The sequence below is a fragment of the Thunnus thynnus genome, chromosome 1, assembly GCF_963924715.1.
Source record: "Thunnus thynnus chromosome 1, fThuThy2.1, whole genome shotgun sequence".
NCBI classification, from domain to species: domain Eukaryota; kingdom Metazoa; phylum Chordata; class Actinopteri; order Scombriformes; family Scombridae; genus Thunnus; species Thunnus thynnus.
In genome coordinates, this window is record NC_089517.1 from 26494162 (window position 1) to 26744820 (window position 250659).

General features: G+C 39.2%; 1 protein-coding gene across 2 annotated transcripts; it reads right to left on the reverse strand.

Annotated features, from left to right (window-relative positions):
- Positions 1–46557: 46557 nt before the first annotated feature.
- On the reverse strand, positions 46558–239407 carry LOC137185158 (MAM domain-containing glycosylphosphatidylinositol anchor protein 1). Of its 2 annotated transcripts, none has more exons than XM_067593469.1 (18): positions 238036–239407; positions 236595–236684; positions 190935–191074; positions 164087–164261; positions 122315–122511; positions 120863–120995; positions 103970–104239; positions 101519–101848; positions 98342–98641; positions 90127–90393; positions 89797–89945; positions 80822–81002; positions 80658–80681; positions 77813–77965; positions 77324–77485; positions 71013–71143; positions 57266–57374; positions 46558–50948 (listed from the first exon to the last, which is right to left on the reverse strand). In XM_067593469.1, the coding sequence occupies exons 2-18, from the start codon at positions 236659–236661 to the stop codon at positions 50863–50865; spliced, it is 2874 nt and encodes a 957-aa protein (XP_067449570.1). In that variant the 5' UTR covers positions 236662–236684; positions 238036–239407; the 3' UTR covers positions 46558–50862. The 2 variants fall into 2 exon arrangements, with proteins under 2 accessions (XP_067449570.1, XP_067449561.1); XM_067593460.1 differs by having other exon boundaries at positions 57257–57374.
- Between the last annotated feature and the right edge of the window lie 11252 nt (positions 239408–250659).

Sequence of the window (250659 nt, forward strand, 5' to 3'; positions counted from 1 at the left end):
ACCTCTAGAACCATCAGTGTAAATTTGTAGACAGAAGCCCCATGCCTCTTTCTCTTTGACTGCCTTCACTGGATTTCCCACAGTCTTCCCTCTGACCAAGCTTAGGATATAAGGATCTATACCAGGCTGTGGTATCAGCCACTGCGGAGTAAGAGACCAATAAACAACAGGCCCCACTTTCACGTTCCTTATTCCTACCTCCCGTGCCCTTTGCCCCATGGAATTAACAAAGCTAATCTTATTTTTTGGCTTTCAAGAAAATTCCCAGTGCTGCTCAAGAAGACATTTTGTTGGAAATTCTGGTCCATATGCTTGTATTTTAACCCAGTAATGGATAGCTAACTTAATCCTTCTGAACTCCAGCGGAGTTTCACTCAGTTCTACTAACAGAGCTGGAACTGGGGAAGTATGGAGTGCTCCACTGCATACTCTTAGAGCCTTAGCTTGCAAAACATTCAGTCTAGCTAAAAGAGGTGGTGCTGCAGATCCATAAGCTAAACACCCATAGTCAAGTATTGAGCGTATCATAACCCTGTAAATCATCAACATAGGTAGTCTTCCTGATGCCCAGTTAGAGCCTGCCAAGCAACGTAAAACATATATGACTTTCTCACACTTATAATAGTTATAATAGTTTCTCTAAATGAGTACACCAAGTCATTTTTTCATCAAACCATACACCAAAGAATTTAAATGTCCCAACTCTCTCTAAACTAGTGCCATGCATTGACAAAATATGATCATCAGTTTTGTTGGTAGATATTTTAAATCTCAATTCATTTCCCCACACAATTGAAGTCTACTGTCCAGTGCTTTTTGCATTTGAGTGAAGATAAAAGGCAGATTCCTACCCACTCCTTCCATATGGCCCCATCATCAGCAAATAGGGACAGCACACAGTCTCCCTCAATCTTACTAAACATGTTATTTGCTATGATATTAAACAAAACAGGACTGACCATGCTGCCCTGTGGTGTGCCATTTTCCACACTAAATTCTACTGATAATGCTGTACTTACCCTAACTTGAATTGTGCGATCAAGTAAAAAACTGTATTTATTAGTGCTAGCAACACCCCTAGCATCTAGTCACCAAAGTGGTTAAGCATTGGGTAACTCAAACCATCTCCCCCTGGTGCTGAATCTGAAACAGATTTAACTGCCATCTTTAACTCTAGCATTAAAGGCATCTGAGTTGTCATTGCTATATTGCAGCTTATCTTGCTCCATATTGATTATCTCTGTTCTCCTTTTGCCATTTTCTGCCCCTACACTCTCTGAACTATGTACTTGCTGAAGTGACTTTCCAAGCATATTTGCTTTATCTTTGTTTCGCACGGCCATATTTTCATGATGTTGGGGGACTGGGATATTTGCCTGCTTAAATGCTCCTGCCATGTAATGAATCAAGCTCCAGACCTGACCAACCCTAGTCTGCAGCTCTAGTTTACCGCAAAAGTCCTGCCAGCTATTCATCTTTGCCTCTCTTATAACCTCTCTAGCTTAGTATTTTGTATTCAATACTACTGTTATGCATACTGTTCAGTTGGATGTAACCTTGGCTTTCTGTATGCCTTATATTGAGCACGGACCACAGAATTACAGATATCATTCCACCAAGGGACTAATGGCTTTCCATTTGGTGCTTTTTGCATTGGGATTGACTCAGATTGACTCAGCTTATCACCTTAAATATTGAGTTATACCATATATCTACCCCTCCCTTGCTACAAACTCTTTCCACCTCCACCTGAGATCTTTCCTCAAATTCTTCCCACTTTGTCCTTTTATAGTTAAAAGTACTTAATTTAACATGTGACTCCTGAACCAAGGTTCTGCCAAATCTACTGAGAATTGGAACATGATCACTGCCAAGCGTGTACCTGTCCATTATAGCCCACTCACCCACTTGAGCTAAGAATGCTGAGGCTAATATAACATCTATGCAGGACTTTGCATTTTGATTAGTCCTAAACCATGTTGGTCTTCCATCATTCAACACAACCAAATCATACTTATCTGTAAAGTCTTCAAAAACCTGCCCATTCAAATCTGAGCCCTTACTTCCCCACAATGGATTGTGCACATTAAAATGTCCTACCCATAGTAACAGTGAACTGATGTTTCCACTTATTTCTTGTAACTGCTCCACCTCAAGCCTAGTACTGGGGGGATTATACAGGTTTACAATGGAAATTTTCCCCTCTGGAGTCCATACTTCAACAATAACACTGTCTATTCTATAAATTTCCTTTTATACTGTGTTCCTAACTTGATGAATGTTCCACATCCCCCTCCATTTCTTTCTATTCTGTCTAGTATTTCACTCACGTATCCTGGAATCACATGTCTAAGCTAGGTTTTAACCATCTTTACTGTATACATATTAACTAAGGAGTTTCTTTAAATGCATCTATGAATCTTTTAAGTTCTTGTCCACTAGCTGTTAGGTTTCTAGCATTCCACTGCAAGATGTAAAACATTAGCGCAAATAGCTTAATAACCACCAAAGTCTTCTTCACTTATCATTTCATCCTCAACCAGATTTTGGCTACAATGTGTTGACTGTGATCTTGCTTCAGAGTCACAAGAGTAAGTTATTGCCCATAGCTCTTGAAGGGTTATTCTTGAGATTTCCATCAGACTCTCAGCTGCAGAGACAACTTCACGTGGTGCATCTGACTTCTTTTTTTGCCACCATTTTAATCTTCCACATTGCCTCTGCCATAAAAGCTAGTCCTCCGGTTTTGCAGATTCAGTCCCAGGTAGCTCTGTTTGTCTACTACAGCCTGAACTCTGGGTCTGTATAGTAGTGGAGCTCCTTAACCCTTCTACCCTCCTCACTGCCTCTGCATAGGAAATTCTATTTTCATGCCTGATTTTCTGAACCTGCTCAGCTTTTACAATGTCCGGACACCCGCAAAGAGATGCAAGATGTTCCTCACCACAATTGGAGCATGTCACAGGCTTATCACACATTTGCAGCGACGTTGGCCTCTACAAACAGCAGCCACATGGCCATATCTTTGGCAGTTGTAACATCATAAGGGAGCCCTCTCATATGGTCTGACTGAGGCACCAAGTAGCCAAGTGATACTCTTTTTGGCAATTCTTCATCTTTAAATACAAAAAGCACTGGAGTGCATTTTTTTTTCCATTTTAGGGGTTTCCCAACACACTTACACCTCCCCTTTCATTTTAAAGAAAACCTTGAAATCGTTTCCTTCCTTCTCATCCATCTTTCTTGTCTTCACTTGTTGGCTATCAATGTCACTATCTTGTGAGTTGTATCCTCTCCTGTCTCTCTCCTTTCTTTTCTTGGAGTTGTTGACAGTAAGCCACTCTGTCCCATCTCCAATATCCCCTTCCCTACCAGGAATTACTCCACCTCTGTGCATGGGCCAGCTCTGATGTTCCTTCATTTAGAATGATATTAATGAATAGGGTCCAGATAACAGCAAAACCGATTGACAGCAGCCTCTCCAAACAGCACGCCACGCTTCTCACCCCCATGCATGTGCCAGCTGAGCCTCCAGCTGCTGCCCTGTGTTTGAGAGTGTGTGGTCTGTTCTTCTTCTTCTTCGTCTTCTTCTTTTGGGTTTACTGGCAGTTGGTAAACCAGCTTAAAGGTGGAACACTAAATTAGAAGACAACACCAACCAAAACCAAACAAAGATTAAATTCTTTCTTTACTAAAGCTGTTTCCTCAAGATATTTAATTAGTTGACTGTATATTTGCCATGTTGCCTCTCCAAGGAGACTGTGTGATCTGTTCCCGCAAGGATCTTTGAGTGTGACTTCTATGTGCCCCCATCTGACTGTCTGGTTTCATGGGTTTGGCTTGGGGAGTGTCTGCTACTGATTGGTCTGTAAATTACATTCTGCCTTTTAAAATGCCCAGGCTTCCAACAGTTTGGTGGCAGCACAGCTGCTGAAAGCTTTTTTCAGAGACATCCTGAGTTTATTTGACTGTGTGTATGTGATTTTGATAAATATGGTGTGAATCATGTCTGTTTACACAATGGACATCATCTGCTATTTATGACTTCTTTGTGGCTAACAGTGGACTGGAACAGTACAGTCAAAATCATTATTTATTTTTCAGCCACCAAAGCTGACAGTGGTAGCACAGTACTTTAAATTTTTTACATTACAGAGGGACAGACTTGGTACATTGTCATGATGGGAAAGGGTAGTTCAAGAATTACTCTTTTATTATTCGTGACTTCAGAGAGGAACATTATTTACACTGAAACATGTCTCATAGAGTAACACCACAGGGCTTAAGAGTTGGTGCTTCATTCTTCATTCTGCAGGATTTATATTCTCTCCATTGACTCTCCACCAAAAGCTGACAAAGTTTTTTTTTCTTTTTTTCTTTTGTTTCTTTTGGTTAGACTGTACACCACATAATAGAATTCTACATATGTCTGCTCTGCCAAAGGCAAATCCTTGTGCAAACACATTTCTTTGGTGTGAATGCCATCCAGCACTCAAATGTGATGGACAGTTGAGGCAGTTCATAACTCTGAGAAGCAGGGAAACTGAAAACAAATCAAATATAGTTGACAAAGGCAGAGGAATGAGGTTCAGCACATAATACTTATAAAGGTATTTAAAATATATATAGTGTAAAAGTATTTTGACAGCCAAAGTAAACATAGTGAAAAGGCTTTGTGTGATAGGCTGTTGCCCATGTGATAGTCATTGGCTTCTGCCTGTCTTCTACCTATTTTCCAGCTTTGTTTGTTTATACTACTCATCCATGAGGTGTGAGCAGGCATTTAAACCTCTTTAGGTCATTCATACCAATGGCACATGTGAGTTGTGGAGATCTCAGTGTAGTCCTTTGAAAGAGGTTGTGTACCACTGATGGTTTAAGGTTAGAAGTCGTTTGAACACACCTGAGAAGTGCTGTCAGGATCGCATAAGCAGTCACACTGTTTATGAAATGTTGCCAAAAATAGCATCTCAAAAGTCAAAGAAAGAAAGAAAGAAAAATTAAGTAAAAAGAGAATGTCCAAGACTACACAGAGTATGCAGAGCTTAGCGTTGTGGGAATTGTCTCACTCAATGTGGCCTAATTATCTTCCATTCTGTAGTTTGGCTATAGGGTGAGACAGAACAAAAAAAATGATCTGAAAGAGGGGGAGGGAAGTTGCGAGCAAATAAATGACAGAAAACATGGTAAGCCATCCTTTATACGTGCTCTTTCTCTGTCTCTCCTTCTTTATATTCCTCTCTCCATTCACAGCAAATTGCTCTGAGACTTATAAAGCTTCTCCAGCAGAGCTCTCACCTGGGAACTGGCCCGGGTCTACGATCTATGCCTCATGCACTTCTAACTTTAAGTGTGTTGCCATCAGCTCGGCCAATTAAGCCTCTTGTTCCCCTGAAGTCCTGCCTTCCTCCTCTAACACTAGTCATTGGAAATGAAAATAAGGTAGAAGGTTTTCCCCAGACGACAGAGGAGAATAGTCTCTTCAGGGCTGTGCCTGCTGCTGGAAATATGAGTGTTCTGATGTGCCTAATCTGAAGTTTAAAGAGTAAAAATAATGCAACCCTGTAGAAAACTGTCGGTTTTTCATCATATGAGGTTAATAAATATCTTGGCAGCTAGGCTAGTCACCACACAGTCTGCAGCTACACGTATCAGAAGTCTAATTATGTTCAATCCCAGTTCTTGCATGGACATGGGAGCATTACATGATACTGGTGTTAACCCCTTGAATATTAAAACCTTTACAGGTAAATTGCAGTTAAGTGTTGAGAGAAGGATGAGGCACAGCAAGCCTATTAGGCTCCAGATTTTAATGGCCCCCCCAAGACTAAATTGGAATTCCATTTGTCCAGCTACATCAGCTCATTGAAAATATATATTAAGAAACATAAACTATATAGTGTTGTATTGCCAAATAAAATATGTATCTTTTATTGACCTCCACTCTGCCTCTATGCAGAAGTGTTGACTCAGCTGAAGAAAATCAAGTGAGGAATATCGAAAAAAGGCCCCTCTGAGGGCTAAATGTGGTCGTCTCATTCATTCTCCAGTGGGCTGTCCACAGCTGTTTTGATGTTACCTAAAATCCTGCTGCTTATGTGAGCTTGGATAATTAAATGTCTGTCTCTGATATAAAAGTCTCCTCTAAGCTCAATGTTCTTTTTGTACAACTATGTTCATAAAGAAAGAGAAAGACAAATAAAAGAGTCTATAGCTTTCAAATCAAAAGGAATTGTGTCCTTATCTGCCCTTTTTACAAAAATATGTACACATGCATCAAAATATATCATATGCTATAGTGATATTACCCTCTCTTATAGATTGAATGAATGCTCACCATTATATATAGTAGTAGTAGATCAAATTAGTTCTCAGGTCAGATCAAGTATAAAATTCTACTTACACATCAGTGATTTAATTAACTGAAACTAGCCATTATGGATGATATTTTGATGGATTTTGCTGCAATTTCTTCTAAAAATTAAAAGTACAATTGGAAAGTATAGAACTAGTATTTGTAATGAAGTATTTTTACAGTGTTGTAGCACTTTACTAATGGGTTTTCATATTTCCTCCACCACTGCAACAACCAACTAAGACATGTCTTAGACTGTTTCTGCTATTTTTTTCATTTACTGAGTGAAGCAGTTTGTCAGCTGGGTTGGAGAAATTGAGGCAACACAAATTTACGCAATGGGACATTTTTCTCAGTCCTGTGATACTGAGGAGTGATACCAGTCAATCATTTTTCACAGGATCTGTATTAGTTAATACTATTTTATTGTGGCAGAGGTTTTTTCTTTCTATTTTATTTATTTATTTACTTATTTTTTTTGCTGTTGTATGTCTCTTTTATTTATCTGTAAAATTACTACAGAACTTGTATTTCATTCATTTCTTTCTACAAAACATGACTGATGTAAAAATAGACATAAACATGTGAAACTCTCTGACATGCAGTGTGAGATATAATAAACTGCTACAAAAACTGCTCAGCTGTGGAAATCCTTTACAAGTTAAAGTTCTAGATTCAAAATCATACTTAAGTAAAAAGAAATGCTGTGAGTGATATGTATCAAATTATTCTTTCCAATACAGTAAAACATTTGACTTTCAGGTGGGATTTTTATAGTCTAGACCATTCAAACTGTATTTTTGTGTTGCCAACAACCTAATATAACTCTTCTGAATTCAATCATGCCAAGGTTCTTCTTTTTTGACTCCAAATCAGTAAACAAGTGACTTTCTAAAACATTCTTTAGAAATACAGGTATGCAAAACTGTTATTCAGATAGGTGGTCATTCAAAAAACCTTCACTTTATGTTATGAGCAGAGGACCTGAAAAGCTGCATGGAGCTACAAATCAATCAGTCAGACAGTCAGTCAGTCAGTTGACACAACACAATACTCACATCTTTCCAGTTTGTTACATAAACTCTGCATGTATGTTGACAACTGTGAAAATATTTATTACATGTAGTGGTGAGCATATTAAGCCTGTCCTCATCTGTATATAATTAGCAGGATGTTTCAGCTACAATAGACAAGTCACACTTTCAACCTGCACAATTCTTTATTAGTTACAATAAACACAGATCTCTGCAAAGTTAAAGGAAATTCTCTGTCATGATAAACCTACATTCATCAAATCACTAAGGATCTTTTCAGAACAGGGTCTGCTAACTCTTTCTGTATTTCATTCTAAATAACACTGATGAGTAAGATACTGTAATTCAAGCCAACACAGTCATTTTTATCTTACTCGTCTGCAGGAGACCCTCACATTTTTTATAACAAGCACAATTACTTTTTGAAATCAAAGCATTCAAGTTCTAAAAGTTACGTGGATAGGCACATATCCCGATGACACAATATTTAGTAAACCCTTTCAACAAAAAGTGTTACATGCAAATTTTAGTGCCTCAACATGGCCATACACACAATACCTTTAAAACTCAAGGCTTCAGCATACTGTAGACCCAGGCCCTGTTTTTGTTAATTAAGATGGCGCAGAGTGCAAAGCACTGTCAAGCACAAGTGAGGTTAGGGGGTTTTTGTTGACTCTTATTTAGAACCAGGACAGCGACATTTGTGCAGCGTTTTATGGATTAATGATTTACAGACCATAGTAATTATAGATTGATGATAATTAATGTGTTGTTCTCTCCCAACTAGATCCTTGCTTGATCCTTGCTTGTGTTGTATCTACTCTCAGATGTACGTCGCTTCGGATAAAAGCGTTTGCTAAATGAATTGTAACATTAATTAATGTAAAACATCTTTCATCTTTTGTTGTGATGAAAAGCAAATAATATAGATTAGAAAACTGAAAATGGTGGTCAGATGAGATGGCTAATTGACCAGAGTATATACAGTGAACTTGATTTAATAAAATAATTAATAAAAGAAGGAGGAAAAAAAAGACATAATAATATGTCTGACAGACCTTCCAATGAATTGGCTTCAATACTGCTATCATCTGTAAAGACAGGCTAGAAAAACAACATTAGGATATTAATTGGCAACATGAGCTTTCCGACAGAGCCTGTGTATCTATACATGCAATATTATTTCATTCCCTACCCTCGCCTCCTCCCGTTGCTGTGACGTTCATTTGCGCCCTGTAATTAACTCAGCATATCTTTGTCATGATGTGGAAATAAACCGCAATTTAGCTCAGAAGGCAATTTAGGCATGTGTGTGTGTGTGGAGGGGTAATGGTAAAACAAATGATAGCAAGAGGTTAATAGGAAGAGAATTAAAAGTGAGATTAGACACTGATTAGCTTGTGTAGTGTGGCTAGAACCAGATGAAGGGGAGAGGGAAGAAGAGAAGGGAGCCAAGAAAAGGAAAATAAAGGAAGGAAGGATAGTCATAACTGAGGGAGGGACTGGGGATGAGAAGAGACACAGAGCGAAGAGAAGAGTCTAGATGAAAGCAAAGAGGGAAGTGCAAATGGAATATTTGTCAGCAGTAAAACCAAGTTCAATTGTGTCACTTTTGTCAGAGAAGCTGAAATGCTTGTGTTCAGTGAGTGGACAAGGTAAGAAGTTTAAACTTACAACCAGACAAACACACTTAAACACACTCGTGGAGCAGAGATGATGTTAAGGGTCTGACATTAAGACCATTAATGTGCAGTTCAAACTGGTACCTGTGGGCACTTGTTCTCTGTTTGTATGAATGGTACTAAAGTTGTTACAGTTGTAATGTACTACATTAGTGTCCACATAACATTCACACACTTTACATTTTTTGCAAACAAATGAATGAATGTGTTTCATTACCGCATCCATGTTAGTGTGATTCCAATTAGTTTAAAAAAAAAAAAAAACAGAAAAAAAACAACTTAAAACATGCAACACAACATTTGACATATTATCATTTGGATGTGGGCAAACATGTTAGCAAACAGTTGCTTATGCACATCCAGCAGACACAGAGCAACATTAGCATTCATTTGTTTCTGGCCACTTGACGAATTTAAGTCCAATATTCAGTCTCCTGAAGGATATATCTTGCTCTTTAGCTGCTAAATGCACCACAGTGTTTACCAGCTAGTTGCTAACATCGTCTGCCATTTGGTGCTGGGCAAGTAAAGATCCCATCCAGACATGTTTTAAGATATATGATAAAAGCATCGTGTTACACCCTCAACTTTATCTCTGCTCCACGAGTGTGCATAAGTGTGTTTATCTGGTTGTAAGTGTAAACTCCTCATCTTGTCCACTTACTGAATGTAAGATCCCATTGAGATATGTTTTAAGATATCTAAAAGTGGGAAGAGTGAACCAAAATAGTTAAGTTGTGGGCCGTAAAACCAAAACAAAGAACCGAACAACGCTAAAATGCTTACTAGAAGCTGAGGGAAACTGCACATGCAAACTGTATATGCACATGTTCACACATGCACATATACTGTACATATATTTCATACAAATATGGCAATGTCATTTAACCCACATATGTACAATGGTTTTCATAAAGCCAAATCGCACCAAGGTGTCTCAATACACTTTACAGCAGTAAAACAATGTTAAAAGAATCAAACAATTTTCATCTGCAAAGAGTAAACATATGCTTGTACACATACTCCCACATGCACACACAAAGACACTTTTCTCTCTTTTTTGTCCCCCTATACCTCTCTGTAGACTTACTGACAGAGCATGGTATAAGGCTGAGTTTCTTCATTTTCTGTTTGATCCTAATAGAGACCACTTTCTTCTCCTCATGTCTACCAGTGAGATGCAGAGCGAGATCAAATGAATCCCACCGTGCATTGGTCTAGTAGAGGCACTCACAGGTTGTCTTGAGTTCAGATTTGTCAGCATGAGCTCTGATGAAGTCTCCATTAGCTGTGGCTGAGTAGCTAAGCCTATTAATAGGGGGCTGAAGGTAATTGACAAAATAAGGGCAATAAATTAGATAATGGGCTGTATTTTCATGTTGGCAGTAGAGCGGTGTAGGTGCAAATACTGGAAGATTGCCAATTTTTTCCTGCCCATGCCTGCTTGGTATAATTTTGTAGCACAGAACAAACCTATGGTGAAGCAGAGGATGTGTCAATGCAGGCCATGCAGTTCAATTTTGGTATTATTTCTGTCTGCAGACCTGACTGTTATGACCATGTGTCAGTACAAATGAAGGTGGTCTGATCTGTTTTCAGGGTGTCAGGGTTTATTTGTTTTTAGAAAACTGCTGCTTATGAAATTGGTGAAGTTTGAAGTTACTAAGGCCCACCCCAACTTGTAACACCTGCTAATACAATCGTGTCACCTATAAATTATATTAATATACTACTAATTTGTAACTGAAATGTGTTTTAGGAGACACATAATGTGGCCTGGATAATGTTGTTTTATATATATCAACATAATAGGGAAATATTTAATTATCATATCTGCCGAGGTGCAAAATGAACGTGTTTACGAAACATTCACTTATTTCATGTTTTCCTACAATATTTGCTCTTGTAATACAATATCTGCTTGTAGTAACTAAAGCATGATTCAACTTTATTGGCTATGTTTTGGCATTCAGAAAGATTGTGGCATAAAAAAACCTCAACAGTGATTTGAAGAATGAGACACAATGTCATCATATATTATTTAACTAAAACCAAGATCTTTCTTTGACCTTAACTGAAGTCCTTTTGTTGCCTAAACCTAGCCAATTGCTGCATGTGGTTTGGAATGTGAATCCCAGTTTCCAGTGTCAGAATCCTGTGCTTTATAAACCCACCATCCATCGTTACCACCTCCCCATAGTTATTTTAAGGTAAAAAAATGTTGCACTTCCCTCACTGAAAAACTCTAAGGAGCAATCATGTAAGAACACATTTGTATAATTTCTAGAAGACAGGTTTAGCTGAGTTTAGCTATATTCTTACTAAAAATGTATTTGTTATCCTCTAGTTCTGTGCTACATGTGCCACACTGTACTAAGATTGTCCTTTCTGACTTTCCATAGTTTACTCTGAACAAGTGAGCTGTTGTTTTGCTCCTGTTAACTGTCTGTAATGAACATATGTCTGTATTACATATGTAGAAAATACATAAATTGTAAAACTTACTTCAAATACTTACCTTACTCTTACTTACCCTGTAAACAGTCAGACAATTTTGTAATGTACTTTTTATTTTTGTATTACACAGTTTCACAGCTCTTTTTCAGTAAACATGAAAAGGCAAGAAGGCAAGAGAACATCATAAACGAAGTAGGATATTTGATGAAAGAATATAATGGAGAAAAGACCCAGCCAGTTGATGACTGAGACAGCAGTGTCATAAAGCTGAGATTCATTTTACATTAACCACAGCATATGTTGTCTGTAAATGGGATAATTCTGGATAAAAAACTCCCTCCTACCTTCTCCACATAGATTTGTTTTGCGATAGTGTAATGATTGTTGAGTGTGGTTTTTACTAATAAGGAATTGGATGGTAATATGAGTAAAGAGTCACTGCTGATTAGAACCCCGCAACTTCAATTTGTCCCATCACTCTAAAAGCAATCTGTAGTCATCCTGCTCATTTGCAACATTATCTATATTTCCATCCTCACATTGAATTAACACGACAGCAAGTGGTTGAAAAAAGACATACAGCAAACTTCAATCAAAGCTCTTCATTTACTCATTTTCAGCATGCCAAATTGTTTTTATCAAGCACATCTGAACACAATCAGCCCCAAAGCAGGTTTGTTCCTCTTGTTTAATGCATGCACTCCTCTTGTTTGTTTTGCTCTTATTTGCTGATGGGCTTTCTCTTTTGTATTACCAGAACAAATTTAATTAGAGCTGAAGGAATACAAATCAGTGTTCACCCACCAAATGCTATTTGGTCCACTAATAAAGGACTTTGTGAGAGGAAGGAAAGAATTACAAATGTGTTTTCAAGAGCTGGAAAGAGAGTTGCTTGAGGAATGTGAGTCTTTTAACAAATGAATGTAATTTTACAAACCTATCCTATGGGCTAGAGTGGATGGGCCCACTGAAAAATAAACAGACAGTGTTTTTCTCTTGTAATATTCAGAAGCTTTTGATATTAGAGTAGTACAGAACCCAGTCAAACTGAAATGCATGGAGATATCACTTGATTTTTAGAGTAATCTCAAGCCAAGGACCACTTTTGTTATCTTTTGGCGTGATGTCTGACTGAAACAACCGTACAGACAGTAAATAACAGAACACTTTCAACTTCCATCCCAAATAGAGCTGTAGTGCTTGTCAGCTCTGAATTAAAAAATAAAGACTTTTCCATCACAGTATTCCCATTAAGTGTTCTTCTAGTCACCTTTTCAGTCTCACTTCGTACTCAAGAGAATTTCTTTTGAAAACAAAAACACAGCTGAGCACCCCAGCACTGACATAGAACAGCAGTGGATTTGAAATGGTTAATATTTAAAATAAAGGTTTCAAACATCACAGAATAAAAAAAAAAAAAAAAAATTCTGTATATAACTAACATCAATCAGTTGATATTACTTATTTAAATTTCTGGCATAAGGTATTAGCCAATTTGTGATCATTGCTCAAACATTTTATTTTAACATCAACCAACTTCGTTATTGTACCGTTAACAGCAAGAGATAGTAAATTAGCCACAGCATGTCAAACTGATGATGTGTTTGTGAATGCCATGCGTCATTTTTTTTTAATCACGAAAAGCCTGACCGACACAGAGATATTGTGAAATAACTGGCTGTAAGTGAATGTGCTGATAAATACAAGTGGAAGTTTTGGGATGATATCAAGGAAGTGGAAACATTACTGTACAAGCTAAAAGAAACTCTTGAGTTGTTTTGCCCAAATCAACAAACTGAACTACAGAGTACCAGGTGAGTTTTGAAAAGGGTTTTCAGCAGACACTTGGTTCAGACAGAGATGTATTACTTACTTTTTATTCAATTAATTTGTTGTGACTGAAAATATATCATATCTAAACTTTAAATATTAATTTAGTCTCAAATTTATATTAATAAAATGTAAAATACCTGTTTAAAATAAGAGAAGTTGTAACATAGATACAAGTTCTGTTTTGGGCAAGTTATATAATCAAATTCATATTGAATAAAGTAAATGTTTTGTCCTGTCAACCTCTTTCTCCATTTGTTTTCCTCCCCCATCTTTCTTTCTACTCCCTCACTTAAGTTTTTATCAACTCTTTTGTTCTGTCCCTCCGCTTTGCTTTGTTTTGTGCTTCTTCATCTCTCTCTCCTTCTATTCTCCCCACTCCTCCTTTGCTCTTCCTCCCAGTCTCCCATCCCTCACGCCTTTCTTCTCCCTTCCTCATTTAACTGCTTTTCCCTTCACACACACAAACACACACCTTAGTCTCAATTCTCCCTTATTCTCCCACCGGCCACCTTTGTTTCTCAGTATTAATTGGCCCTGTCTTCTCTCTGCTTGATATTAACATTAATAAATAATTTTATGGCTAGGAGGTTAGAGGAGCTCCGGGTCTGGGCCATCAGGAAACAGCAGCACACGAACATGTAAGCAGGCACTCCCAAATGAAATGTACACACAAATGACCTGCTAAATATTCGTCTCAGTGGTAGAATACCAAACAAGCTTCATGATGGAATTTAAACCTTAATCTTATATTCACAGTTATATGTTATGAAAAGATATAGCTCCCATGGCCTTATGTGTTTAAAACTGCATTAAGCAACATCAGGAGGCAGAACAATTCCAAAAGAAATTCACAGAAACAAAGCTCAAAACACTGCTGGTGGTTCAGTGGCAAACAACTGCAGACACAGAGCAACATCAGAATCCAAGTGGAGTTATGTTTCTTTCCACTCAGCAAATGTAAATATTCACTTGCACTATAGCAGTGGTTTAATGCATGAACTCCTGACAAAAATATATTTGCCTTTAGCTTGGTACATTCTCACATTGCTTCACCAGTTACTACTTCACTCTGGCTCTCTGCTGTTTTCATGCTGGGCAGGTGGCACACAGATTTTTGAGAGATTTGATGCAAATGTCCACCTGTGGTTTTAATATCAGGGGAGGATGGTGAGAGCAGTAAGACTCAACCATACGGTACAAAACAATGAGCTAATGCAGTAGCTGTGTAGAGCTGCAAAGATGGTGAATACTTTTCAGTTGGTTCAGTTTTCAATATTAAAGCCAAACATATTAATTTGTGGAAGTTAAAGTTTTCTTTAGTGGCAAATCCCACAGTTTCACCTCCTGTACATGATATAGTGTAAGACTTTGCACTGTAAAATTTTGGTTGTTTTTTTTAAAAGGGGACATATCATGCTTTTTGTTTCCTGTTATTTATATATTTTTATGATATTGAATATCTATGTTAAATGTGGTCAAAGTGTAGAAATGCTCCCTATGAGTCAAAATCCAGGGCTTCATCATGCTCTCAAACCTATGCTTGCAATGTTTTTTATCTAAATAACAAAACTGTATCTGGTATACAGGTTAATTCCCTGTGATGGGTAACAGACTGCACTACTACATTGTTGTCATTTGTAATGTCCAGTGAGCACTATATCCTGCTCCAATGATTTTTTATCAATATTTTTAACCCATTTTTTTTCTTTTGCTTTCCATCTTCAACAGTGTGTAAAATGCTGTCACTCTTGAGACATCACAGTAAAGATAGAACAGTACTTGTGAAGGGATAGCTTATTTACTCCCAACTTGCTTTGGATGTTAACTGAGAGCGTCTGTGTGTTTGAATGTGGATACAGTTCAGGCTACAGTGAAATACAATATCATTGCTTAGTCCTTTGTAATTAGAGGTTCATTGTAATTGAAAGGCTAATTGTAGGGAGTATTAATGGTAGAAATACTCCCTAGGGTTAGGGAGTGATACTGATAACCAATCTGTTGCTGTTGATCTCCATACTATATCCCTCACCAACATCCTCTTCCAACAGGACAACAAAAAAGAAGTAAAGATACATACTGGTTCAGTTATAAAACCAACACTGAATTGAAATATATTAATTTTAAAACAATGTAAACCTGCTGAACACTGGAGCCTGACTTTAATGTAAATTAATTTGTATGGGGGTGGAGAGTTTTCAGAGAAGCTGAACTAATGTTGCTTTAGAGAAATTCTACATCTCCAGACTAGAATGAATTTTAAAACTGCATGGACTTTGGACTTCTTCTTTTCTAAAAAATCTCAGCATTGTCTTTGAACTACCACAACCAGCAGGTTTATTCTACAGATCTCAATCACAGTCTCCTCTGACTCTTTTAGGTTGTGGACAAGCCTTTGATACCAGACAAATATATGGATTGATTGACAGGTTGATTGATTACTGCTGCCTTGACCTTTTTCCTGAAAAGACTGAACAAAGCAATAAGTGTAGAGTAAATACAGAACCACTGGATATTGCTGCTGGATCATGAGCCAAAATGGGGCCTGATGCCTGTCAATGCCATAGAGAAGCTGTATGACTGCAGGGCACAGGAGGAAATTTTTTTTTTCTTTATTTGGGCTCCAGGCCAAAAATTCTAAATAAATCCTGTTGTACAATACACCGTGCCAGATGTGTTTTTAGAACAAATGAAGACAGCATGGTGTGTATAGCAAATATGTATGTATATATATATATATATATATATATATATATATATATATACATTTTCTGACCAAAACATGTACCGACTAACTAAACAGTTTCACAATGGATGCAAACGTGTGTGTAGCTACCAGAGCTGGAGACTTGAAAGCAAGTCAACTTGAGACATGGAGGTAAAAAGTTGAGGAGACTTAACTTGGTGACCCATAAATATTGAAAAATGCTGCACTACCAAATTGTCATAAATAATTAATAACATAACGGAGATATGCACAACCTCTCCAACCCTAACCTAACGCACACTTTCAGTTACAGTTGCTGGCACCAGAATAAAGAGAGAAGCCTTTCATTGTAAAAATAATTTGTCTATTTATACACATAAATGAGTAGCTCAATAGTTTCCCCTCCTGTCAAGTATATCACTTATTTTCCTCCCTGAATCCGTGAAAATATTCTGATGCACAAATCATTTATGTAGACTATCTGCTAATTCCTGCTTTTAGTTGTTAAAAAAAAGGTCCTTTTCATTTTTGTAAAATATTTAAGAGCATTATTGATGTGATTTCACTTGTCTACTGCACTAATTTGGCTATATAAATGATGAATTTTTCATGCCATCTACTCTGTTTTAAGAAAGATGATGAAGGGTGCGACCACTTACTGTGGGAGGAATTTGTGATAAAAAATATCTAAAAAAATGTTTTTTGTAAGATCCTACAGCTTAATGATCTTAGCTGATGGAAAGACATTAAAAATGACTAACAAACCACCTGTGCATAACGCAGCAGCATAACATAATTCGGATTGGCCCTGGTGCAAATATTTTTTCTTGGGCCTGCCTCAAACACAACTGCATGCTCATGCGCACACACAGTCACTCCAGACAACTGCAAAGCAGACAATCGCCATGTCACCATGGAGCAACTCACCGTACAATTACCGTTCTATAAACCTGCCTTTGATCAGCACCAAGGACAGCAGCCAAAAACACCAATTTTATCAACTCTAATATAACAGCTTGCCCAGACACAGATAGGTGCACATTTTTCAGCATATGAGAAGTAACAATTACATTGCTATACCTTTAATTCCATTATCCCACTCCATAACAGAGAAACCTGTCCTCACCCATTAGAAGTTCACTCTATGGGCCTTGTGCTTAGCAACTGCTAAAGTTCAAATCCCTGGATCTGCTGTTCTCTATTGAGAGTACAGCTAATCCACTGAGTCTTTCTTGTCCCATGCTGTTCCTTAAATAAGACTTTATCAATTTGGCCTTGGAAAGTGAGCGCTCTGCAGTTGCAACAGTGACAGGTATGGTGAGGTATAACAGCAATGCTGTGCAAACATCACTAAATGTTGCTGCCATTGAGCTGTGGTCCACAATGAGCATCATGGCCAGATCTTTCACAGTTGGCTCTTTTGCTATTTTAGACTTAAAGCAGGCTCTGACTGCAAGGAGTTGGTCGGGGAACTCAGGGATAAATCCCTGCCGTAGTGGTCAATGAGGTGCTGTGTGTCCTGGTAAAGTGCATCATCCTGTGCACTATTCAGTTGGCCAGGGTGGATACAATTTGTTGTTGGAACAGTGTGTTGTTGTCAAACATAGACGCTATTTTTCTTTGTTGTACGACTAGAAAAATAAAGCAGAATTTTTACATTTGTTTTTTTAGGACTGTAGCTTCATCCCATTCCTCCCTCTTTTCGCTGACAAGGATGATTGTAGTTAGAGCTTTCATGACATCTACATACCGGTATCTAAGGGCAGCCAGGGCATCATACCTTGAGGTTTCTGGGGCAGAGACATTTCAGGGTAATGTTACCATGCTCTGAGAGTTAAGATGAAACGATACCAGAAAGGAGTGACCATGACTTAATACTTTGGCTGAAAAAAAGAACCTCAACAGAACCATAAAATTGGCACATATCTGCTATATGTTTTACAGTCATTCAGTGTCAGATTTAGGTTGTGTGCAGCACAGTGTACATATTTGGCAAACGGTTCCATCTCTATGATCTTGCACACGTACTAAAGATGTGTTGTTTATTAATTAATGTGTAGATAGCAAAATAACACATCTTGTGTAAATTTCTGCAAATAATGTGTTGCATGCTGCATCCTCTTCAACACACACAAATGTGTTACATTATTGTCCAATCAGGTTGTGTATTTGCTGTTGGTTGGTTTATCCCTGCGCCTCATGCAGAGACAATCTCTTTTTTAACTAATGTTACTGACGACGCGAGTGACTGAGGACATGAGCAGCAGAGCTGAAGGACAGGTAAAATTGATGTTATTGCGTATTTAATGTGATTCATTCACAGCTGTGTTTTGATTCCTCTCCATTCAAAGTGTTCCATACTAGTCCCGTAAGTGTGTAACTAGAAAATACCCAGGAAAGAAAAGGTTGATTTTTGATTTATCTGCTCCTCATTTTGGTCCATTTGTGAGTGTTAATAGTCATATCCCTCCTGTACCTTTTCTCTTTACTACTCCACTTTTGACAACACTATCAAGTTAATAAAACTAGCAGGTCAAGGTGCATGGCTATCAAAAGCAGACATAACAGATACTTTCAAAATTGTCCCCATTCACCCATCTCAGTGGCATCTTTTCAGTATAAAGTGGAATTCAAAGTTTTATTTTGCAGTCAGACGTTTGGGAGTAGTCCATGCATATTTAACTTCCTGTTTGTTGGATCTTGTTATAATGTAATAATTCCATCTGTGCTTCATCTGCTTGATGATTTTCTTTTAATTGACCCACCAAGCGACAGCTCCGATTCATTGCTGTCTAAGTTGAAACTCTTGTTCAGTTCCATTACACATGACACAAACTCTGAACAAACTCTTCTTTAGTGCCTATTGCCCATTCATCAAATCACTCAGTCATTCACTTCACCTGCAAAAAATCACAAAGCAACAGTTGTTTTCTCTCGGAGCATTTAAATTTTGCAATGCACGTCATCCACCAAGGTTGCTCCTTTATTTGAAGGCTACTTGAGCTGGCCTCTTCTGTGCCAAATTTGCATGACCAAATATCATTGGACGAAGGCTGTCTTTCTGATTTAAAATTCTGGCTGTAGTGGCTGAATCATTGGAATGGTGTATCATTCTATTACGATAATATGGTGCCACTCCTCTAATTCAATCAGGTTTTTCACAGATGCTGCTCCATCCGTGGGTTTTGGGGGATTCTATCAAGGCCAGTGGTTTGCAAGTTACTGGCCTTGTTCATTTTCTGAACTCAATTTGTCTTCTGAACTGCATGAGATCTACCCTGTTGCAGTTGCCTGCCATGTTTGGGGTCATTTATGGCAAACGGATAGCGGTTTTATGCAATAATGAAGCTGTGGTCGGTATCATAAATAAATGGTACCCCTTGGCAAGTGATATTATGCCCTTAGTGAGATGCATCACTTGGCTATCTGTGATGCATAACTTTGTTATTACTGCCCACCATGTGCCTGGTCATTTCAATGTAATTGCTGATTCTTTATCCCATTTTATTTTTCAGTCTTTGTCCAGATGCCAGCCCAAATCCTATGGGTGTCCTTCCTTGAATAATTTATATTTGAACTAGTGCAGTGCCCGTTCAAAACATGCCTGTTCGGAATGGGCAGATTGCTTATTATTTCTTGAGAACCATATATATGTATTAACTGACAAATGTATCAATTAAAATGATAGGGATTTAATGAATTAAATGATTTTAATCCAGACAGAAACTTCACCAGTGAGATTAAAATGAGGTTGAACTATGGAAGCAGTTTATGGCTTTCCATTAGTTGATTCTGCTGCCAATCAAATGTGTCTGTGCTCCTATTGGCTAGTTTTACTGCACGCGCCTCTGTTTTTTTCTCCTATGTATGCTTGTTCTTCTCTCTCAGGCAGTTTAATTGAGCAGGGTGCGTGCCTTTGTCCCACTCAGCAAGTCAGAACCCAGAAGCCCCACCCTGCTATGATGTGACAGTGTTTGTATCAAACAGTGCCCGCTGCACTCAGACACAGAGCTGAGCAGCTTGCTGTTTGCTTGTTTATTTAAAGTTTATTAAATGCGTCACGTGTCCAAACAACTTCAGCCCTCAGCAGTACACTGGCCAAGTGTGGAGTCGAGTCAGAGCCCAGAAGCCCCGCTCCATTGTGATGTGAGTGTTTGTATCAAACAGTCCCTGCTGTACTCAGACACGGAGCTGAGTAGCTCGCAGTTTGCTTGTTTATTCAAAGCTAATAACATTCACGTGTCATGTGTCCAAATCGTACCAAAAGTATTGCCTACGCCTTGTCCATTCATAAGATTCTATTTCTTGGACATGACAAGCTTCTTTTCAAGGTCTGTGCTGGCAGGACTGGCTCAGGTCAGCTGTGGTGCACCTGTGTGAGACACATGGAATCGGTAGGCGTGTCTTGATTGGCCAGCTACATAATGCAAATTTCAGTGGACAACCGTGTGCATGCCATAGAGTCCAGTAAAGGGCTCCACCTGTACTTATAGAACCAGGGTTACAATATCGTAACCTTCATTCTTTTATTTGTTATTCTATGGATGTGCGTTATTTCAAGCCACAGTACATTCGTAGCCTGATTGCTGGAATCCAGTTTAATATTCAATGTTTTGATCTCTCTTTTCATAGCCTTTTCTCTAGTCCAACAATAAAATTGCTATTGAAAAGAATCTCCTAATGCTCCCCTTTTATTCCTGATCATAGACGCCCCATTACACTTTCTGTTTTGCATAAATTAATATCTGTTCTTCAGGATGGCTTAATTTCTCCTTATTTTGATAAACTTCTTCAAAGCATGTTTTTGTTAGGTTTCTATGGGCTTTTAAGAATTGGCAAATTTACTTCCTCTTCAAATGCTTTAAATCCTGCCTTTACTCCTGACCTTCCATTCTAGCCATTATAGCTTATTTCTCAAACATTCTAAGGCAAGGGGTGCTTGCTCTGTTATTGTTGCTTGCCTTAACTCCCCTTTTTATCCGTTTAGTGCTATGATTAAATGTCTTCGAAAAATGTCAAAACTTTGGTTTAGCCATCACTTAGAAAAGGTTTTCCTAAAATGTAATCTCGGTAATTTCTGCTTAAAGGCAAGGAATTTCTTCAGCTTCCCTTCAACTTCAACTGCGCCCACTAGTCTTCCTCTGCCTATTCATCCTACATTCATCCAGATTGTGCCTCAGTCCTAGCCACTCAAAGACCTCTTAAACCCTGATCATCAAGTAAGTCATGCATATAACTGGTGGTGGTTATTGCTATTCTCGTTCTCTGCATCATTATATCATCACTTTCCCTGCATTTCTACTGGCCATATCCCCTGCATCGTCACTGACTTTTTCTTTTTATTATAGCCTGGCATCGGCCCTTCTTCTCTGCATCATATAATCATCATTTCCCTGCATTCTACTGGACATATCCCCTGCATCTCCACTGGCCTTTTCTCATTATAGCGGTCGTCAGCTCTTCTACCTTACATCATATAATGACCATTTCCCTGCATTTTCTGGCCATATCCACTGCATCGTTACTGGCCAGTTCCTAATCATTGCTAACTGATTTCTTCTGCACCATCGCTAGCCTTAGATTACTTTGTTCTGTGTATTGCTGCCGACCTCATACTTTCCTGTTCCCTATTTCTGCTTGAGATTTCTCTTATATGGCTAATTAATGTGATTATTTTAGCTCACTTATTGTCAAATCTAACATTTCTCTAGTCTTTTGTCATTAGGTGCTGTATTTGTATCAGGTATGGTAGACCTCTTTGGGGTCTCTAAGATTATAAATACTTTCTGCCGGGGGTCTAAGTGCCAAAGACTATATTGTATTTTCACTAATAAATTCAACCTGTTTCAACTTCTTTATCTTTATCTCTTTTATTCTTATTCTCTCTCTATGATTGAAATGGAGCTTAGCAAAAATTCAATCAGGAAGACCATCTCCTTGAGCATGCTCTCTAAGTCACAAGCACTGATTTCCCAAAATCCTTTTCCAGCCAATCACAAGTTGACACGGCTGCTGTTTAACCAATCATCAGCTTGCTGTCAAACTTGTTCTCTCGCTCTGCTGTCATTCAGCTGTCATTTCAGCACTGTGTTTTGCGACCCACCTCCACCCCTTCACCACTTCATGAAGAATACATGGCTCTATTCCAGTCAGTTCCTCGGACCTTAAAATATCATGCAGGAAGACGTCCCAGCAGCAGGATATATATTCTTCTCTACCACCACCGGTGTCTAGAGTCCAGGGATTCCTACACTCATATAGAACGCATAAGCCATGGGATCGCCTAAGATTATAAATATTTTCTGCCGGGGTCTAAACACCAAAGACTATATTGTATTTTCATCAATAAATTGAGCCTGTTTTAACTTCTTTGTCTTAATCACTTTTATTTTTATAGGCTCTCCATGATTGAAATGGTTTTGGGAAGATACTTAGAGACATTAGATTTCTGGCATGTCATGGTATAGAGACTGAGATGAAAGGGGAATCACACTTACTGTATGGAACAGTGTGCCTCTTTACAGGTCATTACAGGACGACCTTGCATGTGATTCATTGTGTGGTTATTTGGAAAGATTTTCTGCCAACAAGTTCTGCCATCTTTGCCTTGTTAATAAAATTACTTCACAAATGATGTTTGTTGAAGATGAACTTGAAAGGTAAAACAGAGACAATTACCAGAAGCATGTTGCTCTAAATGATGGAAATATGACAGAAATTAAAAACGATTCATGTTTGAATACTTTGGAATACTTTCATGTAACAGAAAATTTGGGTGTTGACATAATGCATGATGTCCTTGAGTGTGTTGCAACTTAATAGGTAAAACTAATACTTCAACACTACATTTATGATGAAAAACAGTTGTGCCCAGAACATTTAAATGAAAGAACAGTCAGCTTTGATGGGTATTCAAATGAGAAAAACAAACCGAGTGTCATCCTCAATTTGAGGACATCCGAGACTGCTATTAGACAGGCCGCAAATGTGGTGTCTCATACAAACCTTACCTTTCCTTCTTGGAGACATGGTGAATCCAGAGAGCCTACACTGGCAATTATTTCTACTGCTATGTGAAATATGCAGTATCATTTTTGCACGTTTGTAACCACAGGACTTGCTGTGTATTTAAAACAGCTCATTATAGTCCATCAAAGACTGTTCAAAGAACTCTATCCAGGGGGAAACCTCATCCCTAAATACCATTTTATGATATACTATCCTAGCATGATGGTCTTATTTGGACTGCTGTCCAAACTTTGGTGTATGAGGTTTGAAGACAAGCACAACCCTCTCAAAACACAACCACATGTTGTGTTCTATTTTAAGAATATATCAAAGAGATTGACCTACAAAAAACAGGTTTAGCAAATGCATTGTTGGAGGTTTGGTCAACCACAGGGTAACAAGATGTCTGTTCCAAATGCATGTCCGATTATTCTCAGATCCCAGACAAAGGTGAACAGCTGATTGATAACCTCAGGTCAACCCTTGAGGGGGACGTTGCAGAAACAATGTGTGTTTCTCACATGGTGACTTTGTGTGGACAGACATACAGAACAGGGAGTGTTGTTATGACATCAGATACTACAGATGAACCAGTCTTTGAGAAGTAATTCATCTCCTCCCACATGCACTGCTCAATCTTTTGTATGGGTTTGGAATGTCAACTGTTTTGATGACCACTTTTATGCTCATGCAGTGTAAAGAGTTGATGAGTTCAAACTTGTACAGATTCTTGGTGATTTGTCTGATTTTAGACCACTTGACTCTAATACATTTTAAGGGAAAACAGATCTATATAAACCCTAGATATAAGGTTTTGTAAAGAACTGTTTACTTTCATAAGTTTAACATGAAATATTGACTAAATGTCTTTTTTCGATGTTTAAAATAATTTCCTCAAAATAATTCCAAGTGGCATTTTCATTTTTATTCATCATATTCAATTATTTGTGTAGAGTAACAAATGCTTGTGTTAGGTGAAGTGAGATTTATGATGACAATGTGTAATTTTGAGGAACACATGAATGTGTTAATATTTGCACATTATTATACATCAACACATGTGTTAGCATTTACACATCATTGCACATCACATCTGACACAGTCACTGTGTTAATATCCTTGACACACTTAATGTGTCACAATTAACATGGGTTAATTGTGACACATTGTGTAGCATGTGTTGTCCCAGATTCAACTAATTGATATGTAGGAACTTAACATAGGTTGTGTGGATATTGACACATCCTTGGTAAGAGTGTGGCCTGCACACCTGAATAGACCCCACTAACGTTAGCTGCACTGTTGTATCCCTGCCCCTGACATTTGCTCAGGTCAAATCTGTTACTCTCTATGCTGTCCAGGGTTTTCTTTTGCAGCTCACAGGCCCACTGCTTCCTTGAACCCCAAGAAAGTTCATCAGGATATCTTTCACAATGATGTTTTCATCCCTCTGGATGGTCACATATCTATACACTTGACTCAGCTGGTCTCTGTTGGAAATATCTTCGGTGGTATCCATGACAACAGAAAAAAACAGAGCATTGTTAATTTCTCCTTGAATGTTGCAATGCACCCACTTTGTAATTATGTAAATTATCTTGTTTTGAACAGCAGGACTCAAGTATTAAACAAAACCTTGTGCTCTCTCAACAAGTTCTTTCAGAACCTTTCAGAAGAGTTGTATTATACTGAGAAAGTTCCCACTATTGGCTTGTCCTCCAAAGGCCAAGTTGCAAGTGGCCAGAGTGATTGTAATGTTGACCATATGCTCAAGTATCTCTCTCCAGTATTTGGCAGCATTCCTTGCATCCCTCTCCACGTTTGCATTAATTCTCCTGTTTCTCTTCCACTGTTCAGACATGACACATGCTCTGACATGAATCTGAGTTGTGTGTGCATGTGAGTCAATCCTCTCCAACAAGTGTTGTCAGTCTTCATGCATCACTGTAGAAAGGTGCACTTCGGTCTGCAAACCGCCAGCAAGGCTCACAATAGGCACAGTCCAGTGTGCGCGAATAACACAGCAATGGGAGTTTGATACCTGCCTTGGTAGTTGTGATGTAATACGTATCAGAGACCCCTGTTTCCTTGCTTTGTGTCTATGGATATGGCCTGGTTGCTAAAATATAGCTCTTGATCTTTGTATCAGGGGCACAGTACCATCATAGAGTCCCCTATCTGTGGGGGAAATCTTTGTAGGACGAGTTTGGCCTCTGAGGCCACGGTGGAAGGGAAATCTCCTTCTGGCTGGGTGTTGCAGCTGGGCTGATACAGCTTTACTTGTGGAGCTAGATGGGAATGGTAAGCTAACATTAGCCTCCAACTGCACATCAACATTGCTAGCATTTGATGAAGCTTGAGTATGAGTAAAAAACCTAATAAATCTAATTTCGGCAGTTAGCAGTTAGCAGTACACTCATTCTCATCCTGTTCTCTTTCATCCTTCCTCTTTTGAGTGCCACTTTTGTATGGGCTTGCTAAACATTATGGTGGTAATTTATCGTCCTATTTCTGAAGAACACTTGCTTCTTGCTAAAAGGTTGAGAAAAAATTGACGTCCACGTAAGTTATCACAAATGACGGGGATCAAGGTCATTGGACAAATTGGCATGTCCCAGCAAGCCTTCTTTCTTGATAATTTTCAAGAAGAAAGCAACTGAATTAAAATAGTGGTCAGGAATAATAATATTTATTTTTAATAAAACATGCAGTTTTGGAACATTTCAATAAGGACAAATAAAAATACATAAAAATAGGCTATGACTAAAAACGGTAAGTATTATACACAAGGTGGGAATGTGATGTATATAGCTATCTCAATTACAAGTAATTTTAGTGTTATTCTTGAATGGTTACTTTAAAGACTGCATGAAACGCTCAATGTGTGAGAGGGCCCACCTACAACAGCAAAGCGGGACAAAATCACCTGTCTACCTGGGGCCCAGACAGCTTCTAGGCTCCAGTGCAGCTGCACTGGTTGCATCGTTGATATTTACGACAGTTCATACATCTTGTAAACACAGCCAGGACACTGCCAGAGCACAATCTAACAATTAAAACTAAAGTTGAAACTTGTCAGTTAAGTTGAATACAGCACGGTGTGTCTGTGTGTGCACTCTAGTAATGATTTACTTTTCAGTGCTTTGGATTTAGGCTTATAACTGGTTTTGTCCATCATGTCAAAGCCTTGTGCTTGTACGAACTGATCTTTATAATATCAACAACAAATTATCAGAGTCAGAGTTTGATGTTACTCTAAATTATTCTATAAATCTTTATCCTTCTGACATTTAAAATTAAAGTCAGCCATTTGGGTCATTGGTTCAGTTGTACACTCTAAGCACCGCAATTATGATGGACAAAGCTCTACATTACACTGTAAAAATATAGGTATAAGGTTGTTTCAACATGAAGATGTGAGTGATGACTGCCTTAAAATTTAACTGAGCTACTACTGAATAGTAGGTTTAATGTTAAACATGAAGTCAATCAACTGAACTAAAATAATAAAATAATAATAATAAATAATAATAATAATAATAATAATAATAATAATTTAAAATTACATAAGTTGAGTCAGCAACTATTTTTTTATACTTTTATAGTAAATCTGTTTTATGTGCTCTATGCTGCCTAATCATTATAGCTTTTATAGCACTGATCCTTGTTTTAATGTGACCAAGCAGGGATTTGTTGAGATGAAAAACTCCATTAAAAAAAAAAAAAGTATTTGTTTTGATTTTGGCAGTTGTGCCCAAAAGGCTTGCTGTTTGACTTGCCAGTCACATCCAAAGACTTGAGACTTGACTTGGACTCAGACTTTTTTTAAGGGAGTTTTTCCTTATTCGAATCGAGGGTCTAAGGACAGAGGATGTTGTGTTGCTATACAGACTGTAAAGCCCCTGAGGCAAATTTGTGATTTGTGATGCTGGGACATACAAATAGAATTGACTTGACTTGACTTGAACCAAAAGACTTGAGACCTGGCTTGGACTTGGACCAAATGACTTTAAAAACAGCTGTGGTAGCTACACTACAGTGCATTGTGGTAGTTACAAGCTTCCTTGATGTTTTTCTTGTTCTTTCTTGTGCGATAACATTTCAAAATAGCTTCCACACCTCATTTATAGTCCAGCAATGGCATGCTGGTCCAGGCTATATGCTGTGCAGAGATGGCTTTGCTTTTCATGCAGTGCTCACCTCAAGCCACCGCTGTATTGGTGGCTGTGTTCGCCCTCCATAGGTGATACAATTTCCAATTCATTAAGCCACATTTTGTTTGAGAGGGCCAGCAAATTAAAGTGCCGGATGTTGTGTTTTTTCACCTTCTCTCCATCCTCCATCTCTGTGCATCTTTCTCTTCTTTTGCACAGCTGAGAGTTGCAGCAAGCATGACTTTGTCTCCGAACCTCTAATATACAGCCTGGGTCCTCTGTGCTCTCCACTGTGTGTGTGTGTGTGTGTGTGTGTGTGTGTGTGTGTGTGCCAAAGAAAGTCGCCCAACTCAGTTCTTTCAATTCATTAACTCCCTACTAACATACTGTGCTAAAACAAGCAGCTACCAACATACTGTGCTAAAACAAACAGAAGAGCCGCTTGTTTACTGTGTGACAGTACATAACAGGCTTTAACTAACAATCTGATTCTGCAAATAAGCATTCTATCTTTCCCATTCTGTATATATTTTTACTATACACCTTGTGAATTGGTTATTGGCAGTAAGGCAAATTTCAGGCTCAACTCTGCTTTAATTATCTCTTTGCTTTTGTTTTCTTGCATTATCTTCTTGTATCTTGCAATACTATTTCTGTACAACTTTCAAATTACTGTATTAAATCTGTACATTTAAAACATGGCATTTAGGATAATGGCTACTTTTTTGAGTCAGATACAGTATGTATCAGGTTATAGTATAATAAAAAAAACATAAAACACATACTTGTGGGTTGTGCTGTTGTAACAACAAAGGGTTACCTAAATTGAATAAATGCATTCATGTTAGTCCCATATGTATTTGGACCAATGTCACTGGGAAATCCAGAAGAAATAATCTTGTTTCACCTTTTTCAGGTTCAGATCTAGAGTATATTCAAAGATTTATTGCTGTCTTCCGCATTTTATACAGCATGCCCCTATGCTTCAGGTAAGAATAATCTTTTTAATATCACCTCCAGCTCTCTTTTCACCGTCCCACCATTTCCCTCAATAAATTTGTACAAACCACCCAATTCAGAAACCCAAACAATCTGGCTCAAAGTTCCACAGGGAGAGGGCAGGCAATATAGTGGGAACATAAACTCACAGCTATGTTTTTTTTTTTCTATTTCTCTGTCTATAAAACCTTCTTTGTCTTTAGACAGAAAGAGCCACACAAAGTCTTACTAAAAATTGAGCATGTAACACTGCATTTTAATATTTGCATTTTCATCAACAAACCCAAACTCTGGGGTCTTGTTAGACAGCCAATTCCTCGCCAGGGCCTTCAGCAGCTTCACCACAGGAGTCTCCCTCAACAGTAGGCATTGATGGAATTTTGTTGCTGCAGTTCAACAGCGAAGGCGGTAGCAGACAGGCATTTTACTAAAGTGGATAGAGAGGAAGAGGATGCTGGTGCCACCACAATGTCTCTCTATGAAATGAAAGTCAGGTCTAGCCAGCACCGGGCTTTGGCAGAGGACACCTCAGCTAATAAAGTTCTGAGAAAGGAGGACATGAAAGATAGAGAGGGAGAGAAACAAAGGAAGCGTGAGGCCAAGGGAAAGTGAGCACTCTGGGAAAGAGACCGACAGACCAGAACATGCAAGGAAGCAGAGCTGAGACAGAAAGAGAAAAGAGCCCGCAGGGAAAGAGAGAGACAGAAAATAAAGAGTCTACATTTAATCCAGGCATTTTCTATTTTGAATCATACTGCTTTTGTGAAATGTAATGATTTTTTGATCATTTAGATTTATACTTTTTTTTCTGGATCTATTTTTTTGTCTTTCCATTGGTAGACTTTCTGGTTAATCACAAATGCCATAGTTTAGCTGTCGAACTTTTCCAACAACTTTTCAATAACAGAGCTGAAAGATAAGCCGGTCACATTGGTGATTGTATTAACTGTTATCTAGCTGTTAACACCATTGGAGAGCAAACATACTTAGTGCAATATTCTCTATCTGGTCCTTGCTGATGCGGACTACACAGTTTGTACCCGTTGTGCCTATTTGTGTGTCTGGGTGTGTTTGTGGATATGACCACATTTATGCAGAGTGTGTGCAAACACACGAACAGATAAGCGGGTGATTCAGTGAGAGTGGGTATGAGACTAATTATCCATTAATAAAACCACTGGCTTAATTACTCACACAGATATTTATCTTGTCTGAAGCAGAAATCAGTAGTGGACAAATCTGCACAAGGTCAGTTACGTACTGTAGCAACTCTAGACTACAGTACATTCTATCCACAGTATCTATCTATCTATCTATCTATCTATCTATCTATCTATCTATCTGTCTATCTATCTATCTATCTATCTATCTATCTATCTATCTATCTATCTATTATGGCCTTGTAAAGTTGATATGGCTAACTTGTTCATCAAAACTATCGACTGTTTACCCACTAAGCAGACATGGGAAACATTAGAACGGCGTTTTCGCCACACCGCCTAATTTGGTTTGAATGCAGCCTTACGCTACACTTTTAGATCCTGATAGTTTTACCTTTGTTTTAACAAAGATTTTAGTTATCAGACATTTGGATCTTAAGTTATAAGTTTCCTGGTCAGGATAGCCTGCCTCAAGTGGATTTGCTATTAGCATAACCCGCTTTGTTTCTAGCATAGGAGCTAGCTAGCCAACGGGGACTGCAGATAATATCACCACTGGGGAGTGGAGGGAAGAAATCATGGCTATCTAACCTGCTTGTTGTCAATGGCGCCTTAATGCACAGGCCTCACAAGACATGAACTTAAAAAAACAAAAAAAACAAAAAAAAGAACACAGTAAACACGATGTAGGAGAATAAAAACTACCTGTGATGTGGGGGCAGACGTGATGAAGAGTGAATGCCCTTGTGGCAGCGCAGTACTAAACAGCATCAAAAGTTTTCATCCAGCTCGATGGCTACCTGCATTTGCTTGTCAAAGTAAAGACATCAAAAAGGACTTCAAAAATATCATATGGACTTGGAGGAGGACTTTGTGGCAGAAGTGATTCAGGATTCGTTGCAGTTGAACTGCTCAAACTCTTGAGGTGAAGAAAATTGTACTATGGATTGCTCTATGGCTTTTCCTTACCATTCTCGTCATCAACGCAAGTGGAGAGCGATCTTTCTCTAAACTTTCCTTTGTTAAAAGTAGACTGCAGTCAACTATGCAGCAAGAAAAAATGGGTCACCTCACCATAATGTCCACTGAGCATGACAGACACAATCAAGGAATTTGGAGCAAAGAAGATCAGAAGAAAGCACTTACTGAAAAACATGGCAAGAATTAAAGGATTTCTGTCTAAACAAGATACAGAAAAACTAGTTCATGCATTTATTTTCAGCAGACTAGACTATTGTAATGGTGTCTTCATAGGTCTTAGTAAAAAAATCAGATAGCTGCAGCTCATCTCATACACCAGTCCTTACATCATTGCACTGGCTTCCTGTTTGTCAAAGGATAGGTTTTAAATCCTATTACTTGTCTATAAAGCATTAAATGGTCTTGGGCCTAAATACATCTCTGATTGTACGTTATGAAGCATCCAGACCCCTCGGGGACAGGTTTAAATCAAATCAAATCAAATCAAATCAAATCAAATCAAATCAAATCAAATCAAATCAAAGAGATGACCAAAGTTGACCAAAGTGCTGCACAGTAAAATAACAACAATAAAATAAAAATAACATGGTAACAGCAAAAGAGGAGTAGAGATAACATAACAATGCTATCCCATAAGCATACACAAATAAAGAATTAATAGTGAAACATAAAGCTTTAAGGACACTCAAATAAAACAAATAATAGAACTTTAAACTCAGTCCTATACTTGACCAGTAACCAATGCAGGGACATTAGTACAGGTGTGATGCTGTCTCTCAACCTGGTACAAGTTAGTAGTCTAGCAGCAGCAGCATTCTGCACCAGGTTTACTCAGTGTTCCCAGGATCAAAACCAAGCAAGGTGAAACGGCTTTTAGTTTCTATGCTCCCCACCTGTGGAACAAGCTTCCTGAATACCTGAGGTCAGCTAAAACTGTCAGCTCATTTAAATCATCTTTACCATTTTTTGAAAGACAGGCATTTCATTTTATCAACACAAATGTAATTTCTACACATTCCAAAGCGATAAAAATATCTTATTGTCTAACTTACACAGCTCTTTCCTTTATGTCCATGGGCCAGTGGTCTGCCTGGTATATGTTCAAGGCATTCTGCAGGGAGTAGGGATTCAGACAGACAGACTCAAGGCCTGGATGAAGAGTCATGCACTGTGGCTCTTTAGGAAGCTCTCCACATCTACTCTGAACCTGTTGGAGTATGTGTTATAAGGTGTTTTAGTGCTAGAGATATAGTACTCTACTGGTTTCGCATTCATACATTTGTTTTTCTACATACAGCATTAATCTCCTTGCAGCAGACATTCTGATCCTCCGTGGGCATTATCTTGCATTCTACAGGTGCATCTGTACAAGTACAGTTTAATGCAGTGTGACTAAAGATTGTCAATTACATGAGTTTTAAATTCTATATTATGAACAATTGTACAGTTATCTGAACAGATTAGAGCATATTCTGTTGCTCAGTTTGTGTGTAGCTATGATGACATTGAGCAATCCACATGTAAAACAGTGAGAAGACCTGCAGATATGTGTAGTTGAATGAAACTGACAATCATGTTAAATTTTACTTTAGTGTAGTCTAATATTGATTATGGCGGGCGTTCTTGTACCTATATTAATAATATAATATGCAAAAAACAACCTGGCATGATGGCTGCTAGTTTGATCTGTGACTATATAGACAAAACTATCTGGTAAAGTGACAAAATATGTTTTCTATGTTATTTACTGTTAGCCCAGCTTTATTTGGCTAATGTTAGGTTATGCTAGACAGTATTGCTAACTTATAAATAGAAGAAAAAAATTACCACTCTGTTGCAGACTGAGCATAACAAGGTTGATTCTCAGGTAGGTCAGTGTCCTCTGGCTCAGAATTGGATTCTGGCTCTGGTGGCTCAAACATGCAGGGATGTGTAGGCAGAGGAAAATTGCTAGACGGAGCATCCATTTTTCAGGTCGTAGTGGTGGTATTCGATTGACGGTTGACAGTTGAGAGGGGCGTGGTTTCAGCAGTTTCAGCAGACACACCTCCAGCAGCTTGATTTTTCATGATTTTGAAACCTAATTTTAAATACTTGGCGATTTTTTAATCAGTCAAATTTGGCACTTAACACACTTTTCTGTGGTGTGTCAAACTCAGAAGACATATTGTAAGGTTGCTTTACACAGACTTTAAAACATTATTATTTACTGCGGCTTTCCGATAAATGAAATACATAATTTCTTTTTAATCTTTAACTATTTATTTTCTTGTTTCTGTTTTTTGTTTTTATTGTCTTTTAAATGCAATTTTTATGTATTTTTTGTCTTTTTGTCTTTTTTCTGGAATGGAATGTAATGTATGCCAACTAAGCGTATGGTGGTACCTGTTGGTAAAGAGCAGAGATCCAAGATGATTTTTTTTTCTTGTTTGATAAGAAGTATATTGACATTCAAAAAAGAAAAAAAAGAAAGAAAAATAAAGTAGGCTTCCTATTGCTCACATTTCTGACAGACTATTTTTGCACCCCTAGTCATCTATTTTCAGAAGTATATTTTATGTTAAGTTCTTGCTAAATAAGATGACTATAATGGAAGAATTACTCCTAAATAAATTAAGGGAGTGAAAAACACTATACACCATTTTGTACTTGTATCTGGCCTCTGTCCCAGTTCCACTGACTTCAGCAGTCCACTGTGTGATTTGTGTTCAAGCCACCTGTACTGCACAGTCAGTGCACAAGCATGTGAACGTGTGGAAAATATGTTAAAATATTTAACTACACAGCAATTGGTATGGTCGACTTTGAGTTTGATGTCCATCATGATTTCAAAAACAATGTCTGTTGGAAGATTACTGATGATATATGTGTAACCAGTCACTGGGATAAACACAACATACAGAATTAGAATTATCTATTGAGTTCGGCATTTATTCCCCTCTACAAAATTTGAAAAAAGAGAAATACAGAACTTCCTCTAAATTCACTCAGTCCCTTTGCATAATCCATCTGGCTTGGTGAGAACTTGTGACCTAGAAAACATTACAACTGTCTTGGTCTCTCTTTATTAACTTCCTGAAAATTAATTGATTTATCGCAACATCAATCAATCAATCATCATCAAACAATTAACATTTGGAACACTTGGCCTTGCAACTTTGTATCACTTATTTCTCTATTTTAAGTTTATCGGTCAGTGTCAGAGAGCAAAAGTACTTAAAATATAATGATTATGAACCTGAGTTAGACATTGTGTATTTTTTATATTAGCTGTTTGAACTTGAACTTGAGCTTATTATTTTTCAATTGAAGATTTAGAAAGCATTGAACATTAATTTGCTGCATAGTATCTACTCAGCAGGCACCAATAAACCCCTCTAATGTAACCTGGCAGCACCAAGTTGTAACCTTGTAAACATATAGAATCCTTCCCGCCACTGCATCGTGTTCCCTAATAAACAGCTTATTGTTGGACAAATAAAAATTAGGCTAAAGAGAAAAAACATTCCTGTAGGTATCTCAAGCTGCTAATGTAGCCTCTGACCATTACATTCCAAATAAAGCACTTCACAGAGAGCTGACAGCATGTAATCAGAACTTTTCTTATCTCTCAGTAATAGGACATTCATTGTCCTGCCTGCTGAGAGTAGAAATCTTGAAAATTACTCTTCTAGTGCATCCCAGAGAATCTGTAGTAGTTTTGAAAATCTCTTTTGAGAATGAATTTCTAATAGCTGATATTCTCTCATGTCAGGAGTGGCTACAGGCAAGAGAAAGAGTGAAGAGTGGATAAAAGAGAACAGAATAGTGAAAAAAACATTTTAGGAAGATACATATTTCTGGAGAATGTGCCATTCGATGCCTGCCCTGGTTTTCTAGGGCTTTATTTAACAGAGAAAATGTTTTGTAGAAGAATGAGCCTATAAAGGCACCTCTGGGAATGGATGTGCTCCACAACCTCTCCTACCAACCTCTGGCTATCTCTATTTCACCCCATGCTCTTACACACACACACACACTCACACAGACTGGTACTGGAGGACAGGACATCATATCAAGATAATGTGATATTAGAAACCAAAGAAATGCTTTCAGGTATCTATGGGATGATGGACTAGTCACCATTATTTTGCATGGAGTTCAATAATTGTTAATAACTTGAAACCTATGCATTTACTCTACTGTCAACAGCAGCAATGGTCTTGTATTTCAGTGAACAATGGTAACAACAGTAATAATAATTACTGTATAATACAGTAATCACAAGTGATTAAAATGTTTTTTTTTTCTGTATGTATATATATAAAACATTGGCTATATGGAATGTTTTTCTTGTGATCTTGAAGGCATTTCTCATTTTAAAGATCCTTTTTTCTTCTGTTCTTATGTAAAGAAATCACACAGAGGTACTGTGTTTTATAAGACAAAAACAAGATTGCACAGCAGCTACCTTGCCTGTTGTTGACATTTGATGTTGACCTCTGAGCCTGTGGTGTGTAAGTGGGTGGTATAGTTGCAACAAAATAAGTGCTTAGGAATGGTGTAGTCAGGTTAATAACAAAAGATGCAATACCTTGCAAAACATAGATTATCACCAATTTAACACAGTGATGCCTATTTAAAAATTGTGGGAATTTTTGTGAGTTTTCAGATGTCTCATATACACAGACTGCAGCACTCCTCCTCCTGTACTTAAAATGTCTATATCCTATTCACTCCAGATTAACCTGGGATAACACTGAACTAAATGTAAAATGGATTGGTTTTGTCTTGTAAATCCAAATGTGATTAAACCTGCTTTCTGTACGGCACCTGTTTTTGTCTCTGTTGTTTGTCTGAGAGTTCCTGCTTGACCTTGCCTATGCGGCAAAGACCAATCGATAGCTGTGATTATTACAGCAATGTGAGTCACTTTAATTCCAGCCAGATGCCAAAGAACATCAGTATTCATGAGGACAGGTCATACGCCTTGGTATTTTCTAATCTAAAATAAAATTGTGCTGATTATCTCTCCCTCTCTCGCTCGACCGCCCGTCTCTTTTTCCGCATGTCATTCAACAACAACACTGACAAACACAATTATGCTTAACATGGACTGACTGAACACACCAGAAGAATTATCACACTAAAACATCCACATACTCCACCTGTCAAACTAAAAACAGAATTTGTTGTCTTGAAATCACCTTCTCCAAACCCAACAATAAGTTCTTTACAATTTATGTTTAGGATTGAGAGAAACTTCATACAGAGACATTTTTGAATGTTCCTAAAAATGAATCTTCTAAACTGCTTGGATCTTGTTGATAGACTTTTTATGACCACCTTGACAAAGGCTGGGCTCTTAATATTCTAGAAACAAGTCAGTGCCTCTGAACAAGCACCTCCACTCCCTGACCTCACAGCTTAAGAAGGCCTGGTGGTCTGCTGGATGCTGCAGACTGTGTGTGTCAGAGGTACATCATGCCCCGTAAAGGCAGGGAATTGATGAAGATGGTAGTAGAATGAAATGTGCAGTATTCAGATTTCCTGTATGAGCTGAATGAATCCATATCACTGGTCATTGCCTGCATGGAGATGCTCAATGACTAGATTCAACATCCAGAAAAGGAAGGCGGCCTACACAGAAACTAGTCCATGTTAAATGTGCAGTGTTGGACCAGAACATGTTCAAGATTTTGGGGAGCGTGCACACATTAATTCAGGTCATAATGGACAGTCAACAGTTATTATCTTGTATGTTTGGATTGGGAGGATTTTAATCTCCCTTCTCCTGATTAAACCTTAGATATGGTGGACAACCAAGATGATATCAGTCATGTTTTAGTTTTGAACTAGTGTGTGGACCAATCTGACCATGACCCCATACCTGCAATTTCTAAAAAATAGGTGATTTCGAAATTTTCAGTTCGGAATAAAGATCATAAGAGTTCATATATTCAGCGTTAGAAGAGCCCTCCACCTGTTAATTACGTTTTTGTAGAACTGACATTGGGATGCTGTCTGTACTGCTTGTTATGCTTACAATAGTCTGCCTGTGTGTGTCCATGGTAATATCCACATTTTTATTTGTTTATTCATTTATATGGGGAGTTTTATGAGCAGGATTTGAAGATTCATTTAAAAAGCTTACTTCAACCTTTAGACAGTCCTAGAACTTGTGTGTGAAAGAAAGATGTGACCTTTGTTGGATATTCAGGTCATTTGGAGTCCTTTATAGCAAATCGTTCTCAAGAGACTCTGAAACATTTATCAGAACAATTCAACATTTTACCTTCAGATTTCTGCCGCTGAGGAAGCATTTAAAGAAGGCACAGAAGAGCAGTGTTTGATGAATAATGTAAAGAGGACAGTCGTAAGGATGTAGAATTTTTTTCATCCTCTATACTCAGAGCATCTAGAATAAAGCTATGAGATCTCCGGTGGCTGAATATCACACAAATGTAATCCACTCGTCAAGCATAACAGAACATTTTCTCAGTAAGTTTGTCACTCCTTTGAGAGGAGTGCACGTTAAGTTGTGTGTTCAACACAAGCTCTCAACCATGAGATGGTTGGCTTTCTCTGGAGGAAAGAAAAGATGAAGGTGAGGAAGAGAGAATAGAGGGAAGTAAATGTATGTGGTATACACACCTTGACATGTGAGAACTTCCTTTTATGATTTTTGTAATCATCCATCTGTTTAAAATCCCACTGGTGGCTCCATTTTTGCAACCTATGTTGAGCATCAAAGCATTTATTTTAGATTGTAACTTACCCCAAAGTTTTTGATACCAACATTGTGGGGTAAATATGCTGAAGGATGTTGTTTATGTATTGTTGCTGCCACAAAGGAGGAGAATATATATGATGTGGAAACTGTGTTTCTTTTAAATTTCAAAGTGGCTATAATCAATAATTTTAGAGTAACAATGGATCACATTACTACTTGTATGTGACAGATGTCATAAGTATTATGATTCAATTCTCCAGTTCCCCTCATCTCTATGTATCTTTAAAGCAACTTTCAGCTCAGTGTTTTACAGCCCGAATCTTAACTGTTTGTTCACCGTCACCACTTTCATAGCATTTCAGGGCGCAGCAGAGAGTCCTTTCAAGCAAAAAAAATCTCTATAAATCAACTGTTACTTATCCAGCACCAAACAGCAGAAATATGACAGCTGGTGAACACTGATGAGCATTTAGTGGCTAAAGAGCCAAATATTTCCCTAAAAGCTAAAGTAGAGTGAATATTGGATACCAATTGCATAGTGTCCAGAAACACATCTACAAAAAAATGCTAATTTTGTTTGGTGTCTGCTGAAAGTGTATGTGCAGTACATAAGTAAGTACACAAGGTGTGTCCAAACTTTAGACTGGTACTGTAACCATTTTTTTTTCTTTTTCTATTTCTTTATTTAATTGAAATTTGTATATTTATTACGGACGGATTCACCGGCAATGGCCAGGACAGGAAATATGACTATGAAAAAGTTAAAGCAACCAACACTGACTGGAGAGGAATTCACAGTAAGGTGTCATTGTGGGAAAGTCTGCAAAAACATCAGAGGGCTCAAGATACACCAGAGCAGGCCCAATTGTGGAACAGCGGTGACCCAAGTGCAGCGCATGGAATCAGTTTCCGGTGAGACAAAGGAGAACTGAAGGAGAACAGAGCTGAAGATCTCTCCGCACTTGAGCTGCCCCAGTGCCAGAAACCAGACCAGCCCCCCTTTTGGTTACCCCAATCCATTCATCGAGGAAAGAGAGGATCAAATGGCCTAGATGGTCAAACAACATCGCTTGGATGCAGTTCGATGATGACCTAGACTGCATCCTGGAAGCTGATACAGCACAAACCAGGAAAACCATCAACTGAGCTGAATGTGAAGGAGCCCACATGGCAAGTAATTCAAGACATCATCTGGAAAGCCAAAGCATCAGCTGCCCCAGGTCCAAGTGGCATGCCTTACAAGGTATACAAGAAATGCCCAAAACTTCTCCGGAGGTTGTGGAAGATCATAAGGAAAATCTGGGTAAAAGGCATAATCCCATCAAGCTGGAAATTGGCAGAGGGATGCTTTGTTTCAAAGGAAGAGGGTTTCTCCACAATTGCCCAGTTTAGGACAATCTCCCTCCTGAATGTGGGATGCAAGATTTTCTTCTCTGTGCTCACAAACAGGCTGACCTCTTACATGACACCGAACCACTACATCAACACATCTATCCAGAAAGGTGGTATCCAGGCTTTTCAGGGAACACATCTCAAAGATCAGCTAACTGATCCGAGAGGCCAAGCAGAAGAAAGGCAACATAGCAGTTGTCTAGTTAGACCTTGCAAACACCTATGGGTCAGTCCCACATAACCTCATCCAAGAAGGACTCAATCAGCACTACATCCTGGTGGCTATTTGAGACATGATCACCAGCTACCTTGGAGGGTTCAAACTCAGATTCACATCAGCCCATTTCACAACCAACTGACAGGACCTCCAGAAGGGGATTCCAACAGGGTGCACCATCTCCCCCATTATGTTTATCATGGGCATGAACCTCCTATTATCAGCAGCAGAAGGTGTAACATGTGGCCCTGCACTGAAGTTGGGCATTGTCCAGCTGGCACTGTGAGTTTTCATGGATGATATCACAGTAACAACTGTGACACAGTTCCAAGCAAGATTGGTATTGGGAACCTTGGACAACGTTGCCACTTGGGTGAGGATGTCCTTTAAGGCCAGGCAATCCAGGAGTATGGTGATCAAGAAGGGCAGAGTTACCAGCAAGTTCAGCCTCCAAATTCAGGGTGAAGTCATCCCATCCATTGAGGACAACCTGACAAAGTGCTTGAGAAAGTGGTTCAATGCATCACTGACAGATGAAGCCAATGCTGTGAAGCAGACCGAGGAATGGCTGAAGAAGATTGACAAATCCGGACTCCACAGTAAATTTAAGACCTGGCTGTACCAGCACAACCTTGTGTCCAGACCTATTTGGCTCTTCACAGTTTATGAGTTCCCCATGACTGCTGTAGAGGGCATTGGGAAGAAAACTGTGGAGATGGTCGGGAATTCCCCCAAGCTTTTCTTCAGTAGGCCCCTCCATCCAATCCGGGCAACTGCAGCTCCCCCTGTCATCAGTTGTGGAGGAATTCAATGTGGCAAAATGCAGAGTACTATTAAGCCTTAGAGACTCCAATGATGACCTGGTAAAGCAAGCAGCTGTCACAGATATGGGCACAAGTGGGCAGCCAATGCAGCAGTAGAGCAGGCAGTGAGTTCTCTGAAGATGTGAGACATCATTGGCAACCCCTGAGTTGGATGGCAAACACAAGTCCAACCAACAGGCATGATATGGTCCAGGCAGAAGTCTGGACCTGTGAGGAGGAGAAGTGAATGTCACAGGCAGTGGAACTAGGGTCCCAGGGCGCATGGACAAAATAGGATTTTCCCAAGTGCAAGATCTCATGGGCAGAGCTATGTAGACTGGAGCCTTCCTTCACCATCACACCTGCATACATGGGGGCTGAGAGACAACCTGCACTGCAAGCTCTGTGGTTTAAAGGGGGCATTGGCACACATATTGTCTGGGTGTAAAACATCTCTAACTAATGGACAATGTAGGTGACACCATGACAAGGTGCTTCTGTCTCTTCCTGACACATTAGAGCAGGAGAGATGCAAGAAGAGGCCAGCCAACATGGACAAGAGGGCCATCATCTTTACAAAGGAGGGAGCAAGGCCTTTTTCAACCAATAAACCTAAGCCCAATTTGCTGCAATCTGCAAGGTCCTGGGAGATGAGGGTCGACATGGAAAGGAGGCTGCAGTTCCCGGAGCTGGTGCACTGTGGTCAACTGAAGACTGGAAAATAATTCTGGTTGAATTGACAGTTCCATGGAAGGAGGGATGCGAAGAGGCCCATGAGAGAAAGGCCTTAAAGTACCAGCCCTTAGTCCAGCAGTGCAAGGAAAAGGGACAGCGGGCATGGTTGTTCCCCATGGAGGTTGGCTGCAGAGGCTTTCTAAGCAAATCAACATAGCAATTGTTGGCAGCTCTGGGCCTGGACGAAAGAAGCTAGAAACAAGCAGCTCACAGGATGGGGAGGAGGCAGAATGAGCCTCTTGCTGGATTTGGAGCAAGTGAGAGGAGGGAAGCTGGAAGCCAGGAGCAGATGGGCAGTGATTTGGCCACCACTGCTGGCCCAACAAACGGGAGAGTGTTGTGGTTAAGGGTCAAAACACTTAGTGAAGGTTACACCCCAACAGGTGTATGTCACAAGTTACATGAATTCAAAGTAATGAAATGGACAGCTTCGCTATTTACTGAATTTTATTGACTGTTTCAAAATACAGTACAGCTGTATGCTGTATGTTTTGCTGCTGCATCTTGCTGCAGTTTCACGGCTGTATGTCTTTGGCTTGTTTTTGGCAGTGTGTCATATGATTTAAGTTTTTCATTGAGATTTCTTTTTCCCATCATGATTGCAATGTGTACGCAGCACCAGCCTCAGGTAACCAGCAGGAAGCTGATGGGTTACCGCAAGGCAATAATGGAGCCGCAGCTACACATCATACGTGTATCATGGGAGTAAAAAAAAAACTTTAAGTGGACTACTTGATTACTATAAGCAAATTATTTAAACAGCATTAGTATAGGAATGATTCTGTCCCAAGCTTTTTGATCCATATAAGTGGTTGATCACTGTAATATGTAAGCTTTGTCTTCTTGGCACCCAAGTGACTTGTTGCAGGTTTAAGTACCTTCAGGAGAAATTTGTTCAAATCTTGTTGTTTGTAGTTTAGTCCTCTTGAGATGCATCATCTTGTTAACCATAGACTATAGTGCATACAATAGATATATTTACAGTAGTTATAATAATATAAAACCATAAGAGCAATAAAAGAAAATAAGACAAAAGACTCATTAAATACTGTAAAATGTCAGGAGAAAAGCTCAGTTTTAAAGGTTAAATGCAACTATTTCTCAATGTGGGAAAGATAGACACCTGCTGTTTTGTGTGAGTGGTTTCTACTGTGGCTCAGGAGGTAGAGCAGGTCATCCACTAATCGGAAGATCGGTGGTTCAATTCCCGGCTCCTCCACTCCACATGCCGATGTGTCCTTGGGCAAGATACTTAACCCCAAATTGCTCCTGATGGATGTGCCATCAGTGTATGAATGTTGTGAATGGTTAGTTTCCTCTGATGGGCAGGTTGGGACCTTGCATGGTAGCACCTGTACCCATTCAGCGTATGAATGTGTGTGAATGGGTGAATGTGATTTGTAGTGTAAAAGCGCTTTGAGTGGTCGGAAGACTAGAGAGGCGCTATACAAGTACAGTCCATTTACAGGTCTGATATTACAGGTATATAATTGGTTATTCACAGCAACAGGAACTTAGGAACTTGATTAGGTGAAGTTCTGGGCTAATTTGAGCATGCTGCTGAACATTGATTCCAAATGTCATACAGGTTTCTCAGGATCAAAGCTCGGACCTATCAATAATGAACCCAGGGTAATCTTTGAGTCAGGCAGGCGCAACAGCAAAGTCCTTCTCCCCTATTCGCACAAGAGACAACTAGAGTCACAGGCTCAGTAAGAAATCCCACCTCCCCAGTGTCACAGACAACAAATGAAGAAGAACAGCGCAGCTCTGAACCATTCAGCCCAAACCCCTCCACCCCACACTCCACTAAGAGGCGGCTCAGAGTAGAAAGCACACATTAATTAGACTTCTATCTGTACATCTCTGCTTTGCTCAATTGAGGTAGAGGAGTGGAGAGGAGAGAGAGGGAAAAGAGAGGAGATGAGACACATGAAAGAGGAAAAGAGCTATGTATGAGTGCATGACTCTCATGTCTGAAAGGCTATTTATTTTATTCTCCCACCATCATTGCATTTTTTTTATGAAAACAGAAATAGTAGACCAAATTTTGAAATATTAAATCAAGCATAAATGAAATATAAAACTGAATATAAATGTACGCAAGTGTGTGAAAAATGATGGTAGAGCTGGTGTGTGTGTGTGAGAGAGAGAGAAAGATGGAGAGAGAGAGAGACTCTCAGTTGGACCTCACCATTTATTCTGAGAGGAGGAAGCTTTCTTGCCAGAAGTCAAAGGTCAAAATCTACAGCAAACGACTCGAGCAGAAATAGCTTAAACCTCAACTATATGACATCACTCTTTCCAGCTCTTCAGACTGAAGTAGCAAGCTACTCAGGCACAGGCTTTATACAAAGGTCAAAACTACACAGATTATTTATAGTTCCAGTATATTTTTGACTTGTATATTTTGAACTATTTTAGTTGTAGAACAGAAATGGAGAAGGGTGTTAGAGGAAAAATCTTAAAATGCTGAAGGAAAAAGACAAAAAAAATACAAATGGGGGGAAGAAAGAAAGCTATTGCAAAACACATTTAGAGTCAGTGATAATGTCAGTGCAGGTGAGAGCATAATCACACGCCCTTGGAGTGTAAATGATGCCTGGATTTGTTTTGATGGTGTGACTTTGCGATGACATCCTAGGCTATGGTGCTGAAAGATGGGAGAAAGCAATTTGTGTGAGTTCATTACACATTTACACACATCTCACAAATTAGGCATGCATGAGCTGGCAGCCTTGGCAGCAAAGTCATTAGCGAGCAAGTGCTGAAATTTGTTTAGTAATTTATTAATTCCTAAGAATTCTCATTAATTGCTGCGTATGTGGCACCCACCACATGTGCCATCAATCACCTCCCCTGTGAATAAGAGGGTCAAATCACAACAAAATACACAGAAACAAAACATTTTCAGAAAAGGTTCATACTGTATCATTATCTAACAATACTTTTACATAAGTCAAAACACCAGTGAATTCTGTATGTCCAACACATTAAAGTTATCTAAAGCAGCTCAAAACAACGTTACTCCTCCACTTTGTTGGAACACATTTAATGGAACACACACTGTTATGTGCTCTATGTATTATTTATGTTTGTGCGCTTATTTGTAAGCAGTCAAAACATGTTGGTACATTAATCATACATAATGAGTAATACTGTGCGTGAAATAATTAGTATCTTTAGGCACCTGTAACACTTGTGTAATTACCCCCCTGCTGCTGTGATGTATTTTCTAGTTAAAAAGGTTGCACCAGGCAGTATCTCAGGCAGTATGAGCACTGACTTGAAACACTTTGCCAGCACTGCAGTGAGTCACACATGCTTGAACATAAGGATAGCTGCACATATTGGCAAATGTTTATTGTTCGACATTTTGGGAAATACACTTATTCACTTTCTTGCTGAGAGTTGGATGTGACTGATACCACTCTCATATCTGTTCGGTAATTATCATAGACTGTACATAAATATGAACAATGCGTCTCCACTTCCTACCGCTATGCAAAAATGAAGCCAAAATATCTCCTTTCCGGAAGTTGCCATCTTGCTTGTGTTATGTCATTTGGAGCCAGAGTCTGCACAGTAGAGTCAGGAGATGGGATGACGGCCTGCGGAACACGCCCCCTCAGCTGTTCCACCACCTGACGGAGGTTTGAGAGCAGCTGTCAAATAACTAATTAAAAACAAATTTATCAGAAAAATGAGCACTTGGACAAACATTAGCATGATAAGAACCACCTAAAATGACAGAAACCATCTTTGGGAAAAATTTGTTTGACGTGTACTTTGATTTTTTAGTTTGGCTCATGTCCCATCCACTAACATGGAGGGGGCGGGACTTATGACGTATACTGCAGCCAGCCACCAGGGGGTGATCAAGATGTTTTGGCTTCACTTTTGGGGAGCTGTCATGACGTCCATCTTTATATACAGACTATGGTAATTATACTTCTTAAGCCAGCAGCCAGTTAGCTTAGCTTAGCATAACGACTGGAGACATGGGGAAAACAGCTAGCCTGGTTCTGTCCAAAGGTAAAATCCCCTGTATAACTGCAATTTTAAATTTTTACATTTCGGTTTTTGTATTGGTTCTATTATTATTGTTTAAAATGATATGGTCAAATTATATTTTGATGTACCTTTAACTTTCTCTTTGTCTCAAAAATATTACTCAGATTAATTACATGTCTGTTGCTTGCAGTAAAATATCTCACTCTTCTAAATTATTGTATTCTTAATGAGTGTTGCGGCAAATTCTCACTTTGATGATCAACGTGTTAAATGTGTGTTGTGCGGATTAAACAAACAAAATATAAAATGTTAATTAGTGAGCTTTAGAAGTGGTGATAGGTGGATTTTGTTACTTTTGGACAGAGCCAGGCTAGTTGTTTCACCTGTTTCCAATCCTTATGCTAATTTAAGATAATCAGCTGCTGGCTATAGCTCCATATTTAGTGTACCGACATGAGAGTGGTATCGATCTTCTAATCAAACTCTCCACCAGGAAGCGAATAAACAGTTTCCCAAAAATGTCAAAATGTTGCTTTACAATTTATTCCTTTTTCATTTAAGTGCCACTGCAGCAACAAATGATAATAAATAGACCTTTTTGTTTCATTTATGTTTATTTATACCTTTCAGTGTCATATTTCAAATATATTTTTCCTCTAAAATATTTCAGTACATGACAGAGATATACTGTACAACACCCAGCACAGTTTGCTACCCATCTCCCTTCTCTTCCCATTAAAAGGTGCATTTCCCAACTTTTGTTCAAAAATGGATTGGTACATAGACCGTTGTATGCCGTAAAAACCTGACAGTCAGCATGTACTGTACTGTATGCTACACGGTGACCGATGCACTGTTTCCCCGAACCTGCTTATATGCAGACACTGCTTGTCATGGTGAATTACAAAAGTCTGATGAGTCTTCATAAGGTTTTAAGGCTTATCACTGTGAAGCTGCTTTGTGAAACATTTGATGCCACAGAACACAGTACAGAGATACCATCCTGTATATTAGTAAAATGTCATAGAGTTCAACATGAAGCTAATGTCTCTCTCACTCGGGGTCAGCTAGGTTGATTTTTGACAGAACATACTCAATCAAACAGCTGGAAGTTGGAACGTTTTCCTATGACATATAAACACTATCTTGAATCTTTGTGTGGGAAACTAGGGCAAGGGTCACAGTGTTTTTGGAAAACCAAGGCTGAAATGCTCCAGTAATGTTTTAGATAACATTACAAGTAAGCATTACCCAGGAGTTACCAGCAGTCAGACACCGACTGTTTCCACCGAAAAAGAAAATGAGTAGAATATGTGCCTCACTTTATTTACTGTTGCCAGGAGGAATACTTGATCTATTGCCACACAGTTGCTCAGTTTATTGGCAGCTTTTTTAGTTAAGGAGGGGACAGAGGCTGAGTAATTCCATATGGTCACTTACAGGTCAAATCCAATCCATTCAAGATAGATACACACAGCATACAGTATAGGTGGAAGATTAACAGTCAGTTTGTCATTCCAGTTATTATTATTTACCTGCACAATGGCAGAAATCTATTTGTAAGTGTGTTTATGTGTTTTATGTGCATGTACATGTGCAGCTGTACGTTGGCTCAGTAAACAGATGAATGAGTATGTTGCTAACAGAAAGTGGAGATGACCCGGTTGCTCATGTTCAATGGACACAAAGATCCCAAACTACTACTGTACTTTTGGGGAATTCTACACTGAGCACTAGTGTTTCACTGACTGAGCTTACGTTAGAGGGTCACAACTGGTATAGATAGATATACCTTTTAAATATAACATTTTGGAATAGACTAGTCTTCAGATAATACGTAGATGTACACATTGAAAGAGTCCGTGGCAGATTGAACAGTTGGTGATCTCAATATCGTTTGCTCTCTCTCCATGAGAGGTTCAGTGTTTTTGTTGCACTGCAGTATGTGTTATAAGGGAACCAGAACAATATGTAATGTGGATTCTCTTTAAATAAATGAATAATCCACCACATTACAAAGAATACAAAGACAAGGAATTTAGCCACAAATCACAGAATACCTGAAGCAAGAAAACAAATTTTGTCCCTCTCAGGTCATTTGCTAATTACTGTGGAAAAAAAAAATCTTTGGTTTGTCTTTATCAAAACAACTTAAAACTGGATCTGAAATAAATTTATTCTGTAGGTGCTTGGCCTGCCCAATGTACAGTATGTGATGTTTTTACTTTTGGACAATCCATCACATCTGCTTGTAGCATCTATACGTCAGTCAACTAATAAGGTCTTTATGACTGCTTGATTAAGATAATTAAAAAAATTTTAAAAAACCCTGTAGTTTGGTTCTATTATTATTGTTTACAATGATATGGTCAAATTATATTTTGATGCACTGTACCTTTAACATTCTCTTTGTCTCAAAGATTAATAACATTTCTATTACTTGCAGTAAAATAACTCACTCTTCTAAATTATTGTATTCTTAATGATTTTTTTCACTCTATGATGATTGACATGTTAAATGTGGCATTTGTTTGTTTGCTACTAAAGTATGTCACCTAGGACAGATATTAATTGACAAAAGCTTTTGATTGCTTTGCTTTTTTAAATGTTCCTTTTATTGATAGATGTTATTTGGAAAATAATAAAGCACAAAATTCTGTTATTTTTGGCTAAAACAATGAATAATATCCTTTGAATGATAAGATATGTTTTCAGCATGTGATCTCAGGAAGGAAGCTAAATTGAAACACACACTAAACTTTGTATCTGTCCTGGATGACATGACCACAATGAAGCCAAGTTACAGGAAAGGTGCAGTTACACACCAAATACTGTAAAATGGTAATTACTAAACCATTATGCAGGTTATTTGTTGCCTTGTGTAATAAACTGAATGGACCAACAAGTGATGTTTATGCCAGAAATATTAAAAGCAAAAAAATGATAGTTACTTGATTTACATTCTGTTGGAAACAGTATTTTCCTTTTCACCTAAATGGGAACCAATCATATAAACGTTGATTATAGTGAGCCAGCTTGAAAGAATAATTGTGTTGATTCTTGCTTAAAATAAAATAAAATAAAATAAAAGAAAATAATAATAAAAAGAACGTTCTCTATCATACAGAAGTAGATGGAAACAGTACAATTTACTTTTCTTTATCAATGTCAACATTAAAGGACCAGTGTGTGGGATTTAGTGGCATCTAGCGGTGAAATTGCAGATTGCAACCAACTGAATACCCCTCCCCTCACCCTCCCCTTTCAAGTGTGTAGAAAAACCTACGGTGGCTGCGAAACTCGTTTTAAAACTCTAGAGTCAATGTTTGGTTTGTCCATTCTGGGCTACTCTAGAAACATGGTGGTGCAACATGTTAGGTTCCATGGAGGAGGACCCACTCCATCTGAAGATATAAAGGGCTCATTCTAAGGCAACGAAAACACAGCAATTCTCATTTTCAGGTGAATATTATTAAAACATATTTTTGAATATTATATTCCTTTTCTTCCAAGTCCGTTCTGCTAGATGCCACTAAATTATACACACTGCACGTTTAAATGATAATAGAATAGCTTAGCAATGGGTTCCATTGTATTTGCTCATGTCTATGCTATGCTTTGAGTTGATATTTCTCAGGTTCAGTAGTCAAATATCTTCTTCTTTATGAGTTGCCATTGAAAGCCAATACATGGCCAATGCATGTGTGAGTCAAATTGGGAGGTATTACAAAGGTTATAGACAACAGCTTGAGATTTCCACAGTATTTTCTTTGTTAATTTGCAACTGCCACATGTCCAAATGTAATGTTAACAATGGTTGTATCTTCCCTGTTACTACTGCCATTGAAACATGAGCCAGTATGAGAAATGATTTGATAATTAGCACATGAAATGCAATGCACATTAATGAGTAATGATATTTCCAAAATGCTATCCTAAGCTGATATACAATCCACATTTAGCCAGTTCACTCAGCCAAATACGCTAGGGGAATTGCTGGTATTACAATGAATGAAAATTACATGGGCATTTTGAGGAGATTATCAAAAGCTGACAATAATTTAAGTTTAGCTTACAGTACAGTATGTGATTGCAGAACAAAGAAGCTACATTTACAAGAGAGCATGTCACTCAAATGTCTTCTATAATGTTTAGTTTCATTCAGGAACAGGGTAACCTGCTGTTAAGTGCACTCATCAGATTAAAGTAAATGAATGATGAGAGACATAAAGCTAAGATACAGGAAGCATTTTTGGAAACTTGAGAGTTTTCTCATGTTGCTTATTTAATTTGTTCTCATTGTACACTACTGTCTGTGGCATTTCACAGATTTGTCCAACATGCCCTACAGACCTTTGTGGGAACTGAAAGCTGGCAATGATACAGTATAATGGACACATAACAATCAGCATCAGCTTACGGTAAATACAAATACAAAATGAAATAAGAAAAACAAAAAACAAGTGCGATGATCAAATCAACATGACATGACAAAGACAGACAGAATTACATAAGGTGCTGGAAAAGACTGATTCACACCTACATTAATGCACATGTAATGAAGCAGATCAGTTGGTGGAGCAGACTGACCGGAGAATATAGAGTTTCTTAAGTTGAAGCATGATGCAGCACACTGCTAACACACTATCCCCCTGAACGATTGAAATGTCTACAGCAGCGATTAATGGATACACAGATGATGAATACACAGATAATTATAAATCAGAACTGATAAATGATGAGGGAAGTGCCCGTTTCAATGCATTTCAGACGAGTTGTTTTTTTTCTGCAGACTGAAAGGCGATCTTAAATGCAATCATAAACTATTGTATACAGATCTATAGATATGAGTATTTCTCAACTAACAATCATATCTATGTGATTATGAAAACTGTTTACACTACAGACATTCAGTGTTAATTAAACAATGACAGAGAATATGATATGCAATCCACACTGCACACCCACCAGATACTGATAGTTTTCTCCATCTTTCACTCACAAGTGTATGGGAAATTCATACATGACATTCAATAACCTGTGGAGAAAGAAGTGCTCACTGATCATATGTTCAACTGAACTCACCCCTGGCCCTTCCCTGCCTCCCATACCATACCACTTTTTTCTCTTCAAACTCATTAAAGGCATGTCCAGCTATTCTGTTGCGGTTGATAACTCCAGACATCTGCGTCATGATGTCCAGTGACGGGAAGTTCACGGCAAAGGAGCAGACATGTGAAAGGTGCATCTTTTATGTATGGTTTTCCCTCTGCGTCATTCAAAGACGAGGCATGTTTTGGAGACAGAGGGTGAGCCAAGGGGCTGGCTGTAATGTTGGGAAGGAAAACTGAGTGCATATTTGTGTGTGTGTGTGTGTTTGTGTGTGTGTGTGTCTTCACAAAGTATGTTCGAAAAGTTTAGATTTCTATCCAGGTGGCTTGGGTCATCCTCGCACAGCCCTCCACATGCTCAATTCACTTTCTGGATCAAAAATCATCTTCTCTTCCTCTCATAAATATTAATATAATACTTTATTACCCATTGCCCTTGACCCTTATAACGCCATAAACAAAACAAAACAAAAAAAGTAAAATATCAAAAACATTGAGTTGGTCTGACAAATTGCAACATCACATAATAAGTAGAATAAAACCCAAAGGAACAGCAGAGGTTGTATAAACGTTGTGCTTCTTTAATTTCACTTTGTAAAGTCCTCCACTGTCCTAGTTGTGTTTTAGTTTAAACTTTGTTATATTTAGTATATATAGATAAATGTACACGTATAATCCGGACTGAGGTTTGTCTCTTGTGTCAAGCAGAGGGCAAGCAGAGAGGCTACCAGGAGTGCCCTTCTTTATCCTCTGTTTCTTGTTTGTCCTTTCTTCACAGTTCATATGTTTATTCATTCATTCATTCATTCATCAGTTTTTGTTTTTTTTGTTTTTTTTCTGTCTGTCTCTTTGTCATTCAGTAGCTCCCATGGTCCCAAAGGTTGGGACAGAAAGGGAGACAGTCTCTGTGAAAAAAGAGGGTTTTTCCCACTTTCTCGCTCTCTTTCACTTTCTTCCTGGAATCCCTCTTCCCTCATTTTATTCCCTCAGGTCCTTTGTCATCTTTGGTAGAGTGTCCGACACTTTGGTGTGTCTGGGGAATAGGGCGGAGGGGGCCATCGAGGATTGTAGTTCGAGGGAGTGGAGATACATGAGAGGGTGCACGCATGGACGAAGAAGGTTGATGAAGAAGAGGAAAAGGTGACAAGTGACACGCCGACATGGACAAGTGAATCTAACCAGATTAATAGAGTGACAAAGGAGAGAATGTGAAATATCATGTTCACTTTAAATACAGTATGAGCGTTGGTTGGTTACACTGCGTGTCTGAAGGGAAATGTTTAAAGAAAGCGAAGGGGGAGAAAACAGACTTTGTGTTACTTTTTATCTAAGCAAGACGGATAAAATGGATGCATGAAGGATAGAAAGACGACGAGTGGATAGGGACAGACAGGTAAGAAGACAGGTAAGGAGAGGAGAAGACAGGGAGAAGGGTAGAGAGAAGTATAAGAGCGTGAGTCAGGGCAGTGTCTGTCAGCGCAGACAGTTGGCGGTGCTGTGGCAAGTGCTCATCATCTGTAGAGTAGCGACAGGAAACAGGAGAGGCCAAAAGTCAGCCAGCTGGCCAATGGGAGCGAATGTGATCCACCGATCAAAACTACAGAAGCAATAACAAAAGAGAACAGAGATGTCATATTAGTTCAAATGTATATAAAATCTTTTGACCCCCTTCTGCTACTTATGAAATGCTGTAATTCACAACTTAATATGGTTTTATAGCAAAGCTCCAATGAACACATGTCCTTGTCTACATTAAGATTACTCACTCTCCACCAGACATGGTTATGTAATACACTCCTATAATTACAGCAATGCTGAACAATCATGAGGGCTTTCTACGCTGTAATAATCACAGATCTATTCATTTTACTTTTAATTTATTCTTATGAGCCTAAAGGAAAAAGGATGACTGTTGATCCTTGTCTAGCATTGCATTTTACATCTACTGTGTGACTGTCAATGTTCAAAATTAATTCAAGGATAAATAAACAGCTCAAACACATTTGAATGGACTCCATTCAAATTTAAAAAAATAATGCACACATTTAATGTAGTTAGCCATTTCATTTTTGATTTTACCAATGGCCTCACAATGAACAATTTCACATCTGAGTCATCAAAAATAAATCTCTTTCTTCTGAAATTCAGTTTTGTCCCTTGTAAGCTGCATTTTATAAAGAACAGGCAAACCTTGATATTAACCACAGGCTAAGTAGATAACCGATCATGTATATATTTATCTCTTTGGCTTGAGGCTACCTTTAAGCCTGAGGCTGAGTGCAGAGGCATGTGCAGTGAAAAGCCACAGTGTGGCAGAGCGTTTAGAGCTTTCTTCTGTGCAACAACAATAATCTTTTGAACAATACCAAACCATGTTACCAATGTTGAAAGAAGGAGGGGGGCTTGTTGAAAAAAAGATCTGTGTTTTATCATTTCACATGGAGAAAAGAGAGATGCTTGTTGAGTGGAGGCGGAAGGAGAAAGATAGAGCAGTGGATGAGGGGGTGGATGACTAAACAAGGAAGAGAAACAGAGAGAATCACCATTGATATCCTACACATTGTCATGACAGCTTTGAGATTTAATGAGGAAAAAGAAGTTACTACTGATGTCATCATCGCCAATTTGTGATGGATTGTTATTGTTGTTTTTCTTTTTTTCGGCATAGTGTTGCTGTTTATGCACAGATCTTTTATGTGGTGTTGTTTAATTGTTCAGAACAATCATCTAAGGTTTCCTATTTATTTTCTTTTATGTTAAAACTTAACAGTAACAAACGCACACTCATTCTCTCCTCTCACATACATATATTATTACTCTCATTCATTTGCATGCAGCACTACACAAATTCAGCACATTACAAGTTCAAGCTGCTCAAAGACAGTTACATAAATAAAAAGCAGGTATTGTGTTAAAAAGATCAATATGATTTCATAGCAAGGGGCCATCTTCCAGGCAGTAAATCAATATTTATAATAAAGCTTTGATCCATACGGGGCAGACATGCACACAAGACCACACACACACACACCTATACTGTATATAGTATAGTTGCAGCATCAGATTGAAGTGGAATATGACATTTTACATCTGGCTCTCTGTCTCTCTCTCTCATTTCCTCTTTTTCTGTCTTTATCCTATCCGACCCCTGCTCTCTCTCTCTCTCTCTCTCTCTCTCTTGCTCTACAGGGTCTCTCAGAAAAGTTGATTTCAGTAATTGTGTGGCGGTGATACAGGTCCATACATCTTTCTGTCTGTCATGGAATTAAAATGGAGTTAGAAAGATAATGTATTACTATTGTGTGCATGTGTGGTATGTGTGTGGTTCCATGTATGCCAGTGTTCAGACAGTGCACAGCTATCCCTGGCTATATCACAGTCCATGTGGCTAAATGACAATGTTCTACTCACCGGGTAAATCATCGGGTTAATTAGATAATGAGATGTGGCAATTCCACTTGAAACAGTTATACAAAGGAGCCGTGAGTAAACAGACATATTAAATAATTAATGTTTTATTTTGAAGTTTTGACAACGGTGAGCATGAATCAGTCCTCATCAAAATGTTGTTTCCTATCATTTATAGGCCTGATTGTGTACACAACACACCTCACCGACAGCTCATCATTTTGCTGCAGTCTTAATATACTCCAATGGGCCATTCAAAAAACAGGAAAAATCTCCTCTTATCTCACAATATACACTCACAGGCCACTTTATTAGATACACCTGTGCAATCTAATGCAATCCAATACAACAGCTCTGCCATAAATTCTACATTTATGAAGCTTATACATTGTCAGTTGTTGTTGTCAGAAAGGTGATAATTCTACTTTATGTTTATTATTGAGGGTGTAGTGTTTGGTGGTGGTGTACTGGAGTGCATTATACTGAAAAGTGTTCCTAATATTTTGTCCTCCTCATGTATGTTAATGGAGTGGACAAAATATTAGGAACACCATTCAATATAATGCACTCCAGTACACCACCACCACCCACTACAACCTCAAAGTGTTCCTGATATTTTGTTCTCCTCATGTATGTTAATGGAGTGGACAAATTATTAGGAACACCATTCAATATAATGCACTCCAGTACACCACCACCAAACACTACGCCCTCAATAATAAACATAAAGTAGAATTATCACCTTTCTGACAATGTCAACAAAAACTGAAAATGTATAAGCTTCATAAATATAGAAATTATGGCAGAGCTGTTGGATTGCATTATATTGCACAGGTGTATCTAATAAAGTGGCCCGTGAGTGTATTTAGACATTTGAAATTAGTAATTGTCCATGTAAATGTCCACCGTTGTGTACAGAACTGTTTCTTGGTTGGCATATGACTAGATGTCATGCATAAGAGAGTGAAAAACAACCTCTCTATTATTGTTGACATGTTCATGTTCAGATTGTGAGAATTGCCCCCCCTTTTAGGTACTGCTGCTATGCATGTCAGTCCTTCCGTGCTTGCACGTCACATAACCGTGGCAGATTTACCACTTGGAATTCTCATTAATTTTTCAAACAATGGATCCTTGATTTCAGGAAGAGGTAGACAAAAGCAGACATAATTTCTAGCCACTGACTGTGAACTTCACTGACTGAACTGTAACTGGACAATTTTCCTCAGCTAGCTAACTAGCTATCCCACTTTGAGGAATTTCAGATCAGTTACTCTTACTTATGTGTAAATAAAAAATGTTAAGCAATTTCAGAGTTCAGAGTGCACTATTGCTACACCTATTTAGAAAGTTTACATTTCTGAAAATAGAGGATGATACATAAATATAAAAAAAATAATAAAGAAGAAGAGCAATGGAGAAATAAGGGAGGAAACTCCTTCAACGGAAAAAAAGAGAAAATAAGCCAAACACTAACATAGTAAAGATACAAGCTCGCTTCTCACCACCTCTTCTCCTGCTAACACACACATCTGAGCCAGGTGGAGCTCTGTGATTTATGTAGGTGAAGTTGCACCAAACATGTCGGAAGAAATCATCCTTCTTTTGCGGAGGATTGTAGTTTAACAGTGCCCTGTGTGTGCACATACTTAACCTGACGTAAATGTGTGTGAATACTTGTGTAAGAATGTGTGTACTACATTTGTCAGATGTGTGTATTTGTGAGCTTATGTCCATCCCTGTGAGTCTATATATACAAGTCTTACATGTATAATTCCACTTGTAGGTGGATGCACATGTCATGTATGTGTATCAGCATGTGTGCAATGTGCATGCAGTGTGTGTTTGTGTGTGTGTGTGTGTGTGTGTGTGTGTGTGACACAGGTGCGATGTATCAGCTGGGTGATGCTTCCAGGCTCACCTTTTCTCCCTCCGCATCCTGTGAGATGCAGGGAGCAGAAATACAGTGCCAATGGAGAAGTGCACTCTGACTCAAAAGCATCTCTCTCTCTCTCTCTCTCTCTCTCTCTCTCTCACTCACACACACATACACACACCACACAATTTATGACAGTTTGCTGATCAAAGCTGCAATTGATGTTATGTACTGCTTTATACTTGTGCTTTCAAAAGCACTATCTCACCATGCATGTGTGTTTTAAGCTATTTGTCATCTATCTATCCTACACTGTATGAGATATTGTGCATATTGTGTAACTGGTGGTATGTTGTCAATGAGTTTACATTTTCCTCTAAGTGATATTCCTTTTCAATTTCATACCTGGCAAACATGAGTTGAATTTAATCCTTCTCTAATTCTCATTTTATTTCATCAACTCCATGGTGGCAAAATCTGTACCCAAGATAGACGCCTTTGTGTTTCTTACAGTGACAAAACTTCATCAGTCGCCTGCCTGATAATTACCCATCTGTCTGCACTGTATGTCTTTGCCTGCACAAAACCTGCAGGACACACATGCACACGCACACGCGCAAACTCAGAGAGCTCAAGAGCTTTCCTCTTCCTGTTTACACCTTCATCCATTATTTACTGCATCCGCCAGTGTCTTTACATGCACATATGTGCGAGTTTGCACACATCCAAACACACACTCATATGCAGGCATCTCACACTAAGGTTTGAGGGGGTAAAAGCAGGTTGTTAATAATTCACTTTCTCATTTTTGCTGTTTTCTGTTTTTTTTTCCAGGGCTCTAATGTTTCGCTTGCAGTAGGTCTTGACAATAAAAAGTTAGCAAGGTTGCTTTTTTCTCACTGCATACTGTCTAGCTTATTATATTAAAATAAGTCACTAAAAATGCACTTTTTTTCTCAATTGCTTAAGTTCATTTTCTGTTGCAGTTCTCAGAACACTGAGAGGAGTCACCTTATCATTTTGTTGCTTTGTCCTGCAAAAGGACAAAGCAACAAAAATATAAATACTGTTATGAGAAAATCATTTGAGAATTGCATTGTTTTGAAAATCATGATTTTCATTCAACGAAGGCAACTAAGAAAAACTGTAAATGGTGAGATTTCTGTAAAAGCCATTCCATTATACCATTATACCAGAAAATGTGAAGTCAAACAAATTGGCTGAATAACATTTAAAAGATCAGTATCGTATTAGTGACTCACATGTTTGATTGTTATGTAGTTATTGTTTCAGAAGATCTCCATTTCTCCTAACAGTGATGGCAGTGCATAATAAAATAACGGCCAACTAGCTGTTGTTGTGCATGTTTGTAGAAAAAGAGAAAGAATGCAAAGAAGTCTGTTATGAGAATTTTATGATGTTTATGTGCCTGTGTTTTTGTGTCTTTGTATGCTCTTACTATAGATAAACTGCTGGCAGGTTTTACCTTTATATTCTCTTTCTTCCTCTAGTCCCTTTCTTTCTTTTTCTCACTCTACACACACAGACACACCCATCCACACATACTTTCAGTCATTCTCTTTCTTTGACCTTTTCTCTGTCTCTTCCCGTGTCTCTTCTCCACAGCCCACCCCCTAGGCTATGGGAGTCTCTCTCTCTCTCTCTTCCCTTTAATTCACTGCATTTTATTTCTGGTTCACCGTTAAGGCAAAATGGCCTTCACAAACAATATTTATAAGTAGAAAAATTGTATTCTGGTATGCTTTTTATAGGCAGATAGCTTGGTTTGACTTATCTATCTTGTTGGCATGAAAGGAGAAACTGTGGTCAGTTTATGGAGTGAAAACAGTCCTGGTGATGCCTCAGCGTTGTTGGATCCAAGTGCCTCTCTCTTTCTCTAACTCTACAGATATACTGTAGCTATATACTGTACTTTCTCATTCTTCTTCACCCATGCTCTTTTTCTTTAAAGCCTTATCAGTACAAAGACTCTCTTACCACGATTTCTCTCTTTCTCAATAAATATCAAGGGTAAATATCAAGGGTTTTTAAAGATGAAGAGCAGTGTGCAGAGGTGTACAGATAATAAAGGGTAGATCACTAATGGAGAACAGAAGGTAAGAGGTAAAAGAGACAAGATTTAACGAAGGTGGGTGTGGAGAAGGCAGCAGGGAAAGTTAGAGGATGAAAAGATAGAGGGGAATGTGGAGTAAGTAAAAAGGTACAGGCAGAGGAAGGACCACAAATGAAGCTGAGGCTTCCAACTCGCCTACATGCTGGTGCCCTGTGGTTCCCACTTGTCTCCGTACAGCCTCCACACTGACAATATTTTTCTCTGCGCCATATTTCCACACCTCTCAAACATTAAAGACGATGTCATGTTCTCTTTCTCTGAAAGTTCTGTCTCTAATTCCCTTCTCTGCTACCCCTCAATTCATTTATTTTCAGTAGAAATCAATTCAGTTCAACTCGGTTTAATTTTGCTCCGTTTAGTTTCTTAGCACATGCTTTATTGGTATGTCTGTTGAAAACAAACACAACCAAACGCAAACACAAGCTTCTTTTAGTTTTTCCAGGGTTTATGATCATCTCTCCATTCAAAATGTCACATTCTATCTTACCTGTCTTACCTGCGCTGGCTACAGTGTTCTCCTGCTTGCATTTCCCTGTAGTGATGGACACGTCGTCAATGGCAATATCCCCCTCAAAATTCGGGCCTCGAATTCCTTCAAACACAATCTGTTTAGGGAAGAGACAGAGAGAGACAGATACATGCTAGGTCAGTATGTCTGATACAGTACTATCTATTTATATTGAGTCAAAAAAACAGACACAGCTATAGTAGGACAAACTTCACTTAAACCAATGAGGATTTTTGTTTAAATAAAATTCTTACAGCAAATAGTAATAAAGTTGTTGTTTTTTCCCATTAATTTACATCTGAATGAAAAAAAGGTGTGATGATAAAACGCATTTCACTTCACCTTGAACATAAGGTCTCAAACTGGTCAAATAATTAATTCACAGGCACCGCATTTTAAAAAGACAATATATGCTAAAACACTAATTAAACAAACAGCACAGAAATCAAAGTGCAAGTAGTACCATTCAGTATGAAGTATTAAGAAGTTACATTATTGTCCCTTAATTATTTGTGGAGCCTACATCATCAAAACAAAAGAGGAGACACATCTGAAAACTTCCAGGCGACTTCCCCATTTTAGCCACCAGCCATCTGGTTTTGACTGACAGTCTAATTACTGTGGTGTGCCAAGGCACCAAAAGCCCATCGCACCCAGCTAATCAAAAACCAAGTGTATTCTGTCTGGAATATGTGGGGAAGAAAAGCAAACAAACAAGGAAACTTTGTTGCTCCGAAATAACAACAAAAGCGAGTTTCACAGCTGAAGTTGTTATTGGCTTCAAGTACAGACTTTGGTCCTTTATAATGTTTAATTTTAAACATGATAGCCAAAGTTCTTGCTGTGTAATCATGTCTGATTTTCAATCCTACAGTAATAATGGCCTATTTGATCTGTTAAATGGTTTCTACAGAAATACAGTCCATGCACAAAATGATTCATGGGCTTCTACATATATGGTTCCCCTATTCTTCAATAAACACTTGAGCAAGGCAGTGTGAATGGAAAAACTGCCTATATAACATGTCTGTATACATACAGGTTAACGAGAGAGTGAGCACGTGCATGCATGGAAGGGTGGCTGATATGCATGACTGGCCTCACACTGATGTGCTGTGGTAGAGTATTAACAGAGTCTTTAACAGAGTATTTAACTCAGGAAACAGGCAGAGCAAACCTGTCGTCAATTTGTGTGTACATACTATATCAGAGCAGGGGTGGGTTCAATTAACCCAGCTCTGACCCATCGAAGAGAAAAGCATGATCTGATTACTTATATGTTCTGAGTAAATGAAAGGCGGAGAATGAAGAGGCAAAAACCATGGTAACCAACTCTCACTGCTGTGACACTCCATTCTGCAAGTGCTGGCCTGTTAGTGCCTAACAGCAATGTCAATTTGAAGTATCAAATAGAAATTCATGGGGAAGATACCAATAACCTATTCATTGCCATAGACAAGGACCGGCATTGCTGTGTATGTGTGGGGCAATTCCTCTGGTTCACCTCTGCAGTGTACTCATGAAAAGCCAGGTTAAATGTGAATAAAGAAAGTCAGTGGAAATTTATATTTTTGTAAATGTAGTTTGTTCAGCTTCTGGCTCAGATACAATGGCTTTTGTTTGAGAACTGCTGAATTTTTTTTTTTCCTTTCATAGCCTAAGTCAACTGATGCCTATTTGACTTCTACCATACTGACCAGTGTATGAGCACACACTGCAGGCATGACTCTTCTTCAGCACCCCCAACCTTCACAAGACAAGACACAACCTAAAAATTTTTTCTTCTGTTTCTCTGTCTGTTTATCCTCTCTAAATAGAGAGCCCATTCAATTATATTGGTAAAGGGGAGGCAAACACAAGAGCAGTACCACCTCTTCTCCACTTGCTTTCTAATTTAGTCCCAGAACGAGAGATCTTCTTTGAATGAATAAATAAAATAATTAGAGGAACCTTGAAATGATTGGGCGGTGGGGGGAAAAGAAGTGCAGCACCACAGGCTGGATGGTTATAGTTGCTTGGCTCATTTGTGCAAAAGGTTAGGCAGAGGGTAGCTGCGAGGGAAATTCAGGGGTAATACAGAGGAGGCTAATTGGTCAAAAGGCCATGGTCATCTCATTTATAAATGTTAAGAAACTGTTTCTTTACTGTGTGGCTTTGGTTAACATTTTGTTTTATTTATGCACTTTTGTCCTCTGGTCCTATCCGCTGTGTAAATTTCTGTTGTTAATAGAACCAGCACAGCACACTATACAGCATCCCTACAGACAACTTAGCATACACACATACACAGAAACACTCATGCGCTGACATTAGAGCTACGCATGCCTGCCTCTGTACACCTGCAAGCACGGCTGCATTAAACAAGTCGAAGCAAAGACACCAGATTGTTGTATAATTAGACACGATGAGAAAAATAATTGGGAGAAGGAAGCCCAGAGACTAACACTGGCCTTGACACACAAAAACCCAGAACAAAAGCACCAAATAACCATCTTCTTTAAGCCACATAACAACACAATCACACTGGGCATAATAATTTCCTCAAAGATATTAAACCAACTGGCACTACACAAAGCAATGCAATATCCTGCCATTCAGTGTAGCAAAATAATAATTATATGTGTTTATTTTTCTGGAAAGGCGCAGGAAAACAAGCCTTTGCCCTTTCACTTAATGTGCACTGCTGACAGATCAAGCTGAAGTGTGAGTCTCCTGGGCCAACAGTGCCTCGTACTCAACCATCCCAGCAGTGCACACATTCCTCAACTTTGGAAGTGGTGAGGATGTTTAATAAAGGGTCATGGAAGACTGATAATGACTATTGATAATTTGGTAAAGATGAAAAATACTGTTAAGATTGCAATATTGTATTATTCCTGTACAATCCACCTGTGTTCTTAAAAGTAGATCACCAAAGGATGTCTTTCTAAAATTCACATGACAACTTGAACAAATCTTACTGTGGTTATGAGGTTGTGGGATGTAAAAATGGGGTCATGAGGCCACAGAAGGTTGCTGTTATATCAAATGTGCCTGATATTTAACTTTGACATTTAGCAGTAATTGAATACTCAAAAAAAAAAAAACATCACACTGTTGGAGAAGGTAGACTACAAAATCTCGTTTTCAAAAATTATGAGTAAAAATTCTCTCAACCCCCAGTTTTCTCCATAAAAGTGCACAGTGTGTGACACAGAGAGTGTATCTGAAGAAGCCTGAGTGAAATAGACAGCTTGTGTGTTTGACGGCAGGATCAAACGGTGTACAGTAAAGTGTCAGGTTGGAGTTGCGAATGTGTCGTTTTGTCGAGCCTTGTAACCTTTAATGTTCCCATTGATGTACTGTCCACATACCAGAGAGGACACAGACGTGAAAGAGAGAGAGAGAGAGAGAGAGAGAGAGAGAGAGAGAGAGAGAGAGAGAGAGAGAGAGAGAGAGACGGTGCAGTACAAGGCACACAAATATGGGTTGGCCTGGTTTCCAACAAGCCCCCCAGGTACAAAACACTGTGAGGAACACAGATGGCCTCTGGGTAATCCACAGAGGAGCGAGTAGGGACACAAATAATCTACCACATGCTAACTCTTTTTTTGAAACTCCATTGATTTTATGTGTGAATGAGTAATTTCTGCTTTATAAATTGATCTCAATGAACAACAAGTATCAAGGCCAATCGTTTTTCTTGCAAAATGGATACAACGATAAAAACATTAAGCGAGAACAACTGATTGACACTATTTGACAATGCAATAGTGAAAACCTGTTTTTTCAGTGTGTAAAACAGCTCAAACAAAAATATTCAGTTTTTCCCAGAGGAGCAATGAACCCAAATCAAGAGCAGAGAAGCTCATAAAGTGGCAGTTCACATTTCATGAATTTACAACTTGAATATAAACACACTGTATGCAGTAATCATGGCCAGCAGGCAGTAAACAATTTAAATTCTAATGCCTCCTTATCGGTTGGCTCTACCACTGTTTACAATAAAAGCCATGTATTAATGCAAGCCATTGGCTGGGCTACAGCTCTTGTTTCAGAGAGGCAGGAAGGGAATACTCAAATACATTCTCAAATACATCATTACTTTTGTTGGACGGAGCACAAAGAGAGGGGAGCTGCAGAGACGAGTGGCAGCACCTCAAAGGCCTTCGGTGTATGCAGTCAGTGAGCTGTGCACAGGACTATAAAGTTTGTTCTCTCCACGGACATGCAAGCAGCATGAAGCAGACATGAAACAAGCATCAATATGCAGTCACTCCTGCACTCTGTGGCACCAAATAACAGTTACTTCAACACAAAAATCCTGCAGGAATTCAACTGAATTAGAAAACCATGTGATTTTTGTTCAGAAGGGCAATTTGAGATAAGAGATAACGGACATGGCAAGGCTACTCACTGTTTGTTTTTCTTTAGAATTTAGGTTAATGGTTTCTTCACTTGTAGAGAAAAATATTCTACATTAAACTGCAAAGCAACAGACACAGCCATTAGTGTACTCTACAATACCTGGAGTATTCAACTCCAGGCCAATTACAGTAATAGTGGCTGATACTGCAAACTGGGACCGTGATAGAACATGTGGAGGCTGAAACTGAAACTTAAAGGGGCACTCATATTTTACATGTTAATACCAATTTACTCAACATGCTAAGCACTATTAAACCCACGAAAACAGTTGCATAAGGTTTACTTTTTCTTTGGAGGCAGCTTCGTCAATTTTGAAAAAATAACCCTGATGATGTCATGACAGTTATCTTATCTTATGCTTGGACATACAAACTGGGGGTGTGGAATTTGAACGACATGGATAATAACCAGACAAGAAGGGTTTAATGAAAGATACTACTGAATTGCTTTATGGGAAGTGTAGGATCCAATGATTTTTGAGGCACACCCAGAGCCATACTAGAGACTGACAGTCTGGATATTCTGGCTTCTCATTTAAATCTCTTATCTAGCACAAATTTATGAAAGTGCAATACAGAGGGGAATTTGTCTTACTGTATTTTGTTGCAATATTATTCTGTGTATGATTTAAAAGTGTGTGGTAGTGCACTGCAGTATTGGATACTGTTTGGATACTGGATAGCACGGACACTGTTTGGATAGCACATAGTTGCCATAGGTTGCCAGTCCTTGCATCACACATTTGTAAAAACACAGCAATGCCCAACCATATCCTCAGCCTCCCAGCAGCCAAAACTCAATCCCTGGTCAACAGCCCTTCACAGACATGACTATCAAGAGTTGTAGATGCAGCGAGCCATAGCAATTGGCAAAATGAACTTAATAGAGCCATCCATTGCAAATTCAACACGTAGAAAAAAAACCAAACACCAGAACACAACAACACCAATTGTGTCAGGTAATTCCAATTGTCAATAGCAGACAGCTCAATTATTATTATTGATTGTAACGAAACCAGCAGTCCCCAGAGACAGAGAGAAACAGAGGGGGAGAATGAGAGAGAGATAGAGACGGGTGAAAACATGGCAGCTGGAGGTGGTAAGAAAGGCAGTAAAAGCTGAAGGAGAGAAGAGAGAGGAGGCTGAAGAAAAAAACTCAAGAGAGACAGACAGGTATAGGGTAGAGAGAGAAATGGGGTTCATCCTTCTCATTTCATTTCATCAGACCCTTGGGAAGCTTGGTACGTAAGAGAAAGTAGTAAGAAAGGAGGAAAAGTGTGAAAAGGAGAGAGAGAGAGTAACAAAGTATGTTTATCAGCTTGCCTTCTCTGGCTGGTGCTGGGATCAAGGCTGCATGCACTCTACATTATTTAACAACTCTATTTGTAACACGGCAGAGGTTTGTGTGTGTGTGTGTGTGTGTGTGTTAAACAGACAGAGCAAATGGAAGAACTGAGATGTGGGATAAAGTTGTTCTAAAGGTTAAAAAAAGTTTTTGCAATTGAATGACAGCACAAGAAATCATGCTATTTGAATTTGAGTGATTAAACAAAAAGTATATTTAATTTATTTTCTTGCTGTTGTCAAAAAGAAGCCTAATGTACAGTATGTTGGCGATCAACCTGAATTAACGATCAGCTGATTAGTCATGTAGGAGGACAACCGCTTGTTCTTTAATTCTGTTAACTAATCTTTGATTCTTAAGGAAAATAAGAGACAGACTCCCTGGATTCCTAAGTTTGTAAGAGCAGACCCTCGGCCTGCAGAACTGACCTTTGTAACCCCCCAAGTGGGGGTTCGATCAGTGATGCTCAACAGACTCAGAAAGACCTCCTGGAAACCACTTCGATAAGTTGAATTATGACATGAACTAAAAGCATAAAATGACCCTAAAGGCCACTTGGATCGCAGAAAAACAACTCCCACCTTATAGATGGAAGACAGGCTCTTATCGTCAAAGCCATAAACTAATCCACATTCGTGAGGACTTCGTGAAGCCCCTTTCAAATCTGAGACAAACCTGAAATTCATGTAAATTTAATGTCTAACCATCATGTAACTTATATCATGTTATTTGTCATGTAAATACAAGAAGAACAGTATAACTTTCATAGGTGTATGACTATCTACTAAAGAGATATAAGACTTAGATTGTATCATCCTTTTATACTAACAGGTAACAATACTGCTCCTCTATTGACAAGAGTTAAATTCCCTTATGTGAAGAGTTAATGAATGTTTAATAACCATGTATCTGTATTTTAAGTGTTTAACTTGTGATCCATTTACCTCATAAACAATCATATTTTAGTAGTTAAATTAGACAAGTAGTTTGATTGAAAGAATGAAGTTTCTAAAATAAAAGGAATGTAAAGATAATATTTGAAGGATTTGAGTTTAAAGTTTCTTTTATTGTTAAACAATAGTCACGTTGAATGCTTTTATATTATGAAGTAAGTTATGTCAACTTATATTAAATATGTTTCTGGAAGTAATCTAATCACATAAGTGTTGCCTAACTCTATCTCCTTTCACTATAGTATTAAACTTTGTTTCAGTCAACGGTTTAAGATGTGTAGATAGTTTGAGAAAGTTGAACTAGTGAGGGTTGTATGCTTAGACATCGTGAAGTGTTAATATGAAGGTTAATGTTTGTTATTAGAAGAACTGACTTATCATGAATCATGTAAATTGCTGAACTGTTTTTGAATGGTTTTACAAATATGACCAATAGGACCATTATTAATCAGAAATATCATGAATGTTTGGACACTATAAAAAGAATGTGTTTACAGCTTTAATGTGAAATAATAGGCAACAATGACTCGAAGTGTGAGTTTTTGCCTTCCGTTTTATTCTAACTTATAAAAACAGCCTCAAAGAGATTCCTCTTTGAGCTGGCCTCCAAGAACTCAAGAAAGCTCTTAAGACCTCTCTTTTATTTGTTTTCCAACCAAATATTTCCGTGCTTAACCTTTCATTGCAACAAGTTAATTGGTTTTGTTTTATTAGTAACATTAAGTCTCGTATTTCCACGTATAGTAATTTAATTTGAAGTAAACACGTACAGTATTATATTTTGAAGTAGACGCCACTGAAGACTTGAGCGTAGTCAGACTAAACTTTATTCGACACTCAACTTAAGTTACTACAAGCCAACCAAAAGCCTGAATCTGCAATTTAAACCCTTAAAGAAGAAGAAGAAAAGAAGAAGAAGAAAAAGAAGAACGCTTGAAACTGCTCTCTGAGAGCAAGACTGCAACCCAGAAGTGAAGCTGGCCTGAAGGCTCTGCCAGAACAGCCTGAAACAGCTTGATTCTTTAACGGCATTCAACACCTCTGCATCCACTGAGATGCACCACAGCCCACGGCTGATACGGGCTCTTCCACTGCAACACCGCTGGTGATGCTGCGTCAAACAACGCTGGACCTGCCAAGATGACACCTCTACCACGACAACACACCTCAACAGTAAGGCATAACATGGCTTTGTGATCAAGGGTTGATGTCGAATAACGTTAAAATCAAAGAATTTATTTAGAGAAGTTGAATTAGCTTTTCCCTTAGCCTTCCCCGGTACAACACGTTCCTCGAGTCACGCACTTCGAGCCACTCTTGCTGAATAATTTTCTTTATTAAATTTTTATCATTCTTAGGCCTTATTTATTTATTTATTTATTTTACTTTCTTTTAATTTATTATTTTCTGTATATTATCTGTATATATTATATTATCTATGCTTTATCATGTATCCTCAAGACGTTTAGATATTAATAAATGTCTTCATTTATCCAAAAAGTGTTTAGTTGTTTCTTTGAGCTGCAGTAAACAGAGGTCACTGTTTGGGACAAGAACTTATGATCGTGAGACTGAGTCATTGATTAAATTGAACAAGGGTTAGTGCTCCCTCCTGGCACTAACAAATCCTAACCAAAAAGGAGGTGGTGCCCTAATGACGAGGTAATTCATTAATAAAGTATTAATACTCCTACAGTCAGCTCAGCACTGCTATGAATCAGTCTGATGCTTAACCTCTCAACATAGGATACAAACAACTGTCACAAAATATTTTCTATTAGATCATACAGGTTGGGTGTGGAAGTCATATCTGAACAAATTACATACTGAGTACATGATCCTTCTTTTTCCCTGATTAGCCTCCAGTATGCTTAACACAGTTGTTTCCACAGTCGCCACATCACCGTTCAAATGTACTTCAGTATGTATGTTAGTAAGTGAATGCATCACTGTTCATATGGCCTGACATTCAGTGCTGTCAGTTCAGTAGTATATTCAGTCTGTTGCTAGTCCAAGCTGTCATTCTCAGTCCAGTAAAAAACTAGCACATTAGGTTAATAGCTCAGCAACCTATTATTTACATCAGATTATGATTGTTTCTGCACTTTCCATGGCCTTCTAATATGTTATAATGAGGAAGTAACATGGTGTGAATCACAGGTAAGCTGATAACAGCACTCTCAGTCACCAGTGAGCACCACTGTGAGCTAAATACCAAATTATAGCAGCTGATTTCTCTAATCAGCATGTTTACCGAACAAGAGAACTTGTGATAGCCTGCACATTCATGGACCTCAATGGATCATGACTGACAACCACTACATTGTTTGTAGTGGTTGTACATAATTGACGGAGTAGTAAAATTTTCAAAACATGCGTGGTCAAGGACACAAATACTCGTGATTGATTGGACAAATGTATGCACTCACAAATGTGAGTGAAAAGTAAGGGCACACACCCAGTTGATGGAGTGGACAAACGTGTAGTACAGTATATGCATATACACATGAAAAATACACACAAAGAAGAGAAAGACAAGAGAAAAATGGTCTTAACATAGACAACGCTTCTCTTGCATGCATATTTTCTCATTCATCCACCCTGCCTCACCTACCCTCGCCTGAGTCACGATGCAATGAATATTTAAGATGCATTAATTGCTTTATTGATGATACAAACATGCAATCACGTTTCTCTCCTCCTTGTTCACGCACCCTCTCTCTGTCTCTAAAACACCTCCTACTTTGCTCATAAACACACATACATGGTTCTCCTTGCTGTCTTCTTCTTTACTGTATAATTCCTATTCATTACCAGCAGGTTATGGTGTCTGGACCAATTAAGCTGACTGCTTTAACACTGCATAGACACAGTGTGGAAAGGACAAGGCTGTCCCTGGTGTCTGCCTCTCCTGGCGCAGTGTGTGTGTGTATAAACTGTGTGTTTGTTGTGTGTGTGAGTGGTGTCTCTGCATGCATTTTCATCTGTACCGTGTTTGTGTGTGTCTATCAGCACATATGTCTCTGAGCTGCACTGTGAGTGAGCAAAATGTGGTTCTGTTTCCAGCTCTTAGGAGATACCTTCAGACCTTTAATGGTCCATCTACATTTTTACCAGTTTTACCATTTCATTGACCTTGATCTGCGCTGGTGATGCAGTCCCCTGTTTCCCATCCCATTGTTTCACACACTCACAAACACATAAACTGAAACACACAAACACTTCAAGTTGCCTTGGAGTGTGGATATAAATAAATGCTGTTAACACACTGTTTAACAGGCCAACAGTTCCATATTACAAGCCTATAATTACCGTATTTCCTCAAATAGTGGCCAGGGCCTTTATTTACCTCAACTGCAGAGGGTACCAGGCCTTTATTGGAAGCAGATTTATATTAGAGAGAGGCCTTTATTTCTACTTCCTTCTGTCTGATAAGTATATTTGCTCAAATTTTAGTATGAAGCCTCCTTATTTTCTGATCTGCTTCTGTTTGCTCTGTGAAATTTTTGTTACTGCATTACTGCTAATCCACGTACTCTGATGTGTGGAACAATTAATTCTAGCACTTGAGTTCCACTCGGAACATTTTGGCAGTGCACCATTTGGCTGCATTTTAATAAATTACTCACAGCCTGATTTTCTGCAAAATTAGTACTTTTACTTTAGTACTTTGAGTAAAATTAGCTTGACTTTAAATGCAGGATTTTTACTTGTAATTAATCATTTCTACATTGTGGTATTGGTAGGCTACTTTTACTTGAGCAAAGGATCTGAGTACTTCTTCCAACATGGCAGTTCACAGAATCTGATGGGTCAACAAATACGGTGTAACACTGGGTGAGACGGCTGTCGGTCATGTGATACAGTCACGTCTTTCTTGAGTATACTTCAGTGTGATCAGTCTGCTGGTAATGACATACTTAATCATTCATTTAGTAGGCAGTAGGCAGTACATCCAACGACAGAAAGTAAAGCTGTGATGTACATAGATGGTATCTTAAAATGTTGTTTTCCCCTATACTGTAAATACTGCTGAGAGTGCATCATGTCACACTAAAAGCCATTTTCTTATTTTACAGCAAACACATCATATCTTGATTCAACTGACCTGAACTTGGTTGTCATGTCTGTCTGAGCATGAGCAAAAAAATGATATGAGATCTGAAAGAAGGTGCCACGTGACCAACCATTCTGCTTTCTCTGCTGCAAAGTGTACTGAACAAACGAGGATGAGTCAGAGAGAATGAGAGATGACACCAAGTTAGTCACATGTACTGTATAGAGAAACAAATGAGCCATTATGTATGCATTTATGTGTGTGTGCATGAGTTTAAAACTTTTGTCTAAAAGATTTGTTAGCATGCAAAACCAGAAAGTCCTGATACTGTTCAACCTCACAGAGGAGCGCTATAACATACAGCATGCGTACTGTTTCAGACTTAATTTTCCCTTTAATGCTGAAAGAAACATGGTGTTGCAGAGGCATAGTTAATGAAGAGCAAATGCAGCTCCCAGCTCAGGCCTTCAGCCCACATTCATCATGGATTCAATTTCCCCCATGCACTTACAGAGAGTATCTGGAATCATTACAACACAACTAGCAGGCATCCCCTGCTCATAAATAAGCCTGTTAATTGACCTGTCATAGCTAATTGCTGCAGGGGTTAGGAGACTGGTGTGTGTATGTGTTTAAAAAAGAGTTGTGTGCATGTGTTTGAATCCAACACGTTGTTTATACATGTATGTGCTTGTGTTTTTGCGTAAAAATACTGCGGTTAGATAGATATATAGAGAGAGAATGTGTGTGTGTCAGTCAGCGAGTGTATGAACAGTTCGATAGTTGAAGACTCTCTATCCTGAGTGTGTTGATGTTAGAGCCATTAGTCATAAGCCTTGAGACAAGAAGGTGTGAAGCAGACCAGGGCAAAAATCGACCTAACTGGTCTGTCTATCCCTGCACAGGGCCAGAGAGAAAGATAAGCAGAGGGCAATAGAGAAAATAACAAAAATAGAAAGAGATTGAGAAACACACACAAGAGGATAGAGGCACGCAAAATAAAACCATCATCATTTTTTTGCCCTCACTGCTTTTTCTCTCTGTTAGGTTGTAAACTTACTGAGCTAGACATTCATCCACACGCACAGACACGCGGTGAGTAATAAATGCTGGAAAAATGAGTGAGAGATGGAGCATAACGTCCAGTCGGAAAGGAGGACTGAGTCATCTAGTTTACTCGGCCACATCCCAACAGGGAAGAGCTAACTGCAAGCGCAGCTGCCAGAGAGCCGAAGGGACCTCGATGATGTGTCAACAGACAGTACTCAAACATAAGCACGTCTTCTGTTATGTCTCCCTATTGACTGAATGTGAACAGTAAGCTTAAACTTCAGGTGAACTAACACAAAGTCAAATTATTATACAGCTCAAGTTAGTGTCCTGCTCAGAGTTTTTAGACATAGTTCACATTTTAAGTTAATGTATCAAATTAGATATAGTTTTTAAGTAAGTAAATATCATTATACTGTAGCAGCAAATCAAATATGACAATCTGTGAATTGGCATTTTTGTATTTATATGGCAACATTTTTTTTTATTGTGTATTGGTCACATCTGGCTGATACCCATTCAATGTCAATATGTAAGTATCTGTGCCAAAACTGTGCCTCACTAACTTATTATTTTTTTATTTTCTATTTAGAGGTCATGGCAGTGAGTAGGTCCATATGCATGCTATTTGGATCTTTTAAATCAGTGTGAAACCTTGTTCTCCACCCTGAGATCAGCACATTCTTGATTAAGCGAATAATCCTCTGGTTACTGTGTGGATAGACTTGCTGCTGACATTCAGCAGAAAATGAGCTGAATGTTCACTCAAAGGCCCTCATTTATCAATACTCCCCTCAGTACTAAAATGTCAAAATGCTGCACCCACATTTATTTAATAAATGGGGAAAAAAAGCTCACCAGTCTCTCATATAAAAGCTTGGGGTTAATTTATATTTAGCATATTTTTCATTGCCTTCATTAGTACTACTTTTTGCACAAACTTGTGTGGCTTGATAAATAATAACTATAATAATATACTATATTGATTCCAGTGGGCAAACTGAGACTGTGATCAGTTCAGGTTCTGGCAGGGGTACTAACAAGGCAAATGTTTGCCAACAGAGAGCTTGAGTTCAGGTTCTAGTTTGTTTAGAAGACTTTGCATAACCTTTTCACCATGACCTTTATTAATAGCTGCTTATATTTTTTCTCCTGCAAGGAAGATATAAGAGATTTTGATTATGTGTTAATTCTGGCATAACTGTGACATACTATGACTTTTTCTTTTTCTCTTTGGAGCTTCAACGTATCACTGTGGAGAATTTCCTGTGAAAAATCTATCAGATTCCAGGAAAAGTTTGAAGCCCAATTCTTCGTGGAATTCCCTTGATTCCTAAAAGCCGCCAGAGTATATAATATCCCCCTGTTCTATCTAGGCTGCAGTGGAGGCCTTCCTCTTGGGAAAGACACAGAAGTGAGGAGCTCTGCGGCAGAGGAAATCGAGAGAGAAGACAAGAAAAAAGGAGTGCAGTGAAAATAAAAGCATATAATTCTTTTTTTATTCTTAGGGCAAACCGAAGCAGACCTGACAATGATGTTGGCACTGGGTAGAAATTAACCCTCAAGGGACAAGCACAAGGAGCTGATTTCAATTCAGAGATTGTGTTCGTTTAACATAGAGCAACCAGTTCATAGCACACCACACTTTTGGCTGTCAACAGATGACCTAATCATACCTTTAGGTCAGGTAATGTTTCTGCATTCAACACACCTCAGCTGCTTAGTGTGGGACTGCAGGGGCAGCGAGAGGGTCACTGCTGTCTCTAAGAAACACAAGCTCCTAAGTTGCATCATCTGGTCTGTTGTATGTATGTTTTTCTTTAAACACACCAATTTTCCTAAAACATTACAAGCTGTCTTCATTGTTGTATTGCTGATTTTTCTCTAATCATGTTGGAGAGAGAAGGGATCACCAAGCCCTTACCTGGAAGGGTCCACTGGGGCTGATGTCAAAGAACGCTTTCTTCCAGTCCGGGCCCTGATGACCAGACTTCGACCACACCACCGAGTCCACAGAGGCAATGCTTCTCACTCTCAGAAGCACATTAAGAATGCCTGTGAAAAAGCATGCAAACGTGCATACACATGCAGACACACACACACACACACACATACACAGACACGAACATTAGAAAATGTCAATGAACTATCAAAGACTGAATTATTTTAATCTGCGAAGATTATTGTAGTCTACAAAGGCAAAACATCTTAAACATACCAACCCACATATGATGACTTATTTTCACCAACATAATAATATATAATATAATTGGCCTAACAATTGTAATGTGTGTAAACCATTTTACCAACCACATTAAGGTAAGTGACTACCATATGTTGTGGATATTTTGAGCGATGGTCAGCACCTCAGTGGAGAAAAGTGCACATGAGCCTTTGATGTCTTAAAGCTGAAAATGTTTATTGAAGCACTTGATCAAGGAGAACTGAAATAGCGAACATCAAAGTCATCTGCAACTTGGATGCTGTCTCTTTCCGTTCTGCCCCCTGAGGGTCTGACCTTTAGTCTTTAACCTCAGCAGAACAGCCTACAATATGAAAAATTAGTCTAATTGGTTCACTAGTTTCTAAACAAGGAACTGCATGTTACCCGTGTCAGTTCAGGTCACGTTGCATGGAACTTCAGGTCACTGTCAGCACATTCTGGTTTGAATGTCTGATTGTGTCAATAGAATCTACGCATTCACGTATCTGTGTTGTCTAGGAAAACCTCCTCCGACCTTGGTGACCATGGCAATGCTGATTTACCCTTTATCAGAGAGGTTTCTGCTTTCCCCAAAACATCACAGACAGCTGGAGTCTCAAGGAGAGGAGAGAATGTCTCCTCCCTGCATAAGATTTACAGTGTGACCTCAAGGCCCAGGCTTGACCCAATGTAATCCAATTTGTAACCCCTAAAGATGGAAAATTCCATAACACCATATACACAAACAAAAATGATTGTTTGAAAGGAGTAAGCTCCGCTCTGACTGACTGACACAATCACAAAATATCTAGCGGCTTTCTGGAAGGATTTTCTCCACAAAATCCAGGGGTGCGCACTGCTAGACTTCTGTTTGAGCACCACATACTTCAAATTGCCCTCATTTCTATTGGTAAAACATATGCTATGGGCTCACCTAATTTATACATACGGGAAGTGGAAAGACATGCATTGGATACTGTATGTGCAATAGAGGGAAACTCCAATGTCAAATATTTTATGTGAATGAAAATTAAAATGTGTGAAACCTGACGGATGAGTGGTGATATGTCTTGAACTCCACAGATACAGTCCAGCGTATAGTTTTATTTCACTCTGACATAGCAGTGGAGCAAATGCACAGCAGTAAGGAGAGAGAGAGAAAGTCAGACAGAGTTGAAGGTGGAAAAAAGATGCGAGAGGTGGCTAGAAAAGAAAGATCTGATAGAAAGATTTGTTGATTAACTGACCTTTGTTAATAACTTTTGTTACTTTAATATTACAGCCATGTGATGTTTGGTTTATGTAAGGAAGGCATTTATAACGTCTGTGGAAACAAAACATAAACTCCGTTGTCCTGAGTTTAAAAAGAATGACACCATCCAAGCCAAGGAGAACTGATCCAAATAGTCTCTCTCTCTCACTCTCTCTGTTGCTCTCTCAGGTCTCGAAAGTGTGAGAGGATCATTCATCTTCTTAACGATCCCCAGCCAGCTCCTAATTGGAACATTAACCAACCACCAGTCTCTTAAACAAATACGCAAGCAGGGGGCAAAATGTCATCCATGTGCTAAATACTGCATATACAGTGTGTGTGTGCTCATACGGTGTAAGTTTGCATGTAGATTTATGCCTGCGTATGTGCACAAATGTTTATCACTCTCATGCGTGTATGTGGATCTTTGAGCTAATGTTTCTCAAGCCTTCAAATAAGCAGCAGGCTGTCAGTAATTAAGAGACGTTTGACAAGTGCAAGTGTGCTGTTTATAGGGGCAAACAGGGAAGTTATTTGACACCGTGAGTGTCTGTGTGTGATACAGAAAAAGAGGCAGGGGAAAGCAAGCGTTCCAGTCATCACTCTGATCTCTGATAGCAAGTGCAATGTTTAATTAGCCCATGACCATCTAGTAATCCTCAAATAATAGATTTGACAGCCCCAGTGTCCAATGTACATGCTTATTGGTTTAATGGAACATGACTGAAGCTAAACATAATCAATGCAAAGATGTGCTGGTGTGCTGCTGATCTAAATTGATCTGATTAGTCAAAACCAGTGGATTTCAGGCTTCTCTTTGTTGGAGTGCCCATAAAATCTTAAAGGAACTGTTTGACATTATGCTTATTCACTTTGTTGTTGAGCATTAGATGAGAAAATCGATAACATATCTGTCCATTCAATGAGAAGCTGTATGAAGCCAGCAACCGGTTAGCCTAGCTTAGCGTAAAAACTGGAGATAGCTTCTCTGCACTGTGAGGTTGCCAAGCAACCAGTGGTGCTTCCATGAAATCAAAGCACCTGGACAAGAGAAAGTCCTGCACATATAATAATCATAAAATATTCATACGTGTAAAACCACAACTTGTTGTTTTTATATTTCAGTTTTTGTGTGGATTGACCAAATGAGATAGTGAACTTTAGAGGTGCCTGTAGTTGGATTTTGTAACCTTTGGACAAAGCCTGTTCAGCCATTTCTCCGTGTTTCCATTCTTTATGCTGAGCTAAGCTAACCAGCTGCTGGCTCCAGCTTCATGTGGTATTGCTCCTCTCATCTAACTCAAAGTGTCAAACCATTTCTTTAATCAAAATCATTGCGCATGGTTCTCTAAAGTTTAGATTGTGTTCCATGCAGATACAAACATAACTCTCGTTCCACCTCCACATGTCTGAGCCTCATTGTCTCCTTCCGCACTCACCACCCATCGCCTCTCTCTCCTCCTCGCGCACGCACGGCAGAGTGAAGAAGAGAGAGGACTCTGATAAGCAGTCTATTGATTGGACTGAGGTAAAGCAGGGTCTTTTGGTGAGTGTCAGCGAGGCAGAGGAGAAGGTACAGCTCTATCAGGGCTACTTGTCTGCAGAATCACGAGCAGGGAAGACAGCATAGTCACACACACACACACACACACACTGCTTAACTAAAAAGTTTCAGTGTTTAAATAAGGTATGTGTCTTCTGTTTGTCTGCTTCTAGTGCTGTTTAGCCTCTGAGCCATAGCTACAGTATAAACTATGCACACTAAACTGAGAATTACAGTCAGTGTAAACAACAACCAAAGCATGCTATAAAGCACTGAGTAAATAACCAATTCAGGAGCATGAGAAAAAGGACAAATCTAGGCTTAGCTAAATCCTTTTTTATCAAACCTTGCTACACAATGAGCTGATCATGTTTCTCTCAAAATGAGAATCTAAATCTAAAATGTTATAAGAAGACACTTGTGTCTAGAAAAAAGTATGTATCACTAAAAACAAAGATAACACTACATACAGTCTGTAAATGTCATGCTAACCCAGTGAACCTGCCAGCTTGGCACTCCATCACTCTTCCACAAAAACCTGTAAACATTCATACAAGAAACTTCAATTAAACGTCTTACTAAATAATAGCGTTATCCAAAACACTGTGCAAGAAGTAGAACATTTAAATAACCTAAAACTCTAATTTGTCTTCTGTCACTCTGAGGTGAAATAATCCAGTGATTTCAAGTAAGCTTGCCAGTGGCACTCTGCAAACCTGAGCCACTCTAAAATACAACCCAATGCCAAACAAAACTAATTAAATGTTGTTTATTGTTGCTGCCAGCTAGCCCAAAGAGAAACGCATTAAGGTGAACAACAGAACTCATCACATGGGGGGAGGTCTTCGTTTGCAGTGCTGGCTCATTTCAAACCTAAAATCCAAACTAGTCATAGGGCACTCAACTTTCCTCACTTTGCAAGATCCTTAAAATATACTTTCCTCCTGTTTTATAACCAAATAACTTCAGGACTACAAAACACCACATACAGTAAATGCGGGGTGTGAAAGAGCAGCATTTCAATAGCATTTTTAAAAAGTGCTTTATATCACATATGCAGCCCTTTTAAAACTTTACTGACTTGCGCTTTATAAAATCGAGTGCATTAACACTAGTTACAGTACTTCAACATAAACAACTCCTCTTGCATCCTCTCACTCACTCTGAACATTAACAACATGATGGCCTCTCCTGCAGCTCTCTGTTCTGGCCTTTTCACCTCACTTTTGTGCCTCCTCATACTTGTTTGCTCACCCTTCCTTTCTTGTCACATTTCATTTTTCTCAGTTCGTCTCTTTCTCCTATCCTCTTTGCTCTCTCTCACTCTCTTCATCTACCCTCTGCGTTTTTTTTTTTTCAACGCTGGCCGACCCTCCTCCTCCTCCCCTTCTCCTCACTATTTTCGTCTCATCTCTCCTCTCACTGACCCCCTCTGTCTTATCCTCATCTTGTCTCTTTTCGTCATCAAGTCACACCGTGTCTCTGTGGCAGGAGTGTGAGCTCTGCCAGGGTAAGGCAATTAAAGCAACAACAGATTGGAACAGACTCGGAGAACAACAGAGTAAATTGAGGGAGGGCTTGTAGCAGAGCTGGGCGTAACTAGTAACAGATTGTACTAATCGTAAGCAAGCGCTGTGTGACTGATGTTGCATTGTCTTGTCTCATTGCTTTGCTGGGAAACACGTACAAGACCTTTCAACAAACTGCAGAAAACACATAAAGGGTTCAAGTCAGTGCTGCAGGATATATTAAAGATTACTCATAATGTGCTTTATAATTATATGTGCAGAAATCTGTTGTAAGAGAAGATGGAGAGTATTGATAAGGAACAAAGAAAATAAGCTACTTTGCTGGTTGTATATCAAAGGTTAAATAATCTATATTCATCAAAATAATTTCAAAAGTAATAGGTAACCAGCGGTCATGTAATAGTCTTTTAATTTTAAAGCCTTAAGAAGTGTTTTTTCTTTACCACTAGAGGGTGGAAAAACTCTTGTACACACAACTTTTAGCTCTAGTTCAATCCAGCATCTCCACTTAAGCTAAATATGCAGGTTTTAGGAGATTATTTGGGGATTCTGTTGTCTTTTCTGGTCGGGCAGTGTCCTGTTGGCTTGTCTAAGATAATTTGCTTGAAAATGTCTTCCGACAGTTTTATATGGAGGTTACGGTTCTGTGCGTTTATGTGGGTAGACTTTCAAACGTGTGCAAATCTATGTCAGTGCAATAGTCTCACTAAATAATGCCACTTCTTGGCTACGGGTGAGATGGTTACATTCAACAATGTAATGTGTTTGATTTATTACAGAATACTGATTATGCATTTCACACTCTAATCAGTGCTGCAATCAACTGGGGGGAATGTGTGAAGGCAGCATATGAGAAAGGGAAACAAACCCTGGACAAAGATTCAGCCAGAAGATTCAGACAAAAACAAGGCGAAAGTGAATGATTATATTTTAACTTACAACAAGACATTTTAAAACCAAAATGCCTTGTTACTCAGTCATACAGTTATAAATGATTGAATTATTACATAGCCATAACTGGGTTCACACACACATGCATGCACAAATATTGTTCCCTTCTATACCCTGCAACATTCATAGGAGAGAAGGGAGGTCAGACAGGGAACAAATTTTACAGTGAAGCCTGTATGCTTGGCTATGACACATAAATCAACATTGTGTACATGTGTACTTCCATGTGCATGTTTTTGCAAGTCTTACCATATATTTTTTTCCCCCATGTCTGTGCATGTGTGTGTGTGTGTGTGTGTGTGTGTGCGCAGGTGTGTGTGCCGGTGTGTAGGCTACAAGATGTATGCATTCTAGCTGTGTGACAGAGCATATTATGATGAACAGCTCCCTCAAATGACTGATTGTGTCTTGCCACTGCCATAAATCACACACCCAGTGGCCCCTTCAACCACCTAGCACACACACTCTGAGGCTCAAGTAGAAACATACAAACAGAACTTTTGTAACAACCTCTCCTGACACACAAGCACAGACACACACTTACAACATTGCATCTGACAAGCTCTACAAGCACGGGTCAGGCGCAGAGTTCAACTTTTGACAGAAGCCCAGAGATATAAGAACCCCAATAGAACCGAGTGTCAGCGTACTCTCTACTGTAGATCCATGTGTGCCACTGTGTTTCTATGGATGCTCTTGAGTGGTAGAAGACAATGTATGTTCATGAGCTAACTATTCTCCTCTCTACTATACTCACCAATGTGTTTGCCCTTCATGTGGTAGTAGAAGGAGACGCAGTATGGGACTCTGCCGGAGCCCTTGGGGCCCCTGATTGAGGTCACATTAAAAAGAGGGGACAGCAGACGAGCCTTGTCCCCCTGAACACGCGGCCGCGATGCTTCAATGTACATGTAGTAGCCTGAAACCAACAAGACAACATTCTTATGTCCAGACTGTGAAATGCGACCAAAAGTTAAATACCAGTATGTACTGACTGAAGTAAAAGAAGGCAGAATCTACAAAATGTAAGGTTGTATGGCCAGATAAAGAATTCACATGTACTCTATTTTAATTTTAATTTTTTTTTTTTTATCACGATATCACTATATAATGTCAAGTGGCAATATGAAAATTTCACTTATTTTCACATGGTGCAGTGTACAGTTTGGTCTCTGTACTACACCACTACAAGACTGTATACACAAAACTGAACCTGTATATTAAAATAATTCCCCCGTTTCCTCACCCTCCTTGGTTCCACTGCGGTCAGTCTCTGGGCCAGTATTGGCAGATCGCTTGGGGTTCTGGGTGAGGTGATTCTGTCTTGTCCAGTCAAAGACATCACTCCGGTCTTGTGAGAAACCACAGATCCGCTCATCCTCAAAACCGCACACGTGGTCTGAGGCGTATGTGTGGGAAAAACAAGAAAGTAAAACACATTAGATCAGTGACATATCAGGCAGGTGACATTACATCCACATTCATCCATAATCTCTACAATATGCACTTGAAATATGAAGATCAAACAACCAGGCAATTACTGACTAAGTGATAGGCACAATGAAGGCAGCAGTGTATATACTGTAATGTAGATTCTGCATGTTACACATTACCTGATGATTGACATGCGGAAAAATTTAAAGGCAACTATGATTAGGTCAGGTTAAAAACAAAAGATAACAAAAAAATGAAAGACATGCCATTAAAAAACTCACTTATGAAAACATTTACTGTTTGAATACACAAGATTTCTGTCAAATCAAAGTATATAGCCTGGATATATAAGAGAAAAACAGTGCAACACGATTATTAAAGGGAGAACAGTTGACCTACTGAACCCTTCTTGACACATTTCACTCAATAAAGAAAAACACACTTCTACTACTAAAAATAATTGATAAAATAAAAAATAAAGAAGAATCTTCTGTGTAGGGAGCTTCGTCTTCTCTCTAACAGGGAGACACTTTCAGCTGGCTGTAAAAGTGTAGTAAAGTATGAGAGGTGTATGGAAGGTCTGGTTATTTTTTATTAAGAAGCATCTGTAAGAAACCCTGCAAACATGTCAAGTCTGAGGGAATTTTTAAACCCGCATTGTTCAGTCTGGTTGAATTGCACTGTGGTTTGTTTTTACCCTTGGTATGATTCATTTGGGCAATCGTACTCAGGTGCAAACCAAAAACAAAAACAAAAAAGAAATACAGAGAACGTAGGGTGTTTTCACACCTATACTGTAGTTTGTTTGCTCTTGTCTAAATCCTTGGATAAGTTGGCAAACCTTAGTTTTGTTTCTTTTGACACAGAAAGGACAAAAAAATTAAGCAAACCTAAAAGCATCACTAAAAGCCACATGAAAATGTCAGATGTGTCTGAGACGAGAGCAAGAGCGTTAACACAGGAAGAAAGTTTCAAAGCACACGTGGTGGTCCTGATCCGGTCACAAACTAATTCTGGAGCTGTTTGTTTGTGGTGGGAACATGGTCCAACCTTGATCTGACCCAATTACAAGGCATACTCTGCAAGTTTGAGCTAAAAGGCTCCCGTAGCCTGGGGTGCTTGATTTTTTTTTCTGAGTGAAAAGCAGAAAAGTGTAGAAACTGAGCCAAGGGAAAAACAACAAGTTTACCAACTCATCCACTGATTTGGCCCACAGCAAACAAGCCATAGGTTTGAAAATGCCTTAAGAATGCAATGGATTATTGCAGAAAGCATGTTTTTCCTAAATTTTCCAAAATAATCGACTTTTTAAAAATGTGACTGCAGAGACTCATTCGTCCAGTTTAGAAGGGAGTGTGTATGTGTATGTTGTGCATGCAAGAAATTTAAATTTACAGGTCTATATTTCCCTTCTGCCTCAACTGGCTGTTAACACTTTTTAGGTGAAGCTATGATCAGATGCATCCTCGTGATAAATAATTGTATAGGATCCTTTTTATGTATTCCCATTCATACATTTTGGAGGCACATTTTGGTCTTTTGATATTCCTACAGACATAAGGAACAAAAACATACAGACCTCTAGTTATATCTTATGATTTAACTGTTATTGTCCTTGATACTGACATTTCTTGTTTAACCTGATAGAAGGGATTCTCTCTATGTTGTTGTCACCTTGATCAGCCCATCTGGAGGGCTTTGCCATTATCAGAGACTCACTAAATAAATGAAAATCAAGGCAAGTGAGTAGCAAAGGCTATCTAAAACTGTCGAAGCTGACAGATTCAGTGAAAGCTTCCTGGACACACACAGTCTGCTGCAGATGCATATGGCTCATGCTCCCCATGGGGATGGCTTGTGTGTGTTTCTTTGTTTCAGGGAGCTAATCTATTACTGTTCACACCCTGCTCCACTACATGCGCTCCTTTCAATTTGCACTGTTGTTCTCGCAGTCTGTTCCAATCTGCTGTTGTTTTAATTGCCTCATCCTGGTGGAGCCAACTGCCGCTCCTGCCAGAAAAATGCTGCATGTCTCTTAATGAAGAAAATAGACAAGATGCAATTGACTGAGAAAGAGAGAGGGATGGCAAGATAGGAGAGAGGATGAGAGGCAGGGAGAGAGCAGGAGTTAGTGCAAGAGAGTGAGGGAGATAGATGGGATTCACAGAGCGGGAAAGGAGGCACAAATGTAAGATGAGATGTAACATAGTGTTAATGTAGTTTCAGGACGCGGGTTTCAAATATTAAAAAGACTGAACACGTACTTAGCCCACATACAATATTTTCAAAGCCTTAGACGAATCACGTCGCCCTAACCAGCCTTGTGTCCTCCAATCATGGCCACTCTTTCATGACATTTAAAATGTCATGGAGCTGCTTCCAGCCATCAGATGCTTCTCACATCCTACTGTTACGCCACCCTCCTCCCTCGCAACAAGATTTAATAAAGGCCAAGGCTAAGTCATGGAAAACTTTGCCTTGACAAACTTGTGCTGACATCGCTTGCAGCGTACAAGCTAAATTAGCCTGCATCAAAATTCAACGTGCCTTCCGAATTTCACCACCCTGTCATCAATCAGGTCACAACAACAAGCTCAAGATTATGGAAAGTGGAAATGTGGAGGAGCAGAAGATGGTCATTTAGAGAGAAGTCTCACCTGAAGGTCTTGGGTAGGTGTAGGCTGTAAGAAAATTACAGTAATATTGATTAACACTCAGATACACAGGCATCTATCATCTATGTTTTGTGTAAAGTACTTGTATGGATATAAAGGATATTGACTTCAGAAAAAGATGTTTGATGGGTTTAAATGAGACTCACGTTCTGAGTACTGGATGATACGACTGACGTAGTCCCCAGTGCTGTAGGTGGTGATGGGGGCCAGTCGGACCTCATAGGACAGAGGGATTCTCAGGTCTGATATGGTGTGAGACATCAGCACACCCTTCTCTGGCTCCTTCCCCCTGAGATCTATCTGCTTCGACAGCAGGTTCTGCTTGTTCTAGATTTGTTCAGGTGAATACACACACACAGGTACAAGGAGATGCGGACATGTTAAGATGTATACTCACAAATATGCATGCGTGTGCAAAAAACAGTACATATACAGACACACAGTACACAAGAAAAATTGTTATAAAATACAACAAATCTGCTTGAGAAGCAGATATAGTAAGAGACACACGAGGAGGTGTCAATACTGCCAGGAATACTTTCCATCTTTTCCCCTTTCCTCACCTGCTGTCTCTTTCCTATCCATCCTTTGGATTTATCAGACCATCCCAACCCTCATCTTTATCCCTTTACATTGAAATGCTCTGATTTCAGGATTTTTACTGAGCAGAAGTCAATCAAGTGACAGGAAATTCACTTTCAGTAAGAACACAAAGCTCCAGCGCAACTAATATCTGGAGACCATATTGATTACTCTTACAGTATAAAACTGGTATACAGTAAACTTAGGGCTAAAGATCAAACTTAGGGTTAAAGATCAGCTCATATTTTTTTCCTGATAAAAATACTGTCAGCTCAATTGAGATTTAAGCATGTCCTCGACCATTGATCAGAGTTCCACAGAAATGTGCTTTGTCTTGTAGTGGCAATAACCATTTATCGATGTACAGCCTATGAGTCACCATAACATCATACTATTTTACTTTTGCATATGTTTGAATGTTTCCTCACGTTTCCATTAATGGTATGTAACATCAGGTATGGGCATAAAGCCAGTTCTGGGCATATAGCCAGCCAACTTGGATTTGGATAGTATCTATCAGGGATTGCATTACGTTTTCAATCTCATCTTTTAGTGAAAACAAACCTGTCAGAAGAATAATTTGTTACAATCTCTTCTCACTAATTGCTTTGATGGTCAGCATAGGCTATATTAGCACATATTAATACATATATTAGTACATCCAGGTACATCATGTATTTTCGTTTTATGTAAGCTGTGTTGATATCCACTACAATGTACTGCTGCCAACCGATGCCAAAACTCAATAAATGTTACTTTAATGATATCAAAGACCTATTTCTTTCACCTCTCCTTGTCCATTCATTGATGATAAAGCATTATATAACCAACTGACATTAAATCCCAAACATTCTTGATTAAATTGAATTGGGTGCACAGTCCACGTGTGACAATGAAAAATAAAAATGGTTATGAGGTTAATCCAGTCCAACTGTTCTCTTCTCATTTTTTTAAAGTTAAGTTAGACGTTTTTTTTTTTTTGTTTTTTTTTGTCAGTACCATTTTTAATAGCGACATCACTGTGTTATTCCACCCACGGAGAGAAGGATCCATTAGCTGTGTATCTGCCTCTGATCCCAGCTACTTAAAGACCTGACAGTGAGCTCAATCTAATGCATTAGGTCAGCCACTCCACCATAACACCTTAGTACACCCACAGCATGCCATTATCAGGTAATGCATGCAGCAGAGGTGTGTGTATCTATGTGTGTGATGTGGGTGCACACTTGTGTGTGTATGGTAAATGTCTATAGTGCAGAGCTTTTGCATGGTGAGCAAGCTGATTGCACAAGTTTGAGCACATACTGTAATGCACGAAAGACAGATTCTTTGTTGTCCGATGTGGATTTAGAATAATCTATAGGATCTACAGTATAGGTTGATTGATTTATTGAATTTACTACCTATTTCAATGTCAGTTATCCTGAAGTTTTTCATCATCTTATCAATCATCTTATCACAATCTCTTGTCTATTTAAATTTTGATGAATGAAATCTGATATGACAAGAAAAACCAAGATGTGCATGCTTGCTGTACTGCTTCTACACTGAGCCTCTACCCCAAAGTTAACAGTTTGGTGAGTCATAGAGGCACTGATGCATCCCATAACTTTCCCTATAATTGCGACAGCACTGTATGCTCTGACATTACCACACTGAAATCTGCTTTTCCTCCTGTCCTGTGACACTCAAGCTGAGGTTTGCAATTCCCCAGAGTTGTACGCTCCCCACCTAAAATTCAAACTCAACTAGGCTGAACTGATCATTTCTATTGACAAGAGCATGGTGACTCCTGCCCAGGCTGCCAAGAATTTGGTATGACTCCAATTATTGTGTGAGTGCCACATGGCAGCCACAGCCCGATCCCTGCAAGTTTGTGCTCAGCAACATACTTGGAATCAAATCCTTCCCTCCTCACCAGGCACTATGCCACTAATGGCTGTTAAATTTTTATTTTTTCTGTGCCATTCTGGTCTTTTCCATTTGACTTGATCCAACTTTTCACCCTATCTTGCCAGTCATGGGACATACTGTTGTTCTCACTTCTTGTACACCAGATATCTTTCTAAGTTGACTTAATTATTGTTTTCCCAAACATAAACCACATTTCCTCCAAATGAACAACGTGTCTTTTCTTCTAGTTTACTTTCCTCTCATCTGCTTAGCTATCATTACATCTTTACCTAGAAAACTCTTTTTTTAAAGTGGTGCTTTGAGCACAAAAATATTAGAGGGCATTAAAGGCCTTTGCACCCTGATCTTCTGTTTGCTTTTTGGATTTGGAGTGACCTAGAAATTTTAAATTAATCTACTATCATTACTCTGGTAAGAATAATCAGCAAAAACCTAAAATAATATTGTATTTGGCAGGAATTCAGAAAGAGGAGATTTAACAAAGAACTTAGGAGCAGGATGTAAAATTACAGGATACTTCCTCTTTTAATGTAAAGGCAGCAAAGAGACCTTTTGTTTAAGAGACCGTTGCATCAAGGAAAGGTCAAAGATTTTGATTTCACAAACAGTAATGTGTCTTGTTGAAGTTTTCATGAGTAAGGTGCTGCACCCGTACTTGTTGACTTGTTTTAAATCCTGAGTTATCAGGTAAATGTGTAGTATTCCTGCAAAATTGAGCTTTTGATCAAATAAAAATTTGCGTGGGAAGTTGTTTAGAGGTCACTGTGAATTTGTGATTTGACTTTGTTGAATCTGTGACTGAGAGGAGAAAAGAGAGACGGGGAAAGAGGAAAGAGATATTTATGAGAAAAAATAAACTGAGTAAAACATAAAGGACGTGTTGTCTGTCAGTTTCTGTGTGCCCATGCTTTTTCTCATTGTAATTATGATGGTAAGCATGAAGGCTGGTATATGACGTCACATCCATCACACAGCAGTATGGAAGCCCATAGGGTACTTTTTTAAAATAATAATGTAAATTTTAAAATGAAAATGTAATTTCACAATAGCATTATCATTTTCCACATATGTATGTGCTATCTGAGTAACAATTCCATGACTATATTAAAATGAAACTGGAAACGCTGTCTGACATTTAATTTTTAAAGTCATACCCGATGTACAAAGGACAATATTCAAATGTTAATTCAAATTTGAATGCAATATAAAAAATATACCCTCATTTTCCATTTATGCAAGCAATATTTATTATTTACATTATCATTTTAATAACGTCCCCTATGGGCTTCCATACAGCAGAGAGCCTTTGGAAGAAAGCAAAGTGGAGAGTGTAATAGTTCTGTATCCCAGTGTTGGATTAATTGCTGTTAATTTTCTAACTGGAGCTCCATTTTTGAAGGTTCTGAGTCACTCCTTAATTCATAGTGCTTTGCTCAGCAGTTTTTTTACTTGTTGACGAATACAGCATACTATAATAAACTTACAGTGTATCTGCAGCATAGGATATTTATTCAGTTGCCACCATAGCTGACTATATAGACTCATACATCATCATACGGTTATAATATTTTATATGGTAGCAGTCACATAGTAAAATGTATGGTGTCCTTTTAACACCCACTTACACTCACATTCATCCATATAAACATTTACACACTGCTCATACAGCATATGCATAATTATGTGGAATATAGCAGGAAAGCTATGCTCATGTAATATGCAGAGTATGAGTTAGCAGGGAGCGATGAGTTAATAATGCTGAGGAATATGAGCTTTAGAAGTAAGTGGAATGTGTTTTCTTGAGCAGACAGGGTCTGTGTACACACACACACACAGACACACACACACGCACACTTGTTTTGGTCCTTTTTGCAGTGTGTGGGAGGTAGACGACAGAAAAAAATGACTAGACTAAAAGCATGCACAAACACATACACTGTGCAGAGCCTGAAACCTACGATGGATCAATGAGGTGCTGAAGTGTGACTCAGAGGAATTCAGCTGCTCCCACTGCAGGTGAAAGTCTCTGGGTCCCTGCGTCTGTCTGTGTCTGCTTCCCTCACTATGTCAGTGGACATAATGTGTGTGTCTGCCTGTGTGTGTGTGTATGTGTGTGAGAGAAAGAGAGAACTTAAGTGACAGGGAAGGTGACGGGGGGTGAGTGAGAGAGACATACAACATGTAGAGAGAGGACCGACAGAGGGAGGCAGCCAGAGTGACAGGACTGAGTGACTGACATATTTAAAGAGGCAGAGAGGTGGTTGGTTGATAGACTGATATGGAAGTCCATCTACCTCTCGTGACATGTGTGTATATGTGTGTGTGTGTGTGTGTGTGTGACTGTGGGCCCATGTGTATGTTTGTGCTACACATACACTTTCAGGATTTTCAGCCAGACAGTGTTTTCAGCTGTGTCTCCATCAGACTGTCAACAAAGAGACAAGAAGACAAAGAATGTGTGAAAGAGGGTGAGAGAGAGGGAGCAACCATGAGATAAAAACACAGACACACAGTGATGTGAGTGTAGGAGAAATTTGGACTGACAGCGTGAGAGGAGGCAGCCTCTTCAAATACTAAGGAGTGTGAGGTTAATTTTTCTATTATCTTCTATTAATGGATCTCTTTCATAACTGATCCAGCAGTTATGATATTAGCTGTGTGTATGTGAACAAGTTGTTATTATGTGCATGCATGCACTATGTCTTTATGTATGAATATACATGTATATCTGCATATAGTGGAGTAGGTGATGTACATAAATTATTCATGTATTTGATTTAATGTATGACTCTAATTCATCATGAATACTTTTAATTTCTCATATATATGATAATGGGGACGTTTGTTTGCACGGGTGTGTTTGTGCGACTGTGTGTCTTTGCTGAGAGAAACTGGGCGTAGTTATGATCTGAAGTCAGGACAGCTGCTAGCTGCACAACTTCAGAGATACACAAAACACACACGTCCATAGCTGCGGGCGGAAGACCGATCGATAGAGAGATGAGGTGGAAAGATTGAAAGATGGGAGAAGGGAGAAAAGAAATAGGGAGGATACAATTAGGATGAAGAATACAAACTGAAGAAACAGTGAGGAATTTAGTATTCAAGGGAACACAGACACATATGTATATTTGGTTAAGTAAATTCTCTGATCTGATTGTCTCTGTAGTATATGTACAGTATATAGAATGTGTACTCAATGTGGCACATGTCGTTTGTATGTAAGGTTTAAATGTTTGTATCATCTCAGATGCACAATATTGTAACAGAAATTACTTAAGAACCTATTCTTTAATGTCATCACCAGATTAGCACTTTTATGCAGGTTTATGTAAATGAAGGGCAGCTGAAACCATGGCTAGTGTGTCTGTAAAATGATCAGATTCTGTGCTCATTTATATTTGGCCACTGAACTCTTTTTACTTTTAAAGAAGCTGTCATCTTTTTGTTTATGAGATGATACAGTACAGCTAACTGGCCCACTTTTTTGTGGCTCATTAAGGTAGTGTTTGCCTGCTGTTAATGAGATTTACATAAAAGTTACTTAAAGTTCCTCCTCCCTATACACAACCTTCTTTTGTATACGTGAACAAATCTGCAGCTGCTTTTCAGAGGAGAATTTCTACACAAATTTTAATCTAAATTTACATTTGCATGATCCTCCCTTCAACGCATATCCTTGAGAGAGGAGCAGTGCATTCATTATTAAGGTGTGACTCTGATGGCAGACAACCTGAGCTTCCAATGTCAACACAGTAAGAGAAAAGAACGTGTCTGAAATGAGCCACAAAAGGCTCACAAAATCTCTTGTTGCAAAAAGGTAAAATTATCACATATTAATGATTTCTCACCAATCAAAGTGCTCGTTTAGAAACCATAGGGGTGGAGGTTGTGGTGCGAGGGAGAGGTTTATAATGACAACTTGATGAAACAAAGAGGGTCTGTCAGCTCTACACAGGGAATGTCAATTTCTACACAGGGAAACCCCCTGCTGGGAGAAGGAAACCAAATTAAGAGGTGTAAACAGGGATTTCTCAGCCTGGCAACGGGTCATAGAGCAACCCATGTACTGTCTGCCACACAGGAATAGACATACGCACATACAAATGCATTCACATATAGGTACAAAGCGCTACAAACATAAACAAACTTACATACCCACTGACACAACAACAAATTAAAATTAAAGCAAATGAACAAAAGCAAAAAGCTTAGACCATATGCTCAGACTAGTACTGTACAGTAAATAGCACTGCTCTACATGAACTGATCTGAGTCCTCTTGTATTCCCCTCTGTGTCTGGATGTCTCCCCTGAGACCCCCACATCATTTGGTATGTGCTAAAAAGATAGAGTGTCAAGGCGTTAAAAGGATGAGCTGGAGAAAGTGTTGCAGAAATAGATGGGTTGTGAAATTGAGATGGTATTACATTCAAATGTTCTCGTACTCTATTTAATAGTCGAGAGGGCCAGTGAGATTTTCTGTTTTTCTTTAATTTGCATCTTATTTCTCTCTTTCGCACCCTTTCATTCACTTCTGTGCTCACTCTCACACTCTGCTTTTCTTTTTTTTATGTCTATTTTTTGTCGATCTCTAATGTGCACATAAAAACATGCAGGTAAAACCTTGAAATTAAATTTGAGTTTAACGAGATTTAAGAAGTCCTAAACTACCACTTAATGCAAGTTGTTATTTTAACACTGTCAGCATAACAACTTGCAGCAACTATTTAGCTGCGCTATTTAAGTTACCACGGTTCATCCAACATTAAATGCCATTAAGTCTGTGCTTATAACACAGCACCTCAGAGCAGGATAAAACAAAATGGAGAGAGAGAGGAGCACAAGTGGAAGTAAAGCAGTCTGAGAGATGGGAAAGAAAAGGGAAGAAATGGGAAGAAACAGATAAAGAGATGTGTGTGAAATAAAGAGTTGTACTAGTTTTCAGAGAGCTTGGGCATGCAATCTAATGTGCATCTTAGGAAGGCCAGTGCTCATTCTGTCTCTATGAAGACTCTTACTTAATACGGTAAGCAGGCCAAGTCTTAAAGTAGGGGGGGGAATCAGCTATTCATCCGCACAAAAGCAAGCTGGCAGACCCTTCATTCCCTCTGTTTCGGTGTCATACACACACACTAATACACACCAACTCCCAGCCAGTTGTGTATAATTCACTATTATCCTTCCTGTCTTCTGACTCAAGGCCAGTAATCTATGAATAGATGGTTAAAACAAAACAAGAAGATGGCCTGAGGTTCTCTCCTATAGTGGGCAGAGGTTCCTAACTTCAGCTCAAGGACATGTCTATAATGGTATAGCTATATGAGCATGCTAAAGAAAATTATACATAATATCTCCTTGAGCATTTACTGTAGCAGTTTTCTGCATAAAATCTACCGCACAGAACAGGGATTAAGGTTCAAGACGTTATTCCAATACATGTTTATTCTAAATACAAGTTTATGACTGCAAAACTAATTAAACACCTCTCACAAGGGTGGCGAAAGGACGACATATCAAAGCAAGCTAAAACATGAAAATACCATTAAAAAATGTACTGTCTTAACAGTGTCAGGATTGAATTCTGGCTAAAATGAAAGTTGTTGGCAGTGAAGGACTGGTCTTGTTAATTTGTGCTTAAAACATCAGAAGTAAACACATTATTGTCTGTCTGGCATTCAAAGCTAAAAGCCTGCCATGACAGTGAAGTAATTGTATGTGGAAAGTCTGAAGTGATGGTTACACATTATAATCTTGGTTCTGTGAACACAGACACAGCCCTCTAATACGTTTTTTTTTTTTTTTAGAGCTGACCACTCATTTTCACATCTCATCATAGGAAAGTGGAAAATGAGAAGTGGAGAGGAAGAAAAACTGAGGAATATTAAGAAACAGGTGACAATTGGATAAAAAAATGAGATATCCAAGTGAAAATGAGATGATGAACATACAAAATTTAATTTAATTTTAGACTTAATATGTGTTTTCTCCATACATTTTGTAGTCACTTTCTTTTTAAATGCATCTGTCACTTAAAAAATGTGAGTTTTCAGTGAAAATTGTTGAGGAACTGAAGCTCATGAGCTTTTCAAGAGAAAAAAGAAGAGAAGCGAAGAGACTGTGGCATTGTTCATTCAGTGCAGGTCTTCATTGATTGACTATACACACCTGACACTCCCCAAGCTCATAAAGCCCCATGTTTACTTAGCATGCACACTTCACTACATATAGACTTGTGCGTATATGTGTTCTTGTCTACACAAATTATGAGCCTATTCAGTCAAGGTGATACCAAACTTACAAACAAAGGCAGGTGACCAAAGTTTACCTTGGTTTAAGTCAGACCGATCAATGTCAATCTCATGAGTGTTTGATAAAGTCAGCGAGTTCCTGTTTGTCAAGCCTCAAACCTCCTGGTACTCTAGATCACCTGCACATATTGAAGCATGAGTAAAGCACGAGTGGATACGCATACATGTATGCAGGTATGGGAGTGTGAGTAGAATATTTATGCCTGAACTGTCTATATGAGCTTTAAGCTAATATGTGTGTATAAGTTTGTGTGTGTGAGTCTGTGTCTGTGGATGCATGTCTTCAAGTGTACTTTTTGTGTAGAAGTGCTTTACCTTTCGGACATTAATCCAGTAGCCTATGATACGATCTGTGGCTTCAGGGTCTTTCTGTGTCCACTGCAGGTTGTAGGAATAGTTATTTGCTTTCAGAATCCGGACTGGGTTGGGTGTGTCAAAGTAGAACTCAGCATTGTAGGGTTGTGCTGTGAGACAGGGAGAAAGAGAGAGAGAGAAAGGATTTTTTTTCTGAGCAAAATGTCATTTTATTAAATCATACGTAGGAAGATAATTGCCCCATGTTTAATATGAATATAATGTAGTGAGATCCATATATAGATAGATAGACAGTGAGAACAAATCATGGTCTAATTTCTGTCCACTTACCAGAAACATTAAATGTGCATGTTGACGTTCCTGCACTATTGCTGACTCGGCACTCATAGGAGCCGTTGTTGCTGGGTTCCAGTTTGAATTTTAGCTCCGGCGTCTCTTTCAGGTCAGGCATGGGCATACGGATTAAATCACCATTACGGAACCAACGGATGTCTGTCAAGCGTGGCGGGTTGGACCGCAAGATCGTACACCTCAGAGTCACCATCTGATAGTTTCTGGAGCGCACATCCTGAAAGACCGGGTCCAGTATAGGAGAATCTGCAAATACAACAGACAGTGACTTGACTGTTTAACTTGACATGTCCACTTTTTTCATTTTGTGTTTGTTTTACTGTAACTTTATTTAGCATTTGTCCATCTATTACAAGCCATCTCAACAGTTAAATGAAACGTTTTAGTATAAAAATGTGACAATCAATACATACAGTATGTGGAATATAATATTTTAATATATTTTGTGTTTTTATGATTTATTTTCAAGGTAAATTAAATAACTTCTCATCTAAAAAAATGTCTTGCTAAACAGTGTAATAAAGTAGTACAGTAAATCATATATTTCCATTATAGGATTCTTACTCTGCTGTGGAATAGCTAAGCCAAACACCCAGAATCTGTTTTCTACTCAGTGGTGTCAGTACTTGTTCAGTACTAAACATATAAGAACCATTTTTACATCAGGTTTCTAAGTTTCAGCACATTATCCACTTTTGTACTTTAAAAATTATTATAGCTTTTCTCACATGCTCATATACACTGAACATACACAATATTAGGGACTCTTTTTGATTAAGCATAGTGAAGGGGTGAATCCATGTAAAACTCATTACCCCTAATTGGTTTCCATGTTAAAATCTATTCCCCTCATAAAGGGGGAGATGGAGATAAACTGAAGCTTATGACTTAGAGATAATTTTAGGTTTTGGACTATAACTCAATGTTACTGTTTAGATTCATATTTCATATATTGAGTGGACATACATCGCCATCATCCATGTCACATTTTTCTCTGCCTAGTCATCTCTTTGTTCTCTGTAGTGTAAATTTCCTCACACAACCAGAAAACATCACTTTTGACAAACCATCTGACATGAAGAAATGATATTGCCACAAGGGATCAGGCACAATCCTATCCCTGCTGCTAACCTATCCTAACCAGCTGTAATTAACCTGTCAGCAGCCATGTTTGGTTTTGTGGTTAATGACTGACTAATGACTGACTGGCTGCTGTTGCCCCGGGGTGAACGAAGACACAACACAGCCAAATTACTCTGCCGCAAATCACCAGTCAGCTAGTTCACCCCTGGCTAATCATGTCGATAATAGATGAAATGCTAATGGTGGTATTGCCATATAACGGTGATGAGATCTGGTGTTAAGTCCCCAAGAAGTGAGGCAGCATGACTACAGTCTCTCATGAATCAACTTTATCAGACACAGATGTAATTATAGTCTAATCTATGTTATACCTATAATTTAGATGAACAGGGATACAACATGAGCTACAGTTTCAACAAGTGTCAATGGAATTATGCACATTTAGTGTAGACTACCTATAATTTACAGGTGTTGCCATTTTAATTTTGGGAGACAACCAAGTTTTGTGGCCTCCACGTTTTTACATAATAAAACCCAACAACGATAATCCATAATGGGACTATCCTCCCTGAATCAGTTGTTTCAGCAAATGCCCCAAAATGACATATGTTTACGTTGAAGGGACAGAGCCCTTTAGCAGCTGTAGTAAATATGACTCCTGTCCATTGGGAGCAAAGAAGGAAGTCGGGTAATATCATAGAGAGACAAAGATGGCAGAGGGAGGTGGTCGGGGTGGAGCAATGGGACAACAAAACATTGGACTTTACATCAACGTTCTTTTAGTCATGCCTGTGATCCTAACCAAACTTTAACTATAGTGTTGTCAGATCATACAGCTGATTTATTTTTCATCAATGATTTGTAATGGTTTTGTAAGGCACAGACAAAATGATGCTGTCCTGCCGATAGTGACAATAGGGTTGTGAGATTGGAAAATGCTTTTATGTGTCGTTCAAATGGACAGTTACAAATAACGTATTTTGGTACTGAATTTGCAGGATTTGTTACCGGTAACACAGTACCAATTTACCTCTGTCAAGATTATTTTAATCCATGCTTTCTAAAAATGTCTGTATCTCCTGAAAAAATGCATCTATTCTCTCTGTGAGTAAAGCTTTTACACTTTATTTTTTTGCCATGGGTATAGATATTATACAGAGCCAAACCAAAGCCTTGCTTGGAATCACAGTTTACCATTCTGTGCTTGTATCCAGTCAGAGGAACATGAGTATGCTCTTGCATGCTAAAAAGGCTGGAAACCGCCATCTAACTTGACAGCTTCCATGATGCATGTTTTTACTGTTATTAATGTCTAGACTCTTCACCTGTCCGTGCCACATCCATACAGCTCCCCACTTTCTGATTTGTAGAATCTAAATTGTCATTTACTGCTGGGTGTCTAGTCATTATTATTATTACTTATTGACCTATTAGAACCATGCAATAGAGCTGAAGGATAGATGAGTGGTCAAGGGTCATGCTGTAATCCTATGAACTGATTAGTGTATGGTCACATACTCCGCTGCGGCTTATGGACACACACACACATGCATACATACTATGCTATTTGACTTTGGAAACAGGTGGCAAGGGTGAAGAAAAGCAGAAAAACTGTAGGGAGAAGGGGGTTAGAGAGGAGGTATTGAGTCTTGAGCTGGTTTGTGAGCAGTTTATAAATCATTCCATCCCCAGCAGACTTTGGTAGACATGATATTACAATCCTTTACCAGACCTAAAGTATTCATCTCAACAATTATAACTTTCTTAGCAGAAGGTTTCCTATTTTAAAGTCGAGGGGTTACTTCAATTTCTAATTCAATTTTTCAAATGCTCTGGAGTGTCTTTTTTTATATTTATTTGCTTTTCATTTAGGGCTCACAGCACCACACTGCAATGTTTCATAGTCAGAAGACCATAATCCATGTAAACACACCATCGCTATCTGTCTTATTGAATGCAAAACGGATTCCATCCGGGAATGCAACACTAACCAAGCCAAACATTTACAGTACACAAAGTGAAAATCAATTTACACGAGACAGAGAGGGAGGTGGTGTGTGGTGAGTAAGGTGGGATGAGGGGAGAGAGAAACAGCTTTTAAAGAAAGAGACAATGAGGAAGACAAATGATAAGGAAAGTGTGGTGTGAAAGTGAGAGAAGTCGATGATTGAGTATGGGGGAGAGAATGAGAGAATGCAGGATGCAGAAAGGGAATGACAAGACAGAGAGAGGTCCCCTCTCATGGCCAGCAGTTAGCTGATTGATGATGATGAGAATGGCAATGAGGAAGAACAGCCACCTCTCTTGGATGGAAAGAAGAGGAGTGGATGAGTAACGAAGGGATACAAAGAAAAAAAGAGGAAGTGGGAGAGGCAAGACTGGCAAGAATCTGCGTATGCCCTTAATTATACCTGCCATAAAAAATAATGGCATCCTTCCCTCACATCAATCAGTAGTGCTAAAAAGAAGAAGGCAAAACAAACCTGATAAAATAAATAAATTAAGTAAAATTGGACCAGGGTATAAAGAAGGGCAGTGGGAGAAGAAGAGAGGAAAGATCGAAAGTTACAATATCAGAACCCTAGTTCTATTAGCACAGGTGGAGCCCTCCACTGGTCTCTATGGGTACTACTCTCCTCCGATCACATGTGCACACTTGCCCACTGAACTTTGCGTAGATGTTGCTGACCAATCAAGACGTGCCCACCAGAACTCGTGCAGAGCCCACAGTACATAAAGCAGCGTGCCTGCCGTCCAACCTCCAACAATTTCTTCAGCGAGTGGTGTAGGAATGGCAGGGCCCCTAGGTGGAGGGCTCCGCCTGTGCTAGAAGAACTAGGGTTACAATATTGTAACCTTCGTTCTATCTTAGACAGGCTCTGCCCTCCACTTGACACTGTGGGTACAGTGGGTGGAGCCCAATGACTGGCTGAAGGTTCGTCACTACAGCCCACAGCCTACTTCTTATAGCCGAGGCTGCCATAGCAGAGAAGTAAGGGGCCCCAGCCAACCCAGATAGTGTACCAATGAACTGGGTGAGGCCATGGAATAACTCACAGGGGTCTACTGTTGCAACAGACGGTCCAGTGAGCACAGACTGTAAAAAGGAGCCCAACATGTCCAAGAGATAGAAACATATGAACGGACAGGGCATAGACCACGATGCTGCCGTGCATGTCCTTGACACTCATCCCACTAAACAAGGCTGCCCACACTGCCATGCTGCATGTAGAGTGTACGCATACCACCGTAACAAGGTCTCTTTCTGCCTTCCTATAGGTTTGGGAGATGCACTCACAAAGCCACCTATCAAAGTGTTTCTTGGATAGGGCTTCTCCAGCCACACCATCCCCATAGTACACGAACAGCTGCTCTGTGCGTCTGATGGGAGCTGTGCGTTCAACATAATATGCTAATGTATGAACTGGGCAAAGCAGGTGCAATTTCACCCCCCTGTCCGCCACATGGGGAGGGGGGTAAAATGCATCCAGCTGAATAACCCTCGACCTGAAAAAACTCTGTATGTTTTTCGGAACAAAGGAGGGATTTGGCCTGAGAGTAGCTCCATTGCGGTCACCATGAAGCAGCAAACAGCTAGGGTGAACCGACAGGGTGTTTAGCTCACACACTCTCTTAGCTGAGGTCAGAGCAAGCAGCAAAGCTGTCTTGAGTGACAATGCCTTCAGAGAGGAGCACTCAAGAGGCTCATAAGGATCCTTCACCAGAGCTTCGAGCATCAGAGGCAGTTCCCATTTTAAGGTAGAGGCACGCATCACCGGGCATTGTCTCCTGACCTCCTGCAAGAAACATTTTACAAGAGGGTGGCTAAAGACCAGTCTGTTTGCCAAAACGCTCGTGACAGGAAGAGACAGCTGCTGCATACACTTTATTAGTGGCATTAGTAGACGTGTGCAGTCATTAGAACTGACTGCACGCGTCAGGGGATCTAACCTTCTTTCCTTGCACCAGTGTTGGAATCCCAACCACTTTGCCCTATAACAGGTAATGGTGGATCCCGCCCTTGCCACTTGAATGGTCTTCATGACACATACAGACAGTAAAGCCTGTCCCTTGCAATAGCCAAGCCTGGAGGGGCTTGCCCATAATGGGCAGCGTGCCTATCGCCCCTGCCTCCTGGGACAGAGTCCCCCAAAACTGGGGGATTCTCCAGGGCTGGGCTGCCAGCATTTGAGTCATCTCTGCATACCATGGTGCTGAGTGGTGACCTGGAGCTATCAGTGGGCAAACTCTCCATTCGCTGAAAAGAAAGGGATGTTGGACAGCAGGCACACTGAGAGTAGTACCCATAGAGTCCAGTGGAGGGCAGAGCCTGTGTAAGATAGAACTGTTTTTCCACACTTTTGTTGGCTGTAGCGACAGCGATATCTCCTTGTTTATCAAGGATATCTCCTCTCTATATGCCAACTGGTCTCTTTATTTTTTCTTTTTTCCATCTTTTAAACCTCCCAATCACACATTGTTTCTCAGCATCTCACCATTCCCTCCTCCCTCTCTCCACCATCCCTAATGCTACATTCCTGTTTTAAGTTTTCTCTTAACCCTGTTTGTCTTTCTCTCAGTCTTGCTCATGTATCTGTCTCATCTCTCTGTTTCTCTCTATGTCCAGAGTGCGGTGGCCACCTGGTCCATTAATCAGACTTGGCCAGTGTGGACAGCAGAGCTCACACAGTGTTGCCCTTCCACCCTGCTGCATTAGCAAGCCCTGTAAATCCTTCTTCAAGAGAGGAGAGGAGAGGAGAGGAGAGGATAGGAAAGAAGAGGAGAGAAGAGAAGAGGAGAGAAGAGGAGAGGATTCATTTATATTTACTCCTTCATTTTGCTCTGAGTACATCTCCTTACACAACCAGAGTGGGAAACGGCTCTATACTGTCATACAGATGCATAGTCGATCCTGCTTTTAAGCACAGCAGGCAAAACATTTCATTACCTTTTTACTTCACCTTGGATTTAGTGAGAGATTTTTTTTTCAAAGTGTACTTTTAAATAAATTGTCACCTCAGGTTTGCTTACAGTAATTGGCAACAAATGCATGCAGCTACATTATCAGTGACTATGGTGCCTCACAACTGTGATACTGCTTACTGCATATTTAAATATTTGAAAAAAGTACAGTCCCAGGGCAAGAAATGCAATATAGTGCTTTTAGTCTAAAAGGAGCCTTAAAATACACTGTATGTCAACTTAAGATTTTTTTTGTCCAAGTAGGATACATTTTCTGCACCGAGATGCTTGATAAATGCAAGTATTTTTTTTTTCTTGTTTGTGAGCCATTAGGGGTTTATGAGTGTTTTACATGTACTGTTCTTGTTTTTGTGTTCTACTATTTTTCTAATATTTTGTTGTCACTGTTATCACTTCGATTTTAACTTGACCTTGTAGTCAGGGGCACACTGGGAGTGTTGAAAGGTTTAAATTGAATAATGAATTTTTGTTAACATAAATTTACTGAACTATCTAACCATTAATTCAATAATGTATGTTTTTATGCACAAAGTTAACACTGAGTTAATGATTAAACTCAGTCATAAATCTGGTTGTTATTAATTAAGTTGTTTTAACTGCTTGGATGAGTGCCAAAATAACTTTGAGACTTTCATTTTGGTCTCCTTAATTGTTCTGAATGAACTGATGGCTCAACCAATTACCCTCTGTAAGGATTTTTTTGAATTATTACATTAGATGTACCCTCTGGTTACAATATGTTACATGAATGACAGCACTGACACTCACAAATGGAGAACATCCGGTGTTATTATAAAGAGGGGGCAACAAGAGTTGACATCTCAGGGTGGCAGTTCTCAAAACCAGAAGTGCCATTCCTTGGTATCCATAGCCCCTTTTACACAGCCTGCTCAAGGCGGGAATGCTGTGCCTTTATTCCACCTCGCTGTTCTGTATAAAAGGTACGGACATTGAGTCGGGGGTCCAAGTTGCTGCGCCAGTACGCTGGCTACAGAGGTAGTCACAGAGCCGGATTGACTGTGTGTGTAAAAAGGACAGCCGGCACGGCGGGACAGGGAGGTGACACTTTTGTCTTACACGTCACTCCTCTGAATCCAGAACATTGGCATGCTATGTAAAAGCACACATGGGGGCAGCATTATGCTGGCTTCGTTTGGTTCAGTTTAAAAAAGAAAAGGCGGCTTAATGATGGATCTTTTTTATGGCTATAATGCGGGATCTCTGTATAAAAGAGCCTAGTGAGTACCGGCACAATTCAAGCATTGCAGAAGTATATAAAAGAGGGTAACCTCATGGGAAGGGAAAATGTATCAAAATTATGTGTTACTTTGGCAAGACAGATCCTATTCCTTTCTCAGAGTTCATCCTCTGGGAGTTTTATAATGATAGACCACTCTGTAGTGCTCACAGAGGGCTAGAGGAGGGGTAGAGGGGAAAGGATAGATATTAGGGAAAACAACCTTTAAGCAGTAGAGGTGTGTCCTTACTTCTTTTGACTCCCTCTTTACACTCTTTACATTACCATATATTTCCTTATCTGTCTTTAGGGTACATAGTTTTGAGCAAAGTGTGAAGATTATGACATTATTGAGGGCGGGGCAAAAAAGTGCTGGATCTTTAATATTACCATTGGAACAAAGAGTGACTTTTGGAGGCCATTTATAGCCTATGGAGGTCTATGCTAAGGTACCATTAGAAAGAACTTCACTTAAAAACTGAATGACTTTCACAGAGGGCTTTCAAAATTTCACTGAAAATGATGACTAATTTTCTACCATTACTACCATTCTACCTGCTATGATCTTAAATCTGTTTTGTATATTTCAATGTTTCAATTTGTTTTATTTTCATTTATAATGCTGCTGACATTACTACTATTATGACTGATTGCTGCTACTGTTGCCAAGGGATCATTGAAGTTTGACATTATCCTGTATTATTGCAGTAGTACTGTACTAAAATAATAGTATTTGAAAGTAACCGACTTTTTTTGGACTTTACACCAAACAGCAGTGGCAAGAGGTGGTACAGGTACTCTCAATGTGTAACTCCGACTTTCTGCTGCTTGATCTAAACAATAGTGATGTATGTTGTTGAGTCAAGTGAAAATAATCTGATCACCACTTACACTGCACGTTGAGTTGGACCTGTGCTTCACGGCGTTTGATGTTAAGGCCATTGTATGGAGCAGTCTGGCACCGGTATGCCCCCATCATGTCCCGACTCACATTCTTTAGCCTCAGACGGCCATCAGGTGTCTCCACTATGGACTTCCCTGATGGCATTAGTAGGTCCTTTTCTGTCCGTGACCAGAGTATGGGTGGACGTGGTTTCCCATCTGCCACCAAGCACACTAGGTCAGCACTGCCTCCCTCTCGCACGCTGACCACCTGACCTCCTGGTGGAACCGACAGCATTGGAGGAGAGACTGGAGGGAAGATAGATGGAGAAGAATAGTATAAAAAAAAAGGATTTAACTTAAACGTTAAGTTAATTTTTTTTGTACAATGTTACAATCTGCTGCAATAAATGAAAACAATCTTAATACAAAACTTGCAATACTATCTTAACAAAAAAGCTAACAGAAAATCTGATTTGATTTTCTATCTATATATATATTGCAGCTTGTAACTGCCCAATAAAAGCTACTGTGGATATGTGTAATGCCATTTCATGATAATAATGATAACAAAACATGAAAACAAGTAAGTGAAAAAATACAAGTAAGCTAAACCTTGATAAAAGTTTTCTGAGATAATCTGGTATCACTTTATCTTCCTAAGGTTAAGCGCAACCTTAACCTTAGAAACTCGTAAGGAGAAGTACAATGGAATGGGAAATAAGGGTATGTTAAAAAGTCAGAAGGTGGACATGAATTAAAAATTACAGATGGTGTGAACAGAGAAACTGGGTAACAGAGACAGACGGAGAATAAAAAGGTATGAAAGACACTGACATTTACAAGTCTAATTTTATTGGACAATAACACAGTTTCAATGCAATGAGGGAACATAAAAAAAGATTGCTGCTCAGCATTTAATGCTAACATTGTGGTTAACTACACATGAGAATTCACATGCACACACAAAGACACACGCAGACGCACACTTATACACCTCTAAAATATTCTCTAGGTAAAACCTGAGCAACAAGAGAATGAGGGGCAGACAGAGACAGGGAGAAAAGGAATAGGTATTGTCAGTGTGTGAGTGCATTTCCATCCCCCAGTTTAAGTGCATATTTTCAATTTGTGTATAAAAACCCTGAGTGCAAACCCCAGCAATTAGAAAAAAAGTTGAAATACTGAAAAGAACTATTATGCTTTGCTGAGGGGGAAAGTTTGGTGTATCGATAAAAAGAAAATGTGACAAAGTGCAATGGAAATAGACTTTGAGAATAAATCATGACATATTTGATATGTGTGGCTTAAACTTAAAGCTGTCGTTCTACCGCAGACACAAATAAAAAGCGGCAGATGAAAACATCAGATTTGTCTGGACTGATGAGGTGACTAACAATCCTTAAATTAATCCATAAAACAAACATTAAATGCCACATTTCGATCATATTTTCCACATGGTTTTACAATGGTTTAATGGCACTGGGCTGCAGAATAAATTCGACTGATTCTTCCTCCAATCTTGGTGAGCCAAACTCCTCATTTTGCATAACAGTGGTGGATGGAAACACGCATTCATTTGCCTTTTGACTATTTTCTTGAAATTTGGTTCAAGTTTGCACTACATTTGGAGAATAGTGGGAAATACTGTATGTCTAATGTGTATTGTATGCATTTACTCCAAGAGGAATATTAAGAGAGGAGATATTACTTTTTTAGGTGAAGACATATTTGCTTCTTTATCCAATAGCATCTGATCAACATCTACTCAATCAATCAATATCTACAGACGGGTGCCAAATTAAAGGAAAAACCAACATAAAGTGTTGTAGTAAGGTGTTGGGCCAACATGTGTCTCCAGAACAGCTTCAATGTGCCTTGGCAATGACTCTACAAGTCTCTACTGGAGGGATGAACACCATTCTTCCAAAAGATATTCCTTCATTTGGTGTTTTGATGCTGGTGGTGGGGAGCGCTGTCAAAGGCCATATTCAGACCAAATGAGACATATCGTTGCATGGCCGCAGGGCTGAGCGGAGGTGCAGGCGTGTTTGTGCTTAGTTTGTGCTCTCGCTATCACCACTCCCTCTCTTAATTCACTCTGTAGCTTGCTTGACCAAAGCTGCTCTCTCTCTCGCTCGCTGGTGCTCTCAGCTCTATCTCTCTCTCTTTTTCTCTCATTTTTTAAAAAATGAGTTGAGAGCCAACAGCAAAGTCTAACTTTACTTTTAATGTTATCAAATGAAAAGAAATGTCCTCCCCTCCTCCTGGTAATGTCTTTGTACTCCCTCCTGGCAGGGTTGTACAGCCCTGATCAGGCTGATCACCGGCTGTGATTGGCCACCGCAGTGTGACATCAGGTTGCGTTTCTCCAAAAGTTGACTCTGGATCAACTTTCTTGTCACTGGCTGTTACGCCGCCACTGCAGCCAAAATCCCCGCAGCCTAAACGCACTACCCCTAAATGAATGGGAGGACTTGTGTTTTCACTGTACCCATCTAAATATGGGTACAGTGAAAACTGTACCCTGGGCCTAACATGTCAGTCCAAAATCTCCCATAGGTGTTCGATTGGGTTGAGATCCGGTTACTGCAAAGGCCATAGCATATGATTCACGTCATTTACATACTCATCAAACCATTCAGTGACCCCTCGTACCCTATGGATTGGGGGCATTGTCATCCTGGAAAAAACCACTACCGTCAGGATGGAAATGTTTCATCATAGGATAAAGGTGATGACTCAGAACAACTTTGTATTGATTTGCAGTGACCCTTCCCTCTAAGGAGACATGTGGACCCAAACCATGCCAGAAAAATGCCCCCCAAAGCTTAACAGAGCCACCAGATCCCCTCACTGTAGGATCAAGCATTCAGGTCTCTACCAGTTTTTCCTTTAATTTGTCACTCATCTGTATATTTCCCACCACATACACACTTTTGAGTGATGCTACTGATCAGCATTTAAGTGCATGCATTGATTTACAGTCCTTTGGCACATTTGGCTTTGTGATCGCTTGTGGTCTGAATACAGATAAATGTACTGGCCCATCAAAGGGATTTTTTCTCTTCTGTCAGAGTGAGTTTGCTATTTCACTACAGCTGACAGACGCATAGAAAGTCATGGAAATTTGTCTCAGTCTGACAGTGATATCAAATAATAAAAAAAAGAAAAGGAAGATCTCACCACTGTTCTGAGAAATGTTGACGTCCACACGGAGGTCTGGCACCCTGCTGCCTGGGAAGTTAGCCACACAGCTGTAGGTAGCCAAGTCTCTAAACTTCATGTCCACAATCTCCAAGCTACTGGTGCCAGGTGCCATGTCTGGGTCACTGCGCAGCAAGATAAGGCTGTCTGAGTTGAAGACTGGTGCCCCGTTCTTGTACCAGGTGTAGTTGACTTTGTCCTGTGGGGTGGCATCGACGTGGCAGGACAGCTTGAGGTCCCGACCCATCTGGATGGTCTCGCTGTCCTTGTTGGAGTCTGGTGTAATTTGGAAGGTCAGGTTGCTCATCGCTGTGTGTGGTGGCAGTGGGGACAAGAAGAGAGAAGAAGGGGTTAAATAGATAGCACAGGGTGAGGAGTTGGCTGTGGTGAAGTCTTAAACCAGTGAATGGGGGAAGGATATTTTAAATGTCATGTCTTAGAAATGAGCAAAATTATTTTGTAAAGAAAAACACAATTTTGGGGGGATAATTACTACTCCTGACATACTGACACTTCATCTCAGTGATATTTATCTCTTACCTGCTGTGTAACCTTTGTTTGATTTTAAAATTCTACTTTGGAAGCAAATATTTATGTATGACATGCCAATAAAGTTTGTCAAAGTAAATAAAAATGTAAATTTGACAAAAGAGATGGAAAATAAGTTTAAGAATGAAATCAAAAAAGAATGAATTGATATAGTAATGCGGGTGAGGGATAAGGAGAGAGTAAAAAAGCAATTAAAAAGAAAAAAGTGGGTTGCGGAGGGGGAAGATCGTTAATACAGAATGGCAGATGAGTGTGGGACAAAGTGTGTGAGGCATACGGAGGAGGCAGCATGACAAAAAGAAACCAAAGGAAAAAGGAAATTGAAGAAGAAAGAAAGAGTGAGAGAGGAAGAAGCAAATTGTGAAGGAGGGAGAGAAAAAAAGGAGCCAGATACAGAATAAAATAACAGGGGGATAAGGAGGAGGGGGGAAACAAAATCAAGGACAAAGAGTAACTCTCACACTGTCACATTTAATTTTCAGTTTCAAAGGCTGCGTTTCCCCAACAGATTTCCATGTTGAATACAAAACAGCTCTCTGTTTCCCTACTTAGGGGAGAGACAGGCGGCGAGGAGGAGAGGAGAGCTTGATTTAAACTCCTTTCGAGCTTGTTAACAAGCGGCTTGGGTGGAGCCATGGATATGAAGCAGTGACCATATGGTTAACATGATCCTGCAACTTTACCTGGTTAGTGTGGAGTCAATGCTGTGAGTCTAATATGTGTGTGTGTGTGTGTGTGTGTGTGTGTGTGTGCATGATGTGGGAGTGTGTGGCTGTGTGTGTATCCATGTGTATGTGCAGCTGTGTCGCTTATGTACCTACAAACGTCTCTCTGCACCAACTGAATGTGTGTGTGTGTGTGTGCATGATGTGGGAGTGTGTGTGTGTATCCATGTGTATGTGCAGCTGTGTCACTTATGTACCTACGAATGTCTCTCTGCACTCACTGAACGTGTGTGTGTGTGTGTATGTGTGTCATCTGCCGTCTTGTCACCTGTGCTGGTGTGACGATGCGTTCAGGCCCATTAAGCTAACAGGAGAAACCCATCCAGCATACGCTCTCTACAGTGTTAACTAACAGAAGAGACTGCCGCTAATTGCTTCCACTCCAGTCTAACTAATTGGAGTGAATAAAGATGATTAAAGGGGCTAAAAATAGCCGGAGGGGAGGGAGAATGGAAGGATTCTGTTTTAACGGCAGGGGAATTAGAAAAAGAGCGATACTTAACCCGTCTATTCTGACATGATTCACATCAGCTCTCTGTAATGATCAAGGATCAACTGCTCGCGTGTCACACACCACACACACAAATCCACACAGGAAAACACTCTACAATAGCACAAATTACACATGACAGTCAACTCATAAAACTGACAAGAAATAGTCTTTTTTCATTTTCAGTGAGGAAAATAATTTATGCTTCGAGCGTTCGATTGAAATAGGCTTGGACTGAGGAGATGTAAATGAAAAATACAGTATGTTTCAACTAATGTATTACAGAATAATGGATGTTTAGCAATTGTTAACATTTATTTCCTTTTTCAAAATAATGATAGTAAAAAATCTCATGACTTTAGTGACAAATTTCTGTTGAGCTACTGTTTTCCAGAAAGAAAAAAAGAACAGTAAGAAAAAAACATATGAAATGACTGCAAAATAAATAAATAAACCATTGCACACACCATGTCCAGCTCCAAAACTATTAAGTAAGGACCTTAATTTTTTTGCCAGATGAACACAGCATAAATTATGTCAAGTTTGGACCAAGCATTTTGCACCCAAACCAGCAATAAGATACAAATACACACACCTATATGCTATCAACCTCAAAATCTCCCATCTTCTGTTATGTTGCAACAAACATACGCAAGTATTACTTACTCCTGACAACGAGATTGACGTTCTTGCGAGCAGGGTTGCCCACATTATTGACCGCCGTGCAGTTGTAGAAACCTGCATCCACCGGTGTGACGGCCCTCAGGTTGAGAGTGGCCCCGCGAACTTGGGCGCTGAGGGGAAGGGGGCCTGGGTATCGCGACCACATCACTGTGGGCGGGGGAAAACCTGCGGTCACCTCACAGGTTATGAGCACATCCTGCCCAGGATCCACCACCACTGTGTCGTTGACTGACAACCGGATCATTGGAGGAGCTAGAGAGAGATGCAGGGGAAGAAGAGAGAAGAGAGGGTTTGCAAATCACTTTCTCTGTTTACATGGAACAGAACTCAGTTGTTTTTCTTGAATACACAATGCTTTGCAGTTGTTTTACAGGACAGGAGGTTACAGCTGTTGAAATCTACATGTAATAAAGTCTTGATGTTTCCCAGTGAGGTTGCATGATGGTCACATGATTTTGCACAGTGGTGACATTACTTAAAAGTGAGAATGGCAATATGTGTAATGATAATGTGTGTGCGTGTGTCTCTGTGTGTGTTTTAATACCTCTAAATGTGCATATAAAAGTGTGTGCATGAATACATAGTCCTACAAAGGAAACACACTTTTCGCACTAACTCATTGAATATGAGAGTCTGTACTTCACTAGAAAATGTTATAAAAGTACCACAGCTACTGGTTTTCTATTTTATCGGCAAGTTAAATGGATTTACATTAATGGAAAGTAAAAAGGAGGGAGATTTTGGTACTTGAAGACCGGCAACACACTGGTATATATAAATGCATCTTGAGCAACAATGAACTCCTAAATATTCAGAACTACTTATGGATATTTCAGTTGAGATTGAGAATCAGTTGTCTGTGGAGGGTCACCACTTCAGTGTGTAAACCCCAAGACACCCAGGCAACCTAACCTCCAACCAAATCAGAGCACAGCAGACGTTTATAATTTTGTTCTGACTGCAAATATGATGTGTGTAAATATGTGCCTGGGTGTATTTGTTTCTCACTGAGTGTCTGTGTGTGTGTGTGTGTGTGTGTAATGTATGTGTGTGCCTGTGAACCATTGTGCATTCATGTGAGGGTGTTTTCATTTTCAGCCTTTTCTGAGTACACGCTAGTCACTAAACCAAAGGTAATTCATGTCCTTGTTTTCCGGCTCTCATCGCCTATATCTTCCCCAAGCCACTGTGTCCATTTCCTATGACTGACCTAACAGGAAAAGTACAGGATGACCCAAAATGCAACTGCAGATGGGAAAAAAGCACTGTTGCCAGACAGAGATTGATTGGACCCCAACAGTTTCAAAATACAGAAAAGTGTAATGGAGAACAACCTGTTCTTTATCTTGGAGAGAACATGGGTGGAAGAATATTATAAGATTTTTTAGAACACCAGCACAGTCAAAGTATCACGATACAAAGTGCTGGAGATTGTGTGGAGCTGAGAAAGCTGACCACTTCCATGTGTTCTGGAGTTGTCCCTCCATCCGCACCTACTGGCAGGAGCTTAAAAAGTGTATGGATAAAGTATTAAAGGTAAATCTTCCACTTACATTTGAGGTGTTATACTTGGGGATATTGGGCATAGATTTAACAAGATTTGGGGACAAATATATTTACAGAATAATGCTGATTGCAAGTAAAAAAGCGATTACCAGAAAGTGGTTGAAGAATGAGGTACCTAAGGTCGAGGACTGGGTTGAGGTTATGCACAATATATATGGGATGGAAAAGTTAACTTTCTCTGTGAGACTGGAGAGGGACAGATTCGAAAGAATTTGGGAAAATTGGATAGAGTACATAAAACCAACTAGATCAGACTTTATTTGAGATGTACATCATAGGAACTAAGACCCCTAGTTCATATTTCATAGCTACAGATGTTGAAAGGTTCTGTTTTCTTTTATGGTTCGTTTGTTTTTTTGTTTTTTTGTTTTTTAAATTTTATTCTATTTCACAATATATGCATAATCGATCACATGGTAGAACTCTGTTAATTCAACTGGCTATGAGGTATGGAAGATTGTGAATAACTGTTGTGCTTTGAACATGTGTATATGTATCCATGTATGGATATATAGCCAGAGGTATATGAATAATATATTCTATATTTTATTTTATTTTACTTTTTCTCTTGATAGGTATGAGTAGGCACAGTTGTTCTCTATCTGGATCCAAAGTAAAAAACTAAGGAAGACTGTTATGTTTAAATGAATAATATTATAATATTAGGAATGGAGAAAAGAATACGACATTGTGTACCAGTTGTAAGCAGAATGTATGTGAAAACGGCAAATAAAAAGAAAATTTAAAAAAAAAAAAAATAAAAAAAAACAAAATACAGAAAAGTGTATAGCAGTGTGAGCGAGGGAGAACACACACACGGTACCAAAAACTGACATGGATGGAGAGAATAAAAGAAAGAGGTGAAGCAGCAAAGGGGAAAAGGGCACAAAGAGAAAAAGATATTAATGATCTAAGAGGAGGTTCAGAGGGAGGGAAAAAAGAAACACACCCACATTGACAGTAAAACCAGCATGTACACACACACAATGATGACTCATAGGCTCATACAGTGTGTAATGTATACACAATTACCGAATGGAAGGTGAAAATGAAATGCTGAGATTATTTTCATAGTTGGATACTCATAAAGCAAAAGATCTAAAAATATAAAAGTAATCACTCAGGAAACAACAGCTAATATATCAGTCAGTTAGGCTGATGTTGTCACAAGCCTTAACTGTCTGTGTAAACATTTTTATTTTTCATTTTGTTAATGAAATATGGTGCACAGATTCCATTCTAAGCTTGTATCTTCATCTGATATGGTCTGTTCAGTGTTAAAGAGTCTGTATATTATGTTATTCCCTTTGCCATCAATCCAGTACCTGCAATTAATGCAAGCATTATCTATCAGTGCCTGCCTAAGGTGTTTGATGCCAGATGGACATCTGTCATGGCCATGCGTATGGCTAGCGATGTAGCAGTAGAGCAAGAAACAATTGGCTACAAATCCAATTAAACCAGCACCTTTATCACTGTGAGGCTAGCAATGTATCAGTAGAGTGAGAAACACTCGGCTACAAATCCAATTAAACCAGCATCTATATTGCCGTAAGGTTAGTGATGTAGCAGTAGAGCAAGAAACACTCAGTTACAAATCCAGACTCTGACACCCTGGTAGGTGTAAATGCATGTAATTACTGTAACAGCGTTAAGTCAGTAGTCAAGGAGCAAAACAAAACACCCTCTGCTACAGTTCTTCAACCGTCGACACAGCTGTCGTGACAGGTGGAAACACCTCAGTGAGACTGGTTGGTTAAGTATGAAACCCACAAACTAATACAGCACATGAAAGCAATTTACCCACAATGAGTGGAGGCGCTAAGCGGGTAAGTTAGCAATGCACGTCCACCAGGGAAATGAGTTGGCTACTTAGCTGGAAAAGTCCAATGCTTTGTGGTTGGACTTTTTGGTAAAATTCGCGGCAGGGATGAGCACCAGCTATGTGGCTTCTGGAGGATAGAATCGCAGCACCAACCGATAGGTTACGAGGCTACTGGCATAGGTGGTGAAGCACTGACACTGGATAATGACAATACACAGGACCTGTGCGTTTAGGCGAGAAGATAAAAGGAGATGACTGCTGGGTGCCAGGCCCCTTTTTCAGGTTGCTTGCATCACCCAAGTCACATGTGTGACTTTGTTGGTATTATGTCTCAACCTCTTGCGCATGCACGTGATGCATCTTCAGGTATTTCATACCGCCTCTGGTGGTCATCCAGAATTCATGGAACCTTACTTACATTCGTAACTCTTGATTACTTTGCCAGTTTAAGTCTGGCTGAGCTCAGTTACATGAATTTTCAACAGAACCTAGCAATATTCTTGGTTTGTGAGTCAAGTAGCCGCTTGGAATTGTGGCTTATGCAAAACAACCAATGACCAATAGTTATTCAGAGAAACCACTGAACAACCAATGGTTACTCTGGCCCTAATTGTTCTAGCAAATAAAAGTGTTCGGTTAAAAACCTACATTAAGGTCTCCTATTGCACTGTGTTTATTGCTCATCAAAGACCTGGCTTCCCTATAGCCTAATGATCATGACAACCCAATGTGTAGCTACATTTTACAGTTCAATGTAAATGTGAGGACTTTTTGAAGCATTTAAAATCCTTTAAAACATAGGTGGCAATCCTATCTGCAACATCTTGCAAAAGGTTTTTGCATATCTTGCCACAGGGCATAAATGAGGTGACAGGAGTGTGACATTGTGAGAAATGAGCTTGTGGCCAAAATGTCACTTGTTTCAATCCCTCGAGTGGCTGCAAAATTCTTTTTGGTGAGGAGAAACAGACAGGTTTCCACTCTCATCAACTACAGTGAAAACACCCTGGGGCACAGCAGCAAGGCCCCAGTTTCTCCGCTGGAACTGGTTCACTAGTCATGAGTTACTAATCTGTGGTTGTACTGTAGAGCTCTGTGGTGTGAATTTGTGCATGTGTGCGTAACTCTACCTGTAACGATTTGGCCAAGTTGTAGCGGCAAAAAAAGAAGAAAACTGTATTTAGTTTGAAATGTGCTCACTCAACCTGCCTCTTTGAATTATGTATGTATTTTTTTCATTAAGCTGCCATGACACAAGGGAAATTTGTTTTTATATTCCTAAAACAACACTGTAAGACATCATGCAGCAACTGATAACTCTGTATTGTGTATTGTGTCACATTTCTCTGTTATGGAAATGTTTCCAGGGTGTTTTTGGTTTTAGAATAAATCTTGGCAACTGAACTGGTTGCACAATTTTCTCCCAATTATTGCATATATTAATTTATTATACAATATGCTTCTTATTTAGAAAATATCCCTCTTCTGGCACAAAAACTAAACAAGACAGACCAAAAAACACATAAACAGCAAAAAAGGAGCTACAGGGGTAAACACTTTTTTTATTTGCCAATTCAATGGATGAAGAAAGATGAAAGAGTCATACACTGTTTAATAGGTTTAGATGCTTGAAGAAAATAAACAAATCCAACCTCAGAGACGGAAACAAGGTGAACCTACAGTAACCTCAGTTAAGAATTATCGGCAGCAACATGTGCCGTCTGTCATCTGGACCAGTTACCTCCATCTACCATTAGCAATTCTTCTGATATGGTGCCTAGGAAAATAAAGGCGTCTTGATAATATTGTACACTGACTCTTGAGGTGGAAAATTCAAAGTGGGCCTGTGACAGTGTTAATTCAAGTTGTCAGTTTTGTTTCATAGATAATTATGTCACTTTTATTCAATGCGATACTGTTTGAGTGTTGATTTATGAATGTTATGAATGTATTATACATTTAGTTGTTTTCATATTAGCTGTAAAATGTCAATTGTGATCAGGCTGAATAAACGTCCAAAAAGTGTTAAAGTCTGTGTACAGGAAAATCAGAGATTTCTTCTGAAACATATTATACACATTAGAAAGTAATTGCTGAAAACATGAAAAGACTGTGCAGTACTGAATTGTTGAGTTAGACTGTTAAACTACTGACCAATTCTGTTTTCAGGATTTGCTGCACCATGACGCAGAGGGGTGACTAGCATGACCCCGACTCCCACCCCCCAACACTATATAAGAACTAGAGCACCTTTGCATTGGCTGGGTGTTTAGTCTGTTGTTTGCTAGTGGCAGCATGCAATACTTTCATTGTGAGCTTAGCATTAGCATCCTGATGTATGCTGCAGTCACACCAGTAGATGTAAACTCTCTGGGCAGATAGAAAGGTCTACACTTAACTATGAGATAGGTTAACAGAGCAGTGCCTCTCAATAATGGCATTGTCCGTGCACCAAGCTTTGTTAACATAAAATCCCCTACGCCCCGCTGGTATTACTGGAGTCATGAGCTGTTGTCTTTAGCTGTGCCCTGAGGATGTAGCAGGCTGGTAGCTCAATGGCGTTATCAGGATACCACTGTTAAACCATAATTCTTTTATGGGTGATGATCCACAGTCGCAGTTCACCAGAGACTGTACATTGGCGAGGAAAATGCTGGGTAGAGATAGCCGATGAGGAGTTAGCCTTAGCTTAGCTGTTAGCGCTCCTCTCTTCTCTTAATTGCTTATGCTCTCTCCTGGCTGCCAGAGCCGGGCTGATAGACACTCATCTCATAGTATTAGCTGTTAATGGTGAATGGGGCCTTTTTTGGTCTACAGTAGTGCTCAAGGAGTTATTTAAAACCTAGAGGAATCATCCATTGATGGGTAGGGTCGGTGTTAAAGCTCTGGTCCATTGAGAGAATATATCCATCATGTCCCGCTGCCAGTGTGGCTCTGCCTCTCTGTCCAGTCTCACCCTTGCTGTCTCGGGCTGTGTTGCAGATGCTACTCCGGTGCCTTCACCATCACTACAGACGTACTCCTGTGGCTGCTAACGTTACACCCAGCCCCTCGCTAGCGCTTTTCAAAGAAGCGAGCAACATTGACACACACGCATATTTACATACAGAATAGGTGCTGAATTAAACAGTGGCTCCTACTTACTTTGCTTTTGAAATATCATCCATGTTGCTTATCTTACACCTACAAACAAGGCCTATTTTTAATTGTATATTTTTTCAAGGGAGTTCAGAGGTTCAGACAATGTTCAATTGGGGGCACAGTTTCAATGCCTTCAGCGCATTTCAGGGCTCAGAATACAGCTTGTTTTTCCATGATTTTGAGACCTAATTTATATACTGGGTGATTTTTTTAATCAGTCAAATTTGGCTGGGTGGTTTTTCTGTGGTGTGAAAACTCAAGACATTTAATCCTCACACTAAAGTTGCTTAGTGGCCAACAGATCAGACTGTAGATGTACAGTACTGGGCAGCTTCCACGTGTGACTATGTGTTACTGAAAAACATGGCGAACAATTTGTGCTCAGTGAACCTACCTCAGATTAATACAATATTTTAAAAGATCTTTTTGTGTCATGCATTAGTTATGTCTTATTAAAGCATGTATTTGTACCTTTATTACAAAGTTTTATTTTCATTTTTCAAACAAAAAAAATGTTTACCTTGAAACATATTGAGCTGTTGAACATTCTGGGGATGCATTTTAAGGTTTCAATGGTTATTTTTCAGCATTTTGAAGGAGTATACTCCCAACTGGGTCCTTTAAATGGGCTCTAGAGGACAAGGAGGAGGAGAATCCAGGCTTTTATCAACCTGAGAGAGAGTTAATCCTCAGTGAGAGGCTGACTCCACAGAGTACAGGAAGCAATTCATTCCTCTAATAGACTTTACGCAGTACATCCTCTCATCTAATCTCTTTTTTAACAGATTGCAATCGCCGTAATGAAAGAGGTGCACAGAGGCTCAGCAAACTAGTTTACAGATGCATGTTTCCACTAATACAAGAACGCGCACAAAGCCGTGCACACACGCAGACATGCTCGTATTCTCTTAAATGGGTGACAAAAATGTGCATGCAAAAACACACACACTAATGGGATATCTCTTTAGCTAACTTCACTGGTGATGGTTCTCAAGCTGACAAGAAATTTCACTGGTGTAACAACTGCAATCAGCACATAAATAGCACTGTCCACTCCCATTGTATCAAATCACAACACTGGGAGACTAAACCCCTGTGGGCCTGAAGAGCTTTCTAAGTATTAAACTAGCCTCCATGGAAACTGTTTTGCTTGGTAATTTGCCTTTTTGTTAAATACAGTTACAATTAAATAAAGTATGGAGGTAATTGGGAATAAATTGTGGCACAGGACTGGATGTTGTCTTAACTTATTATATTGTTAGTTTTCAGACCTGATAAATCAAAAAGAGTCTACATGCTGCTCATGTGGAGTGATTATTATATTTGAAAGCCATGCAAGTCAGGTAGATTGGAGATTGACTATAGGTTGATGTTAGTATGTGTCTATTTGTTTTAGCCTTGTGATGGACCTGTTAAAGGTCTCTCCCTGCTCTCTGCCTAATCTGTATGCTAAAGTAATCAATCCCCCCCATGGCCCTACAAGAATAAAGTCATGGAGAAAAAAATAAATTATTTTGTGGGGTCAATTTAATAATTCAGACTCTCTATTTAATAATTTGTGCACGCAAATTACTTAATTTATGCTCTCAATCTGAAATCCTATTTTGCCTCCTTCCTGCAAATAGAGGGTACCAAACACCTTTGGCTTGTTACATTCAGTTTGAAGAAGAATAAGAGGATGAAGAAGACATTTATCACTTCTGGCGAGGGACACTGACTTTCAGGTGTCCCATGACTCTGTCTCACACTCTCAAGCTGCCCAATCAAATCCCATGTCACATAGGAGGAAGCACACTAAAAAGACGCACCTGTGGGAATGGTTTCCTTAAAAATGTCTTTCTTCACAAGGTCAAGTGCATAGACTCTCAGATCCAATTATCCTCCTAGTTTTGTCTCCATTACACACTCCGTCACGTGAACGCTCACCACATGCTTTATATTCTATTTTATAAATTTCTGCATGCTGTTGAATGGCTGTAGCACTAATTTTCCCAACAAATAATAATTTAATAAATAAACGACTAAACAAACAAATATGTAATTCCAAGAACAAGAAAGGTTTAAATTACGGTGAAGAGAAAGTCTAGGGGGAAAAAAAGAGGGAACACAAAAAATGAAGCAAGGGGTGGAGGAACTGAGGATTTGAGAATTATAGCTTCAATTTCCTGGGGATGCGTGGGTGATGGTAACGGTGGGATCAGCCAGCGCTCTTCCTAAAGTAATGGGATTTATGTGCAGCACAGCGGTTTACAACCAGGTAACAAATGCCTCCCTCTTCCACGCTTATACTTTTTTCACTCTCTCACTCCTTTTTCTCTCTGTCAGTTTGTTACCGCTGTATCTTTAATGTCTGTCTTTTTCCCTTCTCCTGTCTCTGTCACTATACCTGGTTCTCATTATACCCTCTTTCTGCATTTTTTTTTCTTCACTGAATTTTCTCTCTGTGGCTTCCTCTCTCACTATTATGCTGTGTTATCTGTGTCAGACTTAATTCATCCTTGAGGTAAGGGCAGAGGGGTTATTAGGGGTAATCACCTACAAATATAGTGTAGATGGAGATGTATGAGGCAGCAACAGCATAATGATCTGTGCTGTAGGCTAGTTTGTGTTTTGTGCCAATAGTAGTTGTCACCGATACAATGTCAGTCAAAAAAACCTGAAGGGATGGCAGGTTGGCCTAGAGGTCAGGAGGCCGACTAAAAACCAGAAAGTTGCTGTTCAATGGTTTGATCCTCTGTGCCAACAGGAGGAAATGTTCCAGGTGTAATTCGGAAAATGGAGGCTTGGTGGGATTACCTTTATAGTGGCCACAGCACAGACATAATACCCTGAAGTAAGACGAGGAGATGAACCCCAAAGTATTTCAAGGGCACTGCACTGGGCCCAGCCCAATACTCTGGCAATGACTATGCTATGTGTTAATTTAGCAACAATATGTAGTTTATGTTCAACTGGCCTGAGAATATAGACAATTAAAGACACCAATCTGATGTTAATTTCACCCTGAAATAAAAGCCAAAACATGTACTTTTCTATTCATCATTTTTCAACAGTGATTTGTAACGGTTTTGGAAGGCACGGACAAATGATGTTGTCCTGCCTGTAGGGGTGTAAAAAAACGCTCCTATCTGTCATTCTGGAGTGCATGAACTAGCAGCCTATTTTGTCATTTAATTTGGAGGACTTGTTGGTTTATATGAATATTAGTTGTTGTTTTTTTAAGATTTACCAAGATTTTTGGCATTTTGCCTTTATTTGAGAATCAGTGTTGAAAGACAGGAAACAGGGGAAGAGAGAGGACTATCATATGCAACAAGGGTCCCCCGGCCGGGAATCGGACCGTGGATGTTTCAGTTTTATGGTATGCGCCTTAACCATTACTCAAAACTCAATGGCTGGCATGCAACGACATGCTACAAAGACAGAGCTTGTGTAGAAGGTAAAAAACCTCGCCTAAGTGATGCATCACGTCCATGCCTGGTGTATTTCAGTTGTTAGGCCAACAGAGCGCCCCATGAATAGTAGTTTATGTGCATATCACCCACTTTAATTTAAAAGGACAAGCAATTGCAGTATTGTCGCTAAAAACTTACTACATCAGGATGAAAGCAACTACTGCTTGATTTAGAATTTTCTTTTTAGTGTCCAGGTACACAAATACAATAGTTTTGATAGCTAAATACAATGTTAGTTGTGAGTTTGAACAGGTTCACATAGTTAATCTGAAGCTAAAACAGGACTTCATTCAGATTTTAAAGATGCAGGTTGTGACCTGAATGTTGCCAATTTTCAGTAAATCCAAAAACGTGTTTGGAAAATGTGGTCCAGTGAAACAACTGTTGTAAACGTGTGTAATTCTGTGAATCAGAGCACTGATGAAAAGAAGCTGCATGCTCACTCAAATGTCCTTGGATAATTATTGCAATATATTTTAAGACAGGAAAGGTCAAACCCAGAGGGCACAGAACTGAAATTCTGAGATTCTTACAGCTCCTTCCAATGACTTCACAAAAAATGATCAAAGCAGCCTTACAAGCAAATTGATTCTTGCCAGTGGTGTGGCTGAAATCCAGTCCAGTCAGGGGATCAGGGAGGGGATATACGAACTGCTGAAGAAATGCCTGAGAAATTCAGGAAATGAACAGTGTAGTAATTCCTGTGTGAGGCCTTTAACCTATAACCGTAGAGCCAAAACACATACATTCTCTTGGTTAAATAACTACTTGTAATTGTGTATAGAAATAAATTCAGCAAAGTTTTGTAATGGATAAACAGTTGGCAGTTTCAAAGCTTTACAGCTAGAAGGTATGGGTCTATTTCTCTGTCGCTCTCTTTTCACTCTTTCAGATTATCTCTCTTTCACAGAACCACTTTCATACAAGGATTATAACCTTACATAAAACTGACTGCACAGATGCCATACAATGTCCTACCACAGATGTTTTACAGTACTAAGGATTATTGTAGATTGCCCATTGATCCTCAACTTTTCAAGGGGGAATTCATACGCAATAGGATTTGCCACCTATTGATCTAATCATATACAGTATATTACACACTTGTACAAGTGTCCTGCAGTAAGAGTTACAGTAATCAATAAAGGACTGAATCAACTCTCCCATCGTTCAGATTTACTGGCTTACTCGGTCTGCTCGAATTTTGTCAGCAGCTGTAAATCACTGTGCATGCGTGAGTGTGTGTTTGTTTATGTGTATTTTATGCAGCATACCTGTTATCTATATTATTCAGGAATGGACATTTTTTGTAGCATTGATTAGTTTTCGTTTTCTTTTTGTTTAATTTATGATAACAGCAGAAAAAAGTCTTTGCATTTCCAAAGTATCACTTAGTTTGACACTCTGTGCACCACAATGAACAAGTACAAGCACTTAGAAACTGTCTGGCTTTCTCTGATGAATATTACCTTTAAATCGTTTCACTAATCCAACAACTGCTTGCAATGCGGTAGTTATGAAAAGCCAGTTGTGCATATCTTCCTTTTTTTAAAAATCTTCAGCAAACACATTCAGTAGTATAGTGATTATGCATACAAATGTATTGTTCAGACACCTGGCTATTTTGTGATTTTAGTTTAATATTAGTCATTTGCAGGAGACTACTGCTAGAAAGATTTTGGGCCAGATTAATGATGTACCTTATTGTACACATTTTAGCTTCAAATAAACTTAGTGAAAGAAATGATTGCCCTGAATTTTAATCTTTTAGTAAAATGAAAAATTGTCATCTAATATACTCAGTGTTGACAGCCTGCAGGAATTCATCTCTTGTGAGGAACATCACTGGTTAATTATTGACATTTTTATTTTTTATTTTCGGAGATTTATGTCACTGCACTGCAACTGCATTCTCTGGAATTTAATTATTAATATAATATAATATTATTAATAAAGTAAAGTGTGGGAAAATCCAAAAGTCAAATTTCAGTTATAGTGGAAGTCATTGTAATTCAATCTAATGTTTTGTTCCATCCCTCTACACATCCTGGTCTTTTTCCATTACTCACTGTACTTCACCACTTTAAATAACGTGACAAGCCCCAGGAGCACTGCCCCCATGTTCTTTTTATGAAAGGCAGGGGAAGAGGATTTGGCCGCTGTCGTCAGTAAGTGGAGGGCACAAGCCCCGTACTCAAATCCCAGGCTGGGATTATGATATAAAAATCAATCAATCCCCTTGTCCCAGCGCGGTGAATCAGTGGTGATGGCATGACCTAGTTGGATGAATCTAATCTAAGCAGTGACTGACGCCACAAGGACAAAAGGGAGCTCAGTGGGGAATAACAAAATACGCTCGTTAGATAAATATTATAGAGGATAAATACAAAGCAACAACTCACTGTTTGTTTTCCTCTTTTACAATCTCTCTATCTCTGTCTCTATGTCCATCTATTTATTTCTCTCTCTCTCTCTTTGCCATCTATGTATCCTTTTTTAATTTTCTTTGTTCTCTATCTCTTCTGTAATTTACTGTTTTTCAGCATTTCCTGTCTGTCACTCTCGTCATTTCAGTTTTTTTTTTTCTTTTTTTGGGGTCTGAGTCTAGACATGTGATTTTCTGAGATAACATCATTATGTTTGCACCTGTCTAAAAAGTGTTGTTATTTATTTTATGACCCTGTATCACGTTATTCCCTCTTTGTCTCTTTATCTCTGTATATTGTCTCAGAGTGTGATGTGGCTGAAATGTGTTCAGGGTCACCATTAACAAACCAGCTAACCTTGAATACATCATCACACTAAGAATAAAATTTAAGTTTTTTTAATCCTTTATCTGCATTTACAGATGAATGTTAGCAAGAAAAAGTTTTAAAAACCAGCTGCAGGTTTAGGCATGCAATAGGGAAACTATGGAAGGTCTACAAAGAGGAGAGAGTGGTAGAGTATTTCTGTTTTTTCCTTCAATTTGTTCTTGTTTGTCACCTTATTCTATTCTACATGCATTTGTATTTTTAAGTTTCAAAACACAAATGCTGCTGACTGTGAGTGTGTATCCACCAAATAATTACCAGGTTACAAGTTTTTTTTGACAAAAATTGGACTGGAGGTGTGTATGTGGTTTCATGGCAGTATACCATGACAGCAAGTGTGTGTTAGGTTGTGGTCAGTGTGTAGCTGTTTTAGATTTTGGTAAGAGTGTCTAAAGTTTTTGGAAGGTGTCTTTACTGTATTATTACCGATGCTGCATTTTAGTGGAAAAATGTGAGTGTAGTGAAATGGATGTATAGTTCAAAGAAACATGTTAATGCAGTTAGTAACTTGCAATGGAGCAAGACTATAAAAAACAATACATATTACACATAGTACACAATACATGGCATTGCGACTCCCTCCTAAATGTGACTAACTCCATCATTTACTCAATTGGCTGTGTGTTTATCCCATCAGGTAGCAGAGCTCAGGGGAGCAGGTTAGGCAGTTGAGACAGAAGTACACACACACACACACACACACACACACACACACACACACACACACACACATTAAGCAGTGTGTTTTCTGTCACTCTGTGAGGCTGTGAGGTCCAGACAGATTGGCTGTTTTGGCAAGTGTCTGAACCCTTATGCCAGCACCAGACGGACACTTATTGTTGTGGTTGTTGTGTATCTGTGTCTGTGTGTGCATGTGTGAATGTGTGTTGATTGAGCCAGGGGGATACAATTGATCTCAGCCACAGGAGTCCAAGAGAAGAGGAGAGAAAGACAGAGGGGATGAGAGTGAAGACCACCTATTACATACAACAGGAGCATTAAGTCCAGTTTGTTTTCTGTTGATTTTGAACAACACGTAAGATAAGTTACAACTAATGCTGACTTGCAGGTGGGATATCACTGCTGGAAGCTTTACATCTTTGAGTATTATTAATAATATATACTATATATTGACAAAGAAAATGACAGAACCATGACAAAGTTGGTCACCCTTATTCTGCATTAGGTTTTAAAGCTCAAAGATGTTTTAGCCTCCTTTCTTGTTTTAAAGTTCTTTTTTTGTCACACGCAATTAAAAGCATTTCTCTTTAATCATAACCCATCATTTATCATCTCTGGTCCTATGTGCTCATAGCTCTAATTTGGGCTACAGTACATTCACCTGAGCCTGATTCATTTGTGTCACTCTGTTTTCCATAACATTTCTGCAAGCCTTGTCTCTCATTTTCTGTCTGATTCATTCTCAGTCTTTCATTTCCTGCTGTCTGTCTGTGACCACCTCTTTCTTCTTTCACAGCGATGCCTAACTCTATTTCCTCTCCGCACTTCATCACAGAGTTTGTTCTCGGAGTTTTTCTTTTATCTTCCCTACCTTCAGCTTACTTTAGAGGACTATTGGGAAACTTTATCTCTTATCTGAAAGAGGTCGTATTGCTCTATTGATAACCTCTCCTTCAGTACAAAGTCTGAAATCAAAAATCAATAAAATCAAAAATCTTGAGCACTTGTAGCAAAAAAGGTCTCTTTAGTCTTTAATGTGTGACTGGGATGTCACACTGAGGCAACATTATGATTATAAAAACATAAAACTGATGCAGTTAACAAGATATGGGATCGTTTGAGATTTTCCTTTATTTTTTTACTGTCATTGCTCCACTCACATGCCATATTCCCCTCGCTGTATCGTATATCCAACGCACCCTTATAATCATGGCAGCGTATATAAGCTGTCAGTGCTCTGCTCACACTTTGCTGCATACCTGCTGCCACATTGTTGACATGCTTGCTTGCTGCCATTTGCTGCTGCTGCTATTCATATAGCATTTCAAAAGCCCCACCTCCACCCCAGCATCCACCTGTAGACTCTCAGTCTGTCTTCCCCTAGGGGGCAGGTTAGTATTGTCACTCCTTACTCCCTGTTGGGTGAGATCAGTGTTTCTTTGTGGGACGTGACAAGGTCAAAGCCTAGGCACCCTATACTAATACTGTACATATTCTATACATTTTAAGGATGACTCCATCTGTGTTGTTTTTCTGGGTTGTCCAAAACACACACACACGCAGTTTGCTGACAGTGTCTTCCTAACATACTCGCTCACTGTATGTTAGAGCACGAAATTTGTCCAGATATACTAAGAGCGATGTCACAGTGCTGAGTCTGAGTGTGTGAGATGTTTATAAATGCACCAGACAGCTGCTGAGTGCCGGGAGCTCTGGAGGAGAGAGCCGGGAGCAGAGCCGGAGCTTCGGGACAAAAAACACCCGCGAGTCACACCGGATTCTGCTCTGATCCGGAGCCGTTTACTGACGGGAGGAGTTCATTTTTTTAAACACTGAGCAGCAGCAACAGTAAGTGAGTTTATATGTAACAACGTCATCATGCAGAAACTTATGTCAAGGAAAAGTTTTAAGAAGGACACTAAAACTTACTTACCTGCGTACTTCAACCAAAAATTGAATTTTCAGATTTAAACACACATGGAACTCTAATGTGAAGCTACAGCATGATATAGAAACCTCAACAAAAAAAAGACCTGCTTTTTAAATTATAATCTACATCATGTCAGTTGGCTGACTGAACTACTGAGAATTCAAACTTAAATGACACTGCTAGATATAAGTATTGATCAGACTCTTTGCTGTAGTTGCTATCTTGTTGCTTTCTTTTTCTGCAGTCACAGTCACAGAGTTATGGGACCTGAACTGCACAGAACATCAACCGTCTTTAACAGGTGGAGTTTACTGCCTTGTTCAAGAGCACATCAGTGTCAAGGTAACATGAATCATTTACTTCCAAAACCAGTTGTGAGATATATATTTTTTAAAAACAGCTATGTTTGGTCACAAGGCTGCTTCTCTGACCTGTAGCCTCTATTCAGCTAAAGCAATCATTACAACCTCACTGTTTACACATTTTCAGTGCATATTTATACAGACCTACTGACCATGAGACTGACAGGATTAAGACAAGAAGCCCTGAACAGTCCTCAAGCGGCTCTTGAGCATGTAGAAAACAAATGCAGTACTCTCATTCAGGTCATGATGTACCATTATAGGAAGCACGTTTCATTAAATTTGACAACAAGAGCCATCCAAATTACCACAACTGAAACGAATGAACTATAACTGACAATGATTCTTTAAAAGAAAGAACTGGCATTTAGAAAATTAGGCAAGAAGAGAGGCAGAGAAAGAGAGAAAAGAAACACACTTTAAAAAGAATCCAAAAATACTGCGAAGCATCTGGGCTTTCCCTTGTGGTGTATCAGTCTGACAGTAACAAACCTGACAGGGTTGTCAACAACGACAATGTTGTCGTAAGTAAAAGAGTTGCCGGGCGGTGGTGTGGAGATGGACAGAGAGGTGGAGAGTGAATTGGAGATAACAAGGAGTGTGACAACTGAATTACAGCTGACAGCCCTGAGATGAGCTCTCAGCAACAGAAAAACAAGACAGATAGACAATACGGCACGCTGGGAGGCAGGCAAGACGAGAGAGAGCAGGAGCAAATTTGAGTGGAAAGTCAAAGGGCAGAGGAAAAACACATGGGAAAAGAACAAGGAAAGGAACAAAAAGACTGAGGGAGAGAAAGAGTGAGAAAAGGAGACGGTGAAAGGGGACTACTATTTCCCGCACAAATAAAGATGGGAGACATTTTAACAGTGAGAAAAAGAAACAGACTGCAAGACATTCCTGACACCAAGACATAGCAAGCATACAGAGAAAAGTCAGATGAGATGAGAGAATCAAAGGAAGAGAACGCAAAAAAGTCATTGCAAGGAATTGATAGCGGAGGGAAAGATGTTGGCTTTGTGAAGGCGTGTGTGTGTCTGTGCACACACAAGCATTTCTGTGTGTTGGTCCTTTCAAAACGCAATCACAAAAAACAACTTACTGGTGGCATTTGTGAGCCTGAAGGTGACCGACTTATCTTCAATGTTACACACATTGCGGACAGACACCTGGCAGGTGTAATCAGCAAAGTCCTTGGGTCTTAGGTTTTTCAGCTTCAGCACCTTGGTCTCACCCTAGATGGGACAAAACACACACAATGACATGTTGAAGTAGTATTTTACCATTATTATACATATAAAACACTATTTTGTGTTTTATATGTTTTTTTTTGTTTGTTTGTTTTTTTAATAAACATAAACCTGATGTCACCACATTCCTATTGCATAGCATGTGACATTATATGAATGAGAATGCTCAAAGCTTTTTATGTTACTCTTTTCTAAACTGGGTTGTAATCTTGCATGAAAGTCACTTCAATCTTTGATGAGCTGCAGTACAATAAACAGAGTCAAAGACACACTGAGATAAACACACATACAGGCACACGCACATACACACACACACACACACGTGCATGTGCTTGAATGTCTGATATGTCCTGATTATCTACTGAAGCATCTCAGATCTGCATGTGAAGTAAAATGAATGTTGAATTTCAAATGGATTTTGCACGAGACCATCAGGAAAATGAAACTGATCTGAACGCCATTGCTATAATAAAGACTAAATCCACATATCCTCTCCCTGCCAATTCATAAAACCCACACATCTCTTACTATCTCAACAGCTTTCTCTGTGCTTCTAGTGTAGATACACACGATGTCTCAGACGCACAGAAGCACTCTCTTTCAACACCACTGATGATTTTTCAGATCAGGAATAGGAATTTGTTTGATACTGTATAACTGTCTGCTACAGTAGGTGCTGGGCTAACAGTCTTATAGGCAGTCTTGGGAAGAGCTCTGCTGCCTGGATAATTGAACTCTAGGGAATCTGCTTTGTGGCTGACTGATGCTTTGATAAGTGGAGAAAAAAGGGAGCAATTGTGTTTGTGTGCTCAGACTGGGAGATCAGGCTGGGGTACTGTTGGTTATTTGTTTACTGTAACTGACTGGGTAACTAACTGACTGACTGATTGGCTGACTGACTGACTAGCTAGTTTCTACCTGATTGAAAGCTTGTTTGACTTTGTCACTGTTGACAGAATCATATGACTCTGCAATAAATAACAATCCAGATATCAAACTAATAGTTACCTACTGTAGGTGTCTGCATATACGCTCATTAATTGTTGAATTCAATTATGACCCTGAAGTGTAGGTAGGAAATAGTGCCAAAATTAGAAAAAAAAAACAAGAGAGATCAGAGTGAAATATTTTGAGTAAAATCTGTGAAGCCTTATAAAGGAGGATACAATTCAGCAGGGAGAGACTTTGTGAGGCACTTCTTGAAGAGAGGAGCTAAAAGCAGGAAGCGACTGCACACGTGGCAGCGCGTGTGTGTGTGTGTGCACGATGTGTACGTGTCCTATGTGTACGTGTCCAATGTGTACCTGAGTGTAAAGCGGCTCGTAGATGTCCACTCCGTTGTCCTTGCTCTGTTCGATGAGCATGTTCCCACGTTTCCAGATGAATCGTGCAGGAGGGTTGGAGTTGACAGTGCAGCGCAGGAACACCGTCTTCTCCTGGTAGTAACTGCCACGCACATCGCTGATGGTCTGGTGCACTGTCAACACTGGTGTGTCGAGGTCTGAAAAGGAGCGAATGAAAAAAATAAAACATGAATTCTTGTATATTGTGCAACACGCAAAAAGGAACATGAAGAAAACTATAAAGCAGCTGTAATAAAAGGCACACATTGTTTAGAGTATGTGTAGTTAAAATAACCTTTAGTTTTCTGTCGTTGATGCTTTCACCCTTTTTGTGCAAAACATTGGCAGTAATATGTGTGGCAGGGATGGGAATTGATAACTGGGGCACAACTGTAAATAAGGGCAAACAAGTGCTGTTTGTTGGCTGAATTGCCAACCCACAGTGACCAAAACCGTCCAAACAGTTGCCTATTGATCATAGCTTCTAACAAGCACAAATGTCCAAACAGTCTGTGTGTTTCTGCCATTTCCCTTTCTAGCTGTGACTCTTGCACACAGAGTATTTATATATATATTTTTTTTCTGTCGTTTTTATCTCTTTCCCTCACTTGCCTAGTTTCCCTGTGCATTTCCTTCATGGGAGTGTCATCTCCCTTTCCTCCAGTGGATAGGATTTCAGCTGCTGTCACAAGCATGGAGGCTGCTCTTCCCTGGTTTCTGCCATCTCTCCCAAAACTCACTGCCATTTTCACTCCTCATCACCATCCCTCCCTCTCGATCCCCTCCTCCTCGCTCCTTGCCTCTATCTCTTACAGGGCCGAATTGTCTGTGTGTGTGTAATCCTGATTCTTTGCAGCCTAATTGGAATGTTGCGGACTTCAAACATCATGGAAACAATTTTAGCCAACACCAGGGTAGTCTTTTCCTGCCGCTTCCTGCCTTTATTTTTTTTACCTCTCTCCTTGCCTCCTCTTTTCTCTTCTCTGCTCTTCTCCTTCACTTCTTTTCTCTTGTGTCAACCATTTCACCTGCTGTATACTTATCAAGAAGGCTTGGTGCAAGCTGCAGAAAGGATGTGAGATGGCAGTGTAGCTACTGCGTTCCTTGACACCTTTAGATGTGAGTATAGAAGGGCCCATGTGTTGGGGGAAAGGAGGGAAGTATTTGAATTTATTGTATTTTTGGTTTGAGACATTTAAGAGAAACAATGTGAGGAAAAAGATGTTTGATTTTTGAGTGTGCTGTTGAAAAGGGCACAACTGTCACACAAGGGCTGTATCACACACACACACACAGGCACATGTGCACACGCACGCACACACACACACACACACGCACACACACACACACATCTGGACCCACATCAAAGTGTGTGTAGCCTCAGCATAGCATCAGAGCATCAGAGCACTTCAGTGGTTTGAAGGTTAGAGCTCTGGGACAGACTGGCACATAAACACACAGAAGCAACTTGAACTTGTTAAAGTGATTTTGTGGCTTCAAACACACGAGCCACGGCATGAAACTACAGATTTTTTTTTTTTTCGAATAAAAAGTGAGTCTCATAGTCATGGGCAGATTTACCTAGTCTCAGTATGTGATAACCTTGCATGGTTTAAAGCTCAATACAGTGTGCAGAAATGTTGCCTAAATGTCAAGGAAAAGAAGCATGAGTCAGAGAGGGTATAACACTGAAACTGTCATGTGAGCACCACAGATGTTTGATCAAAATATGTTCACATTAGTGTCAAAAAAATAAGAATAATCAAGGAATTGCTGAATATCTTTAACTTTTCATTTTTATTTTCTATTGAAGTATTCTAACTGTATTTGATGTGATTGGTTTGCACATACTTGCTTTGAAATCCGCTATTTTAAAGGATGAAGACAGTGTTCTGTTACCATGGTGGCACAATGCAGCGTTGTGATTCAGCAGTACTGTATGTTTATTAACAGAATGTGCGCAGCAGTCATTCTTTGTGTCAGATTAATAATTCAGCATTTTAAAAAACTAAAAGTAGAAGTAAAAATATGTACTTGTGTATTCCTCTAGATCTGTTAGTTGAGATTTTCTCAGTGTTTCAAATCCGCACTCTGTGAAATGCTCACCTGTTTCCACTCCTTTCATCTCCCCGTGGACACCCTCATCTATAAAATGACAACCCACAGATTGGGACAAAAGCCCAGCAGGGAACAAGACAGTGAGGTACCACCAGTCTCTCTAAAAAGCTTTGCCAGCAACAGGACTTCAAACCTGGGCAGCTATCAAAGATATCTGCCTTCCTTGTCTTGGCTCTGTCTTGTGTGCATGTGTGTGTGAAAGAGATCTGGCAAAAGAGCAAGTATGAGTGCATGCACCTTTGAACAATTGAATGTGTGAATATGTACATGCATACATGTGTGTTTGTCCCTGACTGGCACAGGATTTCTGTATGATTTTCACAGTTCATTTGCAGCACAGGGGGAGACCTGGTTGACTAATGCCACGGTAGTGTATGTATGTGTGTCAGAGAGTGAGTGAGTGTGACTATCTGCTGTCATTCTGTCTGTTTCGTGACACTGTGGCTGAATGTGGAGAAAGTGGAAGTGACAGATTGACACAGACAGATATAGACAGGTAGATTCTCAAGAACACCACATAACTATAAATGGACAAACACCATTCAGTTGCTCAGAGGTTCAAATATTGTATATTCAATCACAAACACTGAAATATAACAGCCAAGAGGATTCTGCCTAGTGTGCACATGTATTATGGCATGTTTGGCTTTATATTGAAATACTGAACAGTTTTTTACAATGACTTCAGGTAATCTGTGGATAAAAGAAAACACAACTAATATTGAACAAACTTATCCCTCTGGAACACAAAAAAATGTCCCTGCTGGCCTTACATGTTCAAAATGATCTTACGGCGATAATATTTTAAACATTTTTTCTCACATGTTGATGTGTTTTTATCCGAGCTCCCAAGGTGAGTCTAACTTTGCTCAGTTTGGGCCCTTAAGTAAATAGAGACACAAGCTGAAACTGCAAGTGTACAGAAATACAATATGAAACTTTAATGAAGATTTTGATTTCCCCAAAGCCCTCCCTTTGCACACATCTTAGATCAATTGCACTGCACTGCTTTTCTTAACCACAGCTCTTAATGTACAGTGCAGCCACGTTTCCAAATTTCAAGCTGCAGTGGGGGTTTGGCATTGTTTTTCGCTTCGACACCACACAATGATGCTGACACAAAGACATTTAAGTCCTCCCTTGGAGTGTGGCCCTTAACGTAGACAATTATATATGGATAAATCACAAAATCCCATTTGGACATATTTATAATGTTTGTATTGTATTCTCTTTAACTCAAAGTGAGTCAAAGTCTTTGAATAATATTTTATTTAGTTACATTATTTTATTATTTATTTTGTTTTATTATTTTATTTATTATTATCATTATTGTAGTTTGATAACAGAAAGAAAGAAAAATCATTGTGTTCACCTTATTTATCTGACTTACAGTAGCTTTTAACAATATTTCTTAAGTGTGCCACTATATTTGCTGTTTAACGTGTGTGTAATAACAAACACCAACAGTCACACTTCATGAATAAAGTTGACTTCACTTAATTTGACTTTTTTTTTTGTAAAGAAAATAAGAAGAAAAAAAAACAAATTTCCAGCACACTTTCTTATCTGGTTGACACAAATTAATTCCAGAAGGACAATTCAACAATTCAGTGGTTCCCACAGTCTTGATCAGGCAACCAGATCCTGTTAGACCAGCTGCCTGTTAATGAAATTCTTTTATCATTCACAAAACACTGTCAAGCATTTCATTTCTATTTGCTCAGAATACTCTCTAGTCCCAATTCATCTCAGTTTTTTCTAAAAACTGAAGCAGGAAACACTCCTCCAACATGTGCTTCAAAATTACTTGTTCATGGCATTCCCCAAAGGTTTAGACGAAGCGCATTTTTGTCAAGTATTCCAATTATGTTTGCTCTTGAAAATTATGTTTGTTGCTTTAATAAAAAATTTCAGGGCGAACTGACGAGCAGAAAGACTTTGTTTGCTTGTAATCTGAGGAGTCAGATGATTAAAAATTGTGATCAGAATTACAAACTCTAGACATGGACTACTTGAAAATGAAATCAAGCCAGCGGAGACAATGTATGAGAGCAACAAATACACAGTTTTTTTTTCTATGTTGACTACAAAACCTTTTGAAGAGTTTGTCCGCTGTTTTTTAAAAGAGTTTCATACCCTGTTCAAAACATCTTAATGTAACCAACAGAAGAATAAGTCTTGCATGACAATGTTGTAGAAATAAAGGCATTGCTTTAATTTCATATGTATGTATCTTTTATAGACTCACAGAAAAGTGTTCATGCCATCACTTCTTTACAATCATACCTCAAAATTCTCTCCAAAACAACCAGAGTAACCATGGAAATGACGAAAACAGAGATTTGCTCAGAAGCAATTCATCCATGCGGTCAGGGTTGACTGAGTGTGTTTTTGTAACAAGTTGACCTCTGCTGGGTGCTTTCCCCTGCAGGAGGATGCCCCGGACTCCAAATCCTCTTTGATTTCCAATAACATGTCCTGTACTCTAATAGCTCTCTAGGAGTAGACGGCCATTAGGGGACCAAAGAGAAGATGACAGGTTCAATTGAGTGTGAGCGTGCAATGGAGGTGAATAAGGTGTAGTGTGTGTGGTACGTGTGTGTGGGTGGTTGAGTGAGGGAAAGTGATTCTGTGAGTAAAGATAGCTATGTTCAGTATCTATTGTACAACATAAAACAGCAAGGGCCCTATTTTCCTGCAGGCACAAGGCCACGTCCTGAGCTTCATCAAATCTCTCCAGACATTTTTATTGGATAACAGTTCAAACTCAGGTTTTCTGTCATATCATGAGGATCATTACAGTGAGTTTTCAGTTATGCCACTTACAGTCAAGTAAAAGGTAAATGGGCATTTGTATAGTGCCTTTCTAGTCTTCCAACCACTCAAAGTGCTTTTACACTACATGCCACATTCACCTATTCACACACACACATTCATATGCTGATGTCACAGGCTTTCATGCAAGGTGCCAACCTGCTCATCAGGAGGAGTTTTCTAATCATTAACACTCAAAAACTGATGGCACAGCCTTCGAGAGCAATTTGGGGTTCAGTATCTTGCCCAAGGACATTTCGACATGCGGAACCGCCAGCCTTGCGATTAGTGGACAACCCGCTCTGCCTCCTGAGCCAAAGCCGCCCAAAGTCTCAAAATATGTGTAGTAGTCAGTTCTGCGCATGGATGTATATGCATATAATCAGTGTGTAAAATAGCCTCTAACAACTGGATGTCCTGTGCCATGCACACTCCTTCCTAAACAGAGTAGACATACATCAACATCCTATATACTGTGAATAAATAAAAAACATGTTTGTGAAAACATTTTAAAACAGGTTTAAACACCGCCCTACCTACTTTACACCCAGCTGGCAGCGTGGATACCTTCATTCATCATATGAATTTTTTGAAAAAACAGTGATAGAACTTTCACGCTTTTCAAACACTAACCAGCAAATTTCCAAACCCGTAGGCCTATCTGTTTGTTTAATGATATTTTATATACTTAAAGCATAAATGAGGACTTTCAAATATGCAGAGAAGGAGTAGAACCGTGGAATTTAATTGTATTAATTATCCTTTATTAATTGTTTGTGCAAAATAAGCAGCGGCACCGGTATGCCAGCTGCAGCACACATGAGAACACATCAGCTTTATTTTCATTCTACCATTGTAAGCATATTTGATGTATATTAATATTTGGGGTGTCCTGAATGTATACTTTAGAGCTTTAGGGGCTTGACAAAGGTGAATAAATTTCTCTCTCTCACAGACTCTCTCCTCTGTTTCAACTGTTGCTGCATTTAAAGGGAATGAGACGAGCTCATGTGATTGTTCATTACTGAAGCTCGCCCCGACTCCACGTGCGCATAATTCAGTCTCTTCCCCACATTGCATCTGATTGAGCCAAGAGTGCGCCCGTGCTGATGGTCGGGAAAATTGCAAAAATGTGTTGGCTGCATCTACACACCAAGAATTAAGACTTGGATCTGCGCCTGCACCGTATTTTGGGAAAATAGGGCCCCAAGTGTATTATCCCCAATAAACAGAATATTGTTCACTGTACACAAAACATTGTAATTCACTAAAGGCCACTGCAGAATCCATTATCAAATTACAGTATAATAAGTTGGAAATAAACTGTGCATATGTGAAGTGAAGAGAAAAGGAAGAAGTGGCACACTGCGTTAATGCTTAACAGATGTGATACAATGAGCATTTTCTATTCTGCACAGAATAAGCAGGTAATAAGTGCGTTGCTTTACCGACACTGAGCACAAGGATAATTAAGTTGATAAACTGAGGATGTGAAGTCTCAGCCTCAAACCTAATTGCTGCTTGCTCTGTTTCTATAGCTTACCCTGGTTTATTTGTATAGCCCAATATCCAATACCCAATATCATCATTACCCACTGTCAGTAACTGACTTCATGTAATAACATATCCAAAGTTGCCCAAGGACTGTATGGACTGTTTGAGGATATGCATGTTTTTTAGGTAATAAGGATATGATAGATGGTTTGTATCCTCACAATGTTTGAAACAAAAGCTTAAATCTATTAAGTGAATTCATAAAAACAATTAAATTAATGTCACTCATTGAAGATGAATCCAGCTTTTGTGGCAAAGAAAACAAAGGCAGCTTTTTCTTTAGTGATGGACATTTGGATGTAATCATAACTGATGCGTGACAGCTGAGAAAGAAAAAAAAAAAAAAAAGAATCTCTCAGGTATAAAACAGTGGTCCACGGAATTACTATCTCTATAGACAACAGAGTCCAAACATATTTCAGTCTGCAAAATAAGAAAAAGCACCAGCTCTGTCTGTCTGTCTCTCTTTTTCTCTTGAACACACACATGTACACTAACACAAATTGAGAACACATTCTTATGGGCAATTGACCACACACACGCAAAGAAACACTATCACAAACACACATGTGCCCACACAGCCAAATGCACAGTGAGAAAAGCCTGTGCATACAGAGGCACAAACAGAGGCAGACTTGCTGTTTGATCCAGCTTCGTGTCTCATCAATTATTCAGCATTCTGCTCATAGACATCGCCTTAAAGAGGGCATAAAACATGCACGAGGCCCACATTTGGAAATAACGAGAACATTGCCTGTGTTTAAAATGCAATGTTGAGAAGTAAAGATTGATTTAGGATGATTTTCTCTGCTCAGTTTTTTTGTATAATATCAAAAAATTCAGCTTTTTGCTTCTTTAACCCCACAAATCAAGTCTGTTTCTCTCCTCCTCTCCTCAGTGACGCCTCAGACATTAGTCTGGAAGAAATGATGGAGGAGAGGACAGATGACACAAACATGGTGAGACATTTGTATTATTTCTATCTTTATATAAAATCAGAGGCATGAGATATATATAAATTCCAGGAGACGTGGACAACAACTTGATATGCCTCATCATGAACTGGGCCCTTCTACAGTGTAAAAACTAAAGATACCACAACCAGCAGAGTCCTTAAACAGAGGAAGACACAGAAGGAGGTTGTTAAAGAAGAGAAACAGAAGAAGATGGAGACAAACATGAATAGACAGAGGTGGTGAGGTGAGGTGAGGTGACGTGATTATAGATACATAGCGAAGGACAAGAAATTAAGAGGGAGGAAGCAGATCGAACAAGTGGTCAGAAAAATGTATTCTGAAAATCCAATTTATTAGCTCAATAAAATAACACAACAGTACCTTCCATTAGCCCCATATTAATATATTGTTTATATTATCGCAGTATATAGAAACCAAATTAGCCTGAGAGATGAGAGATGTACTGATCCATAAAAAAATAAGTGCTCACTTGTCAATAAAGTACTGTAAAGTACCGCATAAAGTTACCGTATTGGTCCAAATATAAGACGACTGTGATTATCGGATGACTCCCCCTTTTTCAAGACTCACTTTTGGAAAAAGACTCAGAATTTGGACTAAATTACCTTTATTTCGTTTTTACTTGCAAAATTTTTTTTGCACTTATAGTAACGAAACAGGTGTAGTTGTCAACTCGAGTGCTTCACCTGGTTCACTGTCTCATCTACGTTGAGCTCCGTGTGTGGAGCACTCAGCCCCGCCCGCAGTGAAACAGAGGAGAGGAGAGAGACTCAGTGCGACCATAAATGACAGCAAAATGCAGTGGAGACTATGTTCATTCATGTTATTTTCCTATTTATTGTGCACTCGTTTCATTTCAGCACAGTGTGACACTGTACTGCATTTTGCTGTCAGTTATGGTCGCACTGAGTTGCTCTTCTCTCCTCTGTTTCACCACGGATGGAGCTGATGCTCCACTCACACATGGAGTTCCACGGAGCAGAGGAGAGACAGTGAAGTAGTCGAGTTGATGAAAACACTCGTTACATTACTGTTACTCAGTTGTTTGCCTACTTTTGAGCCACTTCGTTCGAGATGATCACTGTGTCTCTCCATCTTTCAGGCTTCTGGCACTGTAGGCTAGTTGTGAGAGACAGTGGCTTGCTTCGGTCAGGAGGGGAGTGCTCGTTTTACAGATTTTTAGCACCATCTATTGTTGTGAATGTAACACTCCGACATTTAAAAGTCTAGACCCCGAATATAAGATGACCTCACTTTTTTCAGACATATTTCCAGGAAAAAAATCCTGTCTTATATTTGGACCAATATGGTATTACTATACCTCTTTTCATTCAAAGCAAACCAAAAGGAAAAAGTAAACACAATCATAAAAACAAGCGGTGAGCTACTTCGCAGAAAATGTTCTTGTGTTTTTAAGATCATTTAAAGATCTCTAGTGAGAGAGCACAATTATCCATGGTGAGAAGCTGCTTGGCGTTAAACATTGAGAAAAAAAAGAAAACAGGATCCCTGTTGTGTTTGCTTCATTGTGGAGCAACTGTAAAACTTCCTTGAGTGCATGACTGTTCACTTTTGGCTTCAATCATCCTTTAACCTTCCTGATAATTACAAAGAATGCCAAGAACCCTGCAGTGTAGCATCTTAAGTTACATAGTATATTGCTACCTTTACCAGCAAAGCATAGGAGATTGTGTTAAGAAGAATTACAGTGAGTCTTCTCCCAAACTAACAATCATGAATTTGCTGAAAATGGTGCATTTTCGTCGAGCCAGCGTGTTATGTACAAGCCTTAATTATGCTTTTGTCAGCAAAGAGCCTGGGAAATGGTATTAAACATTCATGATGGTGTGACTCTATTATTTTAGGCCAGAGACTAATTTGGGCATGGTTATTTACCGTGAGTGTGACAGTAGCTGCACAGTGGTGGTGACAGCAAAGAGGGTGTTAAGGGACAAAGAGGCATAGTTCACTCACTCAGCCTCCAGGCTAAAATAACACACACAAAAATGAAAACACACACACACACAGACACACACAAAAACATGCACAAAGGCATACACAGTTATGCAATCATGTGCACACACACATCCAGACATTCATATGCCTACACACAAGTATGCACTCACCAACAAATACACACACACAAACTCCTAAGGGGCAAAATAACACATGAATCTCAGTTCCTTTGCTTCAGCCCCAGAGGGCAAAAACAAGAAAGTCCTTCCGTGTCCCTGTAAGTGCCTTCTGAAGTTATCTATGGGGAGCAGAGTGAATAAAGGATGCCCTTCCAACTCCGTCTGTGGTCATATGGACTTCTGTGTCACAGTGTAACAGCAGGAATCCATACATTACTCTGTAGCTGCTGTTTTGATTCCAGCCAGGTTTAAGTCATGTATAGCTGCTCCCTACAGGTGGTGAAAGAAACATGCAGCAGTCATGCTCATGCACACACACACACTTAGACAATTCTCTCTCACCCACACGCACACATACACATATATACACTGATGTAAAGGTACAACCAGACAAAAGATATGTAGTTTCCAACCCCATGGCTTCTTGTATATTTAATTAGCCTTGTGACATGCAGGGCACAGTGGATCACAGCAATAGAGCATATGGAGAACACATATACACACACACACATACACCCACACAGTAATACAGGCTTTTGCTGCTCTTAAAATTATTAAATTGCTTGTGTTTTATTGTGTTGTGCTGTGAGACAAACACTGCACTCAGGGGCAATCTTCACAAAGCCTGTATTAAAACAACTCTCGACCACTTCTGTGGATTCCTGTTCAGATACTAAAGTGGTATTCTGGCACACAACTTCACTTTCATTGCCTCCTGGTTAAGATGAGACAGTGAACAAATAAATAAATAAGAGGGAGGAGATTCCCAAGATAATGAAGGGCCTGAAAACACAGACTACACCAGTTTCATCATCAGTGTCAGCGAGAAGCTGGGGTCATTTTGGTGACTTACTGGTTTTTGGCATCCAATGAAGAGGATGGGAAGTTTTAGAAACTGTAAAACTAAATAAAGCATTACACACATGCTAAATTATATAAACTGTGTTCCTTGTGAAAGACAAATTACCATTGAACAATTAAGTTTTTTTCTGATTTCTGATTTCTTCTGTATCAGGGATGAACAGATGAAACATAAGCTACCGACCTTCAAAAAGTGGTAATTGTCTTTAATACTAGAAGGTTAATGTTGCTTTTACATACTTGTGATATTGTCTTGTGTTCTATTGTATTGTATTTTGGTTCTTTCTAGCTTCACAGAGACATAAGACGACCTCACAAATTTGTGCAGGGTCACTCTAGCAGGATAAGGACACTCAGCTGCTGTTGACTTTCAGGTAGTCAGTCAGTGGACTTGTGGTTTGTCGAGAAACCACATCCTCTTCTCTGATGCCATCCGTTTACTAATCTTCCATACGTTACATGCATTATCTCATGTTCCACTTAGTGAGTTAGTGTCTCACACACATTTATAATATATATGGTTTTAGATACAGCAGAACGACTGTATTTGCCAGATCTCATGCCAAATCTGTGTCGTGCTGTTTCTGGGAGGAATATTATATTTTAGAGGTCAAATTTGAAACACTGAGCGAAAGATCAGCTCCCGGAGCTCCGTTCTGAGGTAAATCTAACCAAAGTAATAACATTTGTGTATTGGTTTTACATTTCACTCAATCTGGTATTATGCCACAGCGATTGGAAAATATAATGACAGGTCTGTGCAAATCATACTACATAGCGTGTGAATACCAAAAGTATTGAGGTTGTGATAATAAGCCGAGATGTTAGAGTTGCAAGTGTGAAAATACTGAGCCACAAGCTTTGCTGTAAATTTAACTCAATATCCAATGCTGTCATTCCCTCTCTATTAGTTCTTCAAGACCGAGAGAGAGAGAATCACTAGATATCACTACCATCTCATAACTGACAGGTCAAAGGTTCAGCAGTTCTCAGCAAGAGCTAATAACAAAACACGAAAGTGTCCTTGATAACTCAACAATACGATAAGTTAATGTTAAGGCCACCAGTCTTAGTTATTTCTCCTTCTATTCTGAGAAATTAAGTTTTTTTTGTCATTTTTTGATAGTGGAGGGCTACAGAACATTAACCTATCATATTGTTGAGTTATCAAGGACACTTTAGTGTTTTTGTGTTGAGATATGTTAAAGATATCATTAAAAGGAAACTTTAATTCAATGACAATGAGAAAAATACTTCCGGGCGGCGGGTCCTCTGGTCAGCCGATCACAAAGCTTCAAATTCTGGATTTCAAATTCAATTCACCCCTGGGGCTCTAAAATCTACGTTTTTTATTGAAAGAACAACATCAAACAGTTACATAAAATAACACTAACATAACAGCTCAGATAACCACACAACGCAAAGACAATGATTCAAACAACATGCAACTATGTGGTTTCAGCTATGACAGCGTCCATAGCAACCACCATAGCAACCACCATAGCAACCACCATAGCAACCACCATAGCAACGATAGAAAGCATGAAAAAATCTTCGTAATAACTGACAAACTAAACATCAGATACATTCACTAAACTGACATTATGAAAATAAAAAGCACATTTCTTGGTAGAATTATTATCAAAACACATTTTAATGGTGAAACTATCTTAAAATATTGCATTTCCCACTGAGAATAAAATGAATGTGAGCCTTTTTTTTTGGTTTGTTTTGTTTTAGCTGACAGAAACTTGACAGTCACATGATGTGGATGCAGGCCAATAGAAAAGAACGGGCAAAAAAAACCAAAACAAAACACAGGCATCTCACTATAACGTTTTGCACTATGGACCAACATAGCTATTACACATTTTGATGTGAGACTGGGTTGGTTTCAGGACAAACACAATAACTTATTTGTGGCCTGACTAATCCCAGCAGCCCCCGCATGTACCATTAGGGGACCTTTCTCTGTGTGTAGGCCTTCGAATAAATGTCTCGTTATGTCTTTTGGCTATATGGCAGTCACATTAACCATTTATCGACCCTGGACATTAGGGAATTTAACATATAGCCTTTATGACCTTCACAAGGCTTTATGGGGTCAAAGGTCACAAGGAAGTCTGCAGTAATGCAATATTATGAGCTCAGCTGTGGATGCTTGTGTCAGAGCACAATTCAATTTACTTGACAAATACTTGTGAAATACTATGTATAAATTGGTGCAATATACAACAAGGACACTCCTCAGATAAAATGAAAAGCTACTGAAACACCTTCATCTTTGTCAATGTCTGCTAGCCAATATAGTCTCATTTAAAGGTATTGCATGTCTTTTTGGAAAGAAACATCTACAAATCGGACACATATTTTGCTACACCTCAGTCAATAACTTATTAACTAGTTTGTGCAACCCGGTAAGACCACAATATCAAAAGAGAGAGTTTGGGAAGAAGATGTGTCTGTGACATTGCAGAAAGGAAGAAGCTAAGTCCTTAAGTCAAACTCAACCATAAAGGATCTACTCTAAACCAAAATATTGCTTTTCAGACAACCAACAAGTGTTAGCTTTAAGCATTATTTTCGAAACTACCCCATAGTGAGACTCTCACGGTGCTTATTAGGCAACGCTTTGAAAGAGAATAACCCCACCTGCCTGTGGCTGCGCTGGTTATTGCTGACTCACAAAGCTGATTTGTGTGGCACTCACCACTACCAACTCTGCCTGCACAAGTTACTGAGCCAGCCCACTCTTAACAAAATTTAACACCTTGGCTTTGTGGTAGTGCACCCCCCGTATCCCCATTTCTGAGATTTTGCTGGGTTTATTTTCTGCTTTTCTTTTTTTTCAGCTGTCTTTACATTTTTTATCTATTTGTCTCTTCCGCTTTTTTGTCCTTCCCTACTTTTTCTACAGAGACAGATTTCTCCAGGCTGGAAAGCTTGCAAAAGTTTTACAGACCTATTTTGAACTGATTTCTGGCAAGGTAGTAACAGTGCCATATTATTCACTTGATCTAATTCATTTTGGACTTAAGTTCAAACCTTTATATTATTCAGTAAATGTTTTCAGAAATAAATCTCCAGCATGAGGAAAAACATGTTTCTATGCTTTTTGTTTTTCAAATAAAAGTATTTTTATTTAAAAAGTCAAGGGATGTTTTCAGTAGTTTGAGGAAATAGATTGTCAAATTCAGTACAATAAAATGAATAGATTCAGACAATATGTTGATGTCTGTATAATTTAATAAATAGTCATGTATGTGTGTATGTATATAACATGTCATAAAATAGACAAGTAAAGTGCTTTAAGCTGCAATAAATAAAAGCCAGTGAGTAGCTCTGCATCGCATTTCATGTTATTACTCTCTGCTAACTCTGAATCCCATCACTATTCCAAATCCTTCTCCCCAGGCTGGATCTTTTCTCAAACTGGAAGACACAACTCCTGCTTGCAACTGATAAAAATAAAAAAATAAATATCATGCAAAAAAATAATGTCTTCCTCAGGTGACAGCGATATTGGTTTATTTGCTCCATTAATAAGGTATTATCTGTTGACATATCTGACAGTTTTCTTGCTCCTTTCCCCTCTGCACTTACAGTAGGTATTAGGCTACACAAAGGCTGACAGTCTCATAAGGACACTATTCACATACCAGCAATGACTTTCTTTGTTCTCGTAATATTTTTCTACATTTTTCTAATCTTGAATCTTTTCTATGTTTCATGGCCGTCTAATCTAATCCTCCAGTCTCTGCCCCCCTGTCTCCATCCTCATCCTATTTCAATTTTTCTATCTGCCGATACACAGGCTGTGAGCCTGCCCCGAGGCACCTCCCATACTTTATAACACTGCCTTCATTACCCAGCCCGCTGCAGCCGGCCATAAATGAAAAACTGAAGATGTAGGAGGAGGGAAGGTTGGAAAAAAGGAAGGAAGGAAGGAAAGGAAAGGAGAGGAAAGGGGGTCAAAATCCATAGAATGAGTCAATTGTAAAAGAGATAGTGAGGGTGGAGCTGGAGCAATAGACTGCGAGTGAGTGAGTGTGAGAGGGGGCAGGAGGTACAATATAAAGAGACAGACTGAAAAGGAGAAAAAAGAGAGGAGGAGCAAAGCCATAAAATCTAAGTTGGAAGTTATTGGAGACTGGGTGGATGAAAAATGCCATCACCATAAAATAATATTAGAATTGGTCTAGCCTTATGGCGTTGATGAATACAGATGCCACCCAGCGGGGTCTTTGGCTGGAGGGAGCTGGCTAATTTGAACAGCCACCCTACCTGTGAGGGCGGTAAAAAAATATTAAAGGAAATGAAATTAAAGGTTCACTGTCAGTTGTTTAGTTTATGGCCCCACATTTCCATCTCATTGCGGTTTAGCTGTCAGACAGAAGATCCACTCACTAAGAATAGCTACCAGTAGGGGAGCAAGATTTATTGCTAATATCCCTAAAATGAACTTCAAACCAGAGCAGAAATGGACCCACTGCAGCTTTACACAAATATTACATACGGCAAGAATCAAACCTACTCTCAACCTTGCATACTGAAATTAGAGCTTATTTTGCCCTCATCCCACTCCAACACATTGTTTATATTTAGTCCAGAGGGGCCATGAATACCGGCAAATTGATGACAGCTGAGTGAAGAGGGACTGACTGATATCTGATCAGCTATATTGACTGGAGGATATTGAAAAGACAGCTGGACGTCTTAATTACTGCAACATGATGCCATTTTATCACATTTGAATTGGTTTTAAGGCCATCAGCAAACCATAAGATCATTCTGATCACATGGAAAGTGGTGAAATGAAAATTACTCTCTTCAATACCTTTCAACAAAGGTCAATGGTACCAAGGCCGTCAATAGTAGATAAATTATGGCGCAGGAAGACGCCACTCATATACAGTGTGTAATCTTATCTATGTAATTCTAATGGTGCTATTGTTGCTTTACAAGGTTTATACTGAAAATCTGCACGTGTAATGTTACTTTTTAAGTCACATTACAGTATCTCTGCACCACTGCCAACAACATTTTTTTAATATATTGAACATATAGAATAAAAATTCTCTTCCACATCAAAATCTACATGTTGCAGCCTGAATAGCACATTACATATACTTAGTAAAATGTTTCTTCTCTTACACATTTTATTCTTTCAGTTCCCTTTTTTTTTTACGATTGCCTGTCTTTCTCTGACAATGTCAGCACCACAGGAAACCCACCGTGAACCACTTGATTTATGCTTCATTTCAGTGTAATGGTTATTTTCCCTGAAAAACGTCAGTGTGAGCCTGTGGTAAGGTCAAGATAATTTCAAGCCTACACTGCATTGTATAACCTTCATAGAGAAAAGGGAGTCAATAAATAAGGGATGGAAAAGCAAAGGAGAAAAAAAAACACATTTTAGATAACGTCGGCCAAACGATGGGGACAAGTAGAGTGGTCTTATCTCCCCTTATGGTGCAGGACACCTTATAACCAAAACATGCTTCACTCTGGTGTGTGTCTGTGTGTTCACTTGTCCGATTACTGTGTGTCTTCTATGATGGTCTTGCTACTAAATGTTTCATTAATTTTTGGGTGATTTCATTCAGTAAAGATAATTCATGTGTTAAAAAAAAGAAAAGTAGATTTAAAAATGAAAAACATCAACACATGAAAAAATATTGCAAGGTTCTGAACCTTCCTGTATTTTGTTCTTTGTCTAAACCATTGGATTTACACATGGTTATTTCTGTCTGTCAGGATATCTCCCACTCATACATTCTTTTATGTCTCTCTTCCTCTTCCTGTTTCTCTATCAATGTCTGACAGTCAGCTTTTTTGATCAGTAAAACACAGTTTTCTTATCTTGTATCCACCCTGCAAAATGATATAAAAGCCTCACCTTACTTGATTATGTATGAGACACTGTGAACTGCCATAAAAATCCACACTCCTCCTGGCCATTTAAAATATCTAAAGCTATGGTGTGGTGCTTGCAACATCAGATTGGCTCACATAATTTTTCAAACACACACATTTTCTTTAGAATTTGGCTGTTTTTCTTTGTTGTTTGGTTTCACCAGCTGTGCTCTACATTACACTGTGTTGCTGTTCTTCCTCTTTTCTCCTTTCCCCTCTCCACCCTCTCATGCTTCATAGCCCTCTTCTTCTCTCCTTCCACACCTGCCTTCTTCTCTCCTCTTCCCACTATATCAACCTTCCCTCCTTACTGTGTTGCATTACTCCTTCCTTCCCACTCCCTACCTTTCTCTTTGTCAAACATACTTTATGTTTAACCAAGCCTTCAAACAGCTCTTGCTTTTAAAGGAGTTAACCGTGATGTAGTACCTCACTGTGGAGGAGTGGGGACATAGGCGGCCCCAAACTGTCATGGAAACCCATGTCACATGTTATCAGTGACTCACCACCCTCAACCACTGGGAACCTGAGGTAAGGGAACTGTAGGGGGACTGCAGTGGGAAGCACACAGTGTTGTGTGTGCATGCATGCATACAGACAGTCACTTAAACTCATTCTATCAAACCCTCATAAGTTTACACATTCAAGTAGAGATGTAAACACACATGGACGCACACTTACACACACCTGACACTACAGTAAGAGTAGGTCACCTATTCACTGCACTCACAAAACAACCATCTTGCTTTTGTTCTAACTGCAAGAGTGTAATCCCTTGGAGATGTATTTATGATATGGACTGGTATATTTTGACATGAATCTCCAAGGTATTTCAGAAAAAAATACCTTATGTGTTGATCCCCTTTTGAGTAAACTCCCCATAGGAGGATATAAGTCTGCGCCAATATGATGAGTAAAATACAGCAATTGCACAGCAGTACTTTAGAGGAAAGACAAACCTCTAAAGGAATAGCTTATTTCAGCATATGGAATGTAGTTTAACGTGTCACAGAGATGATCACGTATATTGACTGACCTTTGTTTAAAAATAAATAACATAACGCATTTCAAATACTTCCTACAACATGATGTGTGACTCTGGTTCAGGGTTTGTGCCACAGTGGAAACTGAGATATGCTTTTATCATCATGGATCGTTAAAGACGATACTTGTGGTATTTGCAAGAAAATCCTTGAGAGACTTCAGTGACTGTGATTACAAATTCTTAAGTGCTATTAAGAGAGGCTGTTAGAGAAATTTAACCGATATCTAAAATTTGGATTAGTTGGATTCCACTGTGTCTAAGCAAAACTGACACAACTAGATGGTGCCTGAAATTTGGATAAATGACGGTCCATTGTGACAGTGTAATTGTAACATGTCATATTAAGCATATGTCTGGGAAGTAATAGCAAGCTGATTGTGGTTTGTGCTCATCACTTCCATCTGCTCATCCATCTGTCTTGACAAATATAGATGATTTGCAAGCAAACTATGAAACTTCTCAAGGCGCACTAATTGGGGACCTTTGATCAGACTGTGTTAAAATGTTAAAATGACCCAATTAATACTGTGATATAATTCTGATTGTATTCTATAATTCTATATTTACTATAGGCTTAATTCATATAAACATATTAACCATGGTAGCAGTCCCTGTTTATAAATGCTTACTTCATTGATAATGCACTTCTTATTTGGTAGTAACATCACACAGATTTAGAGTGATGGACGTCAACAGCCACTGGATAAACATACAGTTCAGGGATCACCTAAGGCTTTAAGGAATATTTGTCCTCATTGCATTTTATTTTGTTTATATCTGAAGTGCTGCATGAAAGCAGCAATACTTGGACTGTTTGAACTGTATTATTGATTAAAGATCTTTTGCCTAATTTGAGCATTTGCTTACAGTAAATCTGCTTTCAGCATAAGGCGAGAAGGGATTTGAACCCCAGCGACAAACTGTTTGATTGATTTTGAAAATCAATCAGTGCTCTAAAACTAAAAGAACTCTTTCAAACAGCAATTTGAATCAGTTTTCTTGCGGCAGCCAGAACCTCTACTTGCATGATAGCAGAGTGAACATTTGCATATGCAGTACAATGACCAGTCACAACACTACACGGGATGTTGTATGACACTTTCACCCGGGAGCTGATGCACTTCAATATTCTTAATAGGAGCTAGTGTTACTATTAACACTTTATGTCAGTTTATTGAGGAAATGGCACCAAGCTAATTACAACAGTGTCTGCATGACTGTCACAAGTTGTTTTTCAAGGTGCTCACACCAAGCCTGTCAAAGGTGAATCAATACTGTTCAATACACACAGGGGTGATATAACCTAGGTTGTACTGTAGTTACAATAAAGGCAGCATGTCAATATTTAAATCTCTTTAAACACTAGTACAATATTTTTGTATTTGACATCTTAGGATACAATCTTAATGCCACTTGCTACTTTCAATATGGTTTTTACCATTCATGCTGAAGAGTCTCTGGATGAATTCACCCATTAGCTCCTCCCCAACATCAATACAACCAACGCAATAACAAACATTGCAGCTTGCAACCATCCACACCTCTCTAAAAGTCAGCAAACTGCCATGTGGGGTGGCTGCTCCCTTGGGACTTCCTATCCCATGCCTATCCCTTCCTGAGGCCCTGTGTGACTTACTGCTATTGTCCCAGCTGAATGGTCCTCCAGGGAAACCAAATGACCTCTCACAACAGAGAGGCTAGAGCTAGAGTAGGAGAGAGAACATAATTCTTGCATAATGAACTAAGTAATGCATCCAAAGCAACATCACTGTTAGAGCATGACGTTTAAGGGTTGACGCCACAGATAGATGATGTTACAGACATTACACAGTAGGTCAATGCGAGGACATTCTCTGGGAGGTTTTTTAAAGCGAGCAAACAGGGAAAGTTCTTTTAGGCTGTTCAAAAGTAGTGAATAGACTTGGGACCAGTTCACTAATTGACTGCTAAAAATTAAATTCCACTTTTGAAGCCAACAACACTTTGGTTTAAGTTGCTAACTAATGCATCTTAACTGATACAAAACTTTATATCCAAATTGAAGTACTGCTTCCTAATATTTATAGTTTGCTCAGTCCAGTACAGAAAGTGAGGTACAAATCCAAAGCATGTTAAGTGCTTAATGGACTAAATTAAAAAATATGCAGAGCTATTAAGGAATGATACAAAAAATTAACAAACAAACAGAGTTTGTTGCTGGAGTGAAGTGAGACCATTTTTAGAGATAAGCGCAGCCCACATGGAAATGAGGCTGAAAATTGACAGCGTAGCTTTAAAGGTTTGACCTATAGCAGCCCCATTATGCAAATCAGTATAATTTGTAAGCATAGCTTTATGTGAGTAGCAAGTTTTATGTTAACCACATTTACAATTAGTACCTTTAAAAGATTAAATTCTGACCTGTAATTATATCACTGCTATCAGACAAATTAGTGTGTTTTTACAACCAGAACATGATACAAATATGCATAATTCTATTAAAAAATAGAAATGTGATGTCTGAGATATTGCCTTACCTATCACATTTTGAACATGTGCTACCACTGATTTCAGAATATTACTGAAGAGCAATAAAAAAAACTCTAAAAAGCTAAAGCAGGCATTGATGGAGGATCATAGTTGAGGAATCCTCACATCTGCTACATCTGTATAAATGTCTCTAAATGCTGAAGATGGCTTATTGTCTGAGTGGAAGCTTCCCCTTTCTCACGCATCTTCGGTATTTAATATTTTACATAAGAAGCACTAAGCTAAATGTTGCTCTCAAGAGGAACTTACAGTAGTACAAGAGCTTCAGTCATACGTATTTTATGTGAATGTTACCATCAGTAACATGACAGTACTTGTGTAATATAAGGAGCAAGAAAATATCTCTCACACAAGATCAACCTTTTGAGGTTTTAAAAGCAAAGAGGACTGTTACTCAGTCCACTTTTTTGATCAAGAGAATTGTGGGATACGTTGAAGTGCCTTTCTCTGTTTGGTTTGATCCGTATTCTCTTGGACACAGAGAAGCCATTATCTGCTGTTTTGACTTCCTTGATGTCGCCGTATGTTCCTCCATCAACGTGACACCAACACACTTGTCAGGGAATGCACATGTCAGATAGTAAAAGATGCTTTTTTGCTCAAAGGCAAGAATTCTGCTAAACGCTCAATCAAACCCTCTCTCTCTCTCTCTCTCTCTCTCTCTCTCCTGTATGCTCACACACAGTGTCTGGCAGAAAGAGAAAATAATTAGGCCAGGGTGACTGTCTGAAGCATAAAGATCCATTAGTAACAGATCTTTATGCATTACAGGCTGTTTTTACAAAGGTACCTGGGGACTGATGAGTAGGGCAAAGAGAAACCACAGATATGCAGGTTCTTAAAATCATCACAGGAACATTCTCCTCTTTCACCTACACTGTAATTACTGTAACCTAACACAGAGGACTGCTAATAGTGTCTATACATGTTAGCATGTATTCCTCTTTAATTACAAAAACATGTTTAACAAATACCTCAAAGATACAAATTACCATCGAAGTATTCAGGTATTTTTTTTTTTTTTTACAAAAGGATGGGGATCCTTTTTCAGGACTCATGAGTTTCTACTTTCAGAATCTACACACCTGCTAACAATTACCAAGAAGCGCTGAATCAGGGTGGATTTTCGAAAGTGCTATGCCAGAATTCTGCACATTAGCAATATGTTAACTATATATATACAATGAAAATTTCAGCATAGTACATTGTTAGTGAAACACAAATACTGTGGAGTGTCATGACATGATGGGGAACGTGATGCTTTCTGTGATTGGTTTATTTTGCTATATTGTTATATTACACAACACTGTGGAATTTGTAATAATTTGTATTTGTATTCTGCTAATGTTTAATGAAACAAACCTGGTAAACAGAAAGGTATCCTGGCATATAGTATGGCAAAGAAAAATGCTGATTAAAACATTTGTATTGAAAAAACCTTCTGATCAAAAGATGTCACACTCAGTAATAACATTAAAATAAATTCAATTTAACATTCTGCGCTCAAATGAGGACCAAGTAAAACAAAAACAAATATATTTGTTATTTTCATGTGGAATATAACACTATGATTGTTAGTGACCCATTAGATACCTTTGTTGTGAAATGTGAACATTAAATACACTGTTGTAGACAGTTTAAAACTATCAATCAATTGTGAATCACCTGTGCCACATCATTCACAATGATTAAATCACAATTTGCAATTTGAATATGTCAGTGGTGTTTTACATATGGTATGTATTATCTGAACTATATCTTCCATTAGTCTCCATTCATCACTCAACCCATTGCACAATCAATCTACCGATACAGTGCTAACGTGTGACTGCATGCAAACACACACACACACACACACATACACACACACACACAGAAAGAACAGTGCTAAACAAAATAGAGAAGATATTCTTATTATAAACACACTCAGGAGAGGGCTGGCTTTGCCTTCTGAGAACTGAAAATAACTCCAAGGTCAATGAGCTTCCATTAGGGATTTATACCATAGCAAAGTGCTAATTAATTAGGCCTAATGTGAGACAATGGTCGGATTGCTGGTACTTTCCCTTGTATGAGATACAATGCAATGCACTGCTGGTCTTTTGCAGGCTATTTTGGGTCAAATGAAACCCTGTTTTTTTACTGTAATTTAGACAGCAAGCTTTGCTGACTATGCATGCTCTTTTTCAGCAATACCCTACTACACATGGCCATGAAACCACATTAGTGCTGAGTAGCTGTACTGGAGCCTTCAGGGGTTAAATGCCTTACTTAGATGGCTGATATGGGAGGTGATGTAGAAATATAAACTTGTAGACATGGCAGCTGAAGCAATTTAGCTCTAGTTGAGTCATATTCTCAGGTGAAGACTGTAATCTCTCCATTAATGGACACCTGGCTGGTGGAGAAGTATGTGTGATCATTACACAGATGGCGTTTGACAGCTAGTCCATTAAAGAACAATTTCAGTGTTCCTGCATGTTTAGTCCATTCACAGTGCTACAAATCATTTGTGCTTTACATTACTGCCAGTTTTTTCAAATCATGCTGCTTTGTTTTAGATTTTTGAATGGAGTTTATCTACTTTATCTCTGTTTTTCTGTCAAATTTATGTTGTGTGATAATCCTGCAATAATGATGTATTACCATATGAAAAAAATATAACTTGAACTAATACTGGATGGATAACATATCTGAGGTTTCAAATCTCCAAGTTCACGATAGTGAAAGAAATACAAATAAATGAGAATAGGATGCCTGCAAAATACATTCAAAAATCCAAATTATTCTTTTTTTTTGGAAAATGGGCAGCAGTAATGTGAACAAGTAAAGCAAAGACATCAGTGCTTCATTTCAGGAAACCTTTAAAGCTTTTAAGGTACCTTATGGTATTTTTGGCCACTAGTAGCATTATGAAGCAATGATGGGCCATGTTTTGTTTGAATTTTGTATGTGCATAAGGACACACATGGATGCAATCCTGATAGCCGGTAAAAACATGGATGAAAACAATGCACAATTGAAAGTATTTTAAAAAGTTTGCAAATATTTTTTAAGGAAGGAAATGCATTCAACATATTTGTTAGACCTCAAGGATACACACAAATCATTTTGGTGTGACTGTCTCCTTGAAATTACACACTACATTGCAATAGCAAATATTTTTTGCACGAAACATCATGTCAGCCAAATAAATTTCACATTTATATATTTAATGTCTCATTTAATTTGTGATTTATTTATTTGTGGTGACAATTAAGCATTAAATTACATAATTATTTATGTATTCATTTATTTAAGCATTCTATTATGCATTTTTTCATTTATTTAAGCATTTAATTATATCATTATTTATATATGTATTTTCAGCCCTTAAAACCCCCCATACATGCTGATTGTTGTGGGTGAACAAAATCTCTCTCTGCTGCTTTTATCCAAACCACTTTAAATATCAGAAATATGAACTTAATCAAAAATATGTATTCACAAGGACAATAGCTAGCTCACCTTTTCATATCCCCTGCTTTCCCATATCTATAGAGCATCTTTTGCCTGTTCAGTCAAAAAAAAAAAAATAGGATGCACTGTGGGACTAAATTAGATTTGATAGAAAGGGAGATGTATTATTTTCCTATGACAATACTCCTGTTGCTGCTTAGCATACACACTGTCAAGCACATACACCTGCTTGCACACATACTGTACAAATTAACTTTTTCTCTGAAATGCAGATGGACACGCTGTCTCCTTTTTCTCAAAAACATAGATCCACACATGCACACACAAACACACAGGGACACACACAAACATACACACATTCTGTATCTTCAAGCCCATTCATTCAAAAGAGACTGTGTGAATATATGTGATTGGTAATGAAATCCACCTTAGTATTCCATCATATTAGTTCTGAAGTGGAGCTGACAACGATATGATGATAATCTGGTAGCAGTGGAGGTGATAATAATCACATTCTCCTCACAAAGATCCAATAAGAGCTCAGTTTCTAAGCTTCTGCAGTCTACTAGGCTGGCGCTTTATACAGGTATATTTTTACTTCATATTGTGAATCAAATTATTTTAATTTACATATTTGACTGGAGGTGAGATAGTGGTAATGAGAAATTTCAGATGCACAGAGAGAGCAAAGAACATGACTGATAGGCCTGTCTATTTCCCTGCATATTCTTCCACTTAATACTGAATAAAAGCTGTGCAGCTCTTCCCAGGCTGTTGCTACATCAACTTTTTTATTAACTGTCATGCTAAGTTCATGTACAGTTATACCATGGGTTTATTTTTAGCTGTTACAACTAAGAAGACATAAGAAAACTGAATTCAAAAAACCTTTTGAGCAGAGACATTCAGTTTTCGGATTACTGAGCTGCTGCTTGCACCAAAATGTTTGGAACACACAGCTGGTGATAGTCATTGCATATCGGGTGTTACAGTTCAATTTTGGTATCAGAAATATGTATGCACCTTTGCTTTCTCAGACATATGCTGTGTTGCTATTTAGTAGACAAAGGCTGACGTGCACATAGACCACTTGTTTTCCTTTGTCATGTTTGCTACTCTATGGTTCACTTTGTTATAATGAATGAGTTTTATAATCACTTCCATTCAGTAAAATGAAATGTAACCAACAAAATGACACACAAACCATCTTTTATGTGGTTGTTGTCTGCATTATATTGCACCAATTCACATAAGAAACATGCAATATTAAAAAGTACATCCTTTGGCCTTGGCAGTGTGTATTTGTGGTGTTGTATATTCACACTGTATGACTCTACACCTCCTACACAACAGTGTCCTGTTGAGAGAAGCAAAAGGATGTTTTCACATCATCAACAGTTAAGTACTCAATATACAGTAGCATCAAGCCATATTTTTTCTGATGGAGACAGCAGTGACACAGGAATGGAAGTGGTTCCTAACTTAAATACACTGCTTAGAATTTATATGCTGAGCCGTGAACCTCAGAGTTCAAGTAAAACTGTTTGATGATGTCCTTTCAGTGTCCAGTGAAGTCAAACAGGAGCTTTGTATGTCCGAAGCAACAGGAATTATTTGTGCTTGCATTTGAACGCCCTGAGCTTTACAACGTGACTTGAATACCTTTGCTTTCTGCCAGAAACAGAGAGAGCCATTGCCAGTGCTGTTTATGTATAGGTTCAAGTACATCGCTACATTAAATGTAACCATGGCTTTATTAAGTAGGATCTGCTAATGTTTTCAAAAGCCGTGCGATGTGTGCTTCAAAGATTTTTCAGCTTCACAAAAGCACCTCCCCTTGCACTGAATGCAATGCTTGGTTGTTATCATGGGAAGACCTCTTAAATTGACTTAACTAACTATTGTGAAAATGTTGCTGCACCATGGCAAGGATAACACTTTCACATGGAAAAGGATGTGAATTTATTGGAAATAATTGACATAAACCTAACAATTCCTTTGTCCCTCTGTCCATCAAAGCCCTTAACACCACCTAGGCTGAAATATGCCATAGCTGTGCTTGTCATTGATCACTGTTATATATTGTACTATGTGTGTGATTTTTCTGATGTAGGTGGGCATGTGAAATTGATAGATGAATGTATTTGTTGTTTTTTTTATTGTTGTTTTGCTGTAATTTTATACGGCAGACACTGTGATGTACAAGGAAAACCTCCCACTGGGACAATAAAGTCTATCTTATCTCAAACCCGTCTTGCATCCATTCTGCATGTACACTACTGTTCCATATTTTTTTTCTACATAAACAGTGTGACTCAATTTGAGATCAGCAACCTACAACCATAGATTAATTATTCATCCACCACAAATTAGATGAGGAAGAATGTGATATAGACTACATCTGTATGTTCTCATTTCAATTAAAGATGGATTATTCTGAGCTGCAACAACATACTCAATATACCACCATTGCACTACATACAGTTTGGTAGATAGTTGAATCCAAAGTACCTAACTGCTGTATGAGTGTTTACATTTTTGGCAGATCGGCCCAGTGGGAACTAGACCCCTAGCCCTGACAGTGTTAGTACCATATTAAACTCACTGAGCTACTGTAAAGCACCGCCATCACTTAAGTGGAACATTTTTACTTTTAAGCATGTAGCCCTTGGTACTGACTGCCCCAGATACTGTATGTTTTGACAGTTCACAATGTGCAAATTACAATGTGGAGGCTCAGTCTAGTTATTCAAGTGAGCACTTGATACTGCTTTAACCTGGAAATAGATTAAGAAATTAACCAATAATATGAGGTCAAAGGCAGGGATTTGTGTATTTCAGTATGTGCAGGATTTTTAAGCAACCAGAGCGCCAACAACCACCATGTCCATGGTATTTTTATTAATCTTCTATCTTATTGTTATACAATGTTACACTTCAGTTGAGATGGAAATGAATGGTCTTTCTAAACTTTTGAATATTTGGCTCATTCTACGGACACACATTGCATTCCAAATTTACAGGCTAAAAAATTCCCAGTTTCATCATACCCTACCCCCATAATTCCTTAACTTTAGTATTTTTAGGTCCTGGCTGCTATTGGTGTGAAAGTCAACAAAACCTAGACCACCCTGTAACTACTGTAAAGGAGTTAATCAAACCTCCAAGAGAGACCAAAATGGCAAACCTGAACTGTAGAAATCATTTAAAAAATACATTTTGGAAAAATACCAGACTGAAAAGTGAATACTGAAAAACCTGTAGACCACAAGACAAATAAATACAAATGAGCAATTTTTGATCTTCAGGGACTTTAAACTGATATATTTTAATTAAATAGAACCACTCACAAAGGGAGAAAATACCCAACATCTGAGAGCAACCTTCATGTACCCTTTTCAAAACCTTTTGATATAGACAGTGAAAGGTCTACATGAATGGATTTTTGAAAAGTGTTTTGAAACGAGGACAGCACATGCATAGAACACACATTTGATATCTATTCGTTGTCTTTTATGCCCTTTTCTACTTTGAAGAGGTCATCCTGAGAATTTTTTTCTTAAGAGACAAATAATTATTTATCTACACAAAAATGTACCTACTCATCTTACGGTCATTTTTTAAAAACTTTGTCTCTGTTGTGATGTCCCTCTCTTCTGCCTTCTGCTTGTGAAATTGGTTTGACTTACTAGCTCAGGAGCCAATACACAGAGTTGGATAACATCAGGAAACTACCTATACCTGAGTAGTTTTGGCCTCAACCTATTCATTATTACATTATTTTACCTTAAGTTGACAATAAATGTAATTTTAGAAACTTTATTCATGAGTGATTCCATTTTTTGTCACTGACTCTGAGCCACTTCATGACAAATGGGACTTGTCCAAACTTTTTGGTTAGGTTAAAGCCTTGTCTCAGTGTGACGAATGATGGCTTGTTCTTTGGTAAATGTAATCCTTTGTAAATTTGAGTCAAATTGGGTTTCTGTAGGATTATTTGTTGGCCTGTCTTGTTTAGTACCTTGGGTATGTTGAGGTGTCCACACGGCATTTGTGTAGGCCTTGGCAATATACTTTTTGTTGCCAATATTGAGGGGTTTCATATGTGAAATAGTTTATTCATTTCTTCCCTAGATTCAGGTTTTAGGGAGAGAATTGTTTTGGTGGGGGTTGAGAGTAGACTTGTCCCCTGTTTTGATTTTATTTATCTAACTTTGTTTTGCCTGTTTTAGTTGAGGTACTTTAAATCAGGTAGGTCATGGCCATGTGGATTACAACACCTTGGTAGGGGTTGGTATTTGTGTTGTAAACTCATTAATCCCCTGTTAGGTTTGGATGGCTTTTTCCCAATAGGAGATTTGTCATCTAAATGTTTAGTGTGGGTGCAAATGTGGAGAGAGCAGTTGTCTTGGCAGCACGTTGCTGGCTGTAGAGGAGTCCCTAGTTTTCCAGTTGATTTTCTGTCTGAGCAGAATGTACGTCTTACGCAAACCTATCCATTTTAATGTAAACCAGAGTGTTCTGTCTTTTGGTCTCATCTGTGTGCTTGGTAGCATGTGAAAACAGGACCAAGTAAGGCTGCAACGACAAATCGGGACAGCGGGAAAAATCCTAGGCATTGACCAAGAAACAGCCCTCAGCCCCTGCACACCAAACTCATCCTCCAAAAACTAGAAAAAATCTTACAGGATAGTACCCATCCCCTTCTCTCCAAGTTCAGTCACAGCAACAATCTGACCCGGGGAAAGAGAGTTCTACAAAGAAAATTCAAAACAAGTAGATACAAGAACTCTTATTCCTCAAGCTATCAGCCTGTATAACATGCAAGTTTAATTAACACGTCTCTTAGCTGGTCATTTGCACTTTTACACTTTTATATCAAATTGCATTTTACTGTTTTTGGATTGATTTGTTTCAATTGTTCTTATTTGATCTATTGTTTTTATTCTGTCTCAGTGTGATCAAATGTGTTTTATTTATTATGATTATGTTATGATCTTACTGGGTATTCAATTGCTTTTACTATGGTTTCTATCTCACTTTTATGTCTGGAGCATTGGACCAAACGAATTTCCCCTGTGTGGGATAATAAAGTTGATCTGAATCTGAATCTGAATCTGAATCTGAATAAGCGGTTTGCAGTGCATAAGAACCCCCCATAAGTAGTGACACATATACTAGGGTTTGGTGGAGTTAGATAGTTTTGCGATGAATAGACGAGGTCAGGGAGGGTCTGGTTTTGATGGTGGCTGTCTCATACCTTGTGTTGTACTTATGGTACCAGCACTAGTGTGTAAAGTGTTATGGGGGAATTTGTATTTGTTGCCTATAGGGGTTAATAATGGCCTGTACTGTGTCAGTAGAATGTCTAGTCCATATTCCTGGTTTCCCTACTGCTCATCAACAGACTGTTGCTTTTTACCAGAAATTTACATCTGCTTTCCACAATCAATGAAGAGGACAATAATACATTTTTAGTATTAAAAAATGGTAAATTCAAGGAACTGGCCTATTCTTGAACATGGTTTGGTGTTGGTGCCCAATTCGATTTTCTGAAGTGGGGAGCTAGGATTTGTTTTACATTGAGGTCGTTTACCTCACCTTTAAGTCTAGCGGCTTTGGTAGGAGGTGCTATAGCTTATGGATTTGATTAGCTTTGGTTTGTTACTGTAGCAAGGTCCTCTTTGTTTTGACACATAAGGATATTTTGATGGCTTGTAAGCTTTGGTGCTTTTGGTTTGAGGAACCATATTTTGCTACTTTGGTGCAACATCTTCAATTCCAGTTTTGAGGTTTTGATAGCTGGGATTTTGTAAAGGCAATTTTGTCAGTGTTTTGTCTAGTTGCAGACAACCTTGTTGGACACTCAAGTATAGTTTGGGTCAGGGGGTGAATACTATTCAGACTAACCAGAAATTCTCACTGTTCCCATGTTCCCTACAGAAATCCAGTGTTTTAAGATGGCTGTTCTTACCTTACATATTGTATATATAGATATGTACTTGCTGATGCTCTCAATGCCCATGTTTATCCTTCTGTTACATCTGTTCTTCCTGTTCAAGCTGCGTTTTAATTTGCTCCTAAGGATCCGAGGCTGCTGAGGCTTGGTGACGGAGTGTAGAGGATGTCACTAGTACAGTACTGGGCCGAGATGGTTTGTTTCCATTGTTATTTGTGCACATATATTTGTTATGGGAATACAGTTTGGCAAATGTAAGTCTAAGAAAACATGAGTGTCATCAAAAAAGGGTAAAAATTAACTTTGTAAATGTAAGATTTAAATTGATTAACAGTTGACGTTAATAACGGTGTAATGTGTATATTTGTTAGGTTGTCTAAATAATGTGGTGGACCTGGAAGCTGGGGAGGGAACTTGTGGGGGAGGGGTGACATCCCTCTCTCTCTGCCTTATGTTTGTGAAATTGGTTTTGTTTCCTGGCCTGGATACCCTTTTTTGTCACTGACTCTGAGCCAGTTTGTGACACTATCCCTCCACTCTTTCATGTCTGTTTCATTTTGCTCCATCTTTTTGCTATATTATGTCAGTTTGGACAAAACGGCATACAAAATGCAATACTTCATGCTACCAATTTCAAATCATGCATATGCTGATAAAAGATTTGAGACACAAGTTTTGGGACATGAGATTTTAACAATGTAATGACACTACAACTTTGTTTATTTTATACAGACCATCTATTCTCTATATGCACAAAGGCTAGAGTCTAACTTAACATGCAGTGAGTGCAAGCCAAGTAAAGCAAGTCACCAGTTTATTGCGACAGACAAACACATTCACACTTTAGTGAATTCGCCTGACTTGCAGGTCTGTGGACTATGGAGTGAAGCCACATGACCATAGGAAGGACACAAGAACTCCAGCTGGGTTCAAATCCACAGCTCTATTGCTGTGAGGTGACAATGCCAACCAGTGAGTCACTGCCATCCTTATTTATTACACACTGTAATGAAATTATTATGGTTGACTAAAGTACTCCCCTCTGTCCCAGCAACAGCAAGGATATCAGAATGCTGGCAATGAGGACAATGATGAATGTTCTGTATGCAAGCTGAAGCACTGTACTGTGTGAGTGTTTGTGTGCAAGTTAACTGTGTTCTTTTTCAGGAGTGTGAGTGCCTGCATGTATTCCTGTATGCGTGTAACATATACAAATGTATGTCAACTCATGTTAAGAGGAAACAGCATGTTCTCAACCTGTGTGCATTAATGAAAAGTGAAACATTAAAGTGACAATTTGACTTGTTCATAAGCCTCCCAAATTCAGCGTTAAATGAAAATGTCACCTTGCAATCACTGTGTCTGTGTATTTAAACCTTGTAAGGTATATCTGTGCCTGTCAACATGTATTTGTGAGTGCTAATTTGCTGGCATATTGTATCTGTATTGTATATGTCAAAAGACAGTATATACAGAAACCTGTTTTTGTTGCGAGGGTGGCAGAGTACATGTAGCATAAAGGTACCGGTACGTCATTTTCCGGCAATGACTGTAGAGCTCCATGCCACTTCCCTTTAAACTGCAGTGGCAAAGGGTGGCAATCCCTTATGCTAAAAGGCAGTTAACCACCACCTCCACTACCTTTGGTGCCTGCTCCATACTCAGTGAGTCAGAGCGCTGTCAATCTGCCGCACCATGACTTTTCCTTGTCCATGAAAGAGAAACCATGAAGCATATACAAAGCTTCCATCTATATTCAATATAATCATCCATTCATGATGAGCAAGATGTATCTTCTTGAGTTAAGTGAATGCAGAATGTTATTGTAATTATAACAATTGGGTATTTTTATACTTGATCGACAAAACTCAGTATAGTTCAAATACTGCAGTTAATACCAGGAAAAAAATGAGGAGAAAGAAATCTTTGCAAATTTGATAACATACCAGCAGCCCTCTCCTACTCATTGTGTGTAGCAGCGTGTGTGTACACATTGGATTTCCAGGTTCTGGAGACTTGAGGGTGGTGGGGTGTTGTACAGAAATGCAAAAGTGATCTCTCTTTTCAAATGCATTTGATAAGAGGGCAAAAATCATTTCACAGTCTGAAGCTCTACAAAACAAGGACTTTTCAGACAAGTCCAATGTTTTCTTTCAGGAGACATGACGTCAAACACCATGCTAAGGGAATGACGTAAATCTGATGTAAATCAATAAATCAAGCACCAGTTTCACAATTTTTGCCACCAAAGCATCACCTGAGAGCTAAAAATAATAAGAATGGCCTGGCTTGGTTATCCTGTTTCCTGTATGATCTGGAATAAGAGGAATTTTTTGTCAGTTTTACTGTCACGATATTGTCACACACACACAAACGTACACGCACACAGCCGATACGCACAGTTACTCTGCGAGTGGCATAAAAGAACATGGTGTCATGGCAGAGCAGAGCAGCCAGAAAAAACAGGGGACTGCTTAAGGCAAGTGTCACTGCACTTTAACTCACACAAAAGAGTGAAGATATGCATTTTTTATGACTTGTGGTTTCATTGTGTACTGTAATAAACGTTTCTTGTGGCAGACATTTTCATCTGTCGAACACATGGAACTAATAATGGCTGCATTAATGTTATTAGTTACACCTGTGCCTTTGCTGCCATGACATGACACGCCATGAGAAGATCCTATTACAAGCTGTACTCTCTGGGATCTATTTCTTTTTTTGTAAATGGGGCCAAAAAGAATGCTTTCTGAAAATTACTCTGATAAACCAGAAAAGGTTCGTCCAGCAGCACCAAATGCACATGATTTGATCTGTGAGAAAGTATACTATATAGTGCTGAAACACACATTGCACACAGTTGCATAAAAAATGTATTTTGACTGTATGGGAATATCAGCAGAACATGTTTCTTTTTCATTTCATTTTCATTTTTTTCCAGATTACAGATTTGACCTGATCAGGTACATCTCTAATGTACTTGTTCTAGCTACTGTATGTGCTGCAGACATGTTCAAATCATAGAAGACAGTAAGAATAAAGAAATCAAAAATGAACATCCATATAAACTATATATCAAAATGCATCTCTTCAATAACAGCCCAGCATGGAAACGATGACCGCTCCTTCAGACAGAGAGAGAGAGAATAAGAAAAGTGGACAGGGGATGAAACTAACGAAAAAAGTAGGAGAAACATACCCTATGGAGACGAGGCTGAGTGATGGAAGAAGCACAAACAAACTAATGAAATCATGAAAGAAGCATGCACAAACAGAAATATATATTGAAAGAGCAACCAGGAGTAATAACAAGTAACACACACACACAGAGAAGGGCATAGAGTGCCACGGAGAACAAGATAAACAAAAAAAGTTAAGAAGGGAGAGACACATGGAGAGGGATGTGAGTGAGATGATGAGCAAATGGAATAAAGTTTGCAAAGGTGAGTGGCTAAGAGAGTAGTGCAGTGGTCTAGTGATTCACACTGTGGTTTCAGCGTCTATTCCACTGAAAGGTCATGGCTTCTTTTAAACTAACTGTTACCACCTCTGCCTTTTGCTCCCTGTATATACTACTGTGGAAGCCTATAGGGGACTATATTAAAATTTTGATGTAAACTTGAAAATGAAAATGTAATTCCACAATAGCATTATAATTTTCCACATATGTATGTGTGTATGTGTGTTATTTGAGTAAAAACTAAAATGAAAATGCAATAAGGTTAAGTCTTTGTTAATAAAATGTCAAATGTCGTTTTCATTTTCAAATTGTTAGAAAATTGTTCAAAAATTTAATTAATTCATGCATTCATTTAATTTTTAAATTGACAATGGTCATAAAACTCACGAAAAATGCAAAAGGCCCTCTCTAGAACCAGTGTTTGGTTTGTCCATTCTGGGCTACTGTAGAAAATGGTGGTGCAACATGGCTGGCTCCATGGAAGAGGATCCCTATGTAGATATATATCATTCTAAGGTAACGAAAACAAAATGATTTTTATTTTCAGATGATTATACACTAATTAAAACATAGTTATGAATATCATATTCCATTTCTGCCATGTCCGTTCCACTAAATGCCACTAAAGTCTGCACACTGTACTTTTAAATCATGCTTGCACAAATGGAAAATTAGGCTACATTGTTTATATTGTATTTTAATTTTCAAATTTGATTTTACACCATCTACTGTACATGACTTTGAAAATTAAATGTCAAACAGCTTTTCCATTTTCATTTTAATATGGTCATAGAATGTCCATATGAGTATGTGAAAATGAAAATGCAAATTGGAGTATTGCATTTTCATTTTAGTTTTTACTCAAATAACACATACATATGTGGAAAATTATAATGCTATGGTGGGATTACATTTTCATTTTCAAGTTTACATTATCATTTTAATATAGTCCCCTATAGGTTTCCATATACCATAGTTTGCTTGCTTTGCTTGCATGTGTGTGCAGCATGAATGTGTGTGTGTGCGTACGTGTGTGCTTTGTTCCCTCAGTGGCAGCAGTGCTATTGCCCATTCCTCATGCTCCAGCCAGGACTAGTGTCACCCTGAAGCACAGAGCCTGAGTTGTGACAGAAGACTCTAGCCAACAGGGACAGACTAAATGCCACCTAGCCTGCTGTTTATGGGTGTGAAAGTACGTGTGTATGTGTGTGTGTGTGTGTTTTTGTGTGTTTGTGTGCACTCGTGCATGCATGCAATTTTTAAAAAACACCAATTCTAGACCACTTGTATTACTGCGCTGGGACAATTTCTGAAACCACAGTGCTGGAATAATAAATTACACATTCTTCTATTGACTCCCTTCACCGATAACAGTTAAGGCGATAACTGCCAAAACTGTGAAAGGGCTTGTGTATATTCGGAGATTCATGGTCTTATAGTCCATTGACTTATACTGTCATTACTGACAATGCCACAGGCAGTTAGAGACAGTTTCTTTGAGTGTAGCTGTAAAATCAGCTGAAAAGGGGGGGTTATTTTTTCAACTGGATTTGGTTCTAAAACACCTCAAAGGATGAGGCTATTAATTTTCTATGTGTTTCTTATTGTCAATAAATCTCATGTGCAGAGCCAAACAAACAATGAATTGATCCTACTTACAAGTATTGTGTGCAGATCCAAAGCCTTATATATCTTATTCCTCTGTGCCGTAGACCTCCATTGTTATCCTACAGAATGTTCTATTACAATGTACATTGTAAGTTTCTCAAAGAACTTAAGTAAAAAGTAAAGAGGTTGCAATATGTAGCACAACAAGCTTGTGTAGCACTGTAAACGGAACTGGGCATGCACTGTGGCATCTGCGTTATACAGAACTACTCTCTGGAGACTGAAAACGTGATCACTGTTATTAGTTTTTGGAGCCTTGTTTAAACAAACTACAGTGTTTTAAAAGGAACATGTCATCCAGTCCAGTGGTCTCGCTCAATGATGTGTTTTTTAAAGGTTTTGGACAAATATAGAGGTCAACAGCACAGAGGAATAAGATATATCAGGCTTTGGATACACACATAATACTTACAAGTAGGATCAATAAATGTTGGTTTGGCTCTGCATATGAGACTTGTTGTCAATAAGAGAAATATAGAAAATCGGCAGTCATGTATATGGTATACTGTATGTATATGTACATATGTATGTGCTTAGATTTGTGTTATCCATAGTTATCATGGAAATCCTACATTCTCTACTTATCACAGTGAACAATTTCTCTAACTCTGTAACCATTCTGAAAATCATGATAGACAGCTGCCTAGATACACTTTGACAGAATGGTGTACCAGCTGAGAAGTAAGAACATAACTGTTGGTTGAACTGTTGATTACCACTATGGCCACTACAATAGCTACATCAGATTTAATCGGAACTACATAAATCTGAAGAAATTCTTTAGGATGTTAGGAAACCTAGACATTCAACTGAAACTATCTGCATGGCTAGATACTACTAAGGGCAAGTGAGAGGTGTTTTGGGGTATTATTTGTGATTTGGATGAAATGGTCTGTTTTTGCTGTCCGTTTTCACAACATTTTCACAGAGATATAACAACAAAAGAAAACTGCAACATCAATATCAGCATCCTCACTGTCACACCACTGCCATCAACATTCCCATCATCAACATAATCAGCATCAATATCATCATCATCATCATAATCATCATCTTCATCATCAGTATCCCCCCTAACAGTTCTCCACTTACCTGCTTGTGTCCTGAAGAGAATAGTGAATCCACAGAGAGGACATGACTGTAACTAAGCTGAGCTGAGGTTTTTTGTTTTGTTTTTTTTCCTCATACAGTATTTCTTCTGATCTATATTTGTATCACTGGTCGGGTTTCTGAACCAAGTCCATCCCATCAGTAGAGGCTACTTAAAGTTAAACCCCGCTTGCTCACTGTCCCACTGTCTCAGTGGTTAGGGTGCCAGGTCAGTGGTCAGCTGGTTGATACAGGTGACCCCGTGTGATGGAGGTCTAAAGGAAAAGGATGTTTTCAGTAATGGCTGATGGGTGGGTGAGGTGTTGCTGAGTTGAGCGCATTAGTGAAGCCAGTCTAAGATTGACAGTAAGGTTGTTGTATGCGCTTTCGGTGGAATTGAAAAGGGAAGATTGACAGGGTTGATGCTGAATCCAGCTCCACCTGTATATGCTCATTAAGTACATAGACTTTCTAATATGTCGATTGAAGGTTCTACAAGAAGATTCATCAAAGAAAGGAAGACAAGCTGGCAGGCATCAGCCATTCTGTACTAACTGATTTATTCAAAATAGCCCTGTGGTTAATAAGTAAATATATGCTGAATTAATAACTGATTCACAGGCTGGACTCAGAGTATAGAAATAAAAGGAGGAGAGTGTAAAGGATGTGAAAATGAGGAAAGGAGGAAAGGTCTCACTGTGCACGAGTTGTGGCACAAATAAACAGAAGGAAGAAATGTTCAGATGCGGGAAGAAAGGACAAAAAGAAAAAAAGGAAGGGAATGAGTGACTGAGAGAGAGACGGGGTGTCGACTACAGAAATATACGAATGACTTTTACTTCATGTGCACGCTATTCAAAACAGAATATTGAATATGTGCCTTTTCTCCAATCTTGAAACTCTCCACTCATTTTCTGCTCTCTTTTCAGTTTCCATCTGTCATTCACTCTCTCCCATCCTCATTCTCCCCTACTGTTCCTCTCGCTCTCTCACACTACCCTTTGAAGTGAGTGTATGTCCTCTGTTGTGTGAGTGCTTTTGGACATGCTTGAGTATATATGTACATGCATGCTTGAAAGTGTACGCGTTACAGTATGCATCAGTGTACATGTGCATGTAAGTCGTAAATGCAAATGATGTGTGCGTGCTTCATATAAATGAGTGAAGGTGGGCGCACTTGCATGCCTTCTTGTGATTGTATGAAGGTGAGGTAAAGCCGCGCGCAGGGTAGATAACCCAAAGTCAGACATTGCTGTGTTTGGTTGAGCCACACATGGGGGGAGAGAGACCAGAGTTTTATCACGCACTAGTGTGTGGTTCAGAGGGGAAGGCAGGAAGCAAAAGAAAGAAGGAAGGAGGGAAAATGTGGAGGGTGAGTGGACAACATGAAAGAAGGAGGAATGAGAGACGGAAGTAGGAGAAGGGGAAAATAAAGAGTAGAGAGTGAATAGAAAGTGCGATGTTTGGTCATTTCACTTAAAATAGCTGACGTGGAAAAGAAAGAGAATGTGTTATTGAGAGAAACAGAGAGGGAGAGCTTAAGCTCTTGTTTGTACCCTGTGCAGGTAACAGCATGTTCTGCCCTCCAGTCCAATAACTGGCCTGTTGGATGCATCCAAATTGAAAAGCATATGAGTGCATCTACCTTATTATGTGCATCTCTCTCTCCCTCTTTCTCTCTTTTCCCTTCCTAAATTCCATTTTTCTTCATTTTTCTCTCTGCCGTTCCCTATATATGTTTTATTCTTCTTCCTCCTCCCTCCATCCTTCCCTTTTTAGAGCCGGACAATCACTATTTCCTCAATAATACAATCTAATCAATCACTATTCTTTTATATTTCAGCTTTTTTCTTTACACGCTGTTCAGATTTTCCTGGAAAGGTTGAGTACTCTTTAGTTCACCACAGTATAACCTGCGCTGAAAATAGATTGGATCAGGGTCAACCTGTATTCATTTTCCCTCATTCTGTGTGGCTGTGTTCATGGAAATGAGTGGTAACATTTTAATTTTCTTTTCTTCTCACTTTTCCTGCTTGAGCTTCATATATTGTACTGTGTACCAAATAAAAATCAGAATTTCTCCTGTTTCCCCTGTACTATCTTTGTAGAAAAATATGGACGTATCATCTCTGATGTCTCCCATTGGTTTCTGACAGGGCTTTTTGGAGCCTGGAGCTTGTGTTTACTGCTAGCTGGCATCTTGTCAGTTGTTTAAATCTGGACAAGCCATATTTCAAAAGAGAACGAAACTTGGGTGGAGCTGAGGTTGACTGAGCTAGCAGCAATCACAATGATTAAGTACTGAGGCCTGACAGATACCTGTCAATCATGAAAACATAAAATTATTTAAGACATTGATGGAACGATGTTTTTTAGCTACCAAGATACATATTGTAAGGGATTGGGGTCTTAATTAAATGAGAATTTAAGGAAAAACCTGAATAAATTTTGCGTTGTGTGTTTTTTAGGCCAATACCAAAATAGATACTTAAATTCACTGAATAATTCAATATTTTTCATATGATCAAGACAAACATTTTTCATAGGAATTCCTTTAATTTGTTTTTATTTTTAAAAATCATGTGCTGGGTTTGCAGTTGAAAAATAAACTTCCCAATGCTAAATGACTTTAAACATATTGTTGGCATTTCTATACATTCTACACAATTTCTTCTTATCGGCAGACATATACTGTATAATACTTATATTGGCCGATATATCTGCCTGACCATTTTATCAGTCTAGCTCTAGCTTCCATATAGGGCACAAGGGGTCACTGAATGGTTTAAAGTTATAATTTCGAAGATTTCATATAAATAAATGTCTGTTAAGTCACTATCTATCGCCTGGTGATTGAGCCTGTGGTCCGCTGATGAGAGCCCTTGCATTTGCAGTATTATGATTATGACAAACCAGGTGTCGTCGGCGACTTTCCCGCCATGCATTCAAATTAGCGGAGCTGACGTAAAAGACTTGCTCTTCATAAGCTTGTGTGTGAGGCAGCTTTATCTTTTAAAAGCTTTTTCTTATTGTCTTTTTACTCACAAAGCTTTTATTGCACGCACAGTAACTGTCTCTCCTGTGTTGCACTGTGAGCTGAGCCCCGCCCCTCAGTGCTCCTCAGAGCAAAGGAGAGGAGATAAAGTAGCGCAGCCATAAATGACGGCAAAACACAGTAGAGACTCTCACACTAAGCTGAAATACAACGAATGCACATAAATTAGGTAAATCACATAAATAATCAGTCTCTGCTGCATATTGCTGTCATTTATGGTCGCGCTATATGCTCTCTTCTCCGCTCCACTCGTGTTTCAGTGAGGGCTCCGTGTGTGTGTGCTGCACACACAGCAGAGCAGAGGACAGTGAACCAGGTGAAGTACTTGAGCTGACGACAACTACACTCATTACGTTACTGTAAGTGCAACCAATGCTTCGTGAGTAAAAAGCCAATAAGAGTAATTTATTGACGTTATCTGTGCAAAAGACACACCTGCAATTACCGCTTATCACCATATGGTGCCGCCAAAGAAGACCAAACAGAGATCTTGGAGATTATAACTTTAATATAGTGTATAAAATGTGAAAATGTGAATCATATACTATGGCCTTCACAGTCACCAGATATCAACCCGATTGAACACCTGATTTGGAGCAAGTGGAGATCTATAGTATCTAAGCCAAGCTGTAGCTGTTCTGGAGGCTCATAGAGGGCCAACAAGTTAGTAAGACACTTTATGTTGGTTTTTCTTTTAATTTATTTCCATACTCATAAAACCACATCTTCAGGGATGCTTACCATTACCTTATCACTCTGCTGCTTGTTCCTTCCCTACTTCTGCCTCACTGCTTTCGACTCCTCTTTCTCTACTCTCCCATCCATCCTTCCCTCCACGTTCATGTATCCCTCCCTCTCTCTCTCTCTGTCTTTTTTCCCTGGTAGCCTGGACTAATTGTTACATCGTTCTAGCACTAAAGTCACCCTGTGTAGGAAGCGTGGCTGATCGCCGCCGGGTCTAACACAGCACGGGGGATGGGGAATTGAACAAGCATTGGCCGTCAGAGCTGGTTAGCCTCACAGAGCTCCTGTCACAACTACAATCACAATACAACCTGTTTACTACCCAGGCCCCCTGCAATTACCAGCTCCCCAGCAGGGGCCAAGCTAGCGCCTGGGGAGAACTAACACTATCAGCAGAAAGGGAGGAGGAAGAAGGAGGGAGGGAGAGCCCCATTAAGAGGCAGGGTGGTGGATAAGTGACAAATCCTAGAGGGACAAGCATGCTGAGATTATGTGTGTGTGTGTGTGTAGATGTGTGTATGGTTGGGAGAGAGATTTGATGCTAAAGGAGGGGTGGAAGGCCATGGTGTTGTACTATGTACAAAGCAGGGTAGAGGAAGGGAGGAATTTGGCAAATGTAAAGGCAAGTAATGGAGGTTTAGTGTTATAGGGCCCTTGGAAAATCTGCCTTTCTCTATTAGTCTATAAATCGACCCTTAAAATGATTGAATCAATCAAGGAAGGAACCATGTAGGCAATAAATGGATATAGTGAATGGACAAGGATTTTTAGGGTGCTGGGAATGAAATAAAACTGTATAATACTATTGATGTTTTCAGGATGTAGTTGTATGTGAACCAGCCTGTTGCCATGACCTGGCCCCTGACTCATAGGGACAGTGGGGCAGTGAAACAAGCAGCAGCACGGGGCCCCTACGACACAACACTGCTTCTCAACTGTCACATGTTTAGCAATGTGGGTCCAATCTGAAGGTGTTGCACAGGTTGTCAGTAGAATGAATCTATTTTCTATATTTTCATGATATCACCCATGATGACATTTGAGTTTTTGGAATGAATGGTACAACATATGTTGGGCAGCACAATAAATAATTTACAAAAACACTACCCTTGACTGCATACATGAACAGATTCTGAAAGCATCTTTGATAAGAATTGGTAATGGAACATGAACCAAGGACACCAAAACTATTTCTTTTTTCAAGATATTCAGGCTATGTAATCAATTACTGTGGCAGCACAAATACAATGATGAAGCAGTTCTGGCGTTACAGAGCACAACAGATGTGCACTTCACTTTTTTGTCTTGTTAATCCTTCTCCAATGTCATTAGAAGTAGCTCTTAATTTGATTGCAGTGGATTCTGAAAATGTTGTTTATCTCTCCACCACAGTGCCATGTGCTGACATTGTTGCAGGTTAAAACTCTTCACTGTAGAGTGTCACTCTGGAAAATTACTGCTGCTGGATAATTATTGCCATCCAAGATAAAAGGGCCTTTGTAACATAATCTAGTATATTGTGCTTTTCTTATTACAAGCAATAATAACAGACCCACTATACAGCCCCGGACTGCAGGAACAGTTAAATGGATATGTAACAAAGTCTGGAAAGGAGAAGTAATATCTTAATTATCAGCTGATTAGTCATTTACATACCAATTGTAGCAGACAGTGGCAAGTCAGAGGATGTAAAAGGGCTGAACAGCAAGAAACATAAAGTATGTCTCAATACAGATAAAGCAGCTGATAACCAGCCTGTCATAAGTGGGTTTTCTTTGGTGTAAGTGTTTGGTACAGCATAGATTTCATTAGAGGGACATGGGTTAGTTGAGAAACAGTGGGTTAGGGAGCCCGTACCACCTGGACTAACTGTTATAAAACTCTCAATAGGTCCCACAGACTTCACTTTTTTCCAGGAGTATCTGACAAAACAGCTTTTCATCTGTAATTAACCTCATTGGTGGAGTAGACAACTACATTATCCACACATTGAACCAACAGTCCTCTATACACATAATGCGTTGGAATTGAGATATTAGTTTTGAATGAGTTGCACCTTCTTATCTATACCCTTCCCAAACACAATACAATTATATTTGGTCTATCCTCTTTCCCTCTAATCCACCAACCATGTTTTTCATCCTCTCCACCATAAGTCATCAGATACTCCTGGAAGCCATTCCCACCTTAAATCTCATCATCCCCCCAATCTGTCTTTCATCTTTCCTTCTCCAATCTTTCCATCTCTCCCCATCTCAGTCTTCTCTAACAGTGGGAATAGCTGTAGTGATAGTCAGCCGTGGTCTAGAAGTGGAAGGAGTGTTTTTCCTCTTTCTCCCGGCCCACTTACACTGCACATCTACGCGGATGGACTTGATGGCAGCCACCCCCACCCCGTTGTCGGCCTTGCAGTAGTAGCGACCCCCCTGCACCCTCTGGATGCCCTCGATGCGCAGTGTCTCATTGTAGATGGATGTTTCCTGGAACTTGTCTGATGCGCTGCCTGCCGTCTTCGTCCACCGTACCTAAAGAGAGCGGGGGAGGGGAGGCAAAGATGCTGTCAGTGAAAGCAAGGTGTACTGAAGGACAGAATAGGTCAAAGAGTAATGGAAGAAAGTTGAGATAGAAACAGAGATAGATTATGATAGTATTTTAAAATACTGTATGGGCAAAAAATTTGAAAAATCATACTCCAACACCTAGCATCACTGAGTGGTGTGGTCATATGTGTGCTCTTTTGCACCTGTAACTACACCCAACAGTGATGTCACAGTGTACTGACACACCTTGGAGTACACTTGTAAATCACTGCGGCAAAGGTTACAATAAACTTCTCTAAACTTGATTGCCTAAAAAACTAAAGTTCAGTGTTGTTTGTGCCTCTATGCGTGTTTTAGCGAAATGTGGGTTGTTTGTAAAAAAAAAAAAAAAAATCCAATTAATAGCATATGATGGACAGCCCAAACAGGATTTTATCAAAGTGTAGCTTTAAAACATAAGTCAAGGCACTGAATCACTGAGTCCTTGAGCTGTAGAAATGCACGTCTACATAAAGCAAATTAAATGACAAAAAAAATAAAGGGAGAGTGCATGAGTAAGACAGACAGGACGGGTCTTAATTTCACTGGAAAGGTCATTAAATTGTCTGAATATCTGATTAAAATTATAAATGCAGTTATATTTTTCCTCCTTGAGATAAAATCTGTCTCTGCGCTACAGAGTGGAAGTTAATGACACTGAGCGCTGTAGTCGTGGTGTCCATGATGCTAAAAACTCAGACCATTAAGAGTTTTGACAAACTCTATATGGCTTTTTCACGCTTCAATTATCTCATCAAGCCGTGGGAACGCTACTCGGCAGACAGCTACATGATATTTTCACTCGCTTAATCAAATGCACAAACATACACTCACATTTGAGAGATACATGAAAGCCTGAAAACTCATCAACTGGAACATTATTCTCACTCGTGTTGTGTGTGTGTGTGTCCGTGTGTGCAACTGTGTGTGTACATTCCATTAATCCCTATTAACCCTTCTGTCTGTTATCAACCTCAACGAGACTATCAACCATGTCCTGTTGAGGAGGTCGGAGAGGATAATGGGCAAAAGTCACCGATATGGTGTGTGTGCATGCAAACGTGTGTGTTCCTGCTTTCATGCACACTTGCCTGCTTGTGTTCCTGGATGTGTACACAGTATCGGTGTACATATTCACTCCTGCTTGTGTGTGTGTTGGTTAGAAAGCAGGTTATATGGATTAGCGGATTATCAGGGCCTGTGTAAACGCTCCCTGTCTGTTTATTCAGCTCTGTTTGTGGGAGGGATTTGGAGGAGGCAGACTGCCATTGATCAAACCAGCCAAGGTGAGCAATGAACCGAACCCTGTCTCTCCATGGTTTAGTGACTCCAGTTTGCATGCATGAGTGTGTGTGTGTGTGTGTGTTTGTGTGGACCTTTGCGAGAGTCAGAGCAAGGGAGGGAGTGAAAGTGAGCATGAAGTGTGCATCTGTGATCCTCTGCTTTTATCCTTTCTCTTCAAGGATTAAAAGATGGATAAAAATTTTACAAATTATGGACGTTTTGTTTGTTCTAGCTTTGGAAAGGAAGCATTCTGGAGTTATTCATAGGATTAGAGTTCAGGAATATTAAGATTAGACTGAAGTTTAGATGAATTCAAATGACAAGATTATGTGATAGGTGGGTTTGGGGGGGAAAAATAAAATACTGTATTTCAGTGTGTTTGTGTATGTGCGTGTGTGTGTAATTTTTTTGAAACAGGCAATAGAATGAAAACAGAATGCTGTATTGCACTCAAAAGATTACAGTCAGTGGAGATGGAAGCAGCATATGAGCTTACAATAATGCTGCTGAGAGTAATGTTAGATAAGAAGATCCTGTGGTAAAATGCATGAGAAAAGTATGTAAGGAGACAAGAATGGTGGAAGGAGAGAGGAAAAACAGTGCAAGTTGGTGAGGAATACAGTAAATAAGAAGCGGGTATGTGTGTGAGGAAAAAAAAGAGAGCATGTGTAAGTGAGATTTTTTTTTTTTTTTTTCCCTGCAAGTGAGAGTGAGTAAGAAAGAGAATGAGAGGGAATGATATATACAGTATCGCTGGCAGCTGTGTGATGGGGAGAGAAAAAGTGCATCACACTGGGACTTGCTACACTGGGGAGGCAGATGAAGCAAAATAGAGAGAGGTGATATTGCGAATAAAAGGGATATTGTGTGCGATGCAGATGACAGCCAGGCGGCAGAGGAGCCTTTATCTGCCTGTGACACCAGCAGCTTAAAACCATCACCTGCGCTCTCTTTCTCTGACTTCCTTCGCTCTCCCTCCACACCTCCTCCTTCTCTCTTCCTTCAATACTCGTGTGACGCTGCTCCTTTTTTTTTCCCCTATTCAGGTCCCAATGGATTGGTCTGGATATGTTTTTCTCTCCCTCATCTTCTCTTTGTCTGGGCGTTTTTCTCTTACTTACTTACTTTATTACTTTACACAGTACAGCAAAGCCAAACACTCGCTTGTCATCAGATCTTGTTTCTAAATGCACTTCCATTTAAAAAAACATACACATTCCCCCAGACTTTCTCCCCACGCAGACACACACACGCGTGTGGGGAGATGAAGATGCATTTGTTGAGTCAGTGCCTTCTGTAATATTAGCTCTTACATTTGGTAAGAAGTGTAATGTGAAGAGAAGGTTTGGGATCCCCTGGGATCCAGCTCGACATGAAATGCAGCAGGTTTTGTTCAATCTTTCTGTATTCAGCTGGGGAGCTGTATGCTGTTTAGGACACAGATGTTTGAACGGGAGAACAGAAACAGTGCAGGGAAAAGAAGAACAGCCTTGTCAAAATATTGCGGAAGGAAGTTAGGGACCACTTTGTGGCTGTATTTTTATGGGAGGGTAAGTGGATGGTGCAATTAGGCCCTATTCAAACTGTGGTTATTGAGGAATGCACTAAAAATACCGACCAGAACCAAGCAGGCTTGTAAAATTTCCATTAGTGGTCACATGTTGTGTGATCATCACTCACAGTAATTCTCTTTTACACAACATTTGTTTCCAACCAATGCATTGCACTATCTGCACTAAGAGAACTATAAACAGTAATAACTTGTCCCTTGAATAATATCACACTGCCTCGTTACCACAGGAGAGAAGTCAGTAAAGTATAGATGGTTGAGTCTTACAGTCATGTTTGGTAAAACAGTCTAGAGTGCAGTACCCCCTATCATCTGTTATTCCATTCATTTTAAAATGTATTTTGAGATTTGATGTTATTCAGTTGTCTTTGAAGTTTCAATGTTCAAACCCAGAAAGTAAAGTCAATATTATTGGGTGAAACACAAGTCTTCCCATTTAAGGCTTAAAGCTGAAATACGTAACTTTTTGCACATTGTCATCCTCTCCTGCAGAGTTCCCACTACAGCAAAGAGGTTTTGGATGAATGTCTACTTCCCTCATGAAATATTGAGTCAATACATTTTTTCAAGGACTCATTATGGTCTCAATTGCTAAATGAGGGCCCTCTAATAAGTGTGCTGGTGGTCATTTTTGGAAATAATTGCTCCATCAATAAGATATAAAGACAAATAGTAGCTTTGATGTCTGCCGTGTGGGCATTCATTGACAGCTGTGATTGACAGTTGGCTCACTTGCTGCTCTCCCTGGCTCTGGGACTCGTACTCGAGTCAGATTATTGTTGCAATATTTCAGTAAGTTTAATGTTACTTGATAACGATACCTGCCATGTTAGTTAGCTAATGTTAGCACAAGTCTGCACTGCTCAGTTTTCCTAGTAAGTTAGAGTTAGCTTCAGTCTGAGGTAATGGGGCATGTTTCCAGACTCTTATTTGGAAGGTCCTGGCTCCAAATGGAAAAGATGGCACCGACCGTAAGCAGCAACAACAAACCAATGGGTGACGTCAAGCCTTGCTACAGCCATCTTTTTATACAGTCTATGCATGTAAATCAAGATTAATTTAACATTAGCTCGCAGAACGTTTCTCCAGCCACAGTAGATGCACTGTATTCCATGATATAGACACACCTCGGTGCGTGTTTGTTAGGTGCACACACCTTGCAAAATCCACTGCAATCCAATACAACAACCCTGCAACAAACCTAATTTTATGAAGCTTATAAAGTTCAGTTATGGACAAAATATTAGATACATTTTTCAATGATCAGTCTCAAAAATGATGAGAGTTGAATCACCACCTCTCTGACACATTGTCAACAAAAACTGAACATTATGAGCTTGATAAAGGCGGGATTTATTGCAGAGGTGTTATATTGATATGCTTTTGATTTAGTCACATTCTAATAGATACCTAATAAACTGACGTCAGATCAGACCATACCTTTAAATCAGTAGATCAAGTCTTGACTTGCAGAGAAAGAGAGAAGGACAGTAGATACCATTTATGCATGTTGAATATGGATCATGGACATATGGACAAAGGGAGAAGAGAAGAGAAGAGAAGAGAAGAGAAGAGAAGAGAAGAGAAGAGAAGAGAAGAGAAGAGAAGAGAAGGAGAGAAAGGTGTGTGCTTCTTAAGGTGGTGAGGGACAAGAAGACTAATGTGTGTCAACTATACTGACAGGTCAGTGGCCTGCAGCTGTCTGTCTAAACATTGCTCTCCCTCCCTCTTGTGTGTGTGTGTGTGCGTGTGTGTGCAGGTGTGTAGTTACCTCCATCTCCTATCTCTCTTCTCATCTTTCTCTTTCTCTTTCTCTCTGTCTCTGTTTCTTGTCATTCTATCTCTAGTTGGGACTGTTGTTTACATCTTGTTCTCTGTGTTAATGTGTTATAAATATTCTCTGCAGCTGCCACAAATAATAAAAAATAATACAGACAAACTGCTTTGATCTGATCCTGAATTATTAGGATGCAGCCTGCAAACTGGACAGGTCGCCTGTCGATCCCATCAGATACTCACATTTACATTTCTGCCTGAGCAATTAAGAGGCAATAATTCAGCAGCTTTGCAAATAATTGCACCACAGGAGACAATTTATTTCTACAGAAAATGTCCAATCAGAAATACCAGGGTCAGGAAGCAAACCCAGAACTGACCACCACTACTCTCTGACCCTATGCATGTTGTACATCAGATTTCATGTTATATTCTGGACGCTGGCACTGTTCATATTCAATGTAATTCACCATCTAAATAAGCACAAAGCATGAGCACTGAATAAAATACTACTGTGAAAACTTAAAACCCTCCTTGTTTGACATCACGGCAAGCAATGCTTAGCTTGCAAAGCTGTTGCCTCTATATGCCACTGCTGCTTCCTGGGGTGTTACAAGTTTGAATCCTCAATATTCCCTTTCAGTAACTCACCAAGAGCTTGCCAGGCCTGCCTTTTACAATTTTTCCTTACTCTTTTCTTGATGTAGCGCCAGTGGAGTCGACGATACAGTGATTTATCCATCCAACTGGCTCACTTACCGTGAATAGGCTTAAGATGGTAATCCTGTTATCGGGGAATACTACTTGGCACAGATGCAGACCCAAACACACACACACACACACAGGCACAGACAACCACAAACACACACATAAGCACACTGGATGCATCGTCTACGAGAGAGTGTGGGAAGAAATAATAAAAATGACAGTGACAAAAAGAGAAGCAGGTTGGTAATAGTAGCTTAAAATGATGAACAGACAATGAGCAGTAATTGTCCCCATTTAGCTTTACAAACAACGGCTAAATTGAATGACTTAAAGTGACAAGGTGTGGATGAAATACAGTACAAAGCTAAAACTAACTTCTGCGTCTATTGTAATTATCTGTCATCAGGAAAAGAGATGAAGTGATGGAATTAAGCAGGCAAGGGTAAAAAAGTAAATCGAAAGAGTGAGAGAGTACAGTAAATACAATTTCAAGCATCACCGAGTGCTACTCTACTGATTTATAGCATCAGGTGTAGGGATGTTGAGACAGAAAAGAGGGGAGAAAGAAATAGATGTAAAAGGAGAGAGGACAAGGCAGGGATGAAACAAGGACATAAAAAAGGGTCAATATGTAAAAATTTGGGAGTGTATAGAGAAATATGAGATGTTTATTCATAACGTGAGTTAAATGGCACTTACATTGCGGAATCTCCATTTATTAACAATTGCCGCAGTAACTGACAGGACTACGTTAACACATACTATGCAGGATTTGGCAGTAGCGAGAACAAAGCCGTGAATCAGATAAATAAAACAATATTTTCTGATTGTTTAATGTTCACTGCACGTCCTAAAGCACAAGCAAACACACCCACACCTCCACACAACCCTGCAGGAAGGTGCCGCATTGCCGGATTTTGTGTGAATGCAGCCGTAGTGCACGCTTATCCTGTCCGCTTTGGCCTCTCTGCTCTGCATGTGTGTGTGTGGAGCTCAACCCGGCCCTCGGTCAAACACACAGATAGCAGAGGAGCAGCACACAGCACACAGCAAAGGAGAGAGACAGAGAGGCAGGGGGAAACACTGAAGCAGCGATGTAACCTGGTCGCTACTATGAGTCCCAACCTCACACCCTGCATGCTGTTATTGGCTGGGGGCTACACACCAACTGCCCAAAGGTTGATGCCCAGAAACGTCCCGAACACAGCAAAATAATAGGAAAATAAGAAAATACAGGCAGAGGGCAGAGTCTCTGCAGATATGTACACCACCACACACTTGTGGGTCATAAGTGATGACTGAGAGGGATTATTTTTGTATGAGTCCATATATTGTTTTTTTTAGGAAAATCCTGCATAGTATGCCTTTAAGCAAACAGTGTAACTGGATTTTTGTCATTATGAACATTGATTTCACATCAATAAACACACAGCACAGCAATTAATGCATCTGTATCTTATGTATTTGAATAAAACTGTGCAACAGTTGCCATCAGTATGTTTTTTTTTTTAATATATCAGTTTGAAACACCTTCCACCCTTTGGTGCAGAGATCACACAGCAAAAGGTTCAATAAAACTGACTCATTGATATTGAACACGCCATCCCTCTCTCTAACCTTGTCATACAATATGAATGCCTTCTGCTCTTTCTGCTGCTGTAATGTGAGACCAAGGCTGTGATGAAATTACAGGAAGCAGAGGAATCATCAGCATTTGCGATAATGTCAAGAACCTTGGAAAAAAAATATACAGCATATATAAAATGTGCATTTATGAAGTCATTGAGACTGGTGGTGGTGTTGCACACTTTGCTTGTAAACATAAATTATACACTAAAGCTCAATAAATTGTTGATAAATTTTGAGAAAATCAGCTCTTTCGCCTTTTCTTGTGTGAAAAAAGTATACAGTTCACATTTTGCAGACACTTGCTTAAACTGTGCTCGTCCATCAGATGGCTTGAGTTGGAGTGGAACAAACAGAGATAGACAGAAGCAGCAGACATAAGCAACTCACTCCGAACGGCAGCAGTGTCAGCCGCTACCTTACACGCTCCGCCCATGTTGGATGTGTTAGTTGTAATGAGCAATGCCTAATTAGCACAAGCATGGCATGGGATGGAGAAATCTGAGCTCTTGTTTTCTTAGTGTGAGTGTGAGTGTGTGTGTGCGTGTAAAGCAGATGATGTCATTGCTGAGTGGCATCATGATGCCAGGTTGCTGAGAAATGAGATACATATCTAGCTAGCTAGCTAGCTAACTGCTATTCACTATAGAGTCTGCTTTTTCCCCACATTTTCATTTAATTTTGTGAGCACAGACATATAGACAATTATTTTTAGCCTTAGACAGAGGCTTGGCTGTGAAGTGTGTTACCACAGCAGCAGACACACCAGAGACACTCAAACATACAGACAAGGTATAGAGGAGTCCGGTACTGTACAGAGCTGTACCCCCAGACTCATCACCTGCAATATTACATTGCACTGTTTTTTGTTTTTGCTCCAAGATCTAATTTCATTTTGTCTTTCTTCTCTCATCTCTCTCTCTCTCTCTCTCTCTCTCTCTCTCTCTCTCTCTCTCTATCTATCTCTCTCTCACTGTCTCAAGTAGTCAAGAGGTGAGTCTCAATTCCCTTAAATTACATCCACGTTTCCCTAACTTGCATCCTTTCCTTGGGTCTTAGTCTCTCCCACCAAGGATGCATGGAGAGACACTAGGAAACCATACCAGGAGAGAAGAAATGAGGAAACATGTTTTTAGAGAAATGAGACGTCCTTTCCTCTGAAGCATCATGTGAAGCAACATCCTTTTTCTGATGATGGTGGCAGCTGATCGCAGCTGGATCATCTGTCAGTCAGCTTTAACAGCTGTAGAGACTTTTGATGGAGTTTGTGTCTACACACATGTGCGCTGTGCTAATACTAATAAAGGTGAACAGTTATCACTGCCAGAGCAGAGTAGCCTGTTACCTGTTTGACAAACACCTGAACACATGAATAAAAACCTGTATCTGTTTTTATACTGTGTACTGTGTCCTGCTCAGAGGCACATGAACCATTTCTACTAGCAGAATGTGTTTGTGTTATTTATTCATTATTTGCATCTGTATTTATTGATATTCTGATCATGAATTAATAATTTAATAACCCATAATATGGTCAGAACACAACACAACTAAATTATCTATTAGGCTAAATGTTTCAGGGAAAATTGAAATCATGTGACTCATATCAAACCAGCTCAGGAATTTTCAGCCTCACGTTAGACTGATTGGAAATTATAATGAATTATGTAAAACATTATTGTGTTTAAACTGTGTTTCTTGCTGACAGACAGACTCTCCTTCTCTCGACTTATTCATAATGAAAGTTAATGGGGTAAATAACAGATCATGAAAAGAAAAATCTTTTTAATAAATGAAGAAAATTGTTTATGGTTCTTTTGTTGATCAGATCGACAATTAACACAGATTTTTAACTAGATGGTGAATCAGAAAATAAATAAAATATAACTTGGGAGTGATACACTTTAGTTTAATCTGTAATCTGTCTCCACTCGTGTTGTGATGTATCAGAGCAGTGATCAACTGCAGCGTCCAATCAATAACTGATATCCAATAAAGGGGCATGTCGGCTGGGAAAAGTCTTCCATGAAGGCTGCTCTCATGTATCCTCGCTCATTGCTCCTCAGAGATCCTTCCTCGCTCCTCAAAGCAGAAATAAGAGCTTTGAGACGGCCTTCTTGATGGCGGACCAGAACAACTTCCAGTTCAAGCGAGGAGCAAGGAATGATCGAATAAGGGACTTGAGATGCACCTAGTGACACAGTTGCAAAGACCAGCCACACACACTCCCACAGACACATCTTAAGTAGTTTGGTCTCGTTGTGCCCCTAGTTTCTGTTTGAACTGAAGTGTGAAGTAAAGTGATACGCAGATGCGGCACATAAGCCTTCATCAAGTGTTGGATAAGTGATTGCAGTAGAAAATGGTTGATTGGCCTACTGAATTCATCCAAACACTTCTTCATGAAGCCTGAGGTGTAACAAAGCAGCGATTTGCTCTACTATAAGCCACATTATAGAAAGTGTCACCAGTTTTATATCAGTCTGTGTCACAATTTGCTTTGTTTGCATATACTAAATGATCTGTATGCAGCTTAATAACAGAATGGCCCCCGAAATGTTAAATGAACACCAAACAAATCTTTTTGTGTGTTGAACACCGAGTGCAAAAGATGCAGAATTGCCCAAAGATATGAAGCAGATGTTTCCTCTAAATGAATTGTTTCTATTGGAAACAAAAAATCCTGGAGGGTCCCCCATAGTTTTATTTCCATCAGTTCTTGAGTTGGGTAAACACTCTTGTTGTCAGACATGCAACAGTGAACACAATGAATGTGCCAGCTCATCCTCATGTCTTTCTCTTTTATTAGTGAGTCAGTATGTCCTTCACACAGTGCAGTACTCATCACCGGTATTCAGCCTTTTTCTCTTCCTGGAATATGCCTTACTATAAATGTTACAGATTTCTATGTCAACCAGATGCTTCTCAGTTTACCCCATCGCCACACACTGTATTCCTGTCCCATCTCCTTTATCATGTATGTCTTCCCTCTATTTTTATCCTCCCCATTGTTTCTCTTTCATTTTTGCTGCCATGTTTGATTTCTCATTGTTGAAAAATAGTTTAAGACAGACTCTCAGTGCCTTTGCTCCCCACCTATCCTGTGAACACCTTCTCTTTAACTTCTACCCATCTTGATATTCCTTCTCTACCTTTTTCTCTCCATCTCTCCGTCCAGTTAGGGGTCAAGCAGTGACCTTGTTTGTGTCTAAGTCATGTTCCCACTGAGTGCCTGTGTAGCCTCGTGCTGCCACCCGATCAGCCTTGCTTTCAGCCTCACTATCGATCGCCTTCCACTCACCCCTCAAGGACGGAAATCCAAACCCATATTCCAGACTGCAGCCCTCATCTCCCTCCTTCCATCGCCCCCTCCCCCCTCTTACTTCTTTCTTTTCTCTGCCTCTCCACTTTTTTCTTCTACAGTTCGCTCCACCTTTCCTCTCTTACAGAATTCAGCACCCCCCCCCCCAACACACACACACACACACCAGTCTCAAGGTTGCAATGACCAGCAGACCCATGAATAAATAATAAGGAGGTAGGAATCACTTTCAGAAAAACCATTTACTCTTCTATTGTGTTCTTGAAGAAGCTGTGTGTGTGTGTGTGTGTGTGTGTGTGTGTGTGTGCCTATGTGTGTGTGTATGCGTAACAAGAAAAGCTTTGTGAGCGAGACTACAGTGCTTTGTTAACTAAAAGCCCCGCTGTCCCTGGAGTTAACTTTAGTGATGCAACAAGCACCTTCTAGGTGACCTCTAACACTAAGGTTTTTTCTTTGGTTGTGGGTACCTTTCGTTCTTTCTTTCTTGCTTTCTTTCTTCTTTACAGGAAAAAAAAAATATTACATATCACTTCCTCACTCTGTTGCCTTAAAACTGTCTTAAAACTGACCTATAATGCATCAAATTTCTTAAAATTTTCTAAGGTCATATTTGTTGTAAAGAGAGAAAAGAAATACCTCTTCATCTCCTATATTCTGTTCTTTCCACCAAAATATGCACACACAATGTACTTTTCCCAAACAAAGCTGCTTTATCAGGTGAACTAACTGTTACTGATTTGATGTATGGTTTGTTGCAGTTGGTCTGAAGTGCAGAGAAGACAGAGGAAAGAGAAAGTCTGAAAGAAATAGAGAAAGAGGCAAGGGATGGAGACATTAGGGGAGCTGGAAAGAGACGGAATGAAGAAAAAAAGACCAGTTCGGAGGAGGAGAGAAATGAGACAAGGATGAAAGAAGAGCAGTGAAAACAAAGACTTGTGAAGAGGGAACGATTTGCCGTGAAGGATTGACAAAGAGATAGGCACAATATGAGGGAAAAAGGTTGAAACAAAAAGAGGAAGAAAGAAAGACATAGACAAAGAGAGGCAGACACAGAGAGAAATTATTAGATTTCTCTCTCCTCTGTATGGATCCGAGTGAGAGCTCCCTTTTCAATCCAATCTAGCTCAGGCAAAGGTAAACAATCAGTCTTGATAAAGGATTGGATAAATCCTCAATCAGAGTCATTCTCGGTAAAGCAGCTATTTATTGGGCTGCCCTCACATGGCTAAATTGGATCCTCATTCTGAGAGAGGTGAAGAGAGAAAGAGTGAAAGATGAGAAAGTCTACATCATCTCAGTCAGAGGAGGCACAGATTAAAGTTTTGCCAGCAATATGGTCCCCCCATTAAAAAATAATACACAATATAAAAGTCTTTGCTGGTAATACATCTAGACTGAAAATACAAAAAAAATCCACTGCCAATCAGATCTCATACATCATATTCTTATGATCTTAAATAGATACATCAAAATGTGGGACAGAAGCAACTTTATCCCAAAGCTAAAAAAACAGATGCAGATAAATGATTCTGAAATGCAATGAAACAGCTCATCCAATTAATAAAATATACAGCTCTAATGTTTTTAGACTCAGTTTGGTCTGCTCTACAGTGATGCTGTGTATCAATACGTATATTCAAATGTTGTCAGCCCAAATTTTGGAGTGTATTGTTTCTCTGAAGAGGGAGTACAGAGTACATTATGAGGACATTCACAAAATACATCCATAAATAAAGACAACCAAGCAGCCAGAAGACCTGAATGTCTTCAGTGTCTGCCAACACCTAGAGGCCACTGCAAACTTCTCAGTGGGCATGAAAAACAGAAGACATGGTTCACTTTGTTGGCTGTTCAACTGTTGTATTTCTTTTTTTTTTTTTTTTTGTCTTCATGAGGTGAATCCATAAATACTCCAAAGAATGAAGATGAAAACTATCACAACTTACAAAATCATTGCTAGTGTGACAGTAAGCATCATAGCTTTCTTAAGGTTTTGGCTAGAGTAATACTTTGCATTGATATTCCTGTGCTTTAAAAATACTGACAAATCTGCTTTGGGCAATATTTTTTTTTACAACATTGCCTTGGATATGCTGCTGGATATGATGCTAGAATGAGACCTTTTATGTGCACAATATATTTGTCTGATCATTGCTAATTGTAAAAATATCTTGAACCTTTGCCTCACTGCAGATTGAATATTATTGCATAGATGTAAATCAAATGCATACAACATACAATGCATTTGGTCAGCACAAGAAAACAACACACTACTCTGCCAAACACAAACGAACCGCCTCATTCTAAGTTATGAATATATGCTTTTGAGGCTTGAATTGCTGTAAGCTCCTCTAGGTCAATGTCATGGATTATTTTCATCCCCTGAGCTTTTCCGGTTAGGGTATTTTGTCTCTATTCTGAATGTGAAGCAAATAGCTGTAAAACACACACTAACAGAAGTAAAGCTTTCATTTTTGCTCAAAAAGACCAAAAATATAATACAAAAAAACAAACTCAGAAGCAGCAACTTTGTGCAATGACAGAACTGGGAATCCATGTGTGTAAAGAAGAGGAGGTATGGAAAGCTGTAAGGATGGATGAAGGAGAGCTGGGGTGACAGGGATCAGATTATCAATACTGCCAATGGAGCGCAGTGGAAACTCTGTAAGCCCAAAGGGACCCAGTGCAGAGTGCTGCAGTGTGCTACTCCAGCAGAACACACTGGGACAGAGGTCAGCACACTGGTTGTTTACCTCGTTTCTATTCTATGCTTTGAAGCTAAGAAGACATATGCTTATTATCTGATCTTTGTGATTTGGGATCATTTTTATTTACTTGCGTTTGGAAGATTTAGATAATTTGTGCCTTTTTATATTCATAGGGAAGCACCCTGCAATAGAGGGTGACAACAGAGATTGGAGACAGATGGAGGATGACGTGTGACAAAGGTCATGCAGTCAGACCCTTGTTGTTAGCACACATTAGCTTGTAAGACATACAATCCTTTTATTAATTCTCTACTCTTATCCTCTATAATGCTGATACATATGTGTTGTGTTGATTTTGGTAATTGCGTTGCATAGTAATAGTGTGTGTAGTACAAGTTGAGATAAATGAACGCACATGCAAACCTACACAGACATGCAGACATGATTATCTTAAATTTGAATCGTTTTTTTTCCTCTTTATCACAATAAGCATTACCCTTTTTAGCTCTTATCTCTTATCGCTGTATCTTTCTTCATTCTTCTGGTGCCACCATAATCTTTTATCATTCGATTTCCCTTTTATTGTCCTTACACTGTTTCATCCTGTAATTATCTGATCTCTGTCTCTCCCTCTCTCTCTTCCTACATCAGTATGTGTGTCTGTGCTTGTGTGTGTGTGTGTGTGCAGCTGCCTTCTACTTGATGCTGATGATAGTGTTTGTGTTTCAAATTGGCACATATTGCCATCGATATGTGCTGCATTCAAAAAGAACATGACATATTACAAAATGCTACATGTTGTTTAAACCTATACTTACATACTGAATGTGCTGACACAGGTCAGTTGCTGTGGTGGGTATTATTTCCAGGGTGTTAAATCCTTACTAGCTTTTATATTTGATGTGTTGTGGATGTAAGAAACTAAACCTCAGGCTATTTAATAATTATGAATTCATACAATGAGTAAAAACATGAAGTGAGATGGAATTGATCAGAAACGAACATTTTTTGTCAGACAGTCACCATGGTTAGAGGTACTAATTATGTTGTTCAATAAAATGTGTTTGCATTATAGTGTTGGTTGTTTTCCTTACATCCATCACAGTTGACATTGGTCGAGGAATTATTTCTGTGGCAAAATTAATACCAGGAAAAAAAAGTTAAAAAATTATCCTCACTCAAGGTCCACTTACTAGTTGTTTAACATGAAGCTCCCATCCACATTCCACTGTCTTTATCAGCAAATCAAAGTGGCTCAAGTGTCATCTGACATCATGACATAACCTGAGCCACTTCAATTTGCTGATGAAAAACCTTGAGATGCAGATAAAAGCTCAGGAAAAAAAGTAAGTGGTAGAATAAGAATAAACGTCCATGCTCTAATATATAAAATTGGTTTATTTAATTTGAATTTGAAAATGTCTGTCTCACTTTTAGTGCACTCCTCTTGTACGTGATGATCATAATAAGCCATGAAATTCCTACAAAATCTACAACAAGATTGTCGTGTTGAAGATGTTCCCTTAATATGATCTGCTCTGAACCCTTTTAAGATCAGTCCATCTTGGTTTTCTTGAATTTTGATCAAATTAGATAAATATATCCTCCAGTTTTTAAAAAAAATTTTATTTATAGTGCAATACAAGTGACCAACATGAAGACACATATGACACAGCACAAGACAAGAGGGAGAACCAGACTCAAATAAACTGAAACAAAAGGAAAGAAAGCAGAACAGCAGCAACAAGAAGAAGAACAACAAAAAGCAAACAAACAAAAAAGAAGCATAATGTTTGGCTTAGATTTTCTTATTGTAGTACGCATGTGTGTAGGTAGGTGTGTGTGTGTGTGTGTGTGTGTGTGTGTGTTTATATGGGTGGGTGGGTTTTCTGTGTGAAAGATATAGAGAGGAGAGTGAGCAAAAGGAGACAGTATTAACCAAAGGACGAAAGAAAGAGAAAAAGAAAACAAAATGCTCTGGGAGGGCATCTCTGGTTAGGCTCTGAGGACAGAGAGGCGCCAGGGTGGATCCGGGGCGGGTCAGGTCAGGACAGAATTTATATATTTATTATTTTATCTTTATTTTCCTTTCCCTTTTTTTCCTTATTTTTTTTGTTTTTGTCCTTTTTTTATTCTTAATTTTTAGCTCTTTCTCTTTCTCCTATTCCTTGCTTTCTTTGCTCTCTCCTGCTTTAGGCCGCCATCAGGCCCATAGGAGGTGGCTGGCCTGTTAAGGGTCAGATTCCCTTTAAAACAGCTCCTGTCCCAACAAGAGGGGTCTGTTTCACTGGGTCTGAGTAGCAGCTTTCTATTTGGAGAGGGGCTTAGCGGGGATCAGGTCCTCTATTTCCAAGCTGTCCCAAACTAATCCAGCCCCCAAGCCCCCACAGTCACCCAGTCCAAGGTGGTCCCATCATTCAGATATGGATGGGATGAAGGGATGAATAAAACATAACAGAATAAAACATAACAAAAAGTAGATAAATTAGTATGCAAGCATGTTAATAAAAATTAATTAAATAATAATGATAAATTAAAAAATGTAAAAAATAACAGCAAGAAAGTGAGAACAGAAAGAAAAGAGAACATGTAGGTGAAAAGAGTGGGTTATTGGGTGAGGAGATTCAGTGTAATTGTTAACTGTATGTCTGTGTATGCTCTGAACATGAAAATGCTTGTGAATTGTAGAAATGAAAAAAGTTAAGTTCAGTAACTGAACTGAACTTCAGAGACTGAAATTAATCTTGTCACCAAATACTAAATTGTTCTTAATTCTTAGAGTGATATCAAAATGAATATTAATATCCATATTAGTAATAATAATAGCCATCAAATTTTAAATATAGTACTGATAAATAACACTGTCATCATCATCATCATCCTATTAATATGTATAATAATAATGACAACAATGACAATAATAATAACAATAATCATCCTAATGATAATCTCAGTAATCAACATCATAATCATCATTCTATAAACATGTGTAGTAATATTAATAATAATATAATCATAATATTAATATACAACATCATGCTTCTCCTGATGTCAATAATGGCCTGTGTAATAGCTTTCATGATAACTAATTCTATGATAATAATGATAATGACAATAATAATAATAATATAATTGTGACAGACAATACATATGTATATATAAATAAACAAACAACAATCTTGCTTCACTTTCCCAGTTTCAATCCATTAACATCTCAGCACTAGATAAAATAATTTCTCAAATGAAATCCTTTACCTGTGGTATAGATGTTATCCCAACCAAATTTTTTTGTAGAGATATTGCCCTCTGTTTGTCTTTTTTTTCCCCTTTAATTATTAATAGTTATCTAACTTCTGGTAATTTTCCCATTTGTTTTAAACATGAAATCATTCAACTATTACTGGTAAAGCTTAATTTGGATCCCCTATTACTCAATAATTACAGACCAATCTCTAAATTATCATTTTTATCTAAGGTGCTTGAGAAAGTCATTTCAACTCAATTAATGTCCTTTAGGAATAGTAATGATTTTTGATAGTTTCCAGTCAGGTTTTAGAGCTCACCATAGCACAGAGACAGCCCCCATGAAGGTTTCTAATGATCTACTTCTAACAGCCAATATAGATGACTTCACAGTCCTGGTGCTTTTAGATTTGAGCACTGCCTTTGACACAGTCAATCACTTCTTTCTGCTGTACCATCTAGAAACCTGGGTTGGTCTTAAGGGAACTGCTCTACATCCACTATGTTCATACCTCTTCAATAGAATCCTCTCATAGCTTGGACCACTGCTGTTTTCAATATACATGCTTCCTCTCAGCCAGATCATTCAGAACCATGGTATCTCCCTTATGCAGATGACATGCAGTTATACGTCCCTCTTCAAACCAACAACCCGGTAGCCTTGATAATCTGTTTGCCTGCCTCAGTGATGTTAAATGTTGATTGTCCAAAAACTTTTTAAAATTCAATGATGATAAGTTTAAGGTCATATTCATTGGTCCCACAAAGTTTACCAGCCTGCTTCACGGTAAACTTGGTTCCCTGACCAAAAACATTAAGCAATCTGCTAGAAATCTTGGAGTTATTAAGGTCATATATGCATTTATTTTCTTCCGCCTAAACTACTGCAATGAACTTTATGCCAGCATCAGAGTTGGTGGTTGGCATTAGAGTGGTCAGAGCTTCCTTCAGCAACTCCAACTGGTACAGAGAGCTGAAGTCTGGATTTTAAGTGGCACTAAGAGTCATGAACATATTACTCCAGTAATTTCCAACTTAAACTGGCTGTCTGTTACATTCCACATTAATTTTAAAATTCTACTATCACTTTTAAATCATGAAATGGCCTTGCTCCAAATTACATCAAAGACTTATGGGTGCTAACTTAGATTGGTGGATGGGGCTCTGCTGGTTATACCCAGGTCTCAGCTAGTGAATAAAGGTGAGTGAGCCTTTGTTGTTTGAGCTCCTGAACTGTGGAACAGTCTGCCTATTGAGATCAGACAGGCAACATCTTTAGTGTCTTTTAAATCTCTTCTTCTATCTTTTATTCTTTTCATCGGAAAGCTTTTATGAATGCTTGATATGTTGTTATGTTTTATTATCACACTTTTGCCAGTCTATATTTTTGTGTAACTTCATTTTACTCCCCTCTGTTTTATGATCCCTGTTTGCTTTTCTTTTGTTTTCAGTTGCTGTTTTTTTAATTCTGTTTTCTGTTAAGCACTTTGTAACTTTGTTAAGCAAAGTGCTATATAAATACAATTTATATATATATATATATATATATATATATATATATATATATATATATATATATATATATATATATAAACTGAAAAATTACTTGCTATATTTTTTTAATGACTGATTTAATTTGTAGGTATTGGAGAAAGTTTTCCCCTCCAAACCCATACCTCTGGATCAGGACTTTACATGACATAAATGAGTTGTCTTGAAATAGATGGTAGAGATGTGTGATTCCTTTTTGTTCCCATGTGTTGACGTGAACGGGAGATTTTTTTAGCTGAAAGTCCAGGTTGTGCTGGAGAGGGGTGTACATGCAAGGAATCAATTGTGATTTGCTAATTTCGAGTGTTTTCCATCAGAATGTCGGAGTTGAGGAAATGAGTGGGTTTTTGAAGCTATTGTGATGTTTGAGCTAATGAAGAGTAAATCAGACATTGTTATGTTGCTGTATTATGCTTGTTCTGATTGAATCCAAGATATATGAGCCGGGTTAGAGTGGATCCATTTAATGATATAATGTTGTTTGCCAGATAGTAGTGCTTCCTCTCAGCCAGATCAGAGTGGAAGGTTAGACCATCACATTAGATCATTGCTGATTTTTTCTAATAGTGGGGTAAAATTGAGCTGAGTTAACTGAGTTAAGATGTATAATATTACCAAAAGGATGAAAGATGAAAATGAAAGATGAAGGAATGTTTTGCATCTTGGGTTGCAGGATTCCAGGAGTTCACTGAGATAGGAAGAATAGTTGATTTGGACCAGTATATGGTGTAGTCTGAGATTTGTGAGTTGTCAATGAGAATTACTTCCTGCAGTGAGTTTTGGATCTTGAGGACAGAATAAGATATCATCACCTCAGACGCTTGAGAAAATTCTGGGTGTCCCCTCTAATACTGAGGAATTTTGACTCCTGCACCATTGAGAGCGTCCTGGTGGGGAACATCATTAACTGGTACGGAAACAGCACCAAACAGGACCGCAAGGCCCTGCAAAGAGTGGTTCTTCGGCTGAAAATAAAATAGGTGGTGCTTTACCTTGCCTAAAGGATATTTACACCAGGCACTGCAAGAATAATGCTAGGAGAATCATTAAGGATCCCAACGGCCCTTTCTCCTGGCTGCTGTTGGGAAGGTGGCAACAGATACATCAGGCCAGCACTGAGAGACTCAGGAAGAACTTCTACCCTCAGGCCACTAGGATCCTAAATGAGGTCATTGCCTAAGACAGCACCACCCACCCATCCCCTCCAATCATACACATATATTTATTACTACTCCTATTCTATTTAAACTCTTTTTAATGCACAAATTGAAAGAACTGACAGGATTACATTTCACTGTGATTGTAGCTTATATGATTATATGTGACAAATAAACTTGATTGATTGATGAGGAGAGAGTGGGCAATCTGGTGCCCATGTGCAGTGTGAAACTTTGTGATGTGATCTCATTAGTGGTGACAGTGGCCGTGGGTGTATTATATAGTATTTCTATCCAGTGAATGAAACCAAGCTTTTGTAAAACAGTGAAAGGGAAAATCTAGTTTACTCTATCAAATGCTTTCTCTGCATCTAGTGAAACTACAACTGTCTTTGCTTTGTTGCATTGTGAAATGTTGATTAAATTTAAGTCTTCTGATATTGTTAGTGGAATGTAGTCCCTTGATTAAGCCGGTTTGGTCATTATGGATTAAGGAGGGAAGTATTGTTTCTAACTGGGATGCTAGTGCCTTGGAAATGATTTTAATGTCTGTGTTGACTAACGATATGGGGCAGTAACTAGAGAGAGGAGTTGGATCCTTTTTAATTTAAAGATTTTTATAGCAGCATCTGGGGTTGGGGGGGTTGACCTTTGTCTTTCATTTCAGCTACCATTTTAAAGAAAAGCAGGTTCAGTGTCTGCAAGGAGTGTTTAAGGAGTTTAGCAGGAAATCCATCTGGTCCAGGCCTCATTCACTAATATCTTCCAAAGTTTTTTCTTAAATCTGTTCTTAAGAAAGGTCCTCAGAAAAGTCTACGTCAGGTTCATTACGTGTTCTTAAACTGCATAATTGTTGGCACATATGTTCTTGTAATGATGAATCCCAGTGAAAGTTGGGATGCATTGAAAGTGTATGCCAGGTGATCCTAATTAGCATAGGTAAATGCCCCAGTAATCCTCATAAAAGGGCATGAGACTGCAGAGCCGCTTGCACACACAGAAACCACGCACAGAAGTTGAAGAAAGGAGTCAAGAAAGAGGGTGGAGCACTGGACTCCAAAGGTAAAGAACCCTCAGTAGTTCTGAAGTGGAGGAACTGCTGCAGGAAGTGAACACCAAATGAGTGGATATAACATAACAGAAAAAAGTATGCATGGGATGCTATTACTCATTCAGTGAACACTGTATCCGGAGATGGGCACACAGCTGATGAAGTAAAAAAAAATGGCTTGATCTCAAATCTGAGGCCAAAAAAATAGTAATCTGAGCTAGACCAGTGCATAGGGGCCATTACTAGAGAGACAGCACTGTCAGGTGTGCCATCAGATGAGCATTTGGACACAGATCTGTCAGTGGTTTCATCTCCTAGGCCATCTCCTATCTCGGTTTGTCAGAATTAATACAATTTGATGGTACATTTTATGTAAAAGCTGTAGCTGTAAAACCCTGAAACATGTGACACATTTAACATGTAAACACACGTGTGTAAAACCTAAAGGCAGGTGATTATTTCTGTGAAGAAGTGTTCTGTTCTTCAACAAGGGTTCAGTTTGTATTCAAAATTTAAACATTTGCTTTTGCAGTATAGACCAAAATTGCATAATTGAAACCACCAAAAATGGGTCAAAGGTCAATCAGGACAATCTCTGAGACACAAATTAATACAAATAATAATATAAATAAAGATATTCACTGAAAACTAATTGATTTTTTAAAGTGATGTTTTTCTTTCTTGAGATTAATTGTAAGCTATAAATAATCACACAATAAAAGTTAAATTAATTTTAAAGCTTTTATTTACAAACAAACAATTAATTGCTGTCGAACTTGGACAGCAAGTCTATTGTCCCAGGAGTTGATGAGGACACACATCTTCTTGTTGTTTGAAAAGACCAAAATACTTTGTCAAATAATGAAAATAATTATTACAAATATTATAAATTATACAAATATTATTGTAATTTAAATCCCATAATATTTTATAACTGTAGAACTGAAGAAAATGCAGTAACCAATTATTCATCATTCAACATGTCAGCACTCAAATGTGCGTAAGTGTGCTCTTGACTGTGCGTAGATTCTGTTCAAAGAACAAATCCCAAATGAAACATTGGTAGTGTCAGAATCTTTGTGAAAACTGTGTAACTGGGTTTTAAGAAGAACTTTCTTCTTAGGAATAGTTGGTGAATGAGGCCCATTGTGTAGTTCAGAAAGTGTTAATGGAGCATCTAAAATGTCTGCTTGATCTGTGGATATTTGTGGTAATAGCAGATGAAACCAGTAAATAGTTGTTGGGTTGGGGTTATTTTCAGGGGAGTATAGATTGCTATAAAAAGTTCAGAAAGTATCATTTGAGAGATTTGAGAGAAATTTGCTTTATTTATTATTATATTCGTATTTCTTGTATTTCAGCTGTTCTGAGAAATTCAGGGTTTTTTTGGCAGTATACTATTTAAAATTGAAATTGAAATTTGAGGGTTTGTAATAGTTATGTTATGTATTTTATTTTGTTTCTTTCTTTTAGTTTCTTTGTAGTTTTTGTTCTTGTTTTGTCTCATGAGAGAAGTATGAAATAATTTTCCCACTAATTACCGCCTTACCTGTTTCTCATGGTAGTGTTATTATAGGTATTTGGAGAGTCATTCATTTCCAAAAAGGATACCCACTCCTCCCTGATTAAGATGTCAAACTAAGGATATTTAAGTAGTGAAGTATTAAAGCACCAGGGATGTAGCAGATGATTCACTCTTCAGGTTGAGTGTTACAGGTGAATGATCACTAATTGTGATTGAGCTGATTTTGGTGCCTAGGATATTTGGAGTGATAGAATTTCTAGATAGGAAAAAGTCTATATGTAAAAATGACTAGTGTTGGGGGGAAAAGTAGGAATATTCTCTTGTAGTTAAGTTTTAAGCCTCCAGCTATCACCAAGGCTAAGGTCATCCATGTACTTTTTTATTGCTTATAATTTATTGTTGAGGACTGAGAAATTCTTGAATTGCCTGACTGTGATAATCTGTCTATTGATGCACTGAGTACAGTGTTGAAATCACCTCCAATTATGGTTATTGAGTTAGAGGTGTGGTTGGTTATTTGTGAGAAAAATGTGTGATAGAATGAAGGGTCATCATTGTTGGGGCCATACAGGTTTGTTGTAATTGTAAATGGTTTGTTGTTGATTGAGGCACCAATTATAACATATCTTCCTTCTGGGTCTAATATTGAGTTATTGTGAGTAAATAAAGTGCATTCTTTTAGGGATCAGAACGGAGACACCTCTCTGTTTATTATTGTAGGTAGCTGAATATACTAGATTGTATGTGAGCCTGTTAGAATATGTTGTTCTGAATTATTTAGGTGAGTTTCTTAGGCATATGTCTTTTTTCAATTTGAGTAGATGATTTATGATTTTTATTCTTTTTGCCTGTGAGCAAATGCCACAAACATTCCATGAAATAGAAGTTATGGGTTGCATAGAAAAGAGAAAAAGGACAAAAAGAATGACATTAGTGACTCCATGAGATATGTAGGGTTGACATGCAGTGTGTGTACACAGTGAGTATATGAGTTATGTGTTTGCATGCATATGTATGTAAATATGGTATGTATCTGGACGGGTAGTACAAGACAAAGAGATTCAGAAAACAGAACAAAGACAGATAAAGAGACATGAGACAAGGAAACAAAATATACAACAATAACTCACAGACACACCAGCAAATTGCGTGTGGCTTTGACAAGTGTCTGTGCTTGGGTTTGGAGGGTTGTAATGGAGCTCTTTAGTAGGACTTTTGGTGTTGAAGGAGGATTCATTGAAGAGTCTTTCATGTTATACTGCTTAGAATAATCATGGTGTGGTTGTAGAGTTGCAGTACAGCTGTCCATCTATTTAGAGTTTGTCCACCGCTATGTGTGCTCTTATATTTTTCATTTGGTGTTCTTTCATGATGGGGCGCAGGATTTTTCTCTGTTTGTTTATTTCTCGGGGAAAATGATCATTGATGCTAAATTTTGTTTGGTCTTCCTTTTTATTCTTTGAGTTCTTTGTATTTGTAGTATTCCAGTTTTACAATGATGGGTCAGAAGTCTTTATTGGTGCGGTTACTGAGTCTGTAAACGTGACTGTTGTTTGCAGTATCTGAGGAAATTTTGAGCTGGAAGTGCATGAAGGTTTTGAGCAGAGTTTCTGGCTTGTCATATGTGTTGTTTTGCCAGAAAATATCAGGGTGTCGTGCATACTCCATGTTGACATGGAAATTTGCCTGTAAGCACTCTGGACTCTCAGGAAACGAAATACACAAACACACACAGAACACTTTTGACAAGAATTGAAGTATAATTATAAAATGCAATGTACATTACATTTGAGAGAGCATTACCTGAGATTACCTTCTCTCTCTAGTTATATGCAGTCTAATGGGGGTTAATGTATAATTATGTATATAGTCATGTAGTCTTTACAGTAAAGAAATAGAACCAGAATTAAGAATGATAAACCCAAAATGTATTAATTGTTAGTCCACTTTTACAGTGTCTGAATGTCCAGCATGATTTACTTAATGTGTTTATTTTCGTTTGTCAGAATGTCCATTTGTTTGGTGAGGATTTCCACCGTGGTTTGGAGGGAGTTGTTTTCTCTTTGGATGTGTTCAATCTGGTTGTGAGCAAAATCTAAGCTAGATTGCATGTCTTTTATTTGGGAGTGAAGTGTAATGAGCAGGTCAAATTTTCAGTTAATGGATTGTAAAACACTGCCCTCAGTTTCAGACGTGAGCAGATCGTCTGTGACTGTGGCAGAGTCTGTTTTTTTCCTTTTGGCTGGGTTTGTTTTGTCGTCTGAGGGGTTGGCTGGAGTGGCTATGGAGGTATCTGGCATGTTGCACTGTAGGTAGTGGTGATCGATAAAGTTTTCCAGGTCCATTATATGATCCACTCTCTCGATGAACAGGTGCAGGTATGTGACGATAACAGTTTGAGTGATTTTGGTTAATGTATGTCTGTGATTTCGGTCTTTGCAATTCTGTTTGTTGTGCTGACAGTAGCCGATGCAGTTAGCAGTAGTAGGTCTCCACGATGAATCTCGCCTCTGTGTGCAACTCTCGTGATCATCATATCATCACCTTATATGCACCTCACACCCTCAGTTCAATATTTTTCTTACATTGTGATCCAATTTTGAGTTCAGCCTTACAAACATGTCTTGCTCTTCAAGATGACATTTTGGTGATTTAATCAAGATATGTGCTCTCTACCTCAGTTTTTTCTGTGCAAGGACATTAGGCTGTGAAAATGTTTTCACAGTCGCAACTCCTTGCCGTAGTCAGTTATCTGTTTCTTCGTCTCTGCCTGCCTTTGTTTGTTAGCTTTTATCTACATACACACTCACACACCAATGCCTCTTCGCCAGAGGCAGTGTAGCTTTTCTGCACATACAATATATATTTTACATTCTGACAATGTGACCAATGCGATCATTATTCAAAATACACTACCACCTCCGACCCAGAGAACAAGCAATCACTGACGCAATTTCCTGCGTCTTTGAACTGCTCCAGGGGAATGAACTTGTGTAGTATGTGTTTTTCAGAGTGCATTTTTGTAATGATTATCATTCCAACGCTATGGAGAATAAAAGTTTTATTAAAAGTTGGTCTGTATTTGTTTTTAGGCACACAGGCCGTAAATGTCGTGTTCATGTGTTTGCGCGGGGGAGAGGGATAGAGACAGAGAGGGATGGATGGATCAAATGAGAGAGAAATGACAGTATAGGCAGGTTAGGTCAACAGTTCAGTGCGTAATCAGATATTGCAGCTACATACAAATGATTCGTTTGCATCTACAGAGTCACACAAACAGGCTGCCTCTTCAAACACACACACACACACGCACACATAGTCGATAGACACATAAACACATACAGAAGAAATCAAGGGCTAGACACACAGGCACTGTTTTATTCATGTTGATGTGATGCTAGTGGACATGCACCCGCAAGGAACACTGCTTTTCTCACCTCACACACCCACACAAATACACACAAAACACACAACCCCTCTGCAGTCCCCTCAGTTCATTTTACATCTAGCTCCATAATCTCACACACAGACACACACACACACACACACACACACACATACACACACACACACACACACACACACACACACACACACACACACACATACACACACACACACAGACCCTGGTCCAAAATATTTTGCTGGAGTTCAACCCAGGAAACCAGATGTGTCCAGTGTTGGCTGAGTCTCTCTCTCCCTCTGTGTGTGTTTGTTTCAGTGTTTTTTCTATTGCCTGTGTGTGTTTGTGTGTGTTTTCAGGCAAGTGTGTGTGTGTTTATATGCTCACATGTATATAGAATGTGTCTTTATGAAAGAATAAAGGCAACGCTCTTTTTTAACCCATTTAACTCTAATCTCTACCCAGGCTGCACTCTGCATCTGCGCCCCAATAAATCTGTTTAACTGTTGTGTAATAGTATTTGTTCCTCTACACTTATTTCCAACTTAGCTAAAAAGGAAAAAAAGGGAAATTCAGTGGAGTGGTGAAGTGGAATAGAATCTCATACTGTGATTTATAATATTGTATATATTTATTTTATCACTTAATAAAACATAAAAGGCACCTGGGCACTTGCTGTTTAATCAGTCATATTCTCTAAATCTTGAACTACTGCCCTTATTCCTAAAAATAATTTGTATACTGTTAAACCAAACATACTGAATGTGTAACTAATGAGACAGAGGACTCAGGCTAGAGCCAACTGACATCAGTGTCCACTTAATAACCCTGAAGCAGGGCACTGTTTTAGTGCCACTGTAAGGCAAGGAGAAGAGGAGATTGTGTGACGCAACACAAATAGAAGCACATTGACACTATAAACATGACTAATGACTCATGGACATATCATATTATTTATGCTAGCCAGGGCAGGGCATGTTTTGTAACTGATGTTAATCATAGAATATGTGCACATCCCCTGCGGTCTTTTCTGTCACCGGCGTGATTTGACCAAACATGCATTTGTGAAAACAGAACCACCAGGTAAATAAAGTTCAATTCTGCCAGATTTAAGAAGGTGTTCATGCATTATAACAACATCAAAAGCCTGATAAGACCTTGGGCTTTGCTATGACTGTGTTACAAAAATAACACTAACGTGAAGACGGAGATATTAGCTTATATATTAGACCCCACACTGAAAATCTGGAATTTTGTGAAGATGGAAGCGGGCATGAGGGAGCAACTCTGATCAAGACTCCCTGATTACACTGTTCTCACAAAAAGCACTCAACTTTGATTGGCTGGAGGATGGTTATAATTTTCAGATAACCTCACAGCTCTTATGTCTTATATTAAGTTACATTTGGATAAACCATTGCACTATAATTTCATCATCAAAGGTATATAATCATATCTACATGTGTATAACTTGATCAGTTACTTGAAATCCATCCATCAGTCTACCACATCCAAACATTAACAATGTCTTTATTCATCAGTTGCCATGTTGATCAAATGAACACTGATATGACAGAGTGTAGGCTGTTTGATTGCTGCTGGTTGTGTTCAGAACCACTAGAAACACTTTTGTCCCGGTGTCCTTGAACAAAACCTACCTACCACACATGCTCAGCAGGTGGTGAAAGAGCTTACCTGTGGTCTTGGGTGTCCTTTAACGATACACTGAAGCACTAGGGTGTCTCCTTCTTTGATGGTGTAGATTCTCTCGCTGATGTTATCATCCTTGACGTTACATGCTGCGCCTGAGTGCACGATCTGGGCGTTGGCTGGAGCTGTGAGTGAACGCATGGACACACATGCACAGAGAGACAGGCATGTACCCATGCAGACATACACGTATACACACAGACACACACAAACACAGGGAGAGAAACCACATTACATATTTAATAACATCTCTGCAGCAGAAAAAAAGGTCATTCTCTTTTGACTGCATTTGTAACACTAGTATTAGTATCGATGACTCAGATAAATAAATATATCGCGTTACTCCTACATCTGCATGAACAAAGCATTTTACAAAAATGCTGGAGTGTTAGGTGTGTCAGTGTTTGGAAAGAGCTGCAGACATTTATTGGAAAACTGAAACTCTGATTTCCATTAGAAGGTCAAAAGGCTGATTCTTTACTCTGGGAGGCTTTGTCTTATATAGACTGAGTAATGTCAAGAATCTTACAAGTCCATTGCATTTCACACTGTGCGAGATGGGTCTAATGAAGTCTTGACTGCAATCTGTGTCAGAGGCCCCCTTAACACCTTGCAATAAAATGTGTTCTGGGTGATTGGACTGCAATCAGATAGTGCTTGACCACATGAAAGTACAGGTATAAATGCACCCAAGATGAATTGAGGACAGATTGTGATCCGATTGGGCAAACCACCTTTGGAGGTGGTCAGGGACGCATTGTGACCACATTGAACACAAGTGTAAATGCAATTGCGTTACTATATGGGTAGACATATGCAATTGTACATGACTGTTCCAAACCAGCCAAGTAACAGCCATTAGCCAGATAGCGAGCTAAGCTACTAGCAAGAAAGCGGCAAGAAAGCTATGGATATTCATGGACACTCATGGATTCCAGTTGCTGAAGACAGCTTCCTATCCCACTTCGTAAAGTAAGCAGAAGTCCCTAAAATAGCACAGCTTCATGCATGACTAGCATCTCAATCAGATGTGGACACTGGAGCAACATATTAAAACCAGGTGTAAATGTAATCAGGTTAAATCATGTCTAGATAAAATCTGGATATCAGAGGCATTTTAATGCAGGGTGTAAAGGGACTGATTCTCAACAATATCAACTTTGAAGCATGTCAGATGATGCGATGGACGCCTGGTGAATAGTAGTGCTAGAAAAACAGGTGCAAGAGGAGACCTGTCGTCGACTTGCATCATCTGTCTGCACTGCTCACAACTTTTAAAATTTGGCCACATCGCTCACACTTCAATGCATCGTAAAACCTCAAAAGAGGAGGAAGAGGAGATCTGAAGCCAGTCATGGCCAGGGCAAGGAGGGCAACATGTTTTTTTTTTTTTTTCAAAATACTCGCCAAATTATTCTGTTTCATTTCATGTCCTAAATTTCTGACACTGTCAGAGTTCTGATGCCTTTCTAAATTTGCCATCTGTGTACTTGACTCACAGTGCAATTTTACCCAGTTTCTCTGACAAATGGTAACTTTATAAAAACTTAAATAAATAAAATGTTCATCTGGGACACCAAACACCTTTATATTAATAATGTGACAATATTTTGAGGATGCTTGTTGGTGCCTTCAGAAAGAATTCAGAAAGAAAACAACCAAGAACAATCATTACTATAGTGATGGTTAAGCAGGAAGTGAAATTCATTGCTCATGTGACTGTACACTAAAAAAGACAATATTATGACATCATCATAACCCAAATCCCTGGTGAGATTGTGTCTCAAATCATCATACTGATATTTTACCAATATATTGCCAAGCTTCAAGTCTAATTTACAACACTGTAGACCGCAGGCTGTGACAGCAGCTGCAGAAATAATGGATGATAGATGCATGATGGGAGGTCTCTGTGATGACGACAACTAAAATATCTGCGTCTGCTAAGCACTGACCCATCAGGAGGGCTGGCTTGCGTGCAAATAGCCTCAGATGGCTTCACCTCCCTGATGATGAGGGGAGACAGGAGGGAGGAGGGGAGAGACAGAGACAGAGCAAGAGAAACAGCGGGCGAGGAGGAAAAGGCCAAAGAGGAGTGTGAAACCCCAGAGAGAGACGTGGGGGACGCGGGAGCACAATGATGTGATTAGCATCGATTCACAGGGAGAACAAATCTTCACTGTGCTCTACAACTGTTATCATCGAACAGACAGGAAGGAAGTGGGCGGCCTGTTCACCTTAAACTTCAACTCGATCAGACATAACAACCCATAGCTTGATCTCAAGTTCAACATAAAAGAAGGCTCTGAATCTGTTTCTGCATGTTCTCTTATATGGAACAAGTGGCAGCTGTTCATTGCTTAAGGTATTGGGACACAGCTAGTGTGCCAGTCCACTTAAATTTGTACATTTTAATGACATTCCTGCTTTACTAAATAGGGATTTTTCTCTTTTTTCTCTCAAGAAACAGTAAAGGAAAAACAGAAAAGGGAAAGGACTGTAGTTCAGATTCAGTCCCTTTTGCAACCATATTCTAAACCTGTGTCATTGTCTTTTGGGTGTTCTTCTAAACCAAGACAAATGCATAAATGCCACAAAAAACCCTATCACTTAAAATGATCTCTTCCACTGGCTGTCCAAATATGAAATGAAAAAGTGGGTATTTTTGAAGATCTTAAGAAAACACCACTCCAAATCTGCACCTTACCGTCACTGGCAACTGAAAACACTCACACTCAATAGGTCTCCTCAGCGATCAACGTTTTTTTTACTGTTCTTATTTTCTGAAAGTGGATGTTTTGGAGAAGACAGAAAAGAGAGTGATTGTGATAGCACTTCCACAATGCCTACTACTTATTCCTCTTGTGTGAATTTGAATGAGTTTGTATCTGCTTCAGAGTGTGTGCTGTAAAAATGTGTGTGTGAATGTCTTTTTGAATATGAGATTTAATGCTCTGCACTGTTGTGTTTGAGGAGCTCATCAGCAGAGCAGTCAATCATTCACTCTTTCAGTCTTTTCATTAGTCTTCCAAAGACTTTTTTAGCATACCGCCATCATTTTTCCTTCAAACACATACAGGCATGCAAATGCAAATACATACATATATACTCTCAAATATCACAAAGCATACACACACACACACGCATCAACATAGAGCATGCTACACTACTTTTGCAGCAGCTCTCTACACTTAAACAGGCTGCTTGTTAAGTTCACTCCTTCTTGCTCTGATGCCCTTCTCTATCCTTTGTCTTAACCTCAGTGTCTCTCCGTCTCTGTGGCAGACTAGGATCTGACTGGAATGAAAAGAAAAAGTAAAGTGGAAAAAGTTCAGGAGTACTCAAGACCACATGCAAAAGTTGTTCTCATTGAGATACTGCTCTCCAAAATATGGAAGATGAATGTAACTTACATTTAAACACAAAGCTGGTTGTCTGAGCATACGTGTTTCTTTTCAGCAAAAGCTCTGCTTCAGATTCCTACACTTACACAGACCTGCCCAGTATAATTACAGTCTTTATCTGCTGGACACTGAGCAGATCCAGTGAAGCAGTTGGAGGTTAAGTGCCTTGCTGAAGGGCACATTGATAGCAGTTGCTGTGGGAGGGAGGTTCATGCCTTATTTACGTTCCTTTCTTCCAGGTTTCCCATTTAGCTCACTTCTGGCCAAGAATCTTCCAATAACAAGCAAACTGTATAACCTCTAGGCTACAGCTTCCCCTGTGCAAATCTCTACCAATCAATCAGTGAAAGTATAACCCATGAAAGGATAAAAGTATTAAAAACATTATGTGGTGTAACTGAGCTTGGTTCCAGAGGTGTGATGGGCTAACTCAGGAAGACAGAGAGCTGATATAAATGGTGAATAATTGTCTCCTTACAGCTTATTGGCGTGTCGGCATTAGTTTGCCTCTCTCCGGAGAGGGAGGGAGGTCGGACAGAGCGGCTCCTCTGTCTGCTCGCGCCTCCGGCAGCTTGGCTGCCTCAACTGTCTGATCGACTAGAGAGAGGGAGGTTGAGAGAGAGGCAAGAGATAGAGGAGGAAAGAAAGGCGAGAGAGAGTGGAGAAGGAGAGAAAGGCAAGAGAGGGAGAGAGGATGACCAAAGAAGGGAGGAAGGAGGAGAGAAGGCGGCAAGAAAAGGAGAGACCAAAAAGGATAGATGAATATGAAGAAGGAAAAAACTAAATTGAAAGAGAGAAGACAGAAAACTGGGAGGGAAGAATAAAGCAATGTTGAAGGTGGTAAGCAGGGGTATGGAGTAGTGATGGGCAAAGCAGTTCTTTTCAGCGTACTGAATCATTAGAATCAATTAATTAAAAAGATTCGTTCAAAAGATTTGTTCACCGAACTGTTAAGTGCTTGACCAAAGCTCCGACTGCGTAGTCCCACACACTGAACTGAAACACGGCCGAACATTCAGTTCAGCTTGCTAACTAATGAACTAAGAACGGTCGTTCATGAAGGAAAAGCCTTTTTTTAGCCATTTTAGCTGTGTAAATATACCGTTTACTAACTGGAGGCTGCTATAACACAGTCCTAGCCTATTAGGTACAGCATATATATTTTCGCGACACCTAATTATTAAATAAAATATGTGGTACCTGGGGCAGGGTTGAGCAACTCAGCAATTGTCTATCACTCTGAACATGCACCGTTCTCTCGCAGTGAGAGGATCTGAGACACTCTCAGCCACCCGTTCATATTACACCTTCATTTTTCAAGTTTCACCACACCTTGTAAACTACCAAAGGTGGAGGGATTTAAAACAATTCAGGGATTGTCAAATGTGACCTAGGTCATTTTAAATTTATTCAAAATCTAATGTCTACAGATACAGCAATTTTGTTTATGCACTGTATGATACTATTCTATCTCTCATATTGTGTCACAGCTCGGTCTCAGGCAAGCAACACATCTATGCAACACCTCCATAAATTCTATAAACAAACACTGAAAGTACTGGATAAACACCCTGATCTCTACCACCATTGATTTATTTGACTTTACTTGACTTTTGAATTTATTATTTTTTTTTTTTGGTCATGGCTAATGTCTGTTTATTATACAAGATTTTTAAAGGTTTATTTAAACAGTTTGTAACAAACTGTAACATTGGCACAAGGTCAACAAGAGCCTCCACTAGAGGGGACTGTTACATTAAATTTTGATTCACAAAGTTTAGCCAGACTGCTCTCTTTGATAACTTTGGAGGTAGGATGTTTATTGATAGGTACATGGTGATCAGGGGAACATACAAAGTAACAGGGGGGGTTTCTGGAGGGAGACGGTAGGGGAAAATGATCAAAGATATCACTCTAGGAGCGACTTCAAGTTTACGGTCAAAATGCATTTTTATGGGTATGACTGTTTGCAGATTTTGACAACTGTCAGTGGAAGTTTGTGTGTGTGTTTGTGTGTGTGTGTGTGTGTTTGTGTGGCTGCTAATCTGTATATAATAAACAGAAAACATAAACAGTATGGGATATTTTCAGAATACAAGGGAGTCTCGAACTTGGACGTATATGGCTAGCCAGTCTCAACATGGTCATTTTTCCGCTTTAGGCTATGTGAACTTATCACCCTGATATTGATTGTAACCTTAAGACCACCCATTTTGTTTATGTTTTTTGTTTATTATATCAGATTAGCAGCCACACACACACACACACATACACACACACACACACACACACACACACACACACACACTCCATTCAATGAGTGTATCCTTATAGCTGTCCTCTTTTCAAAACAGTAACGTTATGTGTGTGCATGTGTGTGTATGTGTGTGTGTGTGTGTGTGTCTGCGTGTGTACATGCGCAGTAAAATTAAATGTTAGCCTATGCATATAATATCAATCTAGATAATGTCATATATCTGGATTGCAGTCTAAGACCAATGTTGGTGACTCATTGCAGCTAAATGTTAGCAACCCAAATCAGCTGTATATTTGCTGTCTTGAACACACCCCATTCCTCCTATGAACAAGTGACTTGAATTACTCACTCAGTGAGCGAGTGTATTCTTGCAAACAAAACACATTCACTCGCAACTGACTGAGAGCTCAACTGAACTGACTGAGAAATGAACAGATCATTTCAGGAAGTGATTCAGTTCAATTTATTCACCCAAAAGATTTGTTCTTTTGAACGAATCGTTCGCGAACAACACAACAGCAAAGAGAGAGTCAGAAAGAATGAGATTGGGAAGTAGCAACAGACAAACAAATCAATGTGACCAGGGATTTGATGAGGCAATTGAAAAGAGATCAATGGGAAGGGGTTTCTTAAGGTGAAAGAAAATGTAAGTTGATGGTAATAAAGCATAAGACAGAGAAAAGGTGAGATGGATGTAGTCAGCCGAGGAAGAGAGACTGACAGGCAGGCCATAGGGAGGAAAGGTTAGGAGGGCAGAGGTTCCTCAACAGGGCAAAGCAGACAAAAGCAAAACAAAAGAATGATGAAAACAAAACAAGAGGGAATGAACCTGTTACACTACAGAGATGTCCCCTTTCTCCTCTAGTCTTCCAGTCTTCTTCGCTAACAACCCAACTAACTGTCATTTAACCTGTTTGTGTAACTTTAGCAAATATTCGCTGAAGCAAAATGAACATGGTGTTTTACAACTTATCAAGTTATAGAGGTGTTGCATCCCACAACCGCACTTCTGGATGATGGCTATCCACTGCTTTGTTGCTTAGCAACAAAAAAAGGAGCATTACAAATTAGTTGACACACATTTTGATTTACTTATAGTGAGGTAGCAAAATTGTCTACCTCATGCCGTAGCACTAGCACGAGCATTTATACTTTTGTCAAAATTGACTTTTTTTAACAACACTGAAATGAGGTACATAAAATTGCTTACACGGTTATTTCACAAGATATTTCATATTTTCATGTTTCATGTAATGAGGGTTCAAGATACAGAACATCAAAATATATTTATATCATGTGACAATTTTTGCACATTGTATATAGTAAGTAGGATATCATCAGCAAAACAACAGAATCCTAAAAAGACAACATATTATTACAGGAATCAATTGCCTAAATCAGGCCAAAGGCACTGGAGGAAAAAAAATATGGGAAGAAGCTATTAACACAAACTGGCTCGGTGTTCTGTCCTGCTCAGAGGGGCATCAATTCGGTTAGTATGAAAGATGATCATCAGTCATAGTGAGCTGCTGTTTTGACAGCAATCCGTCTAACTGATGATTCATCGATCAAAAATGCTCCGGTGGATGCTGATTGAAAGTGTTGTCCATGCATTATTGGAAACTTTCTGAAACATTCAATGCACATCAGTTGTAAGTGAAATATAACTATCGGCAAATGCCTCGTCTGATTAATTGATTTGTCGCCGCCTGCCATGTTTGTTTTTGTTGAGGGGACAGGACATCTCTCACTAAAACTAATGATGAGACAGTGGGGCTGGTGTCAAACCACAGTGACAGCTTGACAGAGTGCTGAGCAGTATGTGTGTGTGATTGTGGTTGAAGGAGTGAATAAGTGTGTGCTGCTAAAATGTGAGTGTACATGCATGCATGAGTCGATGTCTGCGTGAGTGTGTGTGTGTGTGTGTTTCCTTGTGCGTTATACTGTATTTTGCCGGAGGAATCCCACAGAAGGTCATGAATCCTGTCGAACACGAAAGTCACGCAGAGCATGATTGATATGCGTAGTTACTTTATGGGAGCTGCTCATGCATGCCGATGAGCTCTGTCTCAATTCACTTCATTCACAAGAGACTGTTTAGATGCTTTTGCCTTTCCCCTGCCATCACAAATAGAGAGGATGAGAGGAGAGGAGAGGAGAGGAGAGGAGAGAAGGAGAGGAGAGGAAAGGAAAGGAAAGGAAAGGAAAGGAAAGAGGATAAGAGCAGTAGAGAGTAGGTACCCAAGGGAAAAGTCACAGACTTCATCGATTAACTGCAATAGGTGGAAGTATTCATCTGACCCAGAGAAAGACTAATCACACACACACACACAGAGATCCAGACAGACACATACACACACACACACACAACTTCAACACAAAAAGCAGTCTTATGAGCAAAAGTCTGGGTGACTCACATTGCCTCAGCATTTTATCAGGATTTTTCTCCGCAGACAGGATGGAAGGAGATCAAATGGTTGATGTCATGACCCCATCCTTTTCATTTTGGCTCGATTGGAGCTCTAGATATCAAAATGTGTCTGGGACATTGATTTAACTTTTGACCTGACCGTTAAATGGCTGTTATAAATGAAAGGACTAACCTCCAGTAACCTCTTTGGGACTTTCAATCAACTGTAAATTGTTGTTTCCCTGCTCTCACACACACACACACACCATGAATAAATAAATATATATTTTTAAGTGCAGTAGCTCTTTTTTCTTCATATTCTTGAAAGAGTCACTAATGTTTTCATGTTATAATCCAGTTTTTCAAGTTATCTAAATGTTACATTTAATGTTTCCCTGTACCAGGCGTATAGATACAGTAAACAGAGTCTTCTTCAAACCAGAGCTCTGTCTTCCATACAAATATGAATTTCACTGGTCATGAATTCAGTGGCAGGTTTCCAAATCCAGGCTGTGATTGGACGAACATCAGCAAGCTGCCAGTTTTTGTCTTCTAATGTGATTCTGGTTTTGGGGCCATCGACATCTGAATATAATCTTGCTTTTGCCCTTTTTCCTTCAGGCGGATTCAAAGGTTAAACAAGGAAATGGCAGAAAAACTAATATTACTGATCTCTATTTGCATGTACAGTACATTCTAATACTGAAGTCCAGTCACATAACCTCACTATAAATAGAGACAGATATTCAAACACAAGAATATTTTTGTTTTAGTGTCATGACTTAAGCTGATTATAATTCTGTGTTAGCTTCCATAGAGTTTGACAAACTTTTTGGAGTGAAAGAACTAATATATCAGATTTTGTGCTGTTATGCACAATCTTTGAATTTATATGTTTATGTAAAATTAAAAAGATTAGTGAATTAATTGTTTTTGGCAAGGTGGGAAAAAGATCTGAAATAGCATTTAGAACATGGTAATTATCAATCAGTGGATCAAACAAACTGAACCATACTGCATTTATAATGTTACACTGACACGTCTGTCAAACCTTGGACAACTTGCTTTAAATGTTGCGTATGTGCAGAAAGCCTGATTGTTATGTAATAAATGTAAACTGAGAATCACGGTTAAAGCATAAAAAAGCAAAGTGACTCTGCGGTTCTTAAATAGACTGTCAACGAGTGATAGAAGAGGGAAAAGGGAAGTAGCCTGGTCAGGACAGTGAAAAACACAGATATCACCTGCTCTTACACCATGGTGAGAGGTATTGATTAAATGACCATGGTGGAGGAGGAGACAACAAGCCAACACTAGCATGTGAATTAATTACACACACACACACACACACACACAAACACTAATCATCACTGCCTCGAGGGGAGCTTAATGCAGGAGTTCAAAGAGAAGAACCAGTGACAAAATAGATATTCAAGGAAAGAATTAGACGATAGATAATAGAAATAGATAATGAAATCAGCATGTCAACAGCGTGTGTGTTTGATGGTGTGAGATCATACTGTGATATTGAGTGTATGTGCTGGTAAGTGAGTGACTGTGTGTTTTCCACCACAATCACCGTAAGAGGAGAAAGAGATTGTGTGATCAACAAAAGTGTCAGATGACAGCAGAAGCTAATAAAGGGCGATCATTGGAGAGCAGAGGGTAGATTGGAGGGGAGGAGGGGTGGAGAGACAAAAAAAAGGACTGTAATGGAAAAGAAAGAGAAAGAAAGAGAGAGAAAGAGCAGCAGCAGTTTCCTGGTAGCACTGCAGGCTTCATATCCAAGGAAAGTGAATCTTCTCTTTGAAATATTGTTCAATATAGATTATGGGCACACATGGAGCATACAACCCCAGAGGAAAAGGAGGAAAGATGGAAATTCAAACAATCTCCACTTTGTCCAGCCAGTTTCTTCAAGAAGTAACTGAGTTTCTTTTAACATCAGTGCAAGATTTTGTCTATTTCCTCATACTTTTCAGTTCCTGAGAATTATACCTCTCATCCTAATGTAGGTCCAAAAAATGTTCTAGTTTTGGTCTGTAAGAAAAACTGAAGAAAAAAAACTGAAAAGGGTCCAAAAACAAGCACAGAAATTTGTGCACTTGCCTTTACAAAATATAAAAAAAACATAGGACTATATAGAGAAAGTTAAAATCCCAGCATTACATTAATAGAAGAGATAGTTTGTGAGGAAGGAAATGTTTATTAATAGTTTGTAAAGTCCCATTCCACTCCAGTATGTGTTTTGCTTAGTGTGCCTTGAATCCACTTGCATGTTTGAGCTTCATTGTGCAGAATGATGTGCGTACAAAGTTTGATACTAGAAGGCTGTTTTCGCGTTAATCTGCTGAAAGTGAAAAGTGTCTCTGAGCTCACCAAAAATCTCAGTTTAAGTTGTCTACTTTTGAGCATGATGTGTGACATCACAACTAGTTTGGAGCCAATCCTGGGCAAGTATTCGACTTACACAAGTGTGATGTGGACTTGAAGCCTCATACACTGAGAATATACTTTACAGTGAAGCAGGAGACATCTTGTGTACAGCAGATAAACCTTTGAAATGAAAAATATGTGAATATTCAGAGATGTCGGAATTTTTAATGAGGTAGAAGGAGTTGATGTCATGTTAAGGATTTTAACAAGAAAATTGAGTTTTTTTTACGGAAAAATTATATTAGATACAAATTATTAGTCAAGTAGAGTATACATCTTAAAACATGTCTGGAGGAGATCTTTAAATATAGTGTATCAAATCTCTCTCTGTAGGAGTCTAATTAAGTCTGCAAACCTATTAGACAATTCTTGTCAGGAAACAGTTGTGTCCACATAAACAAATAACTGTAATATGTGAATGAAATGACAGTTGCTTTGTGAACTGTAGACAGAAAGAGGTGAAAAGGAAGACGGGAAAGACAACAAGTCACAGTTGGAGGAGCAGGGGTTGTGTCTGTGGTGGAGGAATGGAGTGATGTGAAGTGATCAGGGGTTTGTAGAGCGCGGTCAAACATGACTCATACTCCACTGTATAGGACTGTGTTTGCAGCACTTGAGCTTTCTCAGGGTTAGAAGATGAAGAGGGGAGAGAGAGCGAGAGAGAGAGTTCCGACAAAGAGATGAAAACCGCTTAGATCTTTGGCACAGACGGGCAGAGGGGGAGACGAGAGGAGAGCGAGGCGCGGGAGGAAGAAGGGAGGGAAGGACGGAGAAGGAGAGAAAATAAAGACTGGCATTCTCTTTGTGAGTTCTCCATTCACAAAGCCTGTCGTATCCAATATACACTGAGGCATGCTGAGAGGAGAGGAGAGGAGAGGAAGAGAAGAGAGAAGAGAAGAGGAGAGAAGAGAAGAGAAGAGAAGAGAAGAGAAGAGAAGAGAAGAGAAGAGAAGAGAAGAGAAGAGAAGAGAAGAGAAGAGAAGAGAAGAGAAGAGAAGAGAAGAGTTTATTTCACACCATCTAACAGTTTGTTTTGAATCCAACCCTTCTGCACACGTAATGTTTTTCTTGGTATCTGCTTATCTTCATCTGACCAATTGGGCCTGAAAAAACATTAGATAGTACTGTTGGGGTATTAATGGGATTTTAGTTTATCTGGTAGATTTCCACTGTTTCCCAGTAGTGTCATTTCAGAGGGAAAATGTTTACAGGGCCACATCAGTAAAATAGCTAATAGTTATTATAGGACAATCTTAAGAAGCAAACTCTCTGGTGGGATGAAATGGAAACAGTCACAGAGGTGGGAAAGTCTTGAACATTTATACATCATCACACCGAAGTTGTTCCAGTGGTGCATGTAAGTAATGTCTTAGCAAAATAATAACATAACAATGAAAACTGTGGAGGGAGGAAACACTCTCTTTCACAATTTTCTGAAAATTTTTGACCTTTTGCTTGAAAAATGATTTTCTGCTTCTGTTCACAGTTGCTAAAGTTCATGGTTAATGTTTGTACTTCCTAGGCCCCATTGGATTTAGAGTGTTCACAGACACAGAACAACATTACAACAATATGACTCAGGTCGTATAAAGACCAGATTGTCCTTTAGGAGCATTTGCTTATTTGTGTATACATGTTTAAAAATATATGTTCAAATTTGTTACTGGTTGTTGGAGTAGTCGGTGTAATTCACCCTAAAGTAAAAGGAACAATCACTTCTATTTTTAAACTGCACAATACAACAACACATGTTGATATCCTGATTAGATTTTAAAGTGTTTAGACAAAGTTGCACACAGACAAACACACACACACACACACACACACACACACACACACACACACACACACACACACACACACACACACTCACACACACACACTCATACATCACTCTAAGTGGAGCTTAGTGCTGCTAAAAACAACAGTAGCTTTCTGCCCGAGGGTGGGTAAACACATCATGGTTTTGCGCAGATTCCTTGAACTAATTAGGTATAAAGTTACCATCATCACAAGTATTATGTTCTAAGTTTGGGTGTTTTGACATCAATAAAAAAAAAACACAATGTGAAACTTAAATTCTGATCTTCTTAAAGTGTGCAACACAGGATCTTAGCCAGACAAAATCTCCATGAAATAAGATGTTTTCTGTTGAATGTAGCCTAAATGTCTCAGATCATATCAAACCAGTCTTACAGACACACATTAATTTCTCCCCTTAAAGTACAAACCCCCTGTGGAGGATTTTCAGAGACTGAGCTTAATGGGGCACCCTGCTGGGCAAACTATGAACCCATACTATCAAATGTTGAAGCACATCTCTTGACTGTTTCCACCACTTCAATGCCTACTGTCCTGTTACACTCCATTGGACACTCTCTGTGGTGTTTAATATCGTCATAAATATTAAAATAAAGGAATTCATCTAAGAGGGGATGGGAGAGACAAAGGGGGGGATTTAGAAGAGAGATTAGACGGAGCCGCCGCTGATTCACAAGTCACTCCTCCTTTTAGAGAAATTAGGAGTGTAAGTGATATTTGAGATTTGCTCTTCACACTTTCTACATCATTCCCACCAACCTCTGGGTCTCTCAAAGCAACCCAAGCATCTGTTAAAATAAGAGACAGCAATGAGAGCAATGGAGGGAGAAAGTGAAAAGCAGGCAGAGGACAGTAACAGCTGGTGAGGCTTCAAAATTGCAGCAAAGGTTTTGCTTCTCCCTGTATTTCAGAGGAAAGAGAGGAGCGGTGAAGACAAGGTGGTGTGGCGTGGAGGTCATGTGCCCTGCATCATCTGTCTGCCTGACTGTCAACCTGACCTTATTCTATTCAACCATAATGCTCCAACTCACTTTGAAGTCACACAAACATGTGCAATGCTCACACACAAACACACACACACACACAGCACCAAATAACAAGAGACACACTTGACTTGACACACAGTGGCAGTGCATATGAGCAAAAGAAAGAATTCTTGTGCGTGTGCACTTCCAGGGAAACTGCAGCAGAACACCCGACAATGCGTAGCGGCCAGTCTGGGTGAAGTGGTAGGAAGGAAGGAGGTACTAAGAAAGGATGTCGATAAAGAGGAGAGCAAGAAGAAACGCTTGAATAAAGGTCAGAGTAAGAGCTGGAGGTGAGGAGAGAGGCAAGCGGGTGTACGGAGGGGAAAAAGGAAAGGAAAGGAAAAGATCCTCGCAAGCAGAATGAAGATGAGATGTGGAAGGGAGGCAAGATATAATGTACACCATCTGTTTTAACAGTCATGCCAATAAAGTGACTGAAATTGAAAAATTGAAATTGACACAGGAGAGGAGAGAGTGACATGGACAAAGGGTCGCAGACACAGAAATGCTGAGGCAGACTGCAGTAGAGACAAAGTTGCAAGGAGAAGAAGAAAGGCAGAAATGAGACAGTCCTAACAAGCACGATGTGTAAATCATGGAGAGAGGGTGATTAAGAAAAAGTGAAAGGACAGAGAATTAAGAGCAGGTGGAGCTACAGAGTAAATGGTGAAACCACAGAGAGCGAGAGACAGAGAGGAAAAGCAAGAAAGGCACTTTAAATCTAGACTGGAACTGCTTGAGAGTGTCAAAACAGCCAGACTTTGTATATTGATATTCTCACACAGAACCACTGGAGCCATTTTACTAATTGATAAATAATACTTCATTATTGTGTCACACTTCATTTCACACAGGCCCTTTTCAGCTGCTATCAGGATTTGATGAAGTACTGGGCCGTAACGATCATCATTTCGTCATGTTTATCATGATGGACGGAGAGGTCTGAGGATGGATGGATGGATGGATACAAAGAGACAGAATGTATTATTGTAGTTCCATTGTCTCTGTTACTTCCTGATAACACTACAGCATAAACAGCATAATAGTCGACTATTATGATCTCAGAGGTAAGCTAATAAAAGCGGCTTTAAATCAAAATGGTTTAATAATTTTAAATTATAGAGAGGCAAAGGTAAGTATTATTTCTGGGATTTTGTTCTACAATATACAGTATATATTTCCACTGTGTGTTCCTAAGCAATGTTATTGAAAAGCTAGGACATAATATTGAGCTGCTTTATTCCTATTCTTAAGTCAAGGCTCAAGAAAGCTTTATTGTCAAATGCATTAAGGAAATGAATAGTATTATAGGAGGACATTCTTAGTTTGCTGCCCTCTCAGATTCTACAGAAAAATATAAGTCAGGTACAATCAAAAAAGAAACAAATAGAAATTATATTGCACTGAAACATATCAGTAATTTTTAAATAACACAGTAAAAGATGATAAGGTATATCTTCTTCAGCAACTGCATCCCCTATGCGTCTTATATTGATAGACTATCAAATTCCCATGGGAAGTAAAATACTACTTTTTTAAAGGCTAAAATAGAGTGACTGAAAACAAGATATAAAGAGTTGACAAAGGGAAGAAAACAAGTGTTCCAGTAAGGTGTTGAGCCCCTATACAAGCCGCCACATCAGCTTCAGTGCGCTAGATTCTAAAAGTCTGTGAAACTCGACTGGAGAGATGAACACCGTGTTTTCAAAAACATATTCTCTCATTTGAGGTTTTGTTGATAGCGGTGGAGAGCTGTGTCTACCACATCGCTTCAAAACCTCCCATATCATCAAACCATTCAGGAACTCCTAATGCTGTTTGGAAGCATTCGCATTTATTATGTTTCTTCACTCTTTTATTCAAGTTTTTTCATCTATTTTTGCCATCTGTCACTGTATATAAGTGGTTTAACATCTCAGTATTCATTTATCTACCGCAAGTAAAAGATAAGTGAATATATCTGGTCACCAAACTTCTAACTTTAAATTCAAGTTACAAGGTATTAATTGTATTAATTATTATTAATATGATTAAGAAAATACTTTGGATGACATGTGGTTGTCCTCTAAAGACTAAGACAAACGTTTTCACAACTAGGTATGTTTGTAATTATGAAGGACAAGAAAATGTACTTCATATGAAACAAAGGTTAAGCAGTTCACTCACTCACTCACTCACTCACTCACTCACTCACTCACTCAGAAGAGGAACCAAATGCAACCATTAAAAACAAATATGATTTCTCTGATCAAGTAGAAACCAATTGACAGGGGACATAAAAATCACAATGAAATGCATCAAAATTAAACCTATCTACACTGTAAAACTATATCAAAAACATACCAGAAAAAGCTACCTGAGTTTTGTATCTGGTGTTAATGATACCTACCAGGCAAATTGATAGATATGTAGTTTTTTACCTCAGGAGAATGAGGCTATTTGCAGAGGAGTGTAATGCAATGCTATTTTCCCTCCCTGCCAAACTGCTAACTGTTTATCATTCAGAGTAAGAGAGGTGTGGAAGACTGTTCAGGTATACAGGGGGCTAACATCTGGTGCATTTTGGCAAATAACAAGCCATGATAATTACTGTTAGGGAAAGTGTGTGTGTGGAAAAGAGGACAAAGAAAGAAATAATAAGATACACTGCATGTTAACAACTGTTTCGTAAAACTATAAATCTGTCTCATTTGAAAACTCAGGTTGATCATGAGCTTACAAAATATCTTCCCTTCATACAAGCTGGTACGTCTGATTAGCAAAACTGTCACCTCTTGGTCGAGTTTAATACACAACAAACATAACCCCTGTAGTCACCCCACTTCATGATGTCCAGTGTGAACAATGTCTAAAGTTACGTAATGTTGGGAAAGGAAGGGGACGGATGAGAGGCAGGGTGGGAAAGGTTTAAAGGATAATGGTAAATGGGGACTTCTGGAGTAAGTGATTTGAAAGAGTTTTAGAGAGACGTTTAATTCAATTTGCTGTGCTTCACAATTTGCATTCTGGGTGAGTAAGAGGAAAAGATGGGTTTGGGTTTTTTATCGAGCAGTGAACCCTCACATCCAGATACACATGCACCCTGCCTGACTTCGTAAGTGCTAAATATCTCCATTTCAGTGAAACAATCTCCGGTGGTCTGGCGTATGACTTGGTTTCAACTAAAATGTGCATGTGTGTGTGTGTGTGTGTCGTACCCAGAATCATCAGCTATGAAATAGATGAAATTGGAGCACTGCACTCTAAACCTGATGGGGACAGCTGGCTGAGGATAACCTTGATGCAGCTGTTTGGCTTGAAAGCCAAAGATGGGTCAATGAAAAAAAAGAAGCAGGTGTACAGGTTAATCTGGTAGGAAACTCTTTTTTAAAATGTACTGTAAATAAAAATGTTTGTTGTTGTGAAAAGTTAAAATATGCTCCTACAGAAACATGTTAAAATCCATCAATCGTTATAAGCATGTGGCTATTTTGACTGGAGACTACAGCTGTGCAAATAACATTATTCTCTATCCATCCTTCTGTTTTCTAAACTGTTTATCCTTTATAGAGTCACAGGGGGCTGAAGCTTATCCCAGCATGCACTGGGCAAGAGGCAGGGTACACCCTAGACAGGTCATCTTTCTATCATGGGGCTAACACATACAAAGACAAACACATTTACACTGACATTCACACTTACAGATCATTTCCAGTTCACATAACTGGATTTGGACTGTGGGAGAAAATGCACACAGACAGGGAGAACATGCAAACTCCCAAAGTTATTATTATTATTATTATTATTATTGTTGTTGTTGTTGTTGTTGTTGTTGATAATAATAATAATAATAATAATAATAATAATCAATATTAACCTTGATCCAATTGTGGAAAATTAGTTGTTAGGAGCAAAAGGAGCAAACCTAATCTTTGGATTTGGATATCAGAGAGACAAAGCAATATTAGACAACATTGAGTTTTGACCTCACATTGTGACTAGATGACAGGCTTCGTAACGAGTGCAAATATCTCCCACACATCTCTACAATTATGATTCTGCTTTATTTACGTTATAACACCTACCTGTAACCTAGCAACCTATAGGACACCTCCTGGGCTACACAAGCTAACCAGCATCATTTATTTTTCTAGAAAGAAAAGAATTATAACAACTTTGTCAAAACCACTGGTGTTGAACATATTAATAAGACTTTAATTAGCTGTAGCTTGTTAACGCAAGTGCCATCCCACTATAGCACTTGATTGTGCAAAAAAGCTATATTGAAGCCACAGTGAAAGGTAAGGTCATAAAGGTAATGGCAAAAATGTGTAAATGAGGGGAATTATTATTTATATATACTGTATATATGTGGAATAAAGGTCATAGTGGAATCCCAACCTTAGGAGTTGGAATGTCGTTTTACCACAAACTAAAATGTTCTGCTTTTGCTAAAATAGGAAGTAGACATTTCTAAATAAATACAGTGATCGTTTTGTGTTTGTTTGGGTTACACAAGGTCTCCATATGTTGTACAAATAGCAGCATAATAAAACTGATTGAGAGAAAAACCTTAACTTTATTTTTTTTTCATTTTGAAAAATGATATAGGTAGGAATACCTTAAAATTACTTCAGACAGAAAAAGTGTGTGCAACAGAGAGAAGAACCTGAACAGAATAAAAACTCTGAGGAAAGTACCTGTACTGAAAGTTTCACAGTCTCACACTCATTTATTTCACTCTGTCTGTCTCTGTCTGTCTGCTGTTGGTGTATCAAATCTCATATATCATTATGCTTCTGTCCTCCACGACACATTTGATGTAATATCTTTCAGATAAACTCCAATCTCACACAGAGCTAAGAACACTGAGGGTGGATAAAGATCCAAATGGATTATTTACCAGTTGGGGACACATAAGATACCAACTTAGCTGACAAGAATGAATGGTAAGCCCCAGAATTCGTTGCCAGAAAGAAGTGTCACGTCCAAACAGGACTTATAGAGAAGAAACACAGCCAGTTGAAACACAAAGTAAAAATGGACATCTACACTTCATAATTGACTGTACGATGTTGAGCACACAGTCAGCCTCAAAATGTGACAGCGTGCTCGTGCATTCCTTCTCTCCAAGGTAACTCTGGAAATAACATTCTCCACAAGGAGTGCTGACTTTAATGCAACAGTAAAATATTTGAGTCTCTTTTGAGTCGTCTTTGTCTGTCTCTTTACCTTTGCACACACTGAAGAACAGAGTGTCCATTATCAACAAAGTACAAGAAGAACAGCACCAAATATTGCAGCAGTCGTGGTGTTCTGGTGTATTTTTTAAAACTATGTTCCATGAACCCAGCGATGTTGTGGAATCTGTGCCTGGAGGATCCTTGTGGCTTGAAAAGGCTGCTGACATGTTTTTTCTGAGGCATTTTTTACAGGATGAAAGACAATATTTCCCACATTTGCAATATAAACCGTAAAAAAAAACAAATACACTCTGTGACTAAATGTATTTGAAAGGCAGACAGTGACTCTTCAACAATGTGTTATTTAACAGCAGATTAAATATTAACCAGCAGCTGAGAACAGTCAGACTCAAAACCCCTGAGGAGGGTGGATAGTAAGACAATAACAGATTGACGAAGAGAGAGAGAGGAAAGAGAGAGCGATAACGAGGGAGGCAGAGAGAAAATAAGGAAGTCAGAGAAAGACATTAAAAGGACAAATGGTATAGACAAAAAGAAAGACAGAGAAAAATGAGACAAAGGGAGACAAAAAGACAAATAGATATTTGCTTTCTTTCACTGACAACCACATAATGTGCTGTCCTGTTTATGGAAAGCATATGACTAAACCCCACTGTTACAACACTCAATACTCTAAAGTCGAACAGATCATTGATTGTTAGATTTCATTAGCTAAAACGGTACTCTCACAAAAGCTTAGCAAAGACAATCATAGCATCATGTTCTTAAAACTCCTCAAATATGAGAGGGGAACAGAGAATGCTTCACTGAAGGGAAAATCACGTGCTGAGTCCCACTCTGGATACTTCCTGAGGTGTGTATGAAATTTGTCATAGGTGAGTAATTTTGCAACTCCAAAACAAAGCTATAGTATTTAATCAAGACATTTAACAGCAGTCCATTTAGTAATTTTGTGGTTTGAGGGAGCTACACCATTGATCAGCCGAATGCCGCCACTTCCTGTATCTGCTTCAAATTAAAAGCCCTCTCGTGTTTCATACACGGTCAAGCCATCAGTAGGTTTTGACCAAGCGGCAACCTTCAGGGCTGAAAAATGAATGTGGAAATGAATGTGGAAGTGCCAAAAAGTTCCTCAAATGGCCACTTGAGGCTGCCTCCAAAAGCGAGTCAATCCCCACAGACCACCATTTTAAAAAGCCCAACTTTACAGCAGAAATAAATGAAACAGTTTTGGTCTCTATAGCTAATTTCCCTGTTCATTTCCATTTAAATTTTATTAAGGCTTAAAGTTATGCATGATTAAGGCCGTGGCCGCTTTGAGTGACAGGTGGGTGCCGTCACAGGGAAGTCGCTACCACAGCGACAACATTGGTTAGGTAACGTAACCACAGTGTAACCCCAGATTCACAGAATATATGTAGCTGTCACTATTTCAATGTGTTTTTTAGTTCATGTTAAAGCTAACTGTAACATTTTGGTCGCCTAAAAAACTCTTGTTCAGTGTTTGGTTGTATTAAAAGACCCTCTAAGGAGTCGGGTGTTCAGTTTTAAATACATTTTGTTTTAATGGTTTTAAGCCTGTTTTTTGCTTGCAAAAATTAGCATTAGCATTAGAATTATCACATTTAACCATAGACTGTTAATGCATTGTGCTAACTAAGCTAGTAGCTAGCACTAGGGTCAGCTCCACCCTGTCATCCAAATACGGTCACTTCTGGCTCCAAAAATCCAAGATGGCGACAATCAAAATGCAAACTCGAGGCTTCAAAATGGGAGTCCATAAACCAATGGGTGATGTCACGGTGACACAGACCACACACACACACACACACACACACACACACACACACAAACACACACACACATACACACACACACTCACACACTCACACACGCACACACAAACAAACACAAACACAAAGTATCAGACCCTTTGAGTTGTCATCCCGACACCTCTGTAGTTTCACTCTGGGCTTCAGAAGGAAAGAAGCGGGGGGGAAAAACAACACAACAGAGTCTTTTGAAGTCTTCTCTCCCCTGTTTTGTCAAAGAACTTTGACAAGAGTGGAGGAGGAGCGCTGATGAGAGCAAGAGGAGATGGCTCCTAATTGGCTGCATGAAGAAGAGGAGGACAAGGCCAAGGAGGTTTCCCGATACAACTCAGACAAGTGAGTGACAGTGCGCGCGTGTGTGCATGGTCACTACACACACACAAATAATAGTCCTTCACAATACACACAAACAACAGTCTCACTAAGAAAAAGATCCTGGTTAGTTATAGTAAATTATGTTTAGGTGTGAGCCTGTAACACAAGTTTCATTTTGCAGTAGTGCAAGAAAAGATGAACAATGGAGAACTTGGTTTATGTTGTTGTCATGATGTTCTGTGATGATGATCTTCAAGTGGCCTTTTTGTACAAACCATGTGTATGTGTTTCACTTCTACAACTGAAAACGCAGCGTTAACGCATTATTTTATTGCTGTCATAATGCTGTAATCCATTGCAGTAGTAATGACATGCTGAGGATAGGAGTAGGATATGGGATTTATTTAACAGCTGTTACTATTGCTCACAAGTATGTGGCAACATCTCACTCAAGGACACCATTGTATAAGATACAGTATGAATGAGGCTTTTCTTCTGCTTTTCTCATATACTGTAAGTGCTGGGGGATTAACTATTCTGAATGTTCTGCCAAACTGAGTATTCTGTCTCATCATAACATCTGCAGCACAATGTGGGTCATTGTGGAAGGAGAAGAGAGGAAAAATATATGCCACAATAAAGCGACAAGACACTCCATTATGTGCACACATGCACACACACAACACAAATCACTGAGCAAATCCCCAGATGATGGTGCAATCTCACATCCAACTTTTCACCAGAACCATTACACACATGAAGCTACAGTAAGAGTGGAGGAGGCAGAGGCAATTGTGAAACAGAAGGGAAAGAGATGCTGAATGAGAAAAGGAGAGACAAAAAAAGTTGAAGAGCCAGGGTGAGGAAAGAAAGAAAGAAAATGGAGGAACACAGACACAGCAGATTAAAGAAGGAAAAGACAATGACAAAGACAAGGAGAGAGTAGAGAAAGTGAAAGTAGGGAGCGAGCGGTGTGCTGTCACTGAGTGAAATGCCACCCAGCCTGTCACATATCTCTACAATATTAATTACACTGTGCCACCCTTCTGAATAATGGAACAGCCCTATTTAACCAGACTGAATAATTTAGCAGCTGCTTGGCCTAGTGTATATAACAGGATCAATAAGCACCAAGCACAGGTAATGAAATTCCAAAGGGAACCTCAAGGAGGAAAGTTGAGTTCTCCTGCACTCAGAGTTAGAGTCTATTCAGAGCATCTGTATGTGTGTGTATGCGTGCATGTGCATGTGCATGTACGTGCGTGTGTGTGTGTGTTACTATTGCATCTACAGTAAATACATTTAAGAATACAGACCCTTGAGAAGTCTTTGTGTGTGTTTGTGTGTTTCACTCACACTTGATGTATTTATGCATATGTATTAGGGCTCCAAGGTGAAAACCTTTTATGTGTATAATGCTTACACAGACCTGAAAAGTATTTGAGTTAAAACAAGACAGATACAATAAGGCTGTCTTTTTAAATTTGTCCTCCTTTGCAAGCGACTCTGGTGTTAGCTCTGATGCTGGACTGTCACACTAACAAGTTCCTGGATGGCGACTTGAGTGAAGAACCCATCTATTGCATTTTATGTTAATAAAGTTCTGCATCAAATGAATGTTTAAAATATGAAACCCTAGGAGAAGGTAAGCTTCCACTCAAGTTGGGGCTAAACTAAACAGGGCTATACAGATAAAATTGACTTGACTTGACATGACTTATTTATAGAAGTTTAGGATGATTAAGGATCACCTCCAGACAGTTTTAAGACATAAAATTACTGTGCTTTGAATAATAATTTGTCTGATGTGTTTTTTTTTCACAAAAAAAGTTCAATTAACTAGTTAAAAATTCTTGAGATGACGTCTCCATCTTCTCCCTTATTGAAAAATTCTGAATCCGTGTGCAGTGGAGGCTTCAAGTTTCCACATCACACATACACATGAGTTGCATATTGGAAAACAACTGGTTCCAAACCAGTTGTGATGTTACAAATCCTGCTTCTAGGTACACAGAGAAACTTTCCACTTTCAGCAGATGAATGTGAAAACAGCTTTGTAGTGTCAAATGCTGCACATACATCATTCTGCACAGGGGGGAAGTTTAAATGCCACACTTCACTTGAACCGGTCCTCCAGTATGATGTTCCTTTATCAGGGCTGACCTGGTGTGTGCTGTCACAAGAACATATATCACACACTCATTAGTGCATACTTTATGCACACAAATATTTGCCACATTTTGCTGTGCAGATTTGCAGATACAGTACGTACATGTGCGTAGATATTTACAGACAAATTTACCTATAAAAACACAACCTTGGTTATATATTGTAAGTGCACACATATACAGACATACACAAACATACACACAGAATAGAATAAAAAAGGTTGAAGCAATAATGGCATTGTCTTTCAAGTGAATGTGTTTTTATGTTCACATTGTGTGGTCTCTGTGTGTCCTTTAGGAAATGTACTGTAGCCCAGTGCATGCATACATGTGTGAACGAGTGTCTATGCAAATAAGTGTGTGTTTGTGTGTGTGTCAGCTGGGCACGGCAATCCTCTTCCCAATTAATCAACCCTGCCATCCTCCCCTCCCTGGGAAATGGATGTAAGCAAAAAGTTAAAAGACTTAATTCATAAATAAATCACACAGTAAATAATAGGTGTTTGTGTTGCCTGCGACAGTAGACAAGGCTGTATGCTAGTCCAGGGAGGGAGAAGATTTACTCCTGCATGCCGCACATGCCAGATGAGGTAAGACCGTAGAAGACAGTAAATATGCATCACCGGGTACAACAGGTACAGAAAGCAAGGAAGGAATTGTGGAGACAGAGACACAGGATGCTGATAGAGAAGGAGATGAGGGAATCGTGAAACAGGTAGGAGCAGGAAGACATGGACAGAATGAGGAGGTGTGCGGCTGCAGAATGGGGATGCAGAGAGACAGAGAAGAGGAAGATGAATGGAGATGGAGATGAAGGGAAGAGAGGCAGATAAGGAGGGAAAAGACAAGGAGGAGAGAAGAAACAGTAAGGAGAAAAGACAGAAGGAGGGAGACTTTTTTACTGTTGCTAATAGCAGATTTTGAAATAGCAGTAGAGAAAAGTCTTGTACTCTACCGGTTTCAACTTGTTGTAAATCACCATGGAGACGACCAAAAGGAAAAGGCAATTTTGCTCAACTGCTGTGTTTACATTACATTTTGCTAAAAAAAAAAAAAAAAAAAAAAAAAAAAGAGAGAGATATGCATTATTAATTTCAATGACACAAACAAACATTTTAAAGAATAGTAGCTAACTTTGACAGAAAATCAGAGAGTTGACCAACTTTGCTAACCCTAATGAGAGCTCAGACCTGCACCGCTCAGTAAAGATTCATACTGCATTCATACTGCACATACAGATATTTCAGGTGTTTTTTGATGGCAAACACCGTGCAGAATGAATATGAGAAGAGTTGAAATAAAACTAGACAATGCAGCATAAAGCACAGTCACCACTGTCACTGCTTACATTTTAAAAACACTTATTCCAACTCTGCATCACACGCCATGAAATGATTAAATATTCACATACAAAGAGAAAGAGAGAGAGATAATTACATGCACACACAATCTACTTACCCAAGCATATATTTTCCATGAATCCTTACAGGCACTGAGCCATAGCCTAGAGTTATTACACCTCCACATTCCCTCACTTACTCTCACTGTTTCAGTTTGGGTCTCACACTTTCTCTCTCTCTCCCTCCTCATAATCAGCTCATTCTCCAGCTTGTTTCTTTCCCAACTCATCTAGAAAACATAGACTCATTGACTCATGACTCATTGTCTCTCAATGAATGGTCATTACTTTTTGGATAAAATGCAGTTCTTAGCGCTGCTTGGAGCTACAACAACCTTGTCCATAAGCTGTGCGCCTTTTGTGGCCATTTAAATTGGTCAAGGTAGAATTCAGTTGCAGTGTGATAATGCTTAATGTCTCAACAGCTGAAAGCCCATCTATCAGCATTTAGTAATACTCTGCACTGTGCCAAAGTATGCTTGACTATTTCCTTTTGTTACTCATTTACATTTTTTACATCAGTGTTCAATAAGTAGATTGTGATGTAAAAGGAAAATGCATGCCATGCATCTGTTACCATAAATTACACATGCATTACGATATCGCAGTTTCACAACATACCAAAACACTTTTAGTTAAATTAGTATATTAGATCCTCGGATTAAACTATAGCAGAAAACAGAGCTAAACAATGTTATCTTGCCAACTTAACTCAGACTACCTTATTCCTGTTGTCCTCTGTCTACAGCTTCAGCTGTAAAACCTTGACTGGAACCTGAATCCACTCCGCTGCTCTGCTCCTCCTCTCTCTTATAATATGCATTTGACTGCTTTTATTTTTCAGGATTTTAACTTTTTAAAGAGCTTTTCGGCCCCACCTTTACATATTTTAGCTTTGCTATTCATGTAAAGCAACAGCAGCAGTCAGTTGGTAGCTGTTAAAATGATGCTAAAAGGTACTTACACAGAAACAGTAAAGGGTTGGGCTGAGCTGTGAGACCCAGCTAATAGCCGAACGCAGCTGGCTGTGGGAGAGAGACAGACGTGAGGGAGCCAAAGAAGCACATTGGGCCAGGCAGCCCACTCGCCTGGGCCAATCACCACAGTACAGTTCTCACCCTGTCTGTCTTTCTGTCTCTCACTTTATTTCAATGCATCAGCCGATTTGTGCAGTGGCCCAACAGGATGCCTCCCAGTAGTCCCGATGGCCACTCAAAGTATTGCTTCAGCGCCTTTGACAAACAATCATCAGATCATCAAAATCATTTGATATTTCCTTTTATATTAGAAATTCCTGTTCATTTGAGCTCATGAGTACCAACAGATTTAATGTCACAACAGATATCATCTTAACTTCGGCTACTCTATGAAGTTCTCTGCATATACTGTGGCATCTTCCTCATTTAATGTGTGACCGGACAGACATTCTATACCTTACTTTCGTTGAGGAAATAGCAATTTAGATTCAATCCTCTACATATACACACATGGACTAGCACGCACACACACTAGTTTCTCTTCAAATATCCCTCCCTATCCCCCTGCGGAGCCTGCCTTTTTCCCAACGACTTTCATTTTTATTAGAGCACTTGGAATCTGATTAAGTCCTATTTGGAGTGTTAATTAGCTGAGCTGCTTTGCTCCAACTGTCTGTACACTGAATAAGGTCAGGACAACAATGACAAAACCATCAGGTTTCTTTGAGAACAACTCAAAAGTTCAGTGTTGTGACAATACAGACCTTTTTACATGGGACAAGTCAATGTTTTGTGATTCTAACACAAATAGTGGTAGAAAAAAAGAGGCAACTTGCATAAAAGCAATTGAATTCATCCAATGTTCTGAGCCCTTTTCTCACAGGACCATCCTCAGCAGAAAAGTGGCAGAATTGCACGTTCTTTTGTGTCAACAGACCTGCTTATTGTCCTCTATTGACCTCTTGTAGTCTTGTGAATAAAAACTGTCTGCTCTCTGCAGCAAAGTGTCCCAACAGTGTTGCACAGCAGCAAAAAGGGAGGGAAGTTGTTGGGTGGATGGTTGGGCATATGATGCACATAACCTTGGCTCAAGTGACCATGGGTCATGTCCCATCTCCTACCAACAATTTATGTCATTTTCTTTGATCCCAACATACTTTTTTGCTCTTCTTTCCAAAGTACTCTGATTTAATCAACTCATCTAGATAACTGGCTAATTACTTTCACTGTTAACGTAACTTAAGACAGGGACAGTAGATGACACGGCTTCATGTCAAAATGTTTCCCATGCAGTTAAAATGGAGTCTAAAAAAAGAAACTTTTTCAATGATGCATAACACAACTGTTTTGTTTCGGTGTCATCCCTTCAGAATAATAAAAAAGACATGGCTTCTTTGCAGGCAACATTTTGCACAGATGTTCAACAACTGCTGGGAAAAATCTCAGCAGAGGAAGCAAAGACACCAGTGTCTCTCCTGGCAGCAGCCTCAGAAGACTAAAACACAACACAGCTCTAACATACCCGCCTTTTATAGACCGGAAAAGCTCACTGTTGTGATAATTTACTATTCAGTATTGGTTTCCCAACCTGCACATATTGAATTGAACAATTCCATGTGTTCACAGTAGAAAGTATCAAAAGGAGTTCTGGAAGAAAAACATGAAAAAGAACCTGATGATTAATGACATAAAACACTTTGAGAGTATCCAAAATTTAAAGTATTTGTTTGTGTGAGACAACATAATCTCCTGACATCCAATTTACTCTGTGTGATATCTGTTTCAGTCTAGAGTCTCCCTCAGCCGTACTATCAAAACTCACTGTAACAGTGGCCTGTGTTGCCATGGCAATTAACAAGACTTGTGAATATCAAAGTCACAGAGACAAGAGGCTTATGACTTTCACACAGAGAGATCACTCAACTGACAAATGGATTAATTAAAGCTCAGGCTTACTTTTACCCTGAAAGCCTTGGTTGTATTATTTCCCCTGATCCAAGAGAAACAAAAGCTCCTCGCCAACAGTCCATGTTGGATGCAATTCTACATTTTCTCAAACAGCTTATATTATTTCTTTAGAAAAAGAGGGATGTATGTGTGTGTTTGTGTGTGTGTGTGTGTGTGTGTGTGTGTGTGTGTGTGTGTGTGTGTGTGTGTGTGTGTGTGTGTGTGTGTGTTTCTGTACTTCTATGTCTGTGAGAGTCAATGTGGGAATTTAAGGCCTTCAGAACAAGACCAATTTTGCAAACAGATGAGATTTCAAGCAATCCTTTCTCTTTGGGTCTGTTTTAGGACTGGGACTTGTGTTTAATTTGTTTTTTGGCCAAGAGTTAGATGTCTGCATGTTAAATGCATGCGGCTATAGCCAGCAGCCAGCTGTCAGAAGGTAACAAATTCTGCCCACCAGCACCTCTGAACCTCCCTAATAAACACATTGTATCTTGTTTGTTTGATCCATACAAAAACAAAAGTGTAAAAACTACAATTTGTGGGTTTACTAGAAGTTTTGTCTTAGCTGGGTGTCCCTGAAGTCTTTGCTGGTTGCCTTGCAACCTCACAATGATGATAAGACTCCAATCTAGTTGTTTCCTCCTTTGAGCTAAACTAAGCTAACCTGTTGGCCACAGCTTCATATTTTTCCTACATGTACTGTAGGTGATGAATGTTGGTGATATATATGTGGTGCGAAAGGATATGTATAACAAATGTGTGTATGGCTGTTTGTGTGTACAGTATGTGTGTTTATTTGTGTGCTTGTGCATGTGTGTATAATAGGTTCTGGTTTTACTCCTTTCGGCTTCGCTGCGTGTATAAGCAGAGCACACCGATGAATAATGAGGCTATTACAACCACAGCAGACCATAGAGCACCGCCTGGTCTCATTCAATAATGTGTGTGTGTGTGTGTGTGTGTGTGTGCCTGTGTGTACAGTATGTGTGTGTGTTATAAGTGTGTTATCCTTTTAGTCAATATGCCTGATGCCTTGCTCTATATATTCTTTCTATGAAACACTCGCATCTCGGGTAATTCAATATTCAGTTTATAGAATGAGTCCTGTGGAGAATTGGTGTGTGTGTGTGTGTGTGTGTGTGTGTGTGTGTGTGTGTGTGTGTGTGTGATGATATTTAAAAAATAAACACACATATGTTTGAGAGCATTTTATTGACTCTCCTCCATTCTGAAAGCTCTTTACTTAAAATTAACTTACAGATACAACACCTCACACTTGGCCTCATCTTCCCTGAATCCTATTTGTAACCTCATCCCATAATTTAAAATATTTCCTCCCCTCTAGAGGACCAGCAACAATGCCCCGGTTGAGTCATTTTTTAAAGTACAGCCCTATCTGTGAGGATGTCAAGACCTATAGCAATAGCAATCAAAGTAAGAAATAGAAAGAGGCAATGCCCTGTACTGACTTCATATACACACAGCACACTAGTGTCCTTCAGAGTGAAAGAGAATCAGGTGTTAACCTTTGCAGTCCTTCATCTGGGTCATTAAAAAGCTGCAGGATTACAGCACCATCTACTCCTCACCCTTCTGATAATATTACTGCCAAATGCCACATAAGGAAGAAAAGAGAGTAACAGATACTTAATTTTTAGGTTTTTTTAGAGCCATTAGTCTGTTGCATATTTCATAACAGATGATGCTTTTTTTTTTAACCCTTGTCTCAGTACACTGTGCTGTTGCTCAAATATAAACATATAGCTAATTTGTGTTTTTTGACAGAATCTGTAAAGCATTTTCAAAGTGTAATAGTGTAAAAAAACAGTTTCAAAAAGATTAATTTTTTTCAGTGAGGAATAGAAACTTTACTCCTGTCAAGATACACTTTTATTTAATTTATAGAGTTTCAGAAGTCACATTAACGGAGCTACGGTCAAAATGTTTTTGGTCAAATTCTTCAAAAGTGTAACACTTTTTGGAAAATAAAAAGAAAGAAAGAAGAAAATGCACAGTTAAAGTAATTGCATAATGGAATTATTGTTATTAATTAACTGAGTTAGTTCCATTAGTTACATTAGTTTTGAATCGTCAGAAAGGAAACAAATTTGAAAATGTGTGTCCAAGGGAAAAAAATCCTTTACAATGCTTCTTGAAGTGTGTTTGGTTGTAAGACAGCCAGCCAAGAAGACAGCGCTTCACCTCCTGACCTTGTCACCTCCTGCAGCTTCTGATAATGGCTGCTCTGTGATCAGTCCCCCTGTGTAAAGACATCTTTTCACCTCCTCAGTGGTCGGCTTTTCATCTGACCCAGTTCAGCTCTGAGCAGCGTGCGAAGGCAAAACCAGCAATTTGAATAAAGAAAAGAATAATGATTAGTGATAGCCACTGTGGTTGGTGAGTAATGCAAAGTGTGTAGTCTGTCATTAAATTCTGATGTTAAATTCCCAACTCATGAGCAAAGTCACCTCACTCAAGGTGTCAGACTGATTTCTCTCTTTTTACCATAGTACAAAGGTTGTATACTAGAATGGACAAAGGACGTTCAGCTAAGGAAAGAAAATTTTGCATGAAGGCCTTTCATTCTCCTGTCTTGGCCTTGCGACCTATTGTTCACATCAGCTTGTAGTGTGTGTGATTTTTTTTCCTGACTAAAAGTTACAGAAACTGACTTAACTGTGTTCTGATCCTCAGTTCACAGATCTAGAGATACTGTTGTGAGCCTCTCAGCTACAACATGAAATCTAACCCCATTTACTGTACAAGCAAGATTAAAGAAACAATCACATTGATCACTCAGCATCTGTACTCCAGACAGGTCAGCCAAAATGATTTACACAGAGAAGAAGGGAAACACACGTGCCCATGTGAGTGTGTGTACAATATATGGAAGTTAATATGTCTAAATGCAACTGCACATAGTTCACAAATTTACACCGAACAAACACACATAAGTTACAGTAAGTGGTGAGCAAGGTGAAGCTTTAATAGGGACAAATCTAGCCAGGAACACAGACTACTAATAATCTATCAATAAACAAGGTTGTATACTAACTAATAAAGGAAGACATCTGCACACTGAATAAGTAAAACAAGAAACAGGGGAGATGAATGTGACAGACTTGTAGATAAAAAAAGGATTTGTAATAAAATAAATACCCTTAAAATAAATACCCACGGATATGCTTTGTCTCTCTTTCTCAATTGACTTCACTTAAAGATGTTCACCCACCCACACACACACACATGCACGGCAAGGTGCATGATAAGGAGTGGCTACAAACACAGCACCCCTTCAAATAACACAACACATCACATGGACACTTCTGCAGGGTTGAAAGGGCTACCGTATGTTTATGTGTCTTGGATAGATATGTGAAATGAGAATTTACTAATAAAATGTAAGATTTGACCGATGAAATAATCACCCTTTAAAATGAGATTTATTGAATCCACACATTCTACCCCCCCCCTCTATGTTTGCAATCATCCTCTTGCCTTCATTAGCTTCAATAAAACTTCATTTGAAAATCAATTGTACAGTTCGAGAACAACAGCAAAAACTAAAAGTTAACCCGGGATACTATCTGCTCTAAAACCAAGCCAAAGTACATTCATCAGCACTCTGGCAGAGAGCTGAAACCATGGTGAAGCACATCTATATTGCATCAACAATTTTCAATTCAATTTGGCACCAATAAAAACATATTTTCTTGGCCATGGATTCAAAGCTTTCACTGCCAAACAAAAAGCAGCAATTAGAGAAGTGGGCATCTTAAGAGAAGATGAAAGTGCATGAAATCCCTCCGGTTACCAATTACAAGATTTATATCTGTTGTGGGTGAACTATCCTCAGTCTGGTCAGGTTTCTCAATAACTCAGACATAAACCATGCAAAAATGTGCGTTTTTGTTGGGGTTTTTTTGTTGTTGTTTTTCTTAATTTGTTTCTAATCACATAGGAAAACCATTATTAAGAATGGTTTTGAACCCACTATTGTCATGAAGAGAACCTGGCCAACTTTTTTTCAGATAATTGTAAACTTTAAAGGTTCATTGCCAGAATTAAAGGGGGCTACAGTTGATACTTTTTCATTCCTGCTGACTAACTCCTGTTCCCAGAGAGACGTTCTCTGTGTTCTCTTAATAAACAACTGATTAAAAAAAAAAAAAAAGGTGTATCATCAAAGTTACACTTTCAGTCTTACCAGATATCCCAGTCAAGTTCTTTTATTATTTTTTAGCTTTTGCCACAAATAATGATTTATTTATGTTTTCCTACATAATACAGGTGCACATAGTGTTTTGTCTAATATTCATGAACGCCTGTTAGTGTCTCTGAATGTGTTGTGGCAGGAACAGCCTCTTGGACAACCTCTCCTTGTCTCCAGCATGAACATGGAAGTTCAAATGCGGTAGCATCGACCTCTGGGGGAGACTTTTTACCTCTGAAAAGTCGAAATAAAAGCAAAATAAGGGCTATATTTGGTATGCCTCATCATAGATACAAAAAAAAAAATAAAATCAAAGTGCATCAGGTAGAAGAAAACATAATTAGCTAAAAATAGCTTTAATAGGCAGGTGACATTAACTGACCTTGTGAAGTTTTATTTTTAAATACCTATAGTGTTAAAGTGTACATACAATATTTTCCTGTTGGTTAATCAATAGGTTGATATGCTGAAACACAGTTGAAAGCGCATGATCTTACCAAATTATTACAGTAAACAGTAGACTATACAGCAGACCTCTGTAGTATTCTGGCAATGCAGAGAAGACAACACACTCAAGTTTACACACATTGTGGTAGAAAGAAGCATGACGACTCTCATTTTCCATCTGATAGACATCTTTACAATATGCATCACCACTTGTTCAGCTCAGATGTTCAGTCCAGAAGTCTAATTCAATGCAATGTCATAGCTGCAGTCTCAAATAAAATGAAATACTCAACACAAAAGAGCATCAAGCTGAAGCAACAACTTCACCTATTTCACTGTCCTAATAATAATATTAATGTATACTGTATCTATATCATTAAAATGACTTTTATGTCGTTCACTCTCCACATAAACTGTCTCACACATCAACAGCTTTGTTCATTTGTTCAGTGTTATTTTTCAGCTGGTGCTTCTGCTCATTATTTCTGAACTATGTTTGGACAAGCATAGGATTTATCCATTTCTCTCATGTCATTGTGTTAACATCAAGTGCACTTTAGAAGTCCAGGCTGTGCAAAGAGAAAATAGAGTAGATGATGCAACAACTGCTGTAAATGCATGAGCTGCATGCACTCTTACGATAGTCCATAACTATTGGCAACTGGGATACACTGATCATACACATCTGTTATGCATAGTCTGTGAATAAACCCTAAGCCCCAGTAGCCATATTGTAAAGTATCTGGACAGGTCTCAAGTGGGCCAGCGAGAGGGACGGACCAGCTTTACTCATGTGAGAAAAGTGCAACCAACATAGTATCAGTGTTCTTACAGCTGTTTTACCATGTTCCTCAGCCACTTAGCCTGCAAAGTATCTTCGTTTTGACTGCTGATCCACTGAATTAAATACAATTTTCACAAATCTGCAGGAGGAAGGGAAAACATCCAAAAGCTAAGTCCACCTAGAATACTCTTCAAAACTAAATATATTCAAACTATACATAAGTTATAAATTGTTGCATGAACTTAAATAATGTTAGAACATACTGTATATAGTATGTGATTACAACAGAAACAATTGATCAAATACCACTATGTGCCTTTCAAGGTTCTCAAAGCTGTTTTGTGTTCTCAGGTGCTTTCGCTTGCTATTTTGTATGCTGAACACATTTAAAAGCAGAAATACTCGCCACTTGAATCTTGATGAAGTGTCACAGGTCCTACTTTCATAAACAAGATGAGTAACCAAGTTCATCGCATTTTAGGAAACTGCCCCCAATCTCCCTGCTAGTGACTTTGGTCATGTGTATTTCCATTACTAAAACCTTCTATCCAATCAGAACAATGGGTCGTGGTGTAGCTGTGTCATTATGTTAGCTGGTCAACAGTAATTCTGGCTAAACTGAACTATGTGCACAGCATATAAAATAATGGCTGTAAATGAAAAAAAAAAGCCAGATGGTTAAGGTTAGGGAAAGATTAATTAAATACTTTGCTTGCCCCTTGAAGAAGTTCCAATCCAGTTTGCCAGATGTCTAATGTCTGATACGCTGAAGAAAAATGTACCGTATGGGTGCAAGACAAAAAAGAGAGAGAGACGAGGAGAGTGCAGAAAGCAGAGAGAATTAAGGCACCAAAGTGTCAGAAAGACAGACAGAGACTGTTGAATGTGTAATGACGTCTGGTCCATAGCCATACTTTTTCAAGGGAACTGTACAAAAGTAGGTATTCAGTTTGTATCATGAGCAGCATTACAATTCCCCAAAGCATTATTTGCAAATGTTTCTTATCTAAAATTCATAATTGACAGAAGACAAGGAAGAACCTCAAACACACACACCTCACTGTTTTGTCCCAATGTAAACACAGTTCCATGTAGACAAGGTGTAAACAAGTTTATCTGATTGTCTGCACCCTGAACCCTCCCTGCCTTTGCCCTTACAAATCCATCCTCTCCATTTCTTTCATCCACCCTCATTCCTCCCTCTTTTCTCTCCTTCTTTCCTCTGGGGCCCACTTCTGCACAGAGGGAATGGCAGCAGCGGCTTCAATAATTCACTTCCCCTCAGAACAGGTTGTGTTTGCATTGCAGGGTGCTGCAGGAGAGAATAGAGAAGGCGAGGAAAAAAGATTAAAAAACAAGGAGGAATGAAGAATGAAGTTGAAATGGATGAAGGCTTTGAATAGAAAGACAGCATGAAAGTAAAAAAAAAATACAGCACGGGAGAAAACCAGTTGTGAGTAATCATGATGTGGAAAAACAAAGAAAAGAAAAAAAGCAGAAGGAAATGTTTTTAGGGGGACAAGTCAGCCCCATCTGTGCTGCCACATGCACTTGTATGTCCTAAAAGGTGAGAAAGAGTATAATGAAAGAGAGAACAGGAATATATTGAGAAAAGCTCCTGGTGCAGAAAGCTAAAAAACCAGGGGATGAGGATGGTTAGAGTCTGATAAAAGCTAAGCCATCACCGATCACTGATATATTTTCATGCTGCAACCTATGAATATCTCACAGCTAAGTCTCAGAAGTCTCTTCCTCCAACTCTGCAAGCCCTTTTAGGTCCAAAGTGGTGTTTTAGTGTGTGCAATATTTGAAGTATTTGGACATTTAATCCTTAAGCTTGGCTTGTTTAGGCAGATGAGACCAAAGCTACTCAAACTTAGATGACACTGATTAACCACAGTGGCCAAAAGGAGTAATAAACTATTTCAGAAAAAACACCAATTCAAGACGCGTTCAAGGTGAATGTTTGCTGGTTTTCTTACGTTTCTAAGATAAATTGAATATTTTTAGGTGTTGGAGATGTCACTTTGAGCTGTGGGACATTGTGATGTACATTCTTCTTGCCCCTTTTATGGACCAAATGATTTATGGATTAATCAAGAAAATAATCAGCAGATTAATCAATAATAGAATAATAGATATGCAAGCTGAACTATCATGTATGTATGTTTTTTTCATGAATTCTTTCCAGGTTTGGTGACAAATTGCAACAAAGAATATGGATAAGTCTGTTCAGCTTAGCCAAACTTGTAGAAAAGGAAACCAGATTTGTTTCATCACCAACATTTCTTGGGTGGCCGGTTTCAATTCCTCTGTCCAGAAAAAACAAGCTACTTGTGAGTCCGTGTGATTGAACATCTCTTGTAACTGCACAATGGGATCCACACACACACATGAAAAAAAAAAAAAAACAAATGTAAAAATGCTGCAAAGTAAACTTTTCGAATATGGTTTGGGTTAAAGCAAATAACTTTTAGGTCGCACCCTCATTTCCGTTTTCTCTCGCTTTCTCACACTGACTTGTTCCTTCTGTTTCTTTCTCATTTTCTGAGCCCCTTGTCAGTCTAGCTCTCTGTCTCTAGGGAAGCCTTTCTTCTTTTAGCTGCTCTGTCTCTGGCCCTGCCCTTTTCAATGTCACTCTCGCTGTGTCTCTCCCAGTTTTTTAATATGTGCCTTTCGCTCTGCCGTGTGCTTTTTCTCCCGTCTCCAGATCCAAGTCATTTCTATTGAATGTCAACATTCCAACATTTCATCAGCATCAGCAGCATTAAGGTGCCTGAGGTGGGAAGGTGATGTTGCTGATAAATAAATTAGGTGATCTATTTCAGAGAAACTGTCATCTTCAGTTTCACATACACGAAATGATGTAACTTCAAATCACCTCAGATCCTCAAATGTGTGTAAAATATGTACATCACAGCTGCAGAACTGTCAAAACCTTCTGTTGCTTCTGTCTGTTTCATGTCTACATGTTTATAATATCGGCTGACATATCAAAATACTACCATGTGTATCACTGATTTCTTTGAATGAGAGCGTTTTGTGAAAAGATGGTCTCACTCAGAAATATATCATTCACTTGATTTAATTGTTCATCTGTCACAGAAGGCTTTCAGCCATCCGGCCTTTGTCAGTGTGTACAAATGAAGGAATATGTTCCTTGGTTAAATACATCTAGGATGACGCAGCAGGTGGTCAAAGCGATCCCTGCAAACAGAATTTGAATAAAAGTGTGAAATTTGCCCGAAATTACCTGAAGCATTATCTTGCTTAACAACACCTCCATCTCAAATAAAGAATGTCTGGAGAAATTCATTTTTATGTGGTATAACGTGTCCTGAGCCACAGGCATCGTAGTAATTAAGTTCTAAATAATATTCTCATACACGCACCTGGAAACAGCAGCTCTCAGTTGTTTTTATCTCTCCCCATAGAACAAGTTTCCACGAGCTTGTGAGCTCCTTTTTTTTACATTTTCAAAGAATTAAGAATCTGATCAGTTCCATCGCACAAGATTTTGATTAGAAAAGGCTCCCTTACAATGTATTAGAACAATGATGTGTTGTCCTGATATTTCCAGGTACTGCAGTGACATTCATCAACTACAATAAGGATTCCCAACCAAAGGTTTGCTTTTGCAGCCCCCAGAGGGTAATAAATTAGCTAAAGTGTAAAAACAGAAATTATGACATGGTTAAAAAAAAGTATGCCCACATATTAGTGTTTAGGTGGAAAATAAACACATAAATATGATTACAAACTGGAGGCAGAGCTTTCGCTTTACTGCCACCAATTACCAGCTGCAATAGGCCGAACTGAGTGAGTTAACACCATGCGCTGTGGTTGAGAGCGCATGAAAACTAGTCAAAATAGATAGTTGAAAAGTTCTACCACTACAAGTGTTAAATGTAATGTCAGGTTCAGACTACACAATATTTGTCTGATAAGATGCCACTGCATCAGATTAGGCAATTATAGAGTCATGAATTCTTTGCCCATGACTTGGCAGAGAAACATGACAGACTACACGTTGGTATCTGACCAATCGTAGCTTGCATCAGAAGGAGGTGCCAGGGACCAACTTCCAGGAACAAGGGCGTAAACAAACAATGGGGTCCAAAGCAGTGTGTATGATACTGGCTGTCTGGTTGCCATAGCACCACAAACCTCTCCTCTGTTTCACAGTTGCACTTAGCAGCATGAGCCGCACAAACAACATCATTCCCCTTTCGCTTTGGCATATTTACAGTCCTGTGTGGGAGAGCGCTCTGTGCACCTAATGGTCAACATCATGGAACACATTGTGGAAGTTGTCGTACTTGGTGAGAGAAGGTAATAAAAATTCTGACACATTAGTCTTTTTGTAGGGATGTTGTGAGGCGTCCCAGATGTAGCATCAGTTGGTTTCCGCTCTGATACTCTACATGGGATAAAATGATCAACTGTCATGCCCGATGCACATTTTGGGTCCCAACACCCTATGTCTGTTGGGTCGGGCTATTATCAGGCTGATATTGTGTAGTCTGAACCTGGCATAAGAATGAGAACTTGACCAAATTCTCCTGAAAAAAAGAAACCATTATTGATATTGTTGGCCTGTGGGGTACATCAGTCAAAAAAAGGTTGGGAACTTCTGTGTCATGCACACTCATCTAGACTCTATGCAAACTAGCTAACATGGTTTAGCTATCTGTTTGCATATAAATACAGTCAATTTATTCTTATTCTTCTTTTGATAACAAATTCCTGCTGGGGTTGAAACTGCACGTGTATTTAAATAATATACTGTAACAAACATTTAATTTCATTCACAATCAAAATGATTGCTGCATTTCAGTCTCCTGATTGTTTTGGCTACTTTCACCACAAATAAAACCCTCACCTTTCCCTCTGCCCTCATTTCCTGAGGTTGTTGCTAACCCGGCTGTCTCCTTGCTCCCTAGTGTCAGCCACCCTGCTTCCCAAAGCCTGACTGCAGCCTTCAATGACAGTGTGTGCTATGTCCTATATATGCAGTAAGTGGAGAGGTGGGTGGATGCTTGCCACTGAATCGCAGGATGATAGCGAGAAGATGACAGGGCTTTGGAGGAGAGAGGTACTGGGTGTAAAGAAAGAGGAGGGTGGTGAGGGGAGAGGAGGGGGGGGAGAAGTGAAGATGAGGAGAGTTAAAGGGATGTATCTTTTTAAAGGGGAAGGGTTAACGCTTGGATGAAGGGAGAGTATTAGGATGGAAAGAGGATGGAAAGTGGAGAATGGACAAATTTTATGCGACATGTTGATGGTAGCTATATGGGTGGCTGTGAAGGAAAAGAGGATCATAGAGAGGAGAGATGAAGAGAGGAAGATGACGGGAACATCTTTCTTGACATGTAATGTTTAGTAGATTGAGAAAGACAGATGAGAAGGAAGAGGAGGAGAGGGATCAGGATGTGTAGCTAGTGGAAGGTAAATTGCTAAACTGACATCAGCTGAGATGCATGGAAAAAAACAAGAAAGTGTGAGGGTAGCAGGTTAAAATTTCAAATATTTAAAGTGCCGGAAAATTTTACTAAAGTAGGGGAGGAGGGGGAGAAGGGGAAGGGTAGGTTGACATTGAGGGAGAGTAAGTTTGAGAGAGTGAGAACGAGAGAGGGAGAGGGCAAGATCTCCAAGCAGCACGCATCGCTGAATTATTGAGGCCAGACGTGTGTAGGAGCAGAAGATAGATTTCCAGGGTTGATCCCTTCCTGCTGTCAGAAAGTTTAGTTGGACACGACCAACTCCAGCACTTGTGGTTGTTTTGTTGTTGTTCGGAGGTTTTCGGCACATACCGCAGGGAAAGGAAGAACATATGTGGGAGGAGCAGCCTTGAAAAGTGTGGTTTTAGCAGTGTGTGCTTCCCGTCACTCTTCAAGTCAGAGCAAATCTTTATGATAAGGTTTTCCCAGGCAGTCAGTGGCTTTGTGCAGGTTTTCTGTGAGGTGACAGATCAATAGGTGTCAGCCAAAGACGCAAGAGGTACCGAGAACACCCGCCTGTATGCATGGCACTTTGTGGAGGCGATCTTTAAAGGCACTGCTGTAGGACTGTTCCAACTTCAGTATCCCCCAGTGGTGGGATAAAAAAACACACTGTGGCACATAGCAATGCAATGCTGAAGTCAACAACATAAACTGCATCTATTTTCACTGGAATTGTCTCATTTTTCTATAAGCAAAAGTTCCACCGGAGCAGTTTGAAAGATGTTTATATTGTTTATATTTTAGGTTTAACATGTTAGGGTAGAGTTGCAAAATTAAGCTAGGTAAAACAAGTTTTTAAAAAGAACGAAGAAGGAACGAACTGCTGAAGACAAAGAAAAGGAAGGTGAAAATAAAGGAAGTGAAGAAGAAAGAGAGTGACAGTGTGAGAGAAGTGCAGGAGGAGGCAGACGGTCTCTGATGTAAGGCATGTTCTCACTGCTGTTCACAACCGTCCTGTCGCCTTCATGAATAAGTTAGATGCCAAATGTTCCCTCCTTCTCACGTCCATGCATGCTAACGCACGCTTATATGCACACACACACACACACACACACACACACACTATAGCCCTTATTTCTTCACTCTCAAGATACTGGGATCAGGCATCATGCCCACAGTAAACCTAATGCAAAGATAACAAAACACAGCTACTCTCCAACATGTTTGTTATTTTAGCCTCTACTACATTATACTGTATTTAAATACTAAGATGCTCTGCTTTCCCTAAAACTGTGCACAAAGACACAAGCACAGACACACGTATGTATATTCTCTCCTGAAGCTGAGTCGGTAAGAGGTGCTTGATAACGTCTGACAGAGTGACAGGAGTACAGAGGAGAAAAGTGAAGTTTCTTTGACAGTATCTCCTATCCACAGGGCACCCACGTCGTCCTGTTACTGTATATTTTGGACCACTCTCATCCAAAAAGGTGTGCGTGTGTGTGTGTGTGTGTGTGTGTGTGTGGTGCGTGGACATCACTAACATCCCAGTGTAAAGAGATGACAGTGGGTGAGAGTGAGGTAATGATCTATGAGTTCAGTGAAAGGTAAATGCAGTGAGAGATGTTTGTATATGTGCATATCTGTGTGTGCGTGTGGAAATTGTGTGTAGGCTCTTACGTGTGTGATCTTGTGTGGATGAGATCTACATGAAAAGGAACATCATCATCCGAGAGAGAGGGAGTGAGTGAACTACAAAGTCAGGAAGAAAGAAATACAAATGAACAGATGGAAGGAGGGTTACATGATGATATGTGAACAAAAATGTTAATAATTCTGTTGGTGCTACAAAGTAGAGAAGTCCTCGGCACTTTGCACAGACGCAACGCAGAGCCTGCAGTCAAGACTTCACTCCTACTCATCAAACTTCTATCTTTGATTTCTTCCAGACTGACTTGGAAAAACGGAAACATTTTCAGGGAATGTAGATGATACAGTGAAATCTTCATAAGTAGTCTGTCATATTATATATACACGCTCGAAAAGTTGCTCACAGTGTGGACTAAAAGGAGCTTCTTAGGAAAGGGGGAGATAGAAGAAGTAAGATAAATGTCATAAACAATGTCATCCACCAGATTTCTGTTTATATTTTAATGAAATTTCACCTCTCAAATCACAAATTATATTCCTCGCTGTGTTTAAAAATTGAGCAACCCCTTCTGTCCTGTGTACCCTCAAGTCTTTATTCATCTCTGCCTCCCTATTGTCTGCACAAAAAAGCAAAATTAACTGTCCTTTAAACCAGTTTGTGTACCTGGTCAGCCACCTTCCCACTACATTGAATGCGAGGGGCAGGCAGACAGCTTACACCTTGGTGCAAACACATATATATACATATATTACATGTAGACTTGCCAGACTATGCCTTTTTAAGGAGATATATTACTATCTCACCTCACTCAGGGTCCCAGTATACCAGACTGCCCACCTCTACCTGCTGCCTTATGCCCACCCTGAGCTCAGAGTGTAACTGGTGGGAGACAAGGTGATAAATCAGACCTCCCGAGATGTCGTCTGAACACTCTTATCCTTTAGCCCCAGGTAGCAAGGCTAGTGTAAACCACAGTCAACATATCACTTTGGCCATAGGCCTACGGCTCTGCTGCTGACCTGTGGGTTAATAGAAATGTTGTCAGGCTTTAATATCCAGTCAACCATACAGGAAAAAAAAGATAGGAAAGATGAGAGGAGAGGAGAGGAGAGGAGAGGAGAGGAGAGGAGAGGAGAGGAGAGGAGAGGAGAGGAGAGGAGGAGAGGAGAAGAGACGAGAGGAGAGGACAGGATCAAGGACAAAAATGTGGCATGGCAAAGAATGAGCTGGGTAGGCATCAAAACAAGGAGGTTACACAAGGAGTACAAGTGTCTTCAAAGTATGACCCTTTCAATATTAAGGCAACAATAGACTACACTGTGACACAATGAACCCAGTTAGCGAGGGAGAAAAATGGGAGCAAGAGGACATAATTAAAGCCCCATGTGCACTAAAATTTTTAGCAGAAGGAATAAGATCAGAGAGACTGACAGAGATGAGTGAAGACAGACATGAAGAGAAGGAAGGAGAGGAGACAAAAAGGAGGAGAGTAAAACTGGATAATGTGCAGGCAGATACCCTCCCTCCCCCTTCTGACAAGTAGTAGAAGTAGTTTACACTTAAATTGAAATAGTTACTTGTAGTAAACACTGATGAAATGATGATATCTGTCTGTCTATCTATCTATCTATCTATCTATCTATCTATCTATCTATCTATTTATCTATCTATCTATCTATCTACCTATCTATTTATCTATCTATCTACCTATCTATCTATCTATCTATTTATCTATCTTCATTTCTCATTTTCTACTTTTCATTTGGACAGTTGAAAAAACAGTTTGAGCACCATTAATTAAATTCCAAGGATTTTAATTAAACATTATACAGAAAGAAAGGTCACTCAACAATTGCTGACATTACTGATCACAGAGAGGGAGCAATCTGAAGCAGAGAGGTCACTGAATGTGTGTGTGTGTGTGTGTGTGTGTGTGTGTGTGTGTGTGTGTGTGTGTGTGTGTGCGCGCGCGCGTGCGTGTGTGTGTGTGTGTGTGTGCATAAGTGAGAGAGAGTGAGAGACAGAGAGAGAGAACAGAATAAAGCAGAGGTAAAGAGTAGGAGGACGATAGTAGGTGTCAGATTGTGGGAGGTAAAAAGATTATCATCATCTCTAGCTTAATGCTTCGGTCTCTTCCTATCACCATCTCCCATCCCCTCCCCTTCCCTTCTTCACTGCCTCAGAGCCACCAATAAATTATGGATGCTTATTAGAAAAGGGCAATATTCAGCATCCCAAATAAACTCGGGAGCGGGAGACATAAAAGAGACACAAACAAAAAGTGCTGATGTGGGGAGAGGAAGAGTTAAAGTCACTGGGGAGTGAGTGGCCAGGCCAGTAAACCTGGAATGATCTCTTTCTAGGTCACTGGCTTTCAACCCATGTGCCATTGCTAAAGTACTGGAGAGAGTAAAGCTTGATGTTCAGACAATGCTCAAATGTTGGGGGCTCGTCTACACACACTGCAAACAAAAAACTAGCAATGTATTTCAAACCTTTCATTCTTCCTTGGGCAACATCTTCAAAGTGATTTTAAATTTGTGCGCAATTGAGGCATATTAAACTTTTTCACTTTCTGCATCTCTTGTAGTGCTTTGTTCTATGGCCAGTGGCAAGGCCTCAACTCGCCTGGTGCTGCAAGAGACTTGCTCAAATTAAAAAAAAAAAAAAAAAAACGTTACGCAAAATTATTGATTTTAGTTCATTAAATGTCCTGTTAACAAGCACATAATGAAGCATCATATTGCAGTCTAATGCGGTCTGGATTCCAACTACATTGGCAGCTAATGGTTTAGTGTGACTTTGTCAAGCAATCAATAATTTGGTGTCCCTGTGAATTCTGTTGCTTCACAGAGTGTGATGCAGCACCACAAAGATGGAGAGACACATTTCTGGTACACTAAGTCTGTATTGATGCTGTAACTGTCGAGTCCTTCAGATGAGGAGTCACATCCTGCGAGACCGTCTTGAAGTTGTCTGAAACCTCCCCTAATCCTTAAATATGCTGAGAGTTGGCGCATTTGAATGCCACATCATGCCTGTAATGCCTGGGATTACAGTATATCCAGATTAAATGAAAGTTGAAAATAACTACATATGTATGCAGGGATGTTTGTGATCAGTGTGTGGAGATGCATATAAAAAAGCATATCCAAAATAAAACCAGAGAAGAGGAGAGCACTCTAATTATGTACTGTCAAATAAACAAGATATATTATAAAACTATCTTAATAAACTTGTAGAGCAAAGCTCACAGGGAGAAAAACATTTGGTGTGCAGATTTCCTTTTTCCTCGCTGCATTTCCTTGGTGCACTTGTCTGTCCAGCTGCTATTTGATGGACAGGTGTTACAAGCTTTATGACAACCTATCAAAATTCACAGAAGCACAATCAATACCACACTGCTGCAAGAGAAACAGTGACTGATCCACAAGTCCCTGCTGAGACAGCAAACTGTTGCAGTGGGAAGAAAAGTGTGTCTGCCGCACAAACACATCCCACTCACACACACACACACACACATACACACACAGAAACACACAAATTCCCAGGTTTGCAAGCTCAAACACATGATCTCACACACAGACACGAGCACAAACACCTGCACGCATAGACTCACAGCCATGCGCTGACAAAAACGCACGCATCCAAACACAAATGAACCTCACAGCCGTCCAAAGCGCTGACATCAATCAGGCACGCTTACACTGTTCGTCTCCCGACGGACAGCAAGTCGCATCTGTCTGCTAGAGCAAGTGCTAAACAATTCCAAAGTGAGAGAAACCATTTTATGCATATCTGCATACACAGCGAGCGAGCGTGCCAAACTCATTGGCTCTTTTCCCGATATTCCCTCCTTGTGTTGTTTACTGCAATTGTGCAAATTGTGAAACGATCTGTTCTTTCTGAATGACTCTTTTTAGTGATAATGGTTTGTCTACACGAAACAGTTGTTATACAGGTACACACAGCTGAGCACCACCACCACACAAGCCACCCGGGAATATGGGGCCCTGTGAATGCTGGCCAGTACAATTCCCACAAAGCTTTAGGACTTCTCCTCCCTTAGCAGAGTCTGAAAGGCTGCACATAAGACAAATACTCCACAACACCGGGGGGAAAAAGACAACAAAATATCTTTTTTTTTGTCACTGAATCACTCCAAATTGCCGACTCTACCACTGGCATTACATCTGCTTCGACCCGCTGCATATTTGTGACAGAGCCCATGAGGCACTGAAGCACAAATTTTTCATGACAATCAGCGCATCACCCTGTAGAGAACCCAAAACTGTTTCATACAGTTATTATGAAAAAAAAAATTAGGACAAAAATGAAGAAGGGCAAACCGGAGATGTGAGCCTTCTGCAGGACAACGCAAATAGATTCGAAGACACTACATCAGGAGACAACTGAATGAAAAAAACACCTACAAAATGATTGCTGGCAATTCATAAATTACTCTTCTTATATCATATCTTATATTTTTAAAATATTGCATTCCAAATATCTAATATATGTCTCCTGGAAACATTTTAGAACAAACATAACAGTGTTCAAAACAGATATACGGTAAATCTTGGCTTTATCAAAACCGGTGAGGCCTTCACCCGCATATAAAAAAATGACCCCAGATAAGTATATGTGATATTACTAAAACTCACATACATCCTTTTTCATTGTAAGACCTAGTTTGACATTTCCTATAAACAGATAGTGGAAAAAAAATGTCTGTACTTTGTGACCTCATCCAGCACTGTCACAGTACATAGACACTGCTCTGTCTGCAGCTGTGGGTGTCATAAAGCTTGTGTATTGTATAGTAAGGTCGCAAAAAAATACATACAATATTATTGGCTATACAATTTGAGAATTGCCGTGTAAGTTGGTTATAATCTTTTACATTAATACTTCAGCAGCAGTCTTAGGTAAAAGAGTGGTATAAGCCAGATTAGTTAGCAGGGACCCCTGCATGGGTCTATATGCTTCAGCAAATAACAGATTGTCTTTATTTTCTGTGTGTGTGATGGCAGACTGCAGGATTGCTTATGACAACAGCACTCTATACTACTATGACTAAACAGACCTTGTTTTCAATGGCTGCCACATGCCTTCAAACATCAAAATCTAAAGTATCAAAGCTGACAGATCGGCTTGTGTGTTTGCCTTGCCCTAAGGGACATGACGCATATCTGGCCGGGCGCCTGTAGCCGAAGAAACTGAGCCTCTGTAGTACAGTGAGACAGCCTTAAGAGGGGACAAATCTCCGCTTTATCCTCAAAAGCACAGTGTGACTGTCCTGTTTAACCCGACAAAGAAGAGCTACATTTTAGAGGTCTCTCATCCTCGTCCTGCGGAAACCTGTTGTGTGTCTGTGTGTGCGGTTCATTCAGTAAGCATGGAACATACTGTAGTGGCACTGTAAGTTTGACTGTGGCCAAATATGAACCCCATTCAGTTTTTAACCTAACCCCTTGAACAATAATTTTAAGTTTAATCACACTAATCCAGCTATTTCTTGTGATGCATGATGTGAATTTTCACTATAAGAGATTTATGTCAGCCTAAAAATGGAATTAGGTTGGATTTACACTAGGTGGGTTTCCCCTCCAATGCATTGGCTGGAGGTTTTCCCAGCTGCCTCTTGTGACTTCTAAGAGGTAATATCTCCCCTTCAAGTTAATTTGCTGTCGATCTCCCTGAAGCTATTCTCGCAGTAGTTTAAACACCAGTTATTATACTGCCTCCCATTAGTGCGTACTGAAACGCGGACACTATGTGGCACGGAGATACTCCTTAATTAGGGTTATAGACTAATAATATAACAAATTAACATGAAGCTGCTGCAGTGGAGCTCAGTCAGCCTGCACTAATAAAGAATTGTATTGATGTAATAACAGCGATGCATTTGTAAATATCACGCTCTTACCGTAAACTCCTTGGCCCCAGGTAAGAGGATAAGCGCTAGAAAATAACAAAATCCAGAAAAGCTCCATGTTCAGCTCAGTTCCGTCATAACCTAAGAGAGAGAGAGAGAGAGAGAGAGAGAGAGAGAGAGAGGATGAGGAAGAGGAGAGGGGGGTGAAAACAGGGCGCACAGAGGGGAACAGCCTGCAAATTCCTGTGATAAATAAGAGGCGACAGCTGAATGATTATTATCAAAAAGGAAGGAGAGGTACTTTAAGCCTTTGTGTGTGTTTCAATTGTTTTTATTCTTTCTTTTTTTATGTTTGGCTATGTCCTCTTAAGCCGTGAAAATAATATTACAGAACAATTTAGCCCCCGCTGCACACCCGACATCGTTTCATTCAATTTAAAGGGTAATTCAATCACAAATCATGGATTATAGGAATCTTACAAGCAGGACTGTGTGTGTGTGTGTGTGTGTGCGTGTGTGTGTGTGTGTGTGTGTGTGTGTTTGTGTGTGTGCGTGCGTGCGTGTGTGTTAGAGGATTGGAGATTGACAGGATTGTAGTTGCCCGCTGTTTAGCCTGACTAAACTTCCACTGTCCTCTCCTCACCGAGGCAGTAGAGAGAGTGAAGGGTACAGAGAGTCAGGACCAGTGAGAACTGAGACTGCAGTAGCCTATTCTTGGAGGATTAGCTACAACAAGTGGGGTCATGCACTTGACACCTCAAACACCCACACACAGACACACACACCGCCTTTGCTTCAGATCAATATAATTATTAGGGTGAAAGGTCCAGTAGGAAAAAAAAAACACTTTTTATTTGCTATCTGTAGCATCCTCTTTAAAATACACCACAGGGTTGCTGTTGTAAGATGTATTTGTGAATCCATAACCTGTGGAAAACCTGAAGGAAAAGGATGAAAAGCAGCTGGTTTCAAGGGGGCTAATGGACTCTCTTACTTCTCTCACCGAATGAGGATTTCCATTTCCGACGCATGCCCTCACATTTCTGTAATGACTGGGTCGGTTGCATTGACAGGTTGCATTATACAGCGCGGCCGTGATCAAAGTTTCATTATACCAGGCATGTGAGTTAATACCCTGCGTTAATGTCAGGATGCGCTGCATGAGACTTGCTCATACTGACATGTAGTCTGGCAGATCGTTATATTGGCTGGATGAAACGAGATATCACTGATGCAAATTAAAGACTGGCAGGTGGGTAGAGCCAAAATGTGAGTGTCACAAATGGGGAATATTAACTGTAATTAGAACAAAAAGTGATCAACTTTGATTCTGAGAGCGGCGGACAATTAAACACTGTCTGTCTTTTTAGACATTCCCAATTGTGCACATTTATTCTTAAAAACGCACAAATAAAAGATATAAAGTAAATATGAATCATAAAAAATGTAGTCTCTGTGCAGGCGTGTAATCCCCGCTGCCTGTCTATCCTACCTTGTCTCCGAAGTGCCGTCCTTTGGGTCAGTCTGCTACCCGGCGCTGCGCGCACTCCTCCCGGCTCCGCGAAGAGAATTCCACCGCTCTCCTGGAACAACCTGCCTCCGTGTCTTTCCACAGATGTGTTGAAAAGTTATATATCCTCCTTCACTGGGCGTCCGGTATCAGCTTTACAATTCCCGGAGAGTATGATGGAGAGTTTTCCGGGCTCCCAGTTCTCTCAAATAATCTCCTTGGTGTGTTAAACTTTTATTTTACGCACGGAGGCGCGGGCAGCTGAATCTCACCGCTGCTGGATTCCACAGAGTCTCTTCTTCCCCAAGATGAAAATAAAACACTTTCCCTCTGAAAAAAAAACTCAAGCAAGGTTAGTTGGGCAAAATCCAACAGAACCTGTTTCTTCTTTTTTTGATTATTTACTATTTAAAGGCGTGGTTGAAATGGCTTTACTGTCTCTTTCTCTATGTCTCTCTCTCTCTCCCTATCTGCCTCTGACCATGACAGTCTAGTGAAGCCCCTATAACACAATCATGCGCTCTGAAAATGAGCTCCCCTCCGCTCGTTCAATCAGCGCTGTGTCTGTGGACTCCAAGTGATGCTGGCCAAGTGGAATATGTGCGCAGACTGAGAACGACCGCCCCTGTCTGTGAGGAGAGAGAGAGACAGAGAGAGAGAGAGGGATGGAGCGCCGGAGAGAAGGAGGGGAGGGAGGACAGAGGCTTACACATAGATGCGCTCAGGCCAAGCCTCACAGCTCCACACTGAACAGGTTGTCAAAAGAACAGCATTGCTCCCCCCTCTCCTCCCCACCCCCCTCTCGCTCTCCCATTCACTCTGCGCCTGCATTGAAATAGGTTTTTTACTCATTTGGGGGCCACAGGATGTCTTTAAGAACCAAAGGGGCAGCAGTGGTTTTCGTGTTTTTCTCTGTTGTCGACTCTTTGGTGGAGTTCGCCAGCTGCTGTGCCACCAATCGTCGGTGCCAATTAGAAATGAAAGGCGCTCCGAAAGTTTTTGGGCCTAATGGAGGAGCCCTTAACACCACTACCAGCACCCCTCCCCGTGGACCAATTATTTATGACAGCAAAAACAGACTGACTGTTTAACAACCCCGCATACACATTGTCTCTCTCTCTCTCTCTGTCTTTCTCTCTCTCTCTCTCACACACACACACACACTAACACGCACACACACATACACTGTCCCCCCCTCTTTCTCCACAGTTGGGCCGCCGGGTTTTCTCTTTACAGTGTGGCCACAAGGGGGCGTGTTTCAGCTTATCACCACTATAAGAGTGCGCGTGTGTATAGTGCATGTACTGTGCGTGGTAATGGGGTCTGCCCTGTGTAAAGGGCTCTTGTATTTCTGCCTTCTGCATGAGAGATGTTGGCTTATCACAAAGCAGTGGCTCCATGTGTGCAACACAGAATGAAACAGACGCTTAAAATATCAGACAGCTGTTGTCACTAAAGAAAAGGAGTAAACCATTTCACTGCCTTTATAATGCGGTTATGTTTGACTTCCCATCTTTTGCATAAATATTCAAATAAAGTTTATTATTCATTTAATGATACAGTGATGGTGGTGATGGCAATATGTATTTATGTATAAGTCGTTAAACAAATTGCCTCTTGTATGTGGCAGAATTTAACAGAGACAGATAGACGTTGAATTGTCCAGTTTCCATTTTTTCCAAATCATTTATTATGTGATTAGCTCTGCTTATTAAAAAAAAAAATCAGTGTGACCATGAAACAAATCCACTTGTTAACCTTACATCAATTGCAGATGAATATTTGTTTGGTTAATGTCTGCTTCAATCAGCTTGTAGCACTGAGTTGGTGGATTTTGCAGTTTCAAGCTGATGGGTGTATTTAAAGTTACTGTCGCATATTACTAATTACCATGTTGTTGTAATCCATTTTGTTTATGTTTGCATTTTTCTGACATCAAATATAAGATCTGTGTGACCTGTTATGCGTCCTGTGTTTTTTCTAATTCAACAACTTAAGTTCTGCATTAATCATTGCCTTTGGTAAGCTTCTGTTTGGTCTTGTCTGCACTTGATTCTGCAGGTTGTGTGCTTTGCTCAGGGGCACATTAGTAGCTGAGGTATTAGAGAACATTAATTTTTCTCCTCAATTTCCTGGATTGTCTGTGAGGAATTAGAACCAGCAACCCCCGGTCAAATACAGTATGTCCGTCTGTCTCATGTGCAGACCATCAAAGCCTCTGATGTTAAACTTCAAAGTGGTTTGTGTAACTGTACTCTGAATGCCTTCAACACAGAGTGATTAATACTGCTGATACAAGCAGTGTTAATTAATCCCACATGATAGTTTGAATATGTTGAATTAAAAATTTCCAAATAATTTCTATTGCATCAGTGCACTTGTAAAACCGTTACTTGTACGATGGCATCATCCTGAAAACTTTGAGTTAACTATTTGAGGCTAAAAGGCTTCTTAAATAAGGTCTAGAAAATGGGATGTTGCTGATGCTTTCAGCAACAAAAGAAATTTAATTTGTTCATTTTTTGGAGGTGAATCTGTTCTTCATTCTTGTCCTTACAACCAGAAAGAGTGGAGGTCTTTTAAGTAAATTGTTTTGTTTTTGCAACTGAATCATAATCATGATTTCTGGGAACAAAGTTTTTAGAGGAGACACAAATTGTTATAACACATTGGTAACATTTGTAACCCTTCAATCATTTCTGGGCAACAGTGAGAGGTAAACATCCTAGATTTTCATCTGATATTCTTAAACAGAATCAAGACGCTCACTAATTACTTAGCACTCTCGATTCAAATTAATCTTTTACTTGGAGTAAACAAAATCATGGGATCTGGCTCAAGTATCTGTCTCTTTCTGTTCCTTCCCTTCTTTTTTCGCCCCTCATCTTGGGCTACAGCCAGCAGTCTTGGCATGTCTTGCTGAGAGCGTATCATCGCTGCTTAAGGCAATGAATCTCAAAAGACAACATGTTGTAGGAACAACCTTGGGTGGCAGCCACACAAGCACACACACACACACACACACACACACATACATTCATCCCACTATACATGAAACCATGAATTGCAGAAGACCTCAGAGAAAAGCAATAATTGCAGTGGGTGTAGTGAGCCAACAATGAAATGAACACAGTCAAAAACAAAATCCTACACCTGCCAAATTCACTATTTTGACTCTGCACACAAAGATGCACTACCTACCTGTCAGAAACTTGGTGGAGCTGCATAGTCACTGTGACAAGTACATCATCCATACATGTGTTACAGGTGCAGATGTCATATAATAATTTCCAATAAGTGCTCTATTGTCTTGTGCATAACTTGTGCTGGTTGGGACTATCACTTCCTCTTGCAGTGAGTTTACCTGTGTAGTATTGTATTTAATTATTATAAATTCACAGTATTACTATTTTCATACACATATACATTTCACAAATCAATTATTCACTTATGGACATGCTTATGTTTCTGATTAAAATAGTAAAATAAGTGATTATTACTCAAAGCCCAACTGTATGATTTTAGAGAAACAAGATCCTTTCGTTGCCTTTTTGGTTAAAAAATCAAACAAATCAGCCTGAAAGTTCATATTACATACATCTGGAGAGTACATCCAACTATTTTTACACAATGGTTCATTATATCACCTTCATATCTGTGATTAATTATAATCAAAACAAAACAAAGTCTGAGTCATTCAGCTCACATAAAGAAACTTTCACTGAGAAAACCAGCAACATCAATGTAGGCATGTATGTTTGGCTTCTACATGACAAGAGTAATATTAAGATTTGAAGATTTAAGCAACTTTCATTACAACATTGAACTCGGATATTCCAATCAGGAATTTTGCAACATAATTTAATTAATTGTGTAAACCTGGAAAAAAGAATCCTCACAAGAAACTGCATTGGTTTTGTAATTGATTATCAAAGGTCTATGCGGCAATATAATTTCCTTGCAGACATCTGAGCTGAGGAAACACAAGATGCATTAGGTGAGTGCAATTATTGGTAACCAGCCAATGAAGATTTTTTTGCCAATCCATCAAGCAGATGTTAAGTTATATTACAACATAAGTGAAAACTTTGACCTGCTGGTGGTGCTAGAGGAAAAGTCAGAGAAAGTCACTAGAATGTATCTTCTAAGGACCTTGAATATTTGTTGTAAAATTTATGGCATTCCTGTAGTATAGTTGAGATATTTCACTCAGAACTACTAATGTACCAGAGGAAAAGTCAGGGTTCCCAACATCAGTAGGATTTATCCTCTGGGGACCATAAATATCTTTACAAAATTCCATAGCAATCCATGATTGTCAAGATACATGATGATGTTGCATCCCTAGAGCAATGCTTCTGGCATGGTAAAAAATTTGGGGGAACGCTATTGATGTTCTTAGGTACTTTAGGTATAATATATTTGAAAAATAACGATATACTGTATATATAAATTTGGAAGGGTAAACTAGAGTAAGAAACGATTGTACTGCAAGTTTTTAAATATGTATACTTATACACTTGTATTATTACTGAGGAGCAAAACAATGGAAGGATTAGATGCTATATATGATATAAAGATAAAGACTATATGGAAATGACATAAAGCAAGATTTTTGTAGGTAATACATAAACCTATGAGAGTAACACAAACCTGTGTTTTCAGCCACTACTGTATGAAAAATGCCTGTTGGTCTTTTTACGTGTAAATGTGCTATGATTCCAGCCCAGACCTGTTTTATTTTGGGAAGCCATCAGAGCACCGCAGACTGTGATGTGATCTGAGGTGCTTGGTTAAATTTTTTTTCTGGTACCATGCTCTGTAATTGGTGTTCCCATCAGTGTAATTCAATCAGAGCTCAAAGTGCTGTATATCAGCACCAAGCACTTCCCACATGGAAACAGCTAAATGGACAGAAAAGATACACTTGAGACTGGCAATAATTTCATTGTGTGTGTGTTTGTGTGTGTGTGTGAGTATGTGTGCATGTGTGAGTGTGCATGAGTGTGCGTGTGTGTGTGGCAGAGATACTGGACAGTTAGAGAGGCAATGTAACTCTATTAAACAGAGATGTGATAACAGGCATCTCAAGTTGACAACTCAACTCATCAACATGCAGATGTGGAAGAATAGTGGACCAAAGAGTTGAGAGTATTCTAAAACCCTGAGAGAGATTTATGACTGACATCTGATGTTAGATAGTTTGAGGTGGTCCAAGAGCTGAGAGTGTTTTTTTTATAAATACACAAATAAAGAGTATGCACCGTTGTGTTAGCCATGCATGTTCATGAGCGCAGCAGGTGCTCTCTATCTTCTTGCCGTTGCACTGACCTCTGCAGCACAGCTGCTTTTGTGTTTACATTGAAATCAATGGAGGCGGCAGTGGCAGCTGCTCACTGTCTGAAAGCAACTTAAAGGATGATTTTCTAGATTTTTCTTATTGTCCACAAATGTCATGTGCACAGCCAAACCAACAATGAACTAATCCTACTTACAAATATTGTGCGTGTATCCAAAGCCTGACATTTCATATTCCTCTGTGCCGTAGACCTCCGCTGTTCTGCACATGTACAGTGGTGTCTGCCCTACAGGTAATGCTCTCTGAGAGAGATGAAAATGTAATCGCTGTTATTAGTCTTTGGAGCTGTTTCTAAACAAATTACCGTAATCACTCTTCAGGGGTGAAAGAACATGTCACCCAGTGCAGCATTGTGACTCATTGACATTTTTTAAATAGTTTTTGGGCAACAACAGTGGTTTACAGAACAGAGGAATAAGATATGTCAGGCTTTGGATACACATACAACACTTGTAAGTCGGATCAATTCATTGTTGCTCATGAGATTGGTTGACAATAAGGAAAATATAGAAAATTGCCAGCAATATCCTTCAAAGGCCCTCAGTAGGAGCTATCTGTTCTCATAGACCAAGGGTTACAAAGCATAATCTTGAGTCTGTGTATTTTCTGTTTGGACTGATAAGTAAAGCCATTCACCTTACAAAATGTTGCCAGTGGATGTTTCTGCTAACCCCAGATTACATTCACTGACAACATTTTTACTTTCAGTGCCAATGTATGAAAATCTTATCCATTCTTCAACTAAAGAATGGTTGAGAATATATTTGTATGTATTTGCATTATTTACAGTCAAAAAAACTACCTTATTTATCTTATACTGGCCCTTTATACTGCAGCCCCTCAGTTCAGCCTCTGTCCCCCTCTCAATGTGCCCACTCTGTTATGATAGGCCAGCTCCAGAGGCTACGTAAACAGACAATAGTAATTGGATTTAGTTTCTTTTTCCATTCTTTACTCGAAATATAAACTTCTCAGATACATCTGTACATGTTTGAGTCCAAATCTCATCTGAAATATGCAAGTGGACATTGTGGACAACCCATGGAACAACCTTAGCAACAAAAGCAACAGAACAGACCACCATTTGTGGGCATGCGTGAATGATCTGACATCAGTTCAATGGGGAAGTAGAGGTAACTTTTCAAATGCAGAGCAGGCTGGAGCCTGAGCCTTTCCCCTTGAAGGCAACATTTTTATATACGTTCACCTCAAGTATTGGAACTTTGACCATGTTTAACACATACATCCGAAATTATAACATATAAGTGACAGAAAATCACAAAAAGCATGTTATGTCCCCTTTAAGGTTAGAAATGTTAAGGACCCTTTACACTGTTATACTTCATTGAGCTAAACAAATGGCAAATTATATCCATAACTGGCACTGAATGTTGGCATTTGATGCAATCACTAGTGCATAATTGTCCACTGAGAACATAATTTGCAGGAGACTGGTATTGTGTCTTTTTCACATTTTGTCCACAGTTTCCTCCTCCAGTACACTACCTTCTTTGGAGTTGCAGTTTCTAAGAACAATTATTTTGAAGATGACTGACGGAGCAAAACTGTAAAGGGTAGCATAATTAGAAGAAATTAATAACAGACTGGTTGCAGTATTATAGAAATGCAACTATTGACAGATGGCTAATTGATGTTTGTGAAGTGTGCTCTTTCACTTTGATATAACATCTTTTGCTGTAGTTATGTAGTTATGGTGTAGCCTATTATGCAAAACTGATCACCACCAGCAAGACAGACTTTCCCTTGTGTGTGGTAACAACAGAAATCCTGCAGTTCTCTTAAGCTGAATAATTCTCTGCACCCACACAGACTCCAAAAAACTGAGTAAACAAAGAAAAAAAAGGTCATAATTGGTCACAATGAACAGCCATAGTTAAGGAAGTGTGAGTGCATGCGTGCATGCTTGTGTGTGTGTGTATGTGTAGGGCAGATAGACAGATAGAGGAAGCATAGCTGTCCATGACTGTGTGACACCAGCTGGTCCATGTCAACTACTCCACCCAGCCCATTCACACACATCTGCACGCAAACACACACACACACACACACATATGTCCAAGGAAGGGTCATTTTTCACTGGGTAATTGGCGGCAAGGCACATTGCCCTTGGGATTCGTTAATACATAACCTCCTCCCGTCCGATATCGGATAGCGGGTAGAAATGGGCTGAGACAAGGGGTGGTGTGAGCAGAGAGGAGAGGAGGGGGTGGTTGCATCATTAGAGAGGAGAGGTAATGGCTCTTATTGATTCCGCCCCGCCGGGCCCCCCTCACTATTTCATATTTAAAACAACACTGATCCTCATTACCCAGGCAGCCGCCACTGTCCTGATAAGGAAGAGAGGAAAGAGACAGAGAGGCGAAGAGAGAGTGAGGAGAGGAAAAGGAAGGGGAGAGGAGAGGAAGGTGAAAAAACAGCATTAGGGAAAAGAAGTGAGAAGGAAGGAAAGACAGAGACAGAAGGTGAAAAGCAGGAAACAATCAAAGGAAGAAAAGGAAGGAAGTGGGTGCACAGCTTGTATTTTGCTGTCTTAATGCCTCGGTTTGAGTGGTATAAGTAATTACTGTCACCCTGTAATGCCTTTAATGCAGTATTACTTGTTTAAATCTCTTCCCCTCCCTCCCCCTCTCCTCCTACCCCCTGCAGTGTGTAATAAGGCTAAAGAATTGACTCAAACACAGACTGCTAAGATCTGTCTAATAATTCTCTGTGCTATTATCCTCTCTTTGCTGTTAAGACACAGCTCTCTCTGTGTGTTTGGCCACGGGCAAACACTATCATTACTGCAACAGTGGTATGAGACCAACTCTAATGTTTCTCTCTCTCTCCTTACTCTCTCCTTGACTCTTTCCAAATTTGAGTTTTTATTAGAAGGAGGTAATTTGCCAGCTCAAATTACTCCACACTCACAACTGGGGGATCAAATATTTCATTCCCTTCTAAGGCTGTGTTGGCTGATATTAGGGCTAATTTTGTTTGTTTTGTTTTTTTTCTTTTTAGCCAGTCATGTCCATTTGACTCATTAGTCCAGTGGTGAGATGCCTCTTGGATGGAGTTTATGTGCATGGTTCTGTGTGTGTCTTTGGTGGGGTTCTCCATTATACACAAAGTCTTTGCATACATTGAAAATACCATTCAATTTGAAGTACAAATGTTAGTTATTTCTTTAGTTTAATGAGTTTCCTGATGAAAAAGGCACCTGGGCTAATTATTAATATACTGTAAATATCAGGTTTTTCCTGCTACCTGAATCTTAAAATAGCTAAACAGAGATGTTAGCCTTTTGCTATCAACATTAAAATCCTACTGTGTGTGAGATGGCTATAATAACTTCATACTAAAATGCCATTTATGCTCTTCACAGAACAGTTTCTGTAGTTACTGTTAGTATCATCCCCCAGATGGTTCCAAAATTGTGTGGTCCATTTCTGTTACATTGAATTCAAACTTGAATGTTTGGGTTTATACTAATCCATGTACCAGAACTACCAAAAGCCACTTATTTATTTGTTTCAACAATGTTAATTAAAATGCATTTCATGGATTAGGCATCAGGCCTTGCAGTAATGTACTGTTGCAAATACTGTATATTGTAAATGGTAAATACTGTATCGCTTTATTGTTTTCTTTGTTCACTAAGTTAAATCTCTCCAAGCTTCTTATAAAAGGCAGGTTATTATTCAAAACTATTTACAACACAGTAACAATGTCAGTGTTAATTCATCTTTGAGTGTGTAGCATATACTCTTGCATATAGACTGTATATAAAGATGGACGGTGGTGAGATGTTCGCATTGGAGCCAGTTTGAATCCCAGTGGTGTAGCTTACGGTCGGCGCCATCTTTTCCATTTGGAGCCAGGACCTTCCAAATAAGGAGTGCGATGTGTTGCCTCTCATACTCTGGAAACATGCCTCGACTGTCTAGTGCATTGCATTTTAAGGTGCTTTGGCACTGGCTTCAGCCTCAAGCCATTATAGTTTCCACTTGGTTACACACAATTCTATAATAAGTGTTTATTCCAACTTGCACTTTTGTTTCACAGTACTGTCACAGCACAGGGAGTCATATGTTGTAGCATCTAGGGGAATAAATTAACACTAAGCCTTGTGGCAATATCAGCTACTTACAGGCCATAACATATACTGAGTGCTACTCTAACAGTTGGGACTGGTATTGTGTGCTGTTCACATTTTGCTGGTGCCAAAGAGAGAATGCAGGCCTTACCTGAACCACAGAGTTCAAATCGTCACTCACAGTGTTGCTCCATTCTAGCTAGGTGGAGGGAGCCAGGCCCAGAGTCCTCGGGTGCATTCTCAAAAACACAGTACTCAGAGCTTGATTTCTGTTCATTTAGGTTAACACATCATCTAACATATCTTTATATATGATATTAAACATTATGTTTTTTTCTCACCATATTTAAAGGGCATTGATTGTCTGTAGTCCTGTCACTATTTGTTAAAAGTCTTGATCGGCTGAAGGTCTTTTGATTGTTTTTCTCACCCTAATGGTGGAACATGATTATCTAATCACCATCAGCTGTGCTACTAGGGTATGGCCTATACAACATACCAGTGCCTGTGTCCTACTATGGTTGTTGATCTTGAAGAAGGCCTGAGGGCGAAAATATAAGAGAAATACATATGGAGCCAGAGTGTGCGACACTTTTTTCCTGCTTTTAAAAACAAAATCATAACACTTCAAGGATGAGGGATATTGCCCATCACAGTCTCAGCAAGAAAGTTACTCGCTATCCCTGCAGCACACCAGCTTTCTTGAATTTGTTTCCTTCCTCCTTCTCTGCGTCTGCTTCTAACAGGCTTATATTGTGGTTTGTTTAAGATTATATTTTATCCAGGCAAAAACAGACATTGCGGAGGACGGTAACTGTGCCAGAAAGTTTGAGAAGTTGTTTCTCAAAAACCTGCCTTTTTGACGGCAACCAATCAATGGGACCATGACATAATATGACCATGACATTACCCTTCATAATGGTCCAACATTCAGTCCTCTCGTGTTAATCCTGACATGTTTAACTTATCAAAAGAAACACCATAACATGCATTAGCATGCAAGGGAACTGTAGGACTCACAAATCTACAATATATCTGCAATTTGTGAGTGTTGATTATTTATGAAACAGGACACTGGCACCATTTGAGATCTATATGTGAGCAGTGCTCACAAAACGCTTTTCTGAAATAGGCCCCAACCTGTCTTAACCACCTAACTGAAGTTTTTGGGTTATTTTTTTTTCAATCTTGAATTATATGAGAGACTATCTCACTAAAATTTGTTGTGGAATTACCAAAGAGATCCAACACTATATCGAGGGATTCAGTAGATTGTGTGCATGCCTGTGTGTCTATGTTTATGCACTTTCCAGGATTAATGCATCCTTTGATCATTAAATCTGTACCAGAATCATATGTGTTCTCCATGCTTTTTTCCTTAAATTATTCTAATTCATCAGCTGTACAACACTAACTAGCAGTTATTGGTGAACTCTCCTATTTTGTATTAGATCATTTACTCTGCATTAGCCATGTAACCATGACAAGGAGAAAGCACACTGAAAAAACTCAGCATGTCTCTCCGCAGCTGGTTGCCGTACCAACTATTGTGATTCCTTATGTCAAAAAGAAATGAGTAAATTGAACTTATCTAATCAGATAATCTTTGCAGTAGAGGACTAGAATGTTGTTGAGAGCAAAATGGGGGATTTTTATAAGGATTGCTCTGACATAAAAATAATGTCTGTTTTTGCCTGGATAAAAGGCATTAAAGAAACCACAACAGCCTCAACTCCTTAAATGGTATTTCTACTTTTTCTCCAAATGCTGACAGCAGAAATGTCACTTCTCTCCCTGCCCATGTCTTCACCCCTGCCTTCGTTCTGATGCCCTCTCACTCTGCCCTTGTTCACTGACAACAAACAAGCAGTCGACACTCTCCACTCCCTTTCAATTACGGGTCCATTCTGATGCTTGCTATCCCCATACAGGCCTGTCAGCAGGGCAGAGAGGGAGGAGAAAAGGCAGTAAATTAGAGAGGGCGACCCCTAAGGGGATAATCCCTGTTCTGTGGCATGTTAAGGGTCAGCTCTTTGCATCCAGCATAGTAACAAGCAAAGCATGAGAAAGACAGAGAAGAGAGCCTGATTATTCTGATTAGCTATGCATTCTTCCATCCATCTAACTCAGTGCAATGCTGCCATCCACACATACACACATGCTCGCACAAAGCCTGATCAGCCAGCCAGCAGATCCTGAGATAAGCTAGCAGCTAGCTAAAGGGCAGTGTCCACAAAGCAGATTGCACACAGAAAATCATCAGCAGAGAGACATGTCGGTCCTCATCTTTTGACCCCACAGATAAACCACCAGCTGTATCAACTCAGTCGTGGCCTGGAAAGCTATCATGGCCCCCAAAGCGACATGGCTGCTTCTACATCAAATGTGTGTGAATCAGACTTGGGCATGAATAAATAATGATTTGCCACAAAGAGTCTGTCTAGGTCTCTGCATTCCCATTTCTTAGATGTGCAGTCGCCATCACCCTCTCTGTGTGTGTGCATGCATGTGTGTGTGGTTACTAGTGGAGACATACTTTCCACAAAATGCCTCTATTGATGGTAGTCAAGTCAATGGCATCCTTGCAATAGTCATCCACACAGTCAATTACCTCACAGAAAGGCGGGTTATCTCCTAGATAGTCGGAGCTAGAGTTGGCAGTTTGCCCAGAGTGTCTGTTAGGCATGAATGTCTTTCTTGAAATGGCTCCTTTTTAGCGAATAATAGGAATTCAAATATTGGGCCTGGCTGTAAATGACACTGGAATATACAGAGAAACTGAGGTCAAGTGAGGGGAACAGTTTTCATTTTGTGCCTGGACAAGATTAAATCCCAAACCTAACTACTATTTAGGTTTATTTCCTAACAATTATCCCATGAGTGATTATTTTAGGAATCGGTGGAGGCAGGTTAGAGACATGGACTTTAATCCCACCATGTCCAGTTGATATTACATCCAAGGGGTTGACTAGAGCTCCAAATGAGTTTTTGATCTTACCCTGGTTCATTAAGTATTGGAGTATATAGGCTTACCACTTGTTAGCTAGCTAGATAAAAAGATAAAACATGTAAATAAACATCTTTGGAGTAACCTGAAGGTGTACTCTTTCTTTGTTGGTGAATTTGCTAGGCACCTCACCCTACCTCTAAT

Coding starts and splice junctions, on each gene's coding strand:
- LOC137185158 (XM_067593460.1), bottom strand. CDS start 236,661: ATGGAGCTTTTCTGGATTTTGTTATTTTCTAGCGCTTATCCTCTTACC. Junction 89,946..90,126: donor ATGCACATTTAATGTTTCTG/GTAAGTGGACAG, acceptor CCTGTCTCACAG/CACAACCCTACAATGCTGAG. Junction 77,486..77,812: donor CCGCAGTGGAACCAAGGAGG/GTGAGGAAACGG, acceptor TGTTGGTTTCAG/GCTACTACATGTACATTGAA.